General features: G+C 45.8%; 3 protein-coding genes across 3 annotated transcripts in view; 1 reads left to right on the forward strand and 2 right to left on the reverse strand.

The window, feature by feature from the left end:
- The first annotated feature begins 1,944 nt into the window (after positions 1 to 1,944).
- Positions 1,945 to 127,914, forward strand: gramd1c (GRAM domain containing 1c). The gene is made up of 13 exons (XM_070891420.1): positions 1,945 to 2,014; positions 29,108 to 29,226; positions 30,659 to 30,830; positions 52,139 to 52,310; positions 53,207 to 53,350; positions 62,605 to 62,723; positions 70,052 to 70,194; positions 78,472 to 78,575; positions 83,280 to 83,441; positions 98,870 to 98,948; positions 101,178 to 101,297; positions 111,733 to 111,838; positions 127,161 to 127,914. The coding sequence occupies exons 2-13, from the start codon at positions 29,135 to 29,137 to the stop codon at positions 127,242 to 127,244; spliced, it is 1,497 nt and encodes a 498-aa protein (XP_070747521.1). The 5' UTR covers positions 1,945 to 2,014; positions 29,108 to 29,134; the 3' UTR covers positions 127,245 to 127,914.
- Positions 127,915 to 140,097: 12,183 nt separating this feature from the next.
- Positions 140,098 to 154,990, reverse strand: LOC139274587 (putative defense protein 3). Its single transcript, XM_070891268.1, has 5 exons — positions 154,795 to 154,990; positions 152,633 to 152,745; positions 147,897 to 148,009; positions 142,841 to 142,899; positions 140,098 to 141,493 (listed from the first exon to the last, which is right to left on the reverse strand). Exons 1-5 carry the CDS (start codon positions 154,988 to 154,990, stop codon positions 141,399 to 141,401), a joined length of 576 nt encoding a protein of 191 aa, XP_070747369.1. The 3' UTR covers positions 140,098 to 141,398.
- Positions 154,991 to 226,521: 71,531 nt separating this feature from the next.
- cdc16 (cell division cycle 16 homolog (S. cerevisiae)) overlaps positions 226,522 to 267,835 on the reverse strand; it is a 76,849-nt gene continuing 35,535 nt past the window's right edge. Inside the window, exons 10-18 of the mRNA XM_070891792.1 lie at positions 265,865 to 265,914; positions 264,680 to 264,753; positions 262,569 to 262,694; positions 259,107 to 259,259; positions 251,777 to 251,840; positions 238,065 to 238,126; positions 230,259 to 230,394; positions 229,387 to 229,477; positions 226,522 to 227,101 (exon numbers count right to left, since the gene is read on the reverse strand). Coding sequence (XP_070747893.1) covers positions 226,812 to 227,101; positions 229,387 to 229,477; positions 230,259 to 230,394; positions 238,065 to 238,126; positions 251,777 to 251,840; positions 259,107 to 259,259; positions 262,569 to 262,694; positions 264,680 to 264,753; positions 265,865 to 265,914 — 1,046 coding nt within the window. The 3' untranslated portion in view covers positions 226,522 to 226,811. The remainder of the gene's footprint in view (positions 227,102 to 229,386; positions 229,478 to 230,258; positions 230,395 to 238,064; positions 238,127 to 251,776; positions 251,841 to 259,106; positions 259,260 to 262,568; positions 262,695 to 264,679; positions 264,754 to 265,864; positions 265,915 to 267,835) is intronic.

Here is a 267,835-nt window from a genome sequence, read left to right on the forward strand (position 1 = left end):
GGTCTTTACTCCTTGGAGTTCAGAAGGATGAGGGGTGATCTTATAGAAACATTTAAAATCATGAAAAGGATAGACAAGATAGAGGCAGAGAGGTTGTTTCCATTGGTGGGGGAGACTAGAACTAGGGGGCACAGCCTCAAAATACGGAGGAGCCAATTTAAAACCGAGTTGAGAAAGAATTTCTTCTCCCAGAGGGTTGTGAATCTGTGGAATTCTCTGCCCAAGGAAGCAGTTGAGGCTAGCTCATTGAATGTATTCAAATCACAGATAGATAGATTTTTAACCAATAAGGGAATTAAGGGTTACGGGGAGAGGGCGGGTAAGTGGAGCTGAGTCCACGACCAGAACAGCCATGATCTTATTGAATGGCGGAGCAGGCTCGAGGGGCTAGATGGCCTACTCCTGTTCCTAATTCTTATGTTCTTATGTTCTTATGTCTTTGTACCTCTGGTATTGGGAAAGGGGAGGAACAACTCCGCTTCCTGCTCCTGATTGCTGTTCTGACCATTGTGTGTTTGTGTCCCAGGTGATGATAGGATTGGACTTGTTAACCCACATTGCCAGCTTGTCAACAATTACTATCAAGGCTCAAACCTGAATAGTGGCCACTTGGGATGAGTATTGGAGTGCCCATGGAACAGCTTCCAAGGAAAGAGTCAACACTTTCAGGAGAGTATAGCAGGGGGAAAATTGACAAGAACAAAATTTTGAATGCCAGTTTCATTTTGCACTAAAGAATGCAGTTCAATTTTCCATTAATCTATGTTTTCAATGCTTGCTTGCATGTTATGAAGTTCCATTAAGGAGAGCCCCAAGCTTGCATTTGAACATCCCCATTGCCAAAGTTGTTGTTCCTGTACTTACCAGGAGTTACCAGTTGGTCACTCTAAATAAAGAAAATTAGTGACCAGGAATGGCAGACTCACGGCTGAAAATCTCACGTTTAGGATTGGCCCAATGTTGATAACTCTGGTAATTGATATTTTATAAATGTACTAAAATAAAATAACACACTTGAATGGATTTGTATAAGGTAGCAGATATCTGCTTGATCATGAATCATTTAGCTCGTACAGTAAAAAAAGAAATACTTGCATTTATATCGCGCCTTTCACGACCACCAGACATCGCAAAGCGCTTTACAGCCAATGAAGTACTTTTGGAGTGTAGTCACTGCAGTAATGTGAGGAACTACTAAAATTATAGTTCTCACAGGATTCATTTTTTTTAAGTTTTTTTGACATTTAACATGGTTCAGCTTTAAAATATCAGCTTGTTAAAATTAATAATTTGGCAGAAGTGTCAAGAACCAGAGGACACAGATTGAAGGTGATTGGCAGAAGAACCAAAGGCGATATGAGGAACAACTTTTTTACACAGCATGTGGTTAGGATCTGGAATGCACAGCCTGAAAAAGTGGTGGAGGCAGATTCAATCATGGCTTTCAAAAGGGAATTGGATAAATGTCTGAAGAAATAAATTTGCAGGGCAACGGGGAAAGGGCAGGGGTGTGGAACTAGCTGAGGTGCCCCTGCAGAGAGCTGGCATGAGCTGAATGGCCACCTTCTGTGCTGTAACCATTCTATGATTCTATAAAAGGAATAGAAGAGTTTTCAGTTTAAAATTAAGAGGACTGATTGAAAAAAAAATACAATCTATTTGAGTAATATTTAATATTTAAAAGCATAGCAACAGTAGGTAACAGCAACTTCTCTTATCACAACAAATGGTTAAATAGAACTACGTTCTCTTAAGCTAGCAAAGCCGTATTTCTTCATGCTACTGGTTGCACTGAAAGTAAGAACTATGTATGTCGCACCCAGTAATCCCGATCCACCTGAAATCACCAATCTTTACAGGAACCGGCAGCATTGATGTGAACTTTGAACCTTAAAACCGCCCACTTCAACCTTCAGCATTTGGAGCAGCTTCCATGTTAAACAGGTTTTACACAACTGCTGCTATGTGTACAAATGTCAGCACGTCATGCTAGCAAGGGTGTGGAACTGGACAGGTAATGTTTTATCAAATTAATCAGGAAGGGCTTTGCTAATTTGCAAAATTAAACTTGCTTCTGCTTAAAGTTTGTTGAAAGTTGTCTACATTGAAAGTCTGTTTCTTTGTGTTTGCCTGAAGCTGAAGAACGATGACTTGTATTAAGCACTGATTTGTTTTTTATAATGTCGAGGTGGTGAAGTACTTGTCTTAGTGCTGGTCTATAGAAACTGCATTTCAAATCTGCTGTAACTTGTTTGATATTAGAAAACTAAGACTCTATTCTTGGTGGATGGGCTTGTCTGTCAGGGGTAAATAGAATGATGTTAGTAACCAGTCCGATAGCTAGGCATCTAATGGGCTAACTGGGTAATCTGAGTGTCGGTCACTTTGTATAAACATTCTCACCTGTGACTGTTTGATGCAGTTTATGTTATAACTTGTTCCAAAAATGATCAGCTTCAGGTGAGATACATGCAGATAGCTGAGTGGTTAATGTGATATCGGCGTGCTCAGAAAAGTAATAAGAATTGACTTACACTTGTAGTTGTCATAACTTGAATTGTGGGAATAGCTTTTATTAGTTTGTTTAGGTCACTTGTTTTATAGGTGGCAATGTGGTTACTAAGCGATTAGTTGTTGGCAACTGGATGAAAGAAATAAATGGTTCCTTTTACTTAAATGAAAATCTATCTGATCACCGGATCTATAGATGTATGTGTGTACAGAACAAAAGCCGTTCTGTAATGTGCAATGCACCATGCCCTTGTGGTTATGTTATCTTGTGTATTTTTTTGAGCGTTTGTGATTTTCCCTATGTAAGGACTATACCGATCTGTGACTCAAATTGCTCCTGACATTAACTGGGGCTGATAGTGGGATATAGCATGGCAACTTGAACTGCTGGGGGATGAGCGTGTTGTGTATGCAGTAACTCAATAGACTGAATACTGTAAACTCCGAACAGGTACAAACCTGGCTCTACTTTATTAGGGCCCAAAGTGATTACATTACAAGATGGCTGGCCTTTTATACCTGGGCCGCACACACGTGTGCACAGCCCAATGACCTCCGACAGTGGTGCCACCTGGTGGCTAGTAAAACCAAGCATGCATACATACATGACAATATCCTCCTTTAAGATATTAATAATGGTTTTTTTACAAATTGAGATGGCCCAGGGCTTTTTGCTCCCGAGTTGAGCGTCTCAGTTCAATTCCAGCCTTGGGCGAGTGTTCTGAGTCTGTTATGACTGGGGGCTGGGTAGCCGATCTGATGGGAGTGGCAGTGACCATGTCAGGGATTGAAAGTCAAGATTCATTGATGACAGCGGAGACATCTGATGACTGAGGGTAGGTTGGTTGGTCACTGATTGTGTCTTCCTCAGACTGTTCCGGTTCATCCGTGTGCCGCAGCTTTATCTGATCAATGTGTTTCCTGTATGTTTGCCCATTCTTGAGCTTAACAATAAACACTCTGTTACCCTCCTTGGCCATAACAGTACCGGAGATCCATTTGGGACCTTGACCATAATTCAGTACATACACAGGATCATTGATATAAATGTCACGTGACACAGTAGCATGATCATGATACCCTTGCTGACTTTGACATCTGTATTCGACATGATTATTCAAGTCAGGGTGGACAAGAGAGAACCTGGTCTTGAGACCTCTCTTCATCAATAATTCAGCAGGGGAAACCCTGGTAAGTGTATGGGGTCCTGTCCTGTAACTAAGCAATATGGGTGACAAGCGAGTTTGCATTGAACCTTGAGTTACACATTTCATACTCTGCTTGATGGTTTGGACAGCACGCTCTGCTTGTCCATTGGATGTGGGTTTGAATGGTGCTGACCTCACATGTTTGATACCATTGAGTTTCATGAACTCTTAAAAGTCCATACTGGTGAAGTAAGGTCTGTTGTCACTTACAACGATGTCAGGCAGACCATGCGTAGCAAACATGACACGAAGGCTCTCAATGGTAGCTGTGGATCTACTGGATGACATGATTATACACTCTATCCACTTGGAATATGAATCCACCACAACTAAAAAGAACTTTCCCAGGAAGGGACCTGCAAAGTCGATGTGGATCCTGGACTATGGTTTAAATGGCCACGACCACAGACTCAGCGACGATTCCGCTGGTGGTTTACTTAGCTGCATGCAAGTGTTACACTGATGCACACATGATTCCAGATCAGAGTCAATTCCAGGCCACCATACATGAAACCTGGCAATGGCTTTCATCATGACAATACCGGGATGCGTGCTGTGTAGATCATGCATAAATTTCTGGCTTTCTTGGGCATAACAACACGATTACCCCACAGTATACAATCTGATTGAATGGATAGTTCGCCTTTGCGATGGCTGTAAAGTTTGGGCTTCTCACACATTTGCTTGGGTTTGGCAGACCGATCACCACTAAGGATACAATGTTTCACAAATGATAATATCGGGTCGTGGCTGATCCAGGTCTTAACTTGTTGGGCCGTGACACAGGTTCCTTCACTTTGAAAAGCATCCATGACTAACAGTTTGTGGCGTTTCCACCTCCGATGTGAGCAACGGCAGACGGCTCAATGCATCAGCACAATTCTCAGTGCCAGGTCTATGGCGAATGACATAATCATAGGCAGATAATGTCAGCACCCACCTCTGAATGCGGGATGATGCATTGATATTGATACCTTTGTTTTCTGAAAACAATGAAATGAGTGGCTTATTATTTGTTTCCGGTTCAAACCGAAGACCAAGCAGGTACTTTTGCATCTTTTTAACCTCATGCAAACAAGCTAGTGCTTCTTTCTCTACCATGCTGCAGGCTCTTTCCACCTTTAACAAACTTTTTGAAGCATATGCAACAAGTTGTAATTTGCCCGACTCATTAGCTTGTTGGAGCACACAACCAACTCCATATGACAAAGCATCACAGGCCAATACTAGACACTTATATAGATCATAATGTACCAGCAGCTTGTTAGAGCAAAGCAGATTAGTAGCTTTCTCAAATCTCAATCTTGAGACACACCCCAAACCCAGTTGTCGCCTTTTCTTAGCAGCATGTGCAGTGGCTCTAATAAGGTGCTCAATCTAGGTCAGAAATTACCGAAGTAGTTGAGTAGACCAAGGAATGAACACAGCTCTCCGTCATGTTCTGAGGCTTGGGTACATTTTTGATGGCCTTGGTTTTCGAGTCCATAGGCCTGATGCTGTCGGCAGCAATTTTCCTCCCCAGGAATTCGACTTCCGGTGCCACGAAGACGCACTTCGAGCGTTTCAGGCTGAGTCCCACTTTGTCCAGTCGATATAGAATCTCTTCCAGGTTGTTCAGATGTTCGGCAGAGTCACGACCTGTGACCAGTATGTCATCTTGGAACACGACGGTTCTGGGGACAGACTTCAGTAGACTCTCCATGTTCCTCTGAAATATGGTTGAAGCCGAGCGAATTTCAATGTTGTAGATAAACAGTCCTTTGAGTGTTGATGCACGTAAGTTTCTTCGATGTATCGACCAGCTCCTGTGTCATGTAGGCCGATGTCAGATCCAATTTTGTGAACGACTTCCCCCCGGCTAGCGTTGCAAACAGGTCATCAACCTTCGGTAAAGGGTATTGATCCTGTTTCGAAACCCAGTTGATCGTAACCTTGTAGTCTCCACAAATCCTGACGGTGCCATCACTTTTCAACATGGGAACAATGGGGCTGGCCCATTCGTTAAATTCGACCGGTGATATGATCCCTTCACACTGGAGTCTGTCCAGTTTGATTTCGACCTTCTCCCTCATCATGTACAGAACTGACCGAGCTTTATGATAGACAGGTCTTGCATCCAAGTCCACGTGGATCTGCACCTTGGCTCCCGTGAAATTGCCGATGCCTGGTTCAAACAGCGAGGGGAACTTGCTCAGTACTTGAGCACATCCTCCTCCGACGGCAATGCTTTGATCTCATTCCAGTTCCATTTGATTTTTTCGAACTAGTTCCTGCCGAACAGCATTGGACCATTGCCTGGAACAATCCATAACGGTAAATCGTGACCTGTACCATCATACGACACCTTGATTACTGCACTGCCAACCACTGTTATGAGTTCTTTAGTGTACATATGCAACTTGGCATTGACTGGACTCAGCTTAAGCCTCACAGCCTTAGTATCCCACAGCCTTTCGAATGTCCTCTGGTTCATTATTGATTGACTCGCACCCGAGTCCAATTCCATCGATACCGGCACACCATTAAATTTTACATTAATCATTATCGGTTGGCTCTTTGTTAGGAACGAATACAGTCCATACACTTCCTCCTCTGGTATCTCGGATTGCATATCTGGATCCGCGCTATACTGGTCATCATCCTCCATGTGATATGCCGCAGCACGCTTGCTCAGTTGCAGACACATGCGCTGGAGACGCCCCACTCTCAGACAGCCTTTCCGAATATACTGTTTAAACTGACACTGATGATGCCGATGATTTCTCCCACAATGCCAACACGGTGATATCGAATTCATTCACGTTGGCAGACTTTGAGCAGTACGCAGTCAGGGAGGCCCTGTCAGATGCAGCTCTGCCAAACGACGATACTATCTTGTTTATAATACTTGCCGAGTTTAAATTTTTCAATTATATCTGCTTTAAGCTTCTGTCCGTCATCATGCATGATTGGGCAATCGTGATGGTCTTGCTCAAATCCAGCGTCTCCGCCGCCAGTAGCTTATGCAGGATCACCTTGTGGTTGATGCCGATTACAAATAAGTCCCACAGCATGTCTGCCAATGCAGTTTCAAACTTACACGGTCCAGCTAGACGTCTTAGGTCGGCAACGAATTCAGATACATCCTGGCCCTCAGAACGAACGTGCATATGGAATTGATACAATGAGATGATGATGCCTTCATCTGGTTTGAGATGGTCACGTACCACACCACACAATGTTTCAAAGTCCTTTTCCGTTGGACTTAAGGGCGAGAGGAGATTCTTTGAGTCCATAGATTTTCGGACCACAAACCGTGAGGAGGACTGTCCAATGCCGAACTGCGTTTGCGTCTTTCTCCATTTTGTTAACCATGAAGTACTGGTTCAAGCGGGCTACAAAGTCTGCCCAATCTTCTCCCTCCACAAAGCGCTCCAGAATTCCAAATGTGCTAATTTTTGCATGCGAAGGTTCTTGTTACCTCGTCGCCAAATGTGTAAGCAATAACTCAATGGACTGAATACTGTAAACTCCAAACCAGTACAAACCTGGCTCTACTTTATTAGGGCCCAAAGTGATTACATTACAAGATGGCTGGCCTTTTATTCCTGGGCCGTACACACGTGTGCACAGCCCAATGACCTCCGACAGTAGTGCCACATGGTGGCTAGTAAACCCAAGCATACATACATGACAGTGCTAGGTTGAAGTGGGGTAAGGGGAATGTGGCCATTGCCAGCGTTACCTTTGGGAAGCATTAATAAAGCTGCATACAGCTTGAATGTTGTTGTACATGGCCCTGACTGGAATGATCCTATCTGGTTAATAAAGAAAGAAAGACTTGCATTTATATAGCGCCTTTCACGGCCACCAGACGTCTCAAAGCACTTTACAGCCAATGAAGTACTTTTGAAATGTAGTCACTCTCTTTTAATGTAGGAAACATGGCAGCCAATTTGCGCACAGCAAGCTCCCACAAACTGTAATTTGATAATGACCAGATCATCTGTTTTTTTATTTTATGTTGTTTGAGGGATAAATATTGGCCAGGACACCAGGGATAACCGGGAGGGAGTTCAGATTCCCTATTTACTATTGGGCTTTTCTTAAAAAGGAAACAAAGGTTCACCTGCAGCTACTGTATTTACTTTACGGCAAATAGAGAGTATTTTTCAATCACGTTAAGCAAATGCTCCCTTTTTAGATGGGAGGGGTGAAAATGCAATTACATAGAATTTTACAGCGCAGAGAGAGGCCATTTGGTCCATGCTGGGGTTTATGCTCACCACAGACAACCTCCCACCTTATTCTTCTCATCCTATCAACATATCCTTCTATTCCTTTCTCCCTCGTTGTTTATCTAGCTTCCCCTTAAATGCATCTATGATATTCTCCTCAACCACTCCCTGTGGTAGTGAGTTCCACATTCTCACCATTCTCTGGGTAGAGGTTTCTCCTGAATTTCCTATTGGGTTTATTAGTGACTATCTTAGTTTTGGACTCTCCCACAAGTGGAAACATCTCTATGTTTACCCTATCAAACCCCTTTGTAATTTTAATGACCTCAATCAGGTCACCCATCAGCCTTCTGTTTTCTAGAGAAAAGCCTGCTCAGTCTTTTCTGATAGTTGTACCTGCTCAGTTTTTGTATCATCTTTGTAAATCTTTTTTGCACTTTCTCCAGTGCTTCTATATCCTTTTTGTAATATGTAGACCAGAACTGCAATGCTCATGTTTATTGTAGATGTTAAAATAGTGAAAATGCATTGAATTTTTAAAATAATTTTTGAAGGAAATAAATCTTGTATCTTTAACACTGGTATTCATTTCCGGCTTTGATCCACTAGTCCCCACCCCCTCCATGCCCCTCCATTATGAGTGAAGGAACGTTAGCTATTCATATTAGTTAAGTTATAAGTCTATGTCCTACTGTACTATGCATTATTACTTGTGGAAATATCTCTACCTCTACCCTAATAACCCCCTTCATTATCGTAAAGACCTCTATTAGGTCACCTCACAGCCTTCTGTTTCTAGAAAAAAGAACCCCAGCCTATTCAATCTTTCCTGATCCAAAAATCTAGGTTGACACTCCAGTGCAGTACTGAGAGAGTGCTGCACTGTTGGAGAGGCCATCTTTCGGATGAGACATTAAACTGAGGTCCCGTTTGCTCTCTCAGTTGGACGTAAAAGATCCCATGGCACTATTTTGAAGAAGAGCAGGGGAATTATCCCTGGTGTCCTGGCGAATATTTATCCCTCAATCAGCATAACCAAAACAGATTATCTTGTCACTATCACAGTGCTGTTCATAGGAGCTTGCTGTGCGCAAATTGGCTGCCATGTTTCCGACATTACAATAGTAATCACACTCCAAAAGTACTTCATTGGCTGTAAAGCGCTTTGGGACGTCTGGTAGTCGTGAAAGGCTCTATATAAATACAATTCTTTCTTTTTGTGTTTGCATATTATAGAGACTTTTCAGAGACCTATTTGAAATGTTAGAACGTTTTGAAGCTGATGGTCAGCTTTCATTAGTTGTCTAATTGGCATGTCGATTATATATGCTGAATTATTATTATTATACACACGGTATTATTCCTCTTTTTTTTACTGGCTAACTATTATAAACTTAGTTTAGCCAAATGTACACTTGCGCCTTTTAAAAATTAGCAGCAATTGTGGAAAATGCAGCTTCCACCACTGCACAGCGAAACTCCGCGATAATTGTAACAATAAATTAGTAGCAGTAATGGAAGTACAAAGTATAATTGCAAAATATCAAATGGGAAGGCTGAGTGGGTTTTAAAAAAAAAGGTTAATTGATAAAACGCAATCTGATGATTCAGTTGATTGCTTCACTCCTTTTATTGTGTAAATGATACGTTGTATACACTATTACGCTGTCTCGCTAGTGCCACTGCCAGCTGTGACCTTGTAAATGCAGTGAGCCTGTACAAGGATGTTGGTTTCCAGTGTCTTCAACTAAATGCTAAGTATTAAAGTGTCGTTGTATACTGCCTGATCACCAAGAACTCTACCTGCTCATGCGTAGCCTGGTACAACCATTGAAAGAGAAAGTGGCCCAGAAATTGGATCGTGGTGGAATTGGTGCGTGACTCCGGTGCAGCACCCACTGCACGTGCCTAATGAGGCAAGACCACGGCCAATCGGCCGCCGGCCATCATTTGCTTATTACCAACGTGCTGCAACCAAGTTCACCAGTCACGGGGGCAGCAAGATCAACTGGCTAAGATGCCAGCCGAGGTCCTTGGGAGAGTCTTTTGCCAACACTCTGCCCATTTACTGCCCATATTACCACCCATTTTCTGTTAAGGAAGCCATTACCGCCCATTTCTTGCATAAAGTGGAAGCTAGGAATTTTCTCTCTCACGTAGCCTCGCAGCTCTATCTTAGTTTTCTCCAATGGGAAATCACGCAATTTGTCGAGGTATAGCGACTCTGGTACTACACTCACGGATGCACCCGTGTCGATTTCCATTGGTATCTTGAATCCCGCAACATCTATGTGGATTTTGATACTTTCCGAATCGCTGTCCATTAACCTCGTGCTCCTGATGACGTATAACTCTAACATCTCCACTTCCTGTTGTTGTTCTTCCATGTTATGTAGTCTCTGAGGATTTCTACTCATAGCTTTGAATGCTGAACTCATAGCTTTAAAAGCTGGTTTACCCTTCAGTCAGCATGCCTTCGCAAGATGCCCAGTCTTCCTGCAGAAGAAACACTCTGCCTTCACGTATGGACAACTTTGAGCAATGTGTTGTCCCAGGCACCGATAACACGACTTCAACGCTCTGTTAGAATTTCCAGTTTCTGAGACTTTGAGCCCCCACCTTCTTTTACTTTGAACCTGCAGGCGATTCACTTCGATTGACTGACGACTGTAATCGCTTTGCAATTCTTGGGAATATTGTTCGGCCATGCCCATCGACCTCGCTATCTGACAAGCATTCTCAAAAGTCAAGTCATCCGTCGTCAATAACTTTCTTCTGATCGCATCATTTTTCACCCCACAAACAAAACGATCCTGTAATGCTCGGTTTTGAAAGTTTCCGAAATTACAGTGCATCGATAGCTTTTTTAATGCTACAGTGTAATTACTGATACTTTCATCAGACTTTTGATTCTGTATCCCAAACGATAGCTTTCCGCAATTTCTAACGGTTTGGGGTTGTAGTGCTGCTCCAGCTTCATTAAAATCTTTTTAAGCGTTGTGTCCTTTGGCTCGTCAGGCACAAGCAGATTTATCAGTGTTTCATACAATGCCGGACCAGCTTCCGATAAGAAAATTACTCTCTTACGTTCCAATTTTGCCTGATTCTGAACTGCATTCTCTGGAACTTCGATTATATTATTTGCAGTGAAATACATTTCGAGCCGATCCACATACACTTAAAACGTTCTCGGTCGTGTCTATATTCACCCAAATATCCCATTACACCTGCGGGTGCTGCCATTTTAATTTCTAGCTGTTCACACAGTGTGCTGTATTTTACCTCGGATTTTGTAGGTTTTTCCAAAGACAGAAGCTTCCAACGTCTCTCTGTCGGCTGGCTGAATCCTTCACCAAAGAAATTTCAGCTTTAAATCATCCGAAAAATCCCATCTCGCCACCAAATGTGATATATTCACAGAGCACAGCACACACAGCTTCTACCATGGCAGGCAGTTCTGTCAGAAGCCTCCGGAACATGCCTGATTCTGTTTATTTATTAACTCTGTAGTTGCAGTACACAATACGTCCACATCCACAGTGTGTAGCTACAAATATTACAAGCTCACAGACATTACAAAACACAACACCCACAACGGCCCCCCTCCAAATAGTAAACAATTTTTCATTAAAAAAACACCACAACACCCCCCCCCCAAACAATAAACAATTTTTAATTACAAAAAATCAACAATTTTTGAATAAATCTCCCCCCCCCCGACGCCGCCAGCCAGTAAAGCTACCTGTGGCCACCATTCCCACTGCCTCTTTCCCCCACCCCCCTCCCTCCACCCCTGCACCTCTTCCCCCAATTGTGTTTTAGCATCACCCCTACCCCAACCCCATGCTCGAGTTGGGACCAATGCATTGTGCAGCAGGGCATCTTGAATGCTGTTACTGTGGGGGCGGGTGGGGGGTTAATGGTGGCAGCGCCATGTGTGGGGAATCTGGAGAAGAGGGAGGGTCTCATGACCCGTCTTTGGAGTCAGAAGTATTACCATGCTCCTGACTCCCACGTGCTGTCGGCAGTGATGGTACTGCACCTTGGGGTTCAGTGCAGTAGACCGATTCCAGCGCCTCTTTGTTCTCCGATTGGCATGCTGACTGCATGGTAATGTTTTCGGCTAGTCCACCAATTGCCTGGAGGAGCTCTCGACCAATGTCGACGCTCGTCCTACACAGTGCAACCATGTCCAGGTCAATATCTGCCTGTCTTCGAGCACACCTCCTCTGCTGAATCAGCCTCTGCGGATTAGGCACGGGGGCTGTACCACTTGGCATGCCCTGCTGCACACCGTTTGGCCCCGCTATCTCCTCAGAGCTGAATCCACAAAATATGGATTTGGTTGAGGAAGAGCTGGTCACAGGTATTATGGACCCTTCAGTTGCCTTCTTTCACATCCAATGGCACATCTTGAGGGGCGTCGGAAAGTCGGATGGTGTCGTCATCATCATCATCATCATCCGCCTCGGTGTTCTCTCCGGTCAAAAGCAGTTGTACTACAATTGGCTCTGCATGCTGCTGCGACTGGGCAGCTAGAAAACAACACATTTGGACAGCAGTGACAGGATCGGTCCCAGTCAGCATGGACTTATCAAAGGGAAATCATGCTTGACAAATCTTCTGGAATTTTTTGAGGATGTAACTAGTAGAGTGGACAAGGGAGAACCAGTGGATGTGGTGTATTTGGACTTACAAAAGGCTTTTGACAAGATCCCACATGAGAGATAAATGTGTAAAATTAAAGCACATGGTATTGGGGGTAATGTATTAACGTGAATAGAGAACTGGTTGGCAGACAGGGAGCAAAGAGTAGGAATAAACGGGTCCTTTTCAGAATGGCAGGCAGTGACTAGTGGGGTACTGCAAGGTTCAGTGCTGGGACCTCAGCTATTTACAATATACATTATTGATTTGGACGAAGGAACTAATGTAATATCTCCAAGTTTGCAGATGACGCTAAGCTGGGTGGCAGTGTGAGCTGTGAGGGGGATGTTAAGAGGCTACAGGGTGACTTGGACAGGTTAGGTGAGTGGGCAAATGCATGGCAGATGCAGTATAATGTAGATAAATATGAGGTTATCCACTTTGGTGGCAAAAACAGGAAGGCAGAATATTATCTGAATGGTGACAGATTAGAAAAAGGGGAGGTGCAACGAGACCTGGGTGTCATGGTACATCTGTCATATATTCAACTGTCATTGTAACCCATGTATAAACTGACCTAAGTTGTACACCATGAGAACACTGACCATTAGGTGGTGAACTTGTGGGAGACACTCCTAACCTGGACTTTCAGGTAGAAAAGGGGAAGCTCCAGAGAGAGAATTCCTGGGGATGAGGGTAGCAGGAGACTGGGTCAGATTTACTGTGTCCAAAAGGGAAGTGATCCAGAGAGCACCCAGACCCCGTAACACGACGGAGATGCCTTCATTCCTGGGGCTCCTGAACTATTTTGGTAACTTTCTTCCCAAATTGAGCACTCTGTTAGAGCCGCTACACGTGCTCCTACGCAAAGATCGCGATTTGGTCTGGGGGGACAGCCAGGAAAGGGCTTTTGATAGAGCACGCAATTTGTTATGCTCCAACAATCTGCTAACGCTATATGACCCATCTAAGAAACTTGTTTTAACATGCGTAGCGTCGTCCTATGGGGTTGGGTGTGTGTTGCAGCATGTTAATGCCAAGGGTCAGTTACAGCCGGTAGCTTATGCCTCCAGAAGTCTGTCCCAGGCAGAAAGGGACTACGGGATGGTAGAAAAGGAAGCGCTTGCATGTGTATATGCAGTGAAAAAATGCACCAGTACCTGTTTGGCAGGAAATTTGAGCTGGAGACAGATCACAAACCCCTAACGTCCCTTTGGGCCGACAACAAGGCCATAAATGCAAATGCATCGGCCTGCATACAGAGGTGAGCATTCATGTTAGCCGCCTATGACTATACAATTCGGCACAGATCGGGCACTGAAAACTGCGCCGATGCACTCAGCAGGCTCCCACTAGCCACCACTGAAGGGGCAACCGAGCATGCTGCTGAGATGGTCATGGCTGTTGAAGCTTTCAAAAGCGAAGGTTCACCCGTGACAGCCCGTCAGATCAAAGTCTGGAGAAATAGAGACCAGCTATTGTCTTTAGTCAAGAAATGTGTCCTGAATGAGGACTGGGCAGTCACGTATGGGGCATGTCCTGAGGAATTCAAACCATTTCACGGGCGCAAGGATGAACTCTCGATTCAGGCCGATTGCCTACTATGGGGAAACCGAGTAGTCATGCCCCAGATGGGCAGAGAGGTGTTCATCAGAGAACTCCACAATGAGCACCCGGGCATTGTCATGATGAAGGCAATTGCCAGATGACACGTTTGGTGGCCAGGGATAGATGCAGACCTGGAACTTTGTGTTCGCAGGTGCAACACATGTGCCCAGCTGGGCAATGCGCCCAGGGAAGCCCCCCTTAGCCCCTGGTCCTGGCCCGCCAAGCCATGGTCACGCATCCATGTGGACTATGCTAGGTCCTTTCATGGGAAAAATGTTTTTGGTTGTAGTAGATGCCTACTCCAAATGGATTGAGTGTGCCATTCTTAATTGAAGCACATCCTCTGCCATGGTAGAAAGTCTACGGGCAATGTTCGCCGCCCATGGTCTACCGGATATCTTGGTCAGCGACAATGACCCATGCTTCACAAGCATTGAATTCCAGGACTTCATGGCAGGAAATGGTATCAACCATGTTCAAGCCGGCCTCAAATGGCCAAGTGGAACGAGCAGTGCAAATAATCAAACAGGGGATGCTCAGAATCCAAGGGGGTTCCCTACAAAGCTGCTTATCACGCCTCCTGTTGGCCAATAGATCCCGACCACACTCGCTCACAGGAGTTCCACCCGCAGAGCTGCTAATGAAAAGGACGCTCAAAACCAGGTTATCCCTTATACACCCTACTATGAAAGAAATTGTTGAGAGCAGGCACCGGTCACAATGTGACTACCATGACAGGAATGCGAGGGCGCGATGTATTGATGTCAATGACCCTGCCTTTGTCCTCAACTATGCTGCAGGGCCCAAATGGCTCGCAGGCACTGTGATTGCCAAAGAGGGGAATAGGATTCTGGTAGTTAAACTTACCAATGGACAAATCTGCCGCAAACACGTGGATCAAACAAAAAGGAGGTTCAGCAACGCCATAGAAGAAGCAGAGGAAGAACACGATGTAGAATTCACTCCACCACAGGTGACTGAACACTGGAACCAAGTGGAGGAGAGCCCGGTCACTGTGGGCATTCCAGACAGGCCTGAGGCACCGCAAACAGCAGACACTCAGGCCAGCGCCCAACAACCAGAGCCCCAACTCTGGCGCTCTACAAGAGAGCGTAAACCACCAGAGAGACTTAACATGTGATCCCAATAAGACTTTCGGGGAGGAGGTGATGTCATGTATTTAACTGTCATTGTAACCCATGTATAAACTGACCTAAGTTGTACACCGTGAGAACACTGACCAGAGGTGGTGAACTTGTGGGAGACACTCCTAACCTGGACTTTCAGGTAGAAAAGGGGAAGCTCCACCCACCTTCACCACTTCAGTGCTGGCTAATAAAGGTTACTGGTCACAGTTTGACCTTCTCTCAAGTATGGGCCTCGTTTGCATTTATACTGTATGGTAAGGACATATTAACATCAGTCATTCAAGGTTGGCATGCAGGTACAGCAGGTGGTGAAGAAGGCAAATGGCATGTTGGCCTTCATAGCGAGAGGATTTGAGTATAGGAGCAGGGAGGACTTACTGCATTTTACAGGGCCTTGGTGAGGCCACACCTTGAATGTTGTGTACGGTTGTGGTCTCCTAATCTGATGAAGGACATTCTTGCTATTGAGGGAGTGCAGTGAAGGTTCACCAGACTGATTCCAGGGATGGCGGACTGACATATGAAGAAAGGCTGGATCGACTAGGCTTCTATTCACTGGAATTTAGAAGAATGAGAGGGGATTTTATAGAAACATATACAATTCTGATGGGATTGGACAGGTTAGATGCAGGAAGAATGTTCCCGATGTTGAGGAAGTCCAGAACCAGGGGTTCACAGTCTAAGGATAAGCCATTTAGGATCGAGATGAGGAGAAACTTCTTCACTCAGAGAATTGTTCGTTAGATATAATCAAAAGGGAGTTAGATGTGGCCCTTATGGATAAAGGGATCAAGGGGCATGGAGAGAAAGCAGGTACTGAAGTTGCATGATCAGCTATGATCATATTGAATGGTGGTGCAGGCTTGAAGGGCCGAATGGCCTACTCCTGCACCTATTTTCTATGTTTCTATAACTGAAGAGGTAAGCAGAAGGGGAAGGTAGCAAGGGTCAGAGTGACATTTTAACGCTTATATTGCGCAGACATATGTAGAGGAGCAACATTACTGCATTATATATCACCGAGAGACGCTACATGCAATGAACATGAACAGAAGTTACAGAGACTGCATGGCATTATAATAAGATTTCATGGTCCCAGCATTAATTACATCACTTAGCATCATTCATGCATTGGGCCAGAAATTCAATACTGCGAGAAAGCTGGTTCTCCCCCCACCTTTTTGTGGCCATTAGCACCGACATTTTTTCATGGCTGGGCCGCCCCATATTCAGCTCCAAAAGTGAACAAATGGGTTCAAGCGCTAATGAACCCTTCCAAAGTGGATTTTTCAGTAATGTGGCAGCGTGGAGGTCCCGACCTGTGTGAGAACACCAGCGGCAGGTCGGGGCCATAAAAGGAGCGGCGAGTGGCGGCTCTGGAGCAGCGTGGAGGTCCCGACCTGTGTGAGAACATCAGCAGCAGGTCGGGGCCATAAAAGGAGCAGTGAGCGGCGGCTCTGGAGCAGCGTGGAGGCATGTCACTACAGGGAGCAGCGCGAGCTGGTGCAGGAAGAGTGACATCATCAAGGTCCAGGTCTGTGATTGGAGCGTGGGCAGATACAGCAGGAGTTGCGAGAGACCTTAGAGAGACGTGATCAGAGACCTTAGAGAGATGTGATCAGGGCCCGGGAGAGGCGTGAGTTCGGAGCCAGGGACTCCGGGGCAGCACGGGCCAGCTCATACTGCGCGCACTAGGTCCATGCAGCAGAGCAGGTCTCCAGTTGTCTTGGATAACCCTTGCCACTGGACCAAGATCTAGCTGTCAAGCCCGTGTGGTGGCTGGTGTGCAACGGCGACCACACGTTAAAATAAATCCACGCACAGGCATCTTCCACACCTCAGGATGTTGTTCGGGATCTGGAATATTAGGTCCTTCATTGAAACATCTGTGAACTCATCCTTTTTCGGTGTGGAAGCAAGTCATCCTCGCTTCGAGGGACTGCCTATGATAATGATGATGATGGCTGTCTTAATTTGAGCATTATCACCACTGAGAAATTCAGCATTTAGGTAAGTTTCTAATGAGTCAGCTGCTCCCTGGCAGACAGGCAGTACATAATGCATGGAGGGAGATTGAAGGGGAGGTGTCAGACACCTAAAAAGGTGTCCGGAGCCAAAAGAATTAATAAAACTATATAAAAGATAAATACTGCACATATTGGAAATTAAATAAAAACACTAATAATTAATAAAACATATGAAAAGATAAATCCTGTGCATGCTGGAAAATGAAATAAAAACACTAATAAGTAATAAAACTATATCAAAAGATAAATATTGTGCATGCTGGAAAATGAAATAAAAACAATAATAATTAATAAAACTATATCAAATGATAAATGCTGCAGATGAATGCTGGAAAATGATTAAAAAAAAAACAATAAGTAATAAAACTTTTTACCTACCAAAGAGCCCCAATGGTGTCGTGTTCGAGCACCACATTGAAAACCTTGCGGGGGCACTGTCGGGAAAAGTGGCTGTGGTAGTCCCTTTCCAGCGGCCTGCACGCTGCAGAGCTCACCGCTGGAAACCTTCCTTTACAGCGGCTTCACCGCGCCATTTCTGTCGGAAGTGAATACGCTGAACTCCCCCCCCCCCCCCCCGAGCTGAATATTGCTCGGGGAGGGAAAAGTACACAACCACGGCCGCCGATCGATTTTCTTTTATGATCGACCGCCCAAACGCCGCGGTAGCCGTCCCTTCGGGGACGTGAATTTCGGGCCCATTATGTTCACATGACTATATTACATGAACGCTGCACAGCCCGGGGATTATGCGTGACTTACGAGGTGCCAACAATGGATCTGCACCCCAAAGGTGGCCGGACGATCATGTGCCCGTGAGGGCTGCGGCCCGTTCTTCCAGATCCATGAGCTCTTCCAGCTCTGCCGGCCTCCTACGGTGCACCAACGCTCACCTCGATTGAAAGCGATTTTTTTTTTTTCTGAGATGACAATAGCAAGGTACAAAATAATTGCCCAGGTACTAGTACGCAGCACACAGATAGACATCCAAAATTACCCATCCCAAATGCCTTTCAACACTGTCCCATTAATGCACCGTTAGCATGCAAGTGATGCATGATGAACATATATAATTACAGGAAAACAATATATTAACATCGTTGATAATAATAATGCGTAACATCAAGCTTACCAAGATTACCAAAATCAAAATATGGCAGATTTACATTTTAAGTAAGGAGTCAGTGCATGATTAAAGTTATTACTTACTCTCGTGGCAGAAACAAGGTTGTTCCAGCGCTTGCAGCACTGGACTGGTCCCCGACGGACCTGGGCAACCAAGGACAATGTCTCGGCAATCTCTGCCCATATTCACTGGTATACGGGCGGGCTGGGTTTTCCACAACCACCGCGGGTCAATTGGTCCCACCGTGCCTCCACTTAGTGGACCAAGGCAGCTTGGGCGTCCATAATGAATCACGGCAACCATCTCCCAACGCCTTCCCTTGTCAACCCGTTCATCGGAACACCCTCAAAAACATATCCACCTCCCGAGGGGACAAACACTGCGAACCTTCGCCATCTCCGTCCCTTCACAGCAAGTCGAAGAGTCACCATTTGCAAAAAAAAGGAACGTTAAATAAATAAAAAAAAGTTTATTCTTTCAGATAATTTTTAATATAATATATATATATTTACAGCGGATGCTTAAATGTCACTGGAGAAGTGTAACTTTCTTCCAACTACATCCTGCAGTGCATATTCTTTTTCAGATTCAGTCTCCACAAAGTCTTGTACAAGGTTTCCCGTGATTGTCGATGTGTTCTTTGTCGTTTTGTTCTCCAAACTGTCGCGAAGGTTCCCCCATCCTCCTCGCACCGGTTGGAAATGTCCGTGCTTTCTTGTCATCCCTTGAGATGTCCCTCCCACCTTCCTTCCCTTCCTCCATTCTTCCCTCTCCTCCCCACCCCCCTCCCGTTCTCCCTCGCTAGTCTTCCGAGGTGATGTCTATGTCCTCGGGACTGGATTTCTTGGTGGCCAGCCTCCACCGGTTGACATGGTGAGAGCCTTTCTTTTTCTGCTGGGAGTCGGGCCCCTCCTCCTCCAACTTCTGACGCTTGTATTTCTTCCTGCGATTCTGGAACCACACCTTCACCTGGAATAGAGGACAACAGGTGGGCTCAGAGTTACATAACGTGGGAAATGGGAGCACGAGTGGACTGTGCGGCCCCTCGGGCCTGCTCCGCCATTTAGTACAATCGTGGCTGATCTGATACAGTAGCTACCTTAAGTCGCTGGAGAAATACCACCAACGATGTCTCCGCAAGATCCTACAAATCCCCTGGGAGGACAGGTGCACCAACGTTAGCGTCCTCAACCAGGCCAACATCCCCAGCATTGAGGCTTCGCTGGGCGGGCGGCATTGTTCGCATGCCGGACGCGGGACTCTCGGGGCAAGTGCTCTACTCGGAAATCCTTCACTGCAAACGAGCCAAAGGTGGGCAGAGGAAGCATTGTGGGGACACCCTCAGGGCCTCCCTGGTGGGGTGCGGCATCCCCACTGACACCTGGGAGTCCCTGGCCAGAGACCGCCCTAAGTGGAGGAAGTGCATCTGGGAGGGTGCTGAGCACCTCGAGTCTCATCGCCGAGAGCATGCAGAAATCAAGCGCAGACAGCGGAAGGAGCGTGCAGCAAACCAGTCCCACGCACCCTTTCCTTCAATGACTATCTGTCCCACCTGTGACAGGGACTGTGGTTCTTGTATTGGACTGTTCAACTACCTAACCAAACTGGAAGCAATACGGTGGAGGAGGATTTCCTGGATTGCATAAAGGATGGTTTTCTAGACCAATATGTCGAGGAACCAACTAGGGGGGGGCCATCTTAGACTGGGTGTTGTGTAATGAGAGAGGATTAATTAGCAATCTCGTTGTGCGAGGCCCCTTGAGGAAGAATGACCATAATATGGTGGAATTCTACATTAGGATGGAGAATGAAACAGTTAATTCAGAGACCAAGGTCCAGAATTTAAAGAAGGGTAACTTTGAAGATATGAGGCGTGAATTGGCTAGGATAGATTGGCGAATGATACTTAAGGGGTTGACAGTGGATGGGCAATGGCAGACATTTAGAGACGGCATGGATGAACGACAACAATTGTACATTCCTGTCTGGTGTAAAAATAAAAAAGGGAAGGTGGCTCAACCGTGGCTATCAAGAGAAATCAGGGATAGTATTAAAGCCAAGGAAGTGCCATACAAATTGGCCAGAAATAGCAGCGAACCCGGGGACTGGGAGAAATTTAGAACTCAGCAGAGGAGGACAAAGGGTTTGATTAGGGCAGGGAAAATAGAGTACGAGAGGAAGCTTGCAGGGAACATTAAGACGGACTGCAAAAGCTTCAATTGGTATGTAAAGAGAAAAAGGTTAGTAAAGACAAACGTAGGTCCCCTGCAGTCAGAATCAGGGGAAGTCATAACGGGGAACAAAGAAATGGCAGACCAATTGAACAAGTACTTTGGTTCGGTATTCACTAAGGAGGACACAAACAACCTTCCGGATATAAAAGAGGTCAGAGGGTCTAGTAAGAAGGAGGAACTGAGGGAAATCCTTATTAGTCGGGAAATTGTGTTGGGGAAATTGATGGGATTGAAGGCCGATAAATCCCCAGGGCCTGATGGACTGCATCCCAGAGTGCTTAAGGAGGTGGCCTTGGAAATAGCGGATGCATTGACAGTCATTTTCCAACATTCCATAGACTCTGGATCAGTTCCTATAGAGTGGAGGGTAGCCAATGTAACCCCACTTTTAAAAAAAAAAGGAGGGAGAGAGAAAACAGGGAATTATAGACCGGTCAGCCTGACATCGGTAGTGGGTAAAATGATGGAATCAATTATTAAGGATGTCATAGCAGCGCATTTGGAAAGAGGTGACATGATAGGTCCAAGTCAGCATGGATTTGTGAAAGGGAAATCATGCTTGACAAATCTTCTGGAATTTTTTGAGGATGTTTCCAGTAGAGTGGACAAGGGAGAACCAGTTGATGTGGTGTATTTGGACTTTCAGAAGGCTTTCGACAAGGTCCCACACAAGAGATTAATGTGCAAAGTTAAAGCATATGGGATTGGGGTAGTGTGCTGATGTGGTTTGAGAACTGGTTGGCAGACAGGAAGCAAAGAGTAGGAGTAAATGGGTACTTTTCAAAATGGCAGGCAGTGACTAGTGGGGTACCGCAAGGTTCTGTGCTGGGGCCCCAGCTGTTTACATTGTAGATTAAAAGCAGCTAATGTAACGCCTCTGTTTAAAAAAGGGGGCAGACAAAAGGCAGGTAATTATAGGCCGGTTAGTTTAACATTTGTAGTGGGGAAAATGCTTGAAACTATCATTAAGGAAGAAATAACAGGACATCTAGATAGGAATAGTGCAATCAAGCAGACGCAGCATGGATTCATTGAGGGGAAATCATGTTTAACTAATTTACTGGAATTCTTTGAGGATGTAACGTGCATGGTAGAAAGAGGTTTACCGATGGATGTGGTGTATTTAGATTTCCAAAAGGCATTCGATAAGGTGCCAAACAAAAGGTTACTGCAGAACATGGAGTCAGAGGAAATGTATTAGCATGGATAGAGATTTGGCTGGCGAACAGAAAGCAGAGAGTCGGGATAAATGGGTCCTTTTCGGGTTGGAAATCGGTGGTTAGTGGTGTGCCACAGGGATCGGTGCTGGGACCACAACTGTTTACAATATACAATTGACCTGGAAGAGGGGACAGAGTGTAGTGTAACAAAATTTGCAGATGGCACAAAGATTAGCGGGAAAGCTGGTTGTGTCGAGGAGACAGAGAGGCTGCAAAGAGATTTAGATCGGTTAAGCGAATGGGCTAAGGTTTGGCAGATGGAATACAATGTCGGAAAGTGTGAGGTCATCCACCTTGGGGGAAAAAAACAGTAAAAGGGAATATTATTTGAATGGGGAGAAATTACAACATGCTGTGTTGCAGAGGGACCTGGGGGTCCTTGTGCATGAATCCCAAAAAGTTAGTTTGCAGGTGCAGCAGGTAATCAGGAAGGCGAATGGAATGTTGGCCTTCATTGCGAGAGGGATGGAGTACAAAAGCAGGGAGGTCCTGCTGCAACTGTATAGGGTATTGGTAAGGCCGCACCTGGAGTACTGCGTGCAGTTTTGGTCACCTTACTTAAGGAAGGATATACTGGCTTTGGAGGGGGTACAGAGATGATTCACTAGGTTGATTCCGGAGATGAGGGGGTTACCTTATGATGATAGATTGGGTAGACTGGGTCTTTACTCGTTGGAGTTCAGAAGGATGAGGGGTGATCTTATAGAATAATTTAAAATAATGAAAGGGATAGACAAGATAGAGGCAGAGAGGTTGTTTCCACTGGTCGGGGAGGCTGGAACTAGGGGGCACAGCCTCAAAATACGGGGGAGCCAATTTGGAACCGGGTTGAGAGGGAATTTCTTCTCCCAGAGGGTTGTGAATCTGTGGAATTCTCTGCCCAAGGAAGCAGTTGGGGCTTGCTCATTGAATGTATTCAAGTCACAGGTAGATAGATTTTTAACCAATAAGGGAATTAAGGGTTATGGGGAGCGGGCGGGTAAGTGGAGCTGAGTCCACGGCCAGATCAGCCATGATCTTATTGAATTTCGGAGCAGGCTCGAGGGGCTAGATGGCCTGCTCCTGTTCCTAATTCTTATGTTCTTATTAATGATTTAGATGAGGGGATTGGATGTAGTATCTCCAAGTTTGCGGATGACACTGGGTTGGGTGGCAGTGTGAGCTGCGAGGAGGATGCAATGAGGCTGCAGAGTGACTTGGATAGGTTAGGTGAGTGGGCAGGTGCGTGGCAGATGAAGTATAATGTGGATAAATGTGAGGTTATCCACTTTGGTGGTAAAAACAGAAAGACAGACTATTATCTGAATGGTGACAGATTAGGAAAAGGGGAGGTGCAACGAGACCTGGGTGTCATGGTACATCAGTCATTGAAGGTTGGCATGCAGGTGCGGCAGGTGGTTAGGAAGGCAAATGGCATGTTGGCCTTCATAGTGAGGGGATTTGAGTACAGGGGTAGGGAGGTGTTACTGCAGTTGTACAGGGCCTTGGTGAGGCCACACCTGGAGTATTGTGTACAGTTTTGGTCTCCTAACTTGAAGAAGGACATTCTTGCTATTGAGGGAGTTCAGCGAAGGTTCACCAGACTGATTCCTGGGGTGGCGGGACTGACATATCAAGGAAGACTGGATCAACTGGGCTTGTATTCACTGGAGTTCAGAAGAGTGAGAGGGAATCTCATAGAAATGTTTAGAATTCTGACGGGTTTAGATAGGTTGGTTGCAGGAAGAATGTTCCCAGTGTTGGGGAGGTCCGGAACCGGGGGTCACGGTCTTGAGATGGGGGGTAGGTCATTTGGGATCGGGATGGGGAGAGACTTCTTCACCCGGGAGGTGGTGAACCTGTGGAGTTCTCTATCACAAAGAGTTGTTGAGACCAATTCACTAAATATATTCAAAAAGGAGTTAGATGTAGTCCTTACTACTAGGGGGACCAGGGGGTATGGCGAGAAAGCAGGAATGCGGTACTGAAGTTGCATGTTCAGCCATGAACTCATTGAATGGTGGTGCAGGCTCGAAGGGCTGAATGGCCTGCTCCTGCACCTATTTTCTATGTTTCTATGTTTCTATGAATCGCTTTGCCCTCTTCCTCCCTCCTACCTTGGCCTCCACCATCAACCGATCTTCACTACTATTCATTGTATAATATTGTGTATTATGTGTATAATATGTATAGTATAGAATCAAAAAAAAAGGCCCACAAAAACTGGAAACAGATTATTTCTAAACAGGCTGCTAGTCAATCTTTTCTCCCTCTCTTTCTCTCCCCCTCCCACTGCGCGTGCGTGGGCTGATCCCTGAATCACATGAAAAAGAAGAAAAAAAACGCGCATGCACTGTAAGGCCATTGCCAAGGACGCTGGCCTTACGCGAGGAAAAAAATACCACTCCCGCCCGATCACTACCGCTACTACTGGGGGGAAAAAAGCCAAAACTAGCGACTTTGGATCTTAGCAGTATTCGGGCGGTATTGAAAAGTCAAGAAATTTATACCGCCCAAATACCGCCAAGATATGGGCGGTAACGGTATAAGTGGAAAGTCTAGCCCTAGAGAAGTTTACAGCATGGAAGGAGGCCATTTCGGCCTATCATGTCCATGCCGCCAACAAGACGCTATCCAGCCTAATCCCACTTTCCAGTTCTTGGTCCGTAACTCTGCAGGTTACAGCATTTCAATTGCATATCCAAGTACTTTTCAAATGTGGTGAGGGTTTCTGCCTCTACCACTCTTTCAGGCAGTGAGTTCCAGACCCCCACCACCCTCTGGGTGAAGAAATTTCCCTTCAAATCCCTCTAAGCCTTCTAGCAATTTATGCCCCCTGGTTGTTGACCCTTCTGCTAAGGGAAATAGGCCCTTTCTATCCATCATATTTAGGCCCCTCATAATTTTATACACCTCAATGAGGTCTCCCCTCGGCTTCCTCTGTTCCAATGAAAACAAATCCAACCTATATAATCTGTCCTCATAGTTTAGATTCTCCACTCCTGGCAACATCCTCGTAAATCTCCTCTGTACCCTCTCCAGTGCAATCACGTCCTTCCTGTAATGCGGTGACCAGAACTGCATGCAGTACTCCGCCTGTGGCCTAACCAGTGTTTTATACAGTTCAAGCATAACCCCCTGCTCACGTATTCTATGCCTCAGCTAATAAAGACAAGCATTCCGTATGCCTTCTTAACCACCTTATCGACATGGCCTGCTACTTTTATGGATCTGTGGACCTGCTCTCCAAGGTCCCTTTGTTCCTCTACACTTCTCAGTATCCTACCATTTAATGTGTATTCCCTTTCCTTGTTAGCCCTCCCCAAATACATTACTTCACACTTCTCTGGATTAAATTCCATTTTCCACTGTTCTGCCCACCTGACCAGTTGATTAATATCTTCCTGCAGTCTACAGCTTTCTTCATTATCAACCACACAACTGATGTTTGTATCATCTGCAAACTTCTTAATCATACCCCCTATATTTGAGTCTAGATCATTGATGTATATCACAAAAAGCAAGGGACCTAGTACTGAGCCCCGCGGAACCCCACTGGAAACAGCCTTCCAGTCGCAAAAACACCCATCGACCATTACCCTTTGCTTCCTGCCTCAGGGCCAATTTTGGATCCAACTTGCCACTTTGCCCTGGATCTCATGGGCTTTTACTTTTGTGACCAGTCTGCAATGTGGGACCTTATCAAAAGCTTTGCTAAAATCCATATACACTGCTTTGCCTTTATCATATGCTTTGCCTTTATCAACCTCCTGGTTATCTCCTCGAAAAATTCAATCAAGTTAGTCAGGCACGACCTTCCCTGAACAAATCCGTGCTGACTGTCCTTGATTAATCCGTGTCTTTCTAAATGAAGATTTATCCTGTCCTTCAGCATTTTTTCCAATAATTTTCCCACCACTGAGGTTAGGTTGACTGGCCTGTAATTACTCTGTCTATCTCTTTCTCCCTTCTTAAACAAAGATACCACATTAGCAGTCCTCCAGTCCTCTGGCACCACACCTGAAGCCAGAGAGGATTGGAAAATGATCGTCAAAGCCTCTGCTATTTCCCCTTTTGCTTCACTTAAGAGCCTGGGATACATTTTATCCAGGCCTGGGGACATTCACTTTCAAAGTTGCTAAATCCCTTAATACCTCCTGTCTCACTATGTTTATTTCATCCTGTGGGTGGAGGCAGCATTTGGGAGGAGGGCGAGCAGTGGCCAGCAACAGCCCTTGGATTTAATGTGGGGCCGGGAAAACCACTCTTCCGCTCGGCTCCACAAAAGATTTTTTTTAAGTTGAAACTTGCCTTTCTTGTGGCAGCCTTCAGTGACCCTTTAAAGACATGCTGGTTTGGCTGGTAAGCGCCTCCTGAAGAAACTGACCACAGCATTTACGGCACATGGTTATTGAGCATATGCAAAGGACCTAACGCCTGTTTCAGGTGCACGCCCTAGATTGTTACAGTGGAGCACTAACCATTATGGCAGGTGATGAACTACTGGTATGGAATGAGCTTACGCACATTGCCCGCCATATTGGACCTTGTGTGTCCATTTTACATCGGTCAAACGAGCGTGATCCAATTTCTAACCCACTGTCTATTTTTTTTTAACGGGAATACAGATAGTGGACTTAACAAGAAGACTGTCAGTCTTGTATAACAATATGCAGGGTCTTAGCATGTAAGCCAGACTTCCATACTTCTAATGCAATTCTTGTTAAGCTTCCCCTCGACTTTATTTCAAGCCAAAAGGTTGGTACAAAATGCAACTACCAGCAGTGAAGCTTCACGCTGATTGGCATGCAAGCTCCCAGGCTGCATTCTGATCCAGAATTCTGTTCTTTTGTGCTCACCTCTAAACCCTATAATCCAGCTAACCATAACTGGCTGAACTAGATTTCCTGGAGCATACATTAAGGCTATGTGACATTTGATGACCTGTCAGTACTCCAATACAATTCTTCAAGTCACTGATCTCCCAGCAACCACCAGGTTCCATGTTATGAGGTTCTTTAAAACAGGATTATATTCTATTTTTGCAAATTTCATGTAAGACTGGTTGTTTGTAAAACTGAAGCTCACTCTTTCTGGCATGCACACTAGTGATGTGACATTGTCATATGCATAAAGCTTGCCCAAAATCCATGCTTCTGTTCACACCAAGAGACATTTTATCCCAGTAACTGTTCCAGAGTCCTCTGCTCTTTTTCTTAAATTTGTTCTCAGGATTTGAAAGCCATTGTTAAGGCTGTGTTTATTGCCCATTCCTAGTTGCTCTAAGAGCGTGATGGCTGGCTATCTTAAACTGCATCACTCCTTTATGGTGATGGTGTGCCCACAATGTTGATAGATGTCACAGGGGAGGGATGTGCTGTTAAAGTAACCTCATTGAGTTGCTTCATGCATCCTGTAGATAGTACATACTGCAGCTACTTTGTGCCAGTGATGGAGGGGGTGGATATTGAGTCTAGTAACGGGGGCATCAATCAAACACACTGCTTTTACCTGGGTTGTGTCAAGCTTATTGATTGTTATTGTGTCTCACCCAGGCAAATGGTGAGTATTCCATCACACTCCTGACTTGAGCCTTGTAGATGATGCAGAGGCTTTGAGGGGTCAGGTAGTAAGCAATTTAGTGCAGAGTACCCAGTTTTAGCTGCCAGGATTAGTGAGATCTAAATATTGGCAGGTGCCAACAGTGCAGTCTTACACAGCAGGAACTTTAGGTTACACATGGTTAAGAGGTATGTTGTTGTTTCATATGACGGGAAAAGTTTATAATGGGTTGTCTAGTTTGGCTCTCCATTTGATGGCCTCCTGCGATGTCGAGTGGAGAAATGAGCTGTCTCCTACAAAAGATCTTAGTGGCAGGTTGCTGTGACGTGTTCCATGGTCTGTGACTCATGGCCAGAGTTAAGAGGTATAAAAATAAGGTACACCAACTTCTGCAAAACCAGATTGATGTCATGATTTGCAATGAATAATATTTCAAGGATTTAGACACAAAATATTGGTCGTTGGTCTGCCTCAGCCCTACTGAATTTGATTCCTAGACTGGCACTTGAGCTTTTTGACTTGGATGGTTGCTCAACATTTAGGCTAAGAAAATGTAAGGCCTTCATTTTATCCATCCCTCAGTAAACCTGAGCGAAAATGCTGTTTTCACCACAAGGATGCTTGTAGAACTGTTTTTATGTTGACTTAATTCATCAGACATGCCAACAATTTGTTATGTATGGTACCAAGGATGTGTTATTTCCAACCTTCTAAATTCAAGGAAATACAACCCTAATTTATGTAATTTCTTCTTGTAACTTAACCCTTGTAGTCTGTGTATCTTTCTGGAAAACCTATGCTGCACTCCCTCCTAGACCCATATATCCTTCCTAAAGTGTAGCGCCCAGAACTGCTCTCAGTGCTCCAGGTGTGGTCTAACCAGGGCTTTGTATAGCTGATGAATAACTTCTACCCCCTTGTATTCTAGTCCTCTAGATATAAAGGTCTGCATCCCATTAGCCTTTTTGATTATTCTCTGTAACTCTTCAAGACATTTTAATGATCTATGTACATGGACCTCTAAGTCTCTTTGGAACTCCACTGTTTTTAGCTTTTCACTATTTAGAAAGTACCCTGTTCGTTCCTTTTTAGGTCCAAAGTGGATGACCTCACATTTTCTTACATTGAAATCCATTTGCCATACTTTTGCCATTTCACTTAATCTGTTGACATCCCTTTGTAATTTTATGCTTCCATCTACACTGCCTATAATTCCACCTATCTTTGTGTCATTGTTAAATTTGGATATTTGACTTTCTATGCCTTCATTTCAGTCATTAATAAATACTGTGAATAATTGAGGCCCTAACACAGATCCCTGCAGGACACCACTAGTTACATCCAGCCAGTTTGAGTACTTACCCATTATCCCTACTCTCCTGCCGCTCAGCCAATTTCCTAACCAGGTCAATAATTTGCCCTCAATTCCATGGACTTCTACCTTAGATAATAGTCTCATATGTGGGACTTTATCAAATGCCTGCATGGCTTCTTCAGAACATATCTGCTCCCCTTCAGTCTGGAGCATGCTTCCTGATCGAAGAATGTTGAAAACCCTATGCGATTCTAATTCCCTTTGTTTCACTTCCTGTTTCACAAGTTTTTTTTTTGTTGTGTTGCTAGCATTTGAATAAAACGGAGCTGCTTAGCATGGTACAGCAGAATTATGACACAGACCTGGGCTTAAAAAGAAATGAAATGGATAACCTGCAATTTTCCAATGACGATGCCCACTTCGCAGGGTAAGGAAATGTTTTGATTATAAACTAGATACCCAAATAATCACTAGATTTATAGCTGAGCTGTACTATTCACAAAGGCAATCAGTTTAATTCTGATCTTTTAATTTACTAACTCCAGATCAGTGTAGTTACTTATGCTCATCTCATTTGGTGACTGAGACTCTGCAGTAGGGAGGTGATGGTAATGATTTTTAATGCTAAAAGTCATACCATAATTTTATTCTTTGTATGCTTATCCCTCACTGTACTGTGTTTCTCTCAAGGACTGTGAGAGGCTTCCTGTCCCCAAACTTAACTGCCCATAACTAGCCGTTTAACTGTAATGAGCTAGTGAGTTTTCACGATGAATTACTAGAAGCCCACACGTCCCTTCAGACTGCAGATAGAAATCTAGCCATTGTTGGAATTTGGACAGCTAAAATATTGAATGGAACATCTCTGTTGCAGTAGGGTATTATAAAGGAAAAAACAAAGTTTTTTTTGGTTTAAACAAAAGTATAAACTTTAAAATATTGAACAGAGTATAACATAACTGATTAGCTCTTAATTTTATTTTGTTTTCTTTTTATATATAATTTTTGTCTGCATTTCTTTAATATTTATCTTGCAATCCTTTTATTGCTTCAAATGATAGTTACCTGTGCAAAGTTAAATGTTATCTTTGTATTTAATAACCTGTATATGAAATGATGTGGTTCCCCTAACAGCATAAATTGTGATGATAGTCTTGTTATTTTAAATTAATGAATTCAACATGGCCACTGCATTTCAGGGGTAGACAGTAGGGTGCGTTGGGAATTGTCATGGTGGCTGTAGCTCAGAGACATGGAGGCTAAAAGTCACCTTTAGTTGGGGTGCAAAATGGGCCATAGCGGATCAGGCACTAGTAAAGAAATTCAGGCAGGGGCGGGGGGGCGGTGTATATGATGGCGGGCAATCCACTTTAGCCCAAGCAGATGTTGAATTTTACCCTCGTTTGTTTTTGTAGAACGTGAGAAAATTGAAATTAGTGCCAAAAGTTTATGTAAGAAAAAAAAATGGATTTAGCAAATGAAGATCAGGAGCAAGAATATTGACATTAGCTGACAGTCACAATGTAGATGATTAGATTTGCACAACAGACATGCACAGTTTTTAAAATAAATATAGTTAAGGTAAACCATAATATTATTTCAAAGTAAACCATGAAAGTAGGCCCAAAGGACAAATATAAATGAATGAAAAGTAGATTTAAAATAGATATCAGAAGGATTTTTCTTCTTGAAAGTATTTGGAATAATCTCCAAGACATGGTAGTTGAGACAAAAACATCAGGGTCATTCAAAATACAGTTAGATGCAATGGCGATAGAGTTAGTGTATTAGAAAGATGAGCTTTGGATAGGCTAAGCAAATCTTTCTTGTGCATGACTGTGTGTTGTTCTTGTATCTAGAATTGTGGGGAAAAACACATGCAATGAATATAATGATAAAGGAGAACGACCAAATGCATCCAAACTAATTTGCACTGACACAGGTGCTCAAGATTCAAGTACACCACTTCCATTTGGAGACACGACATTTATAATTCCTTCGGCTGTTGGTCAGGATAATGGACCAGCAATGGTAAGGATGTTTTTTTCTCTTCCGCTCCTCTTGTTCCCTAGTTCCTTCTGTCAGCATTCCAGAGCTGTGAAATAAAAGGTGCAGGTCCAGAGTGACCTTGACTTCACTACATGCCTCGTGTGAATCTGTACTGAGGGGACAGGACTTTACACCTTCTTATCTTGTAACTTATTCCATCTGTCAGTTGCTAACTTGTCAATGATTCACCCCATCACTCAATATCTTTACATCTGCCCACAGTTAAGTTATAAAGCCAGCAAACTGTAATAAAGAGTACAACAATAAGGAAGTCTTGCTACAATTGTACAGGGCTTTGGTGAGACCACATCTGGAGTAATCTGCACAGTTTTGGTCTCCTTATCTGAGAAAGGATATATTTGCCTTAGAGGCATTGCAACAAAGGTTCACTAGATTGATTCCTGGGATGAGAGGCTTGTCCTATGAGGAGAGATTTGAGTATATTGTGTCCATACTCTCATGAGTTTAGAAGAATGAGAAGTGATCTTATTGAAACATATAAGATTCTGAGGGGGATTGACAGAGTAGATGCTGAGAGATTGGACTCGAAATTCAGTACTGCTGGAAAGCTGGTGGTCTCCCCATCTTTTTGGCACCAAAATTTTTTCGTGGCTGGGCCACCCCATATTCAGCTCCAGCACTAATGAATCCTTCCAAAGTGAATTTTTCAGTAGTGTGGCCGTCTTAATATGAGCGTTATCACCACTGAGAAATTCAGCATGCAGGTAAAAAGGCCAGGGTTTGCAGCAAGGCCCTGAGGGAAGAAGGAGATTGGAAGGAGTCTGGAAGGATGGCTGAAGTAAAATATGCAAGAAGAGCCAACAGGTTCACTGATACTGATGGACGGTGTGGAGGACAATAGAAGAATACTGTTTCCTGAAGCGGGGAGACCTGGCAGACCGCCAGTACATAATGCATGGAGGGAGATTGCAGGGGAGGTGTCAGGCACCTCCATATATGTGAGGACGCACCCTCCCAGGAGGGTGCTGGCCAGGTTGCACCCGACCCTTCCAGGGTGGCTATGGGTCGACGTCTCCTAACACTGGGTGCTAGGAGGCCTCCTCAGGTGTTACTGCTGGCTCGACCTCCAGCGGCTGTCCCCTCATGATGGCCAGGTTGTGCAGCATGCAGCGGACCACGACGATGATGGAGACCCATTGAGGAGAGTACAACAAAGTGCCACCAGAGCGGTCCAGGCACCGGAACCTTTGCTTATGCCTATGCACTGCTCCATGATGCACCTGGAGGCATAGTGAGCGTCATTGTATGCATGCTCTGGTGCTGAACTGGGATTCCGCAGAGGAGTGAGCAGCCAAGTGGACAGGGGATATCCCTTGTTCCCAAGCAGCCAACTGCAATCCTGATTCGGGCCGGTCAAGACGGCAGGCACACTGGTCTGGTACAGAATGAATGAATCATGGCTGCTGCCTCCCTTGCCCACTGCCTCTCTGCATGGTGCTGACGGTGACACCTTCTCCTGCGTGCCACCCTGTTTTTGACCAGGTGTACCAGGTGTCGCCCTCCCAACACTTCTCCCATCCTCAGGGTGAACCCTGCCAAGCAGGTCTCTGCAGTCCACAAGCCTCCACTAAAGAGTCAGACCTGAAAGTTGTACAAAAGTACAGGGGTATGTGCAAACCTCTGAGCAGCACTCAGCAGGTTGAATGGAGCCAAAACAATTAATAAAACTATTAAAAGATAAATACAGTGGATACTGTAATCTTAAATAAAATCACTAATAATGAATAAAACTATTAAAATATAAATACAGTGGATACTATCACCTTAAATAAAAATACTAATAATTAATAAAACTATTTGTCATTATGTATGCTTGGGTTTACTAGCCACCAAGTGGCGCCACTGTCGGAGGTCATTGGGCTGTACGCACGTGTGTGTGGCCCAGGTATAAAAGGCCAGCCATCTTGTAATGTAATAATTTTGGGCCCTATAAAGTAGAACCAGGATTGTACCTGTTCGGAGTTTGCAGTATTCAGTCCATTGAGTTATTGCATACACAACATTTGGTGACGAGCTAACAAGAACCATGCAAAAATGAGCACAATTGGAATTCTGGAGCGATTCGTGGAGGGAAAAGATTGGGCAGACTTTGTAGCCCGCTTGAACCAGTACTTCATGGCCAACAAAATGGAGAAAGAGGCAGACACATTTCGACGCCGGGCGGCCCTCCTCATGGTTTGCGGTCCAAAAATCTATGGACTCATAAAGAATCTCCTCTCGCCCTTAAGTCCAATGGACAAGGACTATGAAACATTGTGTGCTCTGGTACGTGACCATCTCAAACCAGATGAAGCCATCATCTCAAGATATCGATTTTATACGCACGTTCGTTCTGGGGGCCAGGATGTATCGGAATTCGTTGCTGACCTAAGACGTCTAGCTGGACCGTGTAAGTTTGAAACTGCGTTGGCAGACATGCTGCGGGACTTCTTTTTAATCGGCATCAACCACAAGGTGATCCTGCGTAAGCTACTGGTGGCGGAGACGCTGGATTTGAGCAAGGCCATCACGACTGCCCAGGTATACATGACGACGGACAAAAGCTTAAAGCAAATATCATTGAAAAATCGGAACTCATCAAGTACTGTAAACAAGAGAGTATCGTTGTTTGGCAGAGCTGCATATGACAGGGCCTACCTGACTGCGTAGGCGAAACCTGTGGCTGCTCAAAGTCTGCCAACGGGAATTAATCCGATATCACCATGTTGGCGTTGTGGGGGAGCTCATCGGCATCATCAGTGTCAGTTTAAACAGTATATTGTAAAGGCTGTTCGAGAGTGGGGCATCTCCAGCGCATGTGTCCGCAACTGAGTAAGCGTGCTGCGACACACCTCGTGGAGGATGATGACCAGTCTAGCGCGGATCCAGATATGCAAACCGAGATACCAGAGGAGGAAGTGTATGGGCTGTATTCGTTCCTAACAAAGAGCCAACCGATAATAATTGATGTAAAACTTAATGGTGTGTCGGTATAGATGGAATTGGACACGGGTGCGAGTCAATCAATAATGAACCAGAGGACATTCAACAGGCTGTGGGATATTAAGCTATGAGGCCTAAGCTGAGTCCAGTCAATGCCAAGTTGCGTACGTACACTAAAGAACTCATAACGGTGATTGGCAGTGCAGTAATCAAGGTGTCGTATGATGGTGCAGTTCACGATTTACCGTTATGGATTGTTCCAGGCAATGGTCCAACGTTGTTTGGCAGGAACTGGTTAGAAAAAAATCAAATGGAACTGGAACGAGATCAAAGCATTGTTGTCGGAGGATACTCCATGTGCTCAAGTGCTGAGCAAGTTTCCCTCACTGTTTGAACCAGGCATCGGTAATTTCACGGGAGCCAAGGTGCAGATCCACGTGAATTCAGATGCAAGACCTGTCCATCACACGGGAGGTTCCTTACATGATGAGGGAAAAGGTCAAAACCGAACTGGACAGACTCCAGCGTGAAAGGATCATATCACCGGTCGACTTTAACGAATGGGCCAGCTCCATTGTTTCTGTGTTGAAAAGTGATGGCACTGTCAGGATTTGTGGAGTCTACAAGGTTATGATGAACCGAGTTTTGAAACGAGTTTTGAACCGAGTTTCAATATCCGTTACCGAAGGATGATGACCTGTTTGCAATGCAAGCCGTGGAGATGTCATTCACAAAACTGGATCTGACATAGGCATACATGACACAGGAGCTGGTCGACATGTTGAAGAAACTTACGTGCATCAACACTCATAAAGGACTGTTTATCTACAACAGGTACCCTTTTGGAATTCGCTTGGCTGCAGCCATATTTCAGAGGAACATGGAGGGTCTACTGAAGTCTGTCCCCAGAACCGTCATGTTCCAAGATGACATCTTGGTCACAGGTCGTGACTCCGCCGAACATCTGAACAACCTGGAAGAGGTTCTACATCGTCTGGACAAAGTGGGACTCAGACTGAAACGCTCGAAGTGCGTCTTCGTGGCACCGGAAGTCGAATTCCTGGGGAGGAAAATTGCTGCTGACGGTATCAGGCCTACGGACTCGAAAACCAAGGCCATCAAAAATGCATCCAAGCTTCAGAATGTGATGGAGCTGCGTTCGTTCCTTGGTCTACTCAACTACTTCGGTAATTTCCTACCTAGATTGAGCACCTCATTAGAGCCACTGCACATGCTGCTAAGAAAAGGCGACAACTGGGTTTGGGGTGTGTCTCAAGATTGCGTTTTGAGAAAGCTACTAACCTGCTTTGCTTTATCAAGATTCTGGTACATTATGATCCATGTAAGTGTCTAGTATTGGCCTGTGATGGTTCGTCATATGGAGTTGGTTGCCTGCTACAACAAGCTAATGAGTTGGGAAAATTACAACCTCTTGCATATGCTTCAAAAAGTTTGTCAAAGGCGGAAAGAGCCTACAGCATGGTAGAGAAAGAAGCACTAGCCTGTGTGTATGGGGTTAAACAGATGCATCAGTAACTGCATGGTCTTCGGTTTGAACTGGAAACCGATCACAAGCTACTCATTTCATTATTTTCAGAAAACAAAGGTATCAATACTAATGCATCGTCCCGCATCCAGAGGTGGGCACTGACTAACCCTAACCCTAACCCTAAATGCCTATGATTATGTCATTCACCATAGACCTGGCACCGAGAAGTGTGCTGATGCATTGAGCCGTCTGTCGTTGACCACACCAGAGGTGGAAACGCCACAACCGGCAGACCTACTGTTAGTCATGGATGCTTTTGAAAGTGAAGGAACCTCTGTCACGGCCCAACAAGTTAAGACCTGGATCAGCCAGGACCCGATATTATTGGTTGTGAAACGTTGTATCCTTGGTGGTGATTGGTCTGCCATACCCAAGCAAATGTGTGAGGAGAACAAACCTTACATCCGTCGCAAAGACGAACTAACCACTCAATGACATTGTATACTTTGGGGTAATCGTGTTGTTATGCCCAAGAAAGGCAGAGAGAAATTTGTGCATGATCTACATAGCACGCATGCCAGTATTGTCATGATGAAAGCCATTGCCAGGTCTCATTATGGTGGCCTAGAATTGACTCTAATCTGGAATCATGTGTGCATCAGTGCAACACTTGCATGCAGCTTAGTAAAGCACCAGCAGAATCGCCGCTGAGTCTGTGGCCATGGCCATCTAAACCATGGTCCAGGATCCACATCGAATTTGCAGGTTAAAGATGTTCTTGGTTGTGGTGGATGCTTTTTCCAAGTGGATAGAGTATACAATCATGTCATCCAGCACATCCACAACTACCATTGAGAGCTTTCGTATCATGTTTGCTACGCATGGTCTGTCTGACATCGTTGTAAGCGACAACGGATCTTGCTTCACCAGTATGGAGTTTCAAGAGTTCATGAAACTCAATGGTATCACACATGTGAGGTCAGCACCATTCAAACCCGCATCCAATGGACAAGCAGAGTGTTATGTTCAGAATAACTCCACAAGACTGTATACTGTAAGCTCAAACTGTTGTGACCTTGGTCTCTTTAATGTAACTCCAGAGTGAAGAAGCAACATGGTAGACTGCCTTTTATACCTGCATGCATGGGGTGTGCAGATGACCCTTGGGTCACCAACAGATGTGCCCCTGGTGGCAAGTCTTACACACTAGTAAAGTTTACATACATAACATCATTCCCCCCCCCCCCCCCCAAAGTCTTAGATACAGTTATGTACAAGTTGAGGCGATCCGGGGCTCTGCGTTCCCGGGTTGATCACCTGAGTTGAAGTCCTGGCATGGGTGAGTCGGTCGGATCATTGCTGCACTGCAGTGCGGCTGGTCTGATCGGACAGTCGGGCATGGTGGGTTCATCCTCGTGGTTGGCAGCGAGGTCGGTTGCTGGTTGGGTGTGTGTTGGTGGAGCAATGATGGTAATGTCCTCTTCAAACTGTTCTTTGTTGTCAGTGAATCGCAAATGCTTTCTGCACGTTTATCCACTCAAAAGTTTGACAACAAACACTCTAGTCCCCTCCTTGGCTAAAACAGTGCCAGCAATCCATTTGGGACCATGACCGTAATTAAGAACAAACACCGGGTCATTAACCTCAATGTCACGCAATACAGGCGCGCGATCATGGTACATGTTACGCTGGTGACGCCGGGTTTCTCCATGATCATTGAGATCCGGGTGGATTAAGGAGAGCCTGGTTTTGTATGCTCTCTTCATTAACAATTTTTCAGGGGGAACCCCGGTAAGCGAGTAGGGTCGCGTCCGGTAACTGAGCAGAACCCGAGATAACCGGATCTGCAGGAAACCATCCATCACGTGTTTTGCTTGACAGTTTGGACTGCCCGCTCTGCTTGACCATTGGATGCGGGCTTAAATGGGGCAGACCTGACATGCTTGATGCCATTGCGGGTCATGAACTCGTTGAATTCCGAGCTGGTGAAACATGGTCCATTGTCACTAACAAGGACATAGGGCAAACCATGGGTAGCAAACATGGCCCGGAGGCTTTCAATGGTGGCAGTGGACGTACATGATGACATTATTATACATTCAATCCATTTAGAGTAAGCGTCCACTGTTACTAGGAACATCTTTCCTAGAAAGGGGCCAGCGAAATCTACGTGCACCCTGGGCCATGGTTTGGAGGGCCATGATCACAGACTCAGTGGGGCCTCCCTTGGTGCATTGCTCAACTGTGAGCAAGTGTTACATTGGTGTACGCACGACTCCAGTTCCGAGTCAATGCCGGGTCACCAAACGTACGACCTGGCGATAGCCTTCATCATGACTATGCCTGGGTGGGTACTGTGTAGGTCACGTATAAATGTTTCCCTGCCTTTTTTTTGCCAAAACCACGCGATTCCCCCATAGGAGACAATCCGAATGGATGGACATTTCATCCTTGCGTCGGTAAAACGGCTTAATTTCATCTTTCATTTCTCCGGGAACAGCCGACCAGCTCCCATTAAGGATGCAGCTTTTTACTAGTGATGGCACAGGGTTCTGGCTAATCCAGGTCCTAATCTGATGAGCCGTGACATGTGACCCTTCACTCTCAAAAACATCCATTACAAGAAGCAAGTCTGCGGGTTGTGCCATTTCCACCCCGGTGGTGGGTAATGGTCGCCGACTGAGGGCATCAGCACAGTTCTCAGTGCCTGGTCTGTGGCGGATTACATAGTCAGATGCAGATAATGTTATAAGAACATAAGAACATAAGAATTAGGAACAGGAGTAGGCCATTTAGCCCCTTGAGCCTGCTCCGCCATTCAACAAGATCATGGCTGATCTGGCCGTGGACTCAACTCCACTTACCCGCCCGCTCCCCGTAACCCTTAATTCCCTTATTGGTTAAAAATCTATCTATCTGTGACTTGAATACATTCAATGAGCTAGCCTCAACTGCTTCCTTGGGCAGAGAATTCCACAGATTCACATCCCTCTGGGAGAAGAAATTTCTTCTCAACTCGGTTTTAAATTGGCTCCCCCGTATTTTGAGGCTGTGCCCCCTAGTTGTAGTCTCCCCGACCAATGGAAACAATCTCTCCGCCTCTATCTTGTCTATCCCTTTCATTATTTTAAATATTTCTATAAGATCACCCCTCATCCTTCTGAACTCCAAAGAGTAAAGACCCAGTCTACTCAATCTATTATCATAAGGTAACCCCCTCATCTCCGGAATCACCCGAGTGAATCGTCTCTGTACCCCCTCCAAAGCTAGTATATCCTTCCTTAAGTGACCAAAACTGCACGCAGTACTCCAGGTGCGGCCTCACCAATGCCCTATACAGTTGCAGAAGGACCTCCCTGCTTTTGTACTCCATCCCTCTCACAATGAAGGCCAACATTCCATTCACCTTCCTGATTACCTGCTGCACCTGCAAACTAACTTTTTGGGATTCATGCACAAGGACCCCCAGGTCCAGCTGCACCACAGCATGTTGTAATTTCTCCCCATTCAAATAATATTCCCTTTTACTGTTTTTTTTCCCCAAGGTGGATGACCTCACACTTTCCGACATTGTATTCCATCTGCCACACCTTAGCCCATTCGCTTAATCTATATAAATCTCTTTGCAGCCTTTCTGTGTCCTCTACACAACCCGCTTTCCCACTAATCTTTGTGTCATCTGCAAATTTTGTTACACTACACTCTGTCCCCTCTTCCAGGTCATCTATGTATATTGTAAACATTTGTGGTCCCAGCACCGATCCCTGTGGCACACCACTAACCACCGATTTCCAACCCGAAAAGGACCCATTTATCCCGACTGTCTGCTTTCTGTTCGCCAGCCAATTCTCTATCCATGCTAGTACATTTCCTCTGACTCCGCGTACCTTTATCTTCTGCAGTAACCTTTTGTGTGGCATCTTATCAAATGCCTTTTGAAAATCTAAATACAGCACATCCATCGGTACACCTCTATCCACCATGCTCGTTATATCCTCAAATAATTCCAGTAAATTAGTTAAACATGATTTCCCCTTAATGAATCCATGCTGCGTCTGCTTGATTGCACTATTCCTATCCAGATGTCCTGCTATTTCTTCCTTAATGATAGTTTCAAGCATTTTCCCCACTACAGATGTTAAACTAACCGGCCTATAGTTACCTGCCTTTTGTCTGCCCCTTTTTTTAAACAGAGGCGTTACATTAACTGCTTTCCAATCCGCTGGTACCTCCCCAGAGTCCAGAGAATTTTGGTAGATTATAACGAATGTTTCTGCTATAACTTCTGCCATCTCTTTTAATATCCTGGGATGCATTTCATCAGGACCAGGGGACTTGTCTACCTTGAGTCCCATTAGCCTGTCCAGCACTACCCGCCTAGTGATAGTGATTGTCTCAAGTTCCTCCCTTCCCACATTCCTGTGACCAGCAATTTTTAGCATGGTTTTTGTGTCTTCCACTGTGAAGACCGAAGCAAAATAATTGTTTGAGGTCTCAGCCATTTCCACATTTCCCATTATTAAATCCCCCTTTCTAAGGGACCAACATTTACTTTAGTCACTCTTTTCCGTTTTATATATCGGTAAAAGCTTTTACTAAAGATGTTAGTGCCCACCTTTGGATGCAGGACGATGCATTCGTGTAAATACCTTTGCTTTCTGAGAACAGTGAAATGAACAGTTTGTGGTCGGTTTCAAACTCGAGCCAGAGTCCAAATAGGTATTGGTGTATTTTCTTAACCCCATATATGTGTGCAAATACTTCTTTCAGCCTTAGATAAACTTCTGGACGCATATGCAACCGGTTGCAGTTTGCCTGACCCATTGGCTTGCTGTAACACACAACTGACCCCGTACGAAGATGCATCACAAGTTTACATGGGTCACACAATACAAGTAACTTTTTAGAAGATAGCAGGTATCTGGCCTTATTAAAGGCTGTCTCTTGAGATTTACCCCAAGCCCAGTCGTCAATCTTGCGTAGCAATAAATACAAAGGTTCCAGCAAAGTGCTCAACCCCGGTAGAAAGTTATCAAAATAGCTGAAAATAGTCCCAGGAATGAATGCAGCTCCATCACATTCTGTGGTCTGGGTGCATTCTTGATGGTCTCTGTCTTGGAGTCCGTGAGTCTGATGCCGTCCGCCACAATCTTTCTCCCCAAAAATTCGACCTCTGGTGCCAGGAAAACACACTGGGAGTGTTTCAGCCTGAGTCCCACTCTGTCCAGACGCTTTAGAACCTCTTCCAGATTGTGCAAGTGTTCGGTGGTGTTGCGACCAGTGATCATGGTGTGCGGAACCGATTTCAGCAGGCTCTCCATGTTCCTCTGGAAGTTGGCTGCAGCCGAGCAAATCCCAAAAGGGCATCTGTGGTATATGAACAGTCCTTTGTGCGTGTTGATGCACGTCAATCTTTTTGAAGGTTCAGCCAGCTCCTGTGTCATGTAAGCAGAGGTTAGATCCAGCTTGGTGAATGACTTCCCCCCTGATAGCGTTGCAAACAGGTCATCCGCTTTGGGTAGGGGGTACTGGTCCTGTAACGAGACTCGGTTGATCGTTACCTTGTGGTCCCCGCAGATTCTGACCGTCCCATCGCTTTTCAACACCGGAACAATTGGACTGGCCCACTCGTTGAACTCGACTGGTGATATGATTCCCTCTTGTTGAAGTCTGTCCAGCTCGATCTTGACTTTCTCTTGCATCATGTATGGAACCGCTCGGGCCTTGTGATGAACGGGTCGTGCATCAGGGACTAGATGGATCTGCCCTTCGGCGCCTGTGAAGTTTCTGATGCCTGGCTCATATAACAATGGGAATTTGTTTAGGGTGCACGAGGCGTCATCCACCGAAGACAGTGCTTTGATGTCGTCCCAGTTCCATCAGATATTTCCAAGCCAGCTTCTGCCGAACAGCGTTGGGCCATCGTCTAATACAATCCATAGTGATAAATCATGCACAGTTCCATCATACAATACCTTCACTGCCACAATGCCAATGGCTGGTATGAGCGCTTTGGTGTAAGTGCGCAGCTTTGTGTGAATCGGCTTAGTTTTGGCCTTTGTGCCTTGTTACCCCACAGTTTCTCAAAAGCCTTCTGGCTCATAATTGACTGACTCGCCCCCGTGTCCAATTCCATAGAAACTGGAATGCCGTTTAATTTGACTTTCAACATTATCGGAGGGCTTTTGGTGGTGAAGGTGCGTACCCCATACACTTCCTCTTCAGCCTTGGGTTGCGTTGCCTCCCTTGCTCGTTCAGCGTGATCCACGCCAGATCGGTCATCTTCTGCCGACTCTGCCACGCGGTGAGTCGCAGTACGTTTGCACATTCGCTGGAGGTGCCCCATTGTTCCACAGCCCTTGCACACATAGTGCTTGAATCGACATTGATGGGCAGTATGATTACCCCCGCGATGCCAACATGGTGTTAATGGATTCGCATTCATGCCCCACAGCGGACTCTGAGTCATCCTAGGTCTGGCGTGTAGGCCCTGCCATGTACAGTTCTGCCTGCTGAAGGCGTTATTTCATGCACAGTACTTGCCGGTGAGCTTCAATGATGCAATGATATCTGTTTAGTGTTATCGCTCATGAACATGAAAGCCTGGGCTATCATGATGACCTTGCTCAGATCTAGGGATTCGGCAGACAGCAGTTTGCGAAGAATGACCTCGTGGCCGATTCCAAGCACGAAAAAATCCCGCAACATTTCCCACAAAAATCCAGCAAATTCGCATGGTCCCGCAAGGTGTCTTAGGTCGGCGACATAGCTCGCCACGTCCTGGCCCTCGGAGCGGTGGTACGTATAAAAGCGATACCTGGCCATTAAGGTGCTCTCCTTTGGCTTGAGTTGTTCCCGAACCAGCGTGCTCAGCTCTTCATATGTCTTGTCTGTTGGTTTCATTGGTGCTAGCAGACTTTTGACGAGGCCATACATCGTGGACCCACAAACAGTGAGGAGAATCACCCTGCGCTTGACCGCGGTATCTTCCATATCCAGCTCGTTGGCCACGAAGTACTAGTCAAGATGCTCAATGGAGGCTTCTCAATCATCACCCTCAACAAATTTCTCAAGAATACCAACAGCAGCCATAACTACGCGAAAGTTCGTGATCTGTTACTCGTCGCCAATTGTTATGTTCAGAATAACTCCACAAGACTGTATACTGTAAGCTCAAACTGTTGTGACCTTGGTCTCTTTAATGTAACTCCAGAGTGAAGAAGCAGCATGGTAGACTGCTTTTTATACCTGCTTGCCCGGGGTGTGCAGGTGACCCTTGGGTCCCCAACACATGCAACTTCTAATGGCAAGTGTTACACACTAGTAAAGTTTACATACATAACACCGAGCGTGCGGTCCAAACCATCAAGCAGAGTATGAAACTTGTAACTCAAGGTTCACTGCAAACTCGCTTGTCACCCATATTGTTTAGTTACAGGACAAGACTCCATACGCTTACCGGGGTCTCCCCTGCTGAACTATTGATGAAGAGAGGTCTCAAGACCAGGCTCTCTCTTGTCCACCCTGACTTGAATAATCGTGTCAAATACAGATGTCAGAGTCAGCAAGGGTATCATGATCGCGCTACTGAGTCACACGACATTTCTATTAATGATCCTGTGTATGTACTGAATTATGGTCAAGGTCCCAAATGGATCGCCGGTACTGTTATGGCCAAGGAGGGTAACAGAGTGTTTATCATTAAGCTCAAGAATGGGCAAACATGCAGGAAACATGTTGATCAGATAAAGCTATGGCACACAGATAAACCGGAACAGTCTGAGGAAGACACAATCAGTGACCAACCAACTTACCCTCAGTCATCAGATGTCTCCGCTGTCATGAGTGAATCTGGAATTTCAATCCCTGACATGGTCATTGCCACTCCCATCAGATCGGCTACCCAGCCCCCATCATAACAGACTCAGAACGCTCGCCCAAGGCTGGAGTTGAACTGAGACAATCAACTCGGGAGCGGAAAGCCCCGGACTGTCTCAATTTGTAAAAAGACTGTTACTAATATCTTAAAGGGGGATATTGTCATGTATGTATGCTTAGGTTTACTAGCCACTAAGTGGCACCACTGTTGGAGGTCATTGGGCTGTGCGCACATGTGTGTGGCCCAGGTATAAAAGGCCAGCCATCTTGTAATGTAATCACTTTGGGCCCGAATAAAGTAGAGCCAGTTTTGTACCTGTTCGGAGTTTACAGTATTCAGTCTATTGAGTTATTGCATACACAACACTATTAAAGATAATTACAGTGGATACTGTAATCTTAAATAAAAATACTAAAATTAATTAAACTATTTCCCTACCAGAGGGCGCCTATCGTGGCAGCACTCCAGCGGTGTCCCGACTCGAATACCTCGTATCGTTTGGTAGGGAAATCTTTTTGCAGCTGAATATCCCGGTCCTGGTGGCTTTCCAGCAGCCCACACACTGCAGAGCTCTCCGCTGGAAAGTCTCCTTTACAGCGGCTTCACTGCACCGTTTCTGGTGGCAGTGCACAGCGTTCAAATCCCCCCCGAGCTGAATATGGCTGGGGGTGGGGGGGCAGGGGGAATCATCCAACCGCGGTGGCCCATCGATTTTATCGGTCGCCCACCCAAACTCCACGGTAGCCATCCCTTCGGAGACGGTGAATTTCGGCCTCATTGTTTCCACTGGCTGGAGAGTCTAGAACTAAGGGTCACAGTCTCAGGATAAAGGGTTGAACATTTAAGACTGAGATGAGGAGGAATTTCTTACCTCAGAGGGTTGTGTTTTTGGAGTTCACTACCCCAAAGGGCTGTGGATGCTGAATCGTTGAGTATATTCAAAGCTGAGATAGATAGATTTTCGGATTCTAATCAAGTGATTATGGGGATCAGATGGGAGGTCAAAGATCAGCCATGATCTTATTGAATGGCGAAGCAGGCTCGCAGGGCGTATAGGGAGCCCTTGCAGCAGGCTCTTAATTGTTATATTCTAAGTTATCCTCCATGTATATTAAAAGGACCTATATATATTAAATTAACATTGTGGATTGTAGTGGAGAAACAAGAACTCTGCCAGGTCATTGTGTGTCATTCCCATCATGAGTATTCTGCTATATCTCGTCCCATCTCCAAGTTACCAGTTCCTAACCAATTAACTTGGTTTTTTTTAAAAAGGAAGTATATGTATTTGAACAGTTAAAAGCCCTTAATAATTGAACCTATATCACTGTTCCGCCATAGTGTCCATAGCCAGTGGAAATATACCAAATGAACAAGGCAAGAACATACTACATGGTCGTCAACAAATTATATCAGCCAAGTCCAAGTGTATTCAGGCTGTCGGTCCAGTGTACAGCTTATGCTCTGATCTTCCACTTACCAAGCCTAAACATATGGTCAACAAAAGGATAAGGAGCTTAGGTGGTTTAGGCCATAGATTGACAAATTCAATAGAGAAGGCTAAAGTACAGATCCTGTGAAGCTTTTATCCAGTGTTCGCAAATGTCTAGCTGGGTAGAATTGTAATGGTGTTCTGCGCAATATTGCCATGGAGAGAGAATTTTTGCAAGGAGTTGAATGAGGAGTAGTAGCAAGGTGTGGTGTCTTGATGTTGCAGCAATATCCCGGCTGAGACTGTCTCCAGGGTGTGTCTAGAAACCGTCTCCACTGCCTGCATGTGTGATTGATGCTCTTGAATTATTGCTCTTTTGAAGACTGGGCCCCTGAGATCTGGGTCCTTAGGATCATCAACTGATGGCATTTGTTATTCACCCTTCTCCATGGAGGAATGGCACACGATCTCTTTTTCACTCTCCGGTCCTCCTCACTCATGTTCAGTGATTCAGTGATAACTCTTGTTACTGTTTAATTAATTCCTCATGAGTGGGTAGCTCTGTGCTGGCATTTGCACAGGTGAGATGCCAGGACGGAGTAGATGAGGATCTGGCAGCAGCTGTGGATCTTAAAGTGCCTGGACGCTGATCGGAGAGGTTGGTCACATTGCTCAAGGCACCTCCTTTAATGTGAAAGACAGAAGAGCGTGTTTAACTGTGCACACACTGGCATTTGTCTTTGAAGAAATACTGGGTAATTGTAAGGGCATTGGAATACTTTGGGGAAAATATAAGATGAGCCTTGCCCAGTCTTTACCAACCTTCTCTTGCCAGCTTGCCTCCAACCTCGTCCTCTCCTAGAGGCTATCCTGTACATCTGCCTATTAAATCTAATGTCACCTTTTCTTCCGGACTCAGGGTTGTTAGCGAGGGCCATCCTCCCCTAATTGTCCTTCTGTGGTGCCAGTTGTACATTTTGTTCTTTAGAGGGAGAGAAGAATGTTTATCAGCCTGTGTCATGGAACCTTGCCCCATATGAGGTCACGTATGCCATGATGATGAAATGTTACTTTAAATGAAGTGACCTTGATGACTAGAAGCCCTTGTGGCAGGCAAAGTGAGTTGAGTTAATTTTCGCTAAGGAAGGCGCTTGAATGTTTGGAGAGGTTGCGCTTTTCAGAAGTGAGTTTCCCTGACACCCAGGAGTTGATAGGGAAAGAGTAAAGCTATATGAGTGGTAGAGGATGCTTCTTGGCACTAGAGCCTTGGCTTACCTTGGCCACCCAGGTCACTGAACTTTTCCTTGAACTGTATGGCAGTTCCTGCAGTGGTGGTAGTTGCACTGACTGCGTCCACTCCCTCCCTCCCTGACCTGACCTGTGTCAGTCTATTATGGGCCCTCCTGCCCTTAGTGCTTACCAGACAGTCCCTCCTCAGGCCCAGTTCTGCCAACGGCACCACCAGAGACATCAGAACATATGGTGGACCTTCCAGCTGCTGAAGCCTCTAAACTTGATGCTTCTTGTACCATCCTGCTGAGAAGTGATGTTGCCCTTTAACTGGCTGCAGCAGAACTGTGTTTCCCTCGATCCGAGTGATGATAAGCCAATGACGTGCAGATCTCTGGTCTCCAAATTGTCTAACAAGGTTCTGGAAGCAAATTGTGGCACGTTCCTGCTCCATGCCCACCAATGGGAGGGGAGTCTGGGGTCATATGATTAGATTGGACCACTTTGCAAAAAATTACACTTTATGTTATGTTGGTGGACTCCGAGGTTTTTCTTTAACTAACAGTGGTTCTCTCATTGCTCGTAGCAAGTCAGAGGATATGCTGTTTTACAATGTTTTAGTATCTAATGTACAGCATTTTATGTTATCATGTTGTGGGTTTGGCGACATAAATATTTTGTGGTTATTTTTTAAGTGTTTTGAATGTGCTGGAGTTTGTAATTCTTTTAGTGTGTTTGCTGTGTACAGTTTGACTGTCTCTGGGAGAGTTTTGTGGTTGTGGTATGTGTAGTTCTGTGCTTGTAGTTGTGCCTATAATTGCTTTTGCAAGTGTTCATTCTATCTGTCTGCTGTGATCTATATGTATGGGTGTTAGAGATGCTGATTTATTTACGTCGTAAATTATTACACTCAACAAATTCAAATGAGGCATGTGGAAGCATCATCTGAGATAATAAAAGAATGATTCTTCATTATCCATTTAATCTGCACATACAGATAATGCCATCATTCCACTGGGGGACTAGAAACCTGTGGAGTTATGGGGGGAGAAATTTGACTTGTTCCCAAAACTGGCAGCAATTCAGTGGAGTGATGTCCTGTGTCCCTACAAACGACAAACTAATCCTCCTCGGCAACTTCAACGCCAGGGTCGGCAAGGACACAGATCTCTGGGGAGGCGTGACCGGCAGAGAGGGGGTAGGGAAAACCAACTCCAGCGGTACCCTGCTCCTGACAAAATGCCTAGAACACGACCTTGTTATCACCAACACCTTGTTCCACCAGAGGGACAAGTACAAGGCATCGTGGCAACACCCTCGCTCCAAACACTGGCACCTGCTCGACTACGTCATCGATCGAGCCAGGGATCGCAAGGATGTGCGCATCACCCACACCATGACAGGAGCTGACGACTGCTGGATGGACCACCGCCTAATCCATTCCATCATCAACATCAACATAGCTCCAAAGTGGTGATGGCAGCAGAAGCAGTGCCGCAAAAAAAATCAATGCCAGGGCACTCAAAGACCCAGCTAAGAGAGCGCTATACAGCCAGCACCTCACTGCTAATCTGGTGACCCTTGATGACCCCGAGACGCAGAATGCCCACAGCACTTGGTCCGAGACGCTCAGTCACTCAACCAGGAAACACCAGGTCTGGTTTGATGAGAATGACCAGGAGATCCAAGAACTAATAATTCGCAAGCGCAGGGCGTTTCTGAACCTAAAACAACCCAACTCGGGAGCAGCAAAGCAGCATTACAGACGGCTTAAGGCCAAGGTCCAACAAAAAACCCACGACCTAAAGGTGGGTGGAGAAAGCACAGGAGATTCAGCAGCTGGCTGACAGCCATGATATATGAGGATTCTTCACCGCAGTCAAGCACCCAAGGCCCCACCCCACTGCAGCCAAGAACGGGGAGACACTCATCAAGGACACCGAGGCACTTCGAAGATCTCCTTAACCGAGACTCTGCCTTTGACTTGAGTGTCCTCGATTCCATCCTGCAGCATGCTACCCGCCACCACCTCAGCTAACCCCAGCTCTGCACAAGGTAGAAAAGGCCATCCATCAGCTCTACAACAACAAGGCATCGGGAGCGGATGGAATCACTGCTGAGGCGCTAAAGTATGGTGGAGAGGCACTACTGGCACGAATGCATGAGGAGAGCATGCCAGGAGATCTCAGAGATGCAGTAATCGTGACCATCTGTAAAAAAGGGGACAAGTCCGACTGCGGCAATTACAGAGGAATCTCTTTGTTATCAGCCACTGGAAAAGTCATCGCGAGAATCTTCTTCAACCGTCTTCTCCCTGTGGCTAAGGAGCTCCTCCCGGAGTCACAATGTGGATTTCGTCCCCTACAGGGTACAACGGACATGATCTTTATGGCACGACAACTGCAAAAGAAATGCAGGTAACAGCACCAACCCTTGTAATGTGGGAGTGTAAACCGACATTTCTGAAACACTTTGTTTCGGCGCAGTCTGGGAATATCGAAAAGGTTAAAAGTTGAAGATTGAAGTTTGGATTAAAACAGAGGATGTTTGGATCGAAACAGGCTGCTAGACTCTATGGAGCCAGTTAGTCATTCTCCTAAAGCCGGTGGGGTCTGCAGATCTCTCTTCAGACGACTAAAAGCTGCCATGCAGTCCTTGTGGAGGGGCTGCCATAGCGGCATAGTCCTCTATGAAATCCCCACAATACCCTGTGAGTCCCAGGAAGGATCTTACCCCCGTTACCGTGGTCGGGACAGGCTGAGTCATCGCTCCAACCCACTTCTAGATCTTCCTCATTGCATTGCTCCGCCTCTCACTCAACAAGCTCCCCGCTGGAGTGGAATTAAACTACAGAACCAGTGGGAAGCTATTTAACCTTCACAGTCTCCAGGCCAGATCCAAGACCATCCCAACCTCTGTCGTCGAACGACAGTACGCGGAGGACACTTGCGTCTGTGTACATTCAGAGGCCGAACTTCAAGTCAGAATCAACATCTTCACTGAGGTGTACAAAAGCATGGGCCTTAAATAAACATCCAAGACAAAGGTCCTCCACCAACCTGACCCCGCCACACAGCACTGCCCCCCAGTCATCAAGATCCACGGCGCGGCCCTGGACAATGTGGACCACTTTCCATACCTCGGGAGCCTATTATCAGCAAGGGCAGACATCGATGACGAGGTTCAACACCGCCTCCAGTGCGTCAGCGCAGCCTTCGGCCGCCTGAGGAAGAGAATGTTCGAAGATCAGGCCCTCAAATCTGGCACCAAGCTCATAATCTACAGGGCTGCAGTGATACCTGCCCTCCTGTATGGCTCAGAGTCGTGGACCATATACAGTAGACACCTCAAATCGCTGGAGAAATACCACCAGCAATGTCTCCGCAAGATCCTACAAATCCCCTGGGAGGACAGACGCACAAACGTTAGTGTCTTCAATCAGGCCAACATCCCCAGCATTGAAGCACTGACCATACTCGACCAACTCCGTTGGGTGGGCCACATTGTCCGCATGCCTGACACAAGACTCCCAAAGCAAGCGCTCTACTCGGAACTCCTACACGGCAGTAGAGCCCCAGGTGGCCGTGTAGGAGTTCCGAGTAGAGCGCTTGCTTTGGGAGTCTTGTGTCAGGCATGCGGACAATGTGGCCCACCCAACGGGCCTGATCTTCGAACATTCTCTTCCTCAGGCGACCGAAGGCTGCGCTAGCGCACTGGAGGCGGTGTTGAACCTCATCGCTGATGTCTGCCCTTGCTGATAAAACGTTTCAAGGATACCTGACTTCCCACCCACCCTTTCCTTCAACGACTGTCTGTCTGTGACAGAGATTATAATTGCCGTATTGGACTGTTCACTCACCTAAGAACTCACTTTTAGAGTGGAAGTCTTCTTCGATTTTCGAGGGACTGCCTATGATGATGATGATGATGGCTCTGCATGTGGATGGTGGATGGCATTGAACATTATTTGAATGGCATACAGCTCACCCCTGACCCAGCTCCCCCCCTCCCATCCCCCTGACCCAGCTCCCCCCCTCCCATCCCCCGCCCTGACCCAGCTCCCCCCCCTCTCCCATCACCCTGACCCAGCTCCACCCTCCCATCGCCCTGACCCAGCTCCCCCCCCTCTCCCATCACCCTGACCCAGCTCCCCCCCTCCCCCACCCTGACCCAGCTCCCCCCCTCTCCCATCGCCCTGACCCAGCTCCCCCCCTCCCATCGCCCTGACCCAACGCCCCCCTCCCATCCCCCACCCTGACCCAGCTCCCCCCCTCCCATCCCCCGCCCTGACCCAGCTCCCCCCCCCTCTCCCATCACCCTGACCCAGCTCCACCCTCCCATCGCCCTGACCCAACTCCCCCCCCCCTCCCATCACCCTGACCCAGCTCCCCCCCTCCCATCGCCCTGACCCAACGCCCCCCTCCCATCCCCCACCCTGACCCAGCTCCCCCCCTCCCATCCCCCGCCCTGACCCAGCTCCCCCCCCCTCTCCCATCACCCTGACCCAGCTCCACCCTCCCATCGCCCTGACCCAGCTCCCCCCCCTCTCCCATCACCCTGACCCAGCTCCCCCCTCCCATCCCCCACCCTGACCCAGCTCCCCCTCCTCTCCCATCGCCCTGACCCAGCTCCCCCCCTCCCATCGCCCTGACCCAACGCCCCCCTCCCATCCCCCACCCTGACCCAGCTCCCCCCCCTCCCATCGTTCTGACTCAGCTCCCCCTTCCCATCACCCTGACCCAGCTCCCCCCCTCTCCCATCGCCCTGACCCAGCTCCCCCCCTCTCATCGCCCTGACCCAACGCCCCCACTCCCATCCCCCACCCTGACCCAGCTCCACCTTCCCATCACCCTGACCCAGCTCCCCCCCTCTCCCATCACCCTGACCCAGCTCCCCCCTCCCATCCCCCACCCTGACCCAGCTCCCCACCCTCTCCCATCACTCTGACCCAGCTCCCCCCCTCCCATCGCCCTGGCCCAACGCCCCCCTTCCATCCCCCACCCTGACCCAGCTCCCCCCCCTCCCATCGTTCTGACTCAGCTCCCCCTTCCCATCACCCTGACCCAGCTCCCCGCCTCTCCCATCGCCCTGACAGCTCTCCCCCTCTCATCGCCCTGACCCAACGCCCCCCCTCCCATCCCCCACCCTGACCCAGCTCCCCCCCCCTCCCATCGCCTTGACCCAGCTCCCCGCTCCCATCCCCCACCTTGACCCAGCTCCCCCCCCTCCCATCACCCTGACCCAGCTCTGGGGGTTGGATGGGGTCGAGTGTAGGGGGATGGGCATGATGCATAGGGCAGTGAATCTAAACCGATGGTGGCACAGTGACACTCCTGTTCTTCCTGGCTCCACAAAAATATAACTTTGCAAAATAAAAACTTCCAGAAGTTTTGTGGCCTTTTTTGAGTGGTTTCTTTTCAGGAGCATTGGTTCGGCTGCTCAAGACCTGCTGCAAGAGGGCAGAGCTTGGACTGCGCAAGCTCCATCCAATCGTACCTGAATTTAACATCGGGCTCCTGCATCCAGTGTAGGACCCAGATTTGCATTGTAAAACAGCATACTTCAGGTGGGAAGTTCGCTCACCAACCGACCTCACCTGAATATGGCATCAGTCGCGGTTTGGGCATCAATGAGGTGGCCCAGATTTCCTCACAGCTCCCCCTCTGCCATCTCCCTGTTAGCAACTTCTGGCCAGCAGTTTTCTGGGCACAGGATGGACAACCATGAGTTGAATTTCTCCCCTACTATTCCTGAAGGAATGTACCCCATGTGCCAACAGGTAGGAATGGGGGTTGGGGTTTTCAACTTCCATCAGGGCCAACATCAGGAGCCCCAGTGCCCATCCTCCCGATTTTTCAATTGCTAGCTACCTGTTTTCCAGGCTACCAATGGAGGACTGACAGTTGAAAGTCGCCCCCATAGTCTTTCCCCATTCTGCCATATCCACGGCCTTACACCATTTCAATCTTATTCTCCTTTTCTTTCACACAATAGAAAGTCCATGAATTGCCTTGTCCTGATTTAAATTGTTCGTAGTCAACATAGTTGAGACTCCCTTGACAGTTTCACTCACATAGAACACTTTCCTCTAAGTTTATTTGCTAAAAACGTTCTCGTCACTTCACCGATATCACCAATTGGCTCTGTACAATTTAGGAGGGTAAAGCTCCTGTCTTCTGGAAATGGGCTGAATCAATGTTTGGATATCGAAGCGTGTTTGCATGGTTATGTCTTAATTCAAGTTATTCTTTCAAGGGGATTTCAGTGGCAATCAATGAGAGTTTTGTGTTGCTAAAGAGCATTAAATCTTTGCTCAGTCCCCCAGAGACGAAGCCAGAGGTGAGAATCAGGAAATAAGTCATTCTCTTGCTACCTCTGAAAGGCAAAACAGCAGAGTTGGCACCAAGTCATCTTCATCTTGTTTAGACCTTAATGGCAATGAAGGCCTTCCCACAGAGAGGACAGACACAGCCGACGTGTCTGATGAAGGTATGAAAAATGTATTGGAGATTGAATTAAAACACAATGGGGTGGGTGGGGTGGGGGGGGGGGGCGGAGCGGGGAAATGAATGTTGATTCTTAATTTTATATTGGGCTTCAGTTCTTCAAATCTATGGGTTCAGCTGTATTTTCCTTCATCCAGTACATTGCCCGGGAGGCAATTATTTGTGTGTGTGTGTGTATATCTTGATAGTGTGCTATTTACTGCAGAGGGTGCTGTCTTCATTTGATTTTCATATGTCTAGATCCAATGGGGGTTGCTGGATAGTGGGGGCAGGGCAGGGGGTGGGGGGGGAGGCGAGGGAAAGAAGAGCACTCAGGATAGAGAGAAAGATGGGCGAAAAAGAATCCCGCTCCCTTCCATTTAACTGTTAAAATACTAAAGGACATTTCCAACAGTCACTGGAAAAGTCTGTGTTGTTTGCCATTTGCTGCTTCCCATTTAAATAAGGGATTTTCCCATTGAGCCAGGGTCCAGTTAACATGGGAGCACTTTTACCAAGATCCCACCTCCGCTCAAAGTAAAGCAATGTTCCTGGCCATGGCACCAGTTTGCTTGAAGGTGGAGTTGGGAGGTCTGAGGTAAGCAGGGAAATGCATCACCTGCCTTGGAGAACAAGTTTTAGGGGAAAGTAGCCAACAGTGGGCTGCCTGGAGTAGTTGGAGGTAAATAAAATGAATAAGTAAGATTGTCATTATAATAGAAATATTACAAGTATTAAGTGCTATACTTAAAGGAAGTGTGCGCTATATGTAAGACTTTTAATATGGCTGTGGTATAAAATATAGTGTGGCACACTATATAAACTACTTTTTATACAATAGATTTAAAAAAACCTTTACATTGGATAATTCTTAAGTGAATTTAATGTGGTTCTTTGCAGCTGGAGAGAAGACCTCTTACAGTGACCTTCAGGGTAAACTTTACATTAACCGGGTATTCAACATGAATGCGGACAAGATGTTTGAGCTTCTGTTCACTGACTCTCAGTTTATACAGAAATTTGTTAATGCAAGAAAAATTACAGGTAACATCTGAAAATGACATTCTTCATTAAGTGAGGGTAGAAGTATAGTAGTGCTCTCTGAATCTGTTCTGTGCTAACAGACAGTGGCTACACTACCTACATTTATACTCAACTAACTTTGTCCTAACTTCAGTCTAGCAAATGTATCATTCCCTGTCTCACCATATACAAAGATTATCTGTTTGTATACCCTTTTTCCTCACATCTGAAACACAGATGAATAAGGCCAGCAGGCTATTATTAAATACATTGCAGCTTTAACAAACTACCACTTCACCTTGATAATGTTTTTACTGGTAAAAGTGCTTCAGTATTCTAGGAAACCTGCATAGCAGTATCACCTTAACAGAATCTCACCCATCTACGGTAGATTTCCATTATGCAAAAATGTAACCATGGCACTACTGGATGAATTTATACTGTCATGCAGTAGTACAAGACTTCAAACATATATATTCATCGCCCGTCTCCACCCTACCTCAACTTATCTGCTGCAGAAAACCTCATCCATGCTCTTATCAACTCTAGACTTGACTATTCCAACGCACTTCTCCCATGGGCTTCCCATGTTCTACCGTCCATAAACTTGAAGTCATCTAAAACTCTGTCGCCGTGTGCTAACTCGCACCAAGCCTTGCTCAACCATCTCCCCTGTGCTCGCTGACCTACATTGGTTCCCAGTTAAGCAACGCCTCCATTTTAACATTTTCATCCTCGTTTTCAAATCCTTCCATGGCCTCGCCCCTCTTTATCTCTGTAATCTCCTCCGGCACTATAATCCCCCTAGACCTCTGCGCTCTGCCTATTCTGCCTTTTGAACATCCACCATTTTAAATGCTCCACCATTGGTGTCATGTCTTCAGCTTCCTCGGTCCTGAGCTCTGGAATTCCCTGCCTAAACCTCTCCACCTCTCCATTTCTCTTTCCTCCTTTAAGACGCTCCTTGAAACCTACCTCTTTGATCAATCTTTTGGACATTTGTCCTAACATTTCCTTAAATGTTCATTATCAAATTTAATTTTTTGATAACATTCCTGCAAAGCGCCTTGGGATATTTTATTACATTAAAGATGCTATATAAATATAAGTTGTTTTAGAATCATAGACTGATACAACAGCAACAACTTGTATTTGTATAGTGCATTAATATAATAAAACATCCCAAAGCGCTTCACAGGAATATTATAAGACAAAAAAAAGTAAATTTGATACAGCAGATACAGCACAGAAGAAAGCCATTTGGCCCATCGTGCCTGTGCCGGCTCTTTGAAAGAGCTCTCCAATTAGTCCCATGCTCCTGCTCTTTCCCCATAGCCCGGCAAATTTTGCCCCTTCAAGTTTTTATCCAATTACATTTTGAAAATTAATATTGAATCTGCTTCCACCGCCCTTTCAGGCAGCGCATTCCAGATCACAACAACACGCTGCGTAAATAAAATCTCCTCATCTCCCCTCTGGTTCTTTTGCCAATTACCTTAAATCTGTGTCCTCTGGTTCCTGACCCTCCTGCCACTGGAAACAGTTTCTCCTTATTTACTCTAACAAAACTCTTCATAGTTTTGAACGCCTCCATTAAATCTCCTCTTAACCTTCTCTGCTCGAAGGAGAACAACCCCAGCTTCTCCAGTCTGTTCACAGAACTAAAGTCCCTCATCCCTGGAACCGTCTGGTAAATCTCCTCTGCACCCTCGACAAGGCCTTGACATCCTTCCTAAAGTGTGGTGCCCAGAATTGAACACAATACTCCAGCTTGAGGCCTAACCAGTGATTTATAAAGGTTTAGCATAACTGTCTGTCTTGCTTCTATGCTTCTGTTTATTAAGCCAAGGATCCTGTATGCTTTTTTAACAGCCTTATCAACTTGGCCTGCCACCTTCAAAGATTTATGTATGTAAACCCCAGGGGGCCGAAATTCAGGGTCCCGGGAAGCACCGCTACCGCGGGTTTTCGGCGGCCATTCTGCAAAATTGATTGGCCGCTGCGTTCCGGTCGATTGGCCGCCGCGTTCCGGTCGATTGGCCGCCACGTTCCGGTCGATTGGCCGCCACGTTCCGGTCGATTGGCCGCCACGTTCCGGTCGATTGGCCGCCGCGTTCCGGTCGATTGGCCGCCGCGTTCCGGTCGATTGGCCGCCGCGTTCCGGTCGATTGGCCGCCGCGTTCCGGTCGATTGGCCGCCTCGTTCCGGTCGATTGGCCGCCACGTTCCGGTCGATTGGCCGCCACGTTCCGGTCGATTGGCCGCCACGTTCCGGTCGATTGGCCGCTGCGTTCCGGTCGATTGCCGCCACGTTCCGGTCGATTGGCCGCCACGTTCCGGTCGATTGGCCGCTGCGTTCCGGTCGATTGCCGCCACGTTCCGGTCGATTGGCCGCCGCGTTCCGGTCGATTGGCCGCCACGTTCCGGTCGATTGGCCGCCACGTTCCGGTCGATTGGCCGCCACGTTCCGGTCGATTGGCCGCTGCATTCCGGTCGATTGGCCGCCACGTTCCGGTCGATTGGCCGCCACGTTCCGGTCGATTGGCCGCTGCGTTCCGGTCGATTGGCCGCCACGTTCCGGTCGATTGCCGCTGTGACGCCTATTCAGCGGGGGATGTTTTTCAGTGGTGAGGATTTCCGCCGCAACCCGCCGACTTCCGCCGTGATAAGGGGCTTGCGGCCATGGTGATGCCATCAGGGTGCGCACTGCTGCTACGTGGCCACATCGCTCATATTCAGGTATTAAAAAGTGAGGTTTATTTTGGACAGTGTCCCTGCCAGCTTTTTGGGCCGGTACACTTTGCCGTGCTACTCAACACCGCTGGAGGAGGAGAACGGAGGATTCCCGCGATCGGGGGTATTTTTGGCGCAAACTTTTGCTGGTGCTTTTGTGCATTTGGTTAACCTGACGAGTCGTGTTTATCACTTTTGGGAGCGTTTTCAGGACTTTTAGCTCTGACTGATTAGTGGAGGCCTGTAGGCCTCATTCTGTGCTCCAGAGGCCTGCACACAGAATGGGATCAGTGCTGGCAGGGAACGCCTTGTACACCTTGTCAGATGCAGGGCGGCACACAGGAGAAGGCGGCACCATCAGCAACGTGTAGCGAGACAGCGGGCAAGGGAGGCGGCAGCCATGGCTGCCCAACATCCAGAAGGGCCTGCCGATGGGTGCATACCTCCACGTAGAGAGGGTGGCCAAGAGGGAGATGGCGTCAGGAGGGTTGACCCCCGCAACACATACTGGGCCAGGAGCCTTGCCAGCAACAGCCTGCAAAGGCTCCCAAACATCAGGAGGAACAGGGAGAAGGCGATCATCCAGCTGCCATGGGAGGTGGCCAGCACAGACCTGGGGGAAGGAGGCCCTATCGTCAAATGGGGCTACAGACGTCAATTCTCCTTCCTGGAGCTCAGTGATGAGCAATGCTTGCGAAGGCTCAGATTTAGAAAGGACGTACTGAGGGAGCTCTGCAATGTCCTGCGCCAAGATCTAGAGCCTCACACAAGGCCCAGGACCGCATTGACCATTGAGACCAAGGTCACCATAGCTCTGAACTTTTATGCTACAGGGTCTTTCCAGTCTGTGACTGCAGACATCGGCAACATCTCACAGTTCTCTGACCATCGCTCCATCCGGCAGGTCACCTATGCACGGTATAGGAGAAATGTGGACTATATTTCCTTCCCGATGACCAGGGAGAAGCAGGTGGAGCGGTAGGTTGGATTTTCCCGGATTGCAGGGTTCCCCAGGGTGCAGGGGGCCATTGACTGCACACATGTTGGCCTGAGGGCACCACAACACCATCCCGAACTCTTCAATAGGAAGGGATTCCACTCCCTGAATGTGCAGCTGGAGTGTGACCATCAGGAAAGGATCCTGGAAGTTGATGCCAGGTATCCAGGCAGCAGCCATGATTCCTTCATCCTGTGCCAGACCAGTGTGCCCGCCCTCTTCACCGGACCAAATCAAGATTGTGGATGGCTGCTTGGCGACAAGGGATATCCCCTGTCCACTTGGCTGTGACTCCACTTCGGAACCCCCAGGATGCCTACAATGACGCTCATTCTGGCACCAGGTGCATCATCGAGCACTGCATCGGGATCCTCAAACAGAGGTTCCGTTGCCTGGACCGCTCTGGTGGTGCCTTGCAGTACTGTCCTGAACAGGTCTCCATATTCGTGGTAGTCTGCTGCATGCTGCACAACCTGGCCCTCATGAAGGGCCAACCACTGGAGGTCGAGCCAGCAGTATCACCTGATGAGGAGGAGGCGCAGGAGGAGGAGGATCACGTGACCACCCAGCCAGGAGGTGTCGTCGCCATTGTAACCCTGCAAGGCAGGTGCAGAGCGTCTGATTGCTGCTCGATTCACACAATCTCATCCACACAAGACCCTTCAGATACTATTTCCATGGCTATCCCAATGAGTGCCTTCACACAGAATTGCAACATCTGCCCAGATATATGTGCAAAAAATAAAAATTTATCAAATGATGCAAGTCAATGCAAAAACACAACAGAACAATAAACAGTACCATAAACTAATACAAAAACATCATTTTTTACCCTTGTGCATCTCCTTATAACACCTCTTACACGTGCCTATCCTAATGCTACACCTAAGTGTCCCGTGTGGCTGCATCATGGGTCTGGGAAGGCTGCTGTGGTTGTTGTGTCGGAGATACAGATGTCCTTGTCGGACTCCCTCGATCATCTTGGGCCTGGAAGGGCCGGGTGCAGACTGGTCAGCACACTTCTGGGAGGGTTCAGTTTGGCTTGGCTCGGGCGAGGCCATGCGTGGAAGCACTGGGGGAGTGCCAGGTCTGGTGCCAGGATCCTGAGGGAGCGCATCATCAGGATCCTGGTCCGAGGATCCTAAGTCACTCACTGGGGGTTGCGCATTACCATCACCATGAAGCTGAGGAAGATGAGGTCGGTGATCTGGTGCGACACAGGGAGGTCCCCCGTAGCCCATGGTGGACCCAGCTGTGAAGGCAACACTGAGGTGTTGGGTGGTATCGAGCTGAGACTGCATGAGAGCAGCCAGAGTCTCAAAGCCAGCAAACATGGCAGCAGTTTGACGCTCCGTGGCCTGGTACCCAGAGAGTATAAGAGTATTCTGAGCTTCCAGGGCCATGGCCATCCTCTCCAATCCAGCACCGATGTGCTAGTTCCTTCGCGCCTGTGCACTGGCAACTGCCACATCACCTGTAGGTTGCGGCATCACAGCTGGATCCGCACGATCACTCTGGGAGTCCACCATCGCCTACACACTGGCAATGATGGGCTCCATGGTGTGCGCAGAGCTGTAGACTATGCGGTAGGTGGACTCCTCCACACTCCTGACCACTTCCGACAGCCTCTCTCGCACCCTTGTCAGTGTCCCCAACATCTGTGAATGATTGGCCTTCACTCTTTTTTCGTATGCCATTACATCGATGACATCATCTGAGTCCTCCTCGGCAGAACTCCCGTGCCGAGTTGCCCCCCTCCCCCCCCCCCGGAGAGATGACACCTGAGGTTGTCTAGCCCTGTCGCCATGGTACAGCCCGCTAGTCCCTGGTGCAACACCCAGTGCAGACCCCTGTACTACTCATCTATATCAGACTGTGCACTCCCAGTATCTGAGTTGGCGCGTGTGAGTGGAAGCAATGATGCGTTGGTACCATCGGTGTCCTCCTCTTCCTCATCAGTTGCATCCCCAAATGATGGAGTGCTCTGGATGCTCTCAGCGGAGCTTGACCCCTCAATGTCCTCACTGCTGCGACTTGAGATGTCTGCGCCTATGACTGAACAGTGAGAACGGGAAATAAGCGAATGTTGAAGGAGAGGCTCGCAGATGCAAGGTCAGCAGTTGGTGGAAGAGGTACTCACTTTCATAAGACGGATGATATTTTGGAATCGTTTTCTGCACTGCGTGGGAGTCCTGTTATGAATGGAGGCGCCTGAGACCTCCCCTGCAATCTCCCTCCATGCATTGCTTAACACCTCACGAGTTGGACTCGCCACGTCGGGATACAGCAGTCTTGTCCTGCCCTCGACACCCTGCATGAGGGTCTCCAGCTTGGCAGCGGTAAAGTGGCTTGCCCTCCTTGCTCCTCTAGCACCAGCCATCCTGAAAGTAAACTCCTTCCCTCCTCAGGGCCTAGCTTCAAACCCTGACCTTTAAGAAGCCAGGGAGCAGCTGGCTCGTTCTCCATGGTGATCCCACTTCAATCTAGACAACCACACCACTGCAAAGTGGAGTTTGCAGCTGCTCGTCAACACAGTATAAAAATCCCCAATTAAAAAAAGATTTTGGATGAATTTCGATCGGGGGCCGGCTGAAATATTTTCGCCGGTAATGGCCCCAAAAGGTTGGGAGGTGCGCCAGCTTTCTTGCGGACATGAATTTCGGCACCCAGGTCTTTGTTTCTGCACCCTCTTTCAAAATGTACCATTTACTTTATATTGCGTGCAATATTCAGGAAATATTGGTTACCTGATCATTCACCTCACTGCAGTTTGAACAAATTGACTGCCGCATTTGCAGAACAACAACAATTCAGAGGTAGTTCATTTGGCTGTGAAATGCTTTGCAGTATTCTGAGGATATGACAGGTGTGATATAAATGTGTGTCTTTTGTTGGACAGCTTTCTTGTTCTTTTCGCTTCGTTGCTTTAAACGTCGAATTACACAGACACTCCGTTGTAGTAAATGGCAGGATCAGGTCTTTTATTTAGACATTCATGCTATACAAACCAAGTATGAAAATTACTGAGACACTTCACAAAGGCAGCTTTCTGCTTGTTGCGGTTTCCATGGCTGCTTGTGACACACACACCTTCCGAGTTACCACTGTCTAATGTGTGTTTCAAACAGTCTTCCCTCTCATCTTTATGCCAAAAAAGCCTTTGAACTCTGGTTTCCTTGCATAGTACATACAGATATTTAACACAGACATGTCATGAATTACTGTACACAAATCAGATAATTTCCTCGCATAGTAATCAGAAAGAGGAGTTTCTTTAATTCCATGCATAGATAGTATCAATGTTACATACAAATAATTCATCATCATCATCATCATAGGCATCCCTCGGAATCGAGGAAAACTTGCTTCCACTCTTAACATGAGTTCTTAGGTGGCTGTACAGTCCAATACGAGAACCACAGTTTCTGTCACAGGTGGGACAGATAGTCATTGAGGGAAAGGGTGGGCAGGGAACCTGGTTTGCCGCACGCTTCTTCCGCTGCCTGCGCTTGATTTCTGCATGCTATCGGCGACGATACTCGAGGTGCTCAGCATCCTCCCAGATGCACTTCCTCCACTTAGGGCGGTCTTTGGCCAGGGACTCCCAGGTGTCGGTGGGGATGTCGCACTTTATCAGGGAGGCTTTGAGGGTGTCCTTGTAACGTTTCCTCTGCCCGCCTTTGGCTCATTTGCCGTGGACGAGTTACGAGTAGAACGCTTGCTTTGGGAGTCTCTGTCTGGCATGTGAACTATGTGGCCTGCCCAGCAGAGCTGATCAAGTGTGGTCAATGCTTCAATGCTGGGGATGTTGGCCTGGACAAGGACGCTAATGTTTGTGCATCTGTCCTTCCAGGTGATTTGTAGGATCTTGCGAAGACATCGCTGGTGGTATTTCTCCAGTGACTTCAGGTGTCTACTGTACATAGTCCATGTCTCTGAGCCATACAGGAGGGTGGGTATTACTACAGCCCTGTAGACCATGAGCTTGATGACAGTTTTGAGGGCCTGGTCTTCAAACACTCTTTTCCTCAGGCGGCCGAAGGCTGCACTGGCGCATTGAAGGCGGTGTTGGATCTCGTCGTCAATGTTGACGAGAGGCTCCCGAGATAAGGGAAGTGGTCCACGATGTCCAGGGCCGCGCCATGGATCTTGATGACTAGGGGGAGGCAGTGCTGTGCGGCGAGGACAGGCTGATGGAGGACCTTTGTCTTACTGATGTTTAGCGTAAGGCCCATGCTTTCATACACCTCGGTAAATATGTTGACTATATCCTGGAGTTCAGCCTCTGTGTGTGCATAGATGCAGGCGTCGTCCGCGTACTGTAGCTTGATGACAGAGGTTGGGGTGGTCTTGGACCTGGCCTGGATACGGCGAAGGTTGAACAGCTTCCCACTGGTTCTATGGTTTAGTTCTCTCTCATCTGGATAGAGGAGAGCATGCCGGGAGATCTTAGAGATGCAGTGATGGTGACCAACTTTAAGAAAGGGGACAAGTCCGACTGCTATCAGCCACTGGGAAAGTCGTCGCTAGAGTCCTCCTCAACCGTCTTCTCCCCGTGGCCGAGGAGCTCTACCCAGAGTCGCACTGTGGATTTCGTCCCCTCCGGGGCACAACGGACAAGATTTTTGCAGCGCGACAGCTGCAGGAAAAATGCAGGGAACATGGCCTTCTTCGACCTTACAAAGGTATTTGACACCGTCAACCGCGAGGGACTATGGAGCGCCCTCCTCAATTTCGGATGCCCCTAAAAGTACGTCACTATACTCCACCTGCTCCACGACGACATGCAGGCCGTGATCCTTACCAACGGATCCATCACAGACCCAATCCACATGCGGACCGGGGTCAAGCAGGGCTGCGTCATCGCCCCAACCCTCTTCTCGATCTTCCTCGCTGCCGTACAAATAGTTAACATATAGATAAATGACTAGCTACTCATTTATCCTGAAGTCAAGTCTCACTGCCCTAAATCGACTCCCACCATGAAGTACTATAAACACACAGGTGATCAGATAGACACATTTGAATGGCTAACTGGTTCCATATTGTCGATCCGGTTTCGATCCAAACATCCTCTGTTTTAATCCAAACTTCAATCTTCAACTTTTAACTCTTTCGATATCTCCAGACTGCGCTGAAGCAAAGTGTTTCAGAAATGTGGCTTTCGCTCCCACGTCTCTCTCTCAATTATTTTGTCTATTCTGTTTGAGAGTTCGGTGCTCTTACTTTCTTTTTTCTTCTTGAAAACTACACATTGTAGATGGAGTTAGATGTGTTTATTCCTACATTATAGCAGTGGCTACACTTTATATTTTAAAAGTACTTCATTGGCTGCAAAGCCCTTTGGGGTGTCCTGAGGCTATATAAATGCAAGTTCTTCCTTTTATATGTGTTCCCCACAACAAGAAAAACTAAAGTGTTCTGGTCGATGTTCAAATTTTAATTTGAGATTTTTCAGTATTTGTAAAATTATATGAGTAGATTTTAAAAAATAAAATGGTAGCTCATTGACTTTTAATGTAAAAGAGAAACTTCTGTTTCTCTAGGTATTGTCAGTGGACCATGGAAGAAAGAAGCGAATGGTAACCAGTTAAGGACATTGAAGTATATAATTACCATCACAAATCCTCTGATTGGCAAGTTTTCAACAGCAACTGAAAAACAGGTATTTGCAGAGGCTACATTTACCTATAGAATTAAGTTTTGCATCAAGTATGTGTGTGTCTATCATGTTGAGTATCACGGATGCAAAATGTAAGTCACTTTTGCATTTGATTGTGTCGGAAAATTCATTTTAAAAGAACTAATTTGAATTTACCAGACAAGCAGAGAATTACCACTCGAGTCAGCAAATAGCTACCAATAAAATATTTAGCAAGGAGGAGAAAGAACCTACTCAAAAGACGTAAAATACCTTTAAAAATGCTTTCACCTGTTGAAGCTGATTTGTCAGTAACCGAGGAATGTGCAGGTGCAGTGTTGAGATTCCGGAGTTCCGGAATCCAGAATGTTCTGCAATCTAGACTCCGGACCAATCGGTGGCAGGGTCATTCGGAATCCATAAAATGTTCCGGAATCTGGACCCGATGACCCTGCTGACCTCGGGGCCTCGCCACCGCTGCCCTTACCTCGGGGCCTCCTCACTGGCCCCACCCGACGACCTCCTCCTCGGCAGGGCCGGACAGCCCGAACAACACTTCGGCGGGAATCCCCCAATCCTGCCCTCACCCTTTCTGATGTTCTGAAATCCGGAAATACCCGAACCTGGACTCAATTGTTTCTGGATTAATTATATCAGAAAACAAATTGAAAAACCCGGAATCCAGAATTGCCTCGGTCTCGAGGATTCTGGATTTTAGGCGCTGCACCTGTAGTATCAAAGATAAGGAAGGTCATTTTAACCTAACCGTCTGGTGGGAAACTGACGCCATCCGATTGGCCGCCCACTCAATGGAAAGTAAAACCAGGCGGGATGTAAAACAGGGGGTCAGTCCAATACCGTCAGTTTCCCTCCACGTGGGCTAGGTTAATATTAATCCCCAGATTTATAGCCTATCAAACATAGATTTAAGGTGTCAGCTGTGACTCAATGGCAGCATTTTCACCTCTGAGTCAGAAGTCCCATTCCAGAGGCTTGAGCACATAATCCAGGTCGACACTCCCATGCAGTACTGAGAGAGTGTTGCACTGTCAGAGGTGCCATCTTTCGGAGGAGACGTTAAACCTTCGTTCAAAGCAATTTATTCATGCTGTTACCCGTGAAAGAAACAGTAAAGCCAAATATTAAGATTTGAAATTGACAGAAAAACTTTTGGTCACAACTCATTAGGCATAAGTTAGTTTACTTGTTTTAATTTATGTATACAAGTCAGATAATGTAGATTTTTTTTTATATCATATTTGTAACTTGCTTTTTTAAGAAGATGTCAGTTTTATGACTATGACTGTCTGTTCTTGCTGGCTGTGTTGATCTTGCCTCAATTAAACCATCTGTTTGGTTTAGTAAATCAATTATTTAACTGTACCCAGGTAACTCCTGTGCTTGAATGAGTGAGAAAGAAAGACCTGTAGCAAATAAAGGCTGATGAACATGATTCATATTCCTTGTCTAGAAGGCCATGGGCCAAATATCATTCATCTCTATCAACGAAATTTAAACAAGTGCATTTTATTTCAAAATGAAAATGTTCATTGTTAAAGTTGACAAATCCCATAGATTCCAAAAAGAAGCATGATACCATATTGCAAATTCAGGCACACACTGAGGGCCCAAGTTTCAGGTGGAGTTGCTCCAATTTTCTTGGAGCAACTAGTTTAGTTTGGAGTATCTTAGAAATCGCAATTTTCGGCACTTAGTTTGCTCCAGTTCTAGTGAGTTAGTTTAGGTTCATTTTGGTTCAGGTATTTTTTTTCAAAAGGGGTTGTGTCCAGCACTTAGGCCTGTTTTGCAAGTTTCGGCAGCGAAAACTTACTCCAAACAAACTTAGAATGGAGTAAATGTCCACTTTTGTAAGTTCTGAAAAACCTTACCTAGAGTTAAGTTTAGTCACAGCCAGAGGCGAGGGGTGGGAAGCATTAAACACAAAGGATACATTAACATCACAACAGTGGGGAGGGTGAAAGGGAAGTTAGAGGATTTTCCCAAGCACTAAACACCTTCACAACAACATTAAAGAAGTCCTACCTTTATGTGAAGGGAAGGTGTTTTTGTCAACCTCTCTCCGTGTCTCTGTCAGTGTCTCTCTCTCTCAGTCTCTCTCTCTATCTCTCTGTTTCTGACAGTGAGGGGAGGGTGGAGGGAGGGAGGAGGGAGGGGGTGGAGGGGGGAGGGGTTGAACAGGGGTGGGGGGAGGCTGAAAGGAGGCTGAACACGGGGTAGGGGGGGGGGAGAGGAGGCTGGACGGAGGCTGAACAAATGATTACTGTAATATGCAGTAACCCCGGACCCTCGCTCCTCCGGTCCCCCACTTGGTATAGGAACCCCTGCTCTCTCCTCCGGCCCTCCGATCATTCTTAACCCCGGACCCTCGCTCCTCCGGCCCCTCAATTGGTATAGGCACCCCTGCTCTTTCCTCCGGCCCTCCGATCATTTCGAGTGCCCTCCAACCCACACTCCTCCATCCCTTCCCATGCTTTCCCCCCCACCAATCACCTCACTGGTCCCCACACCATTCAAAGACAGACTGGGGAAAAACAACACTGCAAAACTGATGACTAGAACTCAAAACTACACTGTATGCACAGAAACCAGTGAAAATACACTCATCAGTGAAAGGATGGTTCCACAGAAGGAGTAGCCATCATTTTCAAAAGAAAAACACTCCCATGGAAAAACGCCCTGCTGAGCCATTGCGCATGCGTGCACGCTGTAACGCACATGCGCAAGGGTGCCGACTGTGAGAAACACGCAGGGCCTTGGCCCCGCCCCCCTGCAGGCTGGGATCGACTTGCTCCGCCCCAGGGAGACTCCGCTGTGCCCTCCAGGATGACAGGAGAATTCCCAGGCAGGATTTCGGCGCGCTTTTTATCCTAGACAGGTCTCGTAAATCTCGCAGGTGCGCCGTTTTCTCCAGCATCGGAAACTTGGGACCTGAGTATCTGAGTTAAAAGCAGAAAATGCTGGAAACACTCAGCAAGTCAGGCGGCATCAGTGAAGAGAGATACAGAGTTAACGTTTCAGGTCAATGATCTTTCGTCATATTTTACTTTTGTACTACATCCACTTGTTCCCCTTTTCTTACCCTGCTAGTTACATTCTCAATAAAACTCTAAAACACGATGTCCCTTTCATAAACCCTGTTGACTCTATCTAATCATATTGGCCTGGAAATCCTGGCCTGCCCCAGGTCCATACTGAGTGTCTACGGACCCGGGAAGACATCGCAAAAGCCAGTTTTCAGCACACAATGCGCATGCGCTGAAAACCGGCTTTTCTGATCTATCAAGCAGGGTGCGAGGACATTTGCAAGGGCAAGATTACGGGATTTACCCATACCTTGCCCAGCAAATGTCCTCAAAACTCTTGTGCCTGATAAAAGCGTAAGAGTTTTAAAACATACAAAAATATAATAAAATTAAATTTAAAAAACGCATTTTATTGTTAAAAGTCCTGCCCACTAAGGTAAGTTTATTTTTAACCCTAATTACAAAACTTTTTTAAAAATCGGAAAAATATATATTTTTTCTAACTTTAATTTCAATTAATTTTAATTATGTGAGGTGTGTTTTTTTATTTTTTATTTTTTATTATGGTGTTTAGTGTGTGGTTTATGTTTCTCATTAATAGCAATGAGAACCCTTGGATACTGAGTTCTCATTGCTATTAATGAGAAAGCTGTGGAATACTGTACTTGATTGGTTGTGCAGTCTGCACCTTCAGCGTCCGAACCTCGAGGTCGGGAGCCGCTTCGCAGCGTGGGAAGAGAAGGCCTCCCCAATGGAATTCCACACTCCTCTGGGACCACCAGGTACTTTCGTAGAAATTTTTCAGTTCCGAGACATCCGCCTGCGGGAAGCTTCCGACCGCAATTTCTGGGCCATTATGATTTTCTAAGTGCCCTGTTGCCACTTCCTTAATAATGGAGTGATAATGACTGATGTCAGGCTAACTGGCCTGTAGTCCCCTGTTTTCTTCCTTCCTCCCTCCTTTCTTGTATAACATGGTTACATTTTCTACCTTCCAATCCATTGGGACCGTTCTAGAATCTAGGGAATTTTGGAAGATCACAACCAATGCATCCACTATCTCTCCAGCTATTTCTTTTAGAAACCTATGATCATCAGGTCCAGGAGATTTGTCGGCTTTTAGATCCATTAGTTTCTCAAGTACTTTTTCAATGAGGTTCCAGAGATTGGGAGAGGGGTGCGAGGCCATGGAGGGACTTGAAAACGAGGATGAGAATTTTGAAATCGAGATGAGTGAGCACAGAAGTGATGGGTGAATGGGACTTGGTGCAAGTTAGGGCACGGGCAGCCGAGTTTTACATGACTTCAAATTTACGTAGGATAGAACGTGGGAGGCCAGCCAGGATTGTATTGGAATAGTCAAGTCTAGGGGCATGGATGAAGGTTTTATCAGTGGATGAGCTGAGGCAATGGCGGAGGCAGGCGATGTTACGGAGGTGGAAATAGGCGGTCTCGGTTATGGCGTCTATCAATTTTATGGTCATCCTTTGCTGGTTTATAAAGCTATCCCAATCCTCACGCTCACTGCTATTCTTCGCAATAGTATAAGGCTCTTTTAATTTAATACTATCCTTAGCTTCTTTAGTTGGCCACGGATAGATCACTTTTCTCGTGGAGTTTTTACTTCTCAATGGAATGTATATTCGTTTAGAATTTTGGAATATTTCTTTAAATGTTTGCCACTGCTTATCTACCAACATACCTTTTAATATCCTACTTAGCCAATGTAATTAGCTTTAAGTTTAAGACTCTAGTTTCGAAGTTAAGTATGTCACACTCAAACTCAATGTGTAATTCTATCATATTATGATTATTCTTCCCCAGAGGATCTTAAACTATGAGATTACTAATTAACCCTGTCTCATTACACAATACAAGATCTAAAATAGCCTGTTCTCTGGTTGGTTCCACAACATATTGTTCCAGGAAACGGTCTCGAATGCATTCCATGAACTGATCCTCCATACTACCTTTGCCAGTTTAATTTGCCCACTCTTTGATTATTACATGCTTCTATTCTAATACTCTGTCCAACAATATTGCTACTGTTAGGGGGCCTATAAAGTACACCCACCAGTGTTTTCTGACCCTTCTTATTTCTTATCTCCACCACCCTTTTATCAATGAAAGGTTATGAGCAGCTCTAATAGAGGCGGTAAAGATTATATGGGGGCGGGGGGGGGGGGGGGGGGTTGATGTAGTATGTTATGTAAAACTATTTGCAGTGGTTAGTGAGTCAGTAACTGGAAAACACTGATTAGTGAGTCAGTAACTGAGTGCAAGAGTTAGTGAGTCAGTAACTGGAGAGCACTAGTTAGTGAGTCAGTAACTGGAGAGCACTGGTTAGTGAGGCAGTAACTGGTCAGTAACTGGAGAGCATTGGTTAGTGAGTCAGTAACTGGTCAGTAACTGGAGAGCGCTGGTTAGTGAGTCAGTAACTGGAAAGATCACCATACTATTTCCTACGTCTCTGGTTCCTACATGGACCACGACTTCTGGCTGTTCTCTCTCCTTTACCGAACATTGGCACCAGGGAAGCAACATCCCTTTCGGGACTCACAGTCACGGCTACAAAAAGGCTGTCCACCCCTCTAATAATTGAATCTCCTGGAAAACTTACCTTGAAATATTAGCACGGATCAGTACAGATTAATACTGATTACAGAAGGTTTTCAGTTATGTCTGGCTTCCAGTGTTTGGAACAAGTGAGCCTAGAAATTATCATTGGCAGTGCTAGTGGACAAAACATTAACCTGTTTGTACGACTCTCCGTTAACCGTTTCTCTTAAATGGTCTTCGAAATGAGGATGTGTGTAAAGATATAGAGCCGGATTTTTGGCTCCTCGCCGCTCCGTTTATTACCCCAGAGCGGTGGCAGAGGTGCTTTGGGTGGACGGTCAATCTCCAGCGCCCCGCAGTGATCGTCTGGTTCGGTTTTGCGGCGGCGCGGATCAGAACCGCCCGGAAGAGCTGCGCCGGTATTGCAACATTCCTGGTTGCAACACCGGCGCGAGTTTTGACTCTTGCCTGACCCATATGCACCGCAGTGCGCCCCGCAGTGAATGCCTGGGAAATCAGGCGGTTCAACGATACCGACAGCGGAGCGGTAAGTAATGGACTCCTAAGGTAAGTGTGATTGTTTTTCCTTTTAAATTTCTTTTGCGATTTGTGTTTTGGTGGCGTGGGCAATGTTTTGGGATTGTTTTTGTTACTTTTTTTTTCCTCCTTCCCCCAAGTGTCTCTTGGAGTGCTGCCGGCTCAGCTCTTCACTTATAGTTTAGTATTTTAACTAATTATTAGGTCTAGTTTAAGTTATAGGTAGATTAAATTAAATATTTACCTGTAATACAAAGCACTACAAGTATTGGAGGCAAAAAGCAGTATCTCCTTCCCCCTCTGCTCTGAATTCCCACTCTCTCCAAATTCCCAACTTTAACACTCTGCTTAGAAGTTCTAATTAACTCTGCAGCAGAGCCAGTTAAGTGTTCACATTTTTTAAGTGAGAATACAAAGTTGACAAAGCTGTGTTCAAATAAAAATAGATCCTAGGTTTTATAAATATGGGCTCAGAGTACAAAAGCAGAGAAGTAATTCTGAAACTGTACAAATCAATGGTTGGGCCATAGTGTTGAGCATGGACAGCTAACCGACAGGATTTATAAAGATGATGGGCTTTAGTTATAAGGTGACACAAGAGAAACTGGGGCTTTTATCAATGGAAGGTTATGAGCAATTCTGATAGAGGTGATCAAAATGATATGGGGGGTTTGATGTGGTATGTCAGGTAAAACTATATCTAGTGGTTAGTGAGTCAGTAACTGGAGAGCACTGGTTAGTGAGTCAGTAACTGATCAGCAACTGGAGAGCACTGGTTAGTGAGTCAGCAACTGCAGAGCACTGGTTAGTCAGTCAGTAACTGGGGAGCACTGGTTAGTGAGTCAGTAACTGATCAGCAACTGCAGAGCACTGGTTAGTCAGTCAGTAACTGGAGAGCATTATTTTAAGATCAGCACCAAACTTTTTTTTTTAACACAGTGGTCTGTTCAGGCTCAGAATGTCCTCCCAGAAAGAGCATTGGAAACATAAACCACTCTAACTTTTAAAAGGAAAGTGGGTAAATATTTGAAAAAGAACATTTTTAAAGGTTATTGAGAAAGGACATGTGGCGAGCCAGCACAGGCATGTTGGGATGGTGGGTCCCTTTCCGTACTGTAAAATTCTGATTCTAGCATTGAAATCATTGACCGAGTGTCTTCATTTATCTGGGACGTAAGCAATTTACTGTGACAAGTTTCTGTATTGTTGCAGACTATGTGTAAAGAGAACCAGAATGGGCAGTACTATCAGATTGATGCAGAGGTGATCACGCACGACGTGCCTTACCATGACTACTTCTATACGCTTAACCGATATTGCATCATTCAGACATCGAAACACAAGTGTAGACTACGGTAAGTTTGCTTTTGTACAGCCTATAGAGGATAACTTGTAATCCGTAGTAGGTATTGCCCATTGTGCCAGAAATAGATTGGTTCCAAATTCCTATTTATACAATTCATTTAATTGCAAAGTCCCCCACTCCCAACCTGACCAGGACATTGTGTTTCTATGGATTTTAGACTATGGTCTTTAGGGAAAGGTGGGATTTCCGTTGAAGCATCGGAAGAGGCGGCAAGACACATTTAAAAGGCTAGAAGAATTTAAAGTGCACATCGTATCTTTAGTAAAGGCCTCGGACTAGTCAGGTTTTGGGGAGCAGGAAGAGGCAATGTCTAGGCGCTCTTCTCTTTAATCAGTGAAGTAGGGGGCTTGCCACTGCTACCCCGGGGTACACCTATGCTGGCGGTCCTTAGGTTGGTGGTATCGGTGGCGACAGAAAAAGGAAATTGGCTGGCTTGCTGGTCACTACCTCCCTGCAGTAATTTGCATGTGGTAGGCAGGAGGGGAAGTCAAGGGGCTTCCTGCCTGGGATGGAAACGCGATGGTAGGCAGAATCCCACACAATTTGTGGCAGAGGGAAAATCCAGGCCTGTGTCTGGCAAAAACCTGGGAAAATATGCATTTCCCAACAGCTAACCAAATCCTGGATATTAACTCCAGTGTAATTGTGATTAAAACTGGGATGTTTTCTGAAGCTAACAATTACCTCCTGGGGAGGACCTCTAGTGTATATACCTTGTGGTCGTGGTTCTGTAACAATGGTTATAATCCAGACCGAATTCCTTTCAATATGGAAATGTCTCACTTTTCATGACAGCATCTCCCATCTACTTAACTCCAAATAGGGAAACTCACTGAGAAACATTTGTGGTAAATCCACAACCACAAGCTCCCAGCAGGGCCGGAGAATCAGGCTAGAATGTTGGAACGCTGGGGCCAATTTTCAACTGCAGTTTAATTGAAGATCATAATTTGTTGATCGGGTTAATTCACTTACGAGTTGAAATGCAAGAACAAACACGTGAAATCAAACGATAAACTAACCTCCATAAATGTAGTCTATCAAACCAGTGGCAAACCATTACTGACATCAATCTATAAATCAGGCTCCACCTTGTCTGACTTAATTTATTAACAAGTTTCCTTGTTAGGTGTTATACGTACACAGTTTCACAATACAGAGGCCAATTTATTATTTTAAAAGCAGAGAATTGTTATTTCAGCATGACATATTTGGATCGCTTTGAAGTTTAAAAACACGGGCTACATAATACATTTGCATTTTAAACCGTCATCTGTAATTCCTGTGGAGATTGCCAGGACTCTTGGAGAAATAGCATAATTGGCTAAAATTGTCTAAAAAGGGCTGCTTATGCTATTCCTTCAGGGTTTCTGCTGATCTTCTGCCAATATTACGGTAGATCAGGTGAACCCCTATTGGCGTTCAGGGCCAACATTCCCCTGAAAGAGAACCTTTATCTTAACTAATTCTTGATTAACACGTATTAAGTGAAACGAGTTGTTTTGAATAACCATTTTGATTTTTACAAAGTGAGTGGAATCCATCTTAGAACTGAATTACTGCAATTTTTAAAACTCTATCTAACTATTTTAACTTTGTTACACACCCAAGTGAACTCCCTGCTCCACCTCCAGAAGACAACTGGCCAGAAAGCTAAGGAAGATCATGACTGATCATGTGTAAATTCCTGTCCCCTCAGTACAGATTCACACGAGACATGTAGTGAAGTCAAGGTCACTCTGGACTTGCACCTTTATTTCACAGCTCTGGAATGCTGCACTTGCCTGAGACCTGTCCTTATATACCTGTCTCTTGCAAGTGCACCCCTGGTGGTAAGATATGCTGGTGGTTACAGGTCATATCTTATTACAGTCATGTATAGCATGTTAGGATACAGTTATATATAATAATGTAAGATACATGACATCACCCTCCCCCAAGGTCTTATTGTCTTTATAGGTTCAGTCTCTCAGGTGGTCTACGCTCTCGCGTGGAGCATCTGAGTTGTGGTTCAGTTGTTTGCCTTGGTGTCTGTTTTTCTTTGGGTGTGGTTGCTGGTATCTCGCCTGGGCTGTCTGTTTCGATTGGTGTGATTGTTGTTGACTCGCCTGGGCTGTCTGTTGGGATTGCCCTTTCCTCAGGTTGTTCCCTCTGTCTGTCCACCAGGTGTGGTGCGAGTTCCACATTGTAGTCTGCCTCTGGTTCCGCAATGTTGTTGGTAAATCTGCTTTTGAATTGGTCTACATGCCTCCGGCAGGTTTTGCCATTGTCCATTTGTACTACCAGTAGCCTGTTTCCTTCCTTGCCCGTTACTGTCCCTGCAAGCCATTTGGGACCCCTGCCATAGTTTAGTGCAAACACCTATCCTATCTCATTCCATCTCCCCCTTGAATTTCTGTCATGGTACTCAGTCAGCTTACGGCGCTTTGCCTCAACGATTTCGTGCATGTCTGGGAGGATTAATGAGAGCCTTGTTTTTAAAGTCCTTTTCTTCAACAGTTGCGCTTGAGGGATCCCAGTCAATGAGTGCGGACGAGATCTGTATGCCAGCAGCAGTTGCGACAGGCGACCCTGCAGCGTGGGACCTTGGATTTTAAGCATGCCTTGCTTAATGATTTGCATTGCTCTCTCCTCCTGGCCGTTGGAGGCCGGCTTGAACGGTGCCGTCTTGATGTGATTTATGTCGTGGTCAATTATAAAATCTTGGAATTCTGTGCTGGTGAAGCACGGACCATTGTCATTGACCAATATGTCAGGGATTCCGTGCATTGTAAACATGGTTGCGAGGCGCTCCACAGTGATGGAGGTTGTCCTCGAGTTTAAAATGGTGCATTCGATCCACTTTGAAAATGCATCTACAACTACGAGGAACATTTTGCCCATGAATGGGCCCGCATAGTCTATGTGCACCCGCAACCACGGTTTGGTAGGCCAGGGCCAGAGGCTCGGGGGAGCCTCCCTCGGGGCATTGCTGAGTTGGGCACAAATGGTGCACCTTCGGACGCAGAGCTCCAAGTCCGCGTCAATACCAGGCCACCAGACGCGGGATCTGGCTATGGCCTTCATGAGAACGATCCCCGGGTGCTCACGGTGGAGCTCCCGGACAAATGCCTCTCTGCCTCGCAGAGGCATGACTACTCGGCTGCCCCACATCAGGCAGTCTGCTTGTAGTGATAGCTCATGCATGCACCTGTGAAAGGGTTTTAATTCCTCAGGGCAGGCATCATGAGCCTCTGACCAGTCACCGGTTAGGACACATCTTTTTACTAAGGATAACGTGGGGTCGCTGGCCGTCCAGGCTCTGATTTGGCGAGCCGTCATGGGCGAACCTGTGGACTCAAAGTCATTGATTGCCATAACTATCTCACAGTCCTGTTCGTCAGACCCTTCCGTGGTCGCCAGGGGTAGCCTGCTGAGCGCGTCGGCACAGTTGTCTGTACCTGGTCTGTGCCTTATGGTATAGTCGTAGGATGCCAGCATGAGTGCCCACCGTTGAATTTGCGCCGAGGCGTTGGAGTTTATTGCCTTGCTCTCGGATAGGAGGGACATGAGGGGCTTGTGGTCGGTTTCTAACGCGAACTTGGCCCCGAAAAGGTATTGGTGCATCTTTTTGACACCATACACGCACGCGAGCACCTCCTTCTCTACCATTCCGTACCCGCGCTCCGCCCGCGAAAGTGACCTGGAGGCATAAGCTATGGGTTGTAATTTGCCCGCACTATTGACATGTTGCAAAACGCACCCGACCCCATCACGCTGACGCATCGCATGTGAGAACTAGCTTTTTATCTGGATCAAAGAAAGTCAAAACACTGTTGGAACACAGAAGGTTGCGTGCTTTATTGAAGGCGCGTTCCTGGACGTCCCCCCAAAACCAATCGCACCCCTTCCTGAGTAGCACGTGGAGAGGCTCCAGCAGCGTGTTTAAGTTCTGCATAAAGTTCCCAAAGTAATTGAGTAGCCCGAGAAAGGCGCGCAGTTCTGAGACATTCCGGGGCCTGGGTGCCAGGCGAATTGCTTCTGTTTTGGACTCTGTTGGGCGGATTCTATCAACGGCAATCCTTTTGCCCAAAAATTCAACCTCGGGTGCGAGAAACAGGCACTTGGATTTCTTAACTCGTAGGCCTACCCGATCCAACCGCTTTAGTACTTCCTCCAAATTACGGAGCTGGGAGTCGGTGTCCCTGCCCGTGATAAGTATGTCGTCTTGAAATACAACCATCCCCGGGATGGACTTGAGCAGACTCTCCATTTTGCGCTGGAATATAGCAGCTGCCGACCTGATGCCGAATGGGCATCGATTGTACATGAAAAGGCCTCGATGTGTGTTGATGGTGGTGAGTAGCTTGGATTCCTCGGTCAATTCTTGCGTCATATACGCAGATGTGAGGTCTAGTTTTGAGAAAAGTTTACCTCCAGCCAATGTGGCAAATAAGTCCTCCGCTCTGGGCAGCGGGTACGGTCCTGTAGGGAGACTCTGTTTATGGTAGATTTGTAGTCCCCACAGATTCGTACGGATCCATCAGGCTTCATGACTGGGACGATGGGACGTGCCCAGTCGCTAAATTCCACAGGTGATATAATGCCTTCCCGCAGAAGCCTGTCTAGTTCGTGTTCAGTCTTTTCCCTCATCACATAGGGTACAGCTCTGGCCTTGTGATGGACCAGTCTAGCATCCTGTGTGATGTAGATTTTGACTTTGGCCCCTTTGAAAGTGCCCACACCTGGCTGAAAGAGATGTTCAAATCGCTTTATAACTGTTGAGCTCTAATAACATGGCATGGATATCATTCCATTTCCAGTTTAGTTTTGCCAGCCAGCTTCTCCCCAGCAGTGCTGGGGGGTCTCCGGGGACAATCCACAGGGGAAGTCGGTTCACTGTCCCTTTGTGTGTGACAGAGAGCATGGCGCTGCCGAGGACTGGTACGATTTCTTTGGTATAGGTCCTTAGTTTGGTGTCGACCCTTGTGAGTTTTGGTCTGTCTCTTTTATGCGGCCACAGTTGTTCAAATTGTTGAGCGCCCATGAGAGGTTGACTCGCTCTCGTATCCAGTTCCATGTTGACAGCTATCCCGTTGAGTAGGACCCTCATCATTATAGGAAGCGTCCTGTTGTAGGAGCAGCGGCCATTGATCGTGTTGACCCGCTGTACATCGGTGTCCCGGGTACTGTCCCCACCGTCTTCTGGTCCGCTTTCCAACCCAATCGATTCGTATACCAGCCGAGCTGCCGTTTTTTTGCACATGCGGGCCAAATGTGTATTCACAGTTCCTATAAACAGCTGCTGAAATCGACATCCCCTTGACGAGTGCCCACCCCCTCACCTCCAGCACAGACTGCTTCTATTGTTTCCAAAGAATGAACTGCGTCTGACTGATCTCTCTTGAGCTTCTCTCAGTTTGTAGTTGATTGCTCGCATTGTGGGTTCATGAGGTGTGAACGGCCGTTCCTGTGGCCCTTGATGGCTTCTGGCGCCACTGCCTGCTGTCGAGAGCCTGTTCTCCTGGTTTTGTCTGTGTGTGGGGGTAGCAGCTTGTTTAATGCTGTGAACTTCTTGTTCCGATATTTCGTTAATTGTCGTATCTGCATTGTAAATCAACTTCGTTTCTTCTTCCCCTGCCAAGAATGTCTGTGCAACCAGTGCTGCTGCCTCTAAGGTCAGGTTCTTGGTCTCTATGAGCTTTCAGAATATGCCTGCGTGGCCTATTCCTTCAATGAAAAAGTCTCTCAGCATTTCTCTCCTCAGTTCATCAGAGAACTCACATAAACGAGCCAACCTCCGAAGTTCCGCCACAAAGTCGGGTATGCTCTGGCCCACACAGCGTCTGTAGTTGTAGAACCTGTGCCTGGCCATGTGTAGGCTGCTCGCTGGCTTCAGGTGGTCTCTTACCAGTGTGCTCAATTCTTCAAACGACTTGCTCGCTGGTTTCTCGGGTGCCAGCAGATCCTTCATTAAAGCGTATGTTTTCGAGCCACAGCTGGTCGAGATGGGCTCTTCTCTTGTCTGCTTTGTCGTCTCCTAACCAGTCTTTGGTTACAAAGCTTTGCTGGAGCCTTTCTATGAAGTCCTCCCAATTGTCTCCAACATTGTACTTTTCATCTGATCCGTTGTTCGCCATTCTGTGGATTCTGTAATCCCGTAATCCGTCGTCACTGTAAAGTCCTGTCCCCTCAGTACAGATTCACACGAGGCATGTAGTGAAGTCAAGGTCACTCTGGACCTACACCTTTATTTCACAGCTCTGGAATGCTGCACTTGCCTGAGACCTGTCCTTATATACCTGTCTCTTGCAAATGCACCCCTGGTGGTAAGGTATGCTGGTGGTTACAGGTCATATCTTATTACAGTCATGTATAACATGTTAGGATACAGTTATATCTAATAATGTAAGATACATGACATCATGTGCTTAGCCAGTGTCATTATTAATCAGTAAAGTTGTTAGATATGTTCAATGCCTCAAGTGCCTCCACAATAGGGCTTGAAAGCAGGATCTCTTACAGGTAACAATCTTCAAGCTTTTCAGGATTCATCTCTCACTTCTGAAGCATACGTCTTCAGCACTACAGCCAGGATGTTGTTGAGGCCTATAGCCTTTGCTGTGTCCAGTGCAGTTAGCCATTTCTTGATGATATATAGTGGAGTGAGGAATATGCCGGTCCATGAGGTTACAGATTGTAGTGGTATACAAGTCTGCTGCTGCTGATGGCCCACAGTGCCTCATGGATGTCCAGTTCTGAGCTGCTAGATCTGTTCTAACCCACTTAGCACAGTGGTAATACCACAAGACACAATGGAGAGTCGTCTTACTTCTACTTTGCTTACTGTTCCCTCTACATATGGTTGAACTAAATCCAATATTGCATTACTCCTTGTGGGTTCCTTAACCTACTGTTTTAGAAGAGTCCCTCATGATTTCAATTAATTCACGTTTTCATGACGACTCTCCCCATTGTACACTCCAATCAATATGAGGAAGATTGGAAAACCTCAGGATTAGTACTGAAGACTTGGAACCCATCTGCCTAATCCCACAAAACTGGATCAACCTCCCATTGATTTGTTGGCCTGCACCATATTCCTATTACTAAATGTTTCCATTTACTACCCTTTAATTCTATCCAAAGAGACTTGTACCACTTTCAGCATCCAGCTCCATTGTATCTAATCCATCTCCAACAAATAATACCGCTCAACCTCCTGCTTTACCTCTCCTTCTCCGGTCTTTCCTATAGCACACAAATCCTGCCCCGTCATTGTTTGATTTCAACCAGGTTTCAGTTACTCCAAGATCTATTTTCTCCCTATGTACCAGCACTTATCACTCACCCATCTTATTCCTTAAACTCGTTGCACTGATGTAAGCACAATTCATGTTATCCTTTAATATCCTTACTCTGGCTTTCCTAATTATTTTTAACTTGGTCTGCTCTGCTTTCCTCTCCACCACCATCCTAGTTTAAATCCACCCTCATTGCCTTATCTATGGTATCCCGCTGGTTCAAATGAAGTACGTCCCTTCTGAACAGCTTCCCTCTGTCCCACAACTGGTCTCACTGTCCTACGAATCTGAAACCCTCCCTCCTGCACCATCTCTCAAGCCATATATTAATGGATCTAATCTGCCCTTGCCTAACCTGACTGGCAGGTGGTACAGGAATGAATCCTGAGATTACCCCCCTTGATGTCATGCTCCCCAGCCTGGACCCTAGCTCCTCATACCACCTCCATACTATTTCCTACGTCTCTGGTTCCTACATAGACCACGACTTCTGGCTGTTCTCCCTCCTTTTCCAAATGTTTTTTCACCCGCTCTATTATGTCCTTCACCCTGGCATCAGGGAGGCAACACACCTTTTGGGACTCACAGTCACGGCTACAAAAAGGCTGTCCATCCCTCTAATAATTGAATCTCCTGGAAAACTTACCCTGAAATATTAGCACAGATCAATACAGATTAATACTGATTACAGAAGGTTTTCAGTTATCTCTGGCTTCCAGTGTTTGGAACAAGTGAGCCTAGAAATTATCATTGGCAGTGCTAGTGGACAAAACATTAACTTGTTTGTACGACTCTCCGTTAACCCGTCTCTCCTAAATGATCGTCAAAATGAGGATGTGTGTAAAGATATATTTTCTCTTTAACTAGATTTAGCTTTGAATCAATCTAACTTGTCAAATGATTCACTTTTATAGATTAGACATAATCTGATGCCTTAAAAACACTCCTAATTTTCCTTCATACTTACTATTTTTTGATTGCAGAGTTTCAGCAGATGTGTGCTACAGAAAACACCCATGGAGTTTGGTGAAGTCCTTCATACAGAAAAACTCATGGAATGGATTAGAAGATTACTTCAAACACTTAGGTTTCTACTATATTTTAGTACTTAATACACTAGTAGATGTGATGTACATTGGATGGTCAACACTGGAAGGGAAGACCATTCCCCGACAGTTAAGTGTGTAATTGGCTTCCCCCCGTGCCTTAGTGAGTAAATATTTGAAGTAAGGTGGTACTAAGCCATGCAGACCAGAGGGTGCAGGTTCAATCTCCAGTCTGAATTAATCGATCTCAGTAATTGGAGTGTCACAATTGCCTCCGGGCTACAGAGTGTTCTGAAGGAAAATCAGGCCTGATTCCATTCCTGATTGTTATGCACTGACTCCTGCTGGAACGTGCATCTGTGAGGATACTATTGGGCTTGACTCACTGACCTTGTCCAGGCTCCTATATGAAGATTGGCCACCTGCATAAGATACAAGAGAGCTGTACCTCATCCAAGTGAGTTAGCCCCTTCAGAAGAGAGCGCAGAATAATGAGTATGGACAAAAACGGATTTGTTCATTGCTGCCACCTGTAATATATATATAGCTCCACCCAGTGGACCTCTGTGCCATTGCAGCCATTGCTGTTTACAACATAAAGAGGGAGTCACCTGACAGGCTTCTTGAAGTTATCAGCCATCTTACAGCCTGTGTGTGTTTGTGAGGTCGTACCGAAAACATAACATGGGTGACGAGGATAGGATAATTGAGAGGAAGCAGCATGCAGCGGCCTGGCCCAGAAATCAGTGCGGTCCCGGCCTGCAAGACCATCAGCAGGCCGGGGCCATTGGAGGGAGCAGCATGTGGCGGCGTGCCACTTCAGGGAGCAGTGCGTCCTGCTGCAGGAGGGCGACAGCTGACTGCAGTGCAGTCAGGCACAGCAGGAGTGGTGAGATCAGGGCGACAGAGTGGCAAGAGTTTGTAGAGAGATGTGATCGGGGCCCAGCAAAGTCGTGAGTTTAGGGCCAGATGAGGTGAGGGCCCAGGGGCAGCACGGGCCAGCCCACACTGCGATATGGGTACGCACTAGGCCCGTGCAGCAGAGCTGGTCTCCAGTCATCTTGGTTAATCCTTGCCACTGGAACAAGACATAGCTCTGTCAAATCCGTGTGGTGGCTGGTGTGTAACTGTCACCACACGTTAAAAAAATCCACGCACAGCATCTTCCACCCTTCAAGATGTAGTTCGGGATCCAGAATATTAGGTCCTTCATTGAAACACCTGTGAACTCATCCTTTTTCGGCGTGGAAGCAAGTCATCCTTGTTTCGAGGGGCTGCCTATGATGATGAGGATAATCGGATAACCAAGCTGAAACTTTTGTTGGTGGATGATTCAGCCAACTGACAGAGACTTTGAGAGCTTCTCAGTTTTGATTAACAGCTACAAATCCAAGGTAAATTACAAGCACACTTGTTTGAACTGTCAGACTCCAGATGGCCGTGCCTATGGAAATAATAGGGCGCTTGGGGGAGTTTCAACGCGACCGTGAAAGTTTTGGAGCATATGTGGAGCGGCTAGAAATATTTTTTACCACAAATAGTATCATCAAAGTCCCTGATGATGAATACCATATATGGTGTTGGAAAGAAAATGGGCGATTTTTTAAATTGAAGCAGGGCCCAAGGTGTATGTGCTTGTGAAAAATGTGCTTGTGCCTGTCACTTAAACAGAATCTAACTAAGTTAGAACAGCACTGCAGCCCTGAGCCCCTGGAAATTGCTGAAAGTTATCGTTTCGGAACACGAGATCAGTTAACCGATGAAAGTATCAGTGAATACATTGTAGCATTAAAAAAGCTATCTATTCACTGTAATTTCAGGAACTTTCAGGACCGAGCATTGCGTAACCGCTTTGTTTGTGGGATGAAAAATGATGCGATCAGAAGAAAGTTATTGACAACTCCTAACTTGACTTTTGATTTAGCTTGTCAGACAGCTATGTCAATGGACATGGCCGACCAATATTCCCGAGAATTTCGTACCATTTTCAGTCGTCAGACAACCGAGTGAATCGCCTGCAGGTTAAAAGTAAAAGGCAGTCGGGCCCCAAGGTCTCAGCAACTGGCCAAGGGTAACAGAGCATTGAAATCATGCTATCGGTGCCTGGGACAACACATTGCTCAAAGTTGTCCATATGTGAAGGCAGAGTGTTTCTTCTGCAGGAAAACTGGGCATCTTGTGAAGGCATGTCGACTGAAGGGTAAACCAGCTTTCAAAGCTTATGAGTAGAAATCCCCAGAGACTACATAGCATAGAAGAAAAACAACAGAACGAGGAGGTTTTAGAGCTACACATCATCAGGAGCACGACGGTATCTAACAGCAATTCGAAAAGTATCATCATCCACATAGATGCTGCAAGAACTAAGATACCCATAGAAATCGATATTGGTGCATCTGTGTGTGCAGTACCGGAGTCGCTATACCTCGACAAATCGTGTGATTTTTCATTGGAGTAATCCAAGATAGAGCTGCAAGGCTACTCTGGAGAGAACATTCCTGTGGTAGGTTGTATCACCGTACCGGTGAAATACAAGGATCAATTTCAGAGCTTGCCTCTAATAGTGGCAGGAGACAAGCCTGCCATACTAGGAAGAAATTGGTTGGGATCACTGAAGATGGATTGGAGTGAGATTTTTCATGTTGAAACGAGATTTGCATCAAAGGATGATGTCATCAAAAAGTATCCAAGGGTGTTCTGTGAAACACGCAGTCCAATCCAAGGCTTCAAGGCGACTACAGAAGGACGCTAGACCAGTTTACTGCAAGCCACGTCCCGTACCATATGCACTCAAAGAGAAAATTGAGCAAGAACTCAAAAGACTAGAGACTGAGAACATTATCTCTGAGATAGACCTATGTAATTGGACTATACCCATTGTTGTTGTATCTAAGTCCGATGGTAAGGTAAGGTTGTGTGGTGATTATAAAGTAACCGTAAACCAGGTTCTAGAGGGTAATCTCCCCAATACATTGCTGAATATAGAAGATTTGTTCACAACACTGACAGGGGGTCAGATCTTCTCAAAGTTGGATCTTACGAATGCCTACTTACAACTTGAACTAGATGAGGAGTCCAAGTCATGCTTGATTATAAATACTCATTTGGGCCTATATCAATTTAAGAAGCTACCATTTGGAGTGTCTTCCACCCCTGCCATATTCCAAGGGGTGATGAACCAGATTTTGCAAGGTATTGAAGGGGTAGTATGTTATTTAGATGACATACTAATTTCAGCATCAAACAGGAAAATTCATAATAACATATTGAATGAAGTCCTCAAACGGCTAGAGAAGCACAGAGTACTAGTGTCTGCTCGCATGTGTGAGTTATTTCAAAACTCAGTGGAGTACTTAGGGTACAGAGTAGACAAAGATGGTTTACATCCAACCAAGGGAAAGCTGGATGCAATCAGAAATGCACCCACTCCCAAGAATGTAACTGAACTTCGATCATTTTTGGGTCTTTTGAATTATTATGGGAAGTTCCTACCAAATTTGGCTACAGTATTACATCCACTGAATGAATTATTGAAAAAACAGGTCCATGAAAGTGGTCAGGAGAATGCGACACAGCATTCAAGGAGTGTAAAAGCAAATTGGTAGAGAGCACCATGTTAGTTCATTATAATGTATCTAAAGAGATCAAGCTAGCATATGCTGCCTCTCCGTATGGAGTTGGGGCAGTAATCTCTCATGTACTATGTAGTGGGGAGGAGAGGCCAATTGCTTTAGCTTCACACACTCTCAGTGCCAGTGAGCGTAATTATGTGCAAATTGAAAGGGGAGCTTTGGCATTCATTTTGGGGGTCAAGAAGTTCCAGAAATTCTTGTATGGTCGTAAGTTTACCATCGTTATGGACCATAAGCCCCTGATAGCAATCCTCCATCCAAAGTCCCCAGTTCCAACATTAGCTGCAGCCCGAATGCAGAGATCGCCTTTGATTTTGTCAGCATATACAGATGATATTGAATACAAACGATCAGCTGATCACAGTAATGATGATGCTATGTCTAGATTGCCTTTCCCATCACGTTACACCTGATAGTGAAGAACTGTTCTATTTTTCATACATTGATGAAATGTCAATCACAGCTGAAGAGATTGGTAGAGCAACCAAACATGATCCAGTGATGTCAAAGGTGTATGATTACATCGCAAATGGCTGGCCAAACCAGGTAACAGAGAAAGATATTCATCCATTCTTCATTCGTAGGAATGAATTATCAGTCGATAAAGATTGTATCATGTGGGGTGTAAGAGTGGTTATGCCAAATAAATTCAGGTCCAAATTATTCAGAGATCTTCATGACCAGCACCTGGGAATGTGCTTGATCTGTGTGCGTTTGTAAGGTCGTACCGAAAATATAACACCACCTCCCCATAAAAAAGGACTGATTATGCTCATCAGCTTCAAAACAAGAAGCCTCCCCTCTTTCCCTTTAAAGTTATTTTGCCTGGTACCAGGAAATCCCTCACATATTCTATCCACTCTTCAACTTGCTTATTGTGGCACAAGAACATGTTACCCAGGCAGAATCTCTCGTGTTGTTTATTGTCAGAATGCTTCTCATTCAGTCTGTATGTTGCTTGTGTATAAACAGAAGTTATGCTTTTCTAAACAAACAAGTATCCTACAAACATTCTCTATTATTACTTTTGGGCCGTTTGAAATTTTAAATTGATGAAAATATAATTCAAAGAAAGAAGACTTCTTCAACTTCATAGACTGTCTCATTTTACAGAATCGGACCTGTTGACTGAAGAAGCATTGGACAATCCAAACTCTGCAGAACTGGGTCAGCCTGGACTTCGAAGGCGACGCCGAGTGTACAGCCGGTGCCATGCAGACCAGATTACCAGCTTACCTCTTCATCTGGATGTAGATACAAGAGAAGTGTACACAGGTAGTGTATTAGTTATGATTATTTTACTGTTGGTTCAGTCAGATTTAGGTAAAGGTGACTGATATTTTAGGATAAATTAAAGTAACCACTTTGAATGAAAAGAAGCCACCGCCCCCCCCCACCCCCCCCCCCCCCCACCCCCGACTTGCATGTGGAAGCTTGCAACATGTCTGTTCAGTTAAGCCAACTGTTGGGCTTCATGAATGAAAACCATTCTATTGTAATGGCAATATTTATTGACTCAAAGCTAACATGGCTGCAAAATCAAGAAGTTTGCTATCTGAAGGCTGGCCTCTCTGGTAACCCATCCCAGGACCAATTAAATCAACATTCTAAATGGCTTGTGTTAATTCTGGGAGGAGGTTACAGACCTTCATCGTCGCTGGGTCAAAATCCTGGAACTGCCACCCGAAAAGCACTGTCAGAGTACGTTCGCCACATGGCCTGCAGCGGTTCAAGAAGGCAGCCCACCAACACCTTCGCAGGGGCAATTAGGGATGGGCAATAAATGCAGGCTTTGCCAGTGACGCCCACATCCCAGGAATGCATAAAAGCGCCTTTCACAACCACGGGATGTCTCAAAGCGCTTTACAGCCAATAAAGTACTTTTGGAGTGTAGTCACTGTTGTAATGTGGGAAACGCAGCAACCAATTTGTGAACAGAAAGCTCCCACAAACAGCAATGTGATAATGACCAGATAATCTGTTTTAGTGACGTTGATTGAGGTATAAATATTGGCCATGACACTGGGGATAACTCCCCCGCTTTTCTTCAAAATAATGCCATGCGATCTTTTACGTCTACCTGAGAGAGCAGACGGGGCCTCCGTTTAACATCTCATCTAAAACATAGAAACATAGAAACATAGAAAATAGGTGCAGGAGTAGGCCATTCGGCCCTTCTAGCCTGCACCGCCATTCAATGAGTTCATGGCTGAACATGCAACTTCAGTACCCCATTCCTGCTTTCTCACCATACCCCTTGATTCCCCTAGTAGAAAGGACTTCATCTAACTCCTTTTTGAATATATTTAGTGAATTGGCCTCAACAACTTTCTGTGGTAGAGAATTCCACAGGTTCACCACTCTCTGGGTGAAGAAATTCCTCCTCATCTCGGTCCTAAATGGCTTCCCCCTTATCCTTAGACTGTGTCCCCTGGTTCTGGACTTCCCCAACATTGGGAACATTCTTCCTGCATCTAACCTGTCTAACCCCGTCAGAATTTTAAACGTTTCTATGAGGTCCCCTCTCATTCTTCTGAACTCCAGTGAATACAAGCCCAGTTGATCCAGTCTTTCTTGATAGGTCAGTCCCGCCATCCCGGGAATCAGTCTGGTGAACCTTCGCTGCACTCCCTCAATAGCAAGAATGTCCTTCCTCAGGTTAGGAGACCAAAATCTACACAATACTCCAGGTGTGGCCTCACCAAGGCCCTGTACAATTGTAGCAACACCTCCCTGCCCTTGTACTCAAATCCCCTCGCTATGAAGGCCAACATGCCATTTGCTTTCTTAACCGCCTGCTGTACCTGCATGCCAACCTTCAATGACTGATGTACCATGACACCCAGGTCTCTTTGCACCTCCCCTTTTCCTAATCTGTCACCATTCAGATAATAGTCTGTCTCTCTGTTTTTACCACCAAAGTGGATAACCTCACATTTATCCACATTATACTTCATCTGCCATGCATTTGCCCACTCACCTAACCTATCCAAGTCGCTCTGCAGCCTCATAGAATCCTCCTTGCAGCTCACACTGCCACCCAACTTAGTGTCATCCGCAAATTTGGAGATACTACATTTAATCCCCTCGTCTAAATCATTAATGTACAGTGTAAACAGCTGGGGCCCCAGCACAGAACCTTGCGGTACCCCACTAGTCACTGCCTGCCATTCTGAAAAGTCCCCATTTACTCCTACTCTTTGCTTCCTGTCTGACAACCAGTTCTCAATCCATGTCAGCACACTACCCCCAATCCCATGTGCTTTAACTTTGCACATTAATCTCTTGTGTGGGACCTTGTCGAAAGCCTTCTGAAAGTCCAAATATACCACATCAACTGGTTCTCCCTTGTCCACTCTACTGGAAACATCCTCAAAAAATTCCAGAAGATTTGTCAAGCATGATTTCCCTTTCACAAATCCATGCTGACTTGGACCTATCATATCACCTCTTTCCAAATGCACTGCTATGACATCCTTAATAATTGATTCCATCATTTTACCCACTACCGATGTCAGGCTGACCGGTCTATAATTCCCTGTTTTCTCTCTCCCTCCTTTTTTAAAATGTGGGGTTACATTGGCTACCCTCCACTCCATAGGAACTAATCCAGAGTCAATGGAATGTTGGAAAATGACTGTCAATGCATCCACTATTTCCAAGGCCACCTCCTTAAGTACTCTGGGATGCAGTCCATCAGGCCCTGGGGATTTATCGGCCTTCAATCCCATCAATTTCCCCAACACAATTTCCCGACTAATAAGGATTTCCCTCAGTTCCTCCTCCTTACTAGACCCTCCGACCCCTTTTGTATCCGGAAGGTTGTTTGTGTCCTCCTCAGTGAATACCGAACCAAAGTACTTGTTCAATTGGTCCGCCATTTCTTTGTTCCCCGTTATGACTTCCCCTGATTCTGACTGCAGGGGACCTACGTTTGTCTTTACTAACCTTTTTCTCTTTACATATCGATAGAAACTTTTGCAATCCGTCTTAATGTTCCCTGCAAGCTTCTTCTCGTACTCCATTTTCCCTGCCCTAATCAAACCCTTTGTCCTCCTCTGCTGAGTTCTAAATTTCTCCCAGTCCCCGGGTTCGCTGCTATTTCTGGCCAATTTGTATGCCACTTCCTTGGCTTTAATGCTATCCCTGATTTCCCTTGATAGCCACGGTTGAGCCACCTTCCCTTTTTTATTTTTACGACAGACAGGAATGTACAATTGTTGTAGTTCATCCATGCGGTCTCTAAATGTCTGCCATTGCCCATCCACAGTCAACCCCTTCAGTATCATTCGCCAATCTATCCTAGCCAATTCACGCCTCATACCTTCAAAGTTACCCTTCTTTAAGTTCTGGACCATGGTCTCTGAATTAACTATTTCATTCTCCATCCTAATGCAGAATTCCACCATATTATGGTCACTCTTCCCCAAGGGGCCTCGCACAACGAGATTGCTAATTAATCCTCTCTCATTACACAACACCCAGTCTAAGATGGCCTCCCCCCTAGTTGGTTCCTCGACATATTGGTCTAAAAAACCATCCCTTATGCACTCCAGGAAATCCTCCTCTACCGTATTGCTTCCAGTTTGGTTAACCCAATCTATGTGCATATTAAAGTCACCCATTATAACTGCTGCACCTTTATTGCACGCACCCCTAATTTCATGTTTGATGCCCTCCCCAACATCACTACTACTGTTTGGAGGTCTGTACACAACTCCCACTAACGTTTTTTGCCCTTTGGTATTCTGCAGCTCTACCCATATAGATTCCACATCATCCAAGCTAATGTCCTTCCGAACTATTGCCTTAATTTGCTCCTTAACCAACAATGCTACCCCACCTCCTTTTCCTTTTATTCTATCTTTCCTGAATGTTGAATACCCCTGGATGTTGAGTTCCCAGCCCTGATCATCCTGGAGCCACGTCTCCGTAATCCCAATCACATCATATTTGTTAACATCTATTTGCACAGTTAATTCATCCACTTTATTGCGGATACTCCTTGCATTAAGACACAAAGCCTTCAGGCTTGTTCTTTTAACACCCTTTGTCCTTTTAGAATTTTGCTGTACAGTGGCCCTTTTTGTTCTTTGCCTTGGGTTTCTCTGCCCTCCACTTTTCCTCATCTCCTTTCTGTCTTTTGCTTTTGCCTCCTTTTTGTTTCCCTCTGTCTCCCTGCATTGGTTCCCATCCCCCTGCCATATCAGTTTAAATCCTCCCCAACAGCACTAGCAAACACTCCCCCTAGGACATTGGTTCCGGTCCTGCCCAGATGGCACCTCCAACAGTGCAGCACTTCCTCAGCACTGCACTGGAGTGTCAGCCTAGATTTATGTCCTCAAGTCCCTGGAGTGACTCAGAGATGAGAATGCTACCCACCAAGCTGACAGTAAGAAGGAACAAACGAACCCTCCACCACCACCCCACCATGTTCAAAATGCAAACTCCCATAGCGCCTGATTGCGATAAGCAAGTGTTTGCAAAAAGTGGGCATTGCCTCAAAAAATTTGGGTACCTTCTGTATGTCCATGCATATCCTATTGCACTCCTTTGCTCTCCCTTCCCAGAAGACAGGATGTCAAGAGTAGCTGAGGTCTGCACAAGGCTTCATAAAGGTTACCTGACTTTCATTATAAGAGACTAACTGAAAGAAAATTAAATAGATGAAATAGTTATAAAAGCACTAAAAGTGTGCCTGTTAATGGGACAGACTTTAAGCAGAATGGAGGTGAATTGGGATAGAACCAATTCCACCCCTAACTTGTTGCAATGGGGAAGTGTACATTGACGTGTCTTCCATCCATCCCAACATCAACAGTGTCAGCTGTGGAGCTTTTGCTGTTCTGCAGTTCCTGCTCAAACCTCTGGGCCAAATGCCACGTGCTAGTCAGAGTAGGAATTGCAGGATAGTTCAGATGACTACGTGGCTTGAGGAATAGTGCATGGGAGAGGGATTCAAATTCCTGGGACATTGGAACCGGTTCTGGGGGAGGTGGGACCAGTACAAACCGGACGGTCTACAACTGGGCAGGACCGGAACTGTTGTCCTCGGCGGAGTGTTTGCTAGTGCTGTTGGGGAGTGTTTAAACTAATATGGCAGGGGGATGGGAATCTATGCAGGGAGGCAGAGGGAAGTAAAAACGGGGCAGAAGCAAAAGGAAGGAAGGAGAAAAGTAAGAGTGGAGGGCAGAGAAATCAAGGGCATCAATCAAAAAGGGCCACATTACAACATAATTCTAAAGCCTGAAGGCTCTGAGTCTCAATGCGAGGAGCATTCGTAATAAGACGGATGAATTAAACAAGCAGATATCTGTTGACGGATATGATGTAATTGGGATTACGGAGACATGGCTCCAGGGTGACCAAGTCTGGGAACTCAACGTCCAGGGGTATTCAACATTCAGGAAGGATAGACAGAAAGGAAAAGGAGGTGGGGTAGCGTTACTGGTTAAAGAGGAGATTAACGCAATAGTAAGGAAGGACATTAGCTTGGATGATGTGGAATCTATATGCATAGAGCTGCGAAACAGCAAAGGGCAGAAAACGTTAGTGGGAGTTATATACAGACCACAAAACAGTAGTAGTGAGGTTGGGGATGGCATCAAACAGGAAATTAGGGCTGCGTGAAATAAAGGTATAGCAGTTATCATGGGTGATTTTAATCTACATATAGATTGGGCTAACTAAACTAGTAGCAATACTGCGGAGGAGGATTTCCTGGAGTGTATAAGGGATGGTTTTCTAGACCAATATGTCGAGGAACCAACTGGAGAGCAGGCCATCCTGGACTAGGTCATGTGTAATGAGAGAGGATTAATTAGCAATCTTGTCGTGCGAGGCCCCTTGGAGAAGAGTGACCATAATATGGTAGAATTATTCATTAAGGTGGAGAGTGACACAATTAATTCAGAGACTAGGGTCCTGAACTTAAACAAAGGTAACTTCAACGGTATGAAGCGTGAATTGGCTAGGATAGACTGGCGAATGATACTTAAAGGGTTGACGGTGGATAGGCAATGGCAGACATTTAAAGATCACATGGATGATCTACAACAATTGTACATCCCTGTCTGGCATAAAAATAAAATGAGGAAGGTGGCTCAACCGTTACTAACAAGGGAAATTAGGGATAGTGTTAAATCCAAGGAAGAGGTATATAAATTGGGCAGAAAAAGCAGCAAACCTGAGGACTGGGAGAAATTTAGAATTCAGCAGAGGAGGACTAAGGGTTTAATTAGGAGGAGGGAAATAGAGTATGAGAGTAAACTTGCAGGAAACATAAAAACTGACTGCAAAAGCTTCTATAGATATGTGAAGAGAAAAAGATTAGTCAAGACTAGTGTAGGTGGAAATGGCAGATCAATTGAATAAATACTTTGGTTCTGCCTTCACTAAGGAAGACACAAATAACCTCCCGAAAATACGAGGGGACCGAGGGTTTAGCGAGCAGGAGGAACTGAGGGAACTGAGATAATCCTTATTAGTCAGGAAATGGTGTTCGCGAAATTGATGGGATTGAAGGCCAATAAATCCCCAGGGCCTGATAGTCTGCATCCCAGAGTACTTAAGGAAGTGTCCCTAGAAAGAGTAGATGCATTGGTGGTCATTTTCCAACATTCCATGGACTCTGGATCAGTTCCTATGGATTGGAGGGTAGCTAATGTAACCCCATTTTTTAAAAAAGGAGGAAGAGAGAAAACAGGGAATTATAGACCGGTTAGCCTGACATCGGTAGTGGGGTAAATGCTGGAATCAATTATTAAATATGTAATAGCAACGCATTTGGAAAGCAGTGACAGAATCGGTCCAAGTCAGCATGGATTTAGGAAAGGGAAATCAGGCTTGACAAATCTTCTAGAATTGTTTGAGGATGTAACTAATAGAGTGGATAAGGGAGAACCAGTGGATGTGGTGTATTTGGACTTTCAAAAGGCTTTTGACAAGGTCCCACACAAGAGATTAGTTTGCAAAATTAAGGCACATGGGATTGGTGATAATGTATTGACGTGGTTAGAGAACTGGTTGGCAGGCAGGAAGCAAAGTGTGGGAATAAACGGGTCCTTTTCTGAATGGCAGTGACTAGTGGGGTGCCGCAGGGCTCAGTGCTGGGACCCCAGCTATTTACAATATACATTGATGATTTGGACGAAGGAATTGAATGTAATATCTCCAAGTTTTCAGATGACAATAAGCTGGGTGGCAGTATGAGCTGTGAGGAGGATGCTAAGAGGTTGCAGGATGACTTGGACAGATTAGGTGAGTGGGCAAATGCATGGCAGATGCAGTATAATGTGGATAAGTGGGAGGTTATCCACTTTGGTGGCAAAAACAGGAAGGCAGATTATTATCTGAATGGTCCAGATGAGTAAAAGGGGAGGTGCAACGAGACCTGGGTGCCATGGTACATCAGTCATTGAAAGTAGGCATGCAGGTACAGCAGGCAATTAAAAAAGCAAATGGCATGTTGGCCTTCATAGCGAGAGGATTTGAGTATAGGAACAAGGAGGTCTTGCTGCAGTTGTACAGGGCGTTGGTGAGACCACAGTTTGAGTATTGTGTGCAGTTTTGGTCTCCTAATCTGAGGAAGGACATTCTTGCTATTGAGGGAGTGCAGCGAAGGTTCACCAGACTGATTCCCGGGATGGCAGGACTGACATATGAAGAAAGACTGGATCGACTAGGCTTATATTCACTTGAATTTAGAAAAATGAGAGGGGATCTCATAGAAACATATAAAATTCTGATGGGATTGAACAGGTTAGATGCAGGAAGAATGTTCCCGATGTTGGGGAAGTCCAGAACCAGGGGTCACAGTCTAAGGATAAGGGGTAAACCATATAGGACTGTTAGATCTCTTAATTTCCAATGAAATACGAACTCCGGTTGTAATTTTAATGTCACTTTATTTCTGGCAGCTGTAAGAAGCTCTTGGCTTTAAGCCACAGGTCTTTGTCCTTCTGAGACCACATGGTCAAAATGGCTGTACTTATACCTGGATCAATTTACAGAAAAGAACTCGCCTTCTTTGACCTTATTGGCTCAATTAATAGTCTTTTAACCTTTTAATTGGCTTGCTACCCAAAGGTCCTAAAATGTCAAGTTGATTGATGACTTAATGCAACATGCTCCCACTCATGTAGCATCTCTGACTTGTCTGTGAATTTTCACAGCCTGTCTAAATGCAGCCTGTTTGAATTCTCTATCAATCCCCCCTTTGATTCTTTCACAAACTGAATCATAAAACATCAGGTGTCACTGGTTAAACATTCTACAAAATAATTTCATACATGTCCTTCTAACATTTGTTGATGTGTTTCGCCACATGTCCGGACTAGTAGCTTCCACACAAATTTACACCAACCCGAGTTCCATTGTGGCCACAATGGAAGTCTGGTTTTAGTCGGTTAATTAACCTTATTCCAATTTAATCCAAATCAATATCTTAATTCAACCAGTAAACAACCTTCCCTTAAGCATAACATACCCCTGTACCACGTACAGACGGTCTGCTGGGACCTGCAAGGTGTCTCACCTGTGGGACAGCAGCTACAGCCGCCTGGTCGCAACAACATTTAATCAACATAAACAAACAATATAAAAGTAAAATAATTACAACAAATAGAATTAAACCTTCCACCAATGAAGTTCCTATTGAACCTAGCCATTCAGTGGCTCTGCTCCACAAAGTGAATGATGGGGGTTGCTTAAGTTTTTCTACCTCCTTTTGGATATGCTCCGCTAAGTGGGTAATTTCTTTGGAGCTATCTGGGATATACGTGCAACACTCAGTTCCGAGTAGGGTGCAAGTACCTCCCTTTTCAGCCAGGATGTAATCAAGGGCCAGTCTATTCTGTAGGGCCACTGTGTGGATTGCTACCATTTCTGCATTGATTTTAACTAGGGCCTCTGAGGTATCATTGGCTACCCGTTCCACAACGGATGCCATGTTAATGGATTCCCTTGCCAGTCTGGCGGTCACATACCTGGGGATCAGAATGGCAAAGAACCTCTCTGTTTCTGTGATAGCTCTCTTAGGACGGTGTAAATGTTCCGACAGTGACTTTATATGATACATATAAGGCACAATGTAGGCTAAATAGCAGGATCCCGTCCAATTCTGGGGCAACCAAGGGTAGGCCTTGTGGCCATAGGTGCCATTATATGCAATGAAGGTTAGCTGTTTCTTTGTCAGCAACACTCCGGGGCCTGTCCAGGCTTTTCCATCTGTTTTATTCAGAATCCCCGTTACGTAAAAAATTCCCACATCGACCCAGTTTGGACGGTTCCGTGGCTTGATTATATTATAATTCTGGGAGCAGTTACTATACCCCATATTTTGGCCTCCTTTGATGTTTCTAATCAGACAGACCAATTCCCCCGGTCTTCCTATTCCCGTTGTATTAGTGATCACAAAAAATGGGGGCCGTTTGGAATTATTGTAGCACGGTTGGTATCCCCCTTCAAAGGTAGTCAGATTGTAACATGCTGACTTCCATTTATATGCCCAGTTTTCCGTATCCTGAAACGCATTGCCTGTTTTGTTTTGATTAATTATCCACTCAGCCATTTCCGAGATATTCAAGGGAACTGGCCTCAAGGGAATCCCTCCCTTTGAGTGAATAGGAATATGCGCACACACCCAACAACTAGAAATGTTACCTTGTTTGGCATAAATGTATGACATATATAAAAAGGTATTTACATGTAATTCCCTTGCTACCCTACTATTTCCCTTTGGTGTAGAGGGTCGGCTAGTAAGAAGTAGGCCTATGCCTAGAATACCTACAATCAATAATACAATAAATTTATACATTTTCGCAAAATGTAATTGTCCTTAATAGATTTCAGCTTCAGTTACGGGTGCTCGTTTAACGTGTGAAGCATGGATCCAGGCTTTCTTTCCTTGGACTTTAACAGCTGCCTGGGTGGTCAATAACACTTGATAAGGTCCCTCCCACTTGGCACCCAAAGGTTCTTTATGCAACTTTTTCACATACACCCAGACTCCCGGGATGATGTCATGTCCTCCTTCGGGTGGATTACCCCAGCTGCCGATATCTGTTGGGAAACAGAACTAATAGCATTGGTTAAGTTCTAACAGTATGATAACAAAGTGTCACTCATTAAGTGAACATCAGCTTTCCGTAAATCGATAGTTCCTGGCAGCGACATGGGTCTTCCTGTTATAATTTCAAATGGGCTTAGACCTGTAGTTCTGTTCGGGGTTGCCCTAATGCTACATAGCACTATTGGTAGTGCCTGGGGCCATGGTGTTCCTTCTTGGTGATGTTTGGTGATGTTTGTTTCAGAGTTCGATTCATTCGCTCTATTTGTCCTGATGATTGTGGATGATAAGGACAGTGTAAATCCCACGTAATGTTCAGTAACCTACAGACTTCTTGGCAGACAGCACATGTGAAGTGTGTTCCCTGATCTGAGTCAATGCTACTCGGGACTCCCCATCGGGGAATGTAATCTTTACACAAGACCTTTGCAATGTGATTGGCTGTGGCTCTTTTAGTTGGGACAGCTTCTACCCATCTAGAGAATCTGTCGACCATGACAAGAATGTTAGTGTATCGTTGGCATGAAGGAAGAGATATATTATCAACCTGCAGATGCTGGAATGGTCCGACAGGGGCAGGGGGCCTCAGTCGGGGCATTACCGTGATGTGTCCAGAATTATTTTTCTGGCAGACCACACAGCGGTCTGCTACCAGCTGGGCATGTTTTTTAAATCCCCGACCCCACCAGTTTTTCTGGAACTGTGCCGTCATCTGTTGTGAGGCCAAGTGTCCCCACGAGTGGATCTGTTGGACTAAAAAAGGCATAAGCGCTTGTGGCGTGACTGGCTTGTCGGTAACTCTTTGTCTCCAGACACCATCTTCACATAGCTTAATTCCTGCCTCAATCCATGTCCATTTTTCCTCTCTGGCGCACTCGTCTTGCATTGTTTGAAGGTCTCGTGTCAGAGTCCTGAGTGCTTTCAATCTGCACATCTGTGTTGGTTCTTCTGGGGGAACGCCCTGTGAGGCGGCATCTTTAGCTGCCTGGTCGGCTAGGGCATTTCCCTGTGCTTCTGTGGTATTTTCCTTGGTATGGGCCTTACACTTCAGGATGGACACTTCCTGAGATAATTGTATGGCCTCCAGTAAGTCTCGGACGACTTTTCCATTTCGGATAGGTGTACCAGCAGCAGTGAGGAATCCTCTTTTCCGCCATAACATACCAAAGTCGTGAGCGACTCCAAAAGCATAACTCGAATCTGTGTAGACATTAGCTGTCTGTCCTTCTGCTATTCGACATGCTTCTGACAGGGCCCATAACTCGGCCTGTTGTGCTGATGTTCCTGAGGGTAAACATCCTTTTGCCACTACCTCATATAAGGTTGTAACTGCCTATCCTGCTTTTCTGGTACCATTGTCAACAAAGGAGGAACCATCTGTAAAAAGGTCTGGGTTGTGCAGAGGCTCCTCTGCTGCTTAGGCTGCTTCTTCTGTTTCTTTTAAAATCTCCAAGCAGTCATGCTCTTCACATTCTCCCCCCTCTTGCTCCCTCGATTCTGACATCGGGAGCATAGTTGCGGGATTAACCGGGCTGGCCCGGACGATGTGGAGATTAGGAGCTTCCAAAACTGCTGTCCAGCGGGTCCATCTAGCTGCCGTCACCTGAGATATTCTATTCATAGACAGCAAAGCATGTACGGTGTGGGGACACTTGACAATCAGCTTTTGGTCGAGGACTAGACCCGCAGTGATCATTACCGCTCGACATGTAGCTTCCATGGCCCTTAGGCAACTTCCCCATCCGAGGGCTACCGCATCCAGTTTTGCCGAAGAATAGCCAATAGGTCTTTGCCGATCCCCATGTTCTTGTGTCAGTGTAGCTGTCATATATCCTTCTTTCTCATGGACAAACAGGGTAAATAGCTTACCACTGTCGGGGATTCCCAGAGCCGGTGCCGAACACAAAGCCTTTTTCAAACTCAGGAAGGCCTCTTGCTGTTCCTTAGTGAGGGTGATGGCTTCTTTAGAGGCACGTTTCCCCTTTAAAATATCATTCAATGGCTGAGAAAGCTGTGTGAAGGAGTCAATCCAATTTCTGTTAAAGTTACACAATCCCAAAAAAGACCTTAGTTCCTGAATAGTGGTGGGTTTTTTAGCAGCCCGAATGTGGTCCAGCAAAGCTCGTAAATCTTGTTCACGCTGGTCTTCCGTGTTTGAAGCTAGCAGGATATCGTCTACATATTGGATGACTGTGGATGACAGGGGAGGTAATTCTCGCAGATGGCTTTGTAAAGTCATGTGGAATACCGTAGGGCTGTTGTGGAAACCCTGCGGTAACCGGGTCCAAGTATACTGTTGTCCTTGGACCGTGAAAGCAAACTGTCGAACCTCCGGTGCCAGAGGCACCGACCAAAATCCGTTGGCCATATCTATAACCGAGAAATATTTATGGTCCGGTTTGAGGGCATTAAAAATGGTGGAGGGATCTGCGACCAAAGGAGCTTTTTGATTAATACACTGGTTAGCTTTCCTATAATCGACAGTCAAACGCCAAGTCTCATTAGATTTCTGTACAGGCCACACGGGGCTATTAGAGGAGCTATGTGTTTTAATAAGCACCCCTTGTTTCTCCAATTGCTGAATAACCGGTAAGATTCCCGCGATGGCAGTTGGACTGATGGGATACTGTTTAGTGCATGGAGACTTGGTCCCGGTAAATGACGCAGGCTCCATCTGAAGTAGGCCACAATCATTCTTATCTTTAGCCCATATCGGGTGTTCCTTCAATTCTTCTTTCTTCAAAGTTCTAATTGACCATGTCACCCGACCATCCTTGAAATGCAACGATGAATCTATTTGGATTAGAACGTCCATTCTCAAAAGGGGTTGATCTACTGGGCCTATCCAGACCGGCGTGGTTAGTTCATGTGGACCCAGCCCTATAAGTACCGGTGTCCTTTTAATTTCCATTTTATGGCCCCCAACTCCATAGGCTGTACGTGCCCTACCATCCAACGGCAAAAAGTCTCCATATTGTGGGGGTAAGCATGTTAATTCCGCCCCTGTGAGACAGTCCACATCCTTATCGCCCACCCTCACAGTTATATATAGCCCATCTCCCCTCTGTTGTATTAGTGCGAGGAGGGGGGCCAGGGTGGGCTCTAATCGTTTTTTGCTATCCCAAGTAACTCCTTTTGTTGTTGATTTGTCAGTCGCTTAAATGCTTCTATGAGGTCGTTATCTTGTGACAAGCCTGGTTTGTTGGCTGAATTGTATCCCTGGCTGCGTCCTCTTCCCCAGCCATGACCTTTCTGTTTTGCCCTGCACGTCTTGGCCCAGTGACCTTCTTTCCCACAATAATGACATTTTCCGGGTAATTTTCCTAATAACTGTTTATTGGAATCCTGGGATTTCCATCCCATAGCCTGTACATCTCAGACTTTAGCTCCCATATCCCGATCTAATTGGTTACATCGATCCACCAATGCTGCAAAGGTAGTTCCTCTACCTTCCCAGTCCGGTAACACTACCTTAAGCATTTTGGACAGTTCTGGCTTTAGACCTGCCACGAAAGCTGCTTTCAGGGGTCCAAACACTTGTTCATCCATTTCCTCATCCGTATTATTCATACCCGAATGTTCTAGCCACGTGCATCTAAACCGCTCGTCATACTCCAGGACCTCCTCTGTTCCTTTCTGTTGGCAGGCTGCAATTTTTCCCCAGTCTGTCTTAGCTGGACTGAAGGCTTGCAGCCAGTGTTTAATCGCCTCCCATCCTGCGTCTAATTCTTGCTCATCCTGTCCCAAAGCTTCATCTACCTTGTCGTGCAATTTTCTTCCCTGTGTTTTTGGCACCATTATGGTCAAAATTTGCACTCCGTCCCAGGGATGAAGTTGATATATATTTCTTAAGCGGTCCAATTGGTCCCACGTTTTTACTCCCCCTTTCTTTGGATTGGGCAATTCCTTGGACCATTTATCAATTTTCTCTGGGTCTGCCGGATCATGAACTAAGTATTTTTCATACAGCCTTTTCTTCGTTTTTTTGGTTCTGCCCTCATCCGCAGTCTCTTCTGATTTGACTACAACTCGTCTTTTTTTAAACGAGGCAAAGCGCACCCCTAATTCGTCATCCTCCGACACTGTATTGTCGGAGGATTCAGAATCCGTATATATTCCTCGGTCGTGTCTTCGGGTTTGCGCTTTTAATTTATCCAAACGTGGGTACCCTGGGAATTGACCGATACATTTTCCTTTTCCTATTACTGTCTCTTGACCTAATGATTTTGTCCATTCTTTAATTTCACCTTTAAGATCTTTAACTTTCGCTTCCGACTTTTCAAGTTCAAGTCTTTTCTGTCGCAGCTGTGCACAAACTGCTTGCAATTGATCCTTTGTACTGGTCAGTTCTCGATCATGTTGGGAATGCATTATAATTTCATTCCGCTTTCGAATCTGTCCCATAACTGCTCGGGACCATCTAGTTCGCTCTTTATTTTTCATACGGGTTGTTTTTCCCCAGGCCCTTTTAATCTCGTCCAAGGACCATTGTCCTTTGGAGGTTCCGTACTTTTGTTCGATCTTAATACAGGTTTTAGATAAATTGAATTGTTGCTCTATGTATTCTTTCAACTGTTCAAGAATTTTATCTATTGAAACTTCAGGTGGTGCCTGCCCACCTTTAACAGTTGTAGGCAATTCTTTGCTCTTATCTCCTGCTGCCATAATACTGATTTCTTTACTGGGGTCTCGCGTTGTAGGCTTTCTAGCCGATCAATAGGTCGGTGATTAATTAACTAACACACCGCCGAAGTTTAGACGTCTATGCGACTTCGAGCCGACACCCAACCGGAGGGTTCGCAAACCGGAGGCTTTCGGAATCACATAGAAGGAGAGGCGAATTTAGACTTTTGACCGAGGACTTTTATAAAGAGGAGTCCTTACCTCAGTACGTAGGTCCGATGTCCAAAATTCAGTTTCTTTCCTCAGCGATCGTGTTCATGACGCCAAAATTGTTAGATCTCTTAATTTCCAATGAAATACGAACTCCGGTTGTAGTTTTAATGTCACTTTATTTCTGGCAGCTGTAAGAAGCTCTTGGCTTTAAGCCAGCTCTTTGTCCTTCTGAGACCACATGGTCAAAATGGCTGTACTTATACCTGGATCAATTTACAGAAAAGAACTCGCCTTCTTTGACCTTATTGGCTCAATTAATAGTCTTTTAACCTTTTAATTGGCTCGCTACCCAAAGGTCCTAAAATGTCAAGTTGATTGATGACTTAATGCAACATGCTCCCACTCACGTAGCATCTCTGACTTGTTGTCTGTGAATTTTCACAGCCTGTCTAAATGCAGCCTGTTTGAATTCTCTATCAAGGACCGAGATGAGGAGAAGCTTTTTCACCCAGAGAATTGTGAACCTATGGAATTCTCTACCAGAGAAATTTGATGAGTCCAGTTTGTTGGATATATTCAAAAGGGAGTTAGATATGGTCCTTACGGCTAAAGGGATCAGGAGGTATGGAGAGAAGACAGGAGTGGGGTACTGAAGTTGCATGATCAGCCATGATCATATTGAATGGTGGTGCAGGCTCGAAGGGCCAAAATGCCTACTCCTGCACCTATTTTCTATGTTTCTATGTTTCTAAATGTTGGTATCATTTCACACGTGCTATTTTTGTTATTTTTATTGCAGATGGAGGAAATAATTTGGAAAATAAACCAATAATGCAGAATTGGAACCTTTTAAAGCTCGTGTTGACCATGAGCGCTATGTAAGTACGTTTGAATGGTTTTCCAAAAACATTTTTGCCGGAACATCATGTTACCAGCTAAAGACTTCAGATCTAATAGAGTTACTATCAGGGCATCCCTCCAAAGATTGTGAGGCAGGTATAAAATAGTCAGCAGATCTTAGACACATTAGGGTCGATTTTACAAAATGATGCTCCCGGTGGCAAGCCTCGCCCTTAAGTGAGTATGTATCGGGAATTCAGGCACATGTTTCCCATTTTTCATCTATCGTAATGAAATTTTTAGGCACTGTTGTGATGCTCCAGCATAACCCAATAGCCTGCTAATGCTACCGTTGAGACTTGCATATGAATAATGACTACTTAGAGAAGACACAGAGCGCAATCGTTGCCTATGGAACCAGTGTAGATACTCTCATAAACTTACCTTATTTCACAGGTTTTTAAATGTATAAATTATTGATAACATTTTATTTTTCTGTTTTTTAAAAATCTTACGCTGATAAAAGCAGGCCTGCTTTTACCAGACCTAAGAATTTCATGGGCATTTGCTGGGCAGAAGTTGGGCAAATAGCCCAACACTGTACCCACGGAGGCCCTTTTCCTGGGAATTCATTGGCTGTGTCATCGCAAGTTCCGGGTTTAAGTGCATGTGTAGCGCATGCCTAAACCTGGAACCTGCGCGGCCCCTATGGGCGAGTGCTCACCTCTTATGCGCCCTTAGAAACCGCAAATTACGGCCTATTGTGTTCAACATAACTGGATTACCATTCCATAGTTGCATGTTGGTTTGTGATAAAGCCTGACCCAATGTGAAAGTGCAAATAAGAGAAAATGCTTTCTTTTTGTGCCGTCATGAGTTGCATACTACAGGTTGAGTGTCCGAAATCCGGAGATCCGAAATTCGGAATGTTTCGGAATCCGGACACCGGGCCGATCCGTGGCGGGGCCATCCGGAATCTGGAAAATGCTTCGGAATCCGGACATCCTGCCACTCCGCTGCGAGCCAGGCCCAGGGAAATTCCAAAAAACAAACTCACAAACACTCAAGAATCAAAAAACAAAAACTCCAACCCACCTCTTCTTCCATGTCTTCACACTCAGGCACCTGCTACTCCTGGGTCTGCAATGGCCTCGCTCCTGAGGTTTCCGGATTTCAGATGCTCTACCTGTATTTGTTTTCAGGATTCAGCAGAGCTGTTTGGTTTGAACCATTAAAAGTATCAATCCAGGTTAACAAGGCCAAAACAAATCCAAACAAAGCACTGGGGTTCATTTCTAAAGGAATAAAATTGAAAAGCAGGGAATTTATGTTAAGCTTGTATAACAGTTCACAGTTCTGGTTTCCATATTATAAAAATGATATAGAGGCACTGTAGAAGATGCAAAAAAACTTTACAAAGATGATACCAGAACTGGGAGGTTATAACTATCAGGAAGTACTGAATAGGCTGGATCTCTTTTCTCTAGAAAACAGAAGGCTCTGAGGGGTGGCCTAATAGAGGTCTTTAAAATTATGAAGGGTAGTGTAGATGTAGAGAAGATGTTTCCACTTGTGGGAGAGTTCAAAACTAAGGGCAATAAATTTAAGTCACTAATAAATCCAATAGGGAATTCAGGGAAACTTCTTTACCCAGAGAGTGATGAGAATGTGGAACTCACTACCACAGGGAGTGGTTGAGGCGAATATCATAGATGCATTTAAGGGGAAGCTAGATAAACACATGAGGGAGAAAGGAATAGAAGGGTATGCTGAGATGAAGTAGGGTGGGAGGAGCTTATGTGGAGCATAATCACAAACATGAACCAGTTGAGCCGAATGGCCTGTTTCTATGCTGTAGATTCTATGTAGGCATCTATGAAAGGGAAGCTGTGTCTGGCTACGTGACGTCAATGTCCCAATCAATCTAAAGGGATTTTGTCTATGGTGGTTCTTCCGATTGCCATCTGAACATACGTGTGTAATGTATCGTAAATGTTTGTTTCATTCAAAACTGAAGACTTTTCAAAACTGATAATCGTATTTTTCATCGCTCATTTGGAGTATTATACAAATGGAAGGGAGTTGCATTAATTATATTTTGAGTTAATTATCTATGAGCAGAAATATTAAGTATTTTTGTAAATAAAATTAAAAGAATGTTTTTTTTCCAAAAAGTACAGTCCATTTATTTTCTTTCCAAAAATAGCTGGTGCTCTGGAACCCAGCCTGTGGAGCCATACAACTAACTCAATTCTTTTATATTTCAGTCTCTTTATCCTAGCCTTGATGAATTTAGGCCTGTTTTTTAAACTTTTGAACATGGAAGATATGGCCCAAAAGGTCCACTTATCGAACAGAATAAGGACATCTGAAAAACTGGACCTTCGGTAAGTAGTGCTCCAGACAGTCAGAAGTGATGTACAAAACAGAAATATATTTGAAGGTGTTATACCCCAATATCTATCGATTTTTAACTCGTGAATAAGAGTCAGATGGATACACTTTTAATCACAGAATGATACAGAACAGAAGGAGACCATTTGGCCTCAGTGAGGATGTCATTGTCATACACAGTGAATCCTCATTTCCCTACGCCGACCCCTTTACGCCTCTCGGGGGAAATTGGGATGCGAGGTCGCCGTGGGGCAAATGCCACCGACAGTTTCTTGGTGCGAGAAGCTGTAGTGGCTGGGCACCCCGGCCGCTCTGAAAGGAGGGAAGGTGTTAGCGCGGCGGCCGCCATCTTTTTTGTGTCAGCCGACTTTTCAGTCAGTCCGACAATGGTGCGGCTGAACCGCCAACATACAGAGCGTCATGCCCTCTTGGGTGCCAGGCTGCTGGCCCGGCTGACACCCTCCCTGATTGCCCAGTGGGTGCCACTAAAGAGACTGCAGAGTTTGCGGTGGCCCTCCCCTTTAAAAGGAGGGGAGGGACGTTCTAAGGCACCAGCATAACGCAGCACATCTGCGGCACTGATGTCCTGAGCGCGACGCTGATGTCTTGAGCATTGTGCCGCATGAACGCTGGGGGAATGCTCTGTTACTGCAGGCAACATTTTTTTAAATCAAAGAGCCCAACTCTGTGGCGGAGCCAGTGCTTCCTGCACCGGTGCAATAAAAATGAGTGAAATGACCGCCCCAAACCCAGCACGGGGCAATTTCAGCCCCAAGGAGTTTTCCGAAATCTGGAAAAGAAGTCAGTCAGAAAGTGAAAACTCCCTGATTAAGTTTAGTGCCAACTGGTTTCAGAGAAACTGTTGATAGGAAAGTGTATTTAGCCCATTGACGGTGATAATGTGGCATGGATCAGTATTTTCTATGTTAACAGGAGTATTATGAAATAGATTAAAGTACAGAGTAAATGTTTCTCTGTTCACATATAAAAAAAAAGAACTTGCATTTATATAGCATCTATCGCAAGCTCAGGATGCCCCAATCTGCTTTACTGCCAATGAAGTACTTCTGAAATGTAGTCACTGGTGTAATGTAAGAAAAGCGGCAGCCAATTTGTGCACAGCGAGGTTCCACAAACAGCAATGAGATAATGACCAGAATAATCTGTTTGTTTTAGTGATGTGGGTTGAAAGATAAATATTGGCCCAGGACACCGGAGAGAACTCCCCTGTGCTTCTTTGAATAATGTTATGGGATCTTTTACGAACAGAAGGGGCCTCAGTTTAAAATCTCATCCGAAAGACAGCACCTCTGACAATGCAACACTCCCTCAGCACTGCACTGAAAAGTCAGCCTAGATTATGGGCTCAAGTCCCTGGGATGGGGCACAGGAACACAGGACCTTCTGACTCAGGCGAGAGTGCTACCCACTGAGCCACAGCTGACACTTGTAAAATAAATCTGCCTTCTAATCTATAATTCACCTCACATCACTAAAGAGTTCATCAGACACCCTTCTGGAAAATAGAAGAAAAGCATGTGGGCATATGCCAGATTGCATCATCCAGTTTACATAACAAGGGGGGTTTCATAGATAAGATCTCCGTGTCATGCTATCGATGACGAGACATGGGGAAGTAAGGTAAACTCCTGGTCATAGAGTACTCAGGGTGTGCTTACAGGAGAGACCAGTCACTATCAAAAGGATATCAAATGGAAAATAAAGGCATACAATGTGGCCAAGACTAGTGGGAGGCCAGAGGATTGGGAAATTCTTAAAAGCCAGCAGAGAACGATTAAAAAAAATTATTAAGAGAGGGAAGATAGATTATGAAAGTAAACTAGCATGAAATATAAAAACAGATAGTAAGAGTTTCAACAGGTACATAAAAAGCAAAAGAGTGGCTAAAGTAAATGTTGGTCCCCTGGAGGATGAGACTGGGGAATTAATAATGGAGAACAGGGAAATGGCAGAGACTTGAACAAATATTTTGTATCGATCTTCACGGTAGAAGACACTAAAAACATCCCAATAGTGGATAATCAAGGGACTATAGGGAGGGAGGAACCAAATACAATCACTATCACTAATGAAGTAGTACTAGGTAAAATAATGAGACTAAAGGCGGACAAGTCCCCTGGACCTGATGCCTTACATCCTAGGGTCTTAAGAGAAGTGGCTACAGAGATAGTGGATGCATTGGTTGTAATCTATCAAAATTCCCTGGATTCTGGGGCGGTCCCAGCAGATTGGAAAACCGCAAATGTAACGCCCCTATTTAAAAAAGGAGGCAGACAGAAAGCAGGAAACTATAGACCAGTTAGCCTAACATCTGCGCACATTCTGAGGCTGAATTCCAGGATGTAATCGATGTATTCACCGAGGCATATGAAAGCATGGGCCTTACACTTAACATCCGTAAGACAAAGGTCCTACACCAGCCTGTCCTCGCTGCATAGTATTGCCCACCAGTCATCAAGATTCACGGTGCGGCCCTGGACAACATGGACCACTTCCAATATCTCGGGAGCCTTTTATCAACAAATGCAGACATTGATGCGAAAATTCAACATCGTCTCCAGTACGCCAGTGCAGCCTTTGGCTGCCTGCGGAAAAGAGTGTTCGAAGACCAGGCCCTCAAATCTACCACCAAGCTCATGGTCTACAGGGATGTAGTAATATCCGCCCTCTTGTATGGATCAGAGGCAAGGACAATGTGCAGAAGACACCTCAAGTCGCTGGAGATATATCACCAACGATGTCTCCGCAAGATCCTGCAAATCTCCTGGGAGGACAGATGCGCCAACATCAGTGTCCTCGCCCAAGCTAACATCCAACAGTCTATTGATTATGGATCAGTTCCTATGGACTGGAGGGTAGCTAATGTAACACCACTTTTTTAAAAAGGAGGGAGAGAGAAAGCGGGTAATTATAGACCAGTTAACCTGATATCAGTAGTGGGGAAAATGTTGGAATCAATCATTAAGGATGAAATAGCAGCGCATTTGGAAAGCAGTGACAGGATTGAACCAAGTCAGCATGGGTTTATGAAAGGGAAATCATGCTTGACGAATCTTCTGGAATTTTTTGAGGATGTAACTAGCAGAGTGGACAAGGGAGAACCAGTGGATGTGGTGTATTTGGATTTTCAAAAGGCTTTTGACAAGGTCCCGCACAAGAGATTGGTGTGCAAAATCAAAGCACATGGAATTGGGGGTAATGTACTGACATGGATAGAGAACTGGTTGGCAGACAGGAAGCAGAGAGTCGGGATAAACGGGTCCTTTTCAGAATGGCAGGCAGTGACTAGTGGAGTGCCGCAGGGCTCAGTGCTGGGACCCCAGCTCTTTACAATATACATTAACGATTTAGATGAAGGAATTGAGTGTAACATCTCCAAGTTTGCGGATGACACTAAACTAGGTGGTGGTGTGAGCTGTGAGGGGGACACTAAGAGGCTGCAGGGTGACTTGGACAGGTTAGGTCAGTGGGCAAAAGCATGGCAGATGCAGTATAATGTGGATAAATGTGAGGTTATCCACTTTGGTGGCAAAAACACAAAGACAGAATATTATCTGAATGGCGGCAGATTAGGAAAAGGAGAGGTGCAATGAGACCTGGGTGTCATGGTACATCAGTCATTGAACGTTGGCATGCAGGTACAGCAGGTGGTGAAGCAGGAAAATGGTATGTTGGCCTTCATAGCTAGGGGATTTGAGTATAGGAGCAGGGAGGTCTTACTGCAGTTGTACAGGGCCTTAATGAGGCCTCACCTGGAATATTGTGTTAAATTTTGGTCTCCTAATCTGGGGAAGGATGTTCTTGCTATTGAGGGAGTACAGCAAAGGTTCACCAGACTGATTCCAGGGATGGCTAGGCTGTCATATGAGGAGAGACTGGATCAACTGGGCCTTTATTTAGAAGGATAAGAGGGGATCTCATAGAAACGTATAAGATTCTGACGGGACTGGACAGGTTAGATGCGGGAAGAATGTTCCCGATGTTGGGGAAGTCCAGAACCAGGGGACATAGTCTTAGGATAAGGGGTAGGCCATTTAGGACTGAGATGAGGAGAAACTTCTTCACTCAGAGAGTTGTTAACCTATGGAATTCCCTGCCGCAGAGAGTTGTTAATGCCAGTTCATTGGATATATTCAAGAGGGAGTTAGATATGGCCCTTACGGCTAAGGGGATCAAGGGGTATGGAGAGAAAGCAGGAAAGGGGTACTGAAGGAATGATCAGCCATGATCTTATTGAATGGCGATGCAGGCTCGAAGGGCTGAATGGCCTACTCCTGCACCTATTTTCTATGTTCCTATCCCCAGCATTGAAGCACTAACCACACCTGATCAGCTTCGCTGGGCAGGCCACATAGTTTGCATGCCAGACACGAGACTCCCTAAGCAATTGCTCTATTCGGAGTTCCATGACGGCAAATGAGCAAAAGATGGGCAGCGGAAACGTTACAAGGACACCCTCAAAGCCTCCGTGGTAAAGTGTGACATCACCACTGACACCTGGGAGTCCCTGGCCGAAGACCGCCCTAGGTGGAGAAAGTGCATCCGGGAGGGCATTGAGCTCTTCGAATCTCAACGCCGCGAGCGTGAAGAGGTCAGGCGCAGGCAGTGGAAGGAGCGTGTGGTAAATCAGTCCCACCCCCCCCCCCCCCCCTTCCCCCGACAAATGTCTGGCCCACTTGTGACAGCGTCTGTGGCTCTCGGATTGGACTGTTCAGCCACCAAAGGACTCACTTTAGGAGTAGAAGCAAGTCTTCCTCGATTCCAAAGGACTGCCTATGATGACGATGTCTTTGGGAAAATGCGGGAGTCCATTATTAAGGAAGCAGTAGTGGGACATTTGGAAAAACATGATTCAATCAAACAGAGTCAGCATGGTTTTATGAAAGTGAAATTATGTTTGACAAATTTGCTGGAGTTCTTTGAGGATGTAACGAGCAGGATGGATAAGGGGGAACCAGTGGATGTAGCGAATTTGGATTTCCAGAAGGCATTCGATAAGGTACCACATAAGATGTTACTGCACAAGATAAAAGCTCACGGGGTTGGGGGTAATATATTAGCATGGACAGAGGATTGGCTAACTAACAGAAAATAGAGAGTCGGGATTAATGGGTCACTTTTCGATTAATTGACTAGTGGGGTGCCGCAGGGATTGGTGCTGGGTCCTCAACTATTTACAATCTATATTAATGACTTGGATGAAGGGATTGAGTGTAATGTAGCCAAGTTTGCTGATGATACAAAGATGGGTGGGAAAGCAATTTGTGAGGAGGACACAAAAAATCTGCAAAGGGATATAGACAGGCTAAGTGAGTGGGTAAAAATGTTGGCAGATGGCATACAATGTGGCAAAATGTGAAGTTATCCACTTTGGCAGAAATAATAGAAAAGCAAATTATAATTTAATTAAAAAAATTGCAAAGTGCTGCAGTACAGAGAGACCTGGAGGTCCTTGTGCATGAAACACAAAATGTTAGTATGCAGATGCAGCAAGTAATCAGGAAGGCAAATGGAATGTTGGCCTTTATTGGAAGGGGGAAAGAGTATAAAAGCAGAGAAGTCCTGCTACAACTGTACAGGGTATTGGTGAGACGACACCTGGAGTACTGTGTACAGTTTTGGTCTCCGTATTTAAAGAAGGATATACTTGCATTGGAGGATGTTCAGAGGAAGGTTCACTCGGTTGATTCTGGAGATGAGGGGGTTGACTTATGAAGATAGGTTGAGTAGGTTGGGCCTATACATTGGAGTTCATAAGAATGAGAGGTGATCTTAGTGAAACGTAAGAATAGACAAGGTGGATGCAGAGAGGATATTTACACTCATAGGGGAAACTAAAATTAGGGGACTATGGGCTAGAACCTCCACTTTTGTGCTTATTGCCCAAAGATGGGCGTTATTTCTGGCGTGAGTGGTAAAAAAGGGTTTTCAGATCGCCGGCTTCTCGCCCATTCTCAAAACACCTAGTTTACATTTTTGAAAATGGGCGTTACCGTGAGTGATATCAAATGTGAGGTAGCGTTAATTTTTTTTTGACCTTCTGCCATAAAGTGTGGCCATCCTTAGCAATGGCATGGCAATGCTCGATTCCTGCGATTCTGGAGGTCAAGGGTCATCATGACATGCACAGAAGAGGAGGCAGAGAGAGAGGGAGCTCAGAGGGACTGAAGGCTTGTCTGGGTGTGGTGTGGCTGCTTTGGGAGGAAGGAGGGAGACTTTAGAGTTTCACAGCAAGTAGGAAATCAAAAAGTAGCTGTTACCAGCCACATATATGACCGAATTTGCCCCATAATGGAGGGAGAGGAGGTGGCATCATAGCACACTGTGGAGACTGACACTGGAGAGAGCAGTGAGGTGGGAGAGGAGCACATTGGAGGACGCAAAAGAGCCAGGAGGTTCTCGGACGAGGCAAATGCCTCCCTCCTGCAGGAGGTCGAGTCACGCTGGGGTGATTTGACACATGGAGGGCATGGGAAGCCCACCTCAAAGGCCTACCAGAAGATATGGACCGAGATAGCAGAGGTGGTCTCGTCGACGACCAACGAAGTGCGTGAGGGCAACCAATGCCGCAAACGATGGATCAACCTTGTGGGATCCTCAAGAGTAAGTATTACATTGATTTACATGAACGTATGTATTTATATAATTTGATTTTTAATAGTCATGAGTGACTATCAGCAGATGCGAGGTCTTGCACTTTTACCGGGAATGTTTAACTCAAAGCCTGCGGGCATGGTGTATGTTTTTAGGTAAAGAATGATAATAGTCATAATAATCATGATTACATCTGTCGGTTATGTGTTGTATCAGTCTCTGTGACAGTACCTAGCAATGATATCATGCAATGATCTCATGCCATGTCGTCCTGTCACCTTTTACAGAAGAAGCTATCGACGATGAGGTCCGTGCAGAGGTGAACGGGTGGGGGGCCACCAGTCCGCAGCGACATTACAAAGATGGAGGAGCGAGTGCTAGCACTCATGGGGACAGCACCCCCGGACAGCCACAGATGCATCTGCAGACCGTGAAGTGATGCCACGTGAGTAAAGCTTACACCATTGCGTGATGTAAAGTCAATAGATGCCACATCCACTCATATCCAAACAATCATATATGATAGATGATTTTGAAAAGTGCCATGGAAATAATGCTGGCCGAATGAAATCATTGCAATGCACAATGTGTTGATGGTCATGAAATGTGATGTCTGCGATGATTTTAAGAGTAGTGGTGCTTTTGTCGTGCATGTGCTGTGTGTAGCGCTAGACTCACCTTGTCACCCTAGCACCCTCTTCTCTAATAACCTCATTTGTGTCTTGCAGCTCAGCCAGCAGCATGGCCTCAGGCAAGGCCACAGAGGCCGGAAGGTGGGGGCTCGGGGCCGGACTCACCGGACGATCCTACATCTGCTGCTGAGGAGCTCCGATTCTCACCCGTCAATCTGCTGGGTCTGTTCTCCACAGATGAGAGTGTGGACTTCGAGGAACCTGCATAGCCACGCTCCAGAACACATTCCACCCCAAGGCCATTTAGTGGTCCTCCGGTCATTCCCGCCTCCACTCTGGAGGTGCCGGCCCCAAGCACCTCGCCACAGGGCACTAATTTATCCCCAGGACGGCGCTGACCCCGCAGAGGCCACATGGACGTGGCAGGTCTGTTCCACGAGCGCGACATGACAGCGGAGAGATGGTGCAGTTGTCCAGGAGGACTTTGGTGACCAGCTCATCGAAGTTTTGGAGGGCATATCCCGACACCAGGCCACCATGACCGAGTACATTCCGTGCACGGCAGAATCCCTGGATGCGATAGTCAGGAACACTGCTGCCTAAGGCCTCCCAGTGGTCCCTGAGTGCGGCACTCCACCCCTAGGTTCTGCACCACCACTGCGAATGACAGATGAGAGCAAGGACCAAGATCCTGCTTCTGCATCAGAGAATGTTGCCCCCTTGGCACCCCCCGCTCCCGTACCCGTGTAACCAACGCATCTGCCTTCATCACCCCCAATGAGGTACCGCCTGAGGAGCTCCTCGGCCAGGTGCCGTGGGGCGAGGAGGGGAAGGGGTAGAGGTGGGGAGAAGAAGGAGCAGGGGAAGGAAAGTGAGGTGCATGTGTGCAGGTGATGGCTGTGTTATATCTCCATCTGGGTGTATGCAACTTGTTGCAATGTATGGGGGCTGGGGACCACGCTCCTGCTTTGCCTTTGTATTCTGTGTTGCTGGACATGTTGAGCATGTGATTTATGTCAAAGGTGGATAAAGTGGGGTGTGGGTGGGGGTTGGGTGTTATTGGCTGTGATACTTATGATTTCAGACCAAACATAACCCTGTTGCGCATTGTCTCAGATAGCTGGACCATTACACACTGGTGATTCCTTACCACGAAAGGGTTAAATACAACTTAACATAAACTTTAACTGGCACCAAGGTGATGGGCACCATTGATGTCTGAGCTGCACACACACACAGCAGTGTGTCAGCATTGTCACTCATATCAGCACTCTTTCAGTCAAATCTTTCTGATATCAGCTCCTCACGTAAGAGTGGGCTTTAACAAATGTCAACCACACTGCTGGCATTCGTACCGGTTAGTTCCACTTTTTGTGGGCGGTTTATTGGGCGAGCGATATTGTGGGCGATATGTGTTGGAGGTGGTGAAATTGAAGATGGGCGATCTCCATGGCCGCTAGTTTAGGTAAATATGCTCTTTACGACAAAAAATAGTCACCGGGCGTTAGTATTGAATCTCGGCATTAATTCTGTGCGGAAAGTTAACGCTGGGTGATATGGGCCATTTTACTGATTCCGCCCAAAAAAAGTGGGTGGGCAGTGATATTTTTTCTCGGCGTTAAGCCCATTGGGAAAATAACATTTGGCGATAAGTCTCCTAAAAGCCTGTCAGTTTCCATTTTGTGCCAGAATGGGCACGATATGGGCGTTATTCGTCATTTCAGCGGTAAAGTGGGCGTTAAGCATGCAAAAAAAGAGGAGGTTCTAGCCCATAGTCTTAGAATAAAGGGCCTCCCATTTAAAGCTGAGATGAGGAGAAATTTCTTTTATCAGAGGGTTGTAAATCTATGGAATTCTCTGCCCCTTAGAGCTGTGGAGGCTGGGTCATTGAATATATTTAAAGCGGAGATAGACAAATTTTTGAGCGATAAGGGAGTAAAGGGTAATGGGGAGCGGGCAGAGAAGTGGAGCTGAGTCTATGATCAGATCAGCCATGATCTTATTGAATGGCAGAGCAGGCTCGAGGGGCCAGGTGGTCTACTCCTGCTCCTATTTCTTATGTTCTTATGTACTAAACCCAAGTGCAGACCTGATATTTATAACCGTGATTACCAGCAGTATGGGAGAATCTGCCACAATCAGTTACAATCTTCCCTATACTGGATAAGCTGTATCAGGTTTCATCGTCCCAAGACAGGGTCCAAGTTAATCACCACTAGAGGATTCCCTGGTGAAGTTTTGAGTACAGACTAAGGAGCCGAACTTGGCGGACTCACCGCCCACTGCTGCCGAGTTTTCTGGGCGGTCTCCCCTCCGAGCGAGTTTGGTGGAGGCCTCCCACCAGCGGGGAGGGAAGACCGCTGGGGACTGTCCGCTGGTGCGCAACACGCGTAATTGTCCTCCCGCCTACCGAGCTGCCAATTTGGTCCGGGCGGGAATCCACTGCAGCAGGGGTAGGATCGCCGCGTGGAGGCAGGTCTAACCTCAGCGGTAAGTGGGAAGACCTGCAAAAAAAGGTTAGTACACTTATTTTCTTTTTTTTCCCCCAGCGATCCAGATGGATGGAGTCCCCTGAAGGTTTTCCAGTGTTTTTTTTTTATTTTTGGGAAATGTAAATTTGTATCTGTTCCCCCCCCCCACTCCCTGGGCCCAGCTCAATCCTTGCGGTACTTTGCTGAGGATTGCATTTGCTGCCGAGATTGGAAGCTGCCACCTGCTGCTGCCCATATTCAGGGCGTAAATCGCTTTTTTGCCGCCGGGCGGTCTTTCCAGGACTTTTCCACGAAACTTCCGCCCAAAGTATCGTCAGGACCATCAGGTGTCCTTTGGGCAGCACTTGCGCGGAACTTAGCATCCACCAAGTTCGGGGCCTATCTACGGCAATTCCTCCCTTCCAGCAAAGTCAATTAGGCAAGAAACTGTAGAGGCAGGAAACACTTCATTTATACATGCACAGCTACCCGGATCATTGGATCACATTTGTGTCCAAGCACAAGCAATAGATATGGCAATGGCACATCTCCCTGCTGGAGGGAGGCCAGGCTTAAGCCATTGTGGTACTGAGTAAGAAGGTTCACACAAGGTTCTATTTGTGCCATTCACCATACTCTTGCATCTGGTTTAAACCATAAAAACCTCTTCAAGTTTCCCTGAGACAGTTTTATTTTCCTGTTTCCCACAGTTTGGATCAAGAGACGATAACAAAGCAGGAAGCAAAATACAAGAATAATGCCGAACTTCAACAATTGCGGATGGTGATCAATGATTCCATTTTACTTCTAGAACAGGTACTGTGAACAGGGAGCATTTTTGACGAGGTCTGTAAATTTCATGGCTAAAGGTACTGAACGGGCAGGTCTATAATCATAGAGAAATGCAGCTTATGTTGATTGTTGCAAGGCACTGAGCTGTGCTGGTAAAAGAAAAGATATTAAGGGAAAAAAAACTTACTATTAAATGAGGTTGCAGGTCCTTTTAAAATATGGGGTAAATTCAGCATCCCTACACAGGAGCACAGGCCACGCTAGGGCTACATTAATCTCCTCTCCGACCTGCTGTCAATAAGTGTGTCTCCCAACTGGGACACTAAGGGGTCAAAATTCGGTTACGCTCTGGCCCGGCAATTGAGGGTACTACCTCCGAGAGTAAGTAGCGCATAATGTCGGGCGCTCCACTTCCTCTTGAGGGCTGTACCAGGGTGCTAAGCACGGGAATTTTCCAGTGCTACGTGGAGCGCTGTGTAGCGCTGGCCAGGATCACTGGGCCCTCTCCTTCCATTAAAGGGGAAGGCACGCTGCGAGCTCTGTAGTGGGGTGAGGAGCCTTCACTTCACCATATGGGTACCATGGCAGCAGCCCGGCACAGAAGCCATGGACCCCTTAAAATAAACAATGGAAGGCCGGTCCGGTAAGTCGGCAAAAGAAAATGGTGCAGTGCACCTCACCTTTACTTTTCGCCCCGCGAGAGGAGTGCTGCCCGGTTTGTGACCCGTGAGGCTGGCACTGACATCGCCCTTGGCGGTCTCACGGGGCGCTCCCCAATTCCTGCTGCAGGGCAAAAATGAGTCGCTGCGGCCCAGGGCACTGCTGGTTTTGTGCCTCCGTTAACTCCCGCACAATCCCGGTAGCAACCGCACCCCCCCTCCCTCCCCCCCACCGGACGAGAAATAATTTGTGCCCCTCAACGGGAGTTGCAAACGATGCAAATTTCTCCCCCTAAGTATTTTGTTTTAAAATTATCCTGATTATCTATCTAATCGTAGCCAGAAAATCTACTGCAATGGCTTCTCTTCCCACACCCGCCTCATTAACTCTGGTGTCCCCCAAGGATATATCCTTGGCCCCCTCCTATTTCTCATCTATATGTTGCCCCTTGGCGATACCATCTGAAAACACGGAGTCAGTTTCCACATGTACGCTGATGACACCCAGCTCTACCTCTCCACCACTTCTCTCAACCCCTCCTTGGGGCCCAAGTTTCCACATGATTTGCGCCTGATTTTTAAAAGCAACTGGTGGAGAACGGACTATCTTAGAAATCGCAATTCTCCACATTTTTTTTTCTGCAGTTCTAGTCAGGTAGAACAGTTTTACTTTAGAACAGAATTTTTTCTTCAAAAGGGGACGTGTCCGGCCACTGACGCCTGATTTCAAAGTTTCCACAGTGAAAACGTACTCCAAACTAAAGTAGAATGGAGCAAGTGAAGATTTTTGTAGAACTGAAAAAACCTGTTCTACACATTAAAAAATCAGGCGCAGGTTACAAATTAGGCGTCCAGAACAAGGTGGGGGGGAGGGGGGGGGGAAGGGAACTCATTAAATTCCACAATCAATCCTTATTTATACTTCTATAAAATCCAACCTGAATAAACATTTATAAGCAAAGAAAAGATTAAATAAACCATCTTCCTACCTGTGTGAAAGTGCTTCAGCCATCGTTCGAAGGAAACCGCCGTTTGTTGCCACACAGGGGAGGGAGGGGAAGGAGACAGCGGCTTGTTGCCGCGGAGGGGAAGGAGACAGCGGCTTGTTGCCGCGGAGGGGAGGGAGGGGAAGGAGACAGTGAGAAGGGAAGCCTCAGTGCTGATGTGCTGATAGCAATGTGGTTTTATTAAAAAATGTTCAAAAATTAAACAGCTACAAAGAACTACAAAAATGGCCGAGTGCCAATGTTTTTTTCACACTGAGCATGCGCGAACGCTCCAACGCACACGCGCAGCGTTGCCGGCAGGAAAAAAACTAATTTAAATAGTACCCGCCCCCTCCCACTTACAAAATCGGCGCGAGTGTAGGCTCCGCCCCCCTGGGCGCCGCGCCAAACAGACAAGGAGCTGCAAAGCGCTCGAGAATAGCGCGTTTTTTTTTCTGGTGCCATTTTAGGCGCGAAAAACGGGCGCCCAGCTCAGAGGGGCGCCCATTTTTTATCCTGTGGAAACTTGGGCCCTTGGTCTCTAAATTGTCAGACTGCTTGTCCGACATCCAGCACTGGAGGAGCAGAAATTTTCTCCGATTAAATATTGGGAAGACCTAAGCCATTATCTTTGGCTCCCGCCACAAACTGCATTCCCGAACCACTGACTCCATCCCTCTCCCGAGCATCAATCTGAGGGTGAACAAGACTATTCGCAAACTAGGCTTCATATTTGACCCTGAAATGAGTTTCCGGCCACATATTCACGGCATAACTAAAATCACCTTTTTCCACCTCAGTAACATTGCCCACCTTTGCTCCTGCCTCATCTCTTCTGCTGATGAAATTCTCATCCATGCCTTTGTTACCTCTAGATTTGACTACTCTAACACATTCCTGGCTGGCCTCCCACATTCTACACTACATAAACTTGAGGTCATCGAAAACTTGGCAGCCCATGTTCCTAACTTGGACCAAGTCACAATCACCCATCATCCCTGTGCTCACCCACCTACATTGGCTCCCGGTTAAACAATGCCTCAATTTCAAAATTCTCATCTTTGTTTACAAATCGTTCCATGGCCTTGCCCCTCCCTAGCTCTGTGATCTTTTTCAGCCTCACAACCCCACAAGATGTCTGCGCTCCTCAAATTCTGCCCCTTTGAGCATCCCTGACTTTAGCTACTCAACCATCGGTGGCTGAGCCTTCAGCTGTTTGGGCCCTAAGCTCTGGAACTCCCTCCCTAAACCTCTCCGCCTCTCTACCTCTCTTTCCTCCTTAAGATGCTCCTTAAAACCTACCTCCTTTAACCAAGCTTTTGGTCATCTGCTGCAATTTCTTCTTATGTGGCTCGGTGTCAAATGTATCTGTTTTTTCTTGTAACACTGCTGTGAAGCACCTTGGGACGTTAAAGGCGCTATATAAATAAACGTTGTTGTTGATTACTTTTCTCATTTGCCATTTAAAGTGCTTTGATATTAGAAACGATTCATAGAATCAAATATGTAATTATGATTTATATTACAAAAATAGCATTTTTATTATCTCAAGTTAAATGTCGTCTGAGTCATACGTAATAGGAGTTAGAAATAAAATGTGAACCACCTCACAAGTGAAAATAAAAACAATTACAAGCTCAGTGAAGTATTCTGCTGATAAAAACTCTTCCATTTAGTTAAAAATCTGAATTATAATTTTCCACATTCAGAAATTGTCATGTATGTACATTCTGTTTGTAGCCACCAGATGGCGTCATTGGTGGAGGCCACTGAGCAGCACGCACATGGAGCACGCTCAGGTATAAAAGGTCAGCCATTTTGAGAGTCAGGCACTTTGGGCCTAAATAAAGCAGAGCCAAGGTTGTACCTTGCTTAGTTAAACAGTACTGACTTTGAACCTTTATTGCATACATAACATTTGGTGATGAGAATTCAAGAACCTTTGTTTGCAAAATGAGCATGACTGGATTTTTAGAGCGATTCGTGGAGGGAGAAGATTGGGCAGACTTTGTGAGCCGTTTGAACCAGTACTTCGTGGCAAACAAATTGAAGGGGGTCGACGATGCAGATCAGCGCCGGGCCGTGTTCCTCACTGTGTGCGGTTCAAAGATCTACAGTCTGATAAAGAATCTACTCATGCCTAGTGAGAAAACGCACGAGGAGTTGTGTACATTGGTATGGGAGCACCTCAAGCCAGACGACGGCATCATCATCTCGAGATACAGGTTTTATACACATGTTCAATCGGAGGGCCAGAGTGCAACGGAATTCGTTGCCGACCTGAGATGTCTAGCGGGACCGTGCAAGTTCGGGACGGTGTTGGAAGACATGCTGCGGGACCTCTTTGTTATCGGTATCAACCACGAGGTGATCCTGCACAAACTTCTGGCGTTGAAGTAGTTGGATTTAATAAGGACCATCCAGATCGCTCAATCATGTAGGATGACGGACAGGAGTCTAAAGCAAATAGCGGTGAAGAACCGAACCTTGGCAAGTACTGTAAATGCGATTGGTTCGGCAGAGTGGCACATGGCAGGGCCTATCCGGCTGCGTTCGCGAAACCTGTGGCTGCCCAAAGTCCGCCAGCGGGAATGTATCCGACTTCTCCGTGTTGGCGTTGTGGGGGAAATCATCGGCACCAGCAGTGCCGAATTAAGCAATATAGTTGCAAAGGCTGTCTGAGAGTGGGGCATCTCCAGCGCAAGTGTCCGCAGATGAGTAAGCGAGCTGCGACACACCAAGTGGAGGATGAGAGTCAGACTAGCGCGGATCCGGATACGCAATCTGAGATGCCAGAGGAAGAAGTGTATGGACTGTACTCTTTCTAAACCAATTTTGAATAACGTGAAGTTTAACGCGATACTGGTATCGATGGAACTGGACACAGGGGCGCGACAATTGATCATGAACAAGAGGGCATTTAATAAGCTGTGGGATACTGCGAGGCCCAGGCTGAGCCCTGTTAATGCCAAGCTGCGCACGTACACCAAAGAACTGATAAGGGTCATTGGCAGTGCACAAATTAATGTGTCGTATAACGGTGCGGTTCACGAGCTACCGCTGTGGATTGTTCCAGGCAATGGCCCAACGCTGCTCGGTAGGAGCTGGTTGGAGAAAATCAGATGCGACTGGAATGACATAAAGGCATTGTCATCGGAGGAAAATGCATGTGCCCAAGTATTGAGCAAGTTCCCCTCGCTGTTCGAACCTGGTATCGGCAACTTCACGGGAGCCAAGGTGCAGATCCACATGGACTCGGATGCAAGAACCATCCATCATAAAGCTCGGGAAGTTCCGTATATGATGAGGGAGAAGGTGGAAATTGAACTGGACAGACTCCAGCGTGAAGGGATCATATCAGCTGTCGAATTTAATGAATGGGCCAGCCCCATTGTTCCTGTGCTGAAAAGTGATGGCACAGTCAAAATCTGTGGAGGCTACAAGGCTACGATCAACAGGGTTTTGAAACAAGATCAGTACTCGCTACCGAAGGCTGATGACTTGTTTGCGATGCTAGCCGGAGGGAAGTCTTTCACAAAACTGGACTTGACGTCGGCCTGTATGACGCAGGAGTTGGTCGAGCTGTTGAAGAGACTTGCGTGCATTAATACGCACAAAAGACTGTTTATTTACCACAGGTGCCCTTTCAGAATTCGCTCAGCCGCAGTAATATTCCAGAGGAATATGGAAAGTCTACTGAAGTCTTGTGTTCCAAGATGATATCCTGATCACCGGTCGATATTCCAAAGAACATCTGAACAACCTGGAAGAGGTTCTACTGTGTTTGGATAGAGTGGGACTCAGACTGAAACACTCAAAGTGTGTCTTCATGGCACTGGAGGTCGAATTCCTCATGAGGAAAATCACCGTTGATGGCACCAGACCTACTGACGTGAAAACCAAGGCCATCAAAAATGCACCCAAGCCACAGAATGTGACGGAGCTGCATTCGTTCCTGGGTCTACTCAACTACTTTGGATCCAAAATAGATCGCTGGTACGGTCATGGCCAAGGAGGACAACAGAGTATTCGTTATTAAGCTAAGAATGGGTAAACTTGCAGGAAACACATGGATCAGACAAAGCTGAGGCACACAGATGAGTCAGAACAGTCGGACGAAGAAACCATAGACGACCAACCAACCTACCAGCAGTCTTCAGAGGACTCAAGGGTCATCAGTAAACCCGGAATTTCTATCACGGACCTGTTCAATAAAAATGGACTTGCAATTCCTGACATGGCCACTGCCACCCCCAACAAGTCAGTCATCCATCCATCAGCCACAACAGACCCCGCACACTCACCCAAGTCTGGAATCGAACTGAGACAGTCAACCTGGGAGCACAAAGCACCGGACCGTCTCAACCTGTGAAAGACTGTGATAAGATCTCAGAGGGGGGTATTGTCATGTATGTACATTCTGTTTGTAGCCACCAGATGGCGTGATTGTTGGAGGCTACTGAGCAGCACGCAAATGGTGCTGCTCTGATATAAAAGGCCAGCTATTTTGTGAGTCAGGCACTTTGGGCCGTAATAAAACAGAGCCAAGGGTGTACCTTGTTCAGTTAAACAGTACTAAGTTTGTACCTTTATTGCATACATAATATTTGGCGACGAGAATACAAGATCGTTTGTTTGCAAAATGAACATGATTGGATTTTTAGAGCGAGTCGTGGAGACGATTGGGAAGACTTTGTGAGCCGTTTGAACCAGTACTTCGTGGCCAACAAAATGAAGGGGGTCGACGATGCAGACCGGCACTGGGCCGTGTTCCTCACTGTGTGCGGTTCAAAGATCTACGGTCTGAGAAAGAATCTACTCATGCTTAGTGATCCAACAGAGAAAATGTACGAGGAGAAAATATACATTGGTATGGGAGCACCTCAAGCCAAACGACGGCATCATCACCTCGAGATACAGGATTTATACACGCATTCGATCGGAGGGCTAGAGCGCTACGGAATTTGTCGCTGACCTGAGACGTCTAGCGGGAACTTGCAAGTTCGGGGCGATGTTGGCAGACATGCTGCGGGACTTCTTTGTTATCGGTATCAACCACGAGCTGATCCTGCGCAAACTTCTGGCGGTAGAGGAGTTGAATTTAAAAAGGGCCATCCAGATCACTCAATCATGTGTGACAACGGACAGGAGTTTAAAGCAAATATCAGTGAAAAACCGAACCTCGGCAAGTACTGTAAATGCCATTGATTCGGCGTTCGGCAGAGCGGCACATGGCAGGGCCTAGCCGGCTGCATTCACGAAACCTGTGGCTGCCCAAAGTCCGCCAGCGGGAATGTATCCGACTTCTCCGTGTTGGCGTTGTGGGGGAAATCATCGGCACCAGCAGTGCCGATTTAAGCAATATAGTTGCAAAGGCTGTCTGAGAGTGGGGCATCTCCAGTGCAAGTGTCCGCAGATGAGCAAGTGAGCTGCGACACACCACGTGGAGGATAAGAGTCAGACTAGCACGGATCCGGATATGCAATCTGGGATGCCAGAGGAGGAAGTGTACGGACTGTACTCTTTCATAACCAAGAGTAAACCATTTTTGATTAAAGTGAAGTTTAACAGGATACCGGTATCGATGGAAGTGGACACTGGGGCGAGTCAATCGATCATGAACGAGAGGGCATTTAATAAGCTGTGGGATACTAAGACTGCGAGGCCCAGGCTGAGCCCTGTTAACACCAAGTTGCGCATGTACACCAAAGAACTGATAAAGGTGATTGGCAGTGCACAAATTAATGTGTCGTATAACGGTGCGGTTCACGAGTTACCGCTGTGGATTGTTCCAGGCAATGGCCCAACGCTGCTCGGCAGGAGCTGGTTGGAGAAAAATAAGATGCGGCTGGAACAACATAAAGGCATTGTCGTCGGAGGAAGGTACATGTGCCCAAGTATTGAGCAAGTTCCCCTCTGATATGTCCTTACTATACAGTATAAATGCACACGAGGACCATACTAGAGAGAAGGTCACCAGTTACCTTTATTACCAAGACCTCAAGAGGCAGACGGTGGGTGGAGCTTCCTCTTTTATACCAGAAAGTCCAAGTTAGGAGTGTCTCCCAAAGTTCGCCCCTGTGATCAATGGTCTCAAGGTGTACAACTTCGGTCAGCTTATACATGGGTTACAATGACAGTTAAATACATGACATCACCTCCCCCCCAAAGTCTTATTGGTATCACAGGTTAAGTCTCTCTGGTGGTTTACGTCCCTTGTAGAACGCCTGAGTTGGGGCTCCGGTTGTTGGGCGCTGGCCTGAGTGTCTGCTGTTTGCGGTGCCTCAGACCTGTCCGGACTGCCCACAGTGACTGGGCTCTCCTCCACTTGGTTCCAGTGTTCAGTCACCTGTGGTGGAGTAAACTCTACGTCGTATTCTTCCTCTGCTTCTTCTATGGGGTTGCTGAACCTCCTTTTAGTTTGATCTATGTGTTTGCGGCAGATTTGTCCATTGGTAAGTTTAACTACCAAAACCCTATTCCCCTCTTTGGCATTCACAGTGCCTGCAAGCCATTTGGGCCCTGCAGCGTAATTAAGGACAAAAACAAGGTCATTGACATCAATACATCACGCCCTCGCATTCCTGTCATGGCAGTCACATTGTGACTGATGCCTGCTCTCAATAATTTCTTTCATAGTCGGGTGTATAAGGGATAAGCTGGTTTTGAGCGTCCTTTTCATTAGCAGCTCTGCGGGTGGAATCCCTGTAAGCAAGTGTGGTCGGGATCTATTGGCCAACAGGAGGCGTGATAAGCGGCTTTGTAGGGAACCCCCTTGGATTCTGAGCATCCCCTGTTTGATTATCTGCACTGCTCATTCCGCCTGGCCGTTTGAGGCCGGCTTGAACGGTGCCGTTCTGACATGGTTGATTCCATTGCCTGCCATGAAGTCCTGGAATTTAGTGCTTGTGAAGCACGGGCCATTGTCGCTGACCAAGACGTCCGGTAGACCATGGGCGGCAAACATTGCCCGTAGACTTTCTACTGTGGCAGAGGATGTGCTTGAATTTAAAATGGCACACTCAATCCATTTGGAGTAGGCGTCTACTACAATCAAATACATTTTTCCCATGAAAGGACCTGCGTAGTCCACAAGGATGCGTGACCATGGCTTGGCGGGCCAGGACCAGGGGCTAAGGGGTGCTTCCCTGGGTGCGTTGCCCAGCTGAGCACACATGTTGCAACTGCGAACACAAAGTTCCAGATCTGCATCTATCCCTGGCCACCTGTGACCTGACAATTGCCTTCATCATGACAATGCCCGGGTGCTCATTGTGAAGTTCTCTGATAAACACCTCTCTGCCCTTCTGGGGCATGACTACTCGGTTTCCCCACAGTAGGCAATCGGCCTGAATCAAGAGTTCATCCTTGAACCGATGAAACCCCATACGTGGCTGCCCAGTCTCCATTCAGGACACATTTCTTAACTAAAGACAGTAGCGGGTCTTTATTTGTCCAGACTTTAATCTGACGGGCTGTCACAGGTGAGCCTTTGCTTTCGAAAGCTTCAACAGCCATGACCATCTCAGCAGCATGCTCAGCTGCCCCCTCAGTGCTGGCTAGTGGGAGCCTGCTGAGTGCATCGGTACAGTTTTCAGTGCCCAGTCTGTGCCGAATTGTGTAGTCATAGGCGGCTAACGTAAGTGCCCACCTCTGTATGCGGGCCGATGCATTCACATTTATGGCCTTGTTGTCGGCCAAAAGGGACGTTAGGGGTTTGTGATCTGTCTCCAGCTCAAATTTCCTGCCAAACAGGTACTGGTGCATTTTTTTTACTGCATATACACATGCTAGCGCTTCATTTTCTACCATCCCGCAGCCCCTTTCTGCCTGGGACAGACTTCTGGAGGCATAAGCTACTGGCTGTAACTGACCATTGGCATTCACATGCTGCAACACACATAGGACGACACATCGCACGTTAAAACTAATTTCTTACACAGGTCATATAATGTCGATAGTTTGTTGGAGCATAACAAGTTGCGTGCTCTATCAAAAGCCTTTTCCTGGCTGTTCCCCCAGACCCAATCGCGACCTTTGCATAGGAGCACATGTAGCGGCTCAAACAGCGTGCTCAATTTGGGAAGAAAGTTACCAAAATAGTTCAGGAGCCCCAGGAACGAACACAGCTCCGTCGTGTTTCGGGGTCTGGGTGCTCTCTGGATCGCTTCTGTTTTGGACGCAGTAGATCTGACCCCGTCTGCTGCTACCCTCCTCCCCAGGAATTCGACCTCTGGAGCTAAGAAGACGCACTTCGCCTTTTTCAGTTGCAGCCCTACCCGGTCCAGTCTGCATAGCACCTCCTCCAGGTTATGGAGGTGTTCTTCAGTATCGCAACCCGTGGTGAGGATGTCATCTTGAAAAACCACCGTCCTTGGAATCGACTTGAGGAGGCTTTCCATATTTCACTGAGTGAATCCCGAACGGACATCTGTTGTACTCAAACAACCCCTTGTGTGTCGTGATGGTAGTCAGCTTCTTCGACTCACTCACCAGCTCCTGGGTCATGTAAGCTGAGGTCAGGTCCAATTTTGAAAATGTTTGCCACCGGATAGCATCGCAAAGAGGTCCTCCGCTCTCGGTAGCGGGTACTGGTCTTGGAGTGACACCCGATTGATGGTGGCCTTGTAATCGCCACATATCCTAACCGACCCATCCGCCTTGAACACCGGTACGATCGGGCTCGCCCAGTCACTGAATTTGACTGGCGAGATGATGCCTTCCCTCAGCAGGCGGTCAAATTCGCATTCTATCTTTTCCCGCATTACATACGGCACCACTCTGGCCTTGTGGTGTACTGGCCTGGCATCCGGGTTTATGTGAATCACTACCTTGGTCCCCATGAAAGTGCCGATGCCGGGTTGAAATAATGAGTCAAATTTGTCCAGGACCTGTGAGCATGATACTCGCTCCACAGAAGAAATTGCATTGACATTACCCCATTTCCAGTTCATGACAGCAAGCCAACTCCTCCCCAGTAGGGCAGGACCGTCCCCCGGGACAGTCCAGAGTGGCAACCTGTTCTCCGAATCTTTGTGGGTCACGACTACCGTGGCGCTGCCAAGCACCGGAATGATCTCCTTTGTATATGTCCGTAGCAGTGCGTCAATCGGCAATAATTTTGGCTTCCTGGCCTTGGACACCCACAACCTTTTGAACTGTTTGATACTCATCAGGGACTGGCTGGCCCCTGTGTCTAGCTCCATTAATACTGGGATGCCATTGAGGAGCACTTTCATCATTATCGGTGGCGTCCTGGTATATGAACTGTATACGTGCTCCACATGAACTCACTGAACTTCAACTTCCATGTATATCCCCCAGTATTCATTTGGCCTCGTAGAGCTTGCCTAGGGCCCGTCCTCCTCATACATCAACCTAGCTGCAGCTTCCTGCACATACGCGCCAAGTGACCGCTGACGTTGCAGTTTGTGCAGGTATATTGCTCTGGCTGGGTGTTTGCCTCCACGCCTCCAGCATGAGCTGGAGGCCCCATTGTTGGAAACAAAATGTCCATTACCAGTCGATCGTCTCTGACTGTCTCTGTAAATGTCCTTAAGCGCACCATTAAATGGTGTTGATGGCCCCATTACTGACCGCATTGTCCATTGCGATGGCATGAATTGCCGTTCAGCTAGCCATTGTCTCTGTTGAATTCCATCTTTGGGTTCGACTGCATGCTGGGGCATGTCCGATTGCCCTTGTCTGCCTAGAGAACTGTGTGCTGCGTTAACAATGTTGACTTCCTGGTCGTTTGCTGCATTTGAGCCAAGATTTTTGCCATAAATCATTCTGGTCTCTTCCTCCCCTGAGATAATTGTCTGGGCTATCAGAGCCGCCGCTTCCAAGGTCAAGTCTTTGGTCTCAATCAGTTTCCTGAAAACCCCAGCGTGCCCGATGCCCTCAATAACAAAGTCTCGCAGCATCTCTGCTCTGCATGCATCTGGGAACTTACATAGGCTCACCAGTCGCCGGAGATCTGCCACGAAGTCTGGAACGCTTTGCCCTTCTCGCCGCCGGTGCATGTAAAACCGGTGTCTCGCCATGTGCATGCTGCTTGCCGGTTTAATGTGTTCCCTAATAAACTTACTGAGCTCTTCGAACGTCTTGTCCGCCAGCTTCTCTGGTGCTAGAAGGTCCTTCATCAGGGAGTACGTTCTGGATCTACAAACCGTCAGGAGATGAGCCCTGCGTTTGTCGACCAAATCCTGTCCCAACCATTCCTTAGTGACAAAACTTTGCTGTAGTCTCTCAATAAAGTCGTCCCAATCATCACCAACACAGTATCTCTCTTCTGTGCTGCTAGTGGCCATGCTCGTGTGGTTTAAATCACAATTTCTCGTCGCCAATGATATGTCCTTACTATACAGTATAAATGTACACGAGGCCCATACTTGAGAGGAAGGTCACTCGATGACCAGTTACCTTTATTACCAAGACCTCAAGAGGCAGACGGTGGGTGGAGCTTCCCCTTTTATACCGGAAAGTCCAGGTTAGGAGTGTCTCCCACAAGTTCGCCCCCTGTGGTCAGTGTTCTCACGGTGTACAACTTAGGTCAGCTTATACATGGGTTACAATAACAGTTGAATACATGACACCCTCGCTGTTCAAACTAGGTATCGGCAACTTCACGAGAGCCAAGGTGCAGATCCACGTGGATTCAGATGCAAGACCCGCCCATCATAAAGCTCGGGCAGTGCCGTATATGATGAGGGAGAAGGTCGAAATTGAACTGAACAGACTCCAGCTTGAAGGGATCATATCACCTGTCGAATTTAATGAATGGGCCAGCCCCATTGTTCCTGTGCTGAAAAGTGATGGCACACTCAGAATCTGTGGAGATTATAAGGCTACGATCAACAGGGTTTCGAAACAAGATCAGTACCCGTTACCGAAGGCTGATGATTTGTTTGCGATGCTAGCGGGAGGGAAGTCGTTCACAAAACTGGATTTAACGTCGGCCTATATGACACAGGAGCTGGTCGAGACATTGAAGAGACTTGCGTGCATTAACACGCACAAAGGACTGTTTATTTACCACAGGTGCCCGTTTGGAATTTGCTTGGCTGCAGCAATATTCCAGAGGAATATGGAAAATCTACTGAAGTCCGTACCCAGAACCATCGTGTTCCAAGATGACATCCTGATCACCGGTCGTGACTCCAAGGAACATTTGAACAACCTGGAAGAGGTTCTACTGTGTTTGGACAGAGTGGGACTTAGACTTAAACGCTCGACGTGCGTCTTCATGGCACCGGAGGTCGAATTCCTCGATAGGAAAATCGCCGCTGATGGCATCAGACCGACTGACGTGAAAACCAAAGCCATTAAGAATGCACCCAAGCTGTACACGTGACAGAGCTGCGTTCGTTCCGGGGTCGACTCAACTACTTTGGTAACTTCCTACCTAAATTGAGCACCTTACTTGAACTACTACACATGCAATTGAGAAAAGGCAACAACTGGGTGTGGGGCACATTGCAAGACAAAGCTTTCACCAATCTGCTTTGCTCGAAAAAGCTGCTGGTACATTATGACCCATGTAAACATTTGGTTTTGGCCTGTGACGCATTGTCATATGGAACTGGTTGCATGTTACAACAAGCCAATGAGTCGGGAAAACTTCAACCTGTCGCGTATGCATCCAAAAGTTTGTCTAAAGCAGAAAGAGCCTACAGCATGGTAGAAAAATAAGCTTTAGAGTGTGTGTACGGTGTTAAAATGATGCATCAGTACCTGTTCAGTCTCAGGTTCGAATTAGAGACCGATCACAAGCCGCTCATTTCGTTGTTTTCCAAGAGCAAAGGTATCAATACCAACGCTTCATCCCGCATCCAAAGGTGGGCATTGACATTATCTGCCTATGATTATGTCATTCGCCACAGCCCTGGCACAGAGAATTCTGCCGATGCTTTGAGCCGGTTGCCATTGCCCACACCGGAGGTGGAAACGCCACAACCGGCAGATTTAATGTTAATCATGGATGCAAGCTAACCCCTGTCACAGCTCAACAAGTTAAGACCTGGACCAGCCAGAACCCAATAGTATCGGTGGTAAAGGGTTGCATCCTCAAAGGGGATTGGTCTGCCATACCTAAGCAAATGTGCGAGGGGGCCAAACTGTACATTCGTCGCAAGGACGAACTGTCTATTCAAGCAGATTGCATATTGTGGGGCAATCGTGTTGTAATGTCTAAGAAAGGGAGAGAGAAGTTTGTGCGTGAGTTACACAGCACACATCCTGGTATAGTGATGATGAAGACCATCGCCAGGTCCCATGTATGGTGGCCAGGAATTGATTCTGAGCTGGAAGCAAGCATGCATCAGTACAACACTTGCATGCAGCTCAGCAAAGCACCAGCGGAATCACTGCTGAGTCTGTGGTCATGGCCATCCAAACCTTGGTCCAGATCCATGTAGAATTTGCAGGTCCCTTCCTGGGCAAAATGTTTTTAGTGGTGGTGGATGCTTATTCGAAGTGGATAGAATGCATAATCATGTCATCCAGTACGTCTGCGGCATCCATAGAGAATCTCAAATGTCATGTTCGCGACACATGGTCTGCCTGACATAGTGGTGAGCGACATTGCGTTGTGCTTCACCAGTCAGGAGTTTCAGGAGTTTGTAACACTTAACGGCATAAAACATGTAAGGTCAGCACCGTTCAAGCCTGCATCCAACGGGCAAGCAGAACGTGCAGTACAAATTATCAAGCAAAGCATGAGGAAAGTAACCCAAGGGTCACTGCAGACCCGCTTGTCTTACATACTGCTGAGTTACAGGACAAGACCCCACACACTCACGGGGGTCTCGCCTGCTGAACTCATGATGAAAAGAGGTCTTAAGACCAAGTTATCTCTTGTACACCCTGATTTAAGTAATCATGTTGAATACAGAAGACAGAGTCAACAAGGATACCACGATCGCGCAACTGTGTCACGCGAGATTTCTGTGAATGATGCCTGTATATGTGTTGAATTATGGTCAGGGTTCCAAATGGATCGCTGGTACGGTCATGGCCAAGGAGGGCAACAGAGTATTTGTTATTAAGCTCAAGAATGGGCAAATTTGCAGGAAACACATGGATCAAACAAAACTGAGGAACACAGACGAGTCAGAGCAGTCAGACGAAGAAACCGTCGACAACCAACCAACCTACCAGTAGCCTTCAATGGACTCAAGGGTCATCAGTGAACACGGAATTTTCATCTTGGACTTGTTCAATAAAAATGGACTTGCAATTCCTGATATGGTCACTGCCACTCCCAACAAGTTAGCCATCCAGCCACCAGCCACAACAGACTCCGAACATTCACCCAAGGCCGGAATCGAACTGAGACGGTCAACCCGGGAGCGTAAAGCACCGGACCATCTCAACCTGTGAAAGAATGTGATAAGATCTCAGAGGAGGGTATTGTCATGTATGTACATGCTGTTTGTAGCCACCAGATGGTGCCATTGTTGAAGGCCACTGAGCAGCACACACATGGTGCTGCTCTGATATAAAAGACCAGCCATTTTGTGAGTCGGGCACTTTGGGCCGTATTAAAGCAGAGCCAAGGGTGTACCTTGTTCAGTTAAACAGTACTCAGTTTGTACCTTTATTGCATACATAACATTGGGCTTATGAAGTCAATTGTGGGTGCTTATGTCCAGGAAGAGTATTCATCCATTCAATTTTTGTTTTTTTTCTCATTTACAGTTGAAAAGCTCACTCACAGCGATTCAGAAAAGTTTTGAACTACAAAACCAGACCCTGAAGACACCCAGCAGACAGGACTTGTGAAGAGTGCAGGTGAAATCTGAGCATAGCCAAGAGAAGATGGAAAAGAATAAGATAATATTTGTGTTGATATAGTGCCTTTCACTTCGGGAACAACCCAAAATGATGTGCTGACGCCCCGGTGTGGGACCCCAACCCACAATCTCTGACTCTAACCTTGCGCGAGCGAATGAGCGAAGCTGATGCACAAATATACAAAATGTGATTACAACAGATTGCCATCCTTGGCCATACTGCACATTAGAAGTAATTTCTGCTGAGCGACCAATTAGTTTATGACTGTGACGAAGGCTATGTGAATTCTCTAGCACCTGGGACCTGATTGAATATTAAAACACTGACCATTAAACTACTGCAATTCAATAATCATTTAACAGTTGTATTTTTAAATAACAACTTTAATTTTTCACCAGTTAAGAAGTGAACGGTTTGTTTGGGCTGTGGCTCTTTCTAGACCTCACTTGCACTATTTTTGTAAGACCATTTAATTTTGTGTAGAAATTAACATTATCGAGTTGCTGCACACAAAACATAGCTGGAGTTTGTACTTAGAAACTTGTGTTAATGTGGATTAAAATCCACTGCAATTTATAGAAGTAAATCTAAATGTTGATAAATGATTTATAGGCAGCTTTTTAATACATACTATCTAATTGCAAAACCAGTTTTAAAGGTACCATCCTAAAACTTGAAAGTTTTTTTTAAAATAAGGCAAGGTTATGAAGTGATCTGTAGGGTAATTTATTTCATTGTTTACATTTGGAATGTAAAAATAGAATTTGCATTTATTTCTTTTATTTTAGAATGTACTATTTATTCCACCTGTGTCTCAATCAATCTTTAATGATTTCTAATAAAGTCTTGAAGACAGAAATTACTGTTGCAGATAATAGCGGACAACTGCTCAGTGCATGCATCTATTCCCTCTGCTTGCTAAGCAGGCACTTAAATGAGTAAACACTTGTTAAAACAGTGGCCAGAACAATGTCATACAGAGACAAGTGTTTGTCTGCTGTTATTATGAATAGTCATTTCAATCCTCTTAACATTATTTTCTGGGGCAGCAAAACCTCACGGTGTCAGAACGCTAACTGTAGTGAAAGGGCAAAAGATAACTCGAATATTTAGAAGCGATTCAGAGTTTCATAACGTGACTGAGGTCCGTAACCTGAGGGCCTGCAGCCAGTATTATTTTATTAGAGTATCTGAGTATGATTGCAATTCAGGCACAAATGAATAACCACTTGGGGCATCCGGTTATCGGTACTGATGTGATGCGCGTGATGTACTGGGCAAGGATGGTAATATATGGTAACTGGCAGATTAGAAACAGATTTATTGAAAGAAATCTTTAATTTTTTTATTTTTTTAAATTTCTATTGTATAAAATCTATGGAGCATGTTCGGCAAATTAACCCCATTCATTATTTACTGCTTGTTTTCAGTGTTACTAAATAAATTAGTTAGAAATTTCCTTTCAAAACAATATAGTTAAGAGGTTGAATTAAGAACATAAGAATAATCGATCACTGTTGTGTTCTGCCCCCTGAAGCAGCCAAACTCAGGTGTTGGACCTGAGCCACTTACCGAGGAAGACGAGTTGGGGTGGTTTCCCGTAGCCTATCTGGTGGTTCCTATCTAATGAGCATTTTCTCCGAGGTGGGCTGCAAGCAAGGCTAACAAGCCCCAGCTACCCTCACAACCATCGAACTGAATGTCCGCAAGACTTGCTCACAGTGCCAGGGTTGGGAGTACAGCCAACTTATTCTAATAATTGAAAATGATGGGGAAAGTGCAACCTTCACTGACTTAAACTGTGTCTGTCTCTCTGCTGAGCTGGTTCTACTGGTTTTTCAACTTTGCTACTTGCTGGCTTGTGATTTTAAATTTTTTCTGCCGCATTTGATCTGCAGTGACTTCCAACTTGCATCAATGTCATCTTTCTGCACCGTAACCGATTCTCATTCCTAACCTCCATCCTACAATTCTCTACCCTTCAGATAGCTTCCGGACTTCACTCGTCTGCTACACCTGTCTCCTAACTTGGACAACAGTCTGGCGATGCTCCATGCTGACTCCATCCTACTATCCCTCCATGGGACCTCTGACTTTGACTCTGGTCTCCCTTCTATTGTCTCCAACCTATTCCCTGCTACTACCAGGAAATGTGTATCCCATTAATCACTACATAACCTGGCCTATGTAACCTGATCTCTTCCCTGTGTACATTCGCTTGCGCATTTTAGCTGCTACTCTGGACCCGAGCCATTCACTTCTATTTCTACTTTTTTCTCCCCCCATTTCCTTTTCTCTCTATCCCTCCCTGATTGCTCTCTCCTGTCGTCGTGCTTCCTTTCATCCCTTGTCTCTCCAATACTTTGCCCTCCCAAATCCCTACCCCAATCCTTCATTACTCTTAGACAGATCGCTACAGAGAAGTATCATGGACTGCAGGAGTTCAAGAAGGCGGCTCACCACCACCTTCTCAAGGGCAAATAGGGATAGGCAATAAATGCTGGCCTTGCTAGCGACGCCCACATCCTGTGAACAAATTCTACTCTCCTGTCGCCATCCCAGGCTTGACTCCCTCTTAGATAAGCCTACAAGCTTCCCTCTGTGCCTCTCTTGGCATCCTCCAAAGGGCCCACCATGGCTGTTGTCACTGCCACCTCACAAGCAGCAACCCAACTGTCCCACCCTACTCTCTCACTTACCTTCTCGCTCAGCATGTCCGTTGGGGGCTAATATCACCAATCTCCTCCCCGTCCAACTCACCCCTCCCAGCGCTGAACCTGTGGATGTTGGCAGTGGATCAGCCATTACCGACTCTCTCCGTATCTCCCTCCAGAAAGTCTGTTCATTTGCGAACAAGGCCCTTGCCATCCATGAGCTTGTGGATGATTGTATCAACATCATGGCCTTGATGAAATCTTGGCTGAGGGGTGATGACACCAACCATTAAATGAAGCCTCCCCGCCCGGATATACCTTCCACCACTTGCCCAGCTCAGACCGCCGTGGTGGCAGTATGGCTCTCATCACCAAATCACACCTTGGTCTGTCCCTCTACTCCTCCGACACTTTCTCCTCCTTTGAGCATCTCCCCTCTCATTTAAAATTCATATTCTCTACCACCCAGCCAAGTACCATAAAAATTTTATCACTGAAATATCCTCACTGCTTTCCTCCCTCAGCCTCTGCACCGAGCGACTTCTCATTTTCAGTGATTTCAACCTCCATCTCAATTTATCATGCTCTCTCTCCTTTCAGTTCACTAGCCTCCTATCCTCCCTTAACATCTCCCTCAACCCATATTCACGGCCACCCCCTCGACCTTGCCTTCTCTCGTGGCCTCGCTTCTCCCATCGTGTCAATTGCAGATAAGGCCATCTCTGACCACTTCCTCGTATCACTCTTCACCCACATCCCCCTTCCCCACCCCAGACTCTGCCATCTTCTGTGTCCGCCCCCGGAAAAATCTCTCTCCCAACTCTCTTACAACTGCACTTACAAAATCCCAAGAGTCCAGCCTTTGGCCCTCCATGCAACATATTTCTGCAGCCAGTGATCTGCTCACCCATACCCTCACCACCGCCTTTGATGCGCTAGTCCCTATTAAAACAATTACTCTCTCTCACCTTAATACGGCCCTCATCTTCGCTCGCTTAAGTCCAAGGGTTGTAGACTTGAACAGATATGGCGGACAAGTGTTTTAGCCATTTTTGGCTGGACCACATAAAGCATCAACGGGTCCTGCTCTCACCTGCCAAAACTACTCACTATTCAAGTGATTCTGAATGCAAAGATAACCCTCGGCTTCTATTCTCTACTGCTAGCCATCTTCTTAATCCCCTCTCCCCGTCTCCTGCACCCTCATCGAGAACAAGTGTGATGAGCTCATGGACTTCTTTGTCTCTAAGATTGAGACCATCTGTTCAGCTGCCTCTGCCTCTTTGTATCCTGAAGTCATACCATATCTGAATTAAAATCATCAGATGTATATTGTTTGCAGATCAGCAAACCTAATGTATTCTAACCCTTAACTAAGTGTAATGATTGTAAAGGTGGGTTCTTATTGTAATTACTGGGGGTTCCATTGTGGTGAAAAGGAGAGGGGGAAGAGGAAAGAGCAAAAGGGGAGGGTCTGTAATGGGGTGGAGGGCAGATGTGATTACATTTCAAAAGGGATGGCAGTAATGGGACAAGTAAAGGAACTAAATATGAACAGAAAATGCTGGAAATACTCAGGTCAGTGGAGAAAGAGATTTGATGTTTCAGGCTCGTGACCTTTTGTCAGAATTGGAAACTGTTACAGATGCGACAGGTTTTAAGCAAGTAAAGGGGGAGGGGAAGAAAGAAAAAAGGTGACGGTCTGGGATGGGGTGGTGGGCAGAGTGATTTAATGACAAAAGGGATGATGGTGCAAGGAACAAGGTGGTGGTAATGGCACAAGTAAAGAAATAAAAGATGGGTCGAGAGGTGGTGTTACATTTACACCTCATCTGTTCCATTGAAGCTCAAATAAAGAAAATAAGAACATTAGAAATAGGAGCAGGAGTAGGCCACCTGGCCCCTTGAGCCTTCTCCGCCATTCAATAAGATCATGGCTGATCTGATCATGGACTCGGCTCCACTTCCCTGCCCGCTCCCCATAACCCCTTAACCCCTTATCGTTCATAAATCTGTCTATCACCGCCTTAAATATATTCAATGACCAAGCCTCCACAGCTCTCTAGGGCAGAGAATTCCACAGATTTACAACCCTCTGAGAGAAGAAATTCCTCCTCATCTCAGTTTTAAAAGGGCAGCCCCTTATTTTGAGACTATGTGCCCTAGTTTTAGTTTCCCCTTGGAGTGGAAATATCCTCTCTGCATCTACCTTGTCGAGCCCCCTCATTATCTTATACGTTTCGATAAGATCACCTCTCATTCTTCTGAACTCCAATGAGTATAGGCCCAACCTATTCAACCTATCTTCATAAGTCAGCCCCCTCATCTCCGGAATCATCCTAGTGACACTTCTCTGAACAGCAAATATATCCTTGCATTTATATAAAGCCTTTCATGACCACCATAACTGCTTTACAGCCAATTAAGCACTTTTTGGAGTGTAATCATTGTTGTAATATAAGGAACGCGGCTGCCAATTGCACAGAGCAAGCTCCCACAAATTAGCAATGTGATCATGATGAGCTAATGTTTTAATGATGATTGAGGGATAAATATTGGCCAGGACACTGGGGATAACTCCCCTGCTCTTCTTCAAAATAGTACCATGAGATCTTTTACGCCCACCTGAGAGAGCAGACGGGGCCTCGGTTTAGCGTCTCATCCAAAAAACAGCGCCTCCAACAGTGCAGCACTCCTTCAGCACTGCACTGGGGTGTTAGCCTAGACTTTTGTGCTCAAGGCTCTGGAGTGGGACTTGGACCCACAACCTTCTGACTCAGGCGAGAATGTTACCCAATGAGCAACGGCTGACACCAAGTTTGAGGAACAGCACCTCATCTTTCGATTAGGCACTTTACAGCCTTCCTGACTCAACATCGAGTTCTACAATTTCAAATCATAACCACTGCTCTCATTTTTTACAGACAATGGATGCTGGTAATGATTCTGCTGTTGCCATTTACACCGCCTCTAAACCCATCTTTTTCTTTACATGTCCCATTACCACCCCCTTTTGTTACTTAATCACTCTTGCCCTCCACCCCATCACACACCTTCCCTGTTTCTGCTTGCTTAAAAGCAGTTACATTTGCCAGTTTGTAACGTTAACTCTGTATCTCCAGAGATGCTGCCTGACCTGAGTATTTCCAGCATTTTCTCTTTATATTTCAGATTTCTAGCATCTGCAGTATTTTGCTTTCATAAAGCAATAAGAGATGGGTCGAGAGAAACTGTAAATGGCAGCTCCACCTCCTCTGCCCCCACCACCCCGCCACCCCATCGTGTCCCTGCACTAGCTTAAAACCTTACATCTCTAACCTTTTCCACCTCAGATGAAAGATCATCGACCTGAAACATTAACTCTGTTTCTCTCTCCACAGATGCTGCCTGACCCGCTGAGTGTTTCCAGATTTTATTTCAGATTTCCACAGATCTCTAGTCAGAACTAAAGTCCCAGAGAGCGTTGCCCAATGTTAAACTGTCCAAAAGGCTGCAGTCAACTCAGTTCATTATGCTCGATAAATCATTGCTAATGAGCATGGGTTTGCACATCGTCTACCTCGCATGTAACTAATACTTTGGACATGTTGAATACTTCCCAATTTTCCCATCTCGCAAAGACTTTCTCTTTCTCGGTCACTGTTTCTCTTAGGAGCATAGAAATCATAGAAATTTACAGCACTGAAGGAGGCCATTTCGGCCCTTTGTGTCCGCGCCAGCCGACAAAGAGCTATCCAGCCTAATCCCATTTTCAAGGGCTTGGTCCATAGCCCTGTAGGTTACCGCACTTCAAATGCATATCCAAGTACTTTTTAAATGTGATGAGGGTTTCTGCCTCTCGGGGATCTGTGGACATGCACTACAAATGTCCCTTTGTTCCTCTACACTTCTCAGTGTCCTGCCATTTAATGTGTATTCCCTTGCCTTTGTTAGTCTTCCCCAAATGCATTACCTCACACTTCTCCGGATTGAATTCAATTTTCCTCTGTTCTGCCTGCCTAAGTACATTGATATCTTCCTGCAGTCTACAGCTTTCTTCTTCATTATCAACCACACAGCCTATTTTAGTATCATCTGCAAACCTCTTAATCATAGCCCCTACATTCAAGTCTAAATCATTGATATATTATACACCACAAAAAGCAAGGGACTTAGTACTGAGCCCTGTAGAACCCCACTGGAAACAGCCTTCCAGTCACAAAAACACCCATCAACCATTACCCTTTGCTTCAACTATTTACAATATATATTAATGACTTGAATGAAGGGACCGAGTGTAATGTAGCTAAATTTGCTGATGATACAAAGATGGGTGGGAAAGCAAATTGTGAGGAGGACACAAAGAATCTGCAAAGAGATATAGACTGGCTAAGTGAGTGGGCAAAAATTTGGCAGATGGTGTATGGGAAAATGTGAGGTTATCCACTTTGATACAACAAATAAAAAAGCAAATTATTATTTAAATGGAGAGAGATAACAAAATTCTGCAGTACAGAGGTATGTGAGGGTCCTTGTACATGAAACACAAAAAGTTAGCATGCAAGTACAGCAAGTAATTAGGAATGCAAATGGAATGTTGGCCTTTATTGAAAGGGGAATGGAGAATAAAAGTAGGGAAGTCTTTGCTACAACTGTACAGGGTGTTGGTGAAACCACCCCTGGAGTACTGCGCATAGTTTTGGTCTCCATATTTAAGGAGTGATATACTTGCATTGGAGGCAGTTCAGAGAAGGTTCACTAGATTGAAGGGGCAGTCTTATGAAGAAAGGTTGGGCCTATACGCATTGGAGTTTAGAAGAACGATAGGTGATCTTATTGCAACATATAAGATTCAGAGGGGGCTTGACAGGGTAGATGCAGATAGGATGTTTCCCCTTATGGGTGAATCTAGAACTAGGGAGCATAGTTTCAAAATAAGGGGTCACCCATTTAAAATGGAGATGAGGAGGATTAACACAATAGTAAGGATTAACTCAATAGTGGATGAGGTGGAATCTATAGGGGTAGAGTTGCGGAACACCAAAGGGCAGAAAACACTAGTGGGAGTTGTGTACAGACCACCAAACAGTCATTGTGAGGTTGGGGATGGCATCAAACAGGAAATTAGGGATGCAATAAAGGTACAGCAGTTATCATGGGTGACTTTAATCTGCATATTGATTGGGCTAAACAAACTGGTAGCAATATGGTGGAGGAGGATTTCCTGGAGTGTATAAGGGATGGTTTTCTAGACCAATATGTCGAGGAACCAACTAGAGGGCTGGCCATCCTAGACTGGGTGATGTGTAATGAGAGGATTAATTAGCAATCTTGTTGTGCGAGGCCCCTTGGTAGAATTTTTCATTAAGGTGGAGAGTGACACAGTGAATTTAGAGACTAGGGTCCTGAACTTAAAGAAAGGTAACTTCGATGGAATGAGACATGAATTGGCTAGAATAGACTGGTGAATGATACTTAAAGGGTTGACGGTGGACAGGCAATGGCAAACATTTAAAGATCACATGGATGAACTTCAACAATTGTACATCCCTGCTTGGCGTGAAAATAAAACGGGGAAGGTGGCTCAACCGCGGCTAACAAGGGAAATTAGGGATAGTGTTAAATCCAAGGAAGAGGCATATAAATTGGCTAAAAAATGCATTAAACCTGAGGACTGGGAGAAATTTAGAATTCAGCAGAGGAGGACAAAGGGTTTAATCAGGAGGGGAGAAATAGAATGTGAGAATAAGCTTGCAGGGAACATAAAAACTGACTGCAAAAGCTTCTCCAGATACGTGAAGAGAAAAAGATTAGTGAAGACAAATGTAGATCCCTTATAGTCAGGATCAGGTGAATTTATAATGTGGAGCAAAGAAATGGCAGACCAATTGAACAAATACTTTGGTTCTGTCTTTACTAAGGAAGACACAAATAACCTTCTGGAAATACTAGGGGACAGAGGGTCGAGCGAGTAGGAGGAACTAAAGGAAATCCTTATTAGTCGGCAAATTGTGTTAGGGAAATTGATGGGGTTGAAGGCTAATAAATCCCCAGGGTCTGATAGTCTACATCCCAGAGTACTTAATGAAGTGGCCCTAGAAATAGTGGATGCATTGGTGGTCATTTTCCAATATTCCATAGACTCTGGATCAGTTCCTTTGGACTGGAGGGTAGCTAATGTAACCCTACTTTTTAAAAAAGGAGGAAGAGAGAAAACAGGGAATTATAGACCGGTCAGCCTGACATCAGTGGTGGGGAAAATGTTAGAATCAATTATTAAAGACGTAATAGCAGCGCATTTGGAAAGCAGTGACAGGATTGATCCAAGTCAGCATGGATTTATGAAAGGGAAATCATGCTTGACAAATCTTCTAGAATTTTTTGAGGATGTAATTAGTAGAGTGGACAAGGGGGAGCCAGTGGATGTGGTGTATTTAGACTTTATTTAGGCTTTTGACAAGGTCCAACACAAGAGTTAGTGTGCAAAATTAAAGCACGTGTTATTGGGGGTAATGTACTGACGTGGATAGAGAACTGGTTGGCAGACAGGAAGCAAAGAGTAGGAATAAATGGGTCCTTTTCAGAATGGCAGGCAGTGACTAGTGGGGTACTGCAAGGTTCAGTGCTGGGACCCCAGCTATTTATAATATACATTAATGATTTAGACGAAAGAATTGAATGTAATATCTCCAAGTTTGCAGATGACACTAAGCTGGGTGGCAGTGTGAGCTGTGAGGAGGATGCTAAGAGGCTGTAGGGTGACGTGGACAGGTTAGGTGAGTGGGCAAATACATGGCAGATGCGGTATAATGTAGATAAATATGAGGTTATCCACGTTGGTAAAAACAGGAAGGCAAATTATTATCTGAATGGTGACAGATTAGTAAAAGGGGAGGTGCAGCGAGACCTGGATGTAATGGTACATCAGTCATTGAAGGTTGGCATGCAGATACAGCAGGTGGTGAAGAAGGCAAATGGCATGTTGGCCTTCATAGCGAGAGGATTTGAGTATCGGAGCAGTGAGGTCTTACTATAGTTGTACAGGGCCTTGGTGAGGCCACACCTTGAATATTGTGTACAGTTTTGGTCTCCTAATCTGAGGAAGGACATTCTTGCTATTGAGGGAGTGCAGCGAAGCTTCACCAAACTGATGCCCAGGGTGACAGGACTGACATATGAAGAAAGACTGGATCGACTAGCCTTTTATTCAATGGAATTTAGAAGAATGAGAGGAGATCTCATAGAAACATTTTTAATTCTGACGGGATTGGACAGGTTCGATGCAGGAAGAATGTTCCCAATGTAGGGGAAGTCCAGAACCAGGGGTCACAGTCTATGGATAAGGGGTAAGCCATTTAGGACCGAGATGAGGAGAAACTTCTTCACTCAGAGTTGTGAGCATGTGGAATTCTCTACCACAGAAAGTTGTTGAGGCCAGTTCGCTAGATATATTCAAAAGGGAGTTAGATGTGGCCCTTATGACTAAAGGGATCAAGGAGTATGGAGAGAAAGCAGGAATGGGCCACTGAAGTGTATGATCAGCTATGATCATATTGAATGGTGGTGCAGGCTAGAAGGGCCAAATGGCCTACTCCTGCACCTATTTCTATGTTCTTATGCTTCCTGCCTCTGAGACAATTTTTGAACCACTTTGCCCTAGATCTCTCTCTTAGGATAGAAGAAATAAGAGCAGGAGTAGGCCATTTGGCCCCTGAGCCTGCTCCGCTGATCTGATCATGGACTCAGCTTCACTTTCCTGCCCGATCCCCATAACCCTTTACTCCCTTATTGCTCAGAAATCTGTCTATCTTCACCTTAAATATTCAATGAAATATATTCAATTAACTATATGGCTCAGAGACAAGGACTATATACAGTAGACACCTCAAAGCGCTGGAGAAGTACCATCAGCGCTGCCTCCGTAAGATCCTGCAAATCCACTGGGAGGATAGACGCACCAACGTCAGTGTTCTCGCTCAGGCCAACAGCCCCAGCATCGAAGCACTGACCACATTCGACCAGCTCCCTTTGACGGGCCACATCATCTGCATGCCTGACACGAGACTCCCAAAGCAAGTGCTGTACTCGGAACTCCTACTCGGCAAGCATGCGCCAGGTGGACAGAGGAAACGTTTCAAGGACACCCTGAAAGCTTCCTTGATAAAGTGCAACATTCCCACTGGCATCTGGGAATCCCTGGTCCAAAACCCCCGTAAATGGAGAAAGAGCATCGGGGAGGGCGCTGAGCACCTTGAGTCTCGTCGCCGAGAGCATGCAGAAATCAAATGCAGGCAGCTGAAGGTGCATGCGGCAAACCAGCACCCACCCTTCCTTCAACTACTGTCAGTCCTACCTGTGACAGAGACAGTATTTCCCGTATTGGACTGTACCGTCACCTGAGAACTCACTTTTAGAGTGGAAGCAAGTCTTCCTCGATTTCGAGGGACTGCCTATGATGATGATATTCAATGATCCAGCCCCACAGGTCTCTGGGGCAGAGAATTCCACAAATTTACAATACTCTGTGAGAAGAAATTCCTCCTCATCTTAGTTTTAAATGGCTAACCCCTTATTCTGAAACTATGCCCCCTAGTTCTAGATTCCCTCATGAGTGGAAACATCCCTCTGCATCTACCCTGTTGAGCCACCTCAGTATCTTATGTTTCAATAAGATCACCTCTCATTCTTCTAAACTCCAATCAACATAGGCCCAACCTACTCAACCTTTCCTCATAAGTCAAACCTTCATCTCAGGAATCAACCGAGTGAACATTCTCTGAACTGCCTCCAATGCAAGTATATCACTCCTTAAATATGGAGACCAAAACTATGTGCAGTACTCTAGGTGTGGCCTCACCAATAACCTGTACTGTTGTAGCAGGACTTCCCTGCTTTTATACTCCATCCCTTTTCAATAAAGGCCAACATTCCATTTGCCTTCCTGATTACTTGCTGTAGCTACACACTAACTTTTTGTGTTTCATGCACAAGGACCCCCAGGTCCCTCAGTACTGCAGCACTTTGCAAATTGTCTCCATTTAAATAATAATTTGCTTTTTTATTTTTTCTGTCAAAGTGGATAACCTCACATTTTCCCACATTATACTCCATCTGCCAAATTTTTGCCCACTCACTTAACCTATCTATATCCCTTTGCAGATTCTTTGTGTCCTCACAATTTGCTTTCCCACCCATCTTTGTATCATCCGCAAATTTAGCTACATTACACTCGGTCCCTTCATCCAAGTCATTAATATATATTGTAAATAATTGAGGCAAAGGGTAATGGTTGATGGGTGTTTTTGTGACTGGAAGGCTGTTTCCAGTGGGGTTCTGCAGGGCTCAGTACTAAGTCCCTTGCTTTTTGTGGTGTATGTATATATATATATATATCAATGATTTAGACTTTAATGTAGGGGCTATGATTAAGAGGTTTGCAGATGATACTAAAATAGGCTGTGTGGTTGATAATGAAGAAGAAAGCTGTAGACTGCAGGAAGATATCAATGTACTTAGGCAGGCAGAACAGAGGAAAATTGAATTCAATCCAGAGAGGTAATGCATTTGGGGAGGACTAACAAAGGCAAGGGAATATACATTAAATGGTAGGACACTGAGAAGTGTAGAGGAACAAAGGGACATTTGTAGTGCATGTCCACAGATCCCCGAGAGGCAGAAACCCTCATCACATTTAAAAAGTACTTGGATATGCATTTGAAGTGCGGTAACCTACAGGGCTATGGACCAAGCCCTTGAAAGTGGGGTTAGGCTGGATAGCTCTTTGTCGGCCGGTGTGAACACGAGGGGCCAAAATGGCCTCCTTCAGTGCTGTAAATTTCTATGATCCTAAGAGAGACAGGGGCCGAGAAAGAGAAAGTCTTTGTGAGGTGGGAAGTATAAGCATTAAATTCGACATGTCCAAGCACCAGCATCGATCCCTGCGATACCTCACTAGTTACTGTTTGCCAACCAGCCTCTGTCTCTCTTCTCTCCAAAGAAAGCACCTGCAACAAAACTTGCGATTCATTCCAGATCAGTCAGCCTGGCCTTGTCCTATAAAAGGTTTGAACATATTCCTCCATTTCGAAATTGGGTTCCATTTTAACTCCAGATATTTCAGAGATGTCATTTCCTATTTTATCACAATGTACACCCTTACTAAAGCAATGTTCTACAGCATTTTATACAGAGGTTTAAAGAAAGAGTACTTCACATTAAAAAAAAAGTTTATTACTTCATAAACTGTACACAAAGTTAAGTAACTACAGAAAGGCTAACTCTTTAATTACTCATTACCGAAACTTGGTTTGATCAATTGCCCATGTTGTGATTGGGTGCTTTCTTTAAGGCTTTTATTTTTAAAAAAGTACAGGTAAAAACTTGTGAAAAATCTTTATTCCAAAATAGTGACAACAACAACGTAAAACATATCCCATTCCAATTTAAGTAGATTTAAATACAGTCAAAAGGTTCCAAGAACCATCTGTATAAGAGCCCAACAACCTTCATCGATATTTGCATGTTTTTATTCTCCGCCCATAATTTTCTTCCTAAAAGTCTCTTCACTTTGGGTTTTCCTTTCTTTCTCTCTCTTCTTCCCTCCACCCTCCCCACCCCACTGTACCCCACTCCATTTTATTCCCCTTGAAAGCTGCAAAGAAATTAAGTTTCTCACTTCTCTTCCTCCCAGTGAATGGACAAACTAATTTTATTTAAAATGCACACTGGTCCTGGGAAGCATCCCATCTGATCAGAGCAAGTATTTTACACCACAGCAAGCCCGATAGGCTATAAAGCATTAATACAAGGTGCACAGACATAACATTGGATGTCAGTAATGTAGAGGGGGCGTGGGAGAATACAAGATGGTTTACTAATATTTCAGTGTTGCCTGCCTTAGCTGATTTAGACAGACGCTGGGATATCTATAATTCAAGCTCCGTTTAATTCAAGAATTTAAAAAAAATGTAACCAAGGCTACTAAGCAGCCCCCAAGTATATTTTCTTCCCACCCTAAAGCTGGTAGTCACATTCAATAAAGATCTCCTTTTGCTTTTTTAAAGAAAACACACAATTAACAGCAGCAAGGAGGTATGAAAAATCAACAGTCTTCATTAATGATACCTAAAGTGATAAAGTTTAATTTTGTTAAATTCTTGCAGTACAACACTCTTGCACATTCCATTTACATTAATGAAGTGAAAGTTAGTCAGAATAATTGTTACACATGTATAAAATCAGATGTCCCCCATCTGTTTGCAAGCTACTGGGGCTTCAAGTCCTGCTCCTCATCCATTATAATCGCAATTCAAATCGCAATTTTAAAATCATTGAGCCGGTAGTTCCTTCATCTTAAATTCTCAGCAGAAGCGGGTTGAAAGGGGCTGCCTTTGGCTTGGTTTGATAATCTGGCATTTAATGATGCGCTCGTTTGTAGAATAGAATGCATTTTTAACGGCCTCAAAAACTCAAATGAAATGTACATTACATTGCTGTGCAGAGTACTGTGTTATTGTTCAGAATACAGTAAAAGAGACCAAACCATAAACGTGGCAAGCACACCATATCCAGACATGCACTTCACAGCACCGGAACAAGTAAAATCTATAAAATAAAAGACAACGACATTAGTTTAAAACTTACAATCGCAATCGATTTTCCCGATAAAATTTGAGGCAGTGCAATAACCATCAATACTAGAAAGAATGAACTTGCATTTCTATAGCACCTTTCACAACTTCAAGACATCCAAAAACACTTCACAGCCAATGAAGTACTTTTTGAAGTGTAGTCACTGTTGTAATGTAGGAAACACGACAACAATTTGCATACATCAAGCTCTCACCAGCAGCGATGTGATAATTGCCAGATAATCTGTTTCAGATGTTGGTTGAGGGATACATTTTAAGAACTCCCTGCTCTTCCAATGGTGCCATGGGATCTTTTATATCCACCTGAAAGAGCAGATGGGGCCCTGGTTTAAAGTCTCATCTAAAAGACAGCATCTCAGACAGTGCAGCGCTCCCTCAGCACTGCACTGGGAGGGTCAACTTCTATTATGTGCTCAAGACTCTGGAGTGGAACTTGGACCAATGACATTCGGACCCGGGTGAGAGTGCGACTCACTGAGCCATGGCTGATACTATACAGCAACAAAGGAATTTTGTATTCCAAATATCTACTAAAAAGTTACCAATAGGAATGGAAAGAAATACGAATAACCTCACCAATCAAAAAGTAGAACAAATGCCTCATCTGCCGGGCGTGCATCATCAGGGAGTTGTGCTCACACAACCCACAATTTCTGTCTGTACAGTGCAAATGAGGTTCTGAGCACAACCAGAACATTCTGTGGCAATTCAAGATTTCTGACTATTTTTTCTACAGTAGGGATTTGACAGGGAGTTATATCGGATAATGTATTTTAAATGCAAAAGTTGATTCACAGGGTTAAAAGTCTCTTTGCGGCCGTAAAGTCTAGGGGGTGGAGGCGGGGTTTATTGTAAACCAAAATTGTAACCCAAGTCGGCAGGAAACTGAGGGGTTATGTGTTAAATGCTGGGCAAGTTGGGTTAAAATTACCCACAAAAGAGTTTGTGTGTTACTGGACCAAGAATTGAAGAGGTGTCTTAAAGCTGAAGGTAGTTTTGTGCAATGACATTGGATCACAGACCATTGCACAAAGTTAAGATCCACCTGTATTATTTTAGTCTTCAATAACGCTTGTACAATCACCTCTTAACTACTCAATGGGAACAGATGGTCCAGTGGAGTGGGGAAAGATTCAGATGGTCACTTTATTTCATTCATCTTTTCCCATCTCCAGTAGGTACAGATTAGACGAGATGATTTCATTGCTGTCAAAACCCCAATACAAATCTCCCCACCAGCTGACAAGAGTTAATTTTGCTCAGTTCTATTGAAGGATATGAATGAAAAATGATTACTCACTGATATCTTCGGACTGTAAATTTAGCCAATAAGTTTCTCTGTTCTGGGCAACAGTCGCTCTGTAATAGAAAGCAATCATTGGCTTAAATATCCAAGCATACAAAATTGAGGGGCAGGAAAAGACCAACTGGTTCACGAAACTATCATGGCCACAGCATCAAGACTAGATACTTCCTCCCCACAGCACGTAACTTCATGGTAGAGGCACAAAACCAAGGGACAACATTCATAGAAACATAGAAATTAGGTGCAGGAGCAGGCCATTCGGCCCTTCGAGCCTGCACCACCATTCAATAAGATCATGGCTGATCATTCAACCTCAGTACTCCTTTCCTGTTTTCTCTCCATACCCCTTGATCCCTTTGGCCGTAAGAGCCATATCTAAATCCTTTTTGAATATATCTAACGAACTGGCCTCAACAAGTTTCTGCGGTAGAGAATTCCACAGGTTAACCACTCTGAGTGAAGAAGTTTCTCCTCATCTCAGTCCTAAATGGCTTACTCCTTATTCTTAGACTGTGACCCCTGGTTCTGGAACTCCCCAGCAACAGGAACATTCTTCCTGCCTCTAACCTGTCCAATCCCGTCAGAATTTTATATGCTTCTATGAGATCCCCTCTCATTCTTTTAAACTCCAGTGGATACAAGCCCATATGTCAGTCCTGCCATCCCGGGAATCAGCCTGGTGAACCTTTGCTGTACTTCCTCAACAGCAAGAACGTCCTTCCTCAGATTAGGGGACCAAAACTGAACACAATATTCCAGGTGTGGCCTCACCAAGGCTCTGTACAACTGCAGCAAGACGTCCCTGCTCCTATACTCATATCCTCTAGCTATGAAGGCCAACATGCCATTTGCCTTCTTCACTGCCTGCTGTACCTGCATGCCAACTTTCAATGACTGATGTACCATGACACCCAGGTCTCGTTGCACCTCCCCTCTTCCTAATCTGTCACCATTTAGATAGTATTCTGTCTTCCTGTTTTTGCCACCAAATCAGATAATATTCTGTCTTCCTGTTTTTGCCAACTCTCCGACCCCCTCAGACCACTGAAACCAGTCCACGAGATCACAAAGTGTTATCTGTTAATTCACTCATCATCTCTAATACTCCAGTCCCGGACTGCGGTAGCTCCCTCTTGAAGGCAGAGAGTCAGCACCCACCGCACCAGCTAGCAACGCATTCCACACTCTCTGGGAAAAGACGACCTGCCCATCATCTGGTCTATTGTATATAAATCCATGCTGTACTGTTTGGAAAAAAATCTAACAACCACTGTACTGCAGAGACTTTGCATTAGGGGCAGTTTTCTGCAAAATGTTAGTACTGCTTTGGTAACAAGGTTATGGCTTGAGATGCTCCTGGTAGATAGTAATTTCTGCTTACACCCCGCCCCCCCCCACTAATAAGTAATCAGCAACCAGTTAAAATATTACTGGAGATAAGACTAACTAAGAATTGGGTTTAACTCCGTCCCATTTTCTTGCCCGGTGCCTTGTATATGGATGGAATACTGTCCTCAGTCCAAAGATCGTAATTGGAGGAACCGGTCATTCTCACCCTCCTGTCCTATTCTCCATGCGCCCACGCATCCGCACCCCCCGCCCCCTCATTACAAAGAATGCACAGCACAGAAACAGGCCATTCTGCCCAATAGGTCCATGTAGGTAATTATGCTCCACACGAGCCTCCTCCCACCCAATCACCATATCCTTCTATTCCCTTCTCTGTCATCTGCTTATCTAGCTTTACATTAAATGCATCTATGCTATTCGCCTCAAACACTCTTAGTGGTATTCTCACCAGCCTCTGGGTAAATAAATTTCTCCCGAATTCCTTTCTGGATTTATTAGTGACTCATATTTATGGCTCCTAGTTTGGGACATTCCCACAAGTGGAAACATCTTGTCTCCATCTACGCTATCAAACCTCTTCATAATTTTTTTAAAAATCTATGATCTCTGAATATTTTTTCCCCCCTGAATTTTGTTTCTCTCAAGACAAACTCTTGCCGTGTGCCATTCTAGAGGCACAGAACCTTACCCAAGTGACTATTCTTAATGCACAAGTCCACACAGTGCTAGGTTCACTAACCCGGGAGTGGGCGCAAGTTGGGTAGCATCCAGTTTGGGTGCAAGCTGGACCTACCTGCTCATCCAAAGCAAAGTCTGGGGCCCTCAAATTTCCACAGGGTAGAAGCCCCGAAGTAAAAGTAGCCAGACAAAAAACAGGAAATAGACCAGTTAGCCCAACATCTGTCGTTGAGAAAATGCTGGAGCCCATTATTAAGGCAGCAGTAGCAGGACATTTGGAAAAGCATAATTCAATCAAGCAGAGTCAGCATGGTTTTATGAAAGGGAAATCACGTTTGACAAATTTGCTGGAGCTCCTTGAGAATGTAACAAGTAGGGTGGATAAGGAGGAACCAGTGGATGTGGTGTATTTGGATTTCTAGAAGGCATTCGATAAGCTGCCACACAAGAGGTTACTGCACAAGATAAAAGCTTACGGGGTCGGGGGTAATATATTAGCATGGATAGAGGATTGGCTAACTAACAGAAAACAGAGAGTTGTGATAAATGGGTAATTTCCCGATTGGCAAACAGTTACTAGTGGGGTGCCACAGGGATTGGTGCTGGGTCCTCAACTATTTACAGGATAGCTCAGATGAATACATGGTTTGAGGAGTGGTGCAGAAGGGAGGAATTCAAATTCCTGGGACATTGGAACCGGTTCTGGAGGAGGTGGGACCAGTACAAACCGGACGGTCTGCACCTGGGCAGGACCGGAACCAATGTCCTAGGGGGAGTGTTTGCTGGTACTGTTGGGGATGAGTTAAACTAATATGGCAGGGGGATGGGAACCAATGCAGGGAGACAGAGAGAAATAAAATGGAGGCAGAAGCAAAAGATAGAAAGGAGATTAATAAAAGTGGAGGGCAGAGAAACCCAAGGCAAAAAACAAAAAAGGGCCACATTACAGCAAAATTCTAAAGGGGCAAAGTGTGTTAAAAAGACAAGCCTGAAGGCTCTGTACCTCAATGCGAGAAGTATTCAGAATAAGGTGGACGAATTAACTGTGCAGATAACAGTTAACGGATATGATATAATTGGCATCACGGAGACATGGCTCCAGGGTGACCAATGCTGGGAACTCAACATCCAGGGGTATTCAACATTTAGGAAGGATAGACAGAGAGGAAAAGGAGGCGGGGTGGCATTGCTGGTTAAAGAGGAAATGAATGCAATAGTAAGGAGGGACATTAACCTGGATGATGTGGAATCTACGAAATACCAAAGGGCAGAAAACGCTAGTGGGAGTTGTGTAGAGACCACCAAACAGTAGTAGTGAGGTTGGGGAGGTCTTGCTGCAGTTGTACAGGGCCTTGGTGAGGCCTCACCTGGAATATTGTGTTCAGTTTTGGTCTCCCAATCTGAGGAAGGACATTCTTGCTATTGAGGGAGTGCAGCGAAGGTTCACCAGATTGATTCCAGGGATTGCTGAACGAACATATGAGGAGAGAATCGATCAACTGGGCCTTTATTCACTGGAGTTTAGAAGGATGAGAGGGGATCTCCTAAAAACGTATAAGATTCTGACGGGATTGGACAGGTTAGATGCAGGAAGAATGTTCCCGATGTTGGGGAAGTCCAGAACCAGGGGACAGAGTCTTAGGATAAGGGATACGCCATTTAGGACTGAGATGAGGAGAAACTTCTTCACTCAGAGTTGTTAACCTGTGGAATTCCCTGCTGCAGAGAGTTGTTGATGCCAGTTCATTGGATATATTCAAGAGGGAGTTAGATATGGCCCTTACAGCTAAAGAGATCAAGGGGTATGGAGAGAAAGCAGGAAAGGGGTACTGAGGGAATGATCAGCCATGATCTTATTGAATGGCGGTGCAGGCTCGAAGGGCCGAACGGCCTACTCCTGCTCCTATTTTCTATGTTTCGAAATATATCAATGACTTGGATGAAGGGATTGAGTGTAATGTAGCCAAGTTTTCTGATGATACAAAGATGGGTGAGAAAGTAATTTGTGAGGAGGTCACAAAAAAATCTGCAAAGGGATATAGACATCTAAGTGAGTGGGCAAAAATTTGGCAGATGGAGTATAATGCGGCAAAATGTGAGGTTATCCACTTGGGCAGAAAAATAGAAAAGCAAATTATAATTTAAATGGAGAAAAATTGGAAAGTGCTGCAGTACAGAGAGACCTGGCGGTCCTTGCGCATGAAACACAACAAGTTAGTTTGCAGGTACAGCAAGTAATCAGGAAGGTAAATGGAAGTTGGCCTTTACTGCAAGGGGGATAGAGTATAAAAGCAGAGAAATCCTGCTACAACTGTACAGGGTATTGATGAGACCACACCTGGAGTACTGTGTATAGTTTTGGTCTCTGTATTTAAAGAAGGATATACTTGCATTGGAGGCTGTTCAGAGAAGGTTCACTAGGTTGATTCCGGAGATGAGGGGGCTGACTTATGAAGATAGATTGAGTAGGTTGGAGTTCAGAAGAATGAGAGGTGATCTTAGTGAAACATAAGATAAGACAAGGTGAATGCAGAGAGAATATTTCCACTCATAGGAGAAACTAAAACTAGGAAACATAGTCTTAGAATAAAGAGGCCACCCATTTAAAACTATGAGGAGAAATGTCTTCTCTCAGAGGGTTGTAAATATATGGAATTCTCTGCCCCTTTTAGCTGTGGAAGCAGGGTCATTGAATATATTTAAAGGTGGAGATAGACAGATTTTTGAGCGATAAGGGGTTATGGGGAGCAGGCAGGGAAGTGGAGCGGAGTCCATGATCAGATCAGCCATGATCTTATTGAATAGCGGAGCAGGCTCTAAGGGCCAAATGGGCCACTCCTGCTCCTATTTCTTATGTTCTTAAACCGTGTAAATGGACAGTTTTCGTACCGTTTCTCTGTGGGAGAAGAATCATGGTGTAACTTTCAAATGGTTCCCCCCCCCCCCCCCCACAGTCATTTGAGCACCTCATGTCATTTCTGGGTGTTAATAATTCAGGGTCAACCAGCAGCAAAATACTTACACAATTATCACTTTCTTGACGCAGTTAGTCGGTGGGTTCCAGATGTAAGTGGTGTTGGCGTTTTTTGCAGCATTGCTCGAATGAGTAATCGCACTGTTGGCCATGTTGAAGCACTGCAGTGAAGTAATGCAAGAAGTTAATGCATAGAATTACAATGGGTCAGAATTTGCTAGAGTGGCACATTGCGCAGCATGCCCTTAACATTCAGCCCTGTAACTTGCTAGAAGTGCGAGCTGATAGAGGCATCAGGGACCTTGGTGAACATATGGTGGTATTGTAAGAACATAAGAAATAGGAGCAGGAGTTGGCACGCGGCCCCTCGAGCTTGCTCCGCCATTCAATCAGATCATAGCTGAACTTCTACATCAACTCCACTTTCCTGCCTGATCCCCTTAGTGCGCAAAAATCTCTCTCAGTCTTGAATATCCTCATCGACTGAGCCGCCACCGCCCTCTGGGGTAGAGAAATCCAAAGATTCACAACCCTCTGAGTTAAGAAATTTCTCTACATCTCAGTCCTAAATGGCCGACCACTTATCCTGAGACTATGACCCCTAGTTCTAGTCTCACAAGCCAGGGGAAACAGCCTCTACCCTATCAAGCCCTCCAAGAATTTTGTATGTTCCAATGAAATCACCTCTAATTTTTCTAAACTCGAGAGAATACATGTCCATTCTAGATTCTCTGTTCATAGAACAGCTCGCTTATCCCAGGACCCAATCTAGTGAACCTTCATTGCACTCTCTCTAAGGCAAGTATGTCCTTCCTTAAGTAAAGAGATCAAAACTATACACAGTACTCCAGGTGTGGTCTCACCAAAGTCCTAAATAGTTGCAGCAAGACTTCCTTTATTCTTAAAAAGGAGGCGGGGTGGCGTTGCTGGTTAAAGAGGAAATTAACGCAATAGTAAGGAAGGACATTAGCCTGGATGATGTGGAATCAGTATGGGTGGAGCTACGGAATACCAAAGGGCAGAAAATGCTAGTGGGAGTTGTGTACAGACCACCAAATAGTAGTAGTGAGGTTGGGGACTGCATCAAACAAGAAATTAGGGATGCGTGCAATAAAGGTACAACAGTTGTCATGGGCGACTTTAATCTACATATTGATTGGGCAAACCAAACTGGCAGCAATGTGGTGGAGGAGGATTTCCTGGAAAGTATTAGGGATGGTTTTCGAGACCAATATGTCGTGGAACCAACTAGAGGGCTGGCCATCCTAGACTGGGTGATGTGTAATGAGAAAGGACTAATTAGCAATCTTGTTGTGCGAGGCCCCTTGGGAAAGAGTGACCATAATATGGTAGAATTCTTTATTAAGATGGAGAGTGACACAGTTAATTCAGAGACGAGGGTCCTGAACTTAAGGAAAGGTAACTTCGATGGTATGAGACGTGAATTGGCTAGAATAGACTGGCGAGTGATACTTAAAGGGTTGACGGTGGATAGGCAATGGCAAACATTTAAAGATCACATGGATGAACTGCAACAATTGTACATTCTTGTCTGGAGTAAAAATACAACAGGGAAAGTGGCTCAACCGTTACTAACAAGGGAAATTAAGGATAGTGTTAAATCCAAGGAAGAGGCATATAAATTGGCCAGAAAAAGCAGCAAACCTGAGGACTGGGAGAAATTTAGAATTCAACAGAGGAGGACTAAGGGTTTAATTAGGAGGGGGAAAATAGAGTATGAGAGTAAGCTTGCAGGGAATATAAAAACTGACTACAAAAGCTTCTATAGATATGTGAAGAGAAAAAGATTAGTGAAGACAAACGTAGGACCAGTTCAAACTGTCACAGGAGCATCCAATCGTGCCCCGGTAACTGCCCCCAAAGGAAGTGGAGTGTGGGAAATTGCACTCCACTTCCATTGAGGGGTGGTAAGGCCAATTCTGCGGCGGGAGCAGGACTTCCACGCTGGGGGCTAAAATTCCCTGCCCCAGAAGGTTACCGCCCCCAAGATGGGAGCCTGTGCGGGGAGGCAGAGGGAAGATGAGGGGAGACGGGGGGGCGGGGGATGGAGGGGAGAGTGGTGGCGGTGGGGGGCGGAGAAACCTAGGGCGGGGGACAGGAGGGGCCACATTGCAGCGGAGGTCTGGGGAGGGCGAAGTGTGTTGGAGGGGCAGGCCTGGGGGCTCTGTGCCTCGGTGCGGGGAGTGTTCAGAGTGGGGTGGACGGGTTGACTGCGCAGATGGCGGTTGGTGGATGTGGTGTGGTTGGTGTTGTGGGGGCTCGACATCCGGGGGTGTTCGGCATTTGGGAAGGATTCTGACGGGACGGGGCGGGTTGGGTGCGGGGGGAGTGTTCCCGGTGATGGGTGGGTCTGGAGCCGGGGGGGGGGGCACACTCTTAGGATGGGGGAGTGGGCTGTTTGGAACTGGGATGGGGAAAGACTTCTTCACTCGGGGAGTTGTTGGCCTGTGGGGTTCCCTGCCGCGGAGAGTTGTTGATGCCAGTTCATTGGGATGTGTTCGGGAGGGAGTTGGATGTGGTCCTTGCGGCTGGGGGGGGGTCGGGGGGTGTGGAGGGGACGTTGGGGGGGGAGGTGCTGGGGTGGGTGATCTTGTTGAATGGCGGTGCAGGCTCGAAGGGCTGAATGGCCTACTCCTGCACCTATTTTCGATGTTTCTATGTTTCTATGTCCCTTGCAGTCAGATTCAGGTGAATTTATAATGCGGAACAAAGAAACGGCGGACCAGTTGAACAAATACTTTGGTTCTGTGTTCATGAAGGACTTTACAGTCTTCACAGAAATAACTTTGCGGAAATACTAGGAGACCGAGGGTCTGGTGAGAAGGAGGAACGGAAGGAAATCCTTATTAGGCGGGAAATTGTGTTTGGGAAATTGATGGGATTGAAGGCCGATAAATCCCCGGGGCCTGAGTCTGCATCCCAGAGTAATGTACTGACGTGGATAGAGAACTGGTTGGCAGACAGGAAGCAGAGAGTCGGGATAAACAGGTCCATTTCAGAATGGCAGGCAGTGACTAGTGGGCTGCCGCAGGGCTCAGTGCTGGGACCCCAGCTATTTACAATATACATTAATGATTTAGATGAAGAAATGGAATGTAATATCTCCAAGTTTGCAGATGACACTAAGCTGAGTGGTGGTGTGAGCGGTGATGAGGATGCTAAGAGGCTGCAGGGTGACTTGGACAGGTTAGGTGAGTGGGCAAACACATGGCAGATGCAGTATAACGTGGATAAATGTGAGATTATCCACCATGATGGCAAAAACACAAAGGCAGAATATTATCTGAATGGCGGCAGATTAGGAAAAAGGGGAGGTGCAAAGTGACCTGGGTGTCATGGTACATCAGTCATTGAAAGTTGGCATGCAGGTACAGCAGGTGGTGAGGAAGGCAAATGGTATGTTGGCCATCTTAGCTAGGTGATTTGAGTATAGGAGTAGGGAGGTCTTTCTGCAGTTGTGAGGCCTCCCCTGGAATATTGTGTTCAGTTTTGGTCTCCTAATCTGAGGAAAGATGTTCTTGCTATTGAGGGAGTGCAGCGAAGGTTCACCAGACTGATTCCCGGGATGGCTGGACTGACATATGAGGAGAGACTGGATCGACTGGGACTGTATTCACTGGAGTTTAGAAGGATGAGAGGAGATCTCATAGAAACATATAAAATTCTGACGGGACTGGACAGGTTCGATGCAGGAAGAATGTTCCCGATGTTGGGGAAGTCCAGAACCAGGGCACATAGTCTTAGGATAAGGGGTAGGCCATTTAGGACTGAGATGAGGAGAACCTTCTTCACTCAAGAGTGGTTAACCTGTGGAATTCCCTACTGCAGAGAGTTGTTGATGCCAGTTCATTGGAAATATTCAAGAGGAAGTTAGATATGGCCCTTACAGCTATAGGGATCAAGGGACATGGAGAGAAAGCAGGAAAGTGGTACTGAGGTGAATGATCAGCCATGATCTTATTGAATGGTGGTTGAGGATCTAAGGGCTGAATGACCTATTTTCTATGTTTCTATACTTAAACCTCCTTTCGATAAAGGTTAACATACCATTTGCCTTCCTAATTGCTTGCTGTACTTGCATGTTAGCTTTCTGTGATTTGTGTACAAGGACCCCCAAAGCCCTCTGAATATCTTCTTAACTGAAAAAGAAACAGAAAGGACTGAGAAGGAAATAGGGCGAATTAGAATCAAATCAGGTACAGAAAAATATTGAAAGGGAAAGAGGAAAAATAAGGAAAAAAAGGAACAATTACATTTTTAAAATCTGCAACAATTCACACCATAAAGAAATGAGACTCCAAACTTCTAATTTGACCATTTCTGGGCCATTCACAATTTATCATGTCGTTAATTACGAGACTTAATTTTCTGCTGCGAGTATAATGCCCAAATGCAGCAACCTTGTGAAACTCAGGGGGGACACAGCTCCAGAGCTCCGACTCTGAATTTAGGGTCAACATCCAGCGGGTGTTTCTTCTCCCCCCCGCCGTGTGTCAGTTGTAGGAGCACATAAATCCCTCCCGCCAAATAGGCTGGTATAAAGATGGTCACGGCCATGGAAAGAGCATTCACGTTGTGCGACTGTTAATCGGAGCGTGAATCCGTCCACTGCTTTCCGCTTTTCTCCAAGGGAAGATACGGAAACACCAATATGTCAAAATCTACAGCAAAAGCAAATAATCCTTTTTGACCGCATCATGAAAACAGTGGGACCATTATTAGATTAATTATAAATGCAGTATTGATATACAAATTGTGCGTACCTTTATGGCTTTCGTGTTCTGTGGTGGTGTTGACCAATTGCCGATCGCAGTAGCATAACCGGGTTCCCGTGCTTGTAGTAGGATGCCACCATAGACTGGGCCCATTATTTTCACTGTAAAAGGAAGGGGAGATTGAGGTTTTTTTTACTGCTAGCATCCCATCAAATCTATAAGAAAATAATTGCTGGAACTATTCACGCGAGAAAACAGAATTTAACAAGAAGTTGTTTCACATTAAGAAGATTAATGAGCTCTGAGGAATTGGACAGACCAAACACCCAAAGATCAACTGCCTGCATTCATATACTTGGGAGTACAGTTCCGGTCTTCATAATTACAAAACGGGTATAGAGGCACTGGAGAAGCTGCAAAACGACATTTTTCTTCCTTCACGGAATGTGGACGTTGCTGGCAAGGCCTGCATGTATTGCCTATCCCTAATTACCTTAACTGAGAGGCTTGCCATTTCAAAGGGCAGTTAAGTCAACCATATTGCAACAGGGGGACAGACTGGGCAAGGGCAGCAGATTTCCTTCCCTAAATGGACATTATGGGGCCGAATTGCTCTGTTCTGCACCTTCTGTTACTGCCTCTGGGGGGCGCTATTGGGGCAAGAAACGGTTTTCTCCGGGGTGGGTGGGGCGCGACCGGATCCCGCAAAATTGCGTGCCGGTTAGCGGAGATGCGATCACCCCGCTAGTAGCGCCCCGGGCCACTGGCGATTACATCATCACCCCCACGGCGGAAATTGCCTAGCGCCCATGAGGCTGCCGAGGGCAATGCCCAGGCCGACCTCCACTCCAGGGGCAGAAGTTAAAGTGATGATGCACCACGTGCCACCATTTTCTTTCTTCAGCCGACTCACCGATCGCCCCATGCTCCATCAATGTTGCATGGCCCGGGCCACAATCGTAGCCCTGGTCGCCCCATGGAGGCCATCAAAGGGCCTGCAGAGTTCACAGCAGACAGAAGGGGAGGTACGTTGAAACGGGTCAGTGCTACATGGAGAAGCTTTGTCGCGCTGCCAACCCCAGCCGCATATAGCACCCCAGACACCAGCCGTTAGGGGACGCAATGCCGCGTGCACTATTGGTTTTTAAATGACAATCCAGTAGTAACATGATCACCATTACTGATATTATAATGGAATATTTTCCACATTAATTGAATTTAAAATTCCCCAGCTGCCATGGTGGGATTTGAACTCAAGTCTCTGGATCATTAGCCAAGGCCTCGGGATTGTTAGTCCAATAACATAACCACTATGCTACCATTCCCAATATGATACTAGAATTGAGAGGATATATGTATCAGGAAATATTGAACAGGCTGGCCTTCCTCTAGAAAAGAGAAGGCTGAGGGGTGACCTAATAGAGGTCTTTAAAACGATGAAGGGTATTTGATAAGGTGGACATGAAGATCTTTCCACGTCAAATATAAAAACTAGGGGCCAAAAATAGTGAAAATGTCACCCATCCCTCCATTAACAAACAGCCCGAGTTACTGAGGGAGTTCCTTTACCCCACGGCCGGTTAACAATTCAACCAGAACGCTCCAAAACCAACTTTTTAAAAAGTTTTCGACCTATTTGAGAAATAATTGCATACAAATGCACTTTGAGCATGGTTGCGCCAGCTACGCATGTCCTGGACCAACAACCGATCATTCCGGATCACAACTCGCTGCATAAAAATTCTCATCTCCCCTCTGGTTCTTTTGTCAATTATCTGGTTACCGACTCTCCTGTCATTGGAAACAATTTCTCCTCTTTTACTCTACCAAACAGCACAACATGCACTCAATAGATACCCATAGATACTCAATAGTACTGAGCATCTGCACACACTTCTCAGTCAATCCCCCCACGCCCATTTATAAAATGCCTACATTAGGAATTTATAGTGAAACTGGCCCACCCATTACAGCAAAGGTTTACATTCCTCACCAGGTCAGTAACTGTCCCCAAACCTAAACAGAACTCACGGACCACAAACCCATACTCACCAGACCAGCCAGTAATTGATCCCAAATCACTATCGTGTGGTCCCAGACTATTAACCGGACCAGCAAGTGACCCCAGCCCATTGTGCAGCCAGTAACTGACCCCAGCCCAGTGTCCAGTTCCCATTGCCCAGTGCCCAATGACCATTGCCCAGTCCTACCTTCCATCGAGGAGCTGGTGTTGCGGACCATGATGGTGTGGGGGCTCGTAGTGGTCTGTGCGCTCACGCCATTGTGCAAGGGGCGCATGCTCTCGCAGACTTTGAGCGGAGCCCCTGTAGGGAAGGGCGAGGCGGGCGAGCAGAACGCCAGCAGCCCGAGCAGGGCGAGGCAGATCCGGTGCTGTGAACTCTCCATATCTGAGTGCTGAGCGCCCCGGGATCAGCCTCTCTTATAACAGCTCAGTCCTGCTCCGCTCCGCCCCCGCCGCTCCTCCCAAACCCAACCCAACCATACTGCGATTTTAACTCTTTGAGATGGAGCTTACTCTGATGGAGCGAACCTCCTCAGGGCATCTCAAAGTGCGTCACTCCCATTACCGACCACTCCAATACGCGCCTCTGAGTCAGACGGTTGTGGGTTCAAGTCCCACTCCAGGAACGAGCTCAAAATCCACGCTGATACTCTCAGTGCAGTGCTGAGGGAGCGCTGCACTGTCGAAAGTGTCGTCTTTCAGATGAGACTTTAACCGAGGCCCAATCTACCCTCTCAGGTGGACATAAAATATCCCATGGCACTATTTCGAAGAAGAGTAGGGGGGTTCTCCCTGAAGTCCTGGTCACTATTTATCCCTCAATCAACATAACTAAAACAGATTATCTGGTCATTGTCACATTGTTATTTGTGGGAGCTTGATGTGCACAAATTGGCTGCCGCGTTGCCCGCATTACAACAGTGACGACAGTCCAAAAGTACTTCATTGGCTGTAAAGCGCTTTGAGATGTCCGGTGGTCGTGAAAGGCGCTATATAAATCCAAGTCTTTCTTTTTTGAAGTGACTGAAATGAACCACACAGAAATTTAACAGGGGGGAGGGGGGTGGGGGGGTGCGGGTGGAGGCGTTGAAATTGGTCTTGGCCCACAGCGGGAGAGGGAATCTTAGCTAATCACCAGCCGGTTTTACGCCATGCCAGATTTTCCTTCGGTGTAAATCAGACTGGCGAGTCGCTTCCAAGCTAGATCCCCACTGCTGCCAATGAACAATTTCACCCCAGGTGTGTTGGAGAGAATGTTTACCAGGCACAGGGAGCTGGGCACACATTTACTCTGGCCTCAAGTCCACGACACATTCCGCCTGCTTCCCTTTCTGCTCACCAACAGACTGGGAGAGAGGGGGATCTGAGAGAGAGGAGGGAGATGAGAGAGAGGTAGAGCGAATGAGGGACAGGATGAGAGAGAGGGAGGGAGGGGATGAGAGAGAAGGAGGGGGATGAGAGAGAGGGAGGGATGAGAGAAGGAGGGGATGAGAGAGGGAGGGGATGAGAGCGAGGAAGGGGAATGAGGGAGAGGGAGGGAGATGAGAGAGAGAGAGAGGGGAGGGGAATGAGAGAGGGGATGAAAGAGAGAGGGAGGGGATGAGAGAGAGAGGGAGGGGATGAGAGAGAGAGGGGTTGAGAGAGAGGGGGCAGATGAGAGAGAGGGGTGGATGAGAGAGAGAAGGGATGAGAGAGAGAAGGGAGGAGGATGAGAGAGGGAGGGAGGGGATGAGAGAGGGAGGGAAATGAGAGAGAGAGAGGGGGATGAGAGAGAGGAGAGGAGGATGAGAGGGAGGGAGGGGATGAGAGAGAGGGGGGATGAGAGAGAGAGGGGAGGGGGTGAGAGAGGGAGGGAGAGGATGAGAGAGGGAGGGGGATGAGAGAGAGAGGGGGATGAGAGAGCGAGGGGATGAGAGAGAGAGAGGGGATGAGAGAGAGGGAGGGGGATGAGAGAGAGGGAGGGGGATGAGAGAGGGTTGGGTTGAGAGAGAGAGAGAGAGGACGGATGAGAGAGAGAGGGGGATGAGAGAGGGAGGGAATGAGAGAGGGAGGGGATGAGAGAGAGAGGAGGAGATGGGAGATGAGAGAGAGGAGATTGAGATTGGGGCCTTTACCCATTGAACCCGCAGAGAGTTAGTATAAAGTTTGTGTGGAGTTTCTGAGCTCGACGTCTGTGTTTGGTTATTGATGGAGTGAAGATCGATACCGGTCAGCTTGTCAGTTCGATACTGTAACAGTTTGTTGTAACATTGAGGTGCCGAGTGTAGCAATTCCTGATCCATTCGATACAAATTGGAGTAAGGGAAAACGTCACTTGTTACTGCACAGAAGGAGGCCATTCGGCCCATCGTGCCTGTGCCGGCTCTTTGAAAGAGCGATCCAATTAGTCCCATTCCCCCCACTCTTTCCCGAGTATTTGGTTATTGGAGTGGGACAGAATAGGATATTCAGTTAAATAGCAAAATACTGCGGATGCTGCAATCCGAAACAAAAACAGAAAATGCTGGAAACACTCATCAGGTAAGGCAGCATCTGTGAAGAGAGAAACAAGAGTTAACATTTCAGGTCTGAGATCCTTCGTCAGAAGTGGAAAAGTTAGAGATGTAACAGATTCTTAAGGAAGTGGAGGGGTAGGGGAAAGGGGGAGGGGAGGAAAGAACAAAATAGGCGCACTGTGATACGGTGGAAGGCAGGAGAGATTACATTTTGCAATTGGGGTGGCAGAATTATCAACAGCTGCCACCTGAAAAAATATAGTCTGAAATTGTTGAATTCGATGTTGAGCCCTGAAGGCTATAAAGTCCCTTAATGAAAGATGAGGAGCTGTTCCTCGAGCTTACGTTGAGCTTCATTGGAACAGTGTAGCAGGCCAAGGAGGGAGAGGTCAAAGTGGGAGTGGAGCAGAGAATTAAAGTGACAGGCGACTGGAAGCTCGGGGTCACCCTTACGGACTGAATGTAGAGGAGACCACATCGTGAGCAGCGAATACAGTTACTAAATTGAAAGAAGTACAAGTAAATTGGTGTTTCACTTGGAAGGAATGTTTGAGGCCCTGGATGGTGGGAAGGGAGGAGGTAAAAGGTCAAATGTTGCATCTCCTGCGCTTGCATGGGAATATGCGGTGAGGAGGGGAGGTGGTGTTGGAGTGATTGAGGAGTGGACCAGGATGTCATTAGGGAGAGGTCCCTTCGGAATGCAGAAAGGGGAGGGGGGAGGAGAAGATGTGATTGGTGGTGGGATCATGTTGGAGGTGGTGGAAATGGCAGAGGATGATCTGTTGAATGTGGAGGCTGGTGAATGAAAGGTGAGAACAAGGGAAACCCTATCATGGTTCTTGGAGGGAGGGCAAGGGGTGAGAGCAGATGTGCTGGAAATAGAATGGACATGATCGAGGGCCATGTCAACCTCGGTAGAGGGAACTCCTCGGTTGAGGAAAAAGGAAGACATATCGAAAGCACTAGTATGGAAGGTGGCATCGTCACAACAGATGCAGCGAAGACGGAGAAACTGGGAGAATGGAATAGAGTCCTTGCAGGAAGCAGGGTGGGAGGAAGTGTAGTCAAAGTATGTGTGGGAATTAGTAGATGTTTGTCAATAACCTGTCCCCAGAACTGGAGACGGAGAAATCGAGGAAGGGATGGGAAGATTCAGAGATGGGCCATGTGAAGGTGAGGGAAGGGTGGAAATTGGAAGCAAAGTGAATGAAACTTTCCAGTTCGGGGTGAGAGCAGGAAACGGCACCGATACAGTCATCAATGTACTGGAAAAAGCAGTGAGGGAGGAAACCCGAGTAGGACTGGGACAAAGAATGTTCCACATATCCCACGAAAAGGCAGGCATAGCTAGGATCCATGTGGGTTTCCACAGCAACACCTTTAATTTAGAGAAAGTGAGTGGAGTCAAAGGAGCTGTTGTTCAATGTGAGAACAAGTTCAGCCAGGCAGAGGAGGGTGGTGGATGGGGATTGGTTGGGCCTCTGCTCGAGGAAGAAGCAGAGCGCCCTCAGGCTGTCCTGGTGGGGGACGGAGGTGTAGAGGGATTGGATGACCATTGTGAAAAGGAGATGGTTGGGGCCAGGAAACTGGAAACTGTTAAAGTGGTGGAGGGCATCGGAGGAGCCACAGATGTAGGTGGGAAGTGAGTGGACAAGGGGAGAAGATATTCTGTTACTGGAGGGACGACAGTGAAGGATATTCAGTTATTAGGGTACAGAAAAGGGTCATCATCATCATAGGCAGTCCCTCGAAATCGAGGAAGACTTGCTTCCACTGTAAAAGTGAGTTCTCAGGTGGCTGTACAGTCCAATGTGGGAATTACAGTCTCTGTCACAGGTTGAAGGAAAGGATGGGTGGGGAGTCTGGTTCGCTGCATGCTCCTTCCGCTGTCTGCGCTTAGTTTCTGCATGTTCTCGGCGATGAGACTTGAGGTGCTCAGCGCCCTCCTAGATGCCCATTCTCCACTTTGGGTGGTCTTGGGCCAGGGATTCCCAGGTGCTGGTGGGATGTTACACTTTATCAGGAAACACCAAGACTGGTTTGACGAGAATGACCAGGAGATCCAGGAGCTAATAAGCCGCAAGTGCAAGGCATTTCTGAACTTAAAGCAGCAACCCAACTCAGGAGCAGCAAAGCAGTTCTACAGATACCTGAAGACCGAGGTCCAACAAAAAACCCGCGACCTAAAGAATAGATGGTGGGTGGAAAAAGCACAGGAGATCCAGCAGTTGGCCGGCAACCATGACGTGCGAGGATTTTTCACCGTAGTCAAGGCCACCTATGGCCCAAGCACCCAAGGCCCCATCCCACTGCTGGCCAAGAACGTAGAGAAGGGTATTCAGTTATTGTGGTACAAAGAAGGATATTCAGTTATTGGGGGACAGGGAATGATATTCAGTTATTGGGGTACAGATAATTATATTCAGTTATTGGGGGACAGAGAAGGATATTCAGTTATTGGGGGACAGATATGATATTCAGTTATTGGGGGACAGGGAATGATATTCAGTTATTGGGGTACAGATAATGATATTCAGTTATTGGGGGACAGAGAAGGATATTCAGTTATTGTGGTACAAAGAAGGATATTCAGTTATTGGGGGACAGGGAATGATATTCAGTTATTGGGGTACAGATAATGATATTCAGTTATTGGGGTACAGATAATGATATTCAGTTATTGGGGGACAGAGAATGATATTCAGTTATTGGGGGACAGATAATGATATTCAGTTATTGGGGGACAGGGAATGATATTCAGTTAATGGGGTACAGATAATGATATTCAGTTATTGGGGTACATATAATGATATTCAGTTATTGGGGTACATATAATGATATTCAGTTATTGGGGGACAGAGAAGGATATTCAGTTATTGGGGGACAGATAATGATATTCAGTTTTGGGGGACAGGGAATGATATTCAGTTATTGGGGTACAGAGAATGATATTCAGTTATTGGGGTACAGATAATGATATTCAATTATTGGGGGACAGAGAAGGATATTCAGTTATTTGGGGACAGAGAATGATATTCAGTTATTGGGGTACAGATAATGATATTCAGTTATTGGGGTACAGATAATGATATTCAGTTATTGGGGGACAGAGAAGGATATTCAGTTATTGGGGGACAGGGAATGATATTCAGTTATTGGGGTACAGATAATGATATTCAGTTATTGGGGTACAGATAATGATATTCAGTTATTGGGGGACAGAGAAGGATATTCAGTTATTGTGGTACAAAGAAGGATATTCAGTTATTGGGGGACAGGGAATGATATTCAGTTATTGGGGTACAGATAATGATATTCAGTTATTGGGGGACAGAGAAGGATATTCAGTTATTGTGCCGTGTGAGGAAAGCTTGACAACCCTAGGTCTTTTCGCTCTTAAAAAAAGAGGATATGATAAAAGGGTTTAAAATTGTGAGACTATTGGACAAATTAGATGCAAGAAAGCTTTTCTGTCGTGTAGAGATGTTAAGTACAAAGGATTGCCAATTAAGGAGAACAAAAGAAAATAGGAAACACAAGAGGATGTTTTTCATGAAGTGGGTGGTCATTTTATGGAACAGATTACTGGCACGAATGGTGGAACATAAAACCTCAATGGATTTCAAAAAGGAACGGTTTGGTTAGGTACAGTAGCGTAATGGTTATGTTGCTGGAGTAGTGATCCAGAGAACGTGAGTTCAAATCCCAATCAGGGCAGTTTGAGAATTTTAACTCAGTTTAAGAAATCTGGAAATAAAAATCTAGTCTCAGTAATGGTACCCATGAAGCTGTCGGATTGTGGTAAAAACCCATCTGGTTCACTAATGTCCTTTAGGGAAGGAGACCTGCCATCCTTATCCGGTCTGGCCTATATGTGACTCCAGTCCCACACCAACGTGGTTGACTCTTAATCGCCCTCTGAACTGGCCCAGACACTTCAGGAGAAGGCTCACCACCACATTCTCAGGGCAACAAGGGATTGGCTAGTCTTGCCAGTGTACCCATATCCCTGCCTGAAGCTTCTCCAGTCTCTCCACATAACTGAAGTTCCTCATCCCTGGTACTATTCTAGTAAATGTCCTTTCCATCCTCTCCAAAGCCTTTTTATTTACCCAGGCAAATAAGAGCATACGACACCTCGAGCCTGCTCTGCCATTCAATAAGTTCATGGCTGATCTTCGACCTCAACTCCACTTTCCTGCCCCATCCCCATAACCCTTGATTCCCTTAACGCCCAAGAAGCTATCGATCTCTGCCTTGAATATACTCAAAGACTGAGCCTCCACAGCCCTCTGGGATAAATTCCAAAGATTCACCATCCTCTGAGTGAAGAAATTTCTCTTCATCTCAGTCCCTCAGTCCTAAATGGCCAACCCCTGATCCTGAGACTATGGGTTAGAAATTTGCCTCCCATTAGTGCCATGGGGGACGATAACAGGGTGCTACTGGTTTTACGACCGAGCGTGGCGAGAGTACTGACGTCCGCGAAATTCCCATCGAGGTTTGCGGCTACTGTAACCCCTAGCATCACGATCTCCTGCGCCCGGAGATCGTGACATCATCGTGCTGCGCATTGATCCAGTAGCGCCCCGGACCCGAACTTCGGTTCCGTCTCCTGCAGCATTGCCGGGTGTCAACACTGACAGCTACAGGAGGCATTGTTAGGGAGATGGGCTGTTTGGGGAGCGGTATTTAAAGGTGATGATGGTTGCGTCAAATACTTTTTTTTCTTAACGCTTTACATCCATTTTTTAACACTTTCTTGGGCCGCGATCAATCAGCCCCGCACTCTGCTCGGGTACTTGGGGCTGATTGTGGTGGATCGTGGCTGCCGTTGGCAACGAGAGACCTCATTTCAATGCAGAGCCTGCAGCGATGGCCCTTCCCTTTAAGGGAGGGAAGGAGCCTCCGATCCCAGCAGCGCTGCCTTCGACATTGAGCAGTGCTGCTCCGCTACCGTCCCCCTGCTGGCTTTAACACTACAAGGGAAGTGATAGCTCTTGATTTAGTGCTCCACTTCCTTCCTGGAAGTTCACATCGTATTCCCTCGCGTAGCGCCCGGTGATACTTTTGCGCTACCACAAAAGTTATCACCCCAAACGGGATGTTATGTAATTTCTCCCCCCATACCCCTTCATTATAGACTTTCCAGCCAGGGGAAACAACCTCTCAGCATTTAACCTGTCAAGCCTTCTAAGAATTTTAGACGTTTCAATGAGATTACCTCTCATTCTTCTAAATTCTAGAGAGTATAGGCCCAATCTACTAAATCTGTCCTCATAGGTAGCCCTCTCAACCCAGGAACCAGTCTAGTGAATATTTGTTGCACCCCATCCAAGGCTAGTAAATCCTTGCTTAGGTAAGGAGATCAAAACTGGGCACAGTACCCCAGGTGTGGTCTCACCAAATACCCTAATTAATTACAGCAAGATTTCCTTACTATTATATTCCAAACCCCTTGCAATAAAGACCATCATACCATTTGGCTTCCTAATTGCTTGCTGTACCTGCATGTTAACGGATATGTTTTTGGTATGACATCATAAACACACACAGCTCTAAGATGGCTGATAACTTCAGGGAAACCTGTCAGGTGACCTGAACTGTTTATTCTTGTAAACAGCACTGGTTGCAGTGCCACACTAGTCCACTGGGTGGATCTTAATATATTACACGTATCCCTCCTTAATGAAGAAGTAATTATAACAAACAGTCATCATACATAACTTGCATGGTTATATATGGAATTATTTTGCCATATTTACAACTTGCTTAACAACTTGTTTTCTGTTTCAAAGAAGATACCTTCGCTCTCAAACAGTACCTTCTAAACATGGTGTTTAATTTAGACTCATTCTAGGCTGGTCCTGAGGAAAATTTTCCTCCAAGGGATACCCTTGATTTCCATTTGAACTCTCTCTAACTTCAGACTGTTTGTCTGCCTGACTCAGACACAGACTTAAATTCTGACTTTCTCTTCGACTTGTTTCCAGTACATTTGATGTGGGATATGCGACTGGTACTTTACTTGTATCAAAACTATCTGATGAGTCAGAAATAATCGAATCATTCCAACCTTCAACTCCTTCCATGTCTGTGGGTAAATTATGATCAATGTGAACAAACCTAACTTGTCCATGATCAAACATCCTGACCAAATATGTGCGAGGACCACATATCTTCACCACCCTTCCTGGTAACCACTTTTACCATTTATGGTGGTTCTTCACTCTCACCTTCTGATTTAATTTCACACTTCTCTCTTTCACTCTACCTCTATCATGATTCTCTTTCTGTCTTAATTGTTTCTCTTCTACGGACTGTGCCAAGTTTGGTTTTAGCAACAAGAATCTGGTTCGTGGCTGTCGTTTGAAAACAACTCTGCTGGTGCTCTATCAGTAGTTGTATGAGGAGTATTATGATACATAATTAGAAAATTAGCCAATTTATGGTCCAATGACAACTGTAATTTCTTTGGATTTGGATCCAACATCTGTTTGATGACAATTTGTACAGTGCGCTCGGCTGCACCATTTGAAGCAGGGTGGTATGGTGGAACCTTGGTATGTTTCACACTATATTTGCTCGTGAACTGTGCAAATTCTTCTGAACAAAATTGTGGTCCATTATCAGAAACAATTTCTTCTGGGAGGCCACATTAAGAAAATAATCTTCGCAAAATGTCTAATGTTTTACTTGTTGTTATTTTCCGCATTGGAAACATCTCAATCCACTTCGAATGGCTATCGATCACAATGAACAATTGTTGTCCTTCTAGCTCAGCAAAATCAATATGTAACCTTCGCCACACCCTGGGAGGCCATTTCCATGGCTGTAATGGTACTGATGGTGGTTTCCTGATTACCGATTGACATGTCGTACACTGATTGACGAAGTACTCTATATCTTTATCTAGACCTGGCCATCATAAGTAACTGTGTGCAAAACTCTTGGTCAAGCACATTCCCAAGTGCTGGCCATGAAGATCCCCGAATAATTTGGACCTGAATTTATTTGGTATAACCGCTCTTGCACCCCACATGATACAATCTTTATCGATTGATAATTCATTCCTACGAATGAAGAATGGATGAATATCTTTGTCTGTTACCTGGTTTAGCCAGATATTTGCAATGTAATCATACACCTTTGACATAACTGGGTCATGTTTGGTTGCTCTACCAATCTCATCAGCTGTGACTGACAATTCATTAATGTATGTAAAATAGAACACTTCTTCACTCATCATCTTCATCATAGGCAGTCCCTCGGAATTGAGGAAGACTTGCTTCTACTTAAAATGAGTCCAAGGCGGCTGAAGAGTCCAATACGAGAGCCACAGTCCCTGTCACAGGTGGGGCAGATAGTCGTTGAGGGAAGGAGTGGGTGGGACGCTTTTTCCGCTGCCTGCGCTTGATTTCTGCAGGCTCTCGGTGACAAGACTCGAGGTGCTCAGCGCCCTCCCGGATGCGCTTCCTCCACTTAGGGCGGTCTTTGGCCAGGAATGCCCAGGTGTCAATGGGGATGTTGCACTTTATCAGGGAGACATGTTTCTGCTGCTCATCTTTGGCTCGTTTGCCATGAAGGAGTTCCGAGTAGAGGGCTTGCTTTGGGAGTCTCATGTCTGGCCTCTGGTTGGAGCTATATATATTACATTAATTTTTTGTGATTCCTCTACAAGGCCACCAAATCCCTCTGAATACCAACATGTACGAGTCTCTCGTCTTTTAAAAAATATTCTGCTTTTCCATTCTTCGTACTAAAGTGAATAACCTCACATTTCCCCACATTATACTCCATCTGCCACCATATTGCCTGCTCACTTAACCTGTCTATGTCCTTTTGCACCCTCTTTGCGTCCTCTTCCCAACTTACAGTCCCACCTAGCTTTGTATCGTCAGCAAACTTGGATATAATACACTCGGTCTCCTCATCTAAGTCATTAAAGTATATTGTGAATCGCTGGGGCCCAAGAACCATTACTTGCGGCACCCCACTAGTTACAGCCTGCCAACCCAAAAATGACCCGTTTACCCCTGCTCTCTGTTTTTTGTCCTTTAACCAATCCTCGATCCATGCTAATATATTAATGGTCCTTGACCTGTATCTGTCATGTATTTAACCATCTTGCCATGATATAGTCATGTAACTATAACTCATGTACACTGTACCTGTACCCTAGAAATGCACACCCTGACCACAGGGGGTGAACTTGCGGGACACACTCCTCACCTGGGTTTCCAGGTATAAAAGGGGAGGTCCCACCCAGGGTCAGCACTCCTTTGTCCTGGCAATAAAGGTGAACGTCACAGAGTGACCGTGTCTGATATATCTAGGCCTCTTGTGAGTTTGTAGTAAGGTGCAGAGACACTACAGTATCTATTCGTGAGGCTACGGATAACAAACTGTCCGACCACGTCATAAGAACCTGTGCTGTGGTGCCTGCTCTTTATCATTGACATTCCCCACCCCAGCCTAAGGCAAATTATGAGATCCACCTGAGTGTCTGATTTCAGCTGACGCATTGTTGCTATACAACAATGAACAATAGAACCAGGCAAGAACCATAAATAGACAACTTCCTCATAAAACCAGGTGATGTAATTAAATGTTAACCGTATTTTTTCATCAGTTCCCTCCTACCTCACCACAGAAAAAGTGCACAGTCATTCAATGATATTTTTTGTTATTGCTATTACTGAACCAATCACCAGAAAATCAGCCAAAATATTGTCACATTCCATTCGTTGATCCGTTGAACATAAGAATCAGGAGCAGAAGTCGGCCATTCAGCCCATCGAGCCCGCTCCGCCATTCAGTAAGATCATGGCTGATTTTCAACCTCAATTCAACTTTCCTGGACTATTCCTATATCCCTTGATTCCCTTAATATTCAAAAATCTATGATCTCAGTCTTCAATATACTCAATGACTGAGCCTCCACAGCACTCAGTGATAGAGAATTCCAAAGATTTACCACCCTCTGAGTGAAGAATTTCTCCTCATCTCAGTCCTAAATGGCCGACCCCTTATTCTGAGAGTATGACCACTAGTTCTAGACTCCCCAGCCTTGGAAAACAGCCTTTCAGCATCTATCCTCTAGAATTTTGTATGTTTCAATGAGATCACCTCTCATTCTTCTGAACTCTAGAGAATATAGGCCTCATCTATTCAATCTCTCCTCATAGCACAATCCTTCCATCCCAGTCTGGTGAACGTCTATGGCAAGTATAGAAACATAGAAAATAGGTGCAGGAGTAGGCCATTCGGCCCTTCGAGCCTGCACCACCATTCAATATGATCATGGCTGATCATTCACCTCAGTATCCCTTTCCCCACTTTCTCTCCATACCCCTTGATCCCTTTAGCCGTAAGGGACACATCTAACTTCCTCTTGAATATATCCAATGAACTGGCATCAACGACTCTCTGCGGCAGGGAATTCCACAGGTTAACAACTCTCTGAGTGAAGAAGTTTCTCCTCATCTCAGTCCTAAATGGCATACCCCTTATCCTCAGACTGTGTCCCCTGGTTCTGGACTTCCCCAACATCAGGAACATTCTTCCCGCATCTAACCTGTCCCGTCCTGTCACAATCTTATACGTTTCTATGAGATCCCCTCTCATCCTTCTAAACTCCAGTGTATAAAGGCCAAGTTGATCTAGTCTCTCCTCATATGTCAATCCAGCCATCCCGGGAATCAGTCTGGTGAACCTTCGCTGCACTCCCTCAGTAGCAAGAACGTCCTTCCTCAGATTAGGAGACCAAAACTGAACACAGTATTCCAGATGAGGCCTCACCAAGGCTCTGTACAATTGCAGTAAGACCTCCCTGCTCCTATACTCAAATCCCCTAACTATGAAGGCCAACATGCCATTTGTCTCCTTCACCACCTGCTGTACCTGCATGCCAGCTTTCAATGACTGATGAACCACGACACCCAGGTCTCGTTGCACCTCCCCTTTTCCTAATCTGCCGCCATTCAGATAATATTCTGCCTTCGTGTTTTTGCCATCATGGTGGATAACCTCACATTTATCCACATTATACTGCATCTGCCATGCATTTTCCCACTCACCTAACCTGTCCAAATCACCCTGCAGCCTCTTAGCATCCACCTCACAGCTCACACCGCCACCCAGTTTAGTGTCATCTGCAAACTTGGAGATATTACACTCAATTCCTTCATCCAAATCGTTAATGTATATAGTTAAGAGCTGGGGTCCCAGCACTGAGCCCTGCGGCACCCCACTAGTCACTGCCTGCCATTCTGAAAAGGACCCGTTTATCCCGACTCTCTGCTTCCTGTCTGTCAACCAGTCCTCTATCCACGCCAGTACATTACCCCCAATACCATGTGCCTTGATCTTGTACACCAATCTCTTATGTGGGACCTTGTCAAAGGCCTTTTGAAAGTCCAAATACATCACATCCACTGGTTCTCCCTTGTCCACTCTATGAGTTACATCCTCAAAAAATTCCAGAAGATGCGTCAAGCATGATTTCCCTTCCATAAATCCATGCTGACTTGGACCGATCCTGTCACCGCTTTCGAAATGCGCTGCTATTTCATCCTTAATAATTAATTCCAACGTTTTCCCCACTACTGATGTCAGGCTAACCGGTCTATAATTACCCGTTTTCTCTCTCCGTCCTTTTTTAAAAAGTGGTGTTACATTAGCTACCCTCTAGTCCATAGGAACTGATCCAGAGTCGATAGACTGTTGGAAAATGATCACTAATGCATCCACTATTTCTAGGGCCACCTCCTTAAGTACTCTGGGATGTAGACAATCAGGCCCCGGGGATTTATCGGCCTTCAATCCCATCAATTTCTCCAACACAATTTCCCGCCTAATAAGGATATCCTTCAGTTCCTCCTTCTCATGAGACCCTCGGTCCCCTAGTAAATCGGAAGGTCATTTGTGTCTTCCTTCGTGAAGACAGAACTAAAGTGTTTGTTCAATTGGTCTGCCATTTCTTTGTTCCCCATTATTAATTCACCTGAGTCCGACTGCGAGGGACCTACGTTTGTCTTCACTAATCTTTTTCTCTTCACATATTTATAGAAGCTTTTATGTTCCCGGCAAGCTTCTTCTCATACTCTATTTCCCCCCTCCTAATTAAACCCTTTGTCTCCTCTGCTGAATTCTAAATTTTTCCCAGTCCTCAGGTTTGCTCTTTTTCTGGCCAATTTATATGCCTCTTCCTTGGATCTAACACTATCCTTAATTTCCCTTGTTAGCCACGGTTGAGCCACCTTCCCTATTTTATTTTTGCTCCAGACAGGATGTACAACTGTTGAAGTTCATCCATATGATCTATAAATGTTTGCCATTGCCTATCCACCGTCAGCCCTTTAAGTATCATTTGCCAGTCTATTCTAGCCAATTCACGCCTCATGCCGTCGAAGTTAGTTTTCCTTAAGTTCAGGACCCTAGTTTCTGAATTAACTGTGTCACTCTCAATCTTAATAAAGAATTCTACCATATTATGGTAGAGTTCCAGGTGCGTGGAGAGAGTCGGGAGGTGCGTAGCTGAGGCCTATAAAAAGGCTCAACGCGTCGGAGAGGCTCGGGAGTTCCAGGTGCGTGGAGAGGCTCAGGAGGTGCGTCGATGAGGCATATCCTTCCTTAGGTAAGGAGAATAAAACTGTCTGCAATACTCCAGGTGCAGTCTCACCAGGGCCCTATATATTCTTTACTCATACTCAAATCCTTTTGTAATAAAGGCCAACATACCATTTGCTCTCTTAATTGCTTGCTGTTACTTTCAGTGATTTGGGTACAAGGTCAAGAACACAAACATTTCCCAATCTCTCACCATTTAATAAATACTCTGCTTTTCTATTTTTCCCACCAAAGTGGCTAACTTCACGTTTCTCCACATTATATTCCATTTGCCCACTCACTTAGCCTGTCGATATTCCTTTGAAGCCTCTTTGCATCCTCCTCACAACTTACATTCCCACCTAGCTTTGAATCATCAGTAAACTTGGATATATTACATTTCGTCCCCTCATCGAAATAATTGATATAGATTGTGAATAGATGAGGCCCCAGCACCATCAGAGGAGCAGTACTGAGGGAGTGCTGCACAAGAACACAAGAACACAAGAAATAGGAGCAGGAGTTAGGGCATTTGACCCCTCAAGACTGCTCCGCCATTTAATAAGATCATGGCTGATATGATCATGGACCTAGTTCCACTTCCCTGCCCGCTCCCCATAACCCTTTATTCCCTTATCGCTCAAAAATCTGTCTATCTCCGCCTTAAATATATTCAACAGCCCAGCCTCCATAGCTCTCTGGGGCAGAGAATTCCACAGATTTACAACCCTCTGAGAGACGAAATTCCTCCTCATCTAAGTTTTAAATGGGAGGCAACTTATTTTGAGACTATGCCCCCTAGTTTTAGTTTCCCCTATGAGTGGAAATATCCTCTCTGCATCCAACTTCTCCAGCCCTCTTATTATCTTATATGTTTCGATAAGCTTACCTCTCATTCTTCTGAACTCCAATGAGTATAGACCCAACCTTCTCAACCTATCTTCATAAGTCAACCCCCTCATCTCCGATATCAACCTAGTGAACCTTCTCTAAACAGCCTCCAATGCAAGTATATCCTTTCTTAAATATGGAGACCAAAACTGCATGCAGTACTCAAGGTATGGCCTCACCAATACCCTGTACAGTTGCAGCAGGACATCTCTGCTTTTATACTCTACCCCCCTTGCAATAAAGACAAACATTCCATTTGCCTTCCAGATTACTTGCTGTACCTGCATGCTAACATTTTGTGTTTCATGCACAAGGACATCCAGGTCCCTCTATACCGAAGCATTTTGAAGTTTTTCTCCATTTAAATTATAATTTGCTTTTCTATTTTTCCTGCTAAAGTGGATAACCTCACATTTTCCTACATTATACTCCATCTGCCAAAATTTTGCACACTCACTTAGCCTGTCTATATCCTTTTGCAGATTTTTTGTGTCCTCCTCAAAATTTGCTTTCCTACCAATCCTTGTAACATCAGCAAACTTGGCTACATTACACTCGGTCCCTTCATCCATGTCATTAATATAGATTGTAAATAGTTGAGGCCCCAGCACCGATCCCTGCGGCACCCCACCAGTTACTGTTTGCCAACCAGAAAATGACCTGTTTATCCCGACTCTCTGTTTTCTGTTAGTTAGCCAATCCTCAATCCTTGCTTATATATTATCCTCAACCCCGTGAACTTTTATCTTGTGCAGGAACTTTTTATGTGGCACCTTATCGAATGCCTTCTGGAAATCCAAATACACCACATCCACTGGTTTCCCCTTATCCACCCTGCTTGTTACATCCTCAAAGAACGCCAGAAAATTTGACAAACATGATTTCTTTTTCATAAAATCATGCTGACTCTCTTTGATTGAATTATGCTTTTCCAAATGTCCTGCTACTGCTTCCTTAATAATGGACTCCAGCATTTTCCCAATGATAGATGTTAGGTTAACCAGTCTATGGTTTCATGCTTTCTGTCTGCCTCCTTTTTTAAATAGGGGCATTACATTTGTGGTTTTCCAATCCGCTGGGATCTCCCCAGAATCCAGGGAATTTTGGTAGATTACAACCAATGCTTCCACTATCTCTGCAGCCACTTCTTTTAGGGCCCTAGGATGTAAGCCACCAGGTCCAGGGGACTTGTCTGCTTTTAGTCCCATTATTTTACTGAGCACTACTTCTTTAGTGATAGTGATTGTATTAAGTTCCTCCCTCCCTTTAGCCCCTTGATTATCCCCTATTGGGATGTTTTTAGTGTTTTCTACTGTGAACACTGATACAAAATATTTGTTCAACGTCTCTGCCATTTCCCTGCTCCCCATTATTAATTCCCCAGTCTCATCCTCTAAGGGACCAACATTTACTTTAGCCAATCTTTTCCTTTTTATGCACCTGTAGAAACTCTTACAATCTGTTTTTATATATCATGCTAGTTTACTTTCATAATCTATTTTCCCTCTCTTTATTATTTTTTTAGTCGTTTGTTGCTGACTTTTAAAAGTTTCCCAATTCTCTGGCCTCCCACTAGTCTTGGCTACATTGTATGCCTTTGTTTTCAATTTGATACCATCCCTTATTTCCTTAGTTAGCCACAGATGGTTATCCCTTCTCTTACAGTCTTTTCTTCTCATTGGGCTATATTTTTGTTGAGAGTTATGAAATGTTTCCTTAAATGTCTGCCATTGCTCATCAACCGTCCCATACTTTAAACTATTTTCCCAGTTCACTTTAGCCAACTCTGCCCTCATACCTTTGTAGTCTCCTTTATTTAAGCTTAGGCCACTGGTTAGCGATCCAACTTTCTCACCCTCCAACTGAATTTGAAATTCAGCCATGTTATGGTCACTCATTCCTAGAGGATCCTTTAGTAGGAGATCATTTATTAATCCTGCTTCTTTACACAGTGCCAGATCTAAGATAGCCTGCTCCCTGGTTGGTTCCGTAACGTACTGTTTAAGGAAACTATCCCGGATACACTCTATGAACTCTTCCTCAATGCTACCCTGGCCAATTTGTTTTGTCCAATCAATATGAAGGTTAAAATTGCACATGATTATTGCTGTTCCTTTTGTACAAGCCTCCATTATTTCTTGATTTATACTCCATCCAACAGTGTAGCTACTGTTAGGGGCCTATAGACTACGCCCATCAGCGATTTTTTTCCGCCTTATTATTCCTTATCTCCACCCAAACTGATTCAACATCTTGATCTTGTGAGCCAATATCATTTCTCACTAATGCACTGATCTCTTCCTTTATTAACAGAGCTACTGCACCTGCTTTTCCTTACTGTCTGTCCTTCTGAATTGTCACTGTTGGAGTTGGGGGGAGGGGTTGGGGAGGGAGATGGGGTTGGGGTGAGTTGGCGTTTGGGGGTGGGATTGGGGTTCGGGGGTGGAGGCTGGGGTTAGGATTGGGGAGTGGTGTTGGGAGTGGGGTGGGATGTGGTTGGGGGTGGGGTTGGGAGTGGATGGGTTGCAGGGTGAGGGTGTGGTTGGGGGTGAGGTTGGGGGTGGGGTCGGGTTGGGGTAGGGTTGGTGTGGGGGGTGGGTTGGAGTTGGGGTGGGGGTTGGGTTGGGGGTGGAGTGGAGGGGGTGGGATTGCGGTGGGGAGCGGGTTGGGAGCTGGGGTTGAGAGGTGGTATGGGGTTGGGGTTGGGGGTGGATTTGGGGTTGGGGATGGAGTTGGGATCTGTAACCTCCTCCAGACCCACAACTCTCTGGTATTTCTGAGCTCCTCCAATTCTGACCTCGAGCGCATCCCTGAATTCCTTCATCCCACCATTGACATCCTAGGTTCTAAGCTCTGAAATTCCCTCCCTAAACCTCATCACCCTCTCCTCCTCTCTCTCCTCCTTTAAGGTGGAACTGATGGAACAACCAAGGAGCAGGCAGCAGTGGGAGTGAACCCCCGAGGTCAAGAACAGGGTTCTGGCAGAGAGAGAAGGTTAAATCAGGAGAAAAGCACAGATAAGAAAGATAACGACACATGGTAGTGCAGTGAGGAACACATGAGCCAATAGCAGCAGCAGGAGTATGAGGAGTTGTCCCAAGCCAGTGAATAAGAAATATATTGTTGTGATCTGAAATGCCCTACCTGAAAGGGCGGTGGAAGCAGATTCAACGGTAACTTTCAAAAAGGAATTGAATAAATATTTGAAAAGGAAAAAAATAGCAGGGATACGGGGAAAAAGCAAAGGGAGTCCAACTAATTGGATAACTGTTTGAAAGAGCTGGCACGGGCACAATGGCCTCCTGTGCTGTATGATTCTGTAATTCTATTAATGCAATAGGTCTGAGTTCTGATGATTTTGAGGACTTGTTTATTCATTCACGAGATGTGGGCATTACTGGCAGGGCTAGCATTTATTGCCCATCTCAAATTGCCCTTGAGAAGGTGGTGGTATAATAGTTTTGGAGCCATCCCCGACTTCATGTTGGACAGGTAAGTCACTGCGCACCAGTTATCGGAAATGTGACCTACAGACAGGAAGCGAGGGAAGATTCCAGGATGTTACTTATCTTGTGAAATAACTATTGTAATCATGACTCAGATCTGCTGGGAAGCCATTGTTTATATCTAAAGAATAGGTTGGACATGGAGAAATGCAGACAGAATGGGGAAGTAGTTGTCATTAAACGTGCTCTGGCACTTACTACATTTTTAGCATTGTGCACTGTGAGATTGCATTACCTTGCAGGTAAACGATACCAGGAGACTAAGTGAAGGAGGAAATTAAACTGTTTCAAAGCAGCCAGACTACTGTTCTGAGAGATATTCAAGCCCATTTGAACCAGGGTTTAAAGAGCCAGATCTTGCTGGAGTGGGACATCTCATTGCGTGACCCGTTTTGGTCTCCTAATCTGAGGAAGGACGTTCTTGCTATTGAGGGAGTGCAGCGAAGGTTCACCAGACTGATTCCCGGGATGGCAGGACTGACATATGAGGAGAGATTGGATCGACTGGGCCTGTATTCAGTGGAGTTTAGAAGGATGAGAGGGGATCTCATAGAAACGTAGAAAATTCTGACGGGACTGGACAGGTTAGATGCAGGAAGATGTTGGGGAAGTCCAGAACCAGGGGACACAGTCTAAGAATAAGGGGTAAGCCATTTAGGACCGAGATGAGGAGAAACTTCTTCACTCAGAGAGTTGTTAACCTTTGGAATTCTCTACCGCAGAGAGTTGTTGATGCTAGTTTGTTGGCTATATTCAAGAGGGTGTTAGCTATGGCCCTTATGGCTAAAGGGGTCAATGGGTATGGAGAGAAAGCAGGAAAGGGGTACTGAGGTGAATGATCAGCCATGATCTTATTGAATGGTGGTGCAGGCTCGAAGGGCCGAATGGCCTACTCCTGCACCTATTTTCTACGTTTCTATGTTTCTATGTTGGTTAGACTTTGTCTGATAGTTAGACTTTGTCCCTCACATAAGAACATAAGAACATAAGAAATAGGAGCAGGTGCAGGCCATACGGCCCCTCGAGCCCGCTCTGCCATTTAATACAATCGTGGCTGATCTGATCATGGACTCAGGTCCACTTCCCTGCCCGCTCCCCATAACCCCCTATCAGTTAAGAAACTGTCTATCCCTGTCTTAAATTTATTCAATGTCCCAGCTTCCACAGCACTCTGATGCAGCAAATTCCACAGATTTACAACCCTCTGAGAGAAGAAAATCCTCCTCATCTCAGTTTTAAATGGGCGGCCCCTTAATCTAAGATTATGCCCCCTAGCTCTAGTCTCCCCTATCAGTGGAAACATCCTCTCTGCATCCACATTGTCACGCCCCCTCATAATCTTATACATTTCGATAAGATCACCTCCCATTCTTCTGAATTCCAATGAGTGGAGGCCCATCCTACTCAACCTTCCCTCATAAGTCAACCCCCGGAATCAACCTAGTGAACCTTCTCTGAACTGCCTCCAAAGCAAGTATATCCTTTAGTAAATATGGAAACCAAAACTGCACGCAGTATTCCAGGTGTGGCCTCACCAATACCCTGTATAGCTGTAGCAAGACTTCCCTGCTTTTATACTCAATCCCCTTTGCAATAAAGGCCAAGATTCCATTGGCATTCCAGATCACTTGCTGTACCTGCATACTAACCGATTGTATTTCGTGCACAAGTACCCCCCAGGTCCCGCTGTACTGCAGCACTTTGCAATTTTTCTCCATTTAACTAATAACTTGCTCTTTGATTTTTTTCTGCCAAAGTGCATGACCGCACACTTTCCAACATTATACTCAATCTGCCAAATTTTTGTGCACTCACTTAGCTTGTCCATGTCCTTTTGAAGATTTTTTGTGTCCTCCTCACATATTGCTTTTCCTCCCATCTTTGTATCATCAGCAAACTTGGCTACGTTACACTCGGTCCTTTCTTCCAAGTCATTAATATAGATTGTAAATAGTTGGGGTCCCAGCACTGATCCCTGCAGCACCCCACTAGTTACTGATTGCCAACCCGAGAATGAACCATTTATCCCCACTCTCTGTTTTCTGTTAGTTAGCCAATCCTCTATCCATGCTAATATATTACCCCCAAACCCATGAACTTTTATCTTGTTCAGTAACCTTTTATGTGGCACCTTGTCAAATGCCTTCTGGAAGTCCAAATAGACCATATCAACTGGTTCCCCTTTATCCACCCTGTTCATTACATTCTCAAAGAATTCCTGCAAATTTGTCAAACATGACCTCCCTTTCATAAATCCATGCTGACTCTGCCTGACCGAATTATGCTTTTCCAAATGTCCTGCTACTGCTTCTTTAACTCTAATATTTTCCCAACCGCAGATGTTCGGCTAACTGGTCGATAGTTTCCTGCTTTTTGTCTGCCTCCTTTTTTAAATAGGGGCATTACATTTGCAGTTTTCCAATCTGCTGGGACCTCCCCAGAATCCAGGGAATTTTGGTAAATTACAACCAATGCATCCACAATCTCTGCCGCTACTTCTCTTAAGACCCTAGGATGCAAACCATCAGGTCCAGGGGATTTATCTGCCTTTAGTCATAGAAACATAGAAAATAGGTGCAGGAGTAGGCCATTCGGCCCTTCTAGCCTGCACCGCCATTCAATGAGTTCATGGCTGAACATGCATCTTCAGTACCCCATTCCTGCTTTCTCGCCATACCCCTTGATCCCCCAAGTAGTAAGGACTTCATCTAACTCCTTTTTGAATATATTTAGTGAATTGACCTCAACAACTTTCTGTGGTAGAGAATTCCACAGGTTCACCACTCTCTGGGTGAAGAAGTTTCTCCTCAGCTCGGTCCTAAATGGCTTACCCTTAATCCTTAGACTGTGTCCCCTGGTTCTGGACTTCCCCAACATTGGGAACATTCTTCCTGCATCTAACCTGTCTAACCCCGTCAGAATTTTAAACGTTTCTATGAGGACCCTCTCATTCTTCTGAACTCCAGTGAATACAAGCCCAGTTGATCCAGTCTTTCTTGATAGGTCAGTCCCGCCATCCCGGGAATCAGTCTGGTGAACCTTCGCTGCACTCCCTCAATAGCAAGAATGTCCTTCCTCAGGTTAGGAGACCAAAACTGTACACAATACTCCAAGTGTGGCCTCACCAAGACCCTGTCAGCCTGTAGCAACACCTCCCTGCCCCTGTACTCAAATCCCCTCGCTATGAAGGCCAACATGCCATTTGCTTTCTTAGCCGCCTGCTGTACCTGCATGCCAACCTTCAATGACTGATGTACCATGACACCCAGGTCTCGTTGCACCTCCCCTTTTCCTCATGTCACCATTCAGATAATAGTCTGTCTCTCTGTTTTTACCACCAAAGTGGATAACCTCACATTTATCCACATTATACTTCATCTGCCATGCATTTGCCCACTCACCTAACCTATCCAAGTCACTCTGCAGCCTCATAGCATCCTCCTCGCAGCTCACACTGCCACCCAACTTAGTGTCATCCGCAAATTTGGAGATACTACATTTAATCCCCTCGTCTAAATCATTAATGTACAGTGTAAACAGCTGGGGCCCCAGCACAGAACCTTGCGGTACCCCACTAGTCACTGCCTGCCATTCTGAAAAGTCCCCATTTACTCCTACTCTTTGCTTCCTGTCTGACAACCAGTTCTCAATCCATGTCAGCACACTACCCCCAATCCCATGTGCTTTAACTTTGCACATTAATCTCTTGTGTGGGACCTTGTCGAAAGCCTTCTGAAAGTCCAAATATACCACATCAACTGGTTCTCCCTTGTCCACTCTACTGGAAACATCCTCAAAAAATTCCAGAAGATTTGTCAAGCATGATTTCCCTTTCACAAATCCATGCTGACTTGGACCTATCATGTCACCATTTTCCAAATGCACTGCTATGACATCCTTAATAATTGATTCCATCATTTTACCCACTACCGATGTCAGGCTGACCGGTCTATAATTCCCTGTTTTCTCTCTCCCTCCTTTTTTAAAAAGTGGGGTTACATTGGCTACCCTCCACTCCATAGGAACTGATCCAGAGTCAATGGAATGTTGAAAAATGACTGTCAATGCATCCGCTATTTCCAAGGCCACCTCCTTAAGTACTCTGGGATGCAGTCCATCAGGCCCTGGGGATTTATCGGCCTTCAATCCCATCAATTTCCCCAACACAATTTCCCGACTAATAAGGATTTCCCTCAGTTCCTCCTCCTTACTAGACCCTCCGACCCCTTTTATATCCGGAAGGTTGTTTGTGTCCTCCTCAGTGAATACCGAACCAAAGTACTTGTTCAATTGGTCTGCCATTTCTTTGTTCCCCGTTATGACTTCCCCTGATTCTGACTGCAGGGGACCTACGTTTGTCTTTACTAACCTTTTTCTCTTTACATATCTATAGAAACTTTTCCAATCCGTCTTAATGTTCCCTGCAAGCTTCTTCTCGTACTCCATTTTCCCTGCCCTAATCAAACCCTTTGTCCTCCTCTGCTGAGTTCTAAATTTCTCCCAGTCCCCGTGTTCGCTGCTATTTCTGGCCAATTTGTATGCCACTTCCTTGGCTTTAATACTATCCCTGATTTTCCTTGATAGCCACGGTTGAGCCATCTTCACTTTTTTATTTTTACGCCAGACAGGAATGTACAATTGTTGTAGTTCATCCATGCGGTCTCTAAATGTCTGCCATTGCCCATCCACAGTCAACCCCTTAAGTATCATTCGCCAATCTATCCTAGCCAATTCACGCCTCATACCTTCAAAGTTAGCCTTCTTTAAGTTCTGGACCATGGTCTCTGAATTAACTGTTTCATTCTCCATCCTAATGCAGAATTCCACCATATTATGGTCACTCTTCCCCAAGGGGCCTCGCACAACGAGATTGCTAATTACTCCTCTCTCATTACACAACACCCAGTCTAAGATGGCCTCCCCCCTAGTTGGTTCCTCGACATATTGGTCTAGAAAACCATCCCTTATGCACTCCAGGAAATCCTCCTCCACCGTATTGCTTCCAGTTTGGTTAGCCCAATCTATGTGCATATTAAAGTCACCCATTTTAACTGCTGCACCTTTAGTGCATGCACCCCTAATTTCCTGTTTGATGCCCTCCCCAACATCACTACTACTGTTTGGAGGTCTGTACACAACTTCCACTAACGTTTTTTGCCCTTTGGTGTTCTGCAGCTCTACCCATATAGATTCCACATCATCCAAGCTAATGTCCTTCCTAACTATTGCATTAATCTCCTCCTTAACCAGCAATGCTACCCCACCTCCTCTTCCTTTTATTCTATCCTTCCTGAATATTGAATACCCCTGGATGTTGAGTTCCCAGCCCTGATTATCCTGGAGCCATGTCTCTGTAATCCCAATCACATCATATTTGTTAACATCTATTTGCACAGTTAATTCATCCACCTTATTACGGATACTCCTTGCATTAAGACACAAAGCCTTCAGGCTTGTTTTTTTAACACCCTTTGTCCTTTTAGAATTTTGCTGTACAGTGGCCCTTTTTGTTCTTTGCCTTGGGTTTCTCTCCCCTCCACTTTTCCTCATCTCCTTTCTGTCTTTTGCTTTTGTCTCCTTTTTGTTTCCCTCTGTCTCCCTGCATTGGTTCCCATCCCCCTGCCATATTAGTTTAACTCCTCCCCAACAGCACTAGCAAACACTTCTCCTTGGACATTGGTTCCGGCCCTGCCTAGGTGCAGACCGTCCCATTATCTTACTGAGTGATTGTGATTGTGTTAAGTTCCTCCCCCGCCCCCCCCCCCACTCCCCATAGACCCTTGACTATCCACTGTTGGGATATTGTTCGTGTCCTCTACCTTAAAGAGTGATATAAAATATTTGTTCAGAGTTTCTGCCATCTCCATGTTCCCCATTACTAATTCCCCAGTTTCATCCTCTAAGTGACCCTTCAGCACAAAAATGTTTTTCCCTGTGACTTGCTGGACGTGCGAGCTGATAACAGCGTGGCGAGCGCAACGGGGTATCTGGGACCTCGGTGACCGATGGGACCAACAGTCTATCTCTTTAACCCGTGAGAGTTAAGGATTGAGAAAGAAACAGAGGAACGATGGAAAAGGAAATCAGGTGAATTAGAGTCACATCAGGTACAGAAAGAGAAATAAAGAGAGGCAAAGAAAGATTGGATTAAAAAAGAGAGAAAAGAGACAGAAAGGAAAAGTAAGAATTTAAAAAAAAATGACATTAAAAAAAATCTCTAACAATTCACTACCTGCAGGAATGAGACTCCACAGTTTAAATTGTTCCCTTTCTGGGCCAGACAGATTGACTGGTATTGCAGGAACAATTATCACACTATTAAAAACGGACTTGCGCTCTTAATTATTAGCCCTAGCTTTCTGCAGCACGTTTAATGGGCAATTCATGTGCAAATCAAGCAAGTTGTTAAAAATGATGGGAAGGCTGAAGGTGAGAGTCCGTTTTTGTGAATCAAACAACAGAGCGATGTAAATCCATCAGCAACTTGTGCAGATTCACAACTCACAGCGAATCTCCTCATACCCTGAACTCTCCGATTTACACATTAATAACGGCGTGCGTTGTTGACACACCGTCACTGCTCAAGAAAGATCTAGCTCAATATCTGAAAAGAGAAACACTTAGGCACAAACCTGTGAGATGAGGGTATATTCTCAGGTTAGAGTCCAGGCACAGTAGCTCGCTCGATGGCTTCAGAGGCCAGTGCGCTCGATCCACAGCCCTTTTGACCTCCAGTCATTAAAAGTAACAACCAGAAAATTGAGAGGGTCATAGATTGGCCGCAAGACCTTGTAATATGCATCCATGTATGGTTAGCATTACCGTTACCGTTAATGCTAGCGTTAGCATTACTGTTAGCGTTGGGGTTAGTGTTAGGGTTAGGGTTAGGGTTAGGTTTAAGGTTAGTGTCAGTGTTAGCATTAGTGTTAGCATTAGAGTTAATGTTAGGGTTAGCATTAGAGTTAGTGTTAGGGTTAGCATTAGCGTTAGGACTAAGGTTAGTGTTAGAGTTAGAGTTAGTGTTAGTGTTAGCATTAGCATTAGAGTTAGCATTAGAGTTAGTGTTAGGATGAGCATTACGGTTAGGGTTAGGTTTAAGGCTAGTGTTAGAGCTAGGATTAGTGTTAGCATTAGCATTAGTGTTAGTGTTAAAGTTAGTGTTAAGGTTAGTTTTAGGGTTAGCGTTCAGGTTAGGATTAAGGTTAGTGTTAGGGTTAGTGTTAGTGTTAAGGTTAGAGCTAGTGCTCGAATTAGTGTTAGTGTTAGTGTTAGGGTAAGGGTTAACATTAGGGTTAGGGTTAGGTTTATGTTAGTTTTAGAGTTAGGGCTAGTGTTGGAGTTAGCATTAGTGTTCGTGTTAGAGTTAGTGTTAGGGTTAGGGTTTGCGTTATGGTTTGGGCTAAGGTTACCACTGCATTTAGGGTTCGGGTTAGTGTTAGCATTTGGGTTAGTGTTAGTGTTAGGGTTGTATTTAAGGTTAGTATTAGTGTTAGGATTAGTGTTAGGGGTAGATTTAGAGTTATGGTTAGTGTTCGCGTTAGCATTAGTGTTCGCGTTAGTGTTAGCGTTAAGGGTAGGGTTCGTGTTAGGTTTAAGGTTAGCATTAGTATTAGAGTTAGGTTTAGTATTAGATTTAGCGTTAGTGTTAGTGTTAGGGTCAGCATTAGAGTTAGTCTTAGGGATAGCTTTAGGACTGGTGTTATGATTAGTTTTAAGGTTAGGGTTAGGGTTTGCTTTAGTGTTAGTGTTTGGTTTACGTTTAGAGTTACTGCTCGGGTTAGCGTTAGTGTTATCATTAGTGTTAGAGTTAGGGTTAGGGTAAGTGTTAGTGTTTCCGTTAGTGTTAGTGTTAGTGTTAGTATTAAGGTTAGGGTTTGTGTTAGGGTTAGCGTTAGGGTTACGGTTAGTGTTCGGGTTAGGTTTAAAGTTAGAGTTAGTGCTACCTTGATTTTCATTCAACCTCAAGGCTGTCGTTATTTTTTTTTTGGTAAATTAAATTAACTTGGTACATAATCTCACAGGGAATGAGTTTGAATTAATGCTCCAATGGGACTTTGACTTGTTTTCCAGGGTGTAGCTGTGGCTGTCACAATTTACAACATATTTAGGTCTCATTAAAAATGTTGCAATCTCATGTCTCATTGCAAATAATTAGGATCAAGAAGTCTGAGTCAAGGCAAGAAGGGCGAACAACATCATGCGAATTTTTGAAACATGTGTTAACATGAATCCTGAATATATTTATTCCTTAAACTACCTTCTGAATTTCCTAACTTCCTCTATGAAACTTCCTCTTCACCTATTGTTTTTAGCTTGCTGGGGAATCTGTGCCCCTTTTGTTCCTCAATGCTTTAGATATTGCAGGTCAAAGTAAGCATGATGCTCAAAGAGGCTGGCCTGGTAAGAGGAGGGGAGAGTGATTGCAGTAGCTGAGTGGGACGATTTTATTTTAAATCCTCAGGCTGAAATATTGGCCATTTTGATTTCCCCACATTCAGCGTGGATGATCTCATCAGAGCCAACAATCTGAAAGAATATAAAACAGTTTGGAGGCAAATCAACCTGTTAAGCTTTGTGATTCAGCCGATTTAAACATTAATAACAGCGTGCGTTGTTAACACACCGTCACTGCTCCAGCAAGATCTAGCTCAATATCTGAAAAGAGAAACACTTAGGTACAAACCTGTGAGATGAGGGTAGATTCTCAGGTTGGAGTCCAGGCACAGTAGCTCGCTCGATGGCTTCAGAGGGCAGTGCGCTCGATCCACAGCCCTTTTGACCTCCAGTCATTAAAAGCAACAACCAGAAAATTGAGAGGGTCATAGATTGGCCGCACGACCTTGTAATATGCATCCATGTATGGTTAGCATTACCATTACCGTTAATGCTAGCGATAGCATTACTGTTAGCGTTAGAGTTAGTGTTAGGGTTAGTATTAGGGTTAGGGTTAGGTTTAAGGTTAGTGTCAGTGTTAGCGTTAGCGTTGCGTTAGTGTTAGGGTTAGTGTTAGCATTAGCGTTCGGGTTAGGGCCAAGGTTAGTGTTAGTGTTAGTATTAGTGTTAGTGTTAATGTTAGAGTTAGAGTTAGCATTAGATTTAGTGTTAGGGTGAGCGTTAGGGTTAGGTTTAAGGCGCGTTAGCGTTAGCGTTAGCGTTAGCGTTTGTGTTAGGGTTAGGGTTAGAGTTCGTGTTAGGGTGAGCATTCGGGTTAGGGTTAGGTTTAAGGCTAGTGTTCGCATTAGCGTTAGTGTTAGAGTTAGGATTGGTGTTAGTGTTAGTGTTATTGTTAGTGTTAGCATTAAAGTTGGGGTTAAGGTTAGTGTTAGGGTTAGTGTTAGTGTTAGTGTTAGGGTTAGGTTTAGATTTCGTGTTCAAGTTAGGGTTAGTGTTAGAGTTAGAGTTAGCGTTAGAGTTAGCGTTAGCGTTAGCGTTAGTGTTAGTGTTCGTGTTGGTATTAGGATCAGCATTAGTGTTAGGGTTAGGGTTAGCTTTTGGGTTGGGCTGAAGTCAGTGTTAGTGTTAGTGTTAGTGTTAGTGTTAGTGTTAAGCTGAGGGTTAGTGTTAGGGTTGGCGTTCGTGTTAGTGTTAGTGTTTGTGTTAGGGTAAGCATCAGAGTTAGTGTTAGGGTTAGGTTTAAGGTTACTGTTAGTGTTAGGGTTAGCGTTAGAGTTAGAGATAGGATTAGGGTTCGGGTTAGGTTTAGGTTTAGTGTTAGTGTTCGAGTTAGGGTTAGTTTTAGTGTTAGCATTATCATTCGAGTTAGTGTCGTTGTTAGGGTTAGGGTCAGTGTTAACGTTAGTGTTAGTGTTAGCTTTCGAGTTAGTGTTAGGGTTATCGTTAGGGTTAGCGTTAGTGTTAGTGGTAGCGTTAGTGTTAGTGGTAGTGTTAGCATAATTGTTAGTGTTAGCGTTAGCGTTAGCGTTAGGGTTAGCATTAGGGTAAATGTTAGTGTTAGTGTTCGGGTTAGGGTTAGGGTTAGGATTAGGGTTCGTGTTAGATTTAGCGTTTGTGTTAGTGTCAGCGTTAGAGCTAGTGTTAGGGTTAGCATTAGGATTGGTGTTATGATTAGGTTTAAGATTAATGTTCGGGTTAGGATTAGGGTTAGCATTAGTATTAGTGTTAGGTTTACATTTAGAGTTAGTGTTAGAGTTAGCGTTTGTGTTATCATTATTGTTCGAGTTAGGGTTAGGGTAAGTGTTAGTTTTACCGTTAGTGTTAGTGTTAGTATTAAGGTTAGGGTTTGTGTTAGGGTTAGCGTTAGGATTGGTGTTATGATTAGGTTTAAGATTAATGTTCGGGTTAGGGTTAGGGTTAGCATTAGTATTAGTGTTAGGTTTACATTTAGAGTTAGTGTTAGAGTTAGCGTTTGTGTTATCATTATTGTTCGAGTTAGGGTTAGGGTAAGTGTTAGTTTTACCGTTAGTGTTAGTGTTAGTGTTAGTATTAAGGTTAGGATTTGTGTTAGGTTTAGCATTAGGGTTAGGGTTAGTGTTTAGGTTAGGTTTAAAGTTAGAGTAAGTGCTATCTTGATTTTCATTCAACCTTGAGGCTGTCATTATTATTAGTTTATTTTTTTAGTAAACTAATTTAACTTGGTACATAATCTCACAGGGAATGAGTTTGAATTAATGCTCCAATAAGACTTTGACTTGTTTTCCAGGATGTAGCTGTGGCTGTCACAATTTACAACATGTTTAGGTCTCATTAAAAATATTACAATCTCATGTCCAGTTGCAAATAATTAGGAGCAACACAGAAGACTGAGTCAAGGCAGGAAGGGTGAACAACATCATGCGAATTTTTGAAACATGTGTTAACATGAATCCTGAATATATTTATTCCTTAAACTACCTTCTGAATTTCCTAACTTCCTCTATGAAACTTCCTCTTCACCTATTGTTTTTAGCTTGCTGGGGAATCTGTGCCCCTTTTGTTCCTCAATGCTTTAGATATTGCAGGTCTAAGTAAGCATGATGCTCAAAGAGGCTGGCCTGGTAAGAGGAGGGGAGAGTGATTGCAGTAGCTGAGTGGGACGATTTTATTTTAAATCCTCAGGCTGAAATATTGGCCATTTTGATTTCCCCACATTCAGCGTGGATGATCTCATCAGAGCCAACAATCTGAAAGAATATAAAGCAGTTTGGAGGCAAATCAACCTGTTAAGCTTTGTGATTCAGTCAGCAGTATTCTCACCTCTGAGTCAGAAGGCTGTGGGTTCGAGCTCCACTCCAGAGACAAAATCCAGGCTCACACTCCCCATGCAGTACTGAGGGAGTGAGGCACTGTCGGAGGTGCCATATTTCCAATGAGATGTTAAACCAGGGCTCCATCTGCCCTCTCAGGCAGATGTAAAAGATCCCATAGCATTTGAAGAAGTTCAGGGGAGTTATCCCTGTGTCCAATATTTATCCCTCAACCAATATTACTAGACAACAGGTTATCTGGTCATTTATTGCATTGCTGTTTGTGGGAGCTTGCTGTGTGCAAATTGGCTGCTGTGTTTCGTACATTACAACAGTGACTACACTTCAAAAGTACTTAATTGGCTGTAAAGATCATGGGGGTGTCCTGAGGTCATGAAAGGCGCTATATAACTGCAAGTCTTTCTTTCTTGCTATCAACGAGAGTAACTTCCAGTAGCACATTTGGGAGCAGGTTTGCAAGTTTGCCGTCCTGGTATTGTTCTTCACGTGCTGATGGCGCATATCGGGAATCCAGGGGAAAAGGGTGGTGGGCGGGGGAGGAAGGGGGATGAGGACCACACCTGGATTTCCAACATTCGTCTAGCAGATGAGATATTAAACCGAGGCCCCGTCTGCCCATTCAGGTGAGTGTAAAGGATCCCATGGCACTATTCAAAATATTGGCCAACATTTATTTCTCAACCAACACCACCAAACCAGATGATTACACATACAGATGTAGACAAACACAGCAGCCAAATTGCGCACAAACACAAATGACTGGAACCAAAAGTAATCCTTTGCCTGTGGAGCGTATCAGTATGTCCTGAGGTGGTGAAAGGTTCTATAGAAATACAAGTTCTTTCTTTCTGCTTTCTGCTAAAACGTTTATGTTCCTATGAGAGCGAGGATGGGTGATGCTGCAGCACAAGCTTCCATTGGGTCGATGCCAGTTGGTCGAGGGACACTAGAAAAGTGTGCAGGCAATATTTCTGTAACGTTGTCTTCTATCTCAAGAAGCTTAGCAACGCAAATAGACCCAACCGCAATGTGCCTACTCTGTACTTTTGTTTTGGAAGGGACTTGCCTTCTCTATAATTTAATTGTCACTTTTATCTTCAAACTGTAAGAACTTCTATTGTCCCTGTTATCTGAAACTTCTATGATGCAAGAACAGTCCTGTTAATAACAAGATCTTGACCACTGTCTGTGGAGGTTCATTTGTTTTCATTATTTCATGCAACATTATTAATCAAGTATAACCTCAGAAGTGACAAGAGATAAGATACTGCAAAACAGTTTGCTTTTGTTACTTTGAGTAATTTGTGTTGATAGTCATCATCATCATAGGTAGTCCCTCGAAACGAAAATGACTTGCTTCCATGCCAAAAGGATGAGTTCACAAGTGTTTTGAATGAAGAACCTGAACTACATTCTCAAGGGTGAAAGATGCCTGTACGTGGATTTTTTTAACGTGTGGTGGCCGTTGCACACCAGCCACCACACAGGCTTGACAGAGCTAGGTCTTGGTCCAGTGGCGAGGATTACCCAAGATGATGGGAGATCAGCTCTGCTGCACGGACCTAATGCGCACACATATCGTAGTGTGGGCTGGCCCGTGCTGCCCCTGGGCCCCGATCACATCCTTCCACAGTATCTGCCACTCCTGCTGTATCTGCCCGTGCTCCAAACACCGACCTGGACCTTACTGACATGAGTAAACACGTACTGGAAAGGTTGTTGTGCACTGGTTGGGCGTATACATTTTTTTTTAAACTTCAACTTTTTAAAAAGTAATAGAAATTAAATTAAATGTTTTAGAGAAAAGTTTATTTTTATGAATTTATAAAAAAATGTTTTAATAGTGTTAAAAATAAACTTACCTTCATCGACAGGTTTTAATATAAAAATAAGTAATAACATTTATTTTTTCTATCTATTAAAACTCTTACGCTGGTAAAAAAAAGACCTTGTGCCTGCTTTTAACAGGCATAAGAGTTTGAAGGACATTCGCTGGGCAAGAGTTGGGCAAATCGCCCAAATCTCCACCATGAAGGCCCTTCTCCCGGGGAGGCGCGCGATCTATTAAAAGCGTGCGCATATCGTACATACCCGGAGAGGCTGCAATTTCAGGGCCAATGTGTTCTCCGAGCTTGTGATATCCACGGAAGTCGCAGGAATAACGCTTCCCCAGTCAGTTGATGTTCCAGTGAGATACAGACTCTAGGCGTGAAATTGGATTTGGGCAGGGACACAAAACAGGTGGAGACATTATCTGCAACATTAGACTACACAACTAATACTCAGTTCTCTGGAATCAATCGAACAAAATTTCAACCGATTGGATTTCGCCTATTTTGCCTCCCCGGCCATGTGCAATTTCACACAGCCTCTCTCAGGCTGTGTTCACTGCAATTATATATCCCTTTAACTGTCTAAGCGCAAGAATATACAACTAAGTTTATACAACCTAACCTCATAATTTAACCCTTTTAATCCTGATATCATTCTGATGAATCTGCTTCCGAGGCCAATACCTCCTTCCTGAGATCTGGTGCCCACAACTGAACACAGTTCTCCATAATGAACCATTGTTTTTAAATGGTGAGAGATTGAGAAATGTTGGTGTTCAGAGGGACATGGGTGTCCTTGTATATGAATTACTGAAAGTTAACATGTAGGTACAGCAAACAATTAGGAAAGCAAATGATATGTTAGCTTTTATTACAAAAGGATTGGAGTATAAGAGTAAAGACATCTTACTGCAATTGTACAGAGCTTTCGTGAGACTACACCTGGCGTACTGTGTACAGTTCTGGTCTCCTTACCTAAGAAAGGATATACTTAGAAACATATAAAATAGGTGCAGGAGTAGGCCATTCGGCCCTTCTAGCCTGCACCGCCATTCAATGAGTTCATGGCTGAACATGCAACTTCAGTACCCCATTCCTGCTTTCTCGCCATACCCCTTGATCCCCCTAGTAGTAAGGACTTCATCTAACTCCTTTTTGAATATATTTAGTGAATTGGCCTCAACTACTTTCTGTGGTAGAGAATTCCACAGGTTCACCACTCCCTGGGTGAAGAAGTTTCTCCTCATCTCGGTCCTAAATGGCTTACCCCTTATCCTTAGACTGTGACCCCTGGTTCTGGACTTCCCCAACACTGGGAACATTCTTCCGCATCTAACTTGTCTGAACCCATCAGAATTTTAAACGTTTCTATGGGGGCCCCTCTCATTCTTCTGAACTCCAGTGAATACAAGCCCAGTTGATCCAGTCTTTCTTGATAGGTCAGTCCCGCTATCCCGGGAATCAGTCTGGTGAACCTTCGCTGCACTCCCTCAATAGCAAGAATTGCCTTAGAGGAAGTGCAACAAAGGTTCATCAGACATTCCTGGGATGGGGGATTGTCCTATGAGGAGAGATTGAGTAGACTAGGCCAATATTCTCTCGCGTTTAGAAGAATGAGAAATGATCTTATTGAAACATATAAAATTCTTACAGGGCTTGACAGGGTAGATGCAGGGAGGATACTTCTCCTGACTGGGGAGTAGGGGCTAAAATTGCCCCTTTCCTTAAGGCCAGTTACCACCGCAAATCGGCGGCCACGCTGCGGAGTGGAGTGGACGGCGACTTTTCGTGGAATGGCCGCTGCGGGCCCAATTGTCCTTCCGAGGTTTCCCGGCGGTGCCCTGAAACCGCCCTACCACTCCGCTGCTGCTGATCCATGTTACGTGCATCATCACCGTGCACACCGTCGAATTACCACCCACCCCAATGGTGACATTCCCCTCTGAAAATCTTCAGGCCGCCCGTCGGTGCCAAAACCTGTTTTTTCCTGGTGGTCCAGTGAGGCTGTGGCCTTCTTCAATGGCGGTGCAGCTTCCCTTGCCACCATTGCGTATCCGCCTCTCTCCTGTAGTCACAGCCTCCATTAAGAGCGACTTCTGGATCCGAATAAAAATAAACAACAAAGAGCGGAATTTCGCTCAAGAGGCAACCTCAACCAAAGCTGGGGTAAAAACCATTGCAACGGGGTGTGTGCGCACCATTTCAGGCGGGGGGCAATTTATACCCTCAGAACCAGAGGTTACAGTCTCAGAAAAAGGGGTCGACCATTTAGGACTGAGATGAGGAGGGATTTCTTCACTCAAAGGGCTGTGAATCTTTGGAATTCTCTACCCCAGAGGCTTGCTTACTAAGGGAATGAAGAGATATGGGTATAGTGCAGGAAAGTGGAGTTGAGGTCAAAGATCAGCCATAATCTTATTAAATGGCGGAGCAGGCTCGAATTTTGTAAGGTAAAGCACAAAGCAATCATTTACGCACAGCAATATCCCACAGGTAGCAATATGATAATTCCTGACATTACAACAGTGATTACACTTTAGAAGTACTTCATTGGCTGTAAAGTATTTTGGGTCGTCCTGAGGTCATGAAAGGCACTGTAGAAATAGATCATTTTTTTACGGACCAGATAATCTTTTTTTCAGTGCTGTTAGTTGATGGATAAATATTGGCCAATGACACTGGAGAGAACTTCAAAATAGTTCCATGGGATCTTTTATGTCCACCTGAGATGACAGGTGGGGCCTCGGTATAATATCTCATCTGAAAGACATTACCTGCAACAGCGCAGCATTCCCTCAGTCCTTCTCCTCCAACAGTGCAGCGATCCCTTTGTACTGCCCCTCTGACAGTGCAGCACTCCCTCAGTACTGCCCCTCCGACAGTGCAGCACTCCCTCAGTACTGTCCCTCCGACAGTGCAGCGTTCCCTCAGTACTGCACCTCCGACAGCACTCCTTCAGTACTGTTCCTCTGAAAGTGCAGCACTCCCTCAGTATTTCCCCTCCGACAGTGCAGCGAAGGCTCCTTCAGTACTGCCCTTCCGACAGTGCAGCGCTCCATCAGTACTGCGCTTCCGACAGTGCAGCGCTCCATCAGTACTGCCCCTCCGACAGTGCAGCGCTCCATCAGTACTGCCCTTCCGACAGTGCAGCGCTCCATCAGTACTGCCCCTCCGACAGTGCGGCGCTCCCTCAGCACCGCACTGGAGTATCAGCCTAGATTTTTGTGCTCAAGTGTTTGGAGTGAGGTTTGTCTACTGAGAAAACCGCAATCGCAATTAAGAACCAGTCCAGGAATTCTGGTTAACAAAAACCCAATTTAAGCAATGATGGGCAATGGCAAACATTTAGAGACCGCATGGATGAACTACAACAATTGTACATTCCTGTCTGGCGTAAAAATAAAAAAGGGAAGGTGGCTCAACCGTGGCTATCAAGGGAAACTAGGGATAGTATTAAAGCCAAGCTAGTGGCATACAAATTGGCCAGAAATAGCAGCGAACCCGGGGACTGGGAGAAATGTAGAACTCAGCAGAGGAGGACAAAGGGTTTGATTAGGGCAAGGAAAATGGAGTACGAGAAGAAGCTTGCAGGGAACATTAAGGCGGATTGCAAAAGTTTCTATAGGTATGTAAAGAGAAAAAGGTTAGTAAAGACAAACATAGGTCCCCTGCAGTCAGAATCAGGGGAAGTCACAACGGGGAACAAAGAAATGACAGACCAATTGAACAAGTACTTTGGTTCAGTATTCACTAAGGAGTACGCCAACAACCTTCCGGATATAAAAGGGGTCAGAGGGTCTAGTAAGGAGGAGGAACTGAGGGAAATCTTTATTAGTCGGGAAATTGTGTTGGGGAAATTGATGGGATTGAAGGCCGATAAATCCCCAGGGCCTGATGGACTGCATCCCAGAGTACTTAAGGAGGTGGCCTTGGAAATAGCGGATGCATTGACAGTCATTTTCCAACATTCCATTGACTCTGGATCAGTTCGTATCGAGTGGAGGGTAGCCAATGTAACCCCACTTTTTAAAAAAGGAGGGAGAGAGAAAACAGGGAATTATAGACCGGTCAGCCTGACCTCAGTAGTAGGTAAAATGATGGAATCAATTATTAAGGATGTCATAGCAGTGCATTTGGAAAATGGTGACATGATAGGTCCAAGTCAGCATGGATTTGTGAAAGGGAAATCATGCTTGACAAACCTTCTGGAACTTTTTGAGGATGTTTCCAGTAAAGTGGACAAGGGAGAACCAGTTGATGTGGTATATTTGGACTTTCAGAAGGCTTTCGACAAGGTCCCACACAAGAGATTAATGTGCAAAGTTAAAGCACATGGGATTGGGGGTAGTGTGCTGACGTGGATTGAGAACTGGTTATCAGACAGGAAGCAAAGAGTAGGAGTAAATGGGGACTTTTCAGAATGGCAGGCAGTGACTAGTGGGGTACCGCAAGGTTCTGTGCTGGGGCCCCAGCTGTTTACATTGTACATTAATGATTTAGACGAGGGGGTTAATTTGCAGATAACACTAAGTTGGGTGGCAATGTGAGCTGCGAGGAGGATGCTACGAGGCTGCAGAGCAACTTGGATAGGTTAGGTGAGTGGGCAAATGCATGGCAGATGAAGTATAATGTGGATAAATGTGAGGTTATCCACTTTGGTGGTAAAAACAGAGAGACAGACTATTATCTGAATGGTGACAGATTAGGAAAAGGGGAGGTGCAACGAGACCTGGGTGTCATGGTACATCAGTCATTGAAGGTTGGCATGCAGGTACAGAAGGCGGTTAAGAAAGCAAATGGCATGTTGGCCTTCATAGCGAGGGGATTTGAGTACAGGGGCAGGGAGGTGTTGCTACAGTTGTACAGGGCCTTGGTGAGGCCACACCTGGAGTATTGTGTACAGTTTTGGTCTCCTAAATTGAGGAAGGACATTCTTGCTATTGAGGGAGTGCAGCGAAGATTCACCAGACTGATTCCCGGGATGGTGGGACTGACCTATCAAGAAAGACTGGATCAACTGGGCTTGTATTCACTGGAGTTCAGAAGAATGAGAGGGGACCTCATAGAAACGTTTAAAATTCTGACGGGTTTGGACAGGTTAGATGCAGGAAGAATGTTCCCAATGTTGGGGAAGTCCAGAACCAGGGGTCACAGTCTAAAGATAAGGGGTAAGCCATTTAGGACCGAGATGAGGAGAAACTTCTTCACCCAGAGAGTGGTGAACCTGTGGAATTCTCTACCACAGAAAGTAGTTGAGGCCAAATTCACTAAATATATTCAAAACGGAGTTAGATGAGGTCCTTACTACTCGGGGGATCAAGGTGTATGGCGAGAAAGCAGGAAGGGGGTACTGAAGTTGCATGTTCAGCCATGAACTCATTGAATGGCGGTGCAGGCTAGAAGGGCTGAATGGCCTACTCCTGCATCTATTTTTTATGTTTCTATGTTTCTAAGCACCAGAGAGAAGACCCACCAGATTGATCTGGGAGTTTGAGTTTGAGTTTGAGTTACTCAGCCTTTCAATCTGGAATGGAGAAGCCCGAGAGGGACATGTTATCATTCATCCAGAATGCTACATTAGGTTAAGGTGTGGGAGTTGAACAAGGACAAGTAGGTTCAAAGTAATCAAAGTTCATTTTAGGACTGATATCTGATCTTTTCTTTTTGTAATCAACACAAATAATGATAAAAACCCAGGTAAAATGGTAGAGGCAAAAACCCAGTGAAGAAACAATTGGATCCATCATTGGGGCTGTAGTATCTTCCTGGTTGGATGAATTAAGATGGGCCGAATGGCCTTCCTCATCTATAAAGATCCTGAGATAGAAAGATAGGAACAGGAGGTGGCCATTTAGCCCCTCGAGGCTGTTCCACCATTTAATGAGATGATAGCTGATCTGTGACGTAACTCCATGTATCTTTGCCCCATATCCCTTGATAACCTCAGTTATTTGGTACTTGTATTTGGTTATTAATACGATTGTAGAAGTGTTTCCTAACTTCTCTCCTGAAAGGTTTGGCTCTAATTTTTAGACTATGCCCCCTACTCCTAGACTCCCCTAACATGGAAATAGTTTCTCTCTATTTACCCTATCAGTTCACCTGTGAATGTAGGTGGAAGAATCATGAAAGGTTAATAAAATGGTTCTACAAATCAATAAGAAAATAAGAAAAGACAGATTTAGTTTCCCGTGAGAAAGTAGTGGACAAAGTAGCTTGTGTGACCATCACTGATAAACAAGGGTTTATGGCCATGACTTGATAAGGTGCACATTTGCTTCGTGTGATTAAGCTGGGCTATTCCACTCGTAAAAGCATAAAGTGTTCTAAAGATAAACAGGCTGTCAATTCATGAAGCCCTAGTAACATACTGTGATTGATGAAGCAGGCCATACCTCCTTCGGTTTGTAAGAATAAAAGGGATGCGTCTGTGAGGACAGGCAGACCTTCTGTCTGCCTGCCCCGGAATCTGTAGACTCTGTGCTGGCAGTTTGGTAACAGGTCCGAAGCTGCTTCAATAAAGACGTAAAGATTGAAGGTATCTGACTCGATTATTGTCGAATGCAGCTGACCACCCGAACTAGGACTTAACACACCTACATATCTTGAAAACTTTGATCAAATCACCCCTTAACCTTCTAAATCCTATAGACTACAACCCTAGTTTGTGTAATCACTCCTTGTAATTTAATCCTTGGACTCCAGATATAATTCTGGTAAATTTACACTGCACTCCCTCCAAGGCCAATATATCCTTCCTAAGGTGTGATGCCCAGAACTGCTCACAGTAATCCAAGTGTGGTCTAACCAGGGTTTTGTATAGCTGCAGCATAACTTCTACCACCTTGTATTCTAGTCCTCTAGATATAGAGGCCAGCATTCCATTAGCCTTTTAAATTACAGAGCTAGTGAGCACAGAAATAGGAGGATAGAGCAGATGAATGCATGGCTGGAGAGATGGTGCAGGAGGGAGGGCTTTAGTTTCCTGAAGCATTGAGACCGCTTCTGGGGGAGGTGGGACCTGTACAAGCCAGACGGGTTGCACCTCAACAGAGCCAGGACCAATATCCTCGTGGGGTGGGGGAAGGGGAAGGGGGTTGCTAGTGCTGTTGGGGAGGATTTAAACTAGTTTGACAGGGGGATGGGAACCTGAGAATAGATTTAGTAGGGAGGGGAATAAAGCTGGAATTAGAAAGCAAAAATGTAGAAAGTGAGTTTGAAGGACGGTGGAACAAGTAGGAAAAAAGGGAAAACATTTTTTTAAAGCTCTTTGTCTAAATGCACATAGCATTCGAAACAAAATAGATGAGTTGACGGCACAAATAGATACAATGGGTATGATCTGATAGCCATTACAGAAATGTGGTTGCAAGATGACCAGGACTGGGAACTAAATATTCAGGGGTATTTGACAATTTGGAAGGACAGACAGAAAGGAAAAGGAGGTGAGGTAGCTCTGTTAATAAAGGATGGGATCAGTGTGTTAGTGAGAAACAATATTGGCTCAGAGGATCAAGAGGTTGAATCAGTTTGGGTGGAGTTAAGGAATAATAAAGGTAAAAGGTTGTTGATGGGCATAGTCTATAGGCCCCCTAACAGTAGCTACACAGATGGACGTATTATAAATCAAGAAATAATGGAGGCTTGTAAAAAAGGAACGGCAATAATCATGGATGTTTTTAACCTCATAGTGATTGGACAAAGCAAATTGGCCAGGGTAGCCTTGAGGAAGAGTTCATAGAGTGTATCCGGGATAGTTTCCTTGAACAGTACGTTGCGGAACCAACCAGGGTGCCAGCTATCTTAGATCTGGTACTGTGTAATGAGGCACGATTAATAAATGATCTCGTAGTAAAAGATCCTCTAGGAATGAGTGAACATAATATGGTTGAATTTCAAATTCAGTTGGAGGGAGAGAAAGTAGGTTCTCAAACCAGGGTCCTAAGCTTAAATAAAGGAGACTACAAAGATCTGAGGACCGAGTTGGCTAAAGTGGACTGGGAAAATAGACTAAAGAATGGGACGGTTGATAAGCAGTGGCAAACATTTAAGGAGATATTTCATAACTCGCAACAAAAATATATCCCAATGAGAAGGAAAGACTGTAAGAGAAGGAATAACCATCCAAGGCTAACTAAGGCAATAAGGGAGGGTATCAAATTGAAAATAAAGGCATACAATGTGGCCAAGACTAGTGGGACGCCAGAGGATTGGGAAATTCTTAAAAGCCAGCAGAGAATGACTAAAAAAATGATTAAGAGAGGGAAGATAGATTATGAAAGTAAACTAGCATGAAATATAAAAACAGATAGTAAGAGTTTCTACAGGTACATAAAAAGCAAAAGAGTGGCTAAAGTAAATGTTGGGCCTCTGGGGAATTAATAATGGAGAACAGGGAAATGGCAGAGACGTTGAACAAATATTTTGTATCGATCTTCACGGTAGAAGACACTAAAAACATCCCAATAGTGGTAAAATAATGGGACTAAAGGTGGACAAGTCCCCTGGACCTGATAGCTTCCATCCTAGGGTCTTAAGAGAAGTGGCTGCAGAGATAGTGGATGCATTGGTTGTAATCTACCAAAATTCCCTGGATTCTGGGGTGGTCCCAGTGGATTGGAAACCAAATGTAATGCCCCTATTTAAAAAAGGAGGCAGACAAAAAGTAGAAAACTATCGACCAGTTAGCCTAACTTCTGTCGTTAAGAAAATGCTGGAGTCCATTATTAAGGAAGCAATAGCGGGACATTTGGAAAAGCATAATTCAATCAAGCAGAGTCAACATGGATTTATGAAAGGGAAATCATTTTTGACAAATTTGCTGGAGTTCTTTGAGGATGTAACGAGCAGGGTAGATAAGGGGAAACCAGTGGGTGTGGTGTATTTGGATTTCCAGAAAGCATTTGATAAGGTGTCACATAACAGGTTACTGCACAAGATAAAAGCTCACGGGGTTGGGGGTAATATATTAGCATGGATAGAGGATTGGCTAACCAGCAGAAAACAGAGAGTCGGGATAAATGGATCATTTTCCAGTTGGCAAACAGTGACTAGTGGGGTGCCACAGGGATCGATGCTGGGGCCTCAACTATTTACAATCTATATTAATGATTTGGATGAAGGGACCCAGTTTACTGATGATACAAAGATGGGTGGGAAAGTAAATTGTGAGGAGGACACAAAAAATCTGCAAAGGGATATAGAAAGGCTAAGTGAGTAGGCAAAAATTTGACAGATGGAGTATAATGTGGGAAAATATGAGGTTATCCACTTTGGTAGGAGGAATAAAAAAACACATTATAATTTAAATGGAGAAAAGTTGCAAAGTGCTGCAGTACAGAGAGACCTGGGAGTCCTTGTGCATGAAACACAAAAAGTTAGTATACAGGCACAGCAAGTAATCAGGGAGCTAAATGGAATGTTGGCCTTTTTTGCAAGGGGGATAGAGTATAAAAGCAGAGAAATCCTGCTACAACTGTACAGGGTATTGGTGAGGCCACACCTGGAGTACTGAGTACAGTTTTGGTCTCCGTATTTAAGGAAGATATACTTGCATTGGAGGCTGTTCAGAGGAAGGTTCACTAGGATGATTCCAGAGATGAGGGGGTTGACTTATGAAGATAGGTTGAGTAGGTTGGGCCTATACACATTGGAGTTCAGAAGAATGAGAGGTGATCTTATTTAAACATAAGATAATGAGGGGGCTCGACAAGATGGATGCAGAGAGGATATTTCTCCTCATAGGGAAAACTAAAACTAGGGGACATAGAATAAGGGACCGACCATTTAAAACTGAGATGAGGAGAAATTTCTTCTATCAGAGGGTTCTAAATCTATGAAATTCTCTGCCCCAGAGAGTTGTGGAGGCTGGGTCATTGAATATATTTAAGGCAGAGCTAGACAGATTTTTGAGCGATAAGGGAGTAAGGGGTTATGGGGTGTGGGCAGGGAGGTGGAGCTGAGTCCATGATCAGATCAGCCATGATCTTATTGAATGGCGGAGCAGGCTGGAGGGGCCAATTGGCTACTCCTGCTCCTATTTCTTGTGTTCCTAGATCCCCAAGTCTCTTTGGACCTCCACTGTTTCTTGTTTTCCACCATTTAGAAAGTACCTTGTTCCCTCTTTTTTAGTTTCAAAGTGGATAATCTCATATTTGCCTGCATTGAAGTCCATTTACCACAGTTTAACTTAATCACTTACTCTATCAATAGCCCATTGTAATTTTATGCTTTCATCTGCAGTGACTACTATGCCACCAATCTTTGTGTCATCAGCAAACTTGGATATGTGGCTTACTATCCCATCTAAGACATTTATAGATACTGTAAATAATTGAGGCCCAACACAGAGCCCTGCGGGACATCACTAGTCACATCCTGCCAATTAGAGGATGTGCCCATTATCCCTACTCTTTGTCTCCTGCCGCTCAGCCAGGTCAATTCCATGATCTTCAACTTTAGCTAACAGTCTCTTATCATAGAATAGTATAGCACAGAAGTAAGCCATTTGGCCCATCGAGTGTGTGCTGGAGGGACTTTTGAAGGATGTTTTCCCACATTACAACAGTGACTACACTCCAAAAGTACTTCATTGGCTGTAAAGAGATGTCTGGTGGTCGTGAAAGACACTATATAAATGCAAGTCTTTCTTTTATCAAATGCCTTCTGTGTGTTCATATAAATAACATCCATTGACATTCCCCTGTCCACTACTTTAGTCACCTCCTCAAAAAAAATCAATCAGGTTCATCAGGCATGACCTACCCTTTATAAATCCATGATGGCTCTCTCTGATCAGCTGATAATTTTCAAGGTGTTCAGTCACCCTAACCTTAATATAGACTCCAGCAATTTCCCAACAACAGATGTCAGACTGACTGGTGGGGATCATGTAGACGTACTGTAAAGTTTTAAAAAATCAACACTAAATCACCCAACATTGCACAATGTGTTGAGCTGAAGAATTAAATGTGAACCTGTTTAATAGATCTTGTGTTCCAGTACATTACGCTGCTCACATTCCTCAATGCATCACAGATTATACCTTTTAATCTACCTTCATTTCCTCTCGTCCCCTTCCCATAACTGTATGAGATTCCATTATTGAAGAATAGCACCTCTCTCTTGACACCGTGCCCTTGTGCAGAGTTGTCGGAGGTAGAGCTGGTGTTAAATAATTGCCTTTCTTGTACTAGGTCTAATTTGAATTGAAAAATATTCTGATTATCGTCTCTCTTTCTATGTTTCTTCCTCTCTTCCTCCCATTCCTGTATCTGATGTTTCTCCCCATCTATATGATGTTCTCTCCGCTTTCTCAGAATCACCCTTGGCTCAGTGGGCATCACTCTTGCCTTTGTGTCAGAAGGTTGTGGGTTCACAGTTCCACTCCATACAGTTGAGCACATAATCCAGGCTGACACTCCGAGTGCAGTACTGAGGGAGCGCTGCACTATCGGAGGAGCATTACTAAGGAAGCACTGCACTGTCGGAGGGACAGTACAGAGGGAGCGCTGCACTGTTAGAGAGGCAGTACTGAGGGAGTGCTGCACTGTTGGGGGGCAGCACTGAGGGAGTGTTGTATTGCCAGAGGGGCAGCACTGAGGAAACACTGCACTGCCAGAGGAGCAGTACTGAGGGAGCACTGCACTGCCAGAGGAGCAGTACTGAAGGAGCACTGCACTGTCGGAGGGGCAGTACTGAGGGAGCGCTGCACTGTCAGAGGGGCAGTACTGAGGGAGCGCTGCACTGTCAGAGGGGCAGTACTGAGGGAGCACTGCACTGTCGGAGGGGCAGTACTGAGGGAGCGCTGCACTATCGGAGGTGCAGTACTGAGGGAGCGCTGCACTGTCGGAGGTGCAGTACTGAGAGGTTGCTGTACTGTCGGAGGGGCAGTACTGAGTGAATGCTGCACAGTTGGAGGGCGGTATTGAGTGAACGCCGTACTGTCAGAGAGGCAGTACTAAGGGAGCTCTGCACTGTCGAAAGTGTTGCATTTCAAATGAGAAATTAAACCGAGGCCCTGCTCTCTCAGGTAGATGTAAAAGATCCCATGCACTATTCGAAGATGAGTAGGGGAGTTCTCCGCAATGTCCTGGCTGATATTTATCTCTCAACCAACATCATTCAACAGATTTTCTGGTCATTAACACATTGCTGTTTTATGGGAGCTAGCTGTGTGCAAATTGGCTGCCACATTTCTGACATTACAACAGTGACTACACTGCTCAAAATTATCTGGAGTGTTTGATTGAGTAAATAAGGAGAAACTGCTCCACTGGCAGGAGGGTCGGTAACCAGAGGACACAGATTTATGGTAATTGGCAAAAGAACCAGAGGGGGAGAAGAGGAGAATTTCTTTACACAGTGAGTTGTGATCTGGAATGCACTACCTGAAAGGGCGGTGGAAGTAGATTCAATAGTAACTTTCAAAAGGGAATTGGATAAATACTTGAAAAGGAAAATTTTCAGGGCTTTTGAGGAAGGAACAGGGGGGAGTGGGACTAATGTGATCGCTCTTTCAAAGAGCCGGCACAGGCAAGATGGGCCGAATGGCCTCCTTCTGTGCTGCAAGATTTTGTGATTTTAAAGTGTAGTCACTGTTGTAATATAAGTAAACACAAACAGCAGTTAGATAAAAAAACAGATAATCTGATTTTGGTGGCATTGGTGGAGGAACAAATGTTGGCCTGGAGAACCTCCCTACCCTTCCTCAAATAGTGCTGTGGGATCTTGCTCATCCATTTTCAGAGAGCAGATGGGGGTAATTTTTTGTATTGGTGGTCTGTGTTACTCCCTGCCATGTTTTTTTTCCTTTAACTTCAATGCAAAAGAAAATGGTGCAAAGTGTAAAAGGGCCTGCTGATTCGCTGGCACTTCGTTTGTGCTGTCGCCCAAGCCAGCACCTCTGACCGTGTAGCACTCCCTCAGTGATCTTGACTATATGCTCAAGTTCTGTGCAGTGGGGATTGAACCCACAACCTTTTAGCTGTGACATCTTAGAAACCCAACTTCCTTCTGCCGTGGCAGTTGTTGCTGCTACCTCAGTCTTCCATTGGGCCATACAAAAATTGCCAATTTATGCAAAGAACTTCTTCCTGAAATTAGTTCCCAAATTCACCTTCAATTAGTTTGAATCGTTGACTCTTTGAATCTATTGTCTTAATTTACCTTGAAGCAGAGATCAGGATTCATCTGCGCTGTAGTGTTTAATCCCTTCTCTATTTCCACCTCCATAACATCACCCGTCTCCGCCCCTGCCTCAGCTCATCTGCTGCTGAAACCCTCATCCATGCCTTTGTTACCTCTAGACTCGACTATTCCCATGCTCTCCTGGCCGGCCTACCACCTTTCACCCTCCGTGAATATGAACATCCAAAACCTCTGCTACTACGTATTCTAACTTGCACCAAGTCCCATTCGCCCATCACCCCCTGTGCTCGCTGAGCCACATTAGCTCCCAGTCTGGCAATGCCTCAATTTAAAAATTCTGATCCTTGTTTTTAAATCTCTCCATGGCCTTGCCCCCTCCCTATCTCTGTAACCTCCTCCCACCCACAACCCCATCCCGAGATCCCTGCGCTCCTCCAATTCTGGACTCTTGTGCATCCCTGATTTTAATCATTCCACCATTGGCAGCCTTGCCTTCAGCTGCCTGAGCCCTAAGCTGTGGCACTCCCTAAACCTCTCCACCTCTCACTTCTCCTTTACGATGCTCCTTAAAACCTACCTCTTTGACCAAGCTTTTGGTCATGTGCCCTAATTTCTCCTCATGTGGCTTGGCATCAAATTCTATTTGATAATCACTCCCGTGAAGCGCCTTGGAACATTTTACTGTTAAAGGAGCTATATGAATGCACATTCTTGCTCTTTTCAGTGATCTTCTTTCAAGGCCAAAGAGCCCACTTTCTCTAGCCTTCCCCAATAGTTTCAACTTACGACACTGAGGATCAACCAGCGCCGGGACCAATATCCTCGCGGGGCGTTATGCTAGTGCTATTGGGGAGAGTTTAAACTAGCTTGGAAGGGAGGTGGGAACCTGAGAACAAATTCATTAGGGAAGGAAGTAAAGCAGAAATCGGATAGCAAAAATCTAGAAAGTGAATCTATAAGACAGAGGAAACAAGGCTTAGTAAGTTGTAAGCAAGGAGGTGTTCCTGTGCTAAATGGTATATATTTTAATGCAAGGAATATAGCAAATAAGGCGGATGAGCTAAGAGCACAGGTAGCTACTTGGGAGTATGACATTATAGCCATTACAGAAACATGGCTGAAAGAGGGGCAGGTTTGACAGATCAATTTTCCTGGTTACACGATTTTTAGACAAGATAGAGAGGGGGGTAAAAAAGGTGGGGGGTGTCGCTGTACTGATTAAAGAAACAATTATAGCGGTGAGGAGGGATGATATAAGAACATAAGTGCAATATATGTAAACTTGTATATGCTTTGTACAGCCACCAGAGGGTTCATCCCCTGGAATCCCAAGGGATCCCATAAACCCTTGGGAGCACAGGTACTTAAGGAGGCCTCACAGGCTGGAGAGGCACTCTGGAGACCTGCAATAAAGAACTAAGGTCACGGAGGTGATTGGGAAACCTTCGTGGAGCGACTCAACCAATACTTTGTGGCCAACGAGCTGGAAGGAGAAGCGAACGCTGCCAAACGACAGGCGATTCTCCTCACCGTCTGTGGGGCACCAACATATGGCCTCATGAAAAATCTGCTTGCTCCAGCGAAACCCACAGAGAGATCGTACAATGATTTGTGCACACTGGTCTGGGAGCATCTGAATCCGAAGGAAAGCGTTCTAATGGCGAGGTACCAGTTCTACACCTACAAAAGGTCTGAAGGCCAGGAAGTGACGAGTTATGTCGCCGAGCTAAGACGCATTGCAGGACATTGCGAATTTGAAGGACATTTGGAGCACATGCTCAGAGACTTTTTCGTACTTGACATTGGCCATGAAATGATACTTTGCAAACTTTTGACTGTAGAGACCCCAACCTTGAGTAAGGCCATAGCAATAGCCCAGGCGTTCATTGCCACCAGTGACAATACTAAGTAAATCTCTCAGCACACAAGTGCTGCTACAAGTACTGTGAACAAAGTGATGTTGTTTTCAAATCGCAATGTACAGGGCAGGCCCCACAAGCCTGCAGCTGCACGTCCACAGATGTCTCAGGTTCCACCATCAAGGGTGATGAATGCAAGGCCATTAACACCTTGTTGGCGCTGCGGGGGTGATCATCGTTTTCATTCATGTTGATTCAAAGAGTACATTTGCAAGGGCTGTGGAACAATGGGACACCTCCTGCTAATCCTGTTAATCCTGCAAACCACCATGTTGCAGAGGAGGACAGATCCACGGCGGATCACGACGAACCAGAACCTCAGACCGAGGAGGCAGAGGTATATGGGGTGCACACATTCACCACAAAGTGTCCCCCGATAATGCTGAAGGTTGAACTAAGTGGACTCCTGGTGTCAATGGAGCTGGACACGGGCGCGAGCCAGATCAAGTTGAGCAAAAAGACTTTCGAAAAATTGTGGTGCAGCAAGGCCTCAAGGCCAGTCTTTACTTCAATTCGCACAAAACTGAGAACTTACACAAAAGAACTGATTCCCATAATTGGCAGTGCTACTGTAAAGGTCTCCTACGATGGAGTGGTGCACAAGCTACCACTCTGGGTGGTACCAGGTGATAGTCCCACACTGCTCGGCAGGAGCTGGCTGGGAAAGATACGCTGGAACTGGGACGACGTCCGAGCGTTCTCGTCCGCTGACGACACTTCGTGAGCCCAGGTCTTAAACAAGTTCCCTTCGCTGTTCGAACCAGGCATCGGGAAGTTCCAAGGGGCAAAAGTGCAGATCCACCTAATTCCGGGGGCACGACCCATCCTTCACAAGGCGAGAGCAGTACCGTACATGATGAGAGAAAGGGTAGAGATCGAACTAGACCAGCTGCAAAGAGAGGGCATAATTTCGCCGAGCGAATTCAACAAGTGGGCGAGTCCGATCGTTCCTGTCCTCAAGGGAGACGTCACCATCAGAATCTGTGGCAATTACAAAGTACCTATCAATCGTTTCTCCCTGCAAGACCAATACCAACTACCAAAGGCCGCCGACCTTTTTGCTATGCTGGTGGGAGGAAAGACGTTCACGAAGCTGGACGTGACCTCGGCCTACATGAAGCAGGAGCTGGAGGAATCATCGAAGGCCCTCACCTGCATCAACACACACAAAGATCTCTTCATTTATAACAGATGCCCGGTTGGAATTCGGTCAGCGGCAGCAATATTCCAGAGAAACATGGAAAGCTTACTGAAGTCGGTCCTGTGCATGGTGGTCTTCCAGGACAACATCTTGGTTACAGGTTGGGACACAAGTGGACATCTGCAGAACCTGGAGGAGGTTCTTAGTCGACTCAACTGAGTGGGGCTCGAAGTGCATTTTCCTGGCGCCTGAAGAATCGCGGTGGACAGCACCAGGCCCACCGATTCGAAGATGGAGACAATCGAGAACGCACCGAGGCCACAGAACGTGACAGAGCTGCGGTCATTTCTAGGACTCCTGAACTATTTTGGTAACTTCTTACTGGGTCTCAGCACATTGTTAGAACCACTGCATGTCTTACTGCGTATAGGAGACGAATGGGTATGGGGCAAAAGCCAAGAAAATGCCTTTGTAAAAGCTAGAAAATTGTTATGCTCAAACAAATTGCTTGTGTTGTATGATCCATGTAAGCGTTTGGTACTAGCATGTGATGCGTCGTCATATGGCATCGGGTGTGTATTGCAACAAGCTAATGATTTTGGGAAATTGTAACTCATTGCTTATGCATCCAGGAGTCTGTCTAAGGCTGAGAGAGCCTACAGCATGATTGAGAAAGAAGCATTAGCGTGTGTCTATGGGGTAAAGAAAATGCATCAATACCTGTTTGGGCTAAAATTTGAATTGGAAACTGACCATACGCCACTGATATCTCTGTTTTCTGAGAGTAAGGGGATACATTTTAATGCATCAGCCCGCATCCCGAGATGGGCGCTCATGTTGTCCGCATACAACTATGCCATCCGCCACAGGCCAGGCACAGAAAACTGTGCTGATGCTCTCAGTAGGCTGCCATTGCCCACCACGAGGGTGGAAATGGCACAGCCCCCAGATTTAGTCATGGTTATGGAAGCATTTAAGAGTGAGCAATCACCCGTCACAGCCCGACTGATTAGAACCTGGACGAGCCAGGACCCCTTACTGTCCTTAGTTAAAAATTGTGTGCTTCACGGGAGCTCGTCCAATGTCCCAGTGAAAATGAAGGAAGAGATAAAGCCGTTCCAGCGACGCAAAGGTGAAAGGTCTATACAGGCAGACTGCCTTCTGTGGGGTAATCGGGTAGTGGTTCCCAAGAAGGGCAGAGACACCTTCATTAGTGACCTCCACAGTACCCACCCAGGCATCGTAATGATGAAAGCGATAGTCAGATCCCACGTATGGTGGTCCGGTATCGATGCGGAGTTAGAGTCCTGCGTGTACAGATGTAATACATGCTCGCAGTTAAGCAATGCACCCAGGGAGGCGCCACTAAGTTTATGGTCTTGGCCCTTCAAACCGTGGTCCAGGGTACACGTCGATTATGCAGGCCTGTTCTTGGGTAAAATGTTCCTTATGATGGCAGATGCATACTCCAAATGGATTGAATGTGAGATAGCGTCGGCAAGCACGTCCGCGGCCACCACTGAAAGCCTGCGGGCCATGTTTGCCACGCGCGGACTACCCGATGTCCTTGTGAGCGACAACGGGCCATGTTTTACCAGTGCCGAGTTCAAAGAATTCATGACCCGCAATGGGATCAAACATGTCACATCTGCCCCGTTCAAACCAGCATCCGATGGTCAGGCAGAAACAGCAGTGCAAATTATCAAGCAGGGCTTGAAAAGGGTAACTGAAGGCTCACTGCAGACTCGCCTATCCCGAGACCTGCTTAGTTATCGCAACAGACCCCACTCGCTCACTGGGATCCCACGTGCTGAACTACTCATGAAAAGGGCACTTAAGACAAGGCTCTTGTTAATTCACCCTGATCTACATGAACAGGTAGAGAGCAGGCGACTTCAACAAAGTACATATCATGATAGCGCAAATGTGTCACGCGAAATTGAAATCAATGATCCTGTATTTGTATTGAATTATGGTCAAGGTCCCAAGTGGCTTCCTGGCACTGTTGTGGCCAAAGAGGGGAGCAGGGTGTTTCGGGTCAAACTTTCAAATGGACTCATTCACCGGAAACACTTGGACCAAATCAAACTCAGATTCACGGAATACCCTGAGCAACGCACTTTGGACCCTACCCTCTTTGATCCCCCAACATACACACCAGTGGCAACCGACACCACGGTTGGCAACGAAACAGAACCCATCATCCGTAGCAGCCAAGCAGGACTCACTACACCAGGCAGCCCAGCAAGGCCAGCTGTACAGCAGCCCAGCGAGGGGCCAACAAACGATTCACCCAAACCAGCATTTGCACCGAGACGATCAACCAGGGAAAGAAACGCCCCAGATCGACTCACCTTGTAAATAGTTAAACTTTTGATCTGGGGGGGGGGGGGGCAGAGGAGGCGGGGGGGTGGGGGGGAGTGTTGTTATATATGTAAGCTTGCATATACCTCTGAGAGAAGAAATTTCTCTTCATCTCAGTTTTAAATGGGCGACCCTTATTCTAAGATCATGCCTTCAAGTTCTAGTCTCCCCCATCAGTGGAAACATCCTCTCTGCATCCACCTTGTCAAGCCCCCTCATAATCTTAAACATTTCGATAAGATCACCTCTTATTCTTCTGAATTCCAATGAGTAGAGGCCCAATCTACACAACCTTTCCTCATAAGACAACCCCCTCATCTCCGGAATCAACCTAGTGAACCTTTTCTGAACTGTCTCCAAAGCAAGTATATTCTTTCGTAAATATGGAAACCAAAACTGCACGCAGTATTCCAGGTGTGGCCTCACCAATACCCTGTATAGCTGTAGCAAGACTTCCCTGCTTTTATCCTCCATCCCCTTTGCAATAAAGGCCAAGATTCCATAGGCCTTCCTGTTCAATTGCTATACCTGCATACTATCCTTTTGTGTTTTATGCAGAAGTACCCCCAGGTCCCGCTGTACTGAAGCACTTTGCAATCTTTCTCCATTTAAATAATAACTTGCTCTTTGATTTTTTTTCTGCCAAAGTGCATGACCTCACACTTTCCAACATTATACTCCATCTGCCAAATTTTTGCCCACTCACTTAGCCTGTCTCTGTCCTTTTGCAGATTTTTTGTGTCCTCCTCACGTTGCTTTTCCTCCCATCTTTGTGTCGTCAGCAAACTTGGCTACGTTACACTCAGTCCCTTCTTCCAAGTCGTTAATATAGATTGTAAATAGTTGGGGTCCCAGCACTGATGCCTGCGGCACCCCACTAGTTACTGGTTGCCAACCAGAGAATGAACCATTTATCCCTACTCTCTCTTTTCTGTTAGTTAACCAATCCATGCTAATATATTACCCCCAACCCCGTGAACTTTTATCTTGTGCCTGGAAGAGTGGTGGATGTAGAAACCCTCATCACTTTTAAGCAATGGTTGGATGGGCACTTAAAGTGCCGTAAGTAACCTATAGGGTTACGGACCTAGAGCTGGTAATTGGGATTAGACTGGATAACCACGTTGGCTGGTGCAGATATAGTGGTAAGTACTGCAGGGAATAGAATATGGCCGGGGTGATCTCCTGGACTAGTTTCGATCGCCTGGATGTGTCGGAGAGGAATTGTCCCAGATTTTTTTTTCTCCCTAAATTGGCCTGGGTTTTTATCTGATTTTTGACTCTCCCAAGAGATCACATGGCTCCGGTTGGGGTGGAATGTAAAATGTTTCAGTGGAAAGGGTGCCGCAGTTGTGTTGGGTGGACTGGTTGGGCTGGGTGCTCTTTGTCTTTCTGCCATTGTTCATTGTTCATAGGTTTATATGTAACCGACTGACCAAGGGCTGTGCGGCTCTTTGTCGGCCGGTGCGGACACGATGGGCCGAAATGGCCTCCTTCTGTGCTGTAATTTTCTATGCTTCTATGTTTCTATGAAAGGCTCTTTGCATACCACACCCAGGGCCAAAACGTTTCCCTTACATCTCAGTGACCAAAGCGGGACACAGCAGTCAGGGGATAGTCTGACCGGAGAACTATAGGCTAGATATTGCCCCTCGCCCAGATTGGGGGCAGTAACCTTCTGGGGCCGGGACTTCCCACCCCACTGAGAAGATGTTTTCACTTGCAGGTGGACCAGAACTAGAGGCCCATAAATATAAAATAGTCGTAGGGCTTTGGACAAAAGATCATTGTCTTGAAAGGTGAACTCTGTTTCTCTCTCCACAGATGTTGTCTGACCTGCTGAGTATTTCCAGCATTTTCTGTTTTTATTTCTGATTTCCAGCAACCACAATATTTTGCTTTTGTCCCAGCATGGATCAGTTGGGCCGAATGGCCTGTACCTTTGCTATAAATACTACGTATGGTTAAGTGAGGATCAAATAGAGGTTTTCAAACCTATGACTGGTATGGTGAGAGTGAACCATGATAGACTGTCATTGGTTGCTGAGTAGCAAAGGGAGCCAGCCTGAGCAGCATCACTGGGAGAAGGAAAGGAAAAATGAGAAGACTTTATTCACACAGAGCACTGTTAGAACAGGGAATATTTTATCACAACTGCCGATTGAGGCAGAGATTGAAACATCATTTAAAGGGGAATTGGAGACATATTTTAAGAGGAAGAATATAAAGAATTGTAGAGAAAGGGCAGGAGGATGGGATTAGATTGGAAAGATCCAGTGTCAGAACTAGCACAGGTACAGCATGGGTGGAAGGGCTCCTTCTCTGAGATAATTCATGTGATTCCATGATAATGGATACCCTGTCATTGAGCAATGTCGGTGATGCCCTTTCCTACATCAGGTCGCAATCAATTTTAGATGAATTGCTCCTTTAAGCTAACAGTAATTTGCAAAGTTCGGAAATTGCCCTTCCTGCAATGGGGTAAAGGAAGCCTTCCATACCCAGCTGGTCCAGCCCTGTCACGACCACCGGACCTTTCAAAGCGCTTTACAGCCAATTAAGTACTTTTTGAAGTGTAGTCACTGCTGTAATGTAGGAAACACGGCAGCCAATTTGCACAAAGCAAGCTCCTACAAACAGCAATGCATTAATGACCAGATAATCTGTTTTTAGTGATGTTGATTGAGGGGTAAATATTGGCCAGGACACTGGGGAGAACTCCCATGCACTTCTTCGAAATAGTGCCATGGGATCTTTTACATCCGCCTGAGAGAGCAGACGGGTCTAGGTTTAATGTCTCATCGAAAAAACGGCCCCTCCAACAGTGCAGCACTCCCTCAGCACTGCGCTGGAGTGTCGGCCTAGATTTTTGTGCTCAAGTCCCTTAAGTGGGTCTCGAACCCACAACTTTCTGACGAGTGAAGAGTGAAACCCACTGAGCCACGGTTGACACTGTCCCTGGGTGGGATGGGGTTTATGAAGCCCTCCCCTGTGCCCAGCCCTGTCCTTAGGGGGGATGACACCTGTTTCAAAGCCTGAAGAAGCATCATGTGTTGAGATGCAGAGAGTGGGAGAGCGAGGGCACCGACAGGAGAAGCCCACACTGGGCTGGGGAGGCTGGTGCTGGCTGCAGGGACTGAGTCGATAATGTGCATGAAGCGATGGGTTGCACCCCGACCAAATCCACAGCCACTTACACCCAGGACAAGGTGTGGAGGGATTTGGACACTTGCTCCACTTTCGTTTCTGGTTTTAAGAGCTCGGTGTCGACCCCGGAGAGACCGACCCACGGACCTTTTCCGGGGAGAGCTGCGGCCAAGCGAAACTTCCTAAACGGTGAGCCTGGGGCTAAAAGTCCTCAAACCAGAGTCAGTCCGGGTCCCAGCAGGGAGCTGCACCTCCAAACCGGCTTCTTTCAATCTCGAATTCATGTTGCTCTTCTATTTCCGTTAGTTAGTAGGGAAGTGTTGTATCTCGGTATTGTATCTGTATCTCTGTGTGTTGTGTCCGTATCTCTATGTATTGTGTCTGTATCGGTGTGTTGTGTCCGTATCTCTGTGTATTGTGTCTGTATCTGTGTATTGTGTCCGTATCTTTGTGTATTGGGTCTGTATCTGTGTGTTGTGTCCTTATCTCTGTGTATTGTGTCTGTATCTGTGTGTTGTGTCGGTATCTCTGTGTATTGTGTCTGTATTTGTGTGTTGTGTCCTTATCTCTGTGTATTGTGTCTGTATCTGTGTGTTGTGTCCGTATCTCTGTGTATTGTGTCTGTATCTGTGTGTTGTGTCCGTATCTCTGTGTATTGTGTCCGTATCTCTGTGTATTGTGTCTGTATCGGTGTGTGTTGTGTCCGTATCTCTGTGTATTGTGTCTGTATCTGTGTGTTGTGTCCGTATCTCTGTGTATTGTGTCCGTATCTCTGTGTATTGTGTCTGTATCAGTGTGTTGTGTCCGTATCTCTGTGTATTGTGTCTGTATCTGTGTGTTGTGTCCTTATCTCTTCTTTGCGCCTGTATCTCTATGTATTGTGTCTGTATCTTTGTATTGTGTCCGTATCTCTGTATTGTGTCCGTATCTCTGTGTATTGTGTCTGTATCTGTGTATTGTGTCCTAATCTCTTCTTTGCGCCTGTATCTCTGTGCATTGTGTCTGTATCTGTGTGTTGTGTCCGTATCTTTGTGTATTGTGTCTGTATCTGTGCGTTGTGTCCTTATCTCTTCTTTGCGCCTGTATCTCTGTGTATTGTGTCTGTATCTGTTTGTTGTGTCTGTATCTGTGTGTTGTGTTTGTATCTCTGCGTGTTATCTCTGTGTTGTGGTGTCTTTGTTTAAGAGGCTTTCAGTTTGTCTGTAATCTCTGTTAACAGATATTAATCCGGCACAGGCACGATGGACCGACTCACATCCTGTGCTGAATCATTCTGTACTTAGGGCAACAACAACAACAACATAGATTTATAAAATGCCTTTAATGTAAAAAACGTCCCAAGGCACTTCACAGGAGCGTTATAAAATAAAATTTGACAGGAGCCATGAAGGAGATATTAGGGCAGATGACCAAAAGCTTGGTCAAAGAAGTAGGTTTTAAGGAGCGTTTTAAAGGAAGAGAGAGGTAAAGAGGCCAAGAGGTTTAGGGAGGGAATTCCAGAGCTTAGGGTGTTGGCAGCTGAAGGCACGGCCACCAATGGTGGAGCAATGGAAATCGGGGATGCTCAAGTGGGCAGAATTGGTGAAGCGCAGAGATCTCAGAGGGTTGTGGGGCTGGAGGAGGTTACAGAGATAGGGAGGTGTGCAGGGGCTGGAGGAGGTTACAGAGATAGGGAGGTGTGCAGGGGCTGGAGGAGGTTACAGAGATAGGGAGGTGTGCAGGGGCTGGAGGAGGTTACAGAGATAGGGAGGTGTGCAGGGGCTGGAGGAGGTTACAGAGATAGGGAGGTGTGCAGGGGCTGGAGGAGGTTACAGAGATAGGGAGGTGTGCAGGGGCTGGAGGAGGTTACAGAGATAGGGAGGTGTGCAGGGGCTGGAGGAGGTTACAGAGATAGGGAGGTGTGCAGGGGCTGGAGGAGGTTACAGAGATAGGGAGGTGTGCAGGGGCTGGAGGAGGTTACAGAGATAGGGAGGTGTGCAGGGGCTGGAGGAAATTACAGAGATAGGGAGGTGTGCAGGGGTTGGAGGAGGTTACAGAGATAGGGAGGTGTGCAGGGGCTGGAGGAGGTTACAGAGATAGGGAGGTGTGCAGGGGCTGGAGGAGGTTACAGAGATAGGGAGGTGTGCAGGGGCTGGAGGAGGTTACAGAGATAGGGAGGTGTGCAGGGGTTGGAGGAGGTTACAGAGATAGGGAGGTGTGCAGGGGCTGGAGGTGGTTACAGAGATAGGGAGGTGTGCAGGGGCTGGAGGAGGTTACAGAGATAGGGAGGTGTGCAGGGGCTGGAGGAGGTTACAGAGATAGGGAGGTGTGCAGGGGCTGGAGGAGGTTACAGAGATAGGGAGGTGTGCAGAGGCTGGAGGAGGTTACAGAGATAGGGAGGTGTGCAGGGGCTGGAGGAGGTTACAGAGATAGGGAGGTGTGCAGGGGCTGGAGGAGGTTACAGAGATAGGGAGGTGTGCAGGGGCTGGAGGAGGTTACAGAGATAGGGAGGTGTGTAGGGGCTGGAGGTGGTTACAGAGATAGGGAGGTGTGCAGGGGCTGGAGGAGGTTACAGAGATAGGGAGGTGTGCAGGGGCTGGAGGAGGTTACAGAGATAGGGAGGTGTGCAAGGGCTGGAGGAGGTTACAGAGATAGGGAGGTGTGCAGGGGCTGGAGGAAATTACAGAGATAGGGAGGTGTGCAGGGGCTGGAGGAGGTTACAGAGATAGGGAGGTGTGCAGGGGCTGGAGGAGGTTACAGAGATAGGGAGGTGTGCAGGGGCTGGAGGAGGTTACAGAGATAGGGAGGTGTGCAGGGGCTGGAGGTGGTTACAGAGATAGGGAGGTGTGCAGGGGCTGGAGGAGGTTACAGAGATAGGGAGGTGTGCAGGGGCTGGAGGAGGTTACAGAGATAGGGAGGTGTGCAGGGGCTGGAGGAGGTTACAGAGATAGGGAGGTGTGCAGGGGCTGGAGGAGGTTACAGAGATAGGGAGGGTGAGGGCGATGCCATGGAAGAATTTGAAAACAAGAATGAGAACTTTAATTCGATGTGTTGCTTAACTGGGAGCCAATGTAAGTCAGCAAGCACAGGAGTGATGGGTGAACCTGATTTGGTGTGAAATTGGGCACGGGCAGCCGAGTTTTGGTTGAGTTCAAATTTATGGAGGGTGGATGATGAGAGGCCAGCTAGGAGTGTGGTGAAATGGGTCTGCAGGTAACAAAGGCATAGATAAGGGTTTCAGCAGTGGATAAGCTGAGGAAGGGCAGAAACGGGCGATGTTCCAGAGGTGGAAATAGGTGGTCTTCGTGATGGCACAGATATGTGGTCGGAAGCTCATTTCAGGGTCAAATATGATACCAAAGTTGTGAACAGTCTGGTTCAGTCTCAGACAGAAGTTGGGGAGAGGGATGGAGTCAGTAGCAAGTGAAAAGTGTTTGTGGTGGGGACCGAAAACAATGACTGAGGTCTTCCCAATATTTAATTGTTGTAAATTTCTGCTCATCCAGAACTAAATGTCCATCAAGCAGTCTGACAATTTAGAGTCTGTGGATAAGTGATTAGGAAGTGCATACCAGAGACATGTCTCTCTCTCTCTCTCTCTCTTTGCTCTTTCTTGCTACCAGGTAGCATGCCACCTCATTCCTCCTAAGGGCTAACTTAGAAACTTCTAGCGACCTGTTGTATCTGTATCTTTGTGTTGCATATTATGCTAACTATGGTCACTGTCTTGTTTCAGTTCCTGCACACGACTTCCACGGCCGGAGTCTGAGCTGGACTATTAGTCCAGAAGAGTGGAGCTCACAGAGTTCACACAGCGAGACACGGCGTGGCACCAAGCCGAATATCAGTGACAGCGAATCTTCAGACACTGAAACTTCACAAGGACACCAGCAATGACAGTCTCCGCTCAACACTATAAACTACTGCAAATTCTCTCAGTGAATCACATGGCATATTCATGCCAGAACTGAAGTGGGAGCCTATCTTCAAGAATTGTTTTAACTCTTAAATGAAATGTCTGTCCAGCATTTATAATGCGGAGCTCAAACATTTAGCATTGAATACCTGATGCTTCTGTATGAAATAAATGCTCATTGCTGTCCTGAAATAATGGTATGGCTGTTGTTCCACGGTGCAACGGTGCTCCAGCGAGTTGGTTGAACATAACTTCAGAGCTGGAACTTTCCACAAGGCAAGATTACAGACTTTACACACAAGAGAGAGGCACAACATGGGAGGCTTGGCATTTTACACAGGAACAAGAGTAGGCCATTCAGCCCCTCGAGTCTGTTCCGCCATTCAATTAGATCATGGCTGATCTGTGACTTAACTCCATCTACCTGCCTTGGTTCCATCACCCTTAATATCCTTATCTAACTCAAACCTTTGCCAAAGGGAGAGGAGAAAGTGGGAGGATGAGTTTTCCTGGCTCAGGGCTGATATTATTGGTTTTACTGGGCTTGGGGAAGGGAACCTGAATCCAATTGGGGAAGAATAAATTATAAACTCAAGCATCTTATTGGAGGAGAAAGTACTTTCGACATTTTAGGAGACAGTGGAACTTTATCAACACAACAATGCTAGGACTAGAATATCCGAATGTGAAATAATTTTGGGATAGAAATACTTAAATATAAATGGAATAGCTTTTATTCTGATCAGAAGGATAAAAGAAAGACTACTTTTCAGTTTACTTGTAACTTGAGTCTATCTGGTTACTGATTAATACACAATATTCAATTTCTGTAGATTTTAAAAGCAAATGTTCACTGAAGATTGATGGTGAAGGGATATTTCAATTTTCGGATTATCTTGTTAACCTGCATCAAAATTTGAATCAATAATTCTTCCAAAACATTATCACAAAGTTCCTTGGTGGATTTAGCATTTATTTTTAATATGATGCAATTTACAACGGATAAGAACAGGGCAGCTAAATATTTGGATACTTTACCTACCTTTATTCAGTGTTGACACAGAGGAGAAATTGATCCTGGTAGAGCAAACCAGTCAATAGCGAACTTGGCTGCTCCTTAACACTGGGAAGTAGATCGGATGGGTGGCCGATTCGCTATCGCCAATTTCCCGCTGCAACCAAGATCAATTTCACCCCGGAGGTTTCTTGTGAAGGTATGGAGTCTCACTGGTCTTCTTTCCAGGCCACTCACCGAGAAATCGAGATGGTGACCACCCACTCAGCGCCTGAGCTTCTACTGGTGCCCAATTGCTGCTGGTAGGTCAGGTCACCAACCCAACTGAATGGGCCAAAGGCTTCCCACCCATTGTCCATGCCAACACAAGGTTTCTGTTAAGCTGAGCCAACAGTTAAGAGGCTGAACACCGAAAGATTGTTCCCAATGGTAACTGGGGTCACAGACTGAGGTGGTTGACTCTTAACTGCCCTCTCAAATGGCCTAGCAAGACACTCAGTTGTATAAGGAAGTCACCACCACCTTGTCAAGGACAATTAGCAATGGGCAATAAATGTTGGCCTTGCCAGCAACGCCCACATCCCATAAACAAATAACAAAAATTATCTCTTACTTTGTTGACCAGTTTCTGCCCCCCCCCCCCCCCTGCCAATCTCTGATATTTTTATAACTAGTAAATGGAAATGTTCAAAGAAAATGTTTTTAAAAAACCACAATTGTTTAATTGCCCCTATGACTTTTCTCCTGGGTTTTGGTCACTGTAGTGACCCAAAGTTTCATCTTTAATCCCTAGAAACATAACATAACAATCAACATAACAAAAGCAGAGTATCTGATCATTATCACATTGCTGTTTGTGGGAGTTTGTTATGCGCAAGTTGGCTGCCGCGATTCCCACACTACAACAGTGACTACACTCCAAAAGCACTTCATTGGCTGTAAAGCGTTTTGAGATGTCCGGTGGTCATGAAAAGCATTATATAAATGCAAGTCTTTCTTTCTTTTTAAAAACTCTCGGACATTCCGGGATGGTTGGCAACCCTACATCTTGTTAATTTCCCCTCAGGTTTCACCCACTTCACTTCCTCAATTAATTTTGTCAAACTTCTCTGTTTCTCAGTTCACTTTCAACCGCCCAAACTCAACACGCTGAAGGCTCACTGCACCAGGAAATTACAGGCTACAGAAGTCAAAGCACAACAATAGCGCACAGGGAATAGTTAAGAACAACTTTTCTTCACATGACTGTTAAAAAATATAACCTCAATCTAAAGGACACCAGCCAAAGTTCCATTCTTGTAATTTGCATCTCTTAGCAACATACACTCTGAATGTACCAGCAGCCTAACCATGCAGTACCGCAGCACTAAACATCTTCCAACATAGCACAAGGCTGCTTTCAACTCATTTGTCATGTCTCAAAAGGTCATCATCATCATCATCATAGGCAGTCCCTCAGAATACTCTTAACATGAGTTCTTAGGTGGCTGTACAGTCCAATACGAGAACCACAGACTCTGTCATAGGTGGGACAGATAGTCGTTGAGGGAAGGGGTGGTGGGATTGGTTTGTCGCACGCTCTTTCCGCAGCCTGCGCTTGATTTCTGCATGCTCTCGGCAACGAGACTCGAGGTGCTCAGCGCCCTCCCGGATGCACTTCCTCCACTTAGGGATGTCTTTGGTCAGGGACTCCCAGGTGTCAGTGGGAATAATGCACTTTATCAGGGAGGCTTTGAGGGTGTCCTTGTAACGTTTCCACTGACCACCTTTGGCTCGTTTGCTGTGAAGGAGTTTCTAATAGAGCCCTTGCTTTAGTAGTCTCGTGTCTGGCATGCGGACAATGTGGCTTGCCCACCGGAGCTGATCAAGTGTGGTCAGTGCTTCAATGCTGGGGATGTTGGCCTGGTCGAGGACGCGAACGTTGGTGTGTCTGTCCTCCCAGGGGATTTTTAGGATCTTGCGGAGACATCATTGGTGATATTTTTCCAGCGACTTGAGGTGTCTACTGTACATGGTCCATGTCTCTGAGCCATACAGGAGGGCAAAAGGTGCGAGTTGGCTGAAAGATGTTCCTTAGTAATGAGGGATATTTTACATACAGCTGAGTGGATGTAAGTGAGACTTAATGCCTCATATGAAAGTCGGCAGCCCTGACAGTGCCGCGCTCCCTCAGTACCGCCCCTCCGACAGTGCAGTGCTCTCTCAGTACTGCCCCTCCGACAGTGCAGTGCTCTCAGTACTGACCCTCTGACAGTGCCTCGTTCCCCCAGTACTTCTCCTCCCGACAGTGCAGCACTCCCTTCGTACAGCCCCTCAGACAGTGCAGTGCTCCCTCAGTACTGCCCCTCAGACAATGCAATACTCACTCAGTACCACCCCTCAGACAGTGCAGCACTCCCTCAGTACTGCCCCTCTGGCAGTACAGCAATTCCTCAGTACATAGCTGTCCCACTATGCTGAGCTATCAATTATTTTTATGATATTAAAACCCCTTTGCAGTCAGTGGGAAAGGGTGGGGATTTGATACAAAGTGAATTTAATGTGAAGTATTTGTTGAAGTAGGTAGTCTACCGTTCATCATTTGTTATCCTGGACAATATACGGAGCCTTATTCTCAGCCAGGCTTCTCCTGGGCCCTGATTGTCCTTCGACCTTTTGTCATTGCACCATCCTAATTTAATCAGAAACCCTGCCTGCGCGAAACAAGGTTTCTGCCGCACTTCTGTTCTGGAGCCCGGAAATTACAAGTACTCAGGATCCCTGCTCTCCCATCATAATTCCCCAGGATGATTTGTGGAACTTCCAGAGAAATGGGGTCAATGGCCCATTCATGTTGTTTCCTCGGGGAGGGGGTTCACCAATCTCACACCAAAGTTAGGGTGAGAGATCAGGTCACTCATCAATGGGGATTTAGAGCAAGTATAGGGTTCGAACTCCATAGTGCTGCAAATCAGGGGGTTTATTTGCTGTTTGACTAACTGCATATTTTCTTTAGATGACCAATCCAAATAACAATGGCTGTGAAACTATGATCTGAATGCCCGAAAGAGCGGTGGGAGCAGATTCAATAGTAACTTTCAAAAGGGAATTAGATAAATACTTGAAACGGAAAAATTTGCAGGACTGTGGGGATAACTCACAGAGCCAACACAGACACGATGGGCTGAATGGCCTCCTTCTGTGCGGTAAGATTCTTTGAATGCAACAAGTAAAGAGACACTGCAAGGAAAACCATAAATAAAACATGAAACTTTTTTGTAGTTCCTACCCTGGGAACCAGTTGGACCGGATGTAACATTACATTTGAATCCTGAGCTAATCCACAGCAATAAATGCTTTCAGTCTGTTTTGGGTCCACTTGTGTTAATGTGGTATTGCATTGTAATGTGTTGGATGTTGCACTTACATAATGGATGCGTAATATTGTTTCTATACATTTGTCTAAATAACTCAATAAATAACTTATTGTGCCATGGAAACATTTTATTCATCTGGGTATACTCTGCCTCCGTGAGCTGCTTTGGATTTTATTTGACTGGGAGTCTGGTTTCAGTGCATGAAAAGACAGTGGAGACGACCCTGTGATGTAACCGTGCTACTCTTTAATCTGCTTGCTTTTGTCGAACTGAAAAACATTGCCTGAGGATCCACGCAGTGCAGGAAGGGTTTGAACTGACACTAGGTGCAGGTGATGGGGCAGTCCCCGCAAAGCAGCAATTAACAGAAAATAGAAGGTTGCATTATATTGCCAAATCAGAAGGGCAGCATTTGGAGGAAGCTGTTCTGAAGCTGCAAGCGCAGTGGTCAGACTGCAGATATGTACACACACACACACACACACACACACACACATCAGAAACCGTAAGGCCATTGTAGTCATGCTGGACCTCGCGCAGTTGACAGATACCAAACTTCACAGAGGTCAGCAGGGTGACTTGGACAGATTAGGCGAGTGGGCAAATGCATGGCAGATGCAGTATAATGTAGATAAATGTGAGGTTATCCACTTTGGTGGCAAAAACAGGATGGTGACATATTAGGAAAAGTGGAGGTGCAATGAGACCTGGGTGTCATGGTACATCAGTCATTGAAAGTTGGCATACAGGTGGTGAAGAAGGCAAATGGCGTGTTGGCCTTCATAGTGAGAGGATTTGAGTATAGGAGCAGGGAGGTCTTACTGCAGTTGTACAGAGCCTTGGTGAGGCCACACCTCAAATATTGTGTACAGTTTTGGTCTCCTCATCTGAGGAAGGACATTCTTGCTATTGAGGGAGTGCAGCGAAGGTTCACCAGACTGATTCCCGGGATGGCAGGACTAATATATGAAGAAAGACTGGATCGACTAGGCTTATATTCACTGGAATTTAGAAGAATGAAGGGAGATCTTACAGAAACATATAACATTCTGATGGGGTTGGACAGGTTAGATACAGGAAGAATGTTCCCAATGTTGTGGAAGTCCAGAACCAGGTGTCACAGTCTAAGGATAAGGGGTAAGCCATTTAGGACTGACATGAGGAGAAACTTCTTCACTCAGACAATTGTGAACCTGTGGAATTCCCTACCACAGAAAGTTGTTGAGGCCAGTTCGTTAGATATATTAAAAAGGGAGTTAGATGTTGCCCTTGTGGCTAAAGGGATCAAGGGGTATGGAGAGAAAGCAGGAATGGGGCACTGAAGCTGCATGATCATATTGAATGTTGGTGCAGGCTTGAAGGGCCGAATGGCCTACTCCTGCACCTATTTTTTATGTTTCTATTCCACCCTCCCCCCAATTTAATTTTAGGTCGCCTGCACATCTCAGTGAGACTACACTCCTCCCTCCTGTTTCCCGTGCTCCACTGATCTAACACAGTATTAAATGGTGGAGCAGGCCCGAGGGGCCAAATGGCTTACTCCTACTCCTATTTCTTATGCTCTTGTGCTATAAGTGAAGACGAATGATTCTCTCCAGTACAGTGCTGAAGGAGTGCAGCACGGTCGGAGATTCCGTCTTTCGGATGAGACGTTAAATCGAGGTCCTGTCTGCTCTCTCAGGTGGACTTAAAGTATCCCATGGTGCTACTTCAAAGAGCAGTGGAGCTATCCCCGGTGTGCTGGGGCCAATATTTATCACTCAATCAACATCCCTAAAAAACAAATTATCTGGTCATTATCACATTGCTGTTTGTGGGAGCTTGCTATGCGCAAATTGGCTGCTGCATTTCGCATATTACAACGGTGACTTCACTCCAAAAATTACTTCATTGGGTGTAACGCACTTTGAGACGTCCATTGGTCATGAAAGGCAGTATATAAATGCACATTTTTCTTTCTTTAAACACTAGTAGACCTCACCTGGGTCTACAACATGGGCTTCCCCTGGATCGGGGAATGGGTGTCGTCAGCAATGGGGCTGAGAGAACGAACAAGCTATCCAATGTCACAATTCCATTTACTAACAGAACAGCAGCATATCCTCCAGACTTCTTTGATTTCTCAGCAACCAAGATCATTGTGTGTGCAATATTTGTCCTCTTTCAGTTATCCCCATCCGTTTCCTCCTTATGCTTTGCAATAAACCGTTACACATTGCAAACCCATTATGGGCGGCACGGGACTCAAAAAGCCTGAGACGCAAGATAGCAGGAATGTCAGGTAATGTGAGAGACAACAGACACCTCATTATTAGACATTTATTTAGATTATCAGATTTAGACTTTGACTACTTTAGAATAACTAACACTTGAATAAGAGTTTTAAAAAAAACATCCTACTTTTCCTGATACCCATGTAAATACTTCATATTAATATCCTGCACTAAAATTTTACTATGCATGGTTTATGTGGATCAACATTTTTGGAACAGGATTTGTGGCAAGTTTAATGTACCTGCACACTCCCTTCTTAGCCTCGCCTCACCCCATCTCTGCACCTCCCAGCAGCCCTTGCCTCATCCCATCTCTGCATCCTCCTCCAGCCCCTCACTCACCCTATCTCTGCACCCTCCTCCAGCCTGCCTCACCCCATCTCTGCATCCTCCTCTAGCCCCTCTCACCCACCCTATCTCTGCACACTCCTCCAGCCTCACTCACCCCATCTCTGCACCCTCCTCCAGCCCCACTCTCACCCCATCGCTGCATCTTCCTCCAGCCCTACTCTCACCCCATCTACGTTTCAAATAGAGGACCTTCTTCAAAACTATGTGGGATGTTTTGTGACCTTTGTCCCGTGTAATATTTTGATGCATTTAAAGGGAAGTTAGGCAAGTACATGAGAAAGGAATACAATCCTGGGTTTCATAAATAGAGGCATATAGAGTACAATGTCAGGAAGTTATGCTAAACCTATATAAAACACTAGTTAGGCCCCAGCTGAAGTATTGTGTCCAATTCCGACCAGGACACAGCAGGAAGGACGTGAAAGCTATGGAGAGGGTACAGAAGTGATTTATTAGAATAGTTTCAGGGATGAGGGATTGCAAGTTACGTGGGTAGACTGGAGAAGCTGAGGCTGTTCTCCTTGAAGCAGAGAAGACTGAGGAGACTTGATAGAGGTGTTTAAAATCATGAAGAGTTTAGATAGAGTAAATAAAGAGTAACTGTTTCCAATAGCTGAAGGACTGATAACCAAAGGGCACAGATTTAAGGTGATTTCCAAAAGAACCAGAGGGGACATGTTACGCAGTGAGTTATGGATCTAGAATGCACTCCCTGAAAGGATGGCTACAGAATCAATAGTAACCTTCAAAAGGCAATGAATTAAATACTTGAAAGGAGAAAACATTGCAGGGGTATGGGGTGTGGGACTAACTGGATTGCTCTTCAAAAGAGCTGGCACAGACTCGTTGGGCTGAATGGCCTCCTCCTGTGCTGTACTATTCTAAGATTCTACGGTTGTGCTGATAAGGTGAGATGAAGGAGGTGTGGGAGGAACATAAACACCGGGACGAAGCAGATGGGGCAAATGGCCTGTTGCTGTGCTGTAAATACTTTAAGACTATGCAAGTCTAATTTTCCAGCGGAAGAAACATTTTCTGACAAAGAGTAATTAGCCCATTCAGGACTTCCTTTGTGTAATCATAGGCAAAATTCAAAAAGGGCCACATTACAACATAATTCTAAAACAGAGTATTAAAAAAAACAGGCCTGAAGGCTCTGTGTCTCAATGCGAGGAGCATTCGTAATAGCCCTGAAGGCTAAAGGAATCAAGGGTATGGAGAGAAAGCAGGAATGGGGTACTGAAGTTGCATGATCAGCCATGATCATATTGAATAGTGCAGGCTCGAAGGGCCGAATGACCTACTCCTGCACCTATTTTCTATGTTTCTATAAGGTGGATGAATTAACTGCGCAGATAGCTGTTAATGGATATGATGTAATTGTGATTACGGAGACATGGCTCCAGGGTGACCATGGCTGGGAACTGTGGAAATATAACTGCAAGGCTTGATTGGGATATCACACTTGACCAACTTAGAATTAAAAACCCAAAACTTGTGTCAGCAACTAGAATTAAATCAAGACGTCAGCAGTTGAAACCACATGCTGTATTATCCTGTGACATTGTTACACAAAGGTTAGAAAGGGGAAGATAAAGGACTACAGTTTGTAAGGCAGACTCAGGATGACCTAAAATAAGGGAAACTGTGATCAGACAACTATGACCAACAGAGATAAGCGCAGAACTAAAACCTTTGGCCTTGCGATATGTAAAGAATTTATTGTTTTTAACTTAATCAATTAACCTGAGATCATGTGAGACTTTGTAACAATGTGACTTATTCCTGCAACTAACTGATGACATTAATAGTTACACAAAGGTCAGAAAGGGGAAAATAAAGGACTACAGTTTGTAAGGCAGACTCAGGATGACCTAAAATAAGGGAAACTGTGATCAGACAACTATGACCAACAGAGATAAGCGCAGAACTAAAACCTTTGGCCTTGCGATATGTAAAGAATTTATTGTTTTTAAACTTAATCAATTAACCTGAGATCATGTGAGACTTTGTAACAATGTGACTTATTCCTGCAACTAACTGATGACATTAATTTCATTACACGTAATACACGGAGCCTGTTTACTTGTGTGTATAAATATGTGCTACATCTTGTGTTCGGGGGAGTGACCAGCTCATCCGTTGATTGAGCGGCTGCTACCCCTTGCACCAGTAAATAAAATAAAGTAAATAAAATAACTCGGGGTCGAGGAAATTACAACAGAACTCAACATCCAGGGGTTTTCAATATTCAGGAAGGATAGACAGAAAGGAAAAGGAGGTGGAGTAGCATTGCTGGTTAGAGATTAACACAACAGTAAGGAAGGACATTAGCTTGGATGATGTGGAATCTGTATGGGTAGAGCTGTGGAATACCAAAGGGCAGAAAACGCTTATGGGAGTTGTGTACAGACCACCAAACAGTCGTAGTGAGGTTGGGGATGGCATCAAAGAAGAAATTAGGGATGCGTGCAATAAAAGGTACAGCAGTTATCATGGGTGACTTTAATCTACATATAGATTGGGCTAACCAAACTTGCAGCAATATGGTGGAGGAGGATTTCCTGGAGTGTATAAGGGATATTTTCTAGACTAATATGTCGAGGAACCAACTAGAGAGCTGGCCATCCTAGACTGGGTGTTGTGTAATGAGAGAGGATTAATTAGCAATTTTGTGCGAGGCCCCTTGGGGAAGAGTGACCATAATATGGTAGAATTCTTCATTAAGATGGAGAGTGACACAGTTACTAGGGTCCTGAACTTAAAGAAAGGTAACTTCGATGGTATGAGACGTGAATTGGCTAGGATAGACTGGCGAATGATACTAAAAGGGTTGACGGTAGATAGGCAATGGCAGATATTTAAAGATCACATGGATGAACTTCAACAATTGTACATCCCTATCTGGCGTAAAAATAAAACGGGGAAGGTAACTCAACCGTGGCTAACAAATGAAATTATGGATAGTGTTAAGTCCAAGGAAGAGGCATATAAATTGGCCAGAAAAAGCAGCAAACCTGAGGACTAGGAGAAATTTAGAATTTAGCAGAGGACAAAGGGTTTAATTAGGAGGGGGAAAATAGAGTATGAGAGGAAGCTTGCAGGCAACATAAAAACTGACTGCAAAAGCTTCTATAGATACGTGAAGAGAAAAAAAATTAGTGAAGACAAATGTAGGTCCCTTGCAGTCAGAATCAGGTGAATTTATAATAGAGAACAAAGAAATGGCAGACAATTGAACAAATAATTTGGTTCTGTCTTCACTAAGGAAGACACAAATAACCTTCTCCGGAAATATTGGGGACCGAGGGTCTAGGGAGAAAGAGGAAGTGAAGGAAATCCTTATTAGTCAGGGGATTATGTTAGGGAAATTGATGAGACTGAAGGCCGGTAAATCCCCAGGGCCTGATAGTCTGCATCCCAGAGTACTTAAGGAAGTGGCCCTAGAAATAGTGGATGCATTAGTGGTCATTTTCCAACATTCTATAGAATCTGGATCAGTTCCTATGGATTGGAGGGTAGCTAATGTAACCCCACTTTTTAAAAAAGGGAGAGGAAACAGGGAATTAGCCTGACATTGATAGTGGGGAAAATATTGGAATCAATTATTAAAGATGTAAAAGCAGCACGTTTGGACAGCAGTGACAGAATCGGTCCAAGTCAGCATGGATTTATGAAAGGGAAATCATGCTCAACAAATCTTCTAGAATTTTTTGAGGATGTAACTAGTATATTGATCAAGGGATAACCAGTGGATGTGTTGTATTTGGACTTTCAAAGGGCTTTTGATAAGGTCCCACACAAAAGATTAGTATGCAAAATTAAAGCACATGGTATTGGGGGTAATGTATTGACGTGGAGAGAACACCGGTTGGCAGACAGGAAGCAAAGAATAGGAATAAACGGTTCCTTTTCAGAATGGCAGGCAGTAACTAGTGGGGTACCGTAAGGTTCAGTGCTGGGACCCCAGCTATTTACAATATACATTGATGATTTAGACAAAGGAATTGAATGTAATATCTCCAAGTTTGCAGATGACACTAAGCTGGGTGGCAGCGTGAGCTGTGTGAAGGATGCTAAGAGGCTGCAGGGTGACTTGGACAGGTTCGGTGAGTAGGCAAATGCATGGCAGATGTATAATGTAGATAAATGTGAGGTTATCCACTTTGGTGGCAAAATTAGGATGGTGACATATTAGGAAAAGGGAGGTGCAATGAGACCTGGGTGTCATGGTACATCAGTCATTGAAAGTTGGCATGCAGGTACAGCAGGCGGTGAAGGCGGCAAATGGCATGTTGGCCTTCATAGCTAGAGGATATGAGTATAGGAGCAGGGACGTCTTGCTGCAGTTGTACAGAGCCTTGGTGAGGCCACACCTGGAATATTGTGTTCAGTTTTGGTCTTCTAATCTGAGGAAGAACATTTTTGCTATTGAGGGAGTGCAGTGAATTCCCGGGATGGCAGGACTGACACATGAAGAAAGACTGGATCGACTAGGCTTATATTCACTGGAATTTAGATGAATGAGAGATCTCATAGAAGCATATAAAATTCTGATGGGATTGGACAGGTTAGATGCAGGAAGAATGTTCCCAATGTTGGGGAAGTCCAGAACCAGGGGTCACAGTCTAAGGGTAAGGGGTAAGCCATTTAGGACAGATGAGGAGAAACTTCTTCACTCAGATTGTGAACCTGTGGAATTCTCTACTGCAGAAAGTTGTTGAGGCCAGTTTGTTCGATTTATTTCAAAAGGTTGTTAGATATGGCCCTTACGGCTAAAGGGATCAAGCGGTATGGAGAAAGCAGGAATGGGATACTAAAGTTGCAAAAATGATCAGCCATGATCATATTGAATGGTGGTGCAGGCTTGAAGGGCCAAATGGCCTATTCCTGCACCTATTTTCTATGTCCTTTAGGAAAGGATATCTGCCGCTTACCTGGCCTGGCCTATATGTGACGCCAGATGCACAAGGTGGTTGACTCTTAACTGCGCTCTGAAATGGCCGAGCAAGCCACTCAGTTGCACCAAACTGCTACGACAAAGTCAGCACTGTGGGAGTAACTTCACCACAAGGCCAGCAGCGGTTCACCACCACCTTCTCAAAGGCAATTAGGGATGGGCAATAAATGCTGTCCTTGTCAGCAATGTTTCCGCTAATTTTTTTTTGGGTGCGCAGCCCATTCAAATTTCTGCAAATGCTCGTTTTTTTCCATTTAAAAGCTGTTGAGCGGCCTGTGTGAGGCCTCCAGACCGCTGTGCAGATGCGCTGCTTAAACACAAGAACATAAAAAATAGTAGGCCATACAACCCTTCGAGCCTGCTCCGCCATTGAAAAATATTATGGTTGATCTTCGACCTCAACTCCACTTTCTTGCCCTATCCCCATATCCCTTGATTCCCCTCGAGTCCAAAAATCTAGCTATCTCAGCCTGTGGAACATTGCGATACCCAAATCCTAAATTTAAAGAAAATTTAAGATTAATTGTCACATCTGCTTGACAATTGCACACAGTTTCCTGCAGTTTAGCTGCCCTATTGTGACATGGTAGGCATGTTGGCCAATATTTTCTACTTGTCTTAGGCTGAAGTATAACTGTGAAGGGATTTGCCATTCTGTCAAAAGCAATCCCCCACTTTTTTCGCACCACCATTCAGCTGCTGAGGCCCTAAGCTCTGGAATTCCCGCCCTAAACCTCTCCACCTCTAATACACGCCTTAAAACCTACCTCTTTTTCCACGCAAGCTTATGGTCACCTCGATATAAAATGATGTCCGATTTACGCTACTGTGAAGCGACCTTGGGACATTTTAGTCGTCATCATAGGTAGTCCCATGAAATCGAGGAAAACTTGCTTCCACTCCAAAAGTGAGCTCTCAGGTTACTGAACAGTCCAATACGGAAATTACAGTCTCTGTCACAGGTGGGACAGACAGTTGTTGAAGGAAAGGGTGGGTGGGGAGTCTGGTTTGCCACACTCTCCTTCCGCTGCCTGCGCTTGTTTTCTGCATACTCTCGGCGACGAGACTCGAGGTGCTCAGCGCCCTCCCGGATGCTCTTCCTCCAACTTAGGACGGTCTTTAGCCAGGGACTCTCAGGTGTCGGTGGGGATGTTGCATTTTATCAAGGAGGCTTTGAGAGTGTCCTTGAAACATTTCCTCGGCCCACCTGGGGCTCACTTGCCGTGTAGGAGTTCCGAGTAGAGTGCTTGCTTTAGAAGTCTCGTGTCAGTCATGCGAACAATGTGGCCCGCCCAACGGAGCTGGTCGAGTGTGGTCAGTGCTTCAATGCTGGCCTGATCGAGAACACTGATGTTGGTGCGTCTGTGCTCCCAGGGGATTTGCAGGATCTTGCGGAGGCATTGCTGGTGTCGCCTGTATATGATCCGCGTTTCTGAGCCATACAGGAGGGCGGGTATCACTACAGCCCTGTAGACCATAAGCTTGGTGCCAGATTTGAGGGCCTGATCTTCGAACACTCTCTTCCTCAGGCGGTCGAAGGCTGCGCTGGCGCACTGGTGGCACTGGTGTTGAACCTCGTCATCAATGTCTGCCCTTGCTGATAATAGGCTCCCGAGGTCTGGAAAGTGATCCACGTTGTCCAGAGCCGTGCCATGGATCTAGATGACTTTTAATAAGTTAGAGGCAAGATGTTGTAAGAGGAATTTAATTGTGTGGGCTACTGTACACTAATCGTTGGGTTACTGTGCTCAGATGCATTTGGATCCAGGTGTTAAAGGTGACTCCACAGCTCATTATTTTCCCTGTACAGAGGCAGAAGATTTCTTACAGCAACCAGTTCCGACTGCGCACAATCTTGCAAGTTGATAACCAGGAAATTAAATCATGTACCCCCTTCAACAGAGGCAAGATAGCTTCTCAACGTGCGGTCTGTATTTCTGGAGTATCACCTCAATCGCACTGTGACTTCCGGGCTCAACATTTTAGCTAATCAAGATCCAGACACGTTGTAGTGTCCCCTTCAGGAATATCATTATGGTAATGATCTCTCAGAATTAAGGAATAATACATGATATCATATCTTTAAAAAAAAACTCCATTAGAAACTAAATGCATTGTCCTTGCAGAACAATTTTGGATGCAGGATAGTCTGTGTGTTTGTAATCAGGCCAGATGTATTCTGTGGGTTGCACAGGCTGCATTATTGATTAACCATCAATGTTCTGTCAACATTTATAGGGAACATTTTCAAAAATAAATGTTGTTAAAGCATTTGATTACTGTAATATGTTCTGTAGAAGATCTCAATGGAAACTATATATGAATGATAAACCAATGTAAAAAGATAGAGGGGAAGGGGCATATAAATAGTTGTTGAAGAGCCAGCACTGGGAGCATGGGCCAAATGGCCTCCTTCTGTGCTGTAATTTCTATGACTTTTAGGGGGTGTGCAGGGGGATACAGGAGTGACAAGTGGTAGATGAATGTTACATTTTGTGAAAGTTTGAGGAATACCGGTGTCTGTAAATGTACCAGCCTTCGGAGATATCTCATTTTCACTTCACCTGACAAAACACATCATGCAGTAGCGATAGAAACCTATATAAAGACAATGCATATTTTATAAAGCTGTAGGAGTCAGAAAAGGGCTGGTGATGCAGAGGGGTGGTAGCATCTATTGACGGGCCAAATGCCCTAAAATAAAATAGACTGAAATATGTAATATCACAACTGCAAAAATATTAACATTGGGTATTTGCCTCATACCGAAATTGATCACTGAAGATGGAACAATGTAGAGCCCAAGATCTTTTGAGATTTTAATACAATGAATTGACAAGTTGTAATGTTTCCAAATATCACGATCACCTTTTGCTCTGCAGGTCACCACACGATCATTAAATCCCTAATTAACCACCCCTTTTATTAGTTTACAGCTACTGAAATGTTGGCATGGGAGGAGTGGAGCCCCGTCTCACCAGCACTGCCATTAGTTGCAACATACACAATATTTGCACTGGTCCAATTAATTAACTTGCAACAGAGGCGAGGAACAGTTTAAAAATCGTTGGGTCAGAATGGCTAGTCAAACGGCGCTCAGGTGCTGTGGTCAGAAAACGAGGCTTCCAACATCATGTCACTTTCATTCATCTCCATCTCCGTGAAAAGTGGGGTGTCCTCGGGAGGAGCCCCGAGGTTTGCCAATTTGCCCTGTTGAGGCGAGGCGTCCAGGGTCATGATGCCGCTCTCTTCGAGGGGCTGCCTTTCAAACTCTGTGTCAAGCTCCCTCTCCTCCCACGAAGGGTAAATCATTTTCCTGATCACGGGTGCCTTCATTGCAGACATGTCGAGCTCGTAGCACCCCAGTTTCTCCTTTAACTCCGTCCCTGCAATGATTGGAACATTTTCCATTGTGGCAATTAAAAAAAAACACACTCTTTCAAAGAGACGGCACAAGCATGATGGGCCGAACGGCCTCTTCCTATTTGCGTTTTGTGCACAAAGGATTCAGAGTTCTGCCATTTAAACCTTCAGAAAGTAATGCAGAAAGTAGCAATTATACTACTAACCTTAATTTGAATAGTAAACAATGTGGCACTCCTGAAAGGATCATGCTTGGCGTCAGCTTGGCTCAGTTGGTACCACTCTCACCTTCGTCAAAAGGTGGTAGATTCCAAGCCCACGCCAAGACTTCAGCCGATAATCTAGGCTGAGACTCCACTGCGGTACTGAGGGAGTGCTGCATTGCTGGAGATGATTTATGGGTTCAGCAGCGTAGTGGTTTAGGTTATTGGACTAGTAATCCAGAGAATGCGGGATCAAATCCCACCGTGGCAATTTGTGAATTAGAATTCAGTTATACATTAAAAAAAAATCTGGTAATAAAAAACTGGTCTCAGTAAAAGTGACTATCATAAAAACTTATCTAAAATCCCTTTAGGGAAGGAAACCTGCCATCCTTACCCGGTCTAGGGCTATACGTGACACCATTCTGACTTGGAAATATATCGGCTGTTCCTTCATCGTCGCTGAACTCCCTCCCCAACAACACTGTGGGAGCAGCTTCACCACACGGACTGCAGCGGTTCACGAAGGCGCCTCACCACCGCCTTCTTAAGGGCAATTAGGGATGGGCAATAAATGCTGGCCTTGCCAGCAACGCCCACATCCCAGGAACGATAAATATATATATATTTTTTTAAAGTCTCACACCAAGATGGTTGACTCTTAACCGCCCTCTGAAGTGGTCTCGCATGACACTCAGTTGTATCAAAAACTGCAGCAATTTCTTCGAGCAACAAGGGATGGGCAATAAATGTTCACCGTGCCAGCAACGCCCACATCCCGAGAATTAATCCAAAAAAAAGACGTTACATCAGAACCACCTGTCTGCTCAGGTAAATGATCCCACAGCATTATTCGAAGAAGAGCAGGAGATTCTCCCAGTGTCCTAGCCAACATTCATCCCTCGTCAAATTCTGATCCAATTTCTTTGCTTTAAGTGTCACAAGTCTTATGTGGCACCTTAGCCAACACCTGCCCATCAGAACTCCACGTTGATCGGCCCAGTTTAGCTCATACCTTTCAAAGCACGGATTAATTTCATCCCTCGTTGTGTGCGCTATACGTTTACCCACAACCAAGGTAGTTAAAATTGGACTGTGACGTCCTGGCTTATCCCTTTTCCCATCCTTGCACAGGGCTCCTATATTTGCCATCCTCCAGTCCTTTGCCAAAACTCCTGTTTCAGCTGTGGCTCAGTGGGCAACACTCGTGCCTCCAAGTCAGAAGGTCGCAGGTTTAAGTCCCACTCCTGAGACTTGAGCACATAATCCAGGCTGACACTCCCAGTGCAGTGCTGAAGGAACCCGCTGCACTGTCGGGGGGCAGTGCTGAGGGAAAGCTGCACTGTCGGGGGGCAGTGCTGAGGGAAAGCTGCACTGTCGGGGGGCAGTGCTGAGGGAAAGCTGCACTGTCGGGGGGCAGTGCTGAGGGAAAGCTGCACTGTCGGGGGGCAGTGCTGAGGGAAAGCTGCACTGTCGGGGGGCAGTGCTGAGGGAAAGCTGCACTGTCGAAGGTGCCTTCTTTCAGATGAGGCGTTAAACTGAAGCCCCGTCTGCGCTCTCAGGTGGATATAAAAGATCCCATGGCATTATCCCTGGTGTCCTGGCTAATATTTATTCCTAAACCACCTAAAATAGATTATCTGGTCATTTATCTGATTGTTATTTGTGAGAGCTTGCTGTGCACAAATTGGCTGCTGCGTTTCCTACATTACAACAGTGACCACACTTCAAAAAGTAATTAATTGCCTGTAAAGCACTTTGGGATGTCTCGAGGTCATTAAAAGCTGCTAATTTCAAGTCTTGTCTTTTTTTTCCCCTCATTCCCCATTTTCTTTCTTGCTAAGAAAAAAAATGCTTTGGTTAACTGGGCATATGAAGCTACTTTTATTCTGGGGCTTGTTGTGGTCGCAATTCTAAAAAACCGCACCACTTTCTTGAGGGCAACTAGGAATGGGCCTTTCCAGCCAGCCCATATAAATAGGGTCCGAGGATGGATAGAGCAGAGGCTGGGATCCAACTCATGAATGCCAGACTCTGAATCAGAGTTAAATGAGACTCGATAATGGTTGAAAAACCCTTAGAAATGTTTTAAAAATGTTGCTCACCAATATAAGCATCTGTGTCCCCAATGTACATCTCTATGCAATGGCCGAGCATTGTGACTGAAAAGGTATCGTCTCTGCGAAGACCCAGGGCCTGAAGAAGAGAAAGAAAAATCAAACACAAGTCACCCACCTTCATGGGGAATGAACATGTATTTTTTAAAATTAAAAAGTAGCTCCAGTAATTAACGGGTTTCAAATTTTAGCAGGATTGATCTAATGCAGGTACAAACTTTAGAGATAGGGGCCACAGATAGTTCAAATTTAACTACTTTATACAGAGGGTGGTGGTGGTGTGTAGCGTAGATTCCCCCAAGAGGAATGTGGTGTGGAATTATTTACAGGAGAACTGGAGCGATATTTGAGCGCGTGGGCGACTAAGCGGGTTTTAAGTCGTTGGGACCGAAGGAAATAGGCCAGTTTGACCTATATGTGACTCCAGCCCCACAGTAATGTGGTTGACTATTAACTGCCCTCTGAAATGGCCTAGCAAACCACTACGTTGTATTCAAGGTGGCAGCTCATCACCACCCTCCTCGAGGGCAATTAGGGATAGGCAATAAATGCTGGCCTTGCCAGTGACGTCCACATCCTGTGAATTTTTAAAAACTCTTTCCCCGCCGTTTCCCCGCCCTCCCCAACCATCCCAAACTCATTTCACAGAAAGAACCCTTTACTCCCAGACAAAGGAGACTTTCACCCCATTTGAATCAGGTGTCAAATGCAGTGTGTCATTTCTGACAATCCTGCAGAGAAAGACAAAACTTCAAACAACACTTTTTTCCCTATATAATGGGGTATTAATTAATATGGCAGCAAATATAATCACTTCAAGCTTAGTGTCTGAAGGTTATTCAAGTGATCGAAAACCATACCGTGTGAAAATAGTTGATGGCACTCTCAAAGTTGCCCATGAGACTCAGCACATAACCTATAGCAGAATAGGTGCACGCATTCTGGGGAATGAGGACCAAAGCCTGGTGGTGATAATCTAATGCTTCATCATATTTCCTAAGAGAAAAGTAAAGATTCCATTAATTATTAAACTTTTCAGAATTAAGACCTGCCCTGCTTACACACAGCCTGCCTAATAAGATGCAGAAACTGAAGCGATGTGGCGATCATAGAATATTACCATAGAAACATAGAAAATAGGTGCAGGAGTACTCCATTTGCCCTTCGAGCCTGCAGCACCATTCAATATGATCATGGCTGATCATGTAACTTCAGTACCCCATTCCTGCTTACTCTCCATACCCCTTGATCCCTTTAGCCGTAAGGGCCACATCCAACTCCCCTTTGAATATCTCTAACAAACTGGCGTCAACAACTTTCTGTCTTAGAAAATTCCACAGGTTCACAATTCGGAGTGAAGAAGTTTCTCCTCATCTCGGTCCTAAATGGCTTACCCCTTACCCTTAGTCTGTGACCCCTGGTTCTGGACTTCCCCAACATTGGGAACATTCTTCCTGCATCTTACCTGTCCAATCCCGTCAAAATTTTATATGTTTCTATGAGATCCCCTCTCGTTCTTCTAAATTCCAGTGACTATAAGCCTAGTCGATCCAGTCTTTCTTCATATGTCAGTCCTGCTACCCCGGGAATCAGTCTTGTGAACCTTCGCTGCACTCCCTCAATAGCAAGAGTGCCCTTCCTCAGATTAGGAGACAAAAACTGGACACAATATTTAAGGTGTGGCCTCACTAAGGCCCTGTACAACTGCAGTAAGACCTCCCTGCTCCTATACTCAAATCCTCTCACTATGAAGGCCAACATGCCATTTGCCTTCTTCACTGCTTGCTGTACCTGCATGCCAACTTTCAATGGTGTACCATGACACCCAGGTCTTGTTGCACCTCCCCTTTTCCTAATCTGTCACCATTCAGATAATATTCTGCCTTCCTGTTTTTACCACCAAAGTGGATAACCTCTTATTTATCTACATTATACTACATCTGCCATGCATTTTTCCCACTCACCTAACCTGTCCAAGTCACCCTGCAGCCTCTTAGTATCTTCATCACAGCTCGCACTGCCATCCAGCTTAGTGTCATCTGCAAACTTGGAGATATTACATTCAATTCCTTTGTCTAAATCATTAATGAATATTGTAAATACCTGGGGTCCCAGCACTGAAACTTGTGGTACCCCACTTGTCACTGCCTGCCATTCTGAAAAGGACCCGTTTATTCCTACTCTTTGCTTCCTGTCTGCCAACCAGTTCTCTATCCACATCAATACATTACCCCTAATACCATGTGCTTTAATTTTGCACACCAATCTCTTGTGTGGGACCTTGTCAAAAGCCTTTTGAAAGTCTAAATACATTACATCCACTGGTTCTCCCTTGTCCACTTTACTAGTTACATCCTCAAAAAATTCTAGAAGATTTGTCAAGCATGATTTCCCTTTCATAAATCCATGCTGACTGGGACCGATAATGTCACTGCTTTCCAAATGTGCTGTTATTACACCTTTAATAATTGATTCCAACATTTTCCCCACTACCGATGTCAGGCTAACCGGTCTATAATACTGTTTTTTCTCTCACTCCTTTTTTAAAAAAGTGGGGTTACATTAGCTACCCTCCAATCCATAGCAACTGATCCAGAGTCTATAGACTGTTGGAAGTGACCACCAATGCATCTACTGTTTCCAGGGCCACTTCCTTAAGTACTCTGGGATGCAAACTATCAGGGCCTGGGGATTTAATCAGCCTTCAATCCCATCAATTTCCCTAACACAATTTCCTGACTAAGAAGGATTTTCTTCAGCTCCTCCTTCTCACTAGACCCTCGGTCCCCTAATATTTCCGGAAGGTTATTTGTGTCTTCCTTAGTGAAGACAGAACCAAAGTATTTGTTCAATTGGTCTGTCATTTCTTTGTTCCCCATTATAAATTCGCCTGATTCTGACTGCAAGGGACCTACATTAGTCTTCACTAATCTTTTTCTCCACATATCTATAGAAGCTTTTGCAGTCAGTTTTTACATTCTCTGCAAGCTTACTCTCATATTCTATTTTCCCCCTCCTAATTAAAGCCTTTGTCCTCCTCTGCTGAATTCAAAATTTCTCCCAGTCCTCAGGTTTGCTGCTTTTTCTGGCCAATTTATATGCCTCTTCCTTGGATTTAACACTATGCTTAATTTCCCTTGTTAGCCACGGTTGAGCCACCTTCCCAGTTTTATTTTTATGCTAGATAGGGATGTACAATTATTGAAGTTCATCCATGTGATCTTTAAATATCTGCCATTGCCTATCCACCGTCAACCCTTTAAGCATCATTTGCCAGTCTATCCTAGCCAATTCATCTCATACCATCGAAGTTACCTTTCTTTAAGTTCAGGACCCTAGTCTCTGAATTCAGTGTGTCACTCTCCATCTTAATGAAGAATTCTACCATATTATGGTCACTCTTCCCCAAGGGGCCTCACACAACAAGATTGCTAATTAATCCTCTCTCATTACACAACACCCAGTCGAGGATGGCCAGTTCTCTAGTTGGTTCCTCGACATATTGGTCTAGAAAACTATCCCTTATACACCCCAGGAAATCCTCCTCCATCGTATTGCTGCCAGCTTGGTTAGCCCAATCTATATGTTGGTTAAAGTCACCCATGATAACTGCTGTACCTTTATTGCACGCATCCCTAATTTCCTGTTGGATGCCATCCCCAACCTCACTACGACTGTTTGGTGGTCTGTACATAACGCCCACTAGCGTTTTCTGCTCTTTGGTGTTCTGCAGCTCTATCCATACAGATTCCACATCATCCAAGCTAATGTCCTTCCTTACTGTTGTGTTAATCTCCTCTTTAACCTGCAATGCTACCCCACCTCCTTTTCCTTTCTGTTTATCCTTCCTCAATATTGAATACCACTGGATGTTGAGTTCCCAGCCTTGGTCAGCCTGGAGCCATGTCTCCGTAATACCAATTATATCATATCCGTTAACAGCTATCTATGCAGTTAATTCAGTTATTACGAATGGTCCTCGCATTGAGTCCCAGAGCCTTCAGGCTTATTTTTTTTTTTTACACTGTCCTTTTGGAATTATGTTGTAATTTGGCCTTTTTGATTTTTGCCTTTGATTTCTCTGTCCTCCATTTTTCCTCATCTCTTTTCTACTTTTTGCTTCAGCCCCCATTTTACTTTCCTCTGTCTCCCTGCATAGATTCCCATCCCCCAGCAATATTAGTTTAAATCCTCCCCAACAGCACGAGCAAACACTCCCCCTAGGACATTGGTTCCGGTCCTGCCCAGGTGCAGTCCGTCCCGTTTGTACTGGTTCCATCTCCCCCAGAACCGGTTCCAATGTCCCAGGAATTTGAATCCCTCCTTCTTGCACCACTCCTCAAGCCACGTATTCATCTGAACTATCCTGCTATTTCTATTCTGACTAGCACGTGGCACTGGTAGCAATTTTGAGATTACTACCTTTCAGGTCCTACTTTTTAAATTTAGCTCCTAGCTCCCCAAATTCAGTTTGTAGGACCTCATCCCATTTTTTAACCTATATCGTTGGTACCTATATGCACCTCGGCAACTGGCTGTTCACCCTCCCCCTCCAGCCGCTCCGAGACAGCCTTGACCTTTGCACCAGGGAGGCAACATACCATCCTGGAGTCTCGATTGCGGCCGCAGAAACGCCCATCTATTCCCCTTACAATAGAATCCCCTACCGCTATAGCTCTCCCACTCTTTTTCCTGCCCTCCTGTGCAGCAGAGCCAACCATGGTGCCATGAACTTGGCTGCTGCTGATGCTGCCCTCCCCTGATGAGCCATCTCCTCCAACAGTATCCAAGTGGTATATCTGTTTTGGAGGGAGATAAGCGCAGGGGACCACTGCGCTACCTTCCTACCCATGCTCTGCCTGATGGTCACCCATTCCCTATCTGCCTTTGTAACCTTTACCTGTGGTGTGACCAACTCACTAAACGTGCTATTCACACCATCCGCAGTATCGCGAATGCTTCAGAGTGAATCCATGCGCAGCTCCAGTACCGCAATGCGGTCTGACAGGAGCTGCAACTGGACACACTTCCCGCACACATAGTAGTCAGGGACTACTGGAAGTGTCCCTGATTTCCCAAACAACATAGGAGGAGCATGACACGGGTCTGGACTCTCCTGCCATGACTTAACCCTTAAATTAACTTAATTTGGCAACAATGCCAAAGGTTTTCGACCGAAAGAAAAAAGAAAAATACTCACCAATCCAACAGCCAATCACTTACCCGCTTGGCTGTGATGTCACACTTTGATTTTGATTTTTTAAAAACCTTTTTGTCCCTGCACCAGCTGGCTTCTCCAACTCTCGGGCCCCTTTTATGGACCTCTAGATCCTCCTGCTCCTGCAGCTCCTTCGACTCTCGGTCCCCTTTTATGGGCCTCTCGATCCTCCCTCTCCTGCTCTTGTGGCTCCTTCGACTCTCGGGCCCCTTTTATGGGCCTCTCGATCATCCCGCTCCTGTGGCTCCTCCGATTCTCGGGCTCCTTTTATGGGCCTCTTGATCCTCTCAATATTACAGCACAGGTTGTTGCCATTCAGCCCACCGTGCCTGTGCCAGCTGTTTGAAAGAGCTATCCAATTAGCCCCACTCCCCCTACTCTTTCCCCGTAGCCCTGCAAATATTTCCGTTTCAAGTATTTATCCAATTCCCTTTAGAAAGTTACTATTGAATCTACTTCCACTGCCCTTTCAGGCAGTGCATTCCAGATCACAACTCGCTGCGTTAAAATAAATTCTCATCTCCCCTCTGTTGCTTTTGCCAATTACCTTAAATCTGTGTCCTCTGGTTATCGACCTTTCTGCCACTGGAAACCGTTTCTCTTAATTTACTCTATCAAAATCCCTCATAACTTTGAACACTTCTATTAAATTGTCCCGTAACCTTCTCTGCTCTAAGGAGAACAAACCCAGCTTCTCCAGTCTCCCCATGTAACTAAACTCCCAAATCCCTGGTACCATTCTGGTCAAGCTCCGCTGCACCCTCTCCAAGGCCTTGACATCCTTCCTAAAGTGTGGTGCCCAGAATTGGACACAATACTGCACAGGTGGGCATCAGTGCCATTCCAGTGATTTGAGTCTACGATGTAGCTAAGTTAAACATGAAGTAAGATCAAGTAAACAAATGCCTTCGTGATTTAGTTCAGGCACAACAGAGAAAGAACGTTGCAGCTGTTTCAAACAAAAAGGAATTTATTTTTGTTGCTTAATGATTCACCGACTGTCAAAAGAGGCATCGTTTTTACATAGTGTTAGATCAGATTTTATCGGAAGCATCAATGGTCCAAATACACAATAGGGCCACTTTATAGTGAAACACTTGAAAAAGGACCAGCTGGATACTAAACTCATCTGACTGGGTTTCTCTTTTCGACTGGAGCAACATCTAATTCGTACAAGTGTTTACTGTTAAACAGCAGCTTATTCCCTCAAACACCCGCACCCCACCATCCTCTCCATTGATAAGCTGGTGTTACCACCGGGGCCGAGAGTTTCATCCCGCATTTCTCGGCGGTGGCAGTAGCAGAGTGCAGTGGGTGGTGGCCGGCGGAGGAGGCCCTTCGACTCGGGAATCTTTGGCTCCCAAGTCGTGCGCACGTCTGTCAAGATCCGCTTCCCCCGATATGCCAGAGACTGCCGACCGGAGATAGCTGTGGTTGGGGGGGGAGGGGGAGAGTGAAAGTGGTCTGGCGCAGGAGAGAGACTGCGGGGGGAGGGGCGCGCGCGAGAGAGACTGGGGGGGAGGGGCGCGCGCGAGAGAGACTGCGGGGGGAGGGGCGCGAGAGAGGGGGACCAGGGGCGCCGCACGACGGGGACCGGGGCAGGGGGGCACCCAAGAGAGACCGGGCTGCCCGAGAGAGATTAATAACATTTTTATTATCGCTCCTTAATAAAGGAGTAAATAAGGCTTTATTAGACCCTTTATATTATTGCCCAACACTAGAAAATACTCCAATCCATTTAAAAATACATCAAACTGTGGGGAACTATAAAGATATGTTAAATATCAAACAAAACTCTCAGCTCTGTGTCCATGCTGCCCACTTAAGATTCACTTAAAAGCATCTTCTCCAGGACAGTATATAGTTCCAGCAGTATGAAACTTGCACTTTTGGGCGGTATGTGTGCTGTGTGCATGGGCGGGCAATGTGCATACCACCCGGCAATGTGTCACCCATGAAACTTTCGCCGGGTGGTGTATCAGCAGTATGTACCTGTTTTTTGACGAAACGTGTGTTTTTGGGCGGTAAGCGGGCAGTATGTCATGAATTTTGGGCCCTAAGTATGGTGTGCGTACTAATGAACCAGCTACAGTGATCCACCACATCCAAAAAAACACAACATAACAATTAAAACATTATTTTAACAGACAGCTCGGCTTCCTACCCTTCGATTGGATGTACTATAGAGAAGACAAAAATGCCAATGAGATAATGGTAAAATGTTCCAAATTTTTTGATGAGAATTATGAAGCACAAGTTTACACTGACGTTCTTTAGACAACGGGCCTGATTTTAACCGTTCCCAACCCCCACACCCGACGTGCAGTGGGAGGTTAAAATACAGGCAGAGTGCAAGTGTGCGCAATCTCACCACACGCCACTTCAGCAAATGCAGTCTGGCCAGCCAGTGAGCGCCTCATTGATATTCTAAAGTCAGTTTCATGATGTCAATCGGACTCTTGACACCATTTTAACCATGTGTCGCGAGATGGGCGTCATCGAGGAAAGCTGGCTCAGAAGGGCTGAAAAGGCAAGTCATTCTTGTTTTTTTAAATTAAAGATTCCTTGTGGGCCAGGAGGGCGCTGCGGGTGGCACAAGGAAAGGTCAGGTTTCAGTCTGCCCTCCACCGCCCGCGATCACCCACTCATCCCCCACAGCTTGCCTGGCCATTCCCGCGGATGTCCTGCCGCACTCGCCAGAATCCAGCCCTCCATCCTGTCGTCGTTGATGGGCAGGAGTCGGGCCTGATCTATTTAAGTGAAACCTGGGCCTCAGATCAGCGAGCCTGGGCCAGCCCGACTGACAACAAGCTCGTCCCTCGCCCGCTCAGTTAAAATCAGGGATAACATTCCTGCAAGCAAATACCCAAGTGGCAACTAATGGGTTCACTGGCCTTTACATGCTTAGGTCAGTTCCTGATCTGCAACCTTATATTTTATCCACACTGAAACCTGTCTGCTCTGTGTAACTGGTCCCAATCTCATGGCCACAAAGGGTTCAAACATGGCCCTAGAGACATAGATATTCTGCTCAAAAGGGGGCATATATCCATATCATAGAATCATACAGCATAGCAGGAAGCCATTCAACCCATCGTGCCTGTGCCAGTTCTTTGAAAGGGCTATGTAATTAGTCTCACTCCACCTGCTCTTTCCCCATAGCCCTGCAAATTTTTCCTTTTCAAGTATATATTCAATTCCCTTTTGAAAGTTAGAAATATAATGAGAATTCTTCCTCTATTATCGTAAATCCATGATTAAGATATTCTGCATTACGAATGAAGCAAAGAAACACAACCATATTATCTGGACACACGCTTCTGCTTGCCTACAAGGGCTGTATTGTTACAATGATGGTGTGATTAACATCCAGAGCATGCGAGGAAAATGGACCACATTGACTTGAGGACTGGAGTCTCACATGGACACATTGACCATTGATACTTACTTCAGTTTCCTGCATACATGTCCCAGGTTATTCATTAATGGTTCCCATTTATCAACAGTTACCTGCAAAAGAAATCAGGCAAACCTTAAGATGTTACTCAGTTACAACAAACAACTCCCTACACACTTAATCCAGCAGCCTCCAAACCCGCAACCTCTACCACCTAGAAGGGCAGCAGGCGCATGGGTGCACCATCACCTCCAAGTTTCCCTCCAAGTAACGTATCGCAGTTCCTTCATCGTTGCTGAGTCAAAATCCTGGAACTCCCTCACTAACAGCACTGTGAGAGTACCTTCACCATGTGGACTGCAGCAGTTCCACCATCTTCTCGAGGGCAAATGGGGGAGGGGTGAGAAGAGAAACTGGTTGTTAAGGTAGGGGGCGGGAGGGAGAGAGAGGGCGAGCGCCTGGTTGTTTGGGGGGGCGGGGGGAGAGCGCGAGAGAGCGAGAGAAACTGGTTGTTTGTGGGGGGGGAAGGGGGAAGAAGGGAGAGTGCCTGAGTGTTTGGGAGTGGGAAAGAGAGCCTTGGTATTGATGTGGAGGGAGAGGGAGAGAGACAGCCTGGTTGTTTGGGGGGGGCAAAAACGGAGAGCCTGGTTGTTGGTTGGGGGGGGGGGGGGGGGGTGGCAAGAGCCTAGTGGGGTTGGGGGGGGGAGAAAAGAGAGCCTGGCTGTCTGGATGAGGGATGGGTGAGAGAGAGGGAGAGAGCCTGGTTGTTTGGTGCGGGGCGGGGGAGCGGAAAGAGAGTCCGATTGTTGTTGGTGTGGGAGGGGGGGGAAAGAGGGGTGTGTGTGAAAGAGAGCCTGGCTGTTTTTGGGAGTGGAGGGGGGCAGAAAGAGGGAGAGAGCCTGGTTGTTTTTGGGGGGGGGCAGAGAAGAGAGAGCCTGGTTCTTGTGGGGGTGGGGGGGTTAAGTGTGCCTCGTTGTTTTGGGGGGTGGGGGGGAGGAAGCCTGGATGTGGGGGTTGGGGTGCAAGAGAGCGCCTGGATGTTGAGGGAAGGGGAAGGAAGAGAGCCTGGTTATTGGGGCGGGGGGGGGGGTTAAAAAGAGAGTCTGGTTATTGGGGCCGGGGGGGTTAAAAAGAGAGCCTGGTTATTGGGGCCGGGGGGGGGGGGGGGTTAAAAAGAGAGTCTGGTTATTGGGGCCTGGGGTGGGGTAGGGGGGGGCGGGGAAGAGGAGAGCCTGGTTATTGGGGGGGTTGTGAGCCTGGTTGTTTGAGGGGGGAAAGAGAGCGCGTGCCTGGTTATTGGCGGGGTTTGGGGTTGGGGTGGTTGGGAGAGAGTGAGTTTGGTTGTTGGTTGGGGGGAAAGAGAGAAGGGCTCATTGGTGGGTGAGGAGGGGAGAGAGAGCTTTGTTGTTGTGCGGTGGGATGGAAGAGAGAGCCTGGATGTTGAGGGGTGGAGAGGAGCCTGGGAGATAGCCTGGTTGTTTGGTGCGGGGGGGAGGGGTGGTGAGCGCAAAGAGGGCCTGGTGTTGGTGGTGGGTTGGGGGAAGCGAGAGGGAGAGCGCCTGATTGTTTGGGCGGGGGAGCAGAGAGGGCCTGGTTGGTGGGAGGTGGGGGGGTGGGGTAAAGAGGGCCTGGTTGTTTGAAGGGGGGTGGGGGAAGAGAAAGGGAGAGAGCCTGGTTGTTTGGGCGGGGGGGGGGGGGGAGGGAGACGGGACGGGGAGACACAGAGCCTGGTTGTGGGGAAGGGGGGGGGCGAAGGGAGAAAGAGAGAGAGCCTGTTTGTTTGCGGGGGGGGGGGGGGGAGAGAAAGAGGGGCGAGAGAGCCTGTTTGTTTGGGGGGGGGGGAGAAAGAGGGGCGAGAGAACTTGATTGTTATGGGGGGGGGAGAAAGAGGGGCGAGAGAACTTGATTTGTTATGGGGGGGGGAAAAGAGGGGCGAGAGAACTTGATTGTTATGGGGGGGGGAGAAAGAGGGGCGAGAGAACTTGATTGTTATGGGGGGGGAGAAAGAGGGGCGAGAGAACTTGATTGTTATGGGGGGGAGAAAGAGGGGCGAGAGAACTTGATTGTTATGGGGGGGGAGAAAGAGGGGCGAGAGAACTTGATTGTTTTGGGGGGGGGGGGAGAAAGAGGGGCGAGAGAACTTGATTGTTATGGGGGGGGGGGGAGAAAGAGGGGCGAGAGAACTTGATTGTTATGTGGGGGGTGGGAGAAAGAGGGGCGAGAGAACTTGATTGTTATGGGGGGGGGGGAGAAAGAGGGGCGAGAGAACTTGATTGTTATGGGGGGGGGGGGGAGAAAGAGGGGCGAGAGAACTTGATTGTTATGGGGGGGGGGAGAAAGAGGGGCGAGAGAACTTGATTGTTATGGGGGCGGGGGGAGAAAGAGGGACGAGAGAACTTGATTGTTATGGGGCGGGAGAAAGAGGGGGGGGAAGAAAGAGGGGCGAGAGAACTTGATTATGGGAGCGGGGGGCAGAAAGAGGGGCGAGAGAACTTGATTGTTATGGGGGGGGGAGAAAGAGGGGGGGGAGAGAAAGAGGGGGGGAGAGAAAGAGGGGGGAGAGAAAGAGGGGGGGAGAGAACTTGATTGTTATGGGGGGGGAGGAGTAAGGGGGGGGAGTAAGAGGGGGGGGAGAACATGATTGTTATGGGGGAGGGGGGGGAGGGGGGGGGGAAGAGATCGAGCTCGAGAGATCGAGCTCGAGAGATCGAGGGAGAGAGATCGAGGGAGAGAGATCGAGGGAGAGAGATCGAGGGAGAGAGATCGAGGGAGAGAGATCGAGACTCATTGGGGGAGGGGGGGGGGTGCTCTGGTTGTTGGGGAGGGGGGCCTGGTTGTTTTGGGGGGTGGGGGGGGAGAGAATGGGAAGAGAAGAGAGCCTTGGTTGTTGGAGCTGAGGGAGGAGGGATTTATTCGTTTTGGGGAGGGGGAAGAGCGAGCCTAGTTCTTGGGGGGCCGGAGGGTGGAAGAACGAGAGCCTGTTTGTTGGGGGTTGGGGGGGGGAAAGAGGGAGAGCTTGGTTGTTGGGGGAGAGGGGAGGAGGGAGGAAAGGGCATCTGCTTATTGTGGTGGTGGGGGGTTAGAGAAGAGACTCCGGTTATTGGGAGGGTGGTGGAGAGCCTGGCTGTTTGTGGGGGAGAGGGTGGAGGGACTCCGGTTGTTGGAGTGGTGGGGGAGGGCCTATTTGTTTTTGGGAGGGGTGAAAGAGCGAGCCTAGTTCCTCAGGGTGGGGGGAAAAAGAGAGAAAGCCTCGTTGTTGGGGGTGGTGTGCAAGAGGGAAGTCTGGTTGTTGACGGGGGGGGGGGGGAAAGAGAGAGAGAGAGAGAGAGAGAGAGAGAGAGAGCGACAGAGGCTAAGTCGTTGTGGGGGGGGGCGAGAAAAGGAGCGTGTTTTTTTGTGAGCGGGGGGCTGGGGGAGACACTCTGGTTTTTGGACGTGGGTAGGGAGGAAGAGAGAGCCTGGTTGTAGGGGCGGCGGGGTAAAGAGGGAAAGGCAGTCTGGTTGTTGGGGGGGGAGGTGGGGGAAGAAAGAGCCTGGTTGTTGGGGGGGGGGGGGGGGAAGGGGGGAAGAGAAAGAGAAAAGAGAGGCTGTTTTTTTTTTGGGGGGAGGAAACGAGAGAGAAAGAGAGACTCTTTGGGGGTACGAAGAAAGAGACTCTGCTTGTTTGGGGGAGCAGGGGGTGAGAAACAGAGACACGGGGGAGAGAGATGGGTTTGGGGTGGGGGGGGTGTGTGCGTTGGGGGGGGGGGGGTGGTAAGAGGGTGATTTTTTTTTCTGCCAATGTGCATGACCTCACACTTTCCAACATTACACTCCATCTGCCAAATTTTTGCCCACTCACTTAGCCTGTCTATGTCCTTTTGCAGATTTTGTGTGTCCTCTTCACACATTGCTTTTTCTCCCATCTTTGCATCATCAGCAAACTTGGCTACGTTACACTCAGTCCTTTCTTCCAAGTTGTTAATGTAGATTGTAAATAGTTGGGGTCCCAACACTGATCCCTGTGGCACCCCACTAATTACTGGTTGCCAACCAGAGAATGAACCATTTAGCCCGACTCTCTGTTCTCTGTTAGTTAGCCAATCCTCTATGTTTACGTAGATCGCACGTTTTAGGAGGTGGTTACCCCACAGCGTAAAGGCCTGCAGGTGGAGGGGAAGTAGGTGACCTCCAGACGTAGTAAGTGCGCTGTGCAGATAGCGCAGGAGTCCCCCCCGTGAGTCCGTCTCGCTTTCAAACCAATATTCAATTCTGAGTATCGGTAAGGACGATGATGTCTCTGGAGAGTGCAGCCAGAGCCAATTGCAAGGCACCACGGGTGGTTCAGCTGCACAGAAGGGAGGGACGAAGAACAAAATAGCCCTAGTGATAGGGGATTCTGTAGTTAGGGGAACAGACAGGCGTTTCTGCGGCCGTAGGCATGACTCCCAAATGGTTTTGTGCCTCTCTGGTGCCAGGGTCAAGAATGTCACAGAGTGGACGCAGGGTATTCTGGGGTGGTGGGGGGGGGGGGGGGTAAACAGCTAGAGGGACCAACGACATAGGTAAAATGAGGGATGAGGTCCAACAGGAAGAATTTAGGGAGCTAGGAAGAAAATTAAAGGGTAGGACCTCAAAGGTAGTAATCTCCGGGTTACTACCGGTGCCACGTGCTAATGAGTACAAGAATAGAACGATAATGAGGATGAACATGTGGCTGGAAAGTTGGTGTAGGAGGGAGGGCTTTAAATTCTTGAGGCATTGGAACCGCTTCTGGGGGAGATGGGACCTGTACAAACCGGTCGGGTTGCAACTCAACAGCGCTGGGACCAATATCCTCGCGGGGAGTTTGCTAGTGTTGTTGGGGAGAATTTAAACTAGCTTGGCAGGGGGATGGGAACCTGAGAACTAATTGAAAAGGGAAGTAAGTAAAGCAGAAGTTGGATAGCAAGAATGTAGAAAGCAAGCAAATCTGTAAGACAGAGAAAACAGGGCTTAGTATGTAGTAAGCAAGGAGTCTTCCTGTGCTGAATGGTATATACTTTAATGCAAGGAGTATAGCGAATAAGGCAGATGAGCTAAGAGCACAGGCAGACACTTGGGAGTATGACATTATAGCCATTACACAAACATGGCTGAAAGAGGGCCAGGTTTGGCAGATTAATATTCCTGGCTACAGGATTTTTAGACAAGATAGAGAGGGGGGTAAAAAGAAGGGGGGGAGGGGGGAGGGGAAGTTTGCGGTACTGATTAAAGAAACTATTACAGCGGTGAGGAGGGATGATATGTTAGAGGGATTAATAAGTGAAGCCATATGGGTCGAATTGAAAAATAAAAAAGGGGCGATCACACTGCTGGGCGTGTATTATAGGCCCCCAAAAGTGGAAGGGAGATAGAGGAGCAAATATGTTGGCAAATTGCTGTGAAGTCTAAAAACCATAGGGTAGCAATAGTAGAGGATTTTAACTATCCAAATATTGATTGGGACAAATTTAGTGTGAAGGGTATAGTAGAGAGGGTGTGGAATTCTTGAAATGCATTCAAGAGAACTTTTTTAGTCAGTATGTAGCAAGCCCAACACGAGAGGGGGCGGTCTTGGATTTAGCTTTGGGGAATGAAGCTGGGCAAGTTGAAGGGTTATTAGTGGGGGAGCATTTGGGTGCCAGTGATCATAATTCAGTCAGATTCAAGTTGGTTATGGATAAGGACAAGAATAGGCCTGGAATAAAAGTTCCGAATTGGGGAAAAGCTAATTTTGCTAAGTTTTAAGGAGTGATTTGGCCATAGTGGACTGGAAACAGCTACTTGTGGGTAAATCAGTGTTGGAACAGTGGGAGGCATTCAAGGAGGAGATCCGAAAGGTTCAGGCCAAACATGTGCCCTTAAAGAAAAAAGCTGGGAAAAATAATTCTAGAGCCCCCTGGATGTTTAGGGACTTACAGGGGAGGATTAAGAAAAAAAGGGACACATTTTAACGGCTAAATACTTTAGAATCTTTAGAGGAATATGGAAAGATAAGAGGTAAAATTAAAAAGGATATTAGGTATGCTAACAGAGAGCAAAAGAAATTCTTGGCCAGTAAAATTAAGGAAAACCCTAAGATGTTCTATAAATATATTAAGAGTAAGACGGTAACTAAGGAAAGGGTAGCATCGTGCCTGTAAGCACTCTGGTAATGACTCCATGAGGTAAAGTATTGTACTTGAACTGTGGTGACCTTAGTCCATTTATTGCAGCTCCTGAGTGAGGGTACAGCATGGTGAGCTCTCTTTTATACCTGGTTACCTGTACTGTACAGGTGACCCCTCGGTCTCCACCAGTTGCATCCTCTGGTGATACAAGAATGGTGTATACAGTGTGAAGGTACATCCAGTAGTCTTATGTAGCTGTACATTGTGTACAGGGAGTATACTTATATTATACATACACAACATCACTCTCCCCCAAGTCTTGTGCCACTGCTCTTTGCATTGTGCGCTCTTGCCCTAGACTTGAGTGCCCAAAGCCCTTGCTTTGGCTAGGCTCTCTCCCTGTTGACCCCCAAGTCCTTATTGCCACAACATTGGGAAATGGTCAGTAGTGGACGGTTTGAGGTTGCAGTGGGGGTTGAGCGGTTTTGGGTGTGATCCATGTGTGTCCATGGCTACATAGATCCATTTCCCGCCCCCCCCCCCCCCCCCACACCCCCGCCCCCATACATAGACAATGTGAGTGGCTCAACACCTGCATATGCATACATGTACAGAAAGAACAAAAAACATAGGATTAATTACATCACTGTTTGGGTTCTGCAGTAGTGGAACAAGTACATTTTACAGGTAAGGTACATACGTGGTATCACAGTCTTGCCCCTGGGTTGTTTAGGTGCAGGTGGGTGAGGACGCTAGTTCCAGAGTGACCGGACTATGTCCAGGTTGTCTGATGGCAGCGCTGCGCCCCCTGCCAGCTGGGTGAGCTCAGATCGCTCACCTGGCTGAGTCTCAGGGCCTTTGCCATTGCCTAGTGGTGGGCAGAGCCACAGGAGTGTGTGGCCTCCCTGTCCTCTGAGGGCTGCGGTGTCTCTTTGCTGCTCTTCAGCGATGGTGGGAGCTTGGTCATCCCAGGTCCCATTGGGAAAGCTGGAGGATGCTAGCCTCTTGCTCCCAGTACGGGCCCTGGTGGCCAGAGAGGTAGAGCCGATCAGGGGCAGGGTACCAGTAGTGGTGCCTTTGCCGTCCACTGACCGCTGGCCCTGCAGTTGGTATGCTCCCTCTGTGTGGCCACACTCCCTGGGGCATCACATTGATCCTGGAGGCGCAGGCTACATGATCGGGTAGCCCGCTGGACCTGGGTGCTTCTGACGGGAGGTTGCCCTTAGTTTTGTCGGCATGCATGTAGAACCATCGCACATCATTACTTCATTTACTCTCACAATACATTGGTTCCGACCGCAATCGCCCGACTTATTATAGTTAGTTATATCTACAAACTTGAATTTGTCAGTTACAGTTACATCACTTACATATGTATCACCGGCATCGCTGTATAAAGAGTGGAACTATCCCTTTAATTGTGATGGGTTGCCGGTCTCCTTTAAGAGGGCCTTGCAATATTTACCCCAATCCGGTTCGCTGCTTGGCATCACGTGTTGCTCCATCAACGTTGCCCCTTGTGGTCTTGCTTCTGCCATCTTTACTTCAGGAGCTTCACCTCGTGGTTCGGGCGCCATCTTCCTTCTCTCCACAAGGTAGGCCACGGTGATCCTTTTTTCTCCAAGTTCTGCCATGGAAGCAGGGAAGTTGCCTTCAGCGCGATTTTCTTTTTCCGGAGACCTGCCACTGGAGCCTGGAAGGTGAGGTCGGGTCGTTTCGGCTGGATCATCTCGCAGTCAAGTTGAGCGGCTGGTTTTTCAGGTGTTGTGCTGGATCCAACTTCAGGGCCACGGAGGACGTCGATCGCCGGAGGCTGGAGGTTTTCCCAGCTCCAACGGATCATTTTCATCCATCTTCTTCCCAACATCGTTGGACCATCACCAGCAACGATCCACAAAGGTAACTCGTGCACCGCGCAGTCATGGGACACCTGGACATTCACGCTGCCAACGACTGGGACAGTGTCGTTTGTGTAGGTGAGCAGCTTCACTTGGGTCGGGATCATTTTAGGTCGTTCGATTGGATTGTCCCAGAGTTTCTCAAAGGCCGCCTGATTCATCAGTGACTGGCTCGCCCCTGTGTCCACCTTCATCGTGACTGGAACACCGTTGATTTTGACTTCCATTTTCAACGGGGAACTCTCGGCGGTGCAGGTAAACACTCCGTACACCTCATCGTGGGGCTGAGCTGCCTCATAGAACTCTCTTCATCGTCGCTGGAGTCCGGATGATCAGCCAACTGTTCATCAACTCGGTGAGTACAATTTCTCTTGCACATTCGCTAGAGGTGGCCCTTCGTGTTACAGCCTTTGCATGTATAGTCTTTGTAGCGGCACTGGTGGGACCTGTGATTTCCTCCACAGCGCCAGCATGGGGTTAGCCGGTTGGCTCCATGTGGCGGACTCAGGGTTGCGGCACTCGGGATTCTGTTCTCTCTTCCCGGAGAGAGAATGCTTTCAGCAGCCTTGCCTCTAAAAGGCGCCATTCGGTTCACAGTACTTGCCGGGTTAGAGACATGGGGGTGAGTCATCCGCTTGGAATCACAGGCCGAGATCATGAAGGGTGTCTGGAGAACATCACGAGGACATGAGTAAGCTTCAGCTATCACGCAGTCTCCTGGTACCTGGGGGGGGGGGGGGGGGGATACATCCCCAGGGCCTGATGGTCTGCAACCAAGGGCTGTGCGGCTCTTTGTCGTCCGGCGCGGATACAATGGCCTGAAATGGCCTCCTTCTGCGCTGTAAATTTCTATGTTTCTATTTCCTGCATGAAATTAGTTAATACTTTTTGCTATTTAGGGTTGTGGCGATGACTTGCAGAAATGCAACTTGCAAATCTACTAAAAGGAATGGGTATGGACTAAATACATATTCAAATATCTAAGGGGAAAAACATGACTGAGCTGCAAAGGAATGAGATATATCAAAGTGTTGCAGCAGTATGGATAAACATGACATAAGGAAGAAATATTTAAAATCGCATAAATAAATAACTTCCTTATTTCACAGAACAAGGTCGATGGCGCAAACAAGACGAACTTGTCATGGAGAATCCTTGCTTCAACCTCTGGAACTCCGTCCTCTCACCCTCCGCCTCCCTCCTGACCAATAGGCCTGTACTCCCTCGATTATAGAAGATTAAGGGGTGATCTAACTGAGGTGTTTAAGTTGATTAAAGAATTCGATAGGGTAGATAGAGAGAAACTATTTCCTCTGGTGGGGGGAGTCCAGAACAAGGGGGCATCACCTTAAAATTAGAGCCAGGCCGTTCAGGGGTGATGTCAGGAAGCACTTCTTCACACAAAGGGTAGTGGGAATCTGCAACTCTCCCGCCCACCCCCACCCCCACCCCACCAAAAGCTGTTGAGGCTGGGGGTCAATTGCAAATTTCAGAACTAAAATATTTTTGTTAGGCAAGGGTATTGAGACATATGGAATCAAGGCGGGTAGATGATCTAACTGACTGGCAGAACAAGTACAATTTCAGCCAATATGAACAAGATCATTTGAATGAAGTAACTTTGAAATAAAAAGATTAGACTGTAGTCCGAGTTCAGTGGGGAGGGGAATCGATCATTACAATAGAGCTCTGAGGCAGGTTATTTAACTATACAACCCTTCATCCCAAAACCTTATTGCTGTGGGGAGACAGCATACACAAGTATCTGAATTTCCCTTTACCAAGTATATCTGGTTAGAATAGAAGTCAGTGGGGAAGTGGAAAAATGGGAAAGCAAAAAAATCCAGAGCATGAGAAACATTAGTAACAAATTAGTTGGGGTGGGGAAAAAAGGTCAGAGAGAGAAAGAAAAAAAGAGAGAGAAAGAAAAAAAGAGAAAGAAAAAGAGAGACAGCACCAGTGAGGATTCCGAACGAGCGAGAGTCGAGAGAGAGAGCGAGGTCCCCGGGAGAGCATGGGCATGAGAGAGTTTGTATATTTTCCTTATATTGGGGGGAAAAAAGTTCAATTAGTTACCGCCTCATATCTCTTAGATGCGCCCATACATAGAAAATAGGTGCAGGAGTAGGCCATTCCGCCCTTCGAGCCTGCACCGCCATTCAATGAGTTCATGGCTGAACATGCAACTTCAGTACCCCATTCCTGCTTTCTCGCCATACCCCTTGATCCCCCTAGTAGTAAGGACTACATCTAACTCCTTTTTTAATATATTTAGTAAATTGGCCTCAACAACTTTCTGTGGTAGAGAATTCCACAGGTTCACCACTCTCTGGGTGAAGAAGTTTCTCCTCAGCTCGGTCCTAAATGGCTTACCCCTTATCCTTAGACTGTGATTCCTGGTTCTGGACTTCCCCAACATTGGGAACATTCTTCCTGCATCTAACCTGTCTAACCCCGTCAGAATTCTAAAGGTACCCTCTCATTCTTCTGAACTCCAGTGAATACAAGCCCAGTCTTTCTTGATAGGTCAGTCCCGCCATCCTGGGAATCAGTCTGGTGAACCTTCGCTGCACTCCCTCAATAGCAAGAATGTCCTTCCTCAGGTTAGGAGACCAAAACTGTACACAATACTCCAGGTGTGGCCTCACCAAGGCCCTGTACAACTGTAGTAAGACCTCCCTGCCCCTGTACTCAAATCCTCTCGCTATGAAGGCCAACATGCCATTTGCTTTCTTAACCGCCTGCTGTACCTGCATGCCAACCTTCAATGACTGATGTACCATGACACCCAGGTCTCGTTGCACCTCCCCTTTTCCTAATCTGTCACCATTCAGATAATAGTCTGTCTCTCTGTTTTTACCACCAAAGTGAATAACCTCACATTTATCCACATTATACTTCATCTGCCATGCATTTGCCCACTCACCTAACCTATCCAAGTCACTCTGCAGCCTCATAGCATCCCCCTCGCAGCTCCAACTGCCACCCAACTTAGTGTCATCCGCAAATTTGGAGATACTACAGTTAATCCCCTCATCTAAATCATTAATGTATAATGTAAACAGCTGGGGCCCCAGCACAGAACCTTGCGGTACTCCACTAATCACTGCCTGCCATTCTGAAAAGTACGCATTTACTCCTACTCTTTGCTTCCTGTCTGTCAACCAGTTCTCAATCTACGTCAGCACACTACCCCCAATCCCATGTGCTTTAACTTTGCACATTAATCTCTTGTGTGGGACCTTGTCGAAAGCCTTCTGAAAGTCCAAATACACATCAACTGGTTCTCCCTTGTCCACTCTACTGGAAACATCCTCAAAAAATTCCAGAAGATTTGTCAAGCATGATTTCCCTTTCACAAATCCATGCTGACTTGGACCTATCAGGTCACCTCTTTCCAAATGCGCTGCTATGACAGCCTTAATAATTGATTCCATCATTTTACCCACTACCGATGTCAGGCTGACCAGTCTATAATTCCCTGTTTTCTCTCTCCCTCCTTTTTAAAAAAGTGGGGTTACATTGGATCAGTTCCTATGGAGTGGAGGGTAGCCAGAGTCTATGGAATGTTGGAAAATGACTGTCAATGCACCCGCTATTTCCAAGGCCACCTCCTTAAGTACTCTGGGATACAGTCCATCAGGCCCTGGGGATTTATCAGCCTTCAATTTCCCCAACACAATTTTCCGACGAATAAGGATTTCTTACTAGACCCTCTGACCCCTTTTATATCCGGAAGGTTGTTTGTGTCCTCCTCAGTGAATACCGAACCAAAGTACTTGTTCAATTGTTCTGCCATTTCTTTGTTCCCAGTTATGACTTCCCCTGATTCTGACTGCAGGAGACCTACGTTTGTCTTTACTAACCTTTTCCCCTTTACATATCTATAGAAGCTTTTGCAGTCCATTTTAATGTTCCCTGCAAGCTTCCTCTCGTACTCTATTTTCCCTGCCCTAATCAAACCCTTTGTCCTCCTCTGCTGAGTTCTAAATTTCTCCCAGTCCCTGGGCTCGCTGCTATTTCTGGCCAATTTGTATACCACTTCCTTGGCTTTAATACTATCCCTGATTTCCCTTGATAGCCACGGTTGAGCCACCTTCCCTTTTTTATTTTTACACCAGACATGGATGTACAATTGTTGTAGTTCATCCATGTGGTCTCTAAATGTCTGCCACTGCCCATCCACTGTCAACCCCTTAAGTATCATTCGCCAATCTATCCTAGCCAATTCACGCCTCATACCTTCAAAGTTACCCTTCTTTAAGTTCAGGACCATGGTCTCTGAATTAACTGTTTCATTCTCCATCCTAATGTAGAATTCCACCATATTATGGTCACTCTTCCCCAAGGGGCCTCGCATAACGAGATTGCTAATTAATCCTCTCTCATTACCCAATACCCAGTCTAAGATGGCCTCCCCCCTAGTTGGTTCCTCGACATATTGGTCTAGAAAACCATTCCTTATGCACTCCAGGAAATCCTCCTCCACCGTATTGTTTCCAATTTGGTTAGCTCAATCTATATGCATAATAAAGTCATCCATGATAACTGCTGCACCTTTATTGCACGCACCCCTAATTTCTTGTTTGATGCCCTCCCCAACATCACTACTACTGTTTGGAGGTCTGTACACAACTCCCACTGGCGTTTTCTGCCCTTTGGTATTCCGTAGCTCCACCTATACCGATTCCACATCATCCAAGCTAATGTCTTTCCTTACAATTGCATTAATTTCCTCTTTAATCAGCAACGCCACCCCGCCTCTTTTTCCTTTCTGTCTATCCTTCCTAAATGTTGAATACCCCTGGATGTTGAGTTCCCAGCCTTGGTCACCCTGGAGCCATGTCTCTGTGATGCCAACCACATCGTATCCGTTAACTGCTATCTGCACAGTTAATTCGTCCACCTTATTCCGAATACTCCTTGCATTGAGGCACAGAGCCTTCAGGCTTGTCTTTTTAACACACTTTGACCCTTTAGAATTTTGCTGTACAGTGGCCCTTTTTGTTTTTTGCCTTGGGTTTCTCTGCCCTCCACTTTTACTCATCTCCTTTCTGTCTTTTGCTTCTGCCTCCATTTTGTTTCCCTCTGTCTCCCTGCATTGGTTCCCATCCCCCTGTCCTATTAGTTTAACTCCTCCCCAAAAAGCACTAGCAAACACTCCCCCTAGGGCATTGGTTCCGGTCCTGCCCAGGTGCAGACCGTCTGGTTTGTACTGGTCCCACCTCCCCCAGAACCGGTTCCAATACCCCAGGAATTTGAATCCCTTCCTGCTGCACCACTGCTCAAGCCACGTATTCATCTGAGCTATCCTGCGATTCCTACTCTGACTAGCACGTGGCACTGGTAGCAATCCTGAGGTCCTACTTTTTAATTTAGCTCCTGGCTGCTTAAATTCGTCTCGTACAATGAATTGCTTTGAAATGCAGTCACTGTCCTGTAACTGAACAGTATCCAAAAGTTCAACATCGTCCTGAAGTATTGTAGTTATTCAAATCCATCAATTTTGTTTAAGCATTCATTTAAAATGCAACATGCTAATTACACCTAAGTACGGGCGTGACATTTGCATTCCATAGCCACGCAGCTCAGTCACCTCAAAACCAATTCAGTCCAAAGGCATCATGCCAAACATTCAGACTGGGACCGCGCTCTGCAAATTGCATTATCCAGGCACACCCAGTTGGCGAAATACACTAAAACCCAGCTCATGAAAGTACCTATGTTTGAAAAAAAAATGAAAAATGCACTTCACCTCGTTTCCAATTGCTCTCACTTTATCCAATGCATCAAGGAAATACTTCTCTGCAGTCTTCCAGCTGAAACACAATTATTTAAGCTAACTTCAGCAAAGAATGCAACAGACAAATTAAGAGACAACCATGAATTCAGAAAGAAAAACAGAATGCTGGAAATCTCAGCGGGTCAGGCAGCAACTGTGGACTCTTCGTCAGAACTGGCGAATGTTCGAAAAGAGCACATTTTGAAGCACTGAAAGGGGGAGGGAAGAAAGAACAAAAGAGAAGGCCTGTGATAGGATGGAAGGCAGGACAGATTAGAGACACAAAAAGGATGATGGTCCAAATTGAAATGGTAATGACAGAAGTTAGAAAAAGGTTAATCTGGATAGGGTGTGACTGCTGGAATAATGACCAGTTGCCATTTGGAGACAGAAAAAAAACATAAGATGCCTGGGGGAGGGCGGGGGCGGGGGAGCCAAAGATGGACAGAGGTTATGCTCGGAAATTGCTGAACTCTATGGTGAGTCCAGAAGGCTGTAAAGTGCCAAAACGAAAGATGAGGTGCTGTTCCTTGAGCTTGCGTTGTGCTTCATTGGAACAGTGCAGAAGTACGAGGATAGAGATATCAGAGTGGGAATGGAGTGGAGAATTAAAGTGACAGGTGACTGGAAGCTCAGGGTCACATCTTAGGTTACGGACTGAACGGAGGTGTTCAACAAAGTGGTCACCCAATCTACGCTTGGTCTCCCCAATGTAGAGACCACATCGTGAGCAGCGAATACAGTATACTAAATTGAAAGTACAAGTAAATCACTGTTACACCTGGAAGGAGTATTTGGGGCCCTGGATAGTGGGAAGGGAGAAGGTAAAAGAGCAGGTGTTGCATCTCCTGCACTTGCACGGGAAGGTGTCGTGGGAAGGGGAGGGGGTGCTGAGAGTGACTGCAGAATGGACCAGGATGTCGCAGAGGGAACGCTGAGAGGGGAGGAGAGGGGAAGATACGATTGATGGTGGGATCACGCTGGAGGTGGTGGAAACAACGGAGGATGATCCGTTGAACATGGGAGCTGGTGGGGTGAAAGGTGAGGACAAGGGGAACCCTATCATGGTTCTGATAGGGAGGGGAAGGGATGAGCGCGGAGGTGCGGGAAATAGAACAGACACTGTCGAGGGCCATGTTAACTACGGCGGAGGAGAATCCTGGGTTGAGGAAAACAGAACCTCTGCCATAACAAATCTACTTGTCTGTATCTTATTTCTGAAAATGGTTCCTGTATTCCTCAGTTTGCTTCCTGTTGTCTTGTGTCACATTTTTTATGCCAAACTTTCCCCCCATTATAGAAGCATAGAAATTTACAGCACAGAAGGAGGCCATTTCGGCCCATCGTGTCCACGCCGGCCGAGCAAGAGCTGTCCGGCCTAATCCCACTTTTCAGTTCTTGGTCCGTAGCCCTGTAGATTATAGCACCTTAAGTGCACATCCAAGCATTCTTTTTTAATGTGGTGAGGCTTTCTGCCTCTACCTTTCAGGCAGTTAGTTCCAGACCCCCACCACCTTCTGGGTGAAGATATTTCCCCTCATATCTCCACTAAATCACCCCCCAATTACTTTAAATCTATGCCCTCTGGTTGTTCACCCCTCTGCCAAGGGAAATAGGTCCTTTCTATCCACTCTATCCAGGCCCCTCATAATTTTATGCACTCCTCTGTTCCAAAGAAAACAGATCCAGCATCTCCAATCTTTCCTCAGCCAAAACTCTCCAGTCCAGGCAACTTTCTTATAAATCTTCTCTGTACCCTTTCCAGTGCAATCACATCTTTGCTGTAATGTGGTGACCAGAACTGCACACAGTGCTCCAGCTGCAGCCTAACCAGTGTTTTATACAGTACAAGCCTTTGCTCTTGTATTCCATGCCTCGGCTAATAAAGGCAAGTATTCCATACACCTTCTTAACCATCTTAGCTACCTTCAGGGATCTGTGGACCTGCACTCCATGGTCCCTTTTATTCCTCTACACTTTTCAGTGTTATACCATTTAATGAGTATTCCCTTTCCTTGTTAGATATCCCTAGATGCATGACCTCACACTTATCCGGATTGAATTCCATTTGCCACTGTTCTGCCCACCCGACCAATACATTGATATCTTCCTGCAGTCCACAGCTTTCATCTTCATGATCACCACACAGCCTATTTTAGTGTTGTCTGCAAACTTCTTAATCATACCCCCAACATTCATATCCAAGTCATTGATATATACCACAAAAAGCAAGGGACCCAGCACTGAGCTCTGTGGAACCCCACTGGATACTGCCTTCCAGTCACAAAAACATCCATCAACCATTACCCTTTGCTTCCTGCCTCGGAGCCAATTTTGGATTCAATTAGCCACTTTGCCCTGGATCCCACGGGCTATTACTTCAGTGACCAGTTTGGCATGTGGGACCTGATCAAAAGCTTTGCTAAAATCCATGCAGGCTACATCTTACGCACTATCCTCCTAGTTACCGCCTCGAAAAATTCAATCAAGTTCGTTAGACATGATCTTCCCTTAACAAATCCATGCTGACTGTCCTTGATTAATCCATGTCTTTCCAAATGAAGATTTACCCTGTCCCTCAGGACTTTTTCCAATAATTTTCCCACAACCGAGGTTAGGCTGACTGGCCTGTAATTACTCGGTCTGTCCCTTTATCCCTTTTTAAACAAAGCAACGACATTAACAGTCCTCCAGTCCTCTGGCACCAGAGAGAAGTGGAAAATGATGGTCAGAGCCTCTGCTATTTCCTCTTTTGCTTCTCTTAACAACCTGGATACATTTCATCCGGGCCTGGGGATTTATCTACTTTCAAAGCTGCTAAGCCCCTTAATACTTCCTCTCTGACTATGTTTATCTCGTCTAATATTTCATACTCCTCCTCATTGTAAAGTCTGCATCGCCCCTATCTTGTGAAAACAGATGCAAAGTATTCATTAAGAATGATACCCACGTCTTCTGCCTCCACACTCAGACTTCCTTTATGGTCTCGAATAGGACCTACTTTTTCTCTAGTTATCCTCTTGCCCTTAATGTATTTATAAAACATCTTTGGGTTTTCCCTGATTTTACTTGTCAACATTCTTTCATGCTCTTTCTTTGCTTTGCTGATGATTATGATTGCTAATGTCCACACTTTATGTGCTTTAAAATTCTCACCCTTGTTTTCAAATCCCTCCCTATCTCTGAAATCTCCTCCAGCCCTACAACCCCCTCCCAGAGATATCCATGCTCCTCTAATTCTGGCCTCTTGAGCATCCCTGATTTTATTCGCTCCACCATTGGCTGCTGTGCCTTCAGCTGCCTGGGCCCTAAGCTCTGGAATTCCCTCCCTCTCTCCACATTTAAGTTGCTCCTTAAAACCTACCTCTTTGACCAAACTTTTGGTCATCTGACCTCATTTCTCCTTTTTTTGCCTTATAACACTCCCTTGAAGTGCCTTAGGACGTTTTACTATGTTAAAGGTGCCATATAATTATTGCAGTAAACTTGTACAGAAGGAATTGCATTTGCATCTGCTGTTTCCCTACATGTTGATTTCCTAACAGTTGTCTCAACGATGCTAGAGAGGTGCCAAGATGAAGCATGGCCCCAAAGGGAGGGATTGATGAGAAACCGGAGGGATGGTGATCTTGGATGTATCTCAGGTACCTCTTGGCAGCTTACTTTTGAGCAGTGTTGATACAGAAGCTTGCTAAACTTCCTTCTGACATTTAGTACAGTGCGTGAGATTATCAAGGGAGTAGATAGAAAACACACATCGTCACCTTCAAGGGTGCGGTTGGACATCCTGTACAGGCAGTGCTTTGTGTATTGGATATTGTTAATCTTACCCTGTGTTATATTATATAAGTATATGATCTCCCCTCCAATTAAAGTCCCTTGTGCATACCCAGATTTTCATCGATCCACCATCCTTTGGCGGCCTGGGCCCTAAGCTCTGGAATTCCCTCCCTGAACCTCTCCACCCTCCTTTAAGACCCTCCTTAAAATCTACCTCTGACCAAGCTTTTGATCACTTTCCCTACTATCTCCTCAGTGTCAAATTTTGTTTGATAATGCTCCTGTGAAGCTCCTTGGGACATTTTACGACGTTATAGGTGCTGTATAAATACAAATTGTTATTCTTGTTGTCAGGCTGTAAATACAAAATCTGGTCACTGGGTGGCTCTATGCTAATTTTCATAGAACGAAGGAGGCCATTCAGCCCAGCAAAGAGGCTCTTTGAAAGAGCTATCCAATTAGTTCCACTCCCCCCTGCTCTTTCCCTATAGTCCGGAATTTTTCTTTTCAAGTATTCAAAAGCACTTTATATTTCAGAAAACAAGCAATGCCTTCTCCTCATGACACTTCAAGCTCCTTCTGTTTATATTGGAAAGCCTGTTGCTTTAAGACTTAAAGAAGTATTAAAGACTGTTAAACCTTAACTCCCTAAGGTGTCCAACATACATCTCTCCAGGATGCCCAACACAGCCAACGCTTTTTATTTCTTCTAATACATGCTCATATAATGAGGTAGACTGTTTATACAGTATAATTCTAGTCCATAGGTGCTGAATTATGTTTTAACTTTCACCCGCCATTCCAAAGGTAGATGTCCCCTTTTCAATGTCAGCATTATATCGCATCATATACACCGTCAGTCATTTAATGTTAGTGTTTTAAACTACAGAAGTCTTGTCTAAGTTTAACTTGATATCATGACACAAAGAATATCATAATCCATTGTACAGAACACTACAGTTCATCATATCATCGAGTAATCATGGACTTAAAAGAATTCTCCAGCTCTTTTTACAATTCTGCATCTTGTGGATATTCTTGCTTAGTATCATTTCCCACTAACTTTGTTATTCCAATTTCATTGTGATCGCCACCCTGAATTTTAAAAATCCAAACTCTATGTCCCTCTTTACTTTAATTCAATCCCTCTGGATTGGTACCAGTGCATTTAACTTTATATTGTCTCATTAAAAATGCCAGTTTTGCAATGGAGTATGTCGGTGTCTTTATTAAAAGTTGTCTCACTCTCCTGAGCCACATTAACCATTTCATGTTGTGCTGTTCACCTCACCCTATCAGCATATCCTTCTATTCCTTTCTCCCTCATGTGTTTATCCAGCTTCCCCTTAAATGCATCTATGCTATTCACCTCAACCACTCCCTGTGGTAGCGAGTTCCACATTCTCACCACTCTCTGGGTAAAGAAGTTTCTTCTGAATTCCCTATTGGATTTATTAGTGACTATCTTGTATCTACGGACTCTCGTTTTGGATTCCCCAACACGTCTGTGCCCTGGTTCTGTTTTTCCCAGCCTTTAATCCTGCTTCACCTGAAAACTACACTTGGTCTCACCTCTCTATGTACAACACTACAGGAACTTGACCAGGTTTTCTGTTCAAGTACCAATAAAACTACTGTCCATTACCACTATATAGTTATCTAGCAGTTTGTTCTTATTATATCATGAAATCATACAGCACAGAGGAAAGCCATTCAGCCCATTGTGCCTGTGCCGGCTCTTTGAGAGTTATCCAATTCGTCTCACTCTCCCTTGCTCTTTCCCCATAGCCCTCAACCGATGCGCCTTCAAGAAACTGGCAGAGGTTCTGACCATCATTTTCCAATCCTCCCTGGCTATGGGAGTTGTGCCGAAGGATTGGAGAACTGCTAATGTTGTTCCATTGTTTAAAAAGGAGGAAGGGATAAACCGAACAATTACAGGTCAGTTAATTCAATCTCGGTAGTGAGCAAATTACTGGAATTAATTCTGAGGGACAGTATAAACCTTTATTTAGAAATATACCAATTAATCAAGGACAGTTAGCATAGATTTGTTCAGGAAAGATCATGTCTGACTAACTTGATTCCGTTCTTTGAGGTGGTAACAAGGAGGGTCGATGAGGGCAGTGTGTTTGATGTAGTCTACATAGATTTTAGAAAGGCTTTTGGCAAGGTCCCACATAGCAGGCTGATCAAGAAAGTAAATGCCTATGGGATCCAAGGGAGAGTGGCAAATTGGATCCAAAATTGGCTCAGAGACAGGAAGCAAAGTGTAATGGTTGAGGAGAGTTTTTACGACAGGAAGGCTGTTTCTAGTGGGGTACCACAGGGTTCAGTACTCGGTCCCTTACTTTTTGTAGTATACATTAATGATTTAGATTTAAATGTAGGGGGCATGATAAAGAAATATGCAGATGATACAAAATTGGCCGTGTGGTTGACAATGAGGAGGAAAGTTTTAGACTGCAGGAAGATATCGATGAACTGGTCAGTTGGGCAGAGAAGTGGCAAATGGAATTCAATCTGGAAAAGTGTGAGGTAATGCATTTGGGGAGGGACAACAAGACAAGGGAATACACAATAAATGAGAGGATACTGAAAGGTGTGGAGGAACAGAGGAACCTTGGAATATATGTCCACAGATTCTTAAAGGTAGCAGGACAGGTCAATAAGGTAGTTAAAAAGACACACAGAATACTTTCCTTTATTAGCTGAGGTATGGAATACAAGATCAGGGGAGTTATGCGAGAACTGTTTGCAACACTAGTTAGGCCACAGCTCGAGTACTGCGTGCAGTTCTGGTCACCACATTACAAGAAAGATGTGATTGCACTAAAAAGGGTGCAGATGATATTTACGAGGATGTTGCCACGACTGGAAAACTTTAGCTATGAGAAAAGATTGGATAGGCTGAGGTTATTTTCCTTGGAACAGAGGAGGTTGAGGGGAAAACTTATTGAGGTGCATAAAATTATGAAGGACCTGGATAGAGTGGATAGAAAGGACCTATTTCCCTTAGCAGAGGTATCAATAACCAGGGGGCATAGATTTAAAGTATTGGGGGTGATTTCGAGGAGATATGAGGGGAAATGTCATCACCCAGGGGAGAGAGCGGGGTACAAACAGGGTGTGGGGGGGGGGGAGAAAAGAGGCAAATGGGGGCGAGGCCCCGGGGAGGGCCGGGCGAGGAGGGACCCGAGGGCTGGGGGGAGGAGGGTGAGGGCGGGGCAAGGGCACGAGAGAGTGTAAATGAAGAAAAGTGACAGGCAGAACGAAAAGGGGCCATTTGACACTTAGTGTCTATGCTGGTGTCTGGATCTGTCTACTCCAAGTCCATTTCTCTGAGAAAGCATTTGTTCTAAAAAATTTCTTGTATGGAAGTTAATTACTCACCAAAATTCACACATTTTCTCAATTTATGAAGTCCAAATTTCTGAAGGAATTCAATTAGTGAAGCATGATTTGCTGCGTAATTTATAAGATGGCGATGTGCATGTACGTTGAGAAGTTTTAACCTACTTACTCTGCATTTTGGAAAGCCACTACTCCCATCTCATGAAGTACGAAAGGGTCCTCAGGTGCCGTGCTCAAGGCCTGACTGAAAAACCTCTCTGCAAGTTTGGAATTGTTGGTCAGTCCGTACTCAAGCCCAATATACAGCATTGGTAAATGACACCTGCGGGCAACAGAATGAAAAACCTCTAACTGCAGCCCTTGTTCAGTGGTATAAATAAAATCAGAATCAGTGAATACAACAGGCATTATAGACACTGCACAGAAATACCTGCAGACCAAACCTTGCTTTGTTCACACAAAGACTAACCAACAGTTTTATGGAATGAAGTTGAACTTGTCAATTCTCTTTTTAAGACAAATGCTTACTGTAATCAACTGGTTTAACACCCATGACATCGGCAGAAAAAGGGTGGAGGAACTATGTAAAAGATTAAAGACAAGGATCTCAGAGCTAGTAATCTCTGGATTACTCACAGTGCTACATGCTAGTGAATCGAGAAACAGGAAGGGAGTGCAGGTGAATGCCTGGCTGGAGAAGTGGTGCAGGAGGGAGGGCTTCAGATTTCTGGGGCACGACCAGTTCTGGGGAAGGGGGGGACCTGTACCAGATGTGTTGCACCTGAACAGGGCTGGGACCAATCTCCTTGCAGGGAGGTTAACTGATGCTGTGAGGAGGGTTTAAACTAATTTGCCAGGGCAGGTGGGGATACCAGGACAAAGCAGCAGAGAAGAGAGGCGTGGTGCATAGAAGACTAGGAGGGACAAACACCAACAAAACAGATTACAGTCAAAAACCAGGCAGAATACAGAAAGGGCCAGGGGAAATTGAAAAGAAATATAAGAAGGGCAAAGAGAGAGTATGAGAAAGGATTAACGAGTAACACAAAAAGGAATCCAAAAATCTTTTATAAATATAGAAAAAGTAAAAAGATAGTTAAAGGAATGGTGGGGCCGATAAGGGATTAAAAGGAAATCTTCTTGGAGGCAGAAGGCATGACTGGGGGTACTGAATGAAAGAGGATGAACTTAATGTCAGAGGGATAAAAATAGATAGAAAGGAGGTGCTAAATAGGTTAACATCTTTCAAAGTTAACAAGTCACCCGGTCCAGATGGGATGCATCCCAGATTGTTGAGGGAAGCAAGAGCGGAGATAGAAGAAGCTCTGCCGCAAACTTTTAATCTTCCTTGGATACGGAGCCAGAAGACTGGAGGGCTGCAAATGTTACACCTCTGTTCAAAAAAGGAGAGGGGGATAAACCTGGCAATTACAGGCCAATCAGTCTAATACCAGTGGTGGGAAAACTACTAGAGATCACTGTCAAGGACAAAATTAATTCTCACTTGGAGAAGAATGGGTTCTTAAGGGATAGCCAGCACGGATTTATTAAAGGCAAATCATGTCTGATTAGCCTGATTGAGTTCTTTGATGAAGTAACAGAGACAGTTGATGAAAGTAGTACAGTAGATGTATATATAAACATTCAAAAGGCATTTGATAAAGTACCACATAACAGACTTATTTGGGAAATAGAAGCACTTGGTATTAAAGGGAAGTTGATAACTTGGGTAAGTCATTCACTAAGGGATAGGAGGCAGAGAGTAGTGGTGAACGGATATTTTTCCCGACTGGAGAGAGGTATGCAGAGGGGTCCCCCAGGGGTCGGCATTGGGACCATTGCTTTTCTTGTTGTATATAAATGATCTGGTATAGGGAGTACAATTTTGAAGTTTGTGGATGATACAAAACTTGGCAATGTAGTAATAGTGAGCAGGATAGCAGCAGACTTCAGGAGGACATGGACAGACTGGTGAAATGGGCAGACACATGGCAGATTCTAATTAATGCAGATGTGTGTGAAGTGATGCACTTTAGGAGAAACAATATGGAGAAGAGGTGTAATCTAAATAGGGCTATTTTGAGGGGGAGCAAGAGCAGAGGGACCTGGGGGTCCATATTCACAAATCTTTGAAGGTGGCAGGGTAAGTTGATAAGGCAGCTAAGAAAGCGTATGGGATACTTAGCTTTGTGATTAGGGGCACTGAATACAAAAATAAGGAAATTATACTAAACCTTTATAAAACACTGGTTAGGCCTCAGCTGGAGTATTGTGGCCAATTCTGGGTACCACACTTTGTGAAGGATGTCACGACCTTGGAGAGGGCGAAACCAGGGATGAGGGACTTCATATATGTGGAGAGATTAGAGAAGCTGGGATCGCTCTCCTTACAGCAGAGAAGGTTAAGGGGTGACCTAATATGAGGTATTGAAAACCATGAGGGATTTTGATAGAGTAAGTAGGGAGTAACTTTTTCCTCTGGCAAGTGGGTTGGTAATCAGAGATCATAGATTTAAAATAATTGGCAAAAGAACAAGAGGGGAAAGGAAGAAAATAAATTTCACACCAACGGTTATGATGATCTGGAATGCGCTGCCTGAAAGGGTGGTGGAATCAGATTCCATAGGAACTTTCAAAAGAAATTGGACACGTAATTTGCAGGGCTATAGGGAAAAGCAGGGGTCAGGGACTAAATTGGATAGCTCTTTCAAAGAGCTCGCACAGGCGTGATGGGCCGAATGATCTCCTACTGCGCTGTAAGATTCAGTGATTCTAAGTCACTTACTTTTAAACATTCTGAGCAAATACTTTAAAATATAGACGGGTACTACAGGGAGTAACTGGGTGTGTAACTGCAAGGAAATTATATATTCCAGGGCTTGAGACGACAACAAACTTGCTTGTCTATAGAGCCTCATCACATTTTGGAAAGTCCCCAAGCACTTTACAATGAATGGATTACTTTTTTAGCGCAGTCATGGTTGTTATGCAGGCACATGCATCAGCCAATCGGCTCATAGCAAGGTGTCACAATCAGCAAGTGGATCAATAACTAGCTAATCTGCTGTTGATGGTGCTGGTTGAGGGAGGAATGTTGCCAAACAGGATACTGCAAGGACTCCCAGCTCTTCGGTGAATGGTTGTCAGGAGATATTTGACATTTGAACAGGTAGACTGAGCCTCAGTTCCACACCGAATCCGAAAGACGGCACCTCAGACAGTGCAGCATCTCAGTATGGCACCGAAGCATCAGCCTAGATTCTATGCTCAAAATCCGAGAATGGGACCTGTAGGAGAATGACTTCTGACTCGGAGGAGAGTGTGCTACCAACTGAGCCAAGCTGACACTGGTTGGAAGGTTGGAAATGGGGTGGTAGTTAGAGAAAATAGAAGTGTGAGGAGTAGGGTTTTTTTTTTTAAAAGGGGTGTTGACATCAGTTTTGAAGACCATGTTGGCAGATCATGCCAGCAAGCAAGGTTTCAAACTAAGTACTTGATGGCAAAAACCAACAATGCTGTTTGTTTGATATCCAAAGGTTTGATGGAGATCACCAGTGAGGTGAACAATCATTTAGCTTGCATTAAAAGATTTACTGACATTTGCACATTCCAGTGGAGAGCCAACACCTACCCTTTCATTAGCTGTGCTGCTGTAAAGTAAGCAGCCATGGCCTGGTCATGTTCACCTTCCACTGCAAAAGAATGGCCATAGGCAATCCACGCTGGCCCATAGGTTCGCTCAAGGGTGGTCGCTTTACTGAAAGGTTAAAACAACATCAATTAGAAAAACAAGCCAACAGAATCCTTCCCAATTAACAGGGATTGCTGTGTAGATCAGAAGTGAAACTAGGGTTTAGATAAGGGTATACATTTATCAACAGATGAACAGAGGTTAGAAGAATATATTTTTTGTAAATATAAAAGGTTAGAGAAGTGGGACAGCTCTTCAGAGAGCCAGCACAGAACTAGCCTCCTTCTGCTCTGTACAATTCCATGACGCAATTAAGTTCAAACCATCAATAGCTTCAAGTCATTGCATGTCCCATATGTGGAACAGGAGTGAGACATTCAGCCCCTCGAGCCTGCTCCACCATTCAATTAGATCATGGCTGATGGGATTTATTGCCCATCTCCATTTGCCCTCGAGAAGGTGGTGGTGAGCCGCCACCACCTGGAGACAATCCGATAGTTTCATGGTAGTATTTTTATTTTAAATTCCAGATTTATTTAATTAACTGAATTTAAATTCCCCAACTGCTGTGGTGGAATTTGAACTCAAAAGTTGGTTTGCTATCAAAACCAGTGATGCCAATAACTTGGGAGATGCATGTAGTGTATCCAGAGTTTGTTACTGTGCTTTTGTAGCATCACTTCAGTTAGCGTTACTGCTTTTTGAAAAGGTCTATTCTGTTAGAATGCTCCAGCCCCCACGTGCCATAAATAACAAGCATAGAAAAGTGATCATGTGAAGTAACGTTAATTTTTTTTGAAACATCATAAATTTCAAAAAAAGTTTTCGTCTTCACTTTTGAATAGTGCAGTGTGTGATCTGTATGTGTCGTACGCTTGATTAGACCGAAGCCATGTATTCAAAAACATCAGCAGGGTGAGTAATTGGGGAAATACCAGGCAGTCTGGGGCCTGTTGTTGGACAGTCACTCACCACAAACTACCCCCCTCTTGGCAGCACCCACTGGGCACGAGTGGTACCAACCCCAAACAAGTTAACCACCAGTATTAGGTAGGACTCCCTCCTCACTGTCCGCAACCCTAACTAACCCAGAACCCAAGGGCAAACAAACTGCCTCAGCCCACCTCCTACTCTGCATTGCCTGAAGTCATTGCGTATCCCATGTATTGAACACAGGAACAGGAGAAGGCTTTTCAGCCTCTCGAGCCCCTTCCACCATTCAATTAGATCATGGGCGATTGGTACCTTAACTCCATCAACCCGCCTTGTTCCATAACCCTTAATGCCCTTGCCCAACAAAAATCTATCAGTCTCCGTTTTGAAATCATCAATTGACCCCCAACCTCAACAGCTTTTTGGGGAGAGTTCCAGATTTCCACTACCCTTTGTGTGAAAAAGTGCTTCCTGACAACACCCCTGAATGGCCTGGCTCTAATAAGATTACGAGAATGAACACGCTCAATGGAATATACTTGCGTGTATACCTAAATATACAATATCATAAAATATTTCGATGAATGTACCCAGATTTAAAAATTCTCATCCTCGTTTTTGAATCCCTCCATGGCCTTGCCCCTCATTTCTAATCTCCTCTAGCCCCATCATCCCCCTAGATCTTTGCACTCCAACAATTCTGGCCTTTTGAACATGATTTTAAATTGCTCCACCACTGGTGGCCGTGCCTTCATCTGCCAAGGTCCCAAGCTCTGGAATTCCCTCTTTAAACTTCTCCGCCTCTCTCTCCTCCTTTAAGACGCTTCTAAGAACCTACGTCTTTGACCAAGCTTTTGGCCATCTGTCCTAATATCTCCTTATATGGCTCAGTGTTAAATTTCAGTTTTCTGATAACACTCCTGTGCAGCCTCTTGGGATGTTTTATTCCGTTAAAGGCGCTATATAAATACAAGTTGTTGTTGTTACGCTTAAGTGCACAATGGAATATCAGTAAAGTGCAAACATTAATACAAAATTAATAACGAGAACAAAAATAAATTTGCAAATAGCTTCAGTAATCTACCCAATAACCCAGGTAACGCTGGTAACATTCTCACCTGAGATATCTCCTGGCATGTTCGTTTTTGTGGCCGACCATGAGGTAATAACAGCCCACAGCAAACCAAGACACCTGTGTGTGAATCAGTACCAGGAAAATTAGTGTTTTATATTAAAGACACTGGAACTGAAATTTCTTTACCCAGAGAGTGGTGAGCATGTGGAACTTGCTACCACAGGGAGTGGTTGAGGTGAATAGTGTAGATGCATTTAAGGGGAAGCGAGATAAGCACGAGGGAGAAAGGAATAGAACGATATGTCGTTGGGGTGAGAGGGTTGCGAATCTTTGGGATTCTTTGCCCCAGAGGGCTGGGGATGCTGAGTCTCTGAATATATTCAAGGCTGCGATAGATTTTTGGTGTCTAGGGGAATCAAAGGATAGGGAGATTGGGCGGGAAAGTGGAGTTGAGGTCGATGATCAGCCATGATCTTATTGAATGGCGGAGCAGGCTCAAGGGGCCGTATGGCCGATTCCTGCTCCTATTTGTTATGTTCTTATGGAGAGGGCGAGATGGAGATGGATGGGAGGAGGCTCGTGTGGAGCATAAACACCGGCACGGACCTGCTGGGCCGAATGGCCTGTTTCTGTGCTGTAAAATTCAATGTAATTCTATGTAACTGAAAACACTGCAACGTGATTGCACAAAGTTCAGCCAGTGGTAAAATGAGCCACAGGGGAGATGAGCCCCAGATTTAATCCCTGGTCTGTGCTCAGTTGGCTGATTGCTGCTCGGCTGGTGACAGGGGCTCAACCGACCTCAGTCCTCATAGATTAGGAGGGGAAAATCAACCGGGTAACATTCCCTCCACCCCACCGAGCTATCCTTCCCTCCCCCCTCCCCCCCAATCACCGCCCAGCCGAGCTATCCTTCCCCACCTTCCCCTCTCCCCCCAATCACCGCCCAGCCGAGCTATCCTTTCTCCCCCCCCCACCACAATCACCGCCCAGCCGAGCTATCTTCCCCCTCCCAATCACCGCGCAGTGGCCCCCTGTGGGAGTGCACGTTTGCTGACATCAAGGAAGGGCAGGTTGTGGCTCATCTGTGGTCAGATAGCTTACTGACATTATCAAGTCTCTCATAAATTAATGATAGTTTTTGAAACCATATCCCAGCAGTCAGTGGCTTCAGGAGAGATGAGACGATATCAAATGGAAATAAATATCAGCGACTACAGCTACTTACTGGATTATTGGGGTATAAATCCACCAACTTGTGCGCAAGGTAGAACAGTTCTGAAAATTGTAAAGAAAAATGTTTAAAATGTTAAATATATGCAAATATTATTTTATAACCAAAAAATCGACACAGAGACGCGCACACAGAGAGAGAGAGACGCGCACACAGAGAGAGAGAGACGCGCACACAGAGAGACGCGCACACAGAGAGAGAGACGCGCACACAGAGAGAGAGACGCGCACACAGAGAGAGAGACGCGCACACAGAGAGAGAGACGCGCACACAGAGAGAGAGACGCGCACAGAGAGAGAGAGACGCACACGCACAGAGAGACGCGCGCACACGCACAGAGAGACGCGCGCACACGCACAGAGAGACGCGCGCACACGCACAGAGAGACGCGCACACGCACAGAGACGCGCACACGCACAGAGACGCGCACACGCACAGAGACGCGCACACGCACAGAGACACGCACACACACAGAGACACGCACACACACAGAGACACGCACACACACAGAGACACGCACACACACAGAGACACGCACACACACAGAGACACGCACACACACAGAGACACGCACACACACAGAGAGACACGCACACACACAGAGAGACACGCACACACACAGAGAGACACGCACACACACAGAGAGACACGCACACACACAGAGAGACACGCACACACACAGAGACACGCACACACACAGAGAGACACGCACACACACAGAGAGACACGCACACACACAGAGAGACACGCACACACACAGAGAGACACGCACACACACAGAGAGACACGCACACACACAGAGAGACACGCACACACACAGAGAGACACGCACACACACAGAGACACGCACACACACAGAGACACGCACACACACAGAGACACGCACACACACAGAGACACGCACACACACAGAGACACGCACACACACAGAGACACGCACACACACAGAGACACGCACACACACAGAGACACGCACACACACAGAGACACGCACACACACAGAGACACGCACACACACAGAGACACGCACACACACAGAGACACGCACACACACAGAGACACGCACACACAGAGACACGCACACACACAGAGACACGCACACACACAGAGACACGCACACACACAGAGACACGCACACACACAGAGACACGCACACACAGAGACACGCACACACAGAGACACGCACACACAGAGACACGCACACACAGAGACACGCACACACAGAGACACGCACACACACAGAGACACGCACACACACAGAGACACGCACACACACAGAGACACGCACACACACAGAGACACGCACACACACACAGAGACACGCACACACAGAGACACGCACACACAGAGACACGCACACACAGAGACACGCACACACACAGAGACACGCACACACAGAGAGACACGCACACACAGAGAGACACGCACACACAGAGAGACACGCACAGAGAGACACGCACACAGAGAGACACGCACACAGAGAGACACGCACACAGAGAGACACGCACACAGAGAGACACGCACACAGAGAGACACGCACACAGAGAGACACGCACACAGAGAGACACGCACACAGAGAGACACGCACACAGAGAGACACGCACACAGAGAGACACGCACACAGAGAGACACGCACACAGAGAGACACGCACACAGAGAGACACGCACACAGAGAGACACGCACACAGAGAGACACGCACACACAGAGAGACACGCACACACAGAGAGACACGCACACACAGAGAGACACGCACACACAGAGAGACACGCACACACAGAGAGACACGCACACACAGAGAGACACGCACACACAGAGAGACACGCACACACAGAGAGACACGCACACACAGAGAGACACGCACACACAGAGAGACACGCACACACAGAGAGACACGCACACACACAGAGAGACACGCACACACACAGAGAGACACGCACACACACAGAGAGACACGCACACACAGA

The sequence above is a fragment of the Pristiophorus japonicus genome, chromosome 10 (genome assembly GCF_044704955.1).
Source record: "Pristiophorus japonicus isolate sPriJap1 chromosome 10, sPriJap1.hap1, whole genome shotgun sequence".
NCBI lineage: Eukaryota > Metazoa > Chordata > Chondrichthyes > Pristiophoridae > Pristiophorus > Pristiophorus japonicus.

Bases quoted from the DNA above. Each gene is read 5' to 3' on its own strand.
- gramd1c (XM_070891420.1), top strand. From the start codon at position 29,135: ATGGTACAGCAGAATTATGACACAGACCTGGGCTTAAAAAGAAATGAA. The intron at 78,576-83,279 runs GTTTCTACTATA...CTCATTTTACAG, and splicing joins AGATTACTTCAAACACTTAG to AATCGGACCTGTTGACTGAA. The intron at 98,949-101,177 runs GTAAGTACGTTT...TTTATATTTCAG, and splicing joins GTGTTGACCATGAGCGCTAT to TCTCTTTATCCTAGCCTTGA.
- LOC139274587 (XM_070891268.1), bottom strand. From the start codon at position 154,990: ATGGAGAGTTCACAGCACCGGATCTGCCTCGCCCTGCTCGGGCTGCTG. The intron at 148,010-152,632 runs GTACGCACAATT...ACTTCACTGCAG, and splicing joins AGAACACGAAAGCCATAAAG to TGCTTCAACATGGCCAACAG. The intron at 141,494-142,840 runs GTGAGTAATCAT...TTTATTTTATAG, and splicing joins TTTACAGTCCGAAGATATCA to ATTTTACTTGTTCCGGTGCT.